Source organism: Homo sapiens, chromosome 9 (assembly GCF_000001405.40).
Source record: "Homo sapiens chromosome 9, GRCh38.p14 Primary Assembly".
Classification (NCBI taxonomy): domain Eukaryota; kingdom Metazoa; phylum Chordata; class Mammalia; order Primates; family Hominidae; genus Homo; species Homo sapiens.
The window spans coordinates 13,073,907-13,362,264 of record NC_000009.12 but is presented as its reverse complement, the minus strand read 5'-3'; the positions used below and the strand labels follow the sequence as shown (position 1 = coordinate 13,362,264).

Genomic DNA, 288,358 nt, shown 5'->3' with positions numbered 1-288,358 from the left:
GAATATATGTTTCTTAATTGGTTTCTAAAACTATGTATAGGGTCTCACAGGCTGTAGGTTACCTAACCAACAGTCAATTTCCGTACAGATGTACAACAGAGTGAAAATATCAGATACCCATTTTCCCAATCTCTTTCCAGCGAGGGGTAGCCATATGATTTCTGGCTAATAAGACAAGGCCAAATGACAAAGGACTGATCCAGGTTAAAAGGTTGGTGAGAAGAATCATGTGGACTTGGTTCAAGGTGGCTTTCACTTTGGCTTACTAGTGAATCAGCAAACAAGTGGTACAAACGATATGTACCAGATAAGTATGAAAGAGAATGAGTACATGCAGCTTTCTGGAGCCTGCCTGAATTTCAATGCTCAGTGCAATCCACATAGGATGAGAACCTAACAGTTTTTGGGAGCCAAGACACTGTAGGCTGAAGCCCTTTATATGATTACACTAGGAGAGAGATCATGTTGGTCCTAGAGGGTCTACCTACTACTTTATACAGCAATTCTCTGCTGCATTATAGCGACATACCAACAGGTTCTATTTTTATCAGTATCATATAAACTATAAACACTCTGGCTATAACCTTCCATAGAAGGGGAAATACTCTTAGGGTTAGGGTAGAGACTGAGTTGCTTCTGAGAATGTTCATTAAATTTTCGTAGTAAAAACAGAGATACATATTAAGCAAACAACTCCCCATTTCTTTCCTAGATTTGGAAGCAGATCATGAGTCCTAAGTTCAAGCAGAAATCTCATGACCTTACAGATAGGAACAGAAGGGCCAACCAGCTGAGGATGGTTGAGAAGGATAAAAACATTCTAGATCCTTGGCAACTTTATTAAATGGTTACAATCATCAATCCTAAGACTCTTACCTTTAAACTTTTTCTTAAGAAAATAACAGTTACATTTGCTTAGATTTATTTTGTTACTTGTCTTTGAAACATCTTAAGTGATGCAATTGGCATGCTAATTCATTAAAGAAATCAGCCCTCAGAGAGGAAGAAATATTTTAGGGGAAATATTCTTGGAGAAGAATGTTCACTAAAGAAAACTCTTTTTTTTTTTTTTTGCTTCATGCTTTGGCTTTCATCATAAACAGCATATCTTCCAAAACTCTTCTCTGATTTTTAATTAAGGCCCTATTTGCACACTTGTCCTTTTAGTGCTCATTTAATTTATAATTATTTCCTAAATGTCTGTTCTCCTTGACAAGCAGTATAATAGCAAGCGCCAGAAAAGCAGGGACTATAACTTCCATAATCTATACTGCATCTGTCCCACCATGCCTGACATTTCTAATTGCATATTTGTACCCCTTTACTAACTTCTCTTCATCCCCCTACCCCCATAAAAATTTTGTTTTTGTGGGATAAGACTGGTTAGTACATTAGTACCCATTCATTTGTTACATTAATTAAGCAGTATCTTGGTCTCTGTAGGAACAAGACAGCTTAGCCTAGGATAGCAATTTTGTCACTGGAAAGGAGCTTTACAAATCTTAAGTTCCAATTTCTTTGATTTATAGTCATTTTAGTAAACTCTGGAATTTCAACCCAGGCATACTAGTTTTCTATTGCTGCTAGAACGATTTACCAAAAACTTAGCTTCTTGGACAACACAAATTTATTATCTTACATTTGTGTAGGTCAGAAGTCTGACAAAGATATCACTGAGCTAAAATCAAGGGGTCAGCTAGGCCTTATTTCCTCCTAGAGGCTCTGGGGAAGAATCTACTTTCTTGCTATTCAGGCTTTTAGAAGTCACATTCATCCTGGAAGCCTTCCTCTATCTTTAAGCCAGGAATGTCACATCTCTCTGACCCTTTTCTGTCATCTTATCAGATTGCAGCTGGAAAAAAATCCTTCACTTTTTAGTACCCATGTAATTAGATTGGGCCCACTCAGATTATCCAGCATAATCTCTCCATCTCAAAAGCCTTAGTCTTAATCACATCTGCAAAGTCTCTTTTGCCATATAAGGCAACATATTCACAGTTTCCAGGGATTAGGACTTGGATATCATTGTGAGACTATTATTCTGTCTACCACACCAGGATTCCTAGCAATATATTAATTCTGTGTACATGAATTGTTTGCAGAGAGATAGAATTAATTGTTGAAAGGGGACTGGATCAGAATTTGAAGACTTGGGTTCAAATCTCAGAAAACTGTTTCAGAAATGGCATTTGCAGGCAGAGGAAATGGTTAACCAAGAGGCATAAAAGCATAGAGTATATTTAGAAAACATTAAATTATCCAATTTTACTGGAATGTGGCATAGAAAAGTCTTTAGGTGAAATAGGCAGAGGGACTTAATGTTAGGCTAAGCATTGGTGCCACCATCAAAATGCAACTGGGAGTCGTTGAAAGCAGTGACAATGGCCACATTTGCATCTTCTTTCTTTTATTTTTTATTTTTTTATTTTTTTTGATACGGAGTCTCCCTCTGTCACCAGGCTGGAGTGCAGTGGGGCAATCTTGGCACACTGCAACCTCCACCTCCCAGGTGGCTCAAGTGATTCTCCTGCCTCAGCCTCCCGAGTAGCTGCGCACAACGCCAACACACCCAGCTAATTTTTGTATTTTTAGTAGAGACAGGCTTTCACCATGTTGGCCAGGGTGGTCTTGATCTCTTGACCTTGTGATCCGCCACCTCAGCCTCCCAAAGTACTGGGGTTACAGGCATGAGCCACTGTGCCCAGCCCACATTTGTACCTTCTAATGGTTCACCTGGCAGCAGCATTCAGGGAGAACTGGAAAGGAAACATTGGAGGTAGACAGACAATCAAAAGGCTATGGCCGGGCATGGTGGCTCACACCTATAATCCCAGCACTTTGGGAGGCCGAGGCAGGCGGATCACTTGAGGTCTGAAGTTCAAGACCAGACTGACCAACATAGTGAAACCCCGTTTCTACTAAAAATACAAAAATTATCTGGGTATGGTGGCACTTACCTGTAACCCCAGCTACTCAGAAGGCAGAGGCAGGAGAATCACTTGCACCCGGAGGTGGAGGTTGCAGTGAGCCGAGATTGCACCATTGCACTCCAGCCTGGGCAACAGAGCGAGACTCCATCTCAAAAATAAATAAATAAACAAAAAATAACGCTATTGCTGCCTTCTGGGAAAGAGGTGCAAACATGGGGCAATGGTGGTGAAAATGGCAGGAATGGGATGGCTGACAAATAGAGCTAAGTGGTTCTTTCAGTTAGGTTTAATGCAGCTAAATTTGTGAAAACTCTGAAGTCCTGAGTAATATTGACAACTCACATCTGAATGTAATTTTTTTACATAATATTTTTAGGAATAATCTAAAATTCTTAAGTATCATGTTTATTCACTTCTGGATAATTTTGGATTGGGGATCTTGTGTTAATGGCTGAAGAAATGAGGTCCAACTAGCTATAGGTAAGAAACTGAGCCTCAGGGAGAGTTTTAGAGCTAGATGTATCGATGTCAAAATTTGTCTAGGAGTATCATGAGATCTTTGGGGGTAATAGCATGGTTTAGGGCAGGGGATAAAATAAATATTATAGAAGGAAGAAGAGATGAAATGTTGGTAGACTAGTTAAGCAAACACAAATTCCAATTTCTAAAATGTAAGAAAGGCTCTTAAGAGCAACCTGCATGGAGAGTCACAAAGCACAGATTAAAGATGTCCCTGTTGAAAGAGGTTACATGAGTTAGTCTTCAAAAAATAGCTTAGCTAAAACCATGGCCTCTGTGACACTCCTTCAGACTAGGACCCTAGAATCTGATTATATCTTAGAGTCTTCAGCTCTCTGAAATGTATTTATTCTTGCATCCTGTTACTTTCCTGACTTGATGTTTCAGAGTTAATTTATCCAGAGAAAAAGCTGGCCTGACTCTTCTTTGTGAGCCTTGGCAAGTGTTTAGTCTGTTGGTGGTATGGCTGTAGGCCCAAGTCTCATCTAGTGAATGTAGTCAGTGACTACATGTTTTTGGTATGCAGGCCTGTTTATGTATACCAGAAAAAGAACTTCAACATAAAGGAAAAAGCCTTTAAGGTATTTGAGCCTTACAACTACTGTTAAGTGTGAGGTGGGCTACCTCCTTACTACCACACAAGGTTCTCTAATTTTGTTAATAAAAGCCAGATTCCCATTCAATAGCTATGTTGTGGCAATGATGAGTAAGAGAGCAGATGTGCAGAAATTCAAAAACGAATAATAGTATTTAGCCTTCGGTACCAGTGTCAGATATTTGCTATTAAAAGATAATGAAAAGTGGCTGAAATCTTTTCTAATTTGTTAATCCTGTGTGGCTTGGGTAAACAGTATTCCTTAGAGATCGGTTAGCACTAACATTCCACCTTTCTGGAATTAAATCAGAAGTTCAGATGCAGACAGTATCTTCAAAAAATTAAACACCTTTAAAAACTAAAAAAAAAAAAGTTTAAATATCCAGATGTTTGGCCATCTGATGCCAAACATCTGCATATTCATTCTACATTGACTCAACTAGCTGTTAATGAAACATTTGAAAAATTATGTATAGGTAAACAAACTCAGAGAATATCAGGCCTGGAAGGGGGCCTAGAGATCATCTAGTTTCAACATTTTAGAGCTAACAGTGGAGTGAAGATAGCAAGGTCCAGTGGTGGAAAAAAGAGAAAAGGAGTAGGGGAATGTTTAGGGCCCCAAGAAGTAATGTAATTTCTATTTAATTTTGTTCATTTTAACTGTGTTGGTTGTAAGATAGATATAGTTATGACATTTTTAATTTCTAATAATCAATCGGCTAAGTCTTTGGGGTGTGACAAGAAAGAAAAAGGCACTAAGTTCTCAGAGTCATCAGTTTGCCTCAAAAAAGAAAAAAATGAAGACTTTTCTTATTTACCACCAAAGCTCTCCCAATTTCCAAAGACAAATGTTCATCACCATAGCATATATATGAAAGCGATTTAGAGTGCCTATCAATGGAAAATGTATTAGCTAAGTTCCCTGGACTTGAAATTAATAGGAGAGCTTTAAGATTAATGGGACTAGAAATATCATTGCTTTCCCTTGGCATGAAGTTTGTGGCATCTTTATTTTGTTAAAATACAGTGTATTGCTATGAATCTACTGTCTTTTCCCTTCTAATGATTTTGTGAATTCCTAAGACCATGAAAACAACAAAACCAAAAATCAAGGAATTATTCTTGTCCTCTGTGCCACACAAATCAAATCATATCTAATCCTGTTTACTTAAATACCCTTAGAGACTAAGTAATGTAAAGCTTATGGAAATCATATATGGTGATGTTCCTTAAAATTCCAAAACAGAATCAATTAGTCCAGGGAAATACAGACTGTCTACAAACACTGTCAGGGTCAGGTGCAGTGGCTCACGCCTGTAATCCCAGCACTCTGGGAGGCCGAGGCGGGTGGATCACCTGAGGTCAGGAGTTCAAGACCAACCTGGCCAACATGGCAAAACTCTGTTTCTAATAAAAGTACAAAAATTAGCTGGATGTGGTGGTGGGTTCCTGTAATCCCAGCTACTTGGGAGGCTGCGGCAGGAGAATCCCTTGAACCCAGGAGGCAGAGGTTGCAGTGAGCCAAGATTGCACCATTGCACTCCACCTTGGTGACAAGAGCAAAATTTCATCTCAAAAAATAACAATAAAATAATAAAAATAACACTGCCAGCTTCAATGCTATTCTTTTACTATTACAGGCTTAATAATTAAGTTTTTATACAATCAGCCATCAGGTATTTATTGAGAATAAATATAGGTATAACCATAAGTCTAAGAATGCAGAGATCTCTTTGAAAGATGTCAGAGAAAACATATTGTTTTCTCCCTTTCTCTGACATTACAGTCGAGATAGAGGAACTAGAGTCAGATAAAAATGATTAGAGAGCAATAAAATAAACTTATAATTAAGTTTTTAATTGTACATTTTGAACTTCAGAAACTTTAGATTTTGAAGTGAATTAAAATACTTTTGGAGAATTTTTAGATTCAAAGTTAATGTGTGTCTCTCAACATATAGTGCTTAATCTACATACAATATGGAGAATGATAAAATAGCCATCTAGGTTTGACTCCTGACACTCTACTTGCATCAATGTAATCTTACAAAATGACAAGTCTCAATTAAAAATGATAAAGTTCACTGTGGCGGTTATCCTTAAGAAAGTAAGAGGAAAAGAATTACCATTTGTTTAGCATTGAAAGTTGCCAGGCATTTCCCATAACTTTTCTCATTTGTTTCTCATAATGGCCTTATGAAAAGATAACTGAGATCCAGAGAAATACAGTAATTTTCTCAAGATTACATATCTCATAAGTGGAAGAACAAAATTTAAAATCAAATCTGTCTAATTCCAGATCTAGTACTCTATTACAGCTAATAGTTAATTTTCATGGAGCAGGTTGTAGACACACGAGTATATAAAAATATAACCATCATATAGTGAAATGAAATTGTGATGAGATGAATGCAAGCTTCATTTTGCCAGTGATTTAGTGGATAATTGTGTCTCAGTCACTTTAATAGACTGGACTCTGCTTCTCATTTATAAAAGCAACTAAACAGAAAATTGACATTTGTCATTTGGAAAATGCATGGCTTCCAAATCAAATGATTGCTTGTATTTCTTGTAATGACTTAACCCAGCCATATGTTAAAGGGATAAACATCAAGCCAAAATTCAAATTTAAAATAATATATTTCTCCTATATCCATTTGATAACTAAGTCTAAATAACAAATTTGTACTTTATGCTACCATCCATTTTGGACAGTACTACATCTGTGAAGTTAGAGAAGTGGGAACATATTACTTCAGAAGAAATCCCCAAATTTGCACATGTAATACTCTTTTACTTACTGTTTTAGAATTTAATGTCAGGTTTTTTTTAAGTCCTTGTTTTAAAAAGTTTTATCTTTTAAAAAGAAGTCTATGTACGCTGGGTTGAAAAGATTTCAGTGAATTTATAAAATAAAAAGAAGAATAAAAACTGATCATATAAAATTATTAAGACTTGAAAAATATATGTCCTTATTTGGAATCCATCATTCAATTGTGCAGTGTGTCAATGGGGCAGTAAATATTGAATGAGGATTCAATTTTAAGAGCACTTACCTACCCCATCATTGTTACTACTCATTCAATTACTAAAGTAAATATTTTACTTCTATGTTCACAATATGTTTCCATTTCCAAATCTATCCAAGTGCTCTATAAATGAAGACTAATATCGTGTCTCAGCTTTAGCACTTTTTGCCAAAATACTCTGAGTCCAAAATCAAATAACAAAACCATAATGCTGAAAGAGACCTCAATGAGTCATTCTTCCTTGGTTGAACTCTGTCTAGTCATTCTCCTCCACCCAAACCAACCTTCATCTCCTCTATTCAGCTGCTTCTCCCCATCCACCAGCAAGACATATTCTGAACCTAGAAAGGTAACTCCTTTCTGGTTCAATAATATTCTTTGTTTTTATAATTCAAAGATGCTGGCCCGGTGAGGTGGCTCACACCAGCACTTTGAGAGGCCAAGGCAGCTGGATTACTTGAGGTCAGGAGTTCAAGACCAGCTTGGCCAACATGGTGAAACCCCATCTCTACCAAAAAATACAAACATCAGCCAGACATGGTGGCACGCGCCTGTAGTCCCAGCTACTCGGGAGGCTGAGGTGGGAGAGTTGCTTGAACTCAGGAGGCAGATGTTGCAGTGAGCTGAGATCATGCCACAGCACTCCAGCCTGGGCAACAAGCAAGAGGCTGTCAAAACAAAACAAAACAAAAATCAGAAAACAAAGATGCTTTGAATTCCCATCACATTCATTATTTATTTTTGTTCATTGGCCTCATCATAATTTAAGATATCTATGTCTATTCTGGAACACCAACAAGGGATTATTATTTCTCACCTTAAAGAGCTTCTTTGCTAGTTGAACAGACTCTCTTGCTTCAAATCAAAAAGTTCCTAAGACCATGTCTTTCAAATTAGCTAGAAAAATATAATTACTGTATGAGTGTCACCACCCCAGAAGACCAACAAACTCAATTCTTAGAATAATGTTATACAGAATAAAAATGTAAGTATTGTGGTGGGATCTCAGTGTTGTTTATTTTTCCTTCTGATACCTTTATTGTAAACTAGAGGTGTTAGGATATGGTTAGTTATGTGAATTTTAAGTATAATATAGGTCTTTCCTGAAATTCTGTTCTATTTATTTTGGTTGTATCCTACTTTATACTCCTCCTCACTTTGTCCTCCAAAGTCCTAGAGCCTAAAAGAATATATAATACAAAGCAATATGGGAGTAAAAGGAAGTGAGAAAGATGAAAACAAACCATGGTTTCTTAGTAATGAGATTATTATAAAAATGTAAACCATAAAAACCATTACTTGCTGTAGGACCATAGTTTGGGTTCTGTGCTTTCTTAAGAGCCAAAGTTTGGGGATGTGGGGGAAGAGAGAAATCTGGTTATTAAACATGTCAGTGTGTATAAAACTAAATAAAAATAATTATAAAGAGCTCAGGAGAAGCAAGCCAGTATTGATGTGAAGACTGAAGGCTGAAGCGCCATGAAACATAATAATTACTCTTAACAACATCCTTACTTTCAACACATCAAATTCCTAAAAAAGTATTTCCAATGTTGGCCGTCAATAAAAGCCAAAGAGATTCCAACAAAACGAATTAAAGTAAAAAGAGTAGTATGAGTTGCCACAATTATATGATTGAAGTATATTAATTTATGAAGCCCAATTTAGTACATGTGTAAGTTTTAGGATATCTGGAAGATTGGACTTGGCAATGACTGTGCAGCAAACTTTACATATGAGTGCTACTCTAAACACTACAAATACAATGATCTGTGTGTCATGCAGTTGGTTGACATGCATTTTTGTCTATCAGTTTTACCTCCATTGTAAGATCTATAATGTAGGTTTAAATTGTAGGCTTCTTAGAGAGCAGTGTCTATATGTTATAATTAGCACACCATATTGTTATATGTTAAGAAGGTACACATATTTGATATTGCTAAGTATTTTCCAATGATGTAGATTTTTAGTGCATAATATTATGTCTTTCAGAGAAACCCTGTTCAAATTATGCTAGCCCAGGAATCTAACAGGTCGAAAATATTCTCATAGATGGGTCTACATAGAGAGGCAAATGCCAAGGGCTCATAAAATTCCTGTTGGCATACATAGAAAAGAAAGCAATATGGTGTTCCTAAAATACTTTAGATGTTACAGGGACATGTTAAAACACAGAGTGTCTAGAAATGTCTATCCTGGTAAAATCAATGGAGTTAAGCCAGGGCAAAGAACACTTACGGCCTGCAGATACGTAATTTATGCTGTTTCTGATTTGAAAACTGGAGTAGATTTTTAATTTATGATTGAAAATATTGAGTTCACCTTTGAACAGCTAGGTAAATTAGATTGCCCTCAAGTCACCCTTGAAAAGCACCACAACCACCACTATCAGTTTCAATTTGTAAAATGGAACAAATGAAAGAGTCGCTAGGGGCACTTTCACACACCTAGCCCTTCAATTATGCATAAATAAGAAACACCAACACCTCCAACAGGCAAATCAATTTTAAAGCGCAAGGGTTTCTATTGAGAATACTCTGTTCAAAAGTTCAACTCAGCAATGCCAGCAAGATTGCACAAATGAATCAACTCTAAAACCACAGTAGAAAGGGAACCAAGATCACTATTTTTTAATGGCCAATATTTCTCTATGTTAGATGCTAGGATGCCACTAAATTGTGTTTCTCTAAAAAAGCTTGGTGAATTTAACTTCCTGACACTAGATACTACATGTTTAAAAGGCCAGAGAAACTCAAAAGAGGATAACTAATGTAATTCCAGTTAAAGTTCTTAATTTCCTTCCCTTCTCTAACAAAACTTACAAGAATGTTACATATAAGGAAAAAATGTCAGTTTCACAAAGATTTAGAAGGTAGCAATTGAGTCTATGAATTCTCATTAAATTAGTCCTATAAATCAGATTCTATGGAATAACTCTGAAAAGCAACCTTATCTTATCCAGGAAAACCCACTGTATATATTTAAAACCTCATAAGAGACTATTACTTATGCTGTATATTGTATTAAGTAAGCCCATTTAAAGCATACACTATAGCTTCCTTAAGCCAATGTTTTTACAAGTTCATGACCATGATAAAATATATTGCTTTTCAGAATAAATATCCTTTATGCCTATCATAACTATATTATACCAGTTAAATTACACCAACATTTATGGGACAAATTTCCCTAGAAACAGACCGTGTTTAATGCCTGCAGTGACACCTACTGGTAATGAAGTACACCTAATTCTTAAAGATATTTGAAAATAATAGTATCCTCGGTTCATATTTTCATTCTCAGCTCCTTAATTCACTAGCCATGGCAAATTCTTTCTTTTCATCAGCTAACTTATTTCAGTAGCTTTTTGGTAACATAAATATACATACGAGTAACATTTTCTTTTAGAGAATAAGGATTTGTCATGAAGTCGTTTTTGTTATATTTGCTGAGTATGATGAAGAAATGTAATTTTTGTTGATAACAGATTTTCACAAATCATTTAACTTACGCTTATGCAAAACCAGATGTCTCTTCTTCTCCAAGATGCCTATGAGAGATGGTATTTCTAACTAATTGGGGAGAAAATAAAGGGGAAAGAAGCCTTTTGCATGAATTGCAGATCTATGGGATGGTCACTCCTACTGTCACCTGAGGGCCTCCTGGATATGTTCTGTATACTCCCTGTTCATAATGTGGTCTTTTCTCAGCATACTTGCTCATGTTGCAAACTCCTTTTGTTAATGCTCAAGACTGCCCTACTCAAATATGACCCAAGTCCCTTCTCTCTGACCTTATTTAAAGCCAGCTAGACGTGGCACATCTCTCCATTTCATGTCTTCCCCAAATACATGAGTCAGTCACGTCCTTCTCTCCCTCATTCCTCTGTACAAAGTCATATAAATTATTAAAAATCCTAAGAAGTATTTCCCGCCCATTCTACAACCAGGGCTTTCCCTGCCTTTGAATTCTCATTATTTTTTCGTTTATATTACACCACTAAAAAAACTCTTTACATACTCTTCTTTTGTTACTACTACTAATTACTATAATAGAGCCCATTTATAGATCACCCATAAAATGCTGGGAATGTGCTAGGCTGGATGTAAGGACTTTGATTCTTATAATGACCCTTCAAGTTAGCTACTACCATCTCTATTTCTCAGATAAAGAATCTGAGCTGGGCGCGGTGAGCTCACGCCTGTAATCCCAGCATTTTGGGAGGCTGAGGTGGGCAAATCACGAGGTCAGGAGGTCGAGACCATCCTAGCTAACACAGTGAAACCTCATCTCTACTAAAAATACAAAAATTAGCCAGCTGTGGTGGCATGTGCCTGTAGTCCCAGCTACTCAGGAGGCTGAGGCAGGAGAATGGCGTGAACCCAGGATGCAGAGCTTGCAGTGAGCCAAGATCATGCCACTGCACTCCAGCCTGGGCAACAGAGTGAGACTCCGTCTCAAAAAAAAAAAAAAAAAAAAAAAGAATCTGAGAAATGGAGAATTCAGATGCTTTGTTCAAGATAATAGACCTTGACAAAGGATTCTAAACCAAATCTGTCTTGGGTCCCAATCATCCTCTCCTTCCATTATCACACAAAATGGAAGTGTGTTATTAATAAGTTCTTTCCAGCCAAGTTCTGGCCCTGAGGCTGTTGGGAACATTTCAGCCTCTGTAGGTTGCTCCCATTCCTGCCCGTGAACAGTGACATCTTTATAGCAAGTCAGTGTTTCCTCTACTCGTCAGCAGAGTTTCAGAAATATTCTTTTGCTTTTGTCTAAATATTAAAGTTCCTGGGGGGTGAGGCATCCAGGGTAATTTTATGGGCAGTATCATAGAGCAGCTTCTGGATACCATGTCTTTGTGGCTGCTTGCTGCTGATGCAGTGGTTCGCCAAGGAAGCCTTTTTAAAAACTGCCAGTCTGGCCGGGCACAGTGGCTCACGCCTGTAATCGTAGCACTTTGGGAGGCCAAGGCAGGCAGATCACTTGAGGTCAGGAGTTTGAGATCAGCCTGATCAACATGGTGAAACCCTGTCTCTACTAAAAATACAAAAATTAGCCAGGCGTGGTGGCATGCGCCTGTAATCCTAACTACTCGGGAGGCTGAGGCAGGTGAATCACTTGAACCCGGGAGGCAGAGGTTGCAGTGAACCGAGATCGTGCCACTGCACTCCAGCCAGGGGGACAAGAGCAAAACTCTATCTCAAAAAAATAATAAATAAATAAATAAAAACTGCCAATTTGTACAATACTATGAAAGTGAATTTATGTTATTATACATTTGTCCAAACCCATAGAATATACGTCACCAAGAGTGAATCCTCATATAAACTATGGACCTCAAGTGATAATGGTATGTCAATGTAGGTTTATTGATCATAACAAATGTACCATGGGTGCAGGATGTTGATAGAGGGGAAAGCTGCATGTGTGGGGGGGACAGGGGCTATACGGGAATGCTCTGTTTTTTCCATTCAATCTGGCTATGAACCTAAAACCACTCTAAAAAAAAAAGTTTATTTATTTTTTAAAAACTGCCAATGCCTAGGCCCCATCCCAAATTCAGAATCTCTGGGGAACAGACCTTTATATTGGTATGTGTCTAAAATTCCCCAGGTGACACTTAGGTGAAGTTAGGATTGAAAATGACTGGGTTAGTGTCTTCTGTGTATATTGAGTGCCTCTGGCCCTCAGGATGCCTGGTGAGAGAAGGGGGCATGGTTTGTAGCTAAGTCAGCCAGCTGAGTTTGCCCTATCTGCAAACACTCTGGAGATATCTCCATGGTGATTTATTGGCTCCAGTTTCCTTTGAACGATAATAATTATAATATATATCTTATATTATAATAATACAATAAATCCATGTTCCTGATAAGAGACCACATGTGCAACTAACACAGCATACAACCACCCATCTAATTTCTGACTCTTTATCCCAGAACCTCCAACATCTGATTTTTTTTCTGTGCCCACTGAGAGATTAGAATTCCCAACAGTTCCACCATGGGTTTGATTTCTGTCCTTTGATTTGTCCCTGAACTCGTATAGCTCTGTTCTCCTCTTGTCATTACCTTTCATCAAGTTTACATCCAGAGGTGCTTTTTGAGATCATGTACTTCCTCCAGTGTTAGTTACCTGCCCAGTGGCAGCCCTGGCATGCTGCTGCTTCTACTGTTAACCTAGTAAATGTTAAATCCAGCTTTACCATTCACGAAAACTTTTACAGATTCCAGTACCAAAGGCATCATACGATCTCTAAGTGCATTGCCATTCATATATACCTGGCTCCTGGGCATAAGGTGAGCATATTCAGTCCCACTTCATTTTACTAGAATGCAGTCTTTGAGGGCAGACAAAATACCTTATTCATCCCTACCACCTACACCTAGCACAATGTGGTTTATCTATTCATAATTTATCTACTCATAAATGAATAGTGTTTATTTACAAATTAATCATGTAATCTTTCACTTACATAACTGCTGTTATTAAAATATGCATTTGGACTATTTTTTCCATTTGTGGCAATGAGAGTTTCTACAAACCTATTCAAGTGCTTCACTGGAACACTCTTAACCAAAGTCAAATTGTGGAAGAGTTACATAAACTAGTAGATTTGAAGTCATTATTTACCTCATTCTCAGCTTTCAAAAGTTGTCTATGGGTCATAATATGCCATTTTATTAAGTCCTTCATTTAATTTTAAAATATAAGTCATCATTTCCCAATCAGAAAAAGAGGTCCTCCTCCTCCTCCACCGCCACTTCTTCTTCCTCTTCCTCCTCCTCCTCCTGTTCTTCTCCTTCTCCTTCTCCTCCTCCTTGTTCTTCTCTTTTATTTATTCATCTTCTTTTTCAGAAAGGGTTTTTCTCTGGCTGGAGTGCAGTGGCCCAATCATAGCTCACTGCAGCCTCAAATTCCTGAGTTCAAGCAATCATCTCACCTCAGCCCCTGAGTAGCTGGGACTACAAATGTGCACCACCACACCCAGATAATTGTTTTTTATTTTTTGTAGAGACAGGGTATCACTATGTTGCCCAGGATATTCTCAAACTCCTGGCCTCACATGAGCCTCCAGCCTTGGCCTCCCACAATGCTGGGATTATAGGTATGAGCCACCATGCCCAGAACTTTTTTAAGGCAGAACATGGGACCTGCTTTTAAGTTCCATCTTAGCCACTACTTAAGTCTCCAACCACCTCCAAGTCACTTAATGACGAAACTACTTAAAGGGCGTATTATATTTTATAATGTATTTTTGCAATATATATGTATTTTTTATAATAAGATGTGTGAATTATGGGGCACATAATAATGATAATCACTATAGTTATTGTTACTATTGACATTCTCTTTACTTATCAATAAAAATGTTCAATGATGATTTATAATTTAAATATGAAATCTGTCCTCAATCTACCTTATATTTGGAAAAGTTTGCAATTTGATAGACTAGCCAATAGTCTTAGAATACAGTTTTTCTTTCCCAGGAATTCATTATCTAGAAGCAAATTGGCCACCATAGCTTAGAAAATATTTTGATTTTGTCAGGAAAGCTTTAATAAAGGAAACTATATATGTTCATCATCTATGCCACTCAAGTAATACCCAAATATTCTACAGATGTTTTATGAGGAATGGACAATCTTAGTTCAACTCAACCACCAGGTCCCTATAGTTTACGCCAACATCCTAGTTCTAAGAAAGCCTTGTAATATGTGCTTCAGCTGTCAAGAAAAAACATCAGATCAGTTCTACTTCATATAGAACAGTCAGACTTTGGATCAGATACTGGCATATTTAATCTGCCCAAGTTTGTTTTGATGTCCTCTAAGTAGAAGATTAATATTTTGGAATAGGAATGATACAGCCAGACAGACCAGATGTTTATTTCTGTCTGCCTTTGGCTGCGATTGTTTAAATACAACCTAAAGAAAGGTCTAATGAATACTTACTGTGGTGATGAAAGTTCCTGCAGTGCTTCCAGGGTTGCATTATTTGATTTGCATTTCAGCCTGATGTCAGGACGCTGGTGGGGGTCTGTTATAATAGATTTTCTAATACATTTTCTACGTGCCTAATTTGGTATACATTTAAATGTATATATGTACACACGTAAATGTTTGTGCTTGTTATTTAAGGTATTCCAAGTAAGGTTTAAAGCATTGAAACCATCTGATTTGCATTTTTCAACAAGAACCAACATTTGTATTTATTTATGGAAACACTTTTGGCATAAGACTTTCTACTAAATTATAATAAAAACTTTCCGTATCACCCTGGGGAATCTGGCAATCAGCCTACCTCCTACCCAGATCAGTCTTCCCCACCTACTCCTGCCTTCTCCCATCCATTATATGCTTAACTTAAATCTGTGGTCTTGCCTGGAGCTGGTGATGAGGAGAAATAGAAAGTTAAATAAGGCAGTATGTAGTAACATGGCTGTGATTCCCTTGATCTCTGAGGTCCCCTAGGAATCCATAGATTGACCATCTAATATTTAGGCAGCTCTATTTTCTTTTTCTGTAAAATGGACACAAATATATTTTGCATTTTTAAAGTGTAATAACACCCAAGAAACTAATTGAATATAAATATTCCTACGGCCTAAGGCTAGGAGAGTCACATTCCTGTCAATTTTTAAAATGTCTTGTCTACAGCCAATCTATCTTTCCAGTCTAAACTGAAAAAATTACTGGCCCTCCCAAAGAAATACAATTTTAAAATTGTATCATTAATTACTACCACAATAAGATAATAATAATATACATATTGAGTGCTTATTATATTCAAGACAATACAATGATTTAGATGTATACATTCTTTACATCCATGATTTCATTTAATTGGCAGTATTCTAATAGTTAAGTATTATTATGATGCCTGTATCATAGGAGGTAAATCTGAAAATCTTAGAGGTTAAAATGACTTGTCTAACATCACAACAGTTAAAAAATGGCAACAGAGGGACTCTAATCCAGGAGTATCTTATTTAACTTTTATTTATTTTATTGTATCTATTAGTTTTATTAATTAAATAAATGAATTTCCCTAAGTCTATATTCTTAGCTACTATCCAGCCTCAAATGGCATTAATAAATAATCAAAACAAATATGTTTATATTTTTCCAATGGGCTGAGAATTTATTGTGCCCCAGTGATCATAAGTGCTTTAATATCTCAGTTAATCTTGACGTCCCTGTAAGTTGGGCACTATTAACTGCATATAGGGTCTTTCTCTGCTCAAATTGACATGTGTTTTGGGTTTTTATTGGAACACATTTTCCTGCTTAACTACCTCCTTCTATTCAAGAAATTGACAAGATTGGGACCTCCAGAGGAGAAGGGAACTGGAGAGCTAAAAGAATGATAGAGAAATTTACCAAAGAACCTTTTGTACATTTTGAATTTTGAAACAGATGTGCAAAATCACAAAATTAAAGTTCTAAAATAATAGAGAAAATACATGAAAAAGATAATTATTTACTATAAAATAAAAATATTATAGGGGCAGTAAAATACAAAGTGAACAATATTATGGGAGAAGTTGGGTAGAAAAAAGTATCTGGTCATTACTGCAATTAAATCATAACTAATTTTTTAAATGTAAAATGTATTGTTTAGAAACTATAAATCTCATCCACAAATCAGATATATGTCAAAGTGGAAATTAAAAACTATATAGGAGGAGTGCTTTACTTCCAACTATGTGGTCAGTTTTGGAATAGGTGTGGTGTGGTGCTGAGAAGAATGTATATTCTGTTCATTTGGGGTGGAGAGTTCTGTAGATGTCTATTAGGTCCGCTTGTTGCAGAGCTGAGTTCAATTCCTGGATTTGCTTGTTAACTTTCTGTCTCATTGATCTGTCTAATGTTGACAGTGGGGTGTTAAAGTCTCCCATTATTATTGTGTGGGAGTCTAAGTCTCTTTCTAGGTCTCCAAGGACTTGCTTTATGAATCTGGGTGCTGCTGTATTGGGTGCATTTATATTTAGGATAGTTAGCTCTTCTTGTTGAATTGATCCCTTTACCATTATGTAATGGCCTTCTTTGTCTCTTTTGATCTTTGTTGGTTTAAAATCTGTTTTATCAGAGACTAGGACTATAACCCCTGCCTTTTTTTGTTTTCCATTTGCTTGGTATATCTTCCTCCATCCCTTTATTTTGAGCCTATGTGTGTCTCTGCATGTGAGATGGGTCTCCTGAATACAGCACACTGATGGGTCTTGACTCTTTATCCAATTTGCCAGTCTGTGTCTTTTAATTGGAACATTTAGCCCATTTACATTTAAGGTTAATATTGTTATGTGTGAATTTGATCCTGTCATTATGATGTTAGCTGGTTATTTTGCTCATTAGTTGATGCAGTTTCTTCCTAGCCTCGATGGTCTTTACAATTTGGCATGTGTTTGCAGTGGCTGGTTCCTTTCCATGTTTAGTGCTTCCTTCAGGAGCTCTTTTAGGGCAGGCCTGGTGGTGACAAAATCTCTCAGCATTTGCTTGTCTGTAAAGGATTTTATTTCTCTTTCACTTATGAAGCTTAGTTTGGCTGGATATGAAATTCTGGGTTGAAAATTCTTTTCTTGAAGAATGTTGAATATTGGCCCCCACTCTCTTCTGGCTTGTAGAGTTTCTGTCGAGAAATCCACTGTTAGTCTGATGGGCTTCGCTTTGTGGGTAACCCGACCATTCTTTCTGGCTGCCCTTAACATTTTTCCCTTCATTTGAACTTCGGTGAATCTGACAATTATCTGTTTTGGAGTTGCTCTTCTCGAGGAGCATCTTTGTGGCGATCTCTGTATTTCCTGAATTTGAATGTTGGCTTACCTTGCTAGATTGGGGAAGTTCTCCTGGATAATATCCTGCAGAGTGTTTTCCAACTTGGTTCCATTCTCCCTGTCACTTTCAGGTACACCAGTCAGATGTAGATTTGGTCTTTTCACATAGTCCCATATTTCTTGGAGGCTTTGTTCGTTTCTTTTTATTCTTTTTTCTCTAAACTTCTCTTCTCCCTTCATTTCATTCATTTGATCTTCCATCACTGATAGCCTTTCTTCCAGTTGATCGAATCAGCTACTGAAGCTTGTGCATTTGTCACGTAGTTCTCGTACCTTGGTTTTCAGCTTCGTCACGTGTTTTAAGGACTTCTCTGCATTGGTTATTCTAGTTATCCATTCGTCTAATTTTTTTTTAAAGGTTTTTAACTTCTTTGCCATGGGTTCGAACTTCCTCCTTTAGCTCAGAGTAGTTTGATCATCTGAAGCCTTCTTCTCTCAACTCGTCAACGTCATTCTTCATCCAGCTTTGTTCTGTTGCTGGTGAGGAGCTGCGTTCCTTTGGAGGAGGAGAGGTGCTCTGATTTTTAGAGTTTCCAGTTTTTCTGCTCTGTTTTTTTCCCCATCTTTGTGGTTTTATCTACCTTTGGTCTTTGATGATGGTGACGTACAGCTGGGGTTTTGGTGTGGATGTCCTTTCTGTTTGTTAGTTTTCCTTCTAACAGTCAGAACCCTCAGCTGCATGTCTGTTGGAGTTTGCCGGAGGTCCACTCCAGACCCTGTTTGACTGGGTGTCAGCAGCGGAGGCTGCAGAACAGCGGATATTGGTGAACAGCAAATGTTGCTGTCTGATCGTTCCTCCGGAAATTTTGTCTCAGAGGAGTACCCGGCCTCATCAAATGTAAAAGAACACAAATTATAACAAACTGTCTCTCAGACCACAGTGCAATCAAACTAGAAGTCAGGATTAAGAAACTCACTCAAAACCGCTCAACTACATGGAAACTGAACAACCTGTTCCTGAATGACTACTGGGTACATAACGAAATGAAGGCAGAAATAAAGATGTTCTTTGAAACCAATGAGAACAAAGACACAACATACCAGAATCTCTGGGACACATTCAAAGCAGTGTGTAGAGGGAAATTTATAGCACTAAATGCCCACAAGAGAAAGCAGGAAAGATCTAATATTGACACCCTAACATCACAATTAAAAGAACTAGAGAAGCAAGAGCAAACACATTCAAAAGCTAGCAGAAGGCAAGAAATAACTAAGATCAGAGCAGAACTCAAGGACATAGAGACACAAAAATCCCTTCAAAAAATCAATGAATCCAGGAGCTGTTTTTTAAAAAAGATCAACAAAATTGATAGACTGGTAGCAAGACTAATAAAGAAGAAAAGACAGAAGAATCAAATAGACACAATAAAAAATGATAAAGGGGATATCACCAACGATCCCACAGAAATACAAACTACCATCAGAAAATACTATAAACACCTCTATGCAATAAACTAGAAAATCTGGAAGAAATGGATAAATTCCTCGACACATACACCCTCCCAAGACTAAACCAGGAAGAAGTTGAATCACTGAATAGACCAATAACAGGCTCTGAAATTGAGGCAATAATTAATAGCTTACCAACCAAAAAAAGTCCAGGACCAGATGGATTCACAGCTGAATTCTACCAGAGGTACAAAGAGGAGCTGGTACCATTCCTTCTGAAACTATTCCAATCAATAGAAAAAGAGGGAATCCACCCTAACTCATTTTATGAGGCCAGCATCATCCTGATACCAAAGCCTGGCAGAGACACAACAAAAAAAGAGAATTTTAGACCAATATCCCTGATGAACATTGATGCAAAAATCCTCAATAAAATACTGGCAAACCAAATCCAGTAGCAAATCAAAAAGCTTGGCTTCACCCCTGGGATGCAAGGCTGGTTCAACATACGCAAATCAATAAATGTAATCCAGCATATAAACAGAACCAATGACAAAAACCATATGATTATCTCAATAGATGCAGAAAAGGCCTTTGACAAAATTCAACAACGCTTCATGCTAAAAACTCCCAATAAATTAGGTATTGATGGGACGTATCTCAAAATAATAAGAGCTATCTATGACAAACCCACAGCCAATATCATACTGAATGGACAAAAACTGGAAGCATTCCCTTTGAAAACTGGCACAAGACAGGGATGCCCTCTCTCACCACTCCTATTCAACATAGTGTTGGAAGCTCTGGCCAGGGCAATCACGCAGGAGAAGGAAATAAAAGGTATTCAATTAGAAAAAGAGGAAGTCAAATTGTCCCTCTTTGCAGATGACATGATTGTATACCTAGAAAACCCCATCATCTCAGCCCAAAATCTCCTTATGCTGATAGGCAACTTCAGCAAAGTCTCAGGATACAAAATCAATGTACAAAAATCACAAGCATTCTTATACACCAATAACAGAGAAACAGAGAGCCAAATCATGAGTGAACTCCCATTCACAATTGCTTCAAAGAGAATAAAATACCTAGGAATCCAACTTACAAGGGACGTGAAGGACCTCTTCAAGGAGAACTACAAACCACTGCTCAATGAAATAAAAGAGGATACAAAGAAATGGAAGAACATTCCATGCTCATGGGTAGGAAGAATCAATATCGTGAAAATGGCCATACTGCCCAAGGTAATTTATAGATTCAATGCCTTCCCCATCAAGCTACCAATGACTTTCTTCACAGAATTGGAAAAAACTACTTTAAAGTTCATATGGATCCAAAAAAGAGCCTGCATTGTTGAGTCAATCCTAAGCCAAAAGAACAAAGCTGGAGGCATCACGCTACCTGACTTCAAACTATACAAGGCTACAGTAACCAAAACAGCATGATACTTGTACCAAAACAGAGATATAGACCAATGGAACAGAACAGAGCCCTCAGAAATAATGCCACATATCTACAACCATCTGATCTTTGACAAACCTGACAAAAACAAGCAATGCGGAAAGGATTCCCTATTTAATAAATGGTGCTGGGAAAACTGGCTAGCCATATGGAGAAAGCTGAAACTGGATCCCTTCCTTACACCTTATACAAAAATTAATTCAAGATGGATTAAAGACTTAAACGTTAGACCTAAAACCATAAAAACCCTAGAAGAAAACCTAGGCAATACCATTCAGGACACAGGCATGGGCAAGGACTTCATGTCCAAAACACCAAAAGTAATGGCAACAAAAGCCAAAATTGACAAATGGGATCTAATTAAACTAAACAGCTTCTGCACAGCAAAATAAATTACCATCAGAGTGAACAGGCAACCTACAGAATGGGAGAAAATTTTTGCAATCTACTCATCTGACAAAGAGCTAATATCCAGGATCTACAATGAACTCAAACAAATTTACAAGAAAAAAACAAACAACCCCATCAAAAAGTGGGCGAAGGACATGAACAGACACTTCTCAAAAGAAGACATTTATGCAGCCAAAAGACACATGAAAAAATGCTCATCATCACTGGCCATCAGAGAAATGCAAATCAAAACCACAATGAGATACCATCTCACACCAGTTAGAATGGCGATCATTAAAAAGTCAGGAAACAACAGGTGCTGGAGAGGATGTGGAGAAATAGGAACATTTTACACTGTTGGTGGGACTGTAAACTAGTTCAACCATTGTGGAAGTCAGTGTGGCAATTCCTCAGGGATCTAGAACTAGAAATACCATTTGACCCAGCCATCCCATTACTGGGTATATACCCAAAGGATTATAAATCATGCTGCTATAAAGACACATGTACACATATGTCTATTGCGGCACTATTCACAATAGCAAAGACTTGGAACCAACCCAAATGTCCAACAGTGATAGACTGGATTAAGAAAATGTGGCACATATACACCATGGAATACTATGCAGCCATAAAAAATGATGAGTTCATGTCCTTTGTAGGGACATGGATGAAGCTAGAAACCAACATTCTCAGCAAACTATTGCAAGGACAAAAAACCAAACACCGCATATTCTCATTTATAGGTGGGAATTGAACAATGAGAACACATGGACACAGGAAGGGGAACATCACACACCAGGTCCTGTTGTGGGGTGGGGGGAGAGGGGAGGGATAGCATTAGGAGATATACCTAATGTTAAATGACGAGTTAATGGGTGCAGCACACCAACATGGCACATGTATACATATGTAACTAACCTGCACGTTGTGCACATGTACCCTAAAACTTAAAGTATAATAAAAAAAGAAGGAAAAAAAGGATACAAACAAACAAACAAAAAAGAGTGTGTTGTTTAACTGTCACGTATTTGTAAATTTTCCAAATTTTCATTTGTTATTAATTTATCATTTTATTTTGTTGTGGCCTGAGAATACACTTTAACCTTAATCATTTTAAAACTTATTGAGACTTGTTTTATGGCCTAACAGATGATGTATCTTGGAAAATGTTCCATATGCTTATAAAATGAATATATATTTTGCTGTTAAAAAATAAAAAACTACATAGGAAAAATAGAAAAGAAAAACCTGAGAAAAATTAGAAAGGAAAATTATGGAAAATATAAGAAAGCTACTATAAGGAACAGAGCAAAGATTAATTAACTAATAATGAGCAGACAAGTAAACATATATTATAGTAATTTATTCACAAAAGCCAATGCAACAAAAAATTAGTAAAGTTAACCAAGAGAAGTATTTGCAAAACCAAAAAATTTTCATAGTGTGCTACTACAGTACAATGAACAATTTTATGTCAATGTACTTGCAAAAATAATGGAAAGCGTTTTTAAAAACAACTTATGTTGACTTAAGAAATTTAGGAAACCTCAATAACCAATAATCAATATAATAATAGTCAAATTCTCTCACTTCTACTAAGTATCAGGGCATGATACTCACTGATACGGTTTGGCTTTGTGTCCCCACTCACATCTCATCTTGAACTGTAATCACCATGTGTCAAAGGAGAGACCTGGTGGGAGGTGAGTGGATCATGGCGGCGGTTTTTCCCATGCTGTCCTTGTGATGGTGAGTGAGTTCTCACAAGATCTCATGGTTTTATACGGGGCTCTTCCCCCTTCACTTGTTCACTCTTTCTATTGCCTGCCATCATGTAAGAAATGCCTTTGCTACTCCTTTGCCTTCTGCCATGATTGTAAGTTTCCTGAGTACTCCCCAGACATGCAGAAATGTGAGTCAATTAAACTACTTTCCTTTATAAGTTACCCAGTCTTGGGTAGTATCTTTATAGCAGTGTGAGAATGGACTAATAAACTCACCATTTTATAAAAACTGTTTCAGAATTTAAAAAAAAAAAAGATTTAAATAAAGAAGGGAAAAAAGCATAAAAGCTACCTAATTCCTTTTATAGGACTAGTATAAAAAACAGACAACCATTATAAAATAAAATTATAAGCTAACTTCGCTTATAAATACAGATGTAAAAACACCAATAGACTAGTAAACAGGATTCAATAGTGTATTCACATAACAATGGCAATATATCATCATCAAGTAGGGTCTATTTCAGCAAGCAAAGATAACATTAGAAAATCAACAGATATGATTTACAATATAGCTATATTAATGGTAAATAGGAATACCTAACTTTATTGTGTTTAGCTTTACGGCACTTGACAGACAATTGCATTTTGTTACAAACTGAGGGTTTGTGGCAACACTGTGTCAATCCAAGTCTATTGGGGCCATTTTTTCAACAGCATATGCTCACTTTATGTCTCTGTATCGCATTTTGATAATTCTCACAATGTTTCAAATTTTTATTAATATTATATCTTTTATGGTGATATGTGGTCAGTGATCTTTGATGTTACTATTGTAATTGTTTTGGGGAGCCATGAACCATGCCCATGTAAGAGGGCAAACTGCATAAATAAATGGTGTGTATGTGTTTGGACTGCTCCACTGATTGGCAGTTCCCCCTTTTCTCTCCCCCTTCCTCTGGCCTCCCTATTCTCTCAGACATAACAATATTGAAATTAGGCCATTCCATAATCCTAGAATGGCCTCTACATATTTATGTGAAAGGAAGATTAGAATGTCTCTGACTTTAAATCAAAAGCTAGAAATGATTAAGCTTAGAGAGGAAGGTATGTCAAAAGCATAGATAGGCTGAAGGCTAGGCCTCATGTACCAAACAGGTAAGTTCTAAATGCAAAGGAAAAGTTCTTGAAATAAATTAGTCTAGGTGCAGTGGCTCATGCATGTAATCCCAGCACTGTGGAAGTTGAGGCAGGCAGATCCCTTGAGCCCAGGAGTTTGAGACCAGCCTGGGTAACATATCAAAACACTGTCTCTAGTAAAAATACAAAAAACTAACTGGGTGTGGTGGTATGAACCTGTAGTCCCATCTAAACAGGAGACTGAGGTAAGAAGATCACCTGAGCCCAGGAGGCAGAGGTTGCAGTGAGCTGAGATTGTACTACTGCACTCCAGCCTGGGCAACAGAGCAAGACCCTTTCTCAAAAAAAAAAAAAAAAAAAAAGAGAGAGAGAGAGGGAAAAAAAGGAAAGAAATTAAAAGTGCTACTCCAGGCTGGGCGCGGTGGCTCACGCCTGTAATCCCAGCACTTTGGGAGGCCAAGGCAGGTGGATCACCTGAGGTCAGGAGTTCAAGACCAGCCTGAACAACATGGTGAAACCCTGTCTCTACTAAAAATACACGATTAGCTGGGTGTGGTGGCACATGCCTGTAATCCCAGCTACTTGGGAGGCTGAGGCAGGAGAATCGCTTGAACCCTGGAGGCAGAGGTCGCAGTGACCCTAAATCACACCGTTGCACTCCAGCCTGGGCAACAAGAGCAAAACTCCATCTCAAAAAAAAAATGTGCTACTCCAGTGAACATATAAGTGATAAGAAAACAAAGTAGTCTTATAGCTGATATGGAAAGAGTTTCAGTGTTCTGGATAGAGGATCACAACAGCCATAACATTCTGTTAAGCCAAAAGCCTAATTCAGAGCAAGACCCTAACTCTCCTCAATTCTATGAAGGCTGAAAGAGGTAAGGAAGCTGCAGGAAAAAAAGGCAGGCAGATCCCTTGGAAGCTAGCAGAGGTTGGTGCATGAGGTTTAAGGAAAGAAGCCATTTGTATTACATAAAAGTGCAAGGTGAAGCAGCAAGTACTAATGTAGAGGCTTCAGCAAGTTATCCAGAAGACCTAGCCAAGATCATTAATGAATGTAGCTGCACTAAACAATAGATTTTTAATATAGATGAAACAGCTTTATGTTGAAATTAGAAGCCATCAAGGACTTTCGTAGCTACAGAGGAGAAGTCAATGCCCGGCTTCAAAGCTTCAAAGAACAGGCTGACTCTCTTATTAGGGACTAATATATCCAGTGACTCTAAATTGAAGCCAACGCTAATTCTTAAGGATCCTAGGATTTTCAGGATCCTGCTCAATCTGCCCTGCCTGTGTTCTCTATAAATGGAGTAAGAAAGCCTTGATGACAGCACCTTTATTTACAGCATAGTTTCCTGAATCATTTAACCCAGTCTTGAGATTTACTCCTTGGAAAATAAAAGATTTCTTTTCAAAATTTGAAAATATTACTGCTCACTGACAATGCACCTGGTCACCCAAGAGCTCTGATAGAGATGTATAAGGAGATAAATGTTGTTTTCATGCCTGCTAATACAACATCCTTCCTGCAGCCCATGGATCAAGGAGTAATTTTGACTTTCTAGTATCACTATAGAAAAAATACATTTCATAAGGCTATAGGTGCCATACATAATGGTTCCTCTGCTGGTTTAGGGCAAAGTAAATGGAATACCTCTGAAAATTATTCACCAATCTAGATACCAATAAGAACAATTGTAATTCATGGGTGGAAGCCAAAATATCAACATAACAGGAGTTTGGAAGAAGTTGATTCCAACTATCGTGATGATTTTGACAGGTGCAAGACTTCAGTAAAGGAAGCAACTACAGACACGGTGGAAGTAGCAAAAGGACTAGAATTAGAAGTGGAGTCTGAAGATATGCCTGAATTGCTGCAATCTCAAGATGAAAGTTGAATTGATGAGGAGTTGCTTCCTATGGATGGGCAAAGAAAATGATTTCTTGAGATGGAATCTACTCCTGGTGAAGATGCTATGAGCATTGTTGAAGTGAAAGCAAAGGATTTGTCATATTATATAAACTTAATTGATAAAATATCAGCAGGATTTGAGAGGATTGATTCCAATTTTGAAGGAAGTTCTATTGTAGGTAAAATTCTATCAAAGGGCATTGCATGCTACAGAGAAGTCTTTTGTGAAAGCAAGAGTCAACTGATGCATGCAAACTTCATTGTTGTCTTCTTTGCAAAAATCCACACAGCCATCCCAACCTTCAGCAACTACCACCCTGATCAGTCAGCAGCAATCAACATAGAGGCAAGACCCACCATCAGCAAAAAGCTGACGACTCACTGAAGGTTCAGACAATTGTTAACATTTTTAGCAATTAAATATTTTTAATTAAGGTATGTTCATTGTTTACTTAGACATAGTTCTATTGTAAAATTAATGGACTATGGTATAGTATAAACATAGCTTGCATATGCACTGGGAAACCAAAAAATTTATATGACTCACTTTATTGAGTCTGGAACAGAGCCCACAATATCTCTGAGGGATGCCTTGAAATGAGAAAATTATCACATAATTATCTCTATTGATTTAAAATATCATGATAAAATTTTACACTTTTTACACATTTTATTCACAATAAAAATTCACAGCAACCTAAGAATAGACTTCCTCAATCTAATAGAGGATATTATTTTTAAGGTATGGTAAACATCATACTTAATAAAGCAGCCACTATAAATCAGGAAAAGTGAAAATGTTCCCATTGCTATTCAATATTATACTGGAATTTCTAACCAATACAAAAAGATAATAAACAGAAAAGTATCCATACCTGTGAAAGGAATAGAAAAATGAACAAAAAAATTTGAAAAAACAAATTTTAAATATAGAAGAAAAAATAGACAGAAAGGTAAAAGGGAAATTGACTATTTCATCAACCAAAAAGCAAGATAAAAAAGTGTATAAAGCATGTTAGCATTTATGCAAAATGATCATAAATATTTGTTTAAATATGCATATCTTCTTACCTATTTCTAGAAAGGTACATAGGACCAAGAGCAGGAGTTTCCTCTGAGATGAACAATCAAATGAATAGGGACCAAAGGTGAGAGCAAAATGCACTTTTAATTTTATAACCTTTTTGCACCACTTTGGTTTTTACCATGTTCATGTAAACAAACTTTTGACTTTAAAAAATTAAATATTTAAATAAATGATTGGCTGGGCACAGTGGCTCATGCTTGTAATTCCAGCATTTTGGGAGGCCGAGGTGAGTGGATCACGAGGTCAGGAGATCGAGACCATCCTGGCTAACGCGATGAAACCCCGTCTCTACTAAAAATACAAAAAAATTAGCCAGGCATGGTGGCAGGCGCCTGTACTCCCAGCTGCTGGGGAGGCTAAGGCAGGAGAATGGCGTGAACCTGGGAGGCAGAGCTTGCAGTGAGCCGAGATTGCGCCACTGCACTCCAGCATGGGTGACAGAGCAAGACTCCGTCTCAAAAAAAAAAAAATGATTACATAGAATATTACTTTTTAAAATGCTACATGGGAATGCCATGTATCCTAAGACAGCATCACCTCTATTATTTGCTTTCCCAAACTAAAACAAGGTCAGGGAAAACCTTGACAAGGAAGTGAAATTGTCTAGGAAGCTGGGGGCAGCTGGAGCTGGGATGACAGGGGAGGGAGGAGAAAAAAGAGACAAAGAAGGCAAAAGGGGACCTGTGGAAGAGAAGATATGAATGGGGGAACACGGAAATAATCCTAGGAGTTCAATCTCAATCCCAGCTCAGAGTCTTGATGCCTAAAAGACAGCAGCGTAGAAGACGACATTGGAACTTGCAACTGAAATGGCAGCAGACATGGAAATAGCATTTGCGTAAAAGTGAATGGGGTGGAGGTGTCCACACGGAAAGTTCTCTCTCATACCTTGAAGCAGGCCTTTGTATTTATGTTTCCAGATGGTTTCCACAAAAATACCAGACATACTTGATAAATCTATACCTGGGAGCTGAAAAACCAGATGGCTTGAAACAGTATTATTTGCAACATCTGATATGGAGAACAAAATCAAAGGTCAAGGAGAATTTTGTGAGCATCTCTCCTACCTTGAGTGTTCTGCTTGAGGTGAAAGTACAGTGATGAGGATGGGGTGGGTGTGGAGCTGACGTTTCAGGATGCCAGTTTGTGGGGCCCAGCCATGTAGGTGTATTTGATACCATTTGACACCTACACTGAGGTAACTTAAGGAAACAGTGGCTTCATTAATAAAATTATATTCCCTAACATAAAGCATGTAAACTGATAATTTTTTTCTTATTATTTTTTAAATTTGCTACCACATGAAGAAATTAAGAATTTCTAGGGTAAAAGACAGAAACCACACCTTAATTTGGAGGCTATAGAGAGAACAAGGATAAATAATTATAATAGGAGAGTTGAGAATTTGTCTATTCTTAGACAATAAGAGTACTATTTTTTTCTTTTTGAGACACGGTCGTGCTCTGTCACCCAGGCTGGCATGCAGAGACATGATAATGTCTCACTGAATCCCCCACCTGCTGGATTTAAGTGATCCTCCCACCTCAGCCACCCAAGTAGCTAGGACTACAGGCATGTGCCACCACGCCTGGGTAATTTTTTATAGAGATGAGGTCTCACTATGTTGCCTAGGACGGTCTCAATCTCCTGAGCTCAAGCAATCCTCCTGCCTTGGCCTCCTGAAGTGCTAGTATTATGAGCGTGAGCCACCGCCCCTGGCCTAACTAATACTTACAGCAACACTGAAATATGTGATGCCTTTTGCACGTGTATGACATATATTCCATAGAAACCTGACTTTTTCACAAATACTACAAACATTTTATTTTGCCATTGTGAGACAAAGCCAATTGCGAAAACATACAAAAAAAAGAAAAGAGAGAAGAATGAAAAACAACTTCATAAGGCCTATTTTTTGATTCATTATAGTTCTACATATTTATGGCATACAAGTGAAATTTTGTTAGATGCATGCAATGTGTAATGATCAAGTCAGGGTAAGGCCTTTTCTTAGAGCAGGAAAAAGTACTTCGTAAAAAATAAAGCTTATGTAGACAACTTTAAATAAAATTTAAAACAACTTTTAAATTTTCTGATAAAATATGTACTGATAAAATCCATGCCAGTTGACTTTCCTTTCTTCACACATAATTCAGTTGTTTTTATTTGTTTTGTATCTCTTATACTATTGGTAAATGTAATTCCTCAGTTTTGTTTTTGTTGTTACTTGGGAATTTTCCTGTTTTACATTTACTTTTCAAAAGAAATTACAGAAACTTTTCAAGAGTTGTCTCAGTTCCTAACTTATTGAACCATCTGCCGAATTAATTTTACTTATCTAGCTCCTTTGTTTATTCTTTTTAGATGTTATACCGAGAGTTGATCAGATTTATTATTTTTCTCAAAGAAGAAACACAGTTTGAGTTTTAACAGATGTTCAGATGTTTTAATTTTTGGAGTTTGCAATTCCCCCTTGGCTTTAATGAGTTCATTCAGTAATGCTGGCTTTTACTAGATATTGCATGTTCTCACACTTGATTTTGCAGCTCTAAATCACAAAAGAATACTAGAAAAGAGAGCCCATAAAGCAAGTTTATTGTGGGAATGGAATTCTCACATGCCAGTGGGTTCAGAGTAAGGGAATATCCTTAGCTAGGGAGTGGGAATTGACAAAGGATGATAAATAAGAAAACACATCAAAAAGTAAACTCTCCACTATGCAATTTAGCAACTTGCCTCTTCTCCAAACAAATTCTAATACTTTTTTGTTATTTGTAAATCTTTGATTACAAATAAAAACATTTTGTCATTACTAGGTACTGTCTGACAAAATTTTGGATGAAAATGTAAAGTTTCTTTCTTTCTTTCTTCTTCTTTGACAGAGCCTCACTCTGTCACTGAAGCTGAAGTGTGGTGGCGGAATCTCAGCTCACTGCAACCTCCGCCTCCTGGGTTCAAGCGATTCTCCTGCCTCAGCCTCCTGAGTAGCTGACTACAGGCACGTGCCACCACACCTGGCTAATTTTTTTTGTATTTTTAGTAGACAATGTGTACTTCACCATGTTGCCCAGGCTGGCCTCAAAACTCCTGGCCTCAAGTGATCCACCCACCTTGGCCTCCCAAAGTACTGGGATTACAGGCATGAGCCACCATGCCCGGCCTGTAAAGTTTCATATTTGCAGATTCTGTCCTTAGATTAAGTCATATGAAATCAAGTAGAATCTCATTTAAATGTTCCAATAAAATCTTTGTAGTCTTACTTCTGTTTCAATGCCAGACTCTTTGGGGACAGACAAAATAGTGTCAGTTTCTTTATGCCAATGGTTCAGCAATTATATGTTTTGATTCCAATGTTTCAAGTGCTTGACACCAAATGTGTAATCATTCATAAAAATATTAAATACGATTATTTTTATCTCTAGGGGATATTGTGCTCAGGATCCTGCTGTGATGGGATTGACTCATGGGAACCAAAATTAAAATTCCATGATTGAAATAAAATGGTATTGTGTGGTATAAGATGTATAAAATATTGGAATTACCAAGTGCTATAAACTTAAGTCCTAAGTTCTAAATCCAATAGAAAATATGATAGAAAAAACAGAGTGGTTTTTTTTTAATACGGAAAAAAGGGAGGAGGAAAACAATTATTTTATACACTCTTCACTCTAGTTTAGTCATAATTCCTAGACATTATGCTGCGGTCTGTCTCCTCCACTCCCACACCACCCTCCTCAAATATGCCTTCTTAACGCTTGCATAAGCCAATTGCTTCTGGACTACAAGCTATAGGAAACAGCACAAAAAGGAATTTGGGGTGATAAAAGGCTGTTAAAATTTCCAGTTATTCAAAGTGATGCATGTTTAAACAAAGGTCAGTTTAAGGGTATTAATTTTCCTAAGTCTGTTGTTTTAGATGGCCTCAACATATCTAGCATTCAGTTGAGATTATTTTTAAAAATCTGAAAATAAAATATTAGCAAAGTAAATTTCATTTGGATTATTCCAGGGATGAATGAAAGAATGGTTTATTGATAGAAAACTTCAAAATTTAAAATAACACATTAGTAAGTCCAATTTAAAATCAAACTATATATATGAAAATTCAGAGGATAAAATTCAACAATCTTTCCTGATAAAACTCGGAAAATCACAACAAGAATGATACTTCCTGAACATACTGTAGAATTCCTATCTTAACATTGATTGCCAAAATTATAATCACAATGGCAGCCAAGAGTCATTCCCAATGATATGAGAAAAATGACAAGGATATGTACTATTCCTGTGTGCTATTTGCTTTTAGTCAAGATCCTGGTGGGAAGCAGATGACACACTCAAGCTGGTTAATGGGGACATTACCCAGGCATGGGCCATGTGTTAGAAAAGCCCCAGAGGATCTTGCAGCACCCTAGGTTAGCAACAGCAGGGAAATGTGGCCGGAAGGGTAGCTATGTGGAGAGGCCTTCTGATAAGAGCTGTAGCCTTTGGCAGGACACAGCCCCTGGCACCAATTAAGCAGGGAGGAAATCTTGGAAACAAATACTTTTCCCTCACTTTCCTCCCACTCTGATTTCCTGCCAATGCCCTCATTGGCTGAACCTAACTGGAAGCCAGAAGGCAAGGAAGCCCCAGTGAGGGGAACCTTAGGGACACAGAGCAGGATGCAGAGCAGGGAGAGGACTCTGGAGGGGAGAAAGGGAAATACCCAGCATGGCCAGTTTGCCCAAGTCAGGTGGTAAGAGGTGAATTCAGATACAGATGGGAAAGCCTGGCTACAGGATCTGAGCTTTTAATTACATTATACTGTTTCTCCCTAATCTTGAAATTACAATTTAGATGATTCAAAGGGAAAAAGGATGTTAGTCTCAGTGGCAGCAAAAATCATAAAATGTCCCAATACATTAAAATACCAAAATCATAAAAGACATAGGAATAACCCTTAAAAATATACAGGGGCTAGGTAAAGAAAACATTTACTAAGTAATATAAAATATTTCAATAAATGGCAAAGGGTAACATGCTCCTTTGTGAAAAGATGAAATATCATCAAGATATCATTTCTTCCCAAATCAATTTTAGGTTTAACCTAAGCTCAATTAAGTTCTTCATACTATTTTTTAAATAATAGAAATTTTTTAAAGCTATTTTAAAAGAAAGCTGGCAAAAGAACAAAAAGCTAAGATTTTTTTTTCCCCTAAAGATTATTGAGGTTGTACATGCCTATTCAATTCAGGCAAAACAATATTTTAATTGTCAAATATATTTTTTACCAGTGAAATTGGAAGGATTTCCCCCAGCCCGTGTTTTGTTTTAAACATCCAGTGCAGAGCAAGATGTAGTGAAAAAGACATTAACATTGTTGCTGGGGGCATTAATTGATGCAAACTTCACGAGATACAATCTGGCATTATGGATAAGAACCTTAAATATAGTCATACCCTTTGGCCTAGTAATTCGAGTTTTAGTAATTTACCTTTAGAAGTTAATTAGACTGCATAATGATCTAGACAAGTATTCATACCATCATAATAGCTTTTTAAAGTAAACAATATTGGCCAGGCACGGTGGCTCACCTCTGTAATCTTAGCACTTTGGAAGGCTGAGGCAGGTGGATCACCTGAGATCAGGAATTTGAGATCAGCCTGGGCGACATGGTGAAACCCTGTCTCTACTAAAATTACAACAATTAGCCAGGCATGGTGGCACACGCCTGTAATCCCAACTATTCAGGAGGCTGAAGCAGGAAAATCACTTGAACCCGGGAGGTGGAGGTTGCAGTGAGCTGAGATTGTGCCACTGCACTCCAACCTGGGTGACAGAGTGAGAATCTATCTCAAAATAAAATTAGATAAATAAATATTTTAAAAAACATATAAATGTTCAATATGCAGAAAAAATTATAGAGAAGTCATGTGCTAAAATGCCACACAAACTCTAAGGACAATATGTTTTAAAATATTATATAGTATAAAAATACTCCGTATGTGTATGTATTTAACAGAAAAAATGCCAAACTATGTAAGATTTATTTCCAAAAATTGTTTCTTTTCTTAAGCATGCACAGGGAAATAGGAGGAGATACACCAAATGTTAACATGCTTTCTCTGATCGTCAGTTTTGAATGATGTTAAATTTTTTTCTTTTTGTTTCTCTGTATTTCTCGGATTTCCTACAATCAAGAATTACTAATTACCAAAGCAGTCTTGAGCAAAAAGAACAAAGCCGGAGGATTCACACTACTTGATTTCAAAATGTACTACAAAGCTTTAATGAAAACAGCATGCCACTGGCCTAATAACAGACACATGGACCAATGTAACAGAGTAGAGAGCTCAGAAATAAATCCACGTATTCATGATCCATTGATTTCCCACAAAAATGCCAAGAGCTAATTTTACGGTTTTTTCTCCATTTTTATAAAAAATGTCATTGAGATTTTGATATGGATTGCATCGAATCCGTAGATCACTTGGAGTAGCATGGACATTTTAACAATATTACTTATTCTAATCCATGAACACAGGATATTTTTCCATTTATTTGTGTCTTCTTCAATTTCCTTCATCAATGTTTTATAGTTTTCAGCATTACAGATCTTGCACTTCCTTGGTTAAATTTACTTCAAGCATGTTTTTGTGGCTATTGTAAATGGGACCATTTTCTTGGCTTTTCAAATAATTCATTGATAGTATATAGAAACCTTACTGATTTTTTGTATGTTGGTTTTGTGTCCTGCAACTTTACTGAATTTGTTTATTAGTTCTAAGTTTAGGTAGTCTTTACATTTTTCTGTGTATAAGATCATATCATCTGCATATAGACACAATTTAACTTCTTCCTTTTCAGTTTGGATGCCTTTTATTTCTTTCTCTTGCCTAACTGCTCTGGCTAGGACTTCCAGTAGTATGTTGAATAGAAATGGTGAGAGCGGGCATCCTTGTCTTGTTCCTAATCTTATAAGAAAGGCTTTCAATTTTCACCATTGAGTGTGATATTAGTTCTAAGCTTGCCACATATGGCCTTTATTCTGTTGAAGAACATTCCTTGTATATCTAATTTGGCAAGAGCTTTTATCATGGGAGGATGTTTAATTTTGTCAAGAGCTTTTTCTGCATCTCTTGAGATAACCATATTTTTTTCCTTCATTCTGTTAATATCTTGTTTCACAATTATTGATTTGTGTGTACTGAACTCTCCTTTCATCCCAGGGATAAATTTCACTTGATTATGGTGAATAATCCTTTTAATGTACTGTTGAGTTCAGTTTGCTAGTATTTTGTTGAGTGTTTTTGCATCTATGTTCATCAGGGATATTGGCCTGGATTTTCTTTTCTTGTCGTGTGCTTGTCTGGCTTCGATATCAGCATGATGCTATCCTCATAAAGTAAGTTAGGAAGTGTTCCCTCTTCCTCGATTTGTTGAAAGAGTTTGAGAAGGATTGGCAATAATATTTCTTTAAATGTTTGGTAGAATTCAGAAGTGAAAGCATCAAACCGTGGTCTTGTCTTTGATTGGAGATTTTAAAATATTGATTTGATCTGCTTACTTATCATTGCTCTGTTTAGATTTTCTGTTTCTTCATGATTCACTCTTGGTAGGTTTTATGTTTCTAGGAATTTATCCACCACTTCTAGGTTACCCAATTTGTAGGCATATAGTTGTTCATAACAGTTTCTTAATCTCCCTTGTATTTCTGTAGTATTAGTTTTATCTGTCTATCTATTTAATCAAGACAGGATCTTGCTCTGCTGCCCAGGCTAGAGTTTAGTAGCACTGTGATGGCTCACTGCAGCCTCAACTTCCCCAGGCTCAAGCAATCCTCCTGCCTCAGTCTCCCAAGTGGCTGGGACTAATGACACACACCACCAAACCTGACTAACTTTTGTATTTTTTTGTAAAGACAGGGTTTCATGTTGCCCAGGCTCATCTTGAACTCCTGGACTCAAGCCATCTGCCCACCTCGGCCTCCCAAAGTGCTGGGATTACAGGCATGAGCCACCACACCCAGCCTGCAGTATTAGTTGTAATGTTTCTTTTTTCATTTCTGATTTTATTTATTGGAGACTTCTCTTTTTTTCCTTAGTGTAGCTAATTTTTTTCAATTTTATATTCACAAAAAAAACCTTATTAATCTTTCCTATTGTTTTTCTAGTCTCTATTTTATTTCTGCTCTGATCTTAATTATTTCCTTCCTCCTATTAAATATGGACTTAGTTTGTTTTTCTTTTTCTGGCCCCTTGAGGTATAACATTAGCGTCTTTATTTGAGGTCTTTCTTCTTTTTTGATGTAGATGTTTATTGCTACAAACTTATCTTTCAGAACTGCTTTGGTTGCACACCATAAGTTTTAATCTGCTGTGTGTCCAGTTTTGTTTGTCCCAACTTATTTTTAAATTTATCTTTTAAGCTCTTCTTTGACCTATTGGCCATTCAAGAGTATGTTGATTTCCATGTATTTGTGAATGTTTCAAAATTCCTTCTGTTATTCATTTTTATTTTGATACCATTGTAGTCAGAAAAGATACTTGATATAATTTCAATCGTCTTAAATTGGTTAATACATGTTTTGTAACCTAATTAATCTATTTTGAAAAAAATACAGTGTTAGATAATCACCGAACTTAATTTCACATGCTTAGAATTAAATCTCTAACAAATAAAATCATAAACTAGAAAAAAACTATAAGTAAATGTGTAAACAGTCTTAAGGGAGTGGAAGTATCTTACCACAAAAGATATGAAAAATCATGAGGATTCTATTTTTGAGTTATAAATGTAAAGCCTGTACTTAAAAAAAATTGTCAGATGCTAAATTGACAAATAAATGTCAAATTCTAAATTAGGGGGGAAAGTCTTTATAAAAAATCTAGTAACGCAGTGATTGTTATGCTTCATATATTAAGAAGTTTTCAAAATAGTAAAACAAACCTCTAATACTATGATAGAAATATGAGTAAATAGTATAAAATGACATGTGAAACCTTGTTAGTAGTCACACTGCAAATTAAGACAAACATAAGACAATTTGTCTTATGTCAAAGAGTCAAAGTTTAAAATTATGTAATATTAAATCTATTGTGTCAGATGCAAATTTTAAGAGAAAATATGAATTGGAAATATATTTCTGAAAATAAATTTGACAAGACATAAACATTTTAAGAATGTTCATTCTTTGAATCTCTCCTTAGAAAGCTAACATAAAGAAATTATTTAATATGCATTGAGGCTGGGCATTGTGGCTCATGCCTGTAATCTCAGCACATTGGGAGGGTGAGGAGGGAGGATTGCCTGAACCCAGGAGTTCAAGACCAGCCTGAGCAACATGGTGAGAACCCATCTCTAAAATCATTTTTATAAAATAAAAAATTTCCTTTAAATGCATTGAAAACATGAATATTCACCCAGCTTTACTTGTCAGACTGAAAATTAGACATAATCCATAATATATACAATAGTGTAACAACTAAATTATATTTCTTCATTATAGATAATTGTATAGACATAAAATTAGGATTCCAAGAAATTTTAATGTAAACAATCATAATGTGATGTTAAGCTAAAATTCAGAGTACAAAATGTGTATTCAGTAGAGGCAATCCAATTTTTGCACATCTGTGTGCATATGTGACTGAAATAGTCCAAGCTAATATTTCTTGAGCACTGACTTTATGTCAGGCATTGTTCTAAGTGTTTTAAAATAACTACCAATTATCTATTTTCTCTCAGTTCCAAATTCATCCTTTTTGCCTGTTCTGTGAAAATTGAACTAGGGTCTTTAGATATTTTTCCTTTACCATCTGATTCAATGCTAAGCTTTGTCAGTGGAGGATGCTGGAGAGACACTGGAAGGAAAGGGTTTTACTTCCTGATTCTGTGGCTTCTCCTGGATACAATACAATACAATACAATAAATACAATACAATACAATACAATACAATACAATACAATACAATACAATACAATACTTCTGCAATACAGTGCCAACAGCAGCTTCCCTTGGCATCTGTCCTTCCCTAACAAGCAGTTTTGTAGCAGAGCCTCCTATGAAACACTTCCTTATGAAAGATTTCCCTGGCACTCTACAGGGCAGATTTCTGGCAAGTTCTGCTAATGTGTCATCACAGCAAGTGCTTTTCCATTGAATGAGACACAGTCAGGCCCTCTTCAAGAAGCTTTGGACAAGTGGAGGAGAAGGAACCCTTACTTGGGTGCTCTAATGAGAATTACATCATTGAATGTCCAAAAGAACCCTACGTAATTATTATGACTATGTTACAAATGAGGAAACTGAGAAATCATATAGGTAAGAGCTGATGAAGCCAAAATTTAATCCAAGCACTTTGGTTCCAAAGTATGTAAAGTCATCCCTCAGTATCCATGGGGGATCGGTTCTAGGATCCTCACTGATACCAAAATCCATGGATGCTCCAGTCTCTTATATAAAATGGCAGAATATTTGCATAAAACCTATGCCTGTCCCCTTGTATACTTAAAGTCATTTCAAGATTACTTATAATACTTGATATAATATAAATACTAGGTAAATAGTTGTTATACTGTGTTGGGGCTTTGTTTGTATTATTTTTTATTGTCATATTATTTCTATTGTGCTTTTTTAAAAATATTTTTGATCTGCAGTTGATTGAATCTACAAATATGGAGCCCACAGATATGGAGAGCCAACTGCCCTTTCAACCACTACACTATACAGACTTCTGAAATATTGATTATATATACACAAATATATACATAAAAAGACATTGGAAAGTAAAGCAAGTAGATGTAAATGGCAGCTATCTCTAAGTAGTGAAATGACAGGTGTCTTATATTACTGTTGTGCAGTTTCTGGATTTCCTGTAGTATGCAAAAATTAATTTTATATTCATGAATATATATGTATAATATACTTTATATTTATAAATATATATTTATATTTAAGAAGGAAATTCAGAGGAATCTTCTATGGAACAAAGAGATTTCCATCTTTACATGAAGCCACACTATCAATTCAGTAAAATACAGACTCACCAAAGCCACATTTTATGTCTACAGCCTTTACTCCATGCCCTTTCCTGATGTAGGTACACTGAAAGCATAATTCCAATTTCCATGAGAGCTATGCTTACAATCCATTCAGCACTGAGGCAAGAGTAACTATAGCTAAATTTTAATTTGAATAATTACAATCCCACACAAATAAAAAGCATTCATAGTGACTATGCCTGGCCTGGCTCCAGTTTGTATCATATCCCAGGCCATACAACTAATATTTTTAACAGGGCAGAGCAAATTTATAATACATTTCATGAAGATAAACTATGAGTATTATTTTCCAATTTCAAGTTATATAAAGTTATCCATCATTTCTCAGGAAAGTCTTTTTTAAAATGTAGTTGTCCTGAATTCTTTATATCACACTTGATAACTTGCTCTGCTCTTCCACTGACTACTACAAGCTGTAATCTTTTTCTTCTTATTCCTGAAATATAATTCCTTCAAGAGGCGCCTGCTAGTCTGGGAGACCAACTTTTCTAACATGCCTATCTTTACCATCAAAGGGTTCAGTGTCAACGGCAAGACTATAATTTTTTTCTTTTATAATAAAAAAGATGGCCAGGGAAGTGTGAGTGACCCTAGGGGTTGTGCCCACGCTCACCGCCCCAGGCTTGGAGACTTTTTTGGAAGGTGATGTCCCCGGAACAGGGAGAACCAGACAAGCCTGGGCTGGCCCTGCAGAAAATCCTGAAGGAGTTGGATGGCTACATTATTTATCACATAAATCTCTCATAATAACATGAGACGGAGGGAGGGTACCCAGAAGAGGAGGGTGTTACCGTGCATCCAGAGAGCCCTGACTCGGAGCCAGGAGCTGGGCGTTGAGAAGATCCAGACTGAGTCCGACGAAGGAGCTGGTGGAGAGCAGGACCGGACAGATGGGCGGTCTCGCCGAGCTCCTTGGGCAGCAGCCAGAGATCAGGTTCCCTGCTAGCTGCAGAGCCCGCCACAATGCGGGGAAGAATGATAATCACGCAGGGAGAAACGCCGGATAACAAAGTGTTCTCCGCGACAGTGCAACGATGAGAATCGAGAGGATGCATCCAATGATCACGACCACGACGAGATCACCACAGGAACGGCCAAGGCAAGAAAGCAAAGACCTTGAAGAAAAAGAACCACTCCAGTGCTACAGCAGAGGCCCCCGCAGACCTTGCCATGGACCGCAAGGAGACAGACAGCGTGCTGGTCAGGTCTACAGAGAAAGGAGCGGCTGTGACAACCACGAGTGCCCCAGGGAGTGGCCTCCACTTCCCTTTGGTTTATGACTGAGTCTGGGACTCAGTCATAAACCAAAGGGCCAGTGGTTCTGTCCCAATGTCCCAGGGAAAACAAGAAAACAATGAAGAAGCACCGGGAAAAAAAGAGAGGGCTTTTATGACAGGTAGTTTGTGGATATCCATTTAATTGTGAGAACAACATAAACCAGGGTATTTACTCCATTGCCGCTTTTGTTGAGGTGTAAGGATTGTAAAACACATATTTTCGAAGAATTTTAGGAAAGGAGCCATTCCTTTGATAGGGATGACAGTGATTCTCTTTGACTTTTTATTTTTTCATTGGTGCACATTTGTGACAAGAAAACGCTGGATGGATCAACAGTTTAGAAACTACAAATATAGGCTTGAATTAAACACTTTAAAAAAAAAAGGAAATCTGTACTATTCCTGTATACTTCTATACACATTTTACATCACCCTTGGAGTAATTATCTCTAAATTAGAAACAAAACATAAGCAGACCATTTTAAAGAAATTTGCTGTCACTTGAAATAACTTCAGGTCAAAATCGATTATCTTAAAATACTGGGCATCTTTAAAGTTGTTTATTAGGTTTGCAGAAACAGAGGTTCTAGCTTTTTCTATTCTAATTCATTATATTGTTTTCAACTATCACACAGATTATGAATAATCTTATGTCATCATAGGGGATGGTGTTGTTACTCTCAACTATGCATTCCTTATTATTCTTTTATTTATAACTGCATCATGTATTTAATTAGCCAATCAACAAATATTTACTGAGTCAGAAATAATAAAAATATTACTGAGTCAAATAAAAATATTTTCAGCTAGATGGTGAGATGGTGAATATAAACAGACTATAAAAACAAATATAATAGGATTTTTACAATAAAAACTTAATCCTCCATATTAAGAAACCACCCAAATCACATAGTCATCTTTGGCTAAAAGGATGGACTTAATTCTTGCCATATCCATAATTCTCTTCTTTTTTCATTGTCCAGGTTCTACTTTTGTGGGTTTCTTGTTGCTCTTGTATTTCAGCACCTGAACTGGGAAGTTTTTCACATGTAAAATGTAACACTATTTTCAGAAAATTTTTACTATTGTTTACCAGAAAATTCTTACTATTGATTACCAGAAAATTCTTACTATTGATTATTACATCTGCAAATTACTTATTTTAAATGTAAAGTATTTTTCAATTATATTGGTACAGAGGTTTTGCCTCTTCTGATATGCTCTGCTGAATCACTAAATCAGATTCTTATTATCAATAAAGGCTTTGTTTTCTAATCATTGAAGTTGCCTCAGTTACGGGTCTCTGTATCTTGCTCATGTCTTCTTTGTTGTTCTATCTTCTAAGGATCTGAGTGGCATACTATTTGTCTACTTTTTTGGGGGTGTTACTCTCTTGCCCAGGCTGGAGTGCAGTGGCACTATCATGGCTCACTGCAGCCTCAAGCTCTCAGGCTACCTCAGCCTTCTGAGTAGCTGGGATGACAGTTGTGCACTACTACACTTGGGTAATTTTTTTTTTTTTTTTTGTAGAGCTCAGATCTTGCCATGTTGCCGAGGCTGGTCCCAAAGTCCTGTGCTCAAGTGATCCAACCCCTTCGGCCTCACAAAGTGTTGGGATCACAGGCGTGAGCCACTGCCTGAACTCTTCTACTTTTTTGTAGGAAGAATAACTTCTAGATTGATGGTAGGTAGTAAGGGATTTTCCAATTCCCAGAAATGTAAGTGTAGTGATAATTTCTGTGGTAGGTTAAAAGAGGCCACAAATTTTTTGCTAATCTTTTCATTAAGAAGCAATGAGTCTAATTCCCCTCCCCTTGAATCTGGCTGGCCTTAATGACTTCCTTGGCCAATACAATATAACAAAAGAGATATTCTGGATCTTCTGTGCCTAAGGTCAGAGCCTTGAATTTTCAGCCCAGATCTCTTGGAACATTTCCTCTAGAAGCCCTGGCCAGTCATATACCTCCAACTACCCTGAGATCATCATCCTAGAGATGCCATGTATAGAGGCTATGGTCAGCAGTCCTAGCTGAACTCAGCCTTCCAGCTATCCTCTGACAAGCAACAGACATGCAAGCAAAGCCACCTTGGACCCTCCAGACTGGTCTACTCATTAGCTCAGTTCCTCAGAGTGACTTATGTTCATGCCACATGAAACAGAATAATCACCTAGACCAATACAAATTTCTGACCTACAAAATCATGAGATATTAAAAAGTGGCCATTGTTTAAGCCATTTAAAATTTGAATGGTTTGTTATGCAGCAATCGATAATTGGGACTTTCTTCCCTGTCCGCAACTACTTGGTGGTTTTATTATTTAAGCATTTCAATCTCAATTTTATGTCAGTAACACTGATATAGTAGATATTAAGAGAATTCTGCTTTCTACAGAATGAATTGGAATGGAGAGATATTTGTTCATCAGGTGACATAGTAATAAAGAATGTCAGTTGGCCATTTTATTAAGTGAATTTACAGATTCAGTTCAACTGGTAAAATATCTCCTGGCAGAAGAAATAGATTCTTCATAGAAGGAAGGCACTACCCTTGCTCAGCTTTATTTATAAAGAATAAAGTACTAAAACGTTTTTCCAGATTTGGGGCACAGAGGCAAAGGAGCAGAGGGAGTCAGGAAGTTCAAAGCACATGAGGAAATTTATGGGTTTATCAGATAACAAAATTCCTGATTTCTTCAAGTCCTTTGTTTTTTGTTTTGGGTTCTTTTTTCCCCCTAAGAAAGCAATGTATTTCTTTCTCCTCCTATCATCACTATTTCATACTTGAATATGTGAGATAAAATCTTGCTTCCTAAGCTGAAGATAAGAAGAAAAGTGAAGAGGTGTGCTGGAACATGAGCTATCATCTCTATCAGAATTTGAAAGATGAGTTCATTAGACTCCTTACTGAAGGAATACAGCTTATTGCTAAGATCATAGTCCTTCTGAGTAGTGATGCCCAAACCAAACTATGCATCAAAATCACATGGGAAGTTTTTCAAAATATTTCTGCAAATTCTGTTGTGGGATCTGAGAATATGTGTATATGTATTGGACAAGATTCTTTTAGTGTAAAAACAAAAATCAAAACAAAATAAACCAAAAAAACCCCAGAAAAATCAACTCAAATTGACTTTAGCAAAAAAGAGAATTTATTAATTCACAGAATTGAAGAGTCTATTCTTTTAGATGTTTCTATTGGGATATTGGTATGGTTTGGCTGTGTCCCCACCCAAATCTCATCTTGAATTGTAGCTCCCATAATCCCATGTTGTGGGAGGGACCCAGTGGGAGGTAACTGAATCAAGGGGGCGGGTTTTACCCATGCTGTTCTCCTGATAGTGAATAAGTCTCATGAGATCTGACGGTTTTATAAAGGGCAGTTCCCCTACACATGCCCTCTTGCCTGCCACCATGTAAGAGGTGCCTTGCTCTTCCTTTGCCTCCTGTCATGATTGTGAGGCTTCCCCAACCATATGGAACTGTGAGCCCATTAAACTTCTTTCCTTTATAAATTACCCAGTCTCGAATATGTCTTTATTAGCAGCATGAGAATGAACTAATACAGATATACTTTCTATTTCTAAATAAAATGAGTAGTTTCAATTCTTAATATTTCAGTTACAGGACTTATCTATTTACCTCCCACTAGAGGAGATGAGGGTTTAGTTTTTCACCAATTCTTATTCCATGCATCCCATTCTAAACTGCTCCCCTTCCACATTTCCTCACCCATACTTTTCAATATAGTTCAATATTCAGGGTTATATTTTTACAGCTATGTAAATGTCATTTAAATATGAACCATAAAATTACTCATTTTAACTCAAACGTAAACGCTCTCTTAGAAATGTTAATTTTCTCCAGTTTGTTCAAATATATTAAGTCTTCAATGAATTTCATTTTTTTCGTCTGTACTGTTTGCCCTCGAAGGCAGTTATTATCTTGTGATATTCCTTTTTCTGTCTTTTCTAATCAATCTCTTGCTTCCTGGCTTGCATGCATTGTGCTTTCTTGATTTACTCCCTTATTTTGGTAAATAAAAGATAATATTTTGAGACTCTGCACACCTGAAAAATATTGTTACATACCCTTAGTTGTGATAGGTAGCTAATTGAGTTTAAAGTTATAAATTGGAAATCTTATTCCCTTGGAATTTGAAAACAATCTCCTTTGTCTTCTAACTCCCAGTATTTCTATTACTAAGTCCAGTGAAATTGTGATTCTTGATCTTTTAAATGAAACTGTGTTTTCTCTTTAGTAGCATATAGGCTCTTATCTTTTATCCCAAATGTTTGAAATTTCATAATTATGTGGCTTGGTTTAGATCATTTTTACCCATTTTGCTATCAGGGTGACTTTGTAATCTGAAAACTCATGACCTTTATTACTGGGAAATTTCCTAACATTATTTACACAGTAATTTATCTTTCTTGATTTTCTTCATCCTCTATCTTTGCATCTCTGATTATTGAAAATTTGGACTTCCCAGACTGATCCTCTTATTTTCTTTTCTCCATTATTTTTCCTCTTGTGCTTTGTTTCCTGAAATATTTCAACTTAATATTTAACTAAACGACAACTGCTACCAGCTGTCATATATGGAAAAAGGTCATATCTTGGATATTTTAGCCTTGGCTGAGCTCTCAGTTGAATACAGCCACCTCACTGACTCTGGCTGATGCCGCAGGAGCAGAAGAATCGCCATGCTGAGCCCAGCTAACCTTTAAAAATATGAAAAACAACACATCAATACATATTGTATTGACTCACTAAGCTCTAGGGTAATAGATTAACTGATGTAGGGGGTATGATATATCCTCACTTCAGGACCTTAGGCTTAGCCATGTGACATGCTTTAACCAATGAAATGTTAACAGAAGTGATACCTGTCACGTTTGAGCAAACGCTTTAAGAATCAGTACATGGTATAACATGTGCTCTTCCTACATGCAAAAAGCCAGCAACGTTCCATATAGAGGCTATTGCCAAGAAGCCTTAGTCTCAAACTGAAACTGACTGAGCCAGAACATTGCATTTTTCACAGCAGCATAACCTTTCCTGCCTGATACAGACACTAAATAGCCAATAGGAAACTTATGCACATGGACAAGTGTGGGATTCACATGTGGGGTGATCTGGCAGGTGCTATCCAGCTCCCCCTTCAGAACTGAAGAACTTATTTCACCAGCTTCTAGGAGTATTGCCACTGACAGTCCTTAGCTGTTTGGCAGCTCTGGAAATTGCTCTCAACTAAAGAAAACTTCCTCACCAAAGTCACACTCTTTTCTTGGGGGCAACCTGCATCCAGTGACTGGTCAGCATGAAGGTATAAAAGCCCACCATGCTTGTCATATTGCAGGACAACTTTGAAAAACCATTATTATTTCAGAACTCCCCATGGGATCAGCTTGAGGTGTGACCGCAGTCCAGTTTACCTTTCCTCAATCCTACTTCCTTTCCTTTCCTTCCTTCCGTGAGTGTGGTTCCCATGAGTGCTCTCTAATTAACTTCCTGCAAGCTAATCTCTGTTTCAGAGTTTATTTCCTGAGGAACCTCACCTGCAATCACTTTTTCTTCTTTTTTTGTTGGTTTTGGTTTTGGTTTGGGGGAACATCTAATAGCAATCTCTTTAGGAATTTTACCTTGGATTGACTGGATTCTTCCATAAATAATTTTCTAATATTATGCTTAAGAAAACAGGTCAGAGAATAGATCAGGTTTAAGATAAAAATAGGTCTTACAATGCTTAAGAGGATAGGTCATGCTCTGGGAACTGAATTAAGGAGAAGACTGTTGGATATTAACAACTAATTATCCAGTCTACATTTTAATGTTGCTGTTTTCAGTACAGTATCCTGGCCCTCAACTGTGCCCAATATTCTCCGGGCCAAAGACGTTTGGTATCACAAAGAATAACCTCCCAGTGTTCTGCCATGTTAGGAAAGAGTTCACAATCTAGCTTTGTGGAATGGGTTACGGAGTCTTGGAGCCTGCTTCTGCTTAAATATACTTGCATTCAGGCTGGGCGCAGTGGCTAATGCCTGTAATCCCAGCCCTTTGGGAGGCTGAGGCATGGTGGCATGAGCCTGTAATCCCAGCTACTTGGGAGGCTGAGGCAGGAGAATCGCTTGAACCCAGGCAGAGGTTGCAGTGAGCCAAGATGGTGCCACTGCACTCCAGCCTGGGTGACAGAGCAAGACTCTGTCAAAAATAATACACACACACACACACACACACACACACACACACACTTGCAGTCAATTCTACTCCTTTTGTACTACTCCTACTCCCATTTCTAGAAGTTCCTGGTGTTACCAATTTCCAAGCCTGCAACACAAATCAAGTGGTTTTGCAGCTTTCCATCTCTAATTTTCAGAATGTTGTTATTGTAGTCTCCTCTCCCAATATTTTTACCCTTATTTATGCCTTTTGAAAATATGACCATATTCATTTACTCTCATTTTAGCAAGGAGTGAAGTAAGGAGTAAAGGGAGATGTGCATGCTTTATTGAACTATCTTTAATTAGAAGCACTAAATAGTTATCCTTCTATATATGCATTATAGTTAGTGACTCAAATTCTCCTTTAAATATTTCTATGGAAATCTTTAAATCTTTATTAGAAATACATCTAAATTTTTTTTTTTTTTTTTTTTTTTTTTAGACAGAGTCTTGCTCTGTTGCCCAGGCTGAAGTGCAATGGCGTGATCTTGGCTCACTGCAAACTCTGCCTCCTGGGTTCAAGCGATTCTCCTGCCTCAGCCTCCTGAGTAGCTGGGATTACAGGCATGCGCCATCACGCCTGGCTAATTTTTGTATTTTTAGTAGAGACAGGGTTTCACCATGTTGGTCAGGCTGGTCTTGAATATGACCTCGTGATCTACCCGCCTCGGCCTCCCAAAGTGCTAGCATTACAGGCGTGAACCATGGCGCCTGGCCTACATCTAAATTCTAAACTAATGTAAGGGAACTGATATGATGCCAAGTCTTATTTAACAACAAAGCATAGCTTTCCATTTACTCAAGTTTTCTTTTTGTACATTAATTGAGTAATAATCTTATAAATATATGTTCTGTTTTAACAAATTTTATTTCTAGTTTTGTTTTTACACTTTCTATTGATTTTACCAATGGGAACTTTTCTTTCATCATATTTACTAAATATGTTTGCTTATAAATAAGGAAGAGAGTTTGGAATATTCATTTTGCAATTGGACATCTTACTGATCAGAATTTGTTCAGTAATTGGAATGTCTTCACTAGAGAAGTGGGAGGACCTTTTATCTTGGGTACAATATAGGCAACATTTGAGAAATGTCATAAAAGTCACAGGAGTCACATTAGGAGTTTTCCAGCACATCACCCTTTCTAACACCTTATTTAAGTTATTAGAACATAGTCACAAGTTTACACTGTGGCCTCTTGATTTTTAATGACTCTGAGGACTGTGGCTTGAGTTTTCTTGGATCTTTCTAGGGCATCTTAATGCAGCTCATGTGGAATCTTAGGAGTGCTTAATATTTCTAAAAGAAAACAAAATGATTTGCCTCCTCCTCCTAGCCCACCCATGAGAGAGTTCTAATTCTGAGATGTAAGCCAATTGGGACAAACAGACAAAAAAGGAATGTAGTAGATTGTTTCCAAAGATAGTCACAGACTTTCCTCCCATATCACATGACTTAATGCCATGTGACTTTGCCACTCCTTCCATAAAGAGGAATCTCATCTCCTTCCTCTCTTTAGTGCCTATGCCTCACTAATTGTTAAACATTTCGAATGGATCCCTACTCAAAGTGCTATTCAGCCTCAATAGGTTGTTGATTCTGGATCCCTGTGCTACATAATCTTCCTTTACTGGAAGGAAATGAAACCATAGTGAATGGTTCATTAAAGCATTTTTTTTCTGGTAGCTATCTACATAAGAAATAGCATTATTGCTACTGAAGGATTTTAGTAGACCAACCTTTACATTATTATAATTTTGAAAAACATCTTGAAAAACACCTTGGTGTTTAAACTTGGAGTTTAAACTCAAGACTAGTATGTGTACTACTTCACAACTCTCATTATTAGTATACATGTTATTAGATCTGAATTCAAAGGAAATATACATATATGACTACTTAAGAATAAAATAGAACCAAATCAGATTTTACTTCAGATAATTAGCATCTAAAAAATCATGTTTTTTCACTCTATGTATTTTATCAGTTTTTCTGTGTTTACTATGGTAAAAGCTAAAGCAGTTGTTATAATTTTTGCACAACAGTAAAAGCATTTTAATGTGTTGTAATTACAGCATCCTTTTAGTAGTTGTTTTAAAAATCTTAAAAAATAATATTGTAATCCCTGGTTCTACAGTAAGGGGCATATTCTTCCCAAGATACTAATACATAAAGTAGAATAGTAATAATAGGTACTCACAAATGGGCACTCAGGGAAGAATATAACCTTTTAAAATTACTTACAAACAGAAAAGTCATGTTCTGGTACTGCCAAAATGCATTTCATCACAACTAAAACTAATTTTCCATTCTTGCAAATACAATTACAAAGATAGCAAATGAATTCCAAGTAATAAACTTAAGATAAAGTTTCCTAATTTCAAGTTCACATAATAACATAGGTGGTGTTTCATAAACTATTTCTCTAACACAGTAGTTTTCAAACTTTCCTATAGAGGTAGGGCCCTTCCTCAAATGAAATCTTAATCAGAAGACCAATTAATACAAAACAGATTAAAAAAAAATAAGCCTTCTCTGGTGAAGGTTGGTGGGAGAAGGGTACAGAGGCCTGACCAACAGACCCTCTGAACCCCAATTATATCAGTCAGTTTTTCAGAGGGGTCCATAGGGTACTTCTGATAAATTACTAATGCTTTGGAAACATTTAAAACTACTAATATCAGGCCAGGCACAGTGGCTTATGCCTGTAATCTCAGCACTTTGGGAGACATAGGTTGGAGGATCACTTGAGCCCAGGAATTAAAAAACAGACTGGGCAACATAGCAAGACCCTGTCTCTACAGAACATTTTTTAAAATAGCCAGGCATGGTGATGCACACCTGTAGTCCTAGCTATTCAAGAGGCTGAGGTGGGAGGATTACCTGAGCCCAGGAGGTCAAGGCTGCAATGAGCTATGATCACACCACTGTACTCCAGCCTGGGCAAAAGAGTAAGACTCTGTCTCTAAAATAAATAAATAAATCTAGTGATATTATATTTAATAGGTAGTCATACTATATAAAAATTATTTGACCAGTCTGGGGAACATAGCAAAAACCTGTCTCTACAAAAAATACAAAAATTGGCCAGGCATGGTGGTTTGCACCTGTAGTCCCAGCTATTTGGGAGGCTGAGGTGAGAGGATCACTTGAGCCCCAGAAGTCAATGCTGTGGTGAGCTGTCATACTACTACCACACTCCCTCCTGAGCAATAGAGCAAGATCCTGTCTTAAAAAAAATTCTTTAATAATTTTGAAAGTAGGGGAGCCATAAGGACTATAACCAAGACATAACAGTAGGCCAGGAATGGTGGCTCATGCCTCTATTCCCAGCACTTTGGGAGGCTGACTTGGGAGGATTTCTTGAGCCCAGGAAGTTGAGACCAGCCTGAGCAACATGGCAAGACCCTAACCCTGCAAAAAATAAAAATAAAATTAGCCAGGCATGGTGGCACACGACTGTGGTTCCAGATACTAAGGAGGCTGAGATGGGAAGATCACTTGAACCCAGGAGGTTGAGGCTACAGTGAGCCATGTTCTTACCACTGCACTCCACCTGAGTGACAGAGCAAGATTCTGTCTAAAAATAAAAAATTTAAAAAATTTTAAAAATAAACACATAACAGTTTAGTCTCTCACCAAAAATAATTACATAGAGGCAGGCAAGAAGTAGGCCAAAATGGTATTAAAACTCCACAAAGTTCAGTAGGCACTTAAGCTTCTTCTGTATTTCTGTTCTGCCATCTTGATGTAGGATTTCATCTTCAAAATCATCACATGGCCCATAATGGCTACTAGAGATAAGTCAATCTTATTTTTATTCCAACAACATAAAAAAGGAGAATAAAAGGGACAAAAGAGAAAGAACAGCCCACCTACCCCTTCTCTTTTAAGAAACCTTCACACAGGTTCCATCCAGTAACTTCTTACCATCCTTGGCCAGAACTTTCATACCTGATCACATATAGCTATAACTTGATTTCCCACAAGCTCAGTCTGGAGTCTGATTTTACCTAACTTACAAGCTACTAAGTTACTCTTACCTGGATGCTGACTGAAGACAAGAGACACTTGGATCTTTACCAATCATGGCACAGTAAGCCAAATGAGCTCTAGCATGTTTGTGTAGGTTGCCTTGGCCCCCATATCCCACAGGAATGATATCATGGGCCCAGATGAAAGCCTACACATGCAATGAGGTGTGTTACAGAAGAAGAGCACTGAGTTTGGGGAAACCCAACATTTTATAGCGAGCAGAAAGCAAGCATGCTTTTGGTTCTGAAAGTAATACTTCATCCCTCAAGGTTGCATGCTGCAAAAACAACCATGAAACATGGCCTGGATCAAGGGCAGTCAGGACTTGCATTCTTGACATACCTAGCAAGATTCTGAAGGTATGTTCAAGGCTCTTGCTGTAATGCCTCTGCCAATGCACATTGCCACCCTAAACAAATTCAGGGTTCTGTCACTAAGGAAGAAGAAAAGAATGAAATTGAATATAAATGTCATAGCCTATGTCACATCAGCTTACTGAATTTTCTGGTATTTCTATGTTATATAATAATTTTTATTTTAATGAAGCTTTAAATAATCCAATGTATTTTAAAGTATTACAATAATATACTTTAATGTAATCTAGCATTCTACCTAGGTTGCATTTAGAACTTGGATATTTATAGTAAGTATGGGAAAGATACTTATTTCCTAAAGAACCTTCGATACATGAGGTCTTTGATTTGGTGCAAGAAGAAGTAATTTTTGTCTTTATTTTTCCTTTATTTTGTGGGAAGGGATTGTTTTAATGATGTCTTTGAGATGAACAGATAAGAGAGGAGTATCATGGAAAAACTGGGATGGCATCTCCTCACATATGCAGTCTCACTAATTAGTGTCTCCATAAAACAGATTAGAAGAACCTCAAGGATCTATGTTCTTCAAAGATTTTCTTATCCAGCAGTCCCCAGTATACTTCACACAATTGCCACATAGAAAGGAATAATATTTGAATGTTCTGGGGAGACAGGGCATGATGGATCATACCTGTAATCCCAGCACTTCAGGAGGTCGAGGCAGGCATATCACTTGAGGTCAGGAGTTCAAGACCAGCCTGGCCAACATGGTGAAACCCCATGTTTAACAAAAATACAAAAATTAGCCAGGTGTGGTATTTTGCATCTATAATCCCAGCTACTCAGGAGGCTGAGGCAGGAGAATCACTTAAACCCAGGAGGCGGAGGTTGCAGTGAGCTGAGATCATGCCACTGTACTCCACTCTTGGCAACAGAGCAAAACTCTGTCTCAAAAAAAAAAAAAAAAATTGAATGCTCTAGGGGAAATAGATGAAATTATTAATGACTATGGAAACTATCTTAGGGGCTCTCACTGCCCCCAGGTCCTTCCCAGAACCCAAAGCAATGAGGGAATAAATTTATCATTATATGTGGTGTATCTTCCATTGGGAAGATCCCTTTTAGACCAAGCACAATAAGTAGTACTGGCAGGAAGACCTAGGAAGAAGGTCATTCTTTCTACTTACATAGTGCAACCACTCAAGGTGCCCTAAGGGTTCAGGTGGCCACAGCAGAGAATATCTACGTCCACCAGAGTAGCATTCTCACATAGAGCACCATCAGCTGGAGGTACCCATGACTATTGACAAGAAGTTCTGAAAGCAGATCGCACACGATTACGTACCTGAACACAAATGGCTCACAACTAGGCTGGGGACAACTCAAAATAGTGGGAAAGGCTGTGGTCTTACATAAATAGGTGAGTTCTAAGGGCCATTGCAATTTGATTGTATTGTTTGTGTATCAGCATGTACTCACATGCTGGTGAAGCATCAGATAGCCTATTCTATCACAGTTCCTATATCAGCAGTGTCACAGCAAAAGGGTTGGATTAATATTTGTACTATATGTTGGGACTCACATGTGGTTAGACGGTTTTAGTATATTTGTGACAGTTCTACTGATGTGCATTAACAGACATATATAGAAGATCTAGGAGAAAGTATTTTTGACTTTAAACCTAGCTCATATTTAGGCATCTTTGTAGGCCTCTCTAAAATGAGGAATAAAGTCTCCTGATAGTCTGCTACAACTTTAAGAAGCTTAACTTGGAAGAACCATGGATGCAAATTCAATTTGCCTTTCACCCAAAATTTCTGTAGAACTGTTTGATGTGAAATAGATTAGGGCATTGAAAAATAAAAAGTGGGCCAGCTGTGGTGGCTCACGCCTTTAATCCTGGCACTTTAGGAGGCTGAGACAGGTGGATCACCTGCGGTCAGGAGTTTGAGACCAGCCTGGCTAACATGGAGAAACCACATCTCTACTAAAAATACAAAAATTAGCTGGGTGTGGTGGTGGGCGCCTGTAATCCCAGCTACTTGGGAGGCTGAGGCAGGAGAATTGCTTGAACCTGGGAGGCTGAGGTTGCAGTGAGCCAAGATCGCACCATTGCACTCCAGCCTGGGCAATAAGAGTGAAACTCCATCGAGAGAGAGAGAGAAAGAGAGAGAGAAGGAAGGAAGGAAGGAAGGAGGGAGGGAGGGAGGGAAGGAGGGAGCAGAAGGAGAAAAGAAAGAGAAAGAGAGAAATAGAGAAGGAAGGAAGGAAGGGAGAGAGGGAGGGAGGGAGAGAGCGATAGGAAAGGAAAGGAAAGAAAGGAAAGGAAAGGCAAGGAAAGGAAGGGAAAGAAAGAAAGAGTATGTGCTTTGTAGATTTTGTAGATGTCACTTCAGGACGAATAATATTAAATTAACCATTAAGTACCAAATATAATTATTCAATTCAATGAAATAACTCAAAGAAATATCTCTAATTTGCAGAATACTGAGTTTTCCAAATAGGATAATATATTAACCCAAGAAATAGTCAATGTTAGAGATCAAAAATTAGAAAGTATCCTCTGAGAAACCATAAAGCTTTCCTTTCCCACTTTATAATTGTACATTCTCTTAAAGAAACCTATCTAGATTATTCTCACTGTTTGAAAATCATTTGCTCAGTACAATAAAGCTGGGAGGAAGAAAAGAAAACCAGCTACTCAACAAAGTAAGAAATCCATTATTCAGTTTAAATCTATGTAAACTAAGACAAGCAGTTTCATTTCTTGAAAACAGTTTCTTTATCCATGAATGTAGGTAATAATGACTACTACTAGAGTTGTTAAAAGATTAAGGATGTTCACTGGGATCTGCTGATTCTTTATGATTTATATAAGATCAAGTCAAATCCTCAATTTCATAGCATGTCAATGTCCAAAGCCCTCCTGAGGATGTCTGCAATTTCTGGGTGGCATTTGATCTTGGTCACCCCTATCTTGAAATCTCTGCTTATTTTGCATGTGCTGGTCACTCTTCCGCATCATAATGGCCCATCTGTAAAAACCATCCCCATTCACAGTGTGCATATGTGCACATACACACAACATTTGTGACTATAGGTGCACTAGAGATTTGTTGCTGGGGAGAGGATGGAGAAAAAGACTACATCACGATAAGGCAAGTAATTCAAAATGACCATTAGCCAACTGATATGGTTTGGCTCTGTGTCCCCACTCAAATCTCATATCAAAATTGTAATTCCCAGGGTTTGGAGAGGGACCTGGTGGGAGGTGATTGGTCATAAGGGTGGATTTCCCACTTTTTAGTCTCATGATATTGAGTTCTCACAAGATCTGATGGCTTAAAAATGTGTGGCACTTCCCCCTTTGCTCTCTCTGCTACCACCATGTGAAGACACACTTGCTTCCCCTTCGCCCTTCCATTGTTGTAAGTTTCCCAAGGCCTTCCTAGCTATGCTTTCTGTACAGCCTGTGGAACTGTGAGTCAATTAAATCTCTTTTCTTCATAAGTTACCCAGTCTCAGGTAGTTCTTTATAGCAGTGTGAGAATGGACTAATACATCTGTTCCACAAAACAGATGTTCCTTGAAATATCCACAACAAGGAAATTTCTCCTACTTTTTGCCCTGTGTTTTTCCTCAATAACACTATCTTATTGCTTATTTTCTGCTGTTTCTCTATTCTGCTTTCTTCTCTTCACCTCCCTCCCTGCAGTAACGGAAAGGATGGACAGAAACACTGAGAGAAGGTACATGAGGTCTGAGATCCTGTGCCTCCACTGAAGTCCTCGGCTGCTGTCAGGCATCTCATTCCACATGTCTCTCTGTTTGCAAGTTCTGGAAACTTCTCCCTTCTCTTGCCCCTTCAGAACTAAGGGTTGCAAAAAAGTCCCACAGTTACTAACCCAAATGTACCATACTATCTTCAAAGTATCCCTACTCATTGCCTACTTTTTTTTTTTTAAGATGGAGTCTAGCTCTATCACCAGGATGGAGTGCAGTGGTGCAATCTTGGCTCACTGCAACCTCCGCCTCCCAGATTCAAGTGATTCTCGTGTCTCAGCCTCCCAAGTAGCTGGGACTACAGGCGACAGCATGAGACACCATGCCCAGCTAATTTTTGAATTTTTAGTAGAGGTGGGGTTTCACCATGATTGCTGGGCACAGTGGCTCATGCCTGTAATCCCAGCACTTTCAGAGACCAAGGCAGGTGGATCACGAGGTCCCTGCCTACTTTTTACGATGTCATTTGTTTCACTGGAACTGTGACTGATACACATGTCAAATATATTTTTGCTTCAGAGCTTTGGCCTCCCAGTCGGGATATCTGCAATATTGATTTCATATCTTCATTCAGGCCTTTGCTAAATGTTATTTCATCCAAAAGGTCTTCTAGACCGCACTATCAAAAAAGAAACCTCACCATGTGGAGAACCTCCTTTTCTTCTTATCCTGCTTTACTTTTTTTCATTGCACTTATGACCACCTGACGTCTTCTTATAATTGTTGCTCTTTATCTATCTTCCAAAACACAAATGACCAACTCACCCCAATTTGCCTGGGACTTTCCTGGTTTTAGCACTGAAAGTCCTGTGTCCAGAGAGTCCCCTCAGTCCTAGTCAAAATGAGACAGTTGCTTTTCCTACCATATGGTAGGATACAAGCTCTATGAGAGCAAGACTGGTTTTTTCACTGTTATATATTGGCTAGCCCTTGGGAGCAGTGCAGTAAATGCATGTTGAACAAATGAATGAGGGAAAGTGGTGGGAAGCAGTCTACAAAATAAGAGCTGAAAGGAACCTTAGAATTCCATATGATTCTCATTGTGTGCAAGGGGACACAAGTGACTGGGTATATAAGGATCTCGGCAGAAAAACAGAGCCTGTGTCAGCTAGTTTAACAGAAGGAGTTTATTATGAGGAACTGGCTACTAAGGTACCAGAAAAACAGGGAAATCAAAGAGGGGAGGGTGAGACCTCCTAAATACAGCTACTGCAGGAAGCTGCTAGTGCTCCTAGGGAGGAAGTGACAAAGGGTAAAGTAGGTTTACCAGAGCTCAAAAGCAGGATCAAGGAGGTCTATTTAGCAGGAGCAAGAGTCATGAAGGAGACAAGATACTGCAAAGGCTGCCCAAAGTTAAAAGAAAGAGGGCAAAACCTGGTTTCACTCTTTTTTTCTGCGCATCCATTGGTGGAACCCCACTGAAGGCCAGTTGGCCAAGGAACCTAAAAAATGGTATTTGTGGCAGGGCACGGTGGCTCACGCCTGTAATCCCTGCACTTTGGGAGGCCAAGGCAGGTGGATCATACAGCAGGGGATCAAGATCATCCTGGCTAACACGGTGAAACCGCATCTCTACTAAGAAACACAAAAATTAGCCGGGCGTGGTGGCGGGCGCCTGTAGTCCCAGCTACTTGGGAGGCTGAGGCAGGAGAATGGCATGAACCCGGGAGGCAGAGCTTGCAGTGAGCCGAGATCATGCCACTGCACTCCAGCCTGGACAACAGAGCAAGACTCCATCTCAAAAAAAAAAAAATGGTATTTGCGGAGATAGGTAAGAAATGCATCCCAGAGAACACAGGCAAATGGAAAAACAAACTGGTATGTTTCTCTCTATATAATTAACTAGTAAAGTTAAAAACTGTGGTTATAATTGGAGCAATACGGATGGGGGTGGAGCCAAGATGGCCGAATAGGAACAGCTCCAGTCTAGAGCTCCCAGCGTGAGTGACGCAGAGGACGGCTGATTTCTGCATTTCCAACTGAGGAACGCAGCTCCTCACCAGCGATGGAACAAAGTTGGACAGAGAATGACTTTGACAGTTGAGAGAAGAAGGCTTCAGACGATCAAACTACTCTGAGCTAAAGGAGGAAGTTCGAACCCATGGCAAATAAGTTAAAAACCTTGAAAAACAATTAGACGAATGGCTAACTAGAATAACCAATGCAGAGAAGTCCTTAAAGGACCTGATGGAGCTGAAAACCAAGGCGTGAGAACTATGTGATGAATGCACAAGCCTCAGTAGCTGATTCGATCAACTGGAAGAAAGGGTATCTGTGAGGGAAGATGAAATGAATGAAATGAAGTGAGAAGAGAAGTTTAGAGAAAAAAGAATAAAAAGAAATGAACAAAGCCTCCAAGAAATATGGGACTATGTAAAAAGACCAAATGTACGTCTGATTGGTGTACCTCAAACTGACGGGGAGAATGGAACCAAGTTGGAAAACACTCTGCAGGATATTATCCAGGAGAACTTCCCCAATCCAGCAAGGCAGGCCAACATTCAAATTCAGGAAATACAGAGAACGCCACAAAGATACTCCTCGAGAAGAGCAACTCCAAGACACATAACTGTCAGATTCACCGAAGTTGAAATGAAGGGAAAAAATGTTAAGGGCAGCCAGAGAGAAAGGTCGGGTTACCCACAAAGGGAAGCCCATCAGACTAACAGCTGATCTCTCAGCAGAAACTCTACAAGCCAGAAGAGAGTGGGGGCCAATATTCAACATTCTTCAAGAAAAGAATTTTCAACCCAGAATTTCATATCCAGCCAAACTAAGATTCATAAGTGAAGGAGAAATAAAATCCTTTACAGACAAGCAAATGCTGAGAGATTTTGTCACCACCTGGCCTGCCCTAAAAGAGCTCCTGAAGGAAGCACTAAACATGGAAAGGAACAATCACTAACAGCCACTGCAAAAACACACCAAATTGTAAAGACCGTCGAGGCTAGGAAGAAACTGTATCAACTGACAAGCAAAATAACCAGCTAACATCATAATGACAGGATCAAATTCACACATAACAATATTAACCTTACATGTAAATGGGCTAAATGCTCCAATTAAAAGACACAGACTGGCAAATTGGATAAAGAGTCAAGACCTATCAGTGTGCTGTATTCAGGAAACCCATCTCACATGCAGAGACAAACATAGGCTCAAAATAAAGGGATGGAGGAAGATCTACCTAGCAAATGGAAAACAAAAAAAGGCAGGGGTTGCAATCCTAGTCTCTGATAAAACAGACTTTAAACCAACAAAGATCAAAAGAGACAAAGAAGGCCATTACATAATGGTAAAAGGATCAATTCAACAAGAAGAGCTAACTATCCTAAATATATATGCACCCGTATATATTTATATGGGTGCACCCAGGTTCATAAAACACCCAGATTCATAAAGCAAGGAGCACCCAGATTCATAAAGCAAGTCCTTAGAGACCTAGAAAGAGACTTAGACTCCCACACAATAATAATGGGAGACTTTAACACCCCACTGTCAACATTAGACAGATCAACAAGACAGAAAGTTAACAAGGATATCCAGGAATTGAACTCAGCTCTGCACCAAGCGAACCTAATAGACATCTACAGAACTCTCCACCCCAAATGAACAGAATAGACATACTTCTCAGCAACACACCGCACTTATTCCAAAATTGACCACATAGTTGGAAATAAGGCACTCCTCAGCAAATGTAAAAGAACAGAAATTATAACAAACTGTCTCTCAGACCACAGTGCAATCAAACTAGAACTCAGGATTAAGAAACTCACTCAAAACCATTCAACTACATGGAAACTGAACAACCTGTTCCTGAATGACTACTGGGTACATAACGAAATGAAGGCAGAAATAAAGATGTTCTTTGAAACCAATAAGAACAAAGACGCAACATACCAGAATCTCTGGGACACATTCAAAGCAGTGTGTAGAGGGAAATTTATAGCACTAAATGCCCACAAGAGAAAGCAGGAAAGATCTAATATTGACACCCTAACATCACAATTAAAAGAACTAGAGAAGCAAGAGCAAACACATTCAAAAGCTAGCAGGAGGCAAGAAATAACTAAGATCAGAGCAGAACTCAAGGACATAGAGACACAAAAATCCCTTCAAAAAATCAATGAATCCAGGAGCTGCTTTTTAAAAAAGATCAACAAAATTGATAGACTGGTAGCAAGACTAATAAAGAAGAAAAGACAGAAGAATCAAATAGACACAATAAAAAATGATAAAGGGGATATCACCAACGATCCCACAGAAATACAAACTACCATCAGAAAATACTATAAACACCTCTATGCAAATAAACTAGAAAATCTGGAAGAAATGGATAAATTCCTCGACACATACACCCTCCCAAGACTAAACCAGGAAGAAGTTGAATCTCTGAACAGACCGATAACAGGCTCTGAAATTGAGGCAATGATTAATAGCTTACCAACCAAAAAAAGTCCAGGACCAGATGGATTCACAGCTGAATTCTACCAGAGGTACAAGGAGGAGCTGGTACCATTCTTTCTGAAACTATTCCAATCAATAGAAAAAGAGGGAATCCACCCTAACTCATGTTATGAGGCCAGCATCATCCTGATACCAAAGCCTGGCAGAGACACAACAAAAAAAGAGAATTTTAGACCAATATCCCTGATGAACATTGATGCAAAAATCCTCAATAAAATACTGGCAAACCAAATCCAGTAGCAAATCAAAAAGCTTGGCTTCACCCCTGGGATGCAAGGCTGGTTCAACATATGCAAATCAATAAATGTAATACAGCATATAAACAGAACCAATGACAAAAACCATATGATTATTTCGATAGATGCAGAAAAGGCCTTTGACAAAATTCAACAACGCTTCATGCTAAAAACTCTCAATAAATTAGGTATTGATGGGAGGTATCTCAAAATAATAAGAGCTATCTATGACAAACCCACAGCCAATATCATACTGAATGGACAAAAACTGGAAGCATTCCCTTTGAAAACTGGCACAAGACAGGGATGCCCTCTCTCACCACTCCTATTCAACATAGTGTTGGAAGCTCTGGCCAGGGCAATCACGCAGGAGAAGGAAATAAAAGGTTTTCAATTAGAAAAAGAGGAAGTCAAATTGTCCCTCTTTGCAGATGACATGATTGTATATCTAGAAAACCCCATCATCTCAGCCCAAAATCTCCTTATGCTGATAGGCAACTTCAGCAAAGTCTCAGGATACAAAATCAATGTACAAAAATCACAAGCATTCTTATACACCAATAACAGAGAAACAGAGAGCCAAATCATGAGTGAACTCCCATTCACAATTGCTTCAAAGAGAATAAAATACCTAGGAATCCAACTTACAAGGGATGTGAAGGACCTCTTCAAGGAGAACTACAAACCACTGCTCAATGAAATAAAAGAGGATACAAAGAAATGGAAGAACATTCCATGCTCATGGGTAGGAAGAATCAATATCGTGAAAATGGCCATACTGCCCAAGGTAATTTATAGATTCAATGCCATCCCCATCAAGCTACCAATGACTTTCTTCACAGAATTGGAAAAAGCTACTTTAAAGTTCCTTTGGAACCAAAAAAGAGCCTGCACTGTCAAGTCAATCCTAAGCCAAAAGAACAAAGCTGCAGGCATCACACTACCTGACTTCAAACTATACTACAAGGCTACAGTAACCAAAACAGCATGGTACTGGTTCCAAAACAGAGATATAGACCAATGGAACAGAACAGAGCCCTCAGAAATAATGCCACATATCTACAACCATCTGATCTTTGACAAACCTGACAAAAACAAGCAATGGGGAAAGGATTCCCTATTTAATAAATGGTGCTGGGAAAACTGGCTAGCCATATGGAGAAAGCTGAAACTGGATCCCTTCCTTACACCTTATACAAAAATTAATTCAAGATGGATTAAAGACTTAAACGTTAGACCTAAAACCATAAAAACCCTAGAAGAAAACCTAGGCAATACCATTCAGGACATAGGCATGGGCAAGGACTTCATGTCTAAAACACCAAAAGTAATGGCAACAAAAGCCAAAATTGACAAATGGGATCTAATTAAACTAAACAGCTTCTGCACAGCAAAATAAACTACCATCAGAGTGAACAGGCAACCTACAGAATGGGAGAAAATTTTTGCAATCTACTCATCTGACAAAGGGCTAATATCTAGAATCTACAATGAACTCAAACAAATTTACAAGAAAAAAACAAACAACCCCATCAAAAAGTAGGCTAAGGATATGAACAGGCACTTCTCAAAAGAAGACATTTATGCAGCCAAAAGACACATGAAAAAATGCTCATCATCACTGGCCATCAGAGAAATGCAAATCTAAACCACAATGAGATACCATCTCACACCAGTTAGAATGGCGATCATTAAAAAGTCAGGAAACAACAGGTGCTGGAGAGGATGTGGAGAAATAGGAACACTTTTACACTGTTGGTGGGACTGTAAACTAGTTCAACCATTGTGGAAGTCAGTGTGGCAATTCCTCAGGGATCTAGAACTAGAAATACCATTTGACCCAGCCATCCCATTACTGGGTATATATCCAAAGGATTATAAATCATGCTGCTATAAAGACACATGTACACATATGTCTATTGTGGCACTATTCACAATAGCAAAGACTTGGAACCAACCCAAATGTCTATCAATGATAGACTGGATTAAGAAAATGTGGCACATATACACCATGGAATACTATGCAGCCATAAAAAATGATGAGTTGATGTCCTTTGTAGGGACATAGATGAAGCTGGAAACGATCATTCTCAGCAAACTATCACAAGGACAAAAAACCAAACACCGTATGCTCTCACTTATAGGTGGGAATTGAACAATGAGAACACATGGACACAGGAAGGGGAACATCACACACCGGGGCCTGTTGTGGGGTGGGGGGAGAGGGGAGGGATAGCATTAGGAGATATACCTAATGTTAAATGACAAGTTAATGGGTGCAGCACACCAACATGGCACATGTATACATATGTAACTAACCTGCACGTTGTGCACATGTACCCTGAAACTTAAAGTATATTAAAAAATAAAAAATAAAAAAATAATTGGAGCAATATGGATCAATAATAATGTCTAAATTATTAGGGCCATTATATTCTCTAAACTCCAGCTGAAAACAAACTAGCCTCTACTCTCATCCCTCTGAAAGAAAAACTAAAAACAAACAAAAAACTTCCCCAAACCAAAGAGTTATTTAGTAAAAAAGATATTTAAACTTCAGCTCTCTACATAAAATCTGTTGCCAATCTTTAAATCAAATAGCAACAACTTTTTGGGTTTGTTTTGTAAACTAAAATAAGAAGTAGTTTGGGTATTGTTAAATGCTAGTTATTATCACTACTGTATAGGAAAGTTAATTTATGTAATACCCACCCCATAACTTTCTAATGTATTTCACCAGTGTGATTATAGCATATAGAATTTTTCAACCAGGGCACTAAGTCTATACATAATATGAGCCATTTAACACATCAACCTCCTTTTCCAACATCGACTATTTCTCCAGTTTCTATAGTGATGAAATGATAGGAAGATGGACACACTATAGCAATAGGAAAGTCTTTTTATTACAATGGAGTTTCAGACTGATTCATAAAACTTCCACTGAGGCCAAAATATGTTTTCCAAGATCAGTACATCTTTCCTACCCTTAGCTTGTCAATACTCTCTAACTCTCTATCATATGACTTTGCCAGCTACAAGACAACTTTATTTGAATGTCTCACAGAAACCTCAAACTCACCATATTTTTTTTTTTTTTTTGAGACGGAGCCTCTCTCTGCCACCCGGGCTGGAGTGCGACGGCGCAATCTCGGCTCACTGCAAACTCTGCATCCCAGGTTCAAGCGATTCTCATGTCTCAGCCTCTTGAGTAGCTGGGATTACAGGTGCACACCACGATGCCTGGCTAATTTAAATGTATTTTTAGTAGAAACAGGGTTTCACCATGTTGGTCAGGCTAGTCTCGAACTCCTGACCTCAAGTGATCCACCCACCTCGGCCTCCGAAAGTGCTGGGATTACAGGTGTGAGCCACCACACCTGGGCCATATTCAAAATTTAATTCATTAATTTCTACCAAATCTCTCTCCTTCAACCTTTGCCTGAATGTCTGTAACATCATCTTAATCCCCCAAACCAGAAACATATACATTATCCTCTTTTCATTTTCCCTTAACTCTCACTTCCACTATTACCCTTGCCCACATTCCCAAACATCAATAACACAAGTTCTACAAATGTCACATTTCCAGTGTGTCTCAGATAAATCCCCCCCTCTTTACCTTCAAACTTCATGTTCCCATCATGTCTCACTTGATTTACTACAACAGCCTCTTAATTGAGATTCAGTAACCTATGCAGAGTTAGCACAGTGCCTTGTATTTAGTGTAAACTCAATAAACGTTAATTACAATTACCTATTTATAATGCCTTTCCTGTGTAAGTCTTTTATCCCTTTAATCCACTCTTTTTTTTTTTTCAAATTAAAATTTTTTTTTTGTAGAGACAGTGTCTCACCCAGGCTGATCTGGAACTCCCGGCCTGCAGCAGTCCTCCCACCTTGGCCTCCCAAATCTTCGGGATTACAGGCAGCAGCCACCACACTCTGCCTTAATACACCCTTTATGCTGAGCCAAAGTGATCTCTGCAAATACCAGTCTTGCCTAGCACAGTGGCTCATGCCTGTAATCCCAGTGCTTTGGGAGGCTCAGGTGGGAGGACCACTAGAGGCCAGGAGTTTCAGACCAGCACAGGCAACATAGCAAGACCTGTTATTACAAAAAAAAATTAGCCTGGCAGGGAAGTGCATACCTGTAGTTGCAGCTCTTCTGGAGACGAAAGTGGGAGGATCACCTGAGGCCAGAAATTCCAGGCTGCAGTGAGCTATGATCACACCACTGCACTCCATCCTGGGCAACAGAGTGAGACCCTTTCTCAATAATAATAATGATAATGATAATGCCAATCTTATCGAGCTATTTAAATGCAAGAAACAACTTACTGATTATGCTTATCCTATAAGATAAAGTCTAAGCTTCTTCATATGGGAAGGCTCCTCCAAACTTTTGAGGTCAGCCTCCCTCTCTAGTGTCCTCTCTCTGCAAGGTTCCACAGGTTATCTGGGTCACAGATACACTAAGTCAGTAGAGGTTTTATGCATGCACACAGCTGTTTCTGAAATCTGTATCTGTATTCCTATGGTTTTTAATGCCAGGAATTCATCCTCCATCTCTGGTAAGATTTTTACTTTCGAGATTCCTTTAATCACAAACATTCTGGTGCCTACATGTGTAACTCCCACAATTCTAAGTACCTATGAAATTGATCCGACATGCTTCACCAACAAGAGCTACTAAGTACTATTTCCTTTTAGAGTTTTATGTTTCTCCATAGAGGTTTGAATATTCTTAGTTAAATCCTATATATTCTACAATTTTTCTTCCTATTGTGAAGAGTATCTGTTTGGTTTGGTCTGGTTTTTTTTGTTTGTTTCTGAGACAGCATCTGCCTCTGTCACCCAGGCTGGAGTGCAGTGGAGTGATCACAGCTAACTGCAGCCGCGACCTTGTGGGCTCAAGCAATCTTCTCACCTCAGCACCCCCCTCAACCCCGCACTGAGTAGATGGAACCACAGGTGTGCATCACCATCCCTGACTAATTTTATTTTGCAGAGACAGAGTCTCTCTATGTTGTCCAGGCTGGTCTCAAACTCCTAGGATCAAATGATCCTTCAGCTTCAGCCTCCCAAAGTGTTGGAAGGACAGGTGTGAGCTACTGTGCCCCGCCCAAGAATATCTTATTTTTTAGTGTATTTTCTAGTTGATTATTACTGATGTAGAAAAATGCTAATGATTTTTCTGTTTATCTTGTTTCTAGCAACTTTGGCAAATTTTTAAATTACTTCCAAGTTCTAGTGGTTTATTTGTTGATACCATTAAGAAAAAATATCTGAAGCTTGGAAGTATATGAAAGAAATGACTGTTTATCATTTCAAAACATTCTGAGGTGTTTCTTGTAGATCCACCCAAGGATTATCTCATTCTCTAAGGGCATGTACCTTTGTTTGACTTATTTGCTATTGATCGAGATGTTTTATTATTTTTATAAAGGAAAATGTTAATTTGTAAAAACAAACAAAAAACTAGGATTCTTGTCCAAAAGCAATGCAAATGAATTACGTCTAGTATGATGCAAATTATTTCTGTCCAGTAGAAAGAATTGCATTTTAAGATTACAGGTTTATTGCTCTGTAGAATATGTGTCAGTTTAAAATGTAATGAAGCAATCTTATTCCACCTTATTTCCCTTCAGTATATTTCAGCATTCCCCTCCTCATCCCTCATACCCTAACTGTGACTCCTTTGAAACCCACTTAATATTCTGCTGGTTCCCTTATTAATAAGTTAAATCAATTTTTACCACATACATATTTTACATTTGTATGACAGTCATGTTTTCAAGTTTTTGAAAATCAAACCTTGGCATCACTTTTTTTTATCCTAAGTAGATGATCATTTCTATTTGAAATAGTAACAATATCATCTCTTTCTTTCCATCTTTCCAATTCATTTCTTTTTATTTCCTTTTTGCATTGTCCATGACCTCCAGGATAATGCTAAACAAAGAGCTGTGATAAGAAACCTAGTCTTGTTCTTAATCCCGAAGGTAATACATCTCAAGATTACATGTTAAAAATAAAATTTTGCTCTATATTTATAATATAAAACATTTATTGCAGTTAAAATCATTTCCTCTATTTCTGTCTTTTAAAGAGTTCTTATTACAAGCAGGTGCTGCTTTTTTGTTAATATGCTTTTGAGCTATGACTGAAATAAATGATTATTCTCCTTTAGTCTGATAATGTAGTGAATTTGACTAATAGATTTTCTAATATTGACCCATTCTTGCATTCCTGAGATTAAACTCTTACTGATCATCAGATATTTTTAATATGCTGCTAGATTAAATATTTAATACATTATTTACAAATTTTATCTCTATAGTCTAAGTGATATTGAAACTGACCCAATTGTTCCATAGACAATTATTTTTGATGAATATAGAAATAAACTCTTCTGGTCTTAAAGACTGAAACATATTTGTTTTATCTGAGTTTCTTCCTCAGGACTTCTTTCAGGCCTCTCAAAAAAAAGTATCAAAGAACAGAAACTCAACAGATCACCACATCCAGACAATGAGATGCAGGACCCCTCATTCATCAGATTGCTTCCTGGCTCCTCTCCAATCCCTGTTTTCTTACACATTGTTACATTTCTTCCCTGCTATATAAACCCCTAGTTTTAGTTGGTCAGGGAGATAGATTTGACACTGAACTCTGGTCTCCCCCACTGCAGCAGCACCCGTTTAAAGCCTTCTTCCTTGGCAATACACATTATCTCAGTTACTGGCTTTCTGTGCACCCAGAAGCAGGACCTAGACCAAACCCCTGGATGGTAACAAAATGGGTTCTATTTTCTTCTATTGTTGCTTTCTGGTTTTGAAATTGTAATACATCTACCCAAAAAATGAAGCTGGATGATTTTTAAAATTATTATTTTCTGAAATCACTTGCTATAAGATAATACCTAGCTCTTTATTTAAAGGTTATAAAACCATCTGGATGTGAGATTTTTGGAAAGGAACAATTTTTAATCACTACCTTTCTTTAATACTGAATGGTAGATTCAAGTTTTCAGTTTCCTTGAATCAATCTGTTTTTATATTATCCCTAGAAATGTATATATTTCATTCACGTTTTCCATTGTTTTAGCATACAGTTGTTCATAATACTCTTATTATTTTTAAATTTCTGTTGTGTCTGAAATTATATTCTATTTTTCATTTTGTATTTTGTTTGAATTGGTTTCTTGTTTTTGATTAATTTCACCAGTGACTGATGGATCTTATTAATCTTTATGAAGATAACTGCTTTTGGCTTTGTTCATTCTGTCATTTCATCTCTCTCCCTCTGTTCCTTTATGTCTCTTTATCTCTTTGTTCTTCATGTTACTGATTTCTTCCCTTATCTGTATTATTTTTATGTTTGCTTACTAGATCTTTTTCAAGTTGTTTTGTTGAATGCTTAGCTCATTTATTCAAAATATTTTTGTTCCCAAATTATTTAAACCTAATAATTTTCCTGTATGACTTTAAGTTCCCCAAATTTGACAAACTTTTTTTTTTTTTTTTTTTTGAGATGGAGTCTTGCTCTGTTGCCCAGGCTGGAGTGCAATGGCGTGATCTCGGCTCACTGCAAGCTCTGCCTCCCGGGTTCATGCCATTCTCCTGCCTCAGCCTCCCAAGTAGCTGGGACTATAGGTGCCTGCCACAACGCCCGGCTAATTTTTTGTATTTTTAGTAGAGATGGGGTTTCACCGTGTTAGCCAGGATGGTCTCGATCTCCTGACCTCGTGATCCGCCCACCTCGGCCTCCCAAATTGCAAGGATTACAGGTGTGAGCCACCACGCCGGGCCGACAAACATTATTTTCATTATGCCATAGATTGATTGCAAAATGCCTCCATTTATTCCCCGCTCTATACCAAAACCCCTTGTAATGTTACTTTGCTGCCCCTCCCATCATTAATGGGTCTTTCCCCACTTCTTTAATCTGAGCTAGTCTCATGACTTGATTTGGTTAACAGAATATAGCAGAAGTGACAATGTGCCAGTTGTGAGCCTAGACCTTAAGAATGCTTGTATTCACACTCTTTAAACTGTACTGCTGCCATGGGAACAAGCCTGATCTAGTCTGCAAGAAAGTGAAAGGCACATGGTCAGTCACCCCTGCTGGCCTAGCTACAGCCATCCTAAATCAGTCAGCCTCAGACCAACCTGTCAGCTGACTACAGATGCATGATTGAACTCAGCCATGATTAACCAAGCCTGATTAGGATTAGCAGAACCACTCAGCTGACACGTAAAGAATAATAAATGCTTATTGCTTTAAACTGCCTGATTTAGGGGTGGTTTAGTAAATAATTCGGTCGATTATTACTGAGTTCTAAATATTTCTTAAATTATTTTATGCTTTCATTTTTAACCTGATATTTAACACTGTGTGATTTTTTTTAAAAAGCTGGAATTTCATTATTAATTTGTAATTTTATTTCCTTGTGTGTATCACCGTCAAAGAATATGTTATGCACAATATTGATTCTTTGGAAGTTATTTAGGCTTCTCTTTTGCCTAATACATACCTATTTTTGTAAATTTTTATGTGTGCTCAAAAATAATATATAATTTTTATTTGGGATACCGTTTTCTGTATATCTGATTATTCAAACTTATGGTGCTCAGTTATTTGATATTTCTGCATTTTATCTTTGACATATGAATTTTTGCAAGGAATGTGTTAAAATTTCTAACTAAAATTACTGAGAAGGGAATTCTAACAACTATAACTTTATATATTTTGAGTCTGTATTATTAGGTGCCTATATATTTATAACAATTATATTTTCTTCATCTGGTATTCTTTTTTGCCAGTATAAAAAAAGCTTTCTTTGTCCTGGTGACTTTTTTTTGCTTTAAATTTTATTTTGTTAACTGTTAAGGTTGATATTCCAGCTTTCTGTGTATGTAATTGTCTCTGTCTTAAAAGCCATATTTGTTTTTCTGTTTTTGTTTTTTTGTTTGTTTTTTGAGACAGGGTCTCACTCTATTACCCAAGCTGGAGTGCAGTCATAGCACACTGTAGCCTCAAACTCATGGGCTCAAGCTATTCTCCTGCCTCAGCCTCCCAAGCAGCTGGAACTACAGGCATGCACCATGACATAGAGCTAATTTAAAAAAAATTTTTTTTAATTGTTTAATTTTTAATTTTTTTTTTTTTTTTTTTGAGACAGAGTTTCACTTTGTCATCCAGGCTGGAGTGCAGTGGTGCAATCTTGGCTCACTGTGACCTCTGCCTCCTGGGTTCAAGCGACTTTCATGCCTCACCCTCCCAAGTAGCTGGGATTAGAGGCATGCACCACCACACCCGGCTAATTTTTGTTATTTTTTAGCAGAGATGGGGTTTCGTCATGTCAGCTAGGCTAGTCTCAAACTCCTGACTTCAAGTGATCTGCTCACCTCGGCCTCCCAAAGTACTGGGTTTACAGGCATGAGCCACTGCATCAGCCTCTATTGATTTATTAAAACTATAATATTTTTATCTTCCCCATAATAAAATAAGAAATGTTTTCGTGTATGTTCACATCATGGAAGTTGTGGATACAATTTTTTTCCTTTTCATTTTAATCCGTAATTGTTGGATTTTTTGTGTTTTTTTGTTTGTTTTTGTTTTGGCAGCAATAAACTCGTTACTTGCAATTTGATTACCTTTATTTTCCACATTTTCTCATTTTGTAGTGTGTTCTGGTTTTGTTGTTCTTCATATCTGGTAACTTCCTTCTGTATTCTGAGTTTAAGGAGAAAAACTTTCAAGATTGTGGGATTGAAATTATTTTGATTATGCTCTCATTTTGAACCATAGTTTGTCAGGTTACAAAATGTTAGCCCCAAAGTTCTCTACTTGAAATGCTTTGGACAGTTTATCACATTGCCTCCAGTGCTGCTACTAAGTCTAATTTCAGTATAATTCAGATTTTTGGTCAATGATATGTTTTCTCAGGAAGCTTCTAGAATTATCTTTTGTTTATATTACTCCTAAATTCATTATAATTTTCTATATGTGGGGTTTTTATTTTCTCTCCCCCATTTGTGCTCTATAGATCCTTTCAGGATGAAGTATTTCATTTATCTTTAAGTTTGGGAAAATATATCTATTATTTCCTCAAATATTCTTCCCTTGTTTTTCTTTCTATTTCTGGTCACTATCTAAACCTATTAAGATATTGGTACTTCTGCTTCTATCCTTCACATACCTTAATGCTTTATCTATCTCACACACTCTCTCTCAACTTCTATTGCTTTATTCCTTCCTGCCAGTTTCTAAGACAGTTTATCAATTTGATCTTTCATCTCACTAATTTGTTCTCCAACTATATCCATCCTAAAATTTATTCCATCCATTCTTTTTATATCAATGTATATTTTATACCTAATATTTACATTTTTTTCTAATTTCTTATCTTTGTCATATATTACAAATATGTTCCTTTATCTTCTTAAATACATTCAGAAATCATTTGTTGTATTTTTAATGTTGTTGTTTTAATAGCTATTTCTTTCTCCTTTGTCTAGTTATTTTGCTCTGTGAGTTTACATTCCCTCGAGGCATCAACAGACTGATATCTCTGCTGATAAAAATAAAGGAGAAGACCATATTCTAATCATTGTCAGTAAATTTTAAAAGAGGGAAGGGCATGAGCCCCAAGGCAGAGTGCCCTAGGCACCACAGAATCTCTGTTTCTCAATTGGCTTTGCTATCCCTCCTCCAGCCAAAACGCTCATCAACCTTCAACACTTAACCCCTTAGGGATAAACAACATTGACAGAAACAGTCTTGCTAGGTTATAATCCACCAGTCCGGAGGCTTTGGAGAGGAAAAAGGATTAGACATGAATGCTTGAGGGAGCCTGGACCATTCTCATCTGCTTTCATCAACTCTTTGTGCTACTGAAATATTACAAGTAGTGCTTGGCAGGCTGAGCTTTGCTGCCAATTTCTGCAGTGAAGTGGCAAGCAGACAGTGATTATCCCTAAGACACATTGTTGAGAGACAGAATTCTCCTGCACCCCTAATATCTAGATTGTTTCTAGATATTATTCCCCCATGAAAGAAAACAGGCCCCTTTGGAGAAATGGCCAATTCCAGGACTAGGACAAAGAAAGTGAAAGGTAAGGCCAGGCATGATGGCTCATGCCTGTAATTCCAGCACTTTGGGAGAAGGCAGGCATATTGCTTGAACCCAAGATTTCAAGACCAACCTGGGCAACATGGCAAAATTCCATCTCTACAAAAATTAGAAAAATTAGCTGGGTGTGGTGGCATACACCTGTAGTCTCAGCTACTTGGGAGGCTGAGGTGGGAGGAATCGTTGAGCCCGGGAGGTGGAGGTTGCAGTAAGCTGATATCACACCACTGGACTCCAGCCTGAACAAAAGGGCAAGACCCTGTCTTTAAAAAAAGAAAAGAAAGAAAGAAAAAGGAAGTAAAAGATTAGCCTGGAATATCTTATTTCAGGAAATAAAAAGTGCTCACGATTAATGGTATCATCTCAAAAAGATGCAGTCAGCATTTTCAAGGGATTATCATTGGACAAATTTGAGACAACTTGACAACCAAAAAAAGAATAATGACAGTAATGGATACCAACATTTAGTTGTAAATAAATAAAATATTATATAATGCATATTAACATATAATTCTATAGAATAAATAATTGATATTATAGCACTATATATATATAAAAAAAAATGTAAGAGAGAATGCCCAAGGAGAAAAAGGAAAAACTCATCTTTACAAAAAAACCACTAGCTAGCACACACAAAGAATAACATTATTACAAAAACCACAATTTTTAGTTTAATGGGGTACCTACAATTTAACAGCTTATTCAGCCAAGAATGACTAATGGATTGAAGTTTGTTGGGAAATAGGTTGTTCACATGGCTCCAGTTTATCACATCATAGATTTATCAATCATTACCAAGAGGAGAATATGCATTTGCAATGGAGATACTTGGGGTCACTCCATTACCCAAGTGGTCAAGCGTGGAATTGTCACTAATGGGATAGCCTGATAGTATTCCCTCCTAATATAATGTAGTTGAAAGTATACATCATTTATAATATTCCTACCAAAGACATTGACTTTAGTCTGATCATAAGAAAAAAATCTGATAAATCTGGAATATGGGATATTCTATAGACAATTGGCCTGGGTTTCTCAAAGGATTCAATTTAATGAAAAGCTGAGAGAAATCAGGGAGTAGGATTGGTGGTGGTGGTCATGTGTATACACTACAAAGACAAAACAACGAAATGCAATGCAAACCCTGTTTGGATGCTGGGATTTTAAAACACAGCTAAGAATGACACTTTAAATATGGTTACAATATTTGATTGTGACTATCTTTTGGATACTGATATCAAATTAATGCTTAAGGCCAAGGCAGGAGAACTGCTTGAGCCCAGGAGTCTGAGAGCTGATTTTTTTTTTTTTTTTTTTTTGAGACAGAGTCTCGCTCTGTTGCCCAGAGGCTGGAGTGCAGTGGTGCGATCTGGGCTCACTGCAAGCTGTGCTTCCTGGGTTCACGCCATTCTCCTGCCTCAGCCTCCCAAGTAGCTGTGACTACAGGCACCTGCCACCATGCCCGGCTAATTTTTTGTATTTTTATTAAAGACGGGGTTTCACCGTGTTAGCCAGGATGGTCTCGATCTCCTGACCCCATGATCCACCTGCCTGTGGATTACACAGCACCCAAAGTGCTGGGATTACAGGCGTGAGCCACTGCACCCGGCTAAGAGCTGATTTTTTTAGGTGTGGCAATGAGGATGTTGTTGTGTAAGAGACTGTTCTTACACAGGTATTTAAGAATATAGTTTCATGACATCTGTAGCTTACTTGTAGATGATTTGGCAGAAGGAAAGTGTGTGTGCCCATATTGAGGGGGATGGAATGGGTGTGGCAAGGTACAAACAGTTGATAAATCAGGATGATAGGTACATGAGTATTTATTATGATGTTTTTTCTTCTCCTTTGCAGATTTACAAACAAACAAAAAACCTTCCACATTGATCTGTAGCTAATTTACTCGAGGCTTCTGCAATTCAATTCCCACCCACCAATAGTATCTCATGTCTTTGCTGCCGTTTCTTGTTTGTTTGTTTTGAGATGAGGTCTCCTTATATTGTTCAGGCTAGCCTCAACCTCTTGGGCTCAAGCAATCCTCTTGCCTCAGCCTCTGGAGTAGCAGGGACCACTGCCCCCCAACCATTGTTATTGACTGCCAAATCCACGCTTTCCTCTTGTTTCTAGAATGGATTTTTGCCAGAGTGTAGCAGCCATGCTAGGTCTCCTAAGTAAGACAGATGTTGAAATACATTTTTTTTTTAATTTCAAATTAAAATTGGCATAACTCACCTTTTATTTTTCTTTCTGGGTTCCTCCAGTATGTCTCAGCACTGCTACACATTAGAATCATTTGGGGGAAATTACTTAAACTAAACAGAAAGAGAGATCTGAGGTGGAATTGGGAATCTGTATGGTTTTTTAAATCATTCATGGCATTCTGATTCACAATGAGGACTTCAAACCACTGCTCTAAGCTCAGACTGGAGGGGTTCAAACTCCTACCTTAATACTTTGTAGCTGTGAGATTTTGGTTCAGTTAATTAAACTTCCTAGGCTGTAGGTACTCAGGCATTTTGCCTGGATTTTTATCTTTATCATTTTCCTAGTTATCATATAGGAAAGGATCTGGAAGCAAATTTTCTGTTATAATAAAAATGTTTTGCTTATGAGAATTCTGCATTACAAGGTCCATTAATATTTTTACAACCTAAATCCAGAAGAAAATGATTAGCATTTACAGGACAATGAGGTAGACATTTGGGGACAGGAGTATGTTACAGGTGCCATTCAAATTACTCTAGGCCCAGTGTGGTGGCTCATGCCTGTAATCCTGGTACTTTGGGAGTCTGAGGCAGGAGGACTGCTTGAGTCCAGGAGTTTGAGACCAGCCTAGGCAACATAGTGAGAACCTGTCTCTACAAAAAAAGAAAAAAAAAAAAAATTAGCCAGGTGTGGTGGTGCATGCAGGTAGCCCCAGCTACTCTGGAGGCTGAGCCTCTGGAGGCTACTCTGTGGGGATCACTTGAACTTGGGAGGTCTAGGTTGTAATGAGCCAGAATTCTATCACTCCACTCCAGCCGGGGTGACAGAGCAAGATCCTGTCTCAAATAATAATAATCACTCTATTTTCTTCTTCATAATCATCACCATTACCATTATCACCATTAGCATTACCATCATCATATCTAGCTACTGATGGGCACTTATTACATACCAGGCATTGTGTTTGCAGTTTACAAGGGTTAGTTCTCTGACTCTTCACAATTCTGTCAGATAGTGTCATTGTCATTGCAGATGGGAAACGAGTTTAGGAAAGTTAAGCAATTTGCCCAAGAAAGTAAGTCCTGGCTCCAGAGTCAAACTAAAGCTTTTTGAGTCCAGGGCTTGCTTTCTTAGATTCTATAATTGTGGCCTGTTTTACATAGAATGAATATTGGTCTGATTTCCTATTTGGCTTATACTTTTTCTCTTGAAATAACCCCAAGTATGAAAATGTTTCCTCTTTTTTATATACTTTTAAGCCATGCTAACAAGTTCATTCACCAAATATTCAAGGCTAAATGACCAATATAGGCAAACTGTGGTCACTGGGTGCTATTTGTAGCAATTGCATTGTTTGTGTCCTACTCTTCCTCTGCCCTAGTTTCTTCCCCACTCCAGTTTCTGTCCTGCTCCTGATATCCAACTACCTTTCCTGTTGATTACCCTCCTTCTACCTTTGGACTTGATCTTTATTTTTGTTTTCCTAGGCTTGAATCAGTCATCCTTTTGTCTCCTTCCACTTGAAAACACTTTTATGGGTTGACTGTACCCTAATCTTGCTGTACTCAGGATTGCACCATTTACCCAATGTTCTGACTGGATTTGCCCTGGCCCATTGTGCATAGAAAGGAGGGAAGTTGGCAGGACCTGTTACTGGTGGAAGGTATCTGAGTTACCAGTGGTGAATTTGTACAGGTCTGCAGCAACAAATTCTTGCATCCTGAGAAGAAAGAATTAAACTGAGGGGCATACGGCAGAAAAAGAGACCAAGGCAAATTTCAGAGCAGGTATGTGGAAGAGTATTTGAAAAGGCTCAAAACAGGAAAGAAAGGAAAGTACGCTTGGAAGAGACCCAGGCGGGCACCTGAAGATTAAGTGCGATGTTTAACCTTGATCCTAGGACTTTATAGGCTGGCTCCTTTCACATGATTCTTCCCATAGGGTGGACTGCCTGCATGTGCAGTGCCCTCCTTACCCTTGGGAAGTGAGCATGCACAGTGTGTTTAGGAAGTTGTACACATGTCTTTCTGAGGCTTTCTTCCCTTTTCTGCTAGAGTATTCCCAGAAAGTCATTATTCTGCCATTTTGTCTCTTAATGTGTACACCTGGGAAGTTGTGTCCACCTGGCGTCTGCAATCAATGAACACTGTAGTGTAACAGGTGTGGACCATGAGGAAATAGCCTCTCCCTGGTGCTGGCTGCCAACGTATCACACTTATAGAGGCAATGAAGTAATTGCTGAACCATCACCCAACACTCCTAGTGGATGGAGGAAGAGGCCTCTCCTGCCCCGCTCATGCCTGTCTAACTACCTGTAATAAATCCACTCAATATAATTACATTTTAATTGAAAAACTCTTGAAAACCAACTACAGAATTAGGAAAAGCAGTTTCAGCAAAGTCCACAAAGGTGTAGATAAGGATGATAATGTTGAAACAATCTTTGGGAATAATTTTTAATAAATTAGGCAATTTCTGTAGGCCTATCAAAGGCCAATCCTTTTCATCAAGGTGGGACAACTCTAAAGGGCCCTGTTAGTTCCAGAGTACCATATAGGATCTACTGAAGCCTTTGCCTCATACTATAACATTTGATGCCTCTCTTTGCCCAATTCTACTTTCACAATCCCCTCACCCAGTTGTTGACTCCAAGGCTATTCTCCAGTAAACTTCATGTTTCCTAGGGAATCTGAGCAATGACAAAATGTATAAATTAAAAATTTTGCTTTGATAAAGTGGCTATAATCAAAATGTCAAGATTTCAAGGTACAACCATTTTGATAAGAATAATTTTTCTTTCTCAGAAGGCTCTAAAAATAAAAGTAATACCAACATGGAGAATAATAAAACATTTTAAAACAAATTTTATATGCAGAAAGAAGATTGGGAGGAAACAAGCAGGAGAGAAGAATTACTTGGAATCCAAGAGAAGAGAAAACATCAGGAAGAAGAAACTATGTGAGAATATTTGTTGGATCCAAACTATATCAAGTCAGGCAAACTAGTGCAAAAGTTATTTGGGTAAAGATGGCCTTAAAGCAGTTGAAAAAGTGTGTTTTTGTGGTTGGGTCAAGGTTAGGGGGTTGCTAAGTTCACACACTACTCGCAGAAATGTTGGACCTAGAAGAAAAGCACTAAATGCAAGATGCAAAAAGATATGCAGAAAAGTAAGTCAGAAGCAAATGAAGTTGGAGGAGAAAGGCAGTAAAGAAACTATAGCCAATTTCACTAGTTTTTTTCCGTTTTCACTGTGGATAAAGGAAATTTCGAGTGCAGCTATTGAAACACAGCATGGCAGAAAGTCTTCAGAGAAAGTTGATCTGGATCCCCCAGAGTTTGGAGAGCACAGAGTTTACCACCTGACTCTATCCTAGAAAGGTCTGAATGTGGGAGGCTGCCAAGAATTGCCTAAGATGGCAGGTCCAAGAAAAATCTGTAGATTTGGGTGAAGCTGAGTTGCTGAGTTTTTCTGTGACACCTACAGGCAACTTGGAAGGTAGTGTGTCTAGACTAGCACCATTTTGAAAGGACTTCCCAGAAAAACTGCCTGCTGGGATGAGTGGACTCTATCAGGAAGAGTTTGTGTGGGGTGTACCAGGAAAGCAGGATTTGAAGGCGAATCTTATGAGGTCATCAGGAACGTTACATCATCCCCATAAAAGGTAGAGATCGAAGAAGCCAGAGTGGAGAAGGTCTCCAAACAATTCACTAAACCGCCCCATAAGAGAAAGTGCCAGCCTTTGGAGATCTGCCATAGAAGACAGTTTTCAACACTCAGCCAAGTAAAAAGATATTTTTGTTCCTTTTCATCTCATCCCCAGCTCCTTAACCTAAACTTAGAAGAGTTAGAAACAGCAGTGAGTAAATTGAGAGAAGTCAGGGTGAATTAAACCAACAATCAACTAAACCTGAGGGCAAAGATGAGATGCTTTAAATTGAATGCAAGATACATTTTTTTTTTCAAAAATTTGTACAGGGATATTTAACACTCAAAAGTAAGGGCTATTCACTAAACCCTCAAAATGCCTATAAAAGCAATAGGGTTCATGTAAGTTCTTTGACACTTCTCTATCAAGAGATAGGGTCTATGTCCTTTTTTGTGTGTGCCTGGTGGGCCTTTGTGACTGCCTCAATAAATGAACTATGGCAGAAGTGACACTGTGTGACATCCAAGGCAAGATTAGACAAGGCATGCAGCTGGCCTGGTGGCTTCTCTTGGCCATTTGCTCTGGGAGCCTTCAGCTGCCATCAAAGAAGTTTGGCTTTCATGAAGAAGGCCACCATATGGAGAAGACCATACAAAGAGATCATATGGAGAGATTTAAAAGCTGTGGGGCTGCAACTAGGGAGAGGCAAGTGAGATGAATGAGGCGTCTTCCTGGGCACAAAATTAAAGGAGGGAATACCAAACAACCCCAGTAATCAAGAGGAATCATATTTTAATGTAATATTTAAAAAAAATGTAAAAAATCCACAATGAATAAAACATCAACATCTTAAAGACAGGATCACTATTGCTGTTGTTCGTTTTGTTTCAGATTTCAATATGGCTTGGCAAGGCACTGTTACTACTCCTGGTTGATTGGAAAGGACACAAGGACACTTTCTGGGGTGATGGGACCATTCTACATCATGGTTTGGTTACTGTCTATGGGGGGCGTATATAATTGTCAAAACTTATTGAATTGTACACTTCAGATCTGCGCATTTTATTGCTTGTAATTATACCACGTGCATATATGTTTAGAACAGGCCTATGATCCAATTCAGCCTAAGGAATGCTGAAGGAATACTGTTGGAGGTTTTTGGCCGAGTTACTCTTTAAAAAGAGAGAGATTGCAATGGATGGTCTCTGGACATAACTCTCTGTGCATCTGAGAGCTGGAACTGAGATGGTTATCTAGTGATCAGCTTGGCCATAAGCTGACACATGAAGAATCAGAAGTTCTTTCTGATTATTGCAGAAGAATCAGAGAGAGCTGGGGCCTGCACCCTCACTGAACTAGACCTAATCACTGCATTCACTCTGTACCTTTCCTATTACATATGCCAACATCTTTTTAATTTTATAAGCCAGTTTGAGTTGGGCTTCCTATTACAGACTCAGAGACATACAGAGAAAGCAATACACAGAAGCTCAGAGTGAGCAGAATTCCTGAGGAACGAAGAAGCAGAGTGTAGGCAGCATGGAGTGCCTATTACCTGCCAGGCACTGTGCTGGCACTGGGGAAAGGACAGGACATTAGACAGACAAAATCTCTGCTCTCATTGAGCTTACATTCTAGCTGGATGGTGGTAGGAGACAGGAGGGAGACTGCAACAATTTTAAATAGTGATAAATGCTGCAGAGATAACAATACAGTGCAATGTGAGGTGAGAAGGGGCTACTAACTTACTGGTGAGCCAAAGACGTCTTCTCTACAGAGGTGTCATCTGACCAGTGACTTGAATGAGGAGAAGATGCTAGCTGTCTGAAGCTCTGAAGCAAAGGCTTTCTAGGTAGCGATACAGCAGCACGTTCCTGGAAGACAAAAAACAGATGGAGTGGAAACTGCCTAAAAACTTTAAAGTGCATAGAAATCACCTGGGGGTCTGGTTAAATTGAAGATTTTGATTCAGTAGGTCGAGGTGATGCCGAAATTCTGCATTTTAAACAAGCATCCGCGTGATGCATTGTTTCTGTATGCATTACACCTGGAATAATGCTCCCCACAGTGTGGTCTGCAGCCTGGTCCACACACACACAAATTAAAACTTAACCTTTAAAAATCTTTATAGCAATTGAACACTGACACAACATCCAAGCATGTCATTTTTCTAGTAATTTATTTTTAGTGCATTGGTCAGTGACACATTGGAAGTTAAAAAACAAATCACCTGACCCTTTGCAGTTAGTTTGAGAAGCAGTGTCCTAGGTCTATGATACTACAGCAGAGGAGGGAGCTATCCTATCCACCAAAACTGCAGAGAAGCTTGGTAACATTGAAATCCTAGGTACAATGGAGAGTGGAAGTAAAATGTCAGGAGCGAAAGCTGGGTATTGGAACAACCGACATTATCACCACCATCACAGGCATGCACAGATACACAGACATAAACACCCACATGCACACTCTAGACACACACGCATGCACACATAGCTTCCATATGTAAGTCCTAGCAGCCAGGCATCTATTTCTCAGGCAAACATCCAGAAATGTCCTCTCAAAAGACATCAGATGGCTATGGAGTAAAGACTTCTTTATTCTGGAATGGAGGAGCCCCTGAGTGTAATGCTTTCTCAGAAGTGAAGTACAAGTCAACAAAGCCTTGCGGTATGCACAGAGCCCCACACTGCTCACTGCCTCATTATTAAATATAAACAGACCATCCACGATTACCAGACTTTCAAGGACCCAATATAAACAAACATTAGAGGAAGAAGAAAAGCTAGATACATAGGGACAGAGGTATACTGGATTATAATTATGGTAGAATCACACAGACTGTAAGAAAATCTCATCTCTAGAGCTGCATCCTCTGAAATGACCTTTTGTTTCTGTGTGTTTGTGTTGTGACCAGAAAGATGTCACATTTTCTGTGAGACCTGGCTGTTCACCAGTGGAAACTCATGTTTTCCTTATATTCCTAGTTATCCTTTAATAAGCTCCGACTGAGGTAATCTCAGTGTGTTCCTTGAAACTTAAAAGTACCTGTCTAGCTCACTGTGAATGGCTTAATATGTGTATTTCATCAGTTTGAATGCTTTTAGTTACAAACAACAGAAAACTCAATTCAAACTAGTTTAAGAACTAAAAAAAATTTATTGGCTCATACAAGTGGAAAGACAAGAGGTGGAGTGGGCTTCAGGTAAGACATAATCCACTGACTCAGTGGTGTTTTCAATAGCTCAATTTTTTCCCCTCTGTTCTTTCTGCCATCATGAAGGGGGAGTATTACCTAAAAGATACTATGCAACTTGAACAAATTCTTTTCACTATTGTTATTGTTTTTCTTGATTTTCTTTTTGGATAACTCACTTATGCCCTCAGAGTATGCATAACAGGGAAGATATTTTGTAAGATAGTTCAAAATGTCATTCTAGCTGGCATAAACTTGAGGCACAGATTCTGGAACAGTTTGGATGTGTTTCTTCCTAAAATTAACCTGGCCCCAATGCTTTCTCCTGGAATTTCCTTATAGAGTTAGAATTTTGTGGGTACAAATGCAAATGAATTCAAGGTCAGAAGGTCATGACCTCCCAATGCCCTTTCTTTCATGCTTAGAGAGATGAGGCCTAATCAGACACACTGGAGATTTCAGAGCCTTTATCTCTCTATAAACAGTTTGTTATATGAAGAGAGACAGATTACTCTGTATGTTCTCAAAAGAGAAATAATTTTTACATTTTTCTCATTCCTGGGATTCTCTCTTAGTCATTCTCTCCCCCTAATGGCTTTCTCCTAGACACATATATATCCATTATCCTAATGTTCTTCTCTTTCTTCTTTATCTTCTTTTTTCAACCTTGACTTCTTTTCAATGGAGAGAAAAAATTAAGGATTATTTAAAATGCTTTTTAACATTGAACAAACTGAAAAAAAATTTATCTGAACTCTTCTTTTAATTGAGACATCTGAGGCAAATTGAAACCATAAAGTCAGTCAGCCAGTAGACAACATAAAAAATCTACAAACTATAATAAACTAAAACTGCACAGTTGTTATATATTAGATATCCCTTAGGTAGAGGGACTGGCAAGCATGCCATCTAGTTTGCATTTAAATGCTGCATTATTAATAAGAGTCACTGCTGGCTAAAGGTGATAAAAATAGCCCATCACCCCACTATTAGGATTACCCCAAATCAGTCCTTGGGAAAGGATTTGGTTCATAGAGTTCTAACCCTGCAGTTCTGTAGTAACATCTCCCAGCATGGGGGTCTCACCTACGTCTTGGCTATCTGCTGTTAAAAAGCAGAATGAAGACTGTGTGCTCAGCAGGCAACTAAAAGAATCCTCTGTTATTTTGGTGGATCAAAAGTTTAATTTCCAGGATCTGTCTTTTCAGCAGCCGTTAAAGGTTTTGAGTAGATAACCCGGGCCTTTCACTAGTTTTAGAGTTGGAGAGGAGCCACAAATGTAAAATAATATCATATACATAGTTTATATTTGTACTGTTCAATTATGATGAACAATAAATAATAAACCAACAATAATAATTTAAACCAATCTCAGAAGTTTCCAGGACTTTTTCCCTTATAAAAGTCCTCTGAATATGACTCAAATTTGAGAAAAACAAATTATTGTGGAGAATGCCTCACTGAGGATATAGGTGGAATGACCCCAGAGCCTGTATTAACATGAAATAGAAAGCATTATTAATCTATTTACGTATGGGGTTTCAAGCCATCCCATAGAGTAGAGCACCTCTACTCTATCTGCTTTACACTTTGTCTTTCTCTGCAAGATTTTATTTCAACTTTAATGTTTTTAACTTTTATTTTAGGTATTTTTTTTTAAACTAGTGCACTATATCCCCGGTGGATTTCTAGAAAATCTTAGGTTTTCTGGATTAGAACAAGTTAAAGAGAATAGAGCAATAGCTATACGGATTAACTTCAAAAGGAGAAGCTTCAGGGTGGAATTATCCCCAAACTCTGGATAATTTTATGCAAGGACTAATCTAAACCAGATGCCTTTTTATCCTCTGATATACTGCTGTTTAAAGAGGGCATGTGGGCTTTGCTTCGCTAAAGGAGACTAGAACAATAGCACCTTTTAAACCAAGGTAAAATTATTTGTTTTAATCTCATTTATCCACAATAAACCAGGGAATTAAATTTCTAAAACTTTCCTCTAATTCAGTTTTATGGGCTCTTTCCCTATGGTTCAATATAAAAAATGCCATTTAAAATTTTAGGACTCAAAGAATTCCTTCAGTAGCTAGTTATGAAATTCTTTTCCTCCTACACTACCCCAGCAGCTAACATTTCATGCACGTACTTCCTTTGTATTTGAGAATGACCAGATTTGAAAACTGACAAGTAGAAGTGCTATTCAAACAGGAGGATCCCTTTGGAATTTCTAAGCAATAAGAAAATCCTTTCCAAATGGGATGCCTTGAGGTGACTCTATGACAAGAACACAAAAGTTATATGGAGAAATTATTCATTCTTGCAGTCGTATATTCATCCTATTTCATATGAGTGCCAACCAAGTGTGAAGTTTTTACTAGGCTCTGAGGATAAAATGGTGACTTAGCCCCTGTTCTCATGGAGTTTATGGTTGAAGAGGGAAGAGACATTGCATAATTACAAAATCAAATGCATATTTACAAAGTAGGAAAAATATTATGAAGCAAAAGCATAGGGTACCATAAGAATGCATCACAATGGGTTTATCGTAGTTTGTGGGAATCATGTAGCATCTATGGCAGTTCCATTCACTGGGACACTGAACAAGATGACCAGGCTTGAGCAGAAGTATCACGGCTGCATTTTTTTTTGCAATCTAGGTTTGAGACAAGCAAACAGGGAAGCCAAATAAACACTTGAATATATGGATAAATCTGAAGGTATAAATGTAAGATTCTGTAGGTACGAGATCATAAGCTAGAAGTGAAAATGTATTTAGAGGTAAGAGTTAAAAGGAAAAGAGGGCCCGTAACTGATTTTTAAGGAATTCCAGCATCTAAAGATTGGGGGAGAGGAGGCAAAGAAGACTGAAGAGTGGCCTGGGGACAGGGGCAGATCTACCTGGAAATTGATGTAGCTTAACGTTCCGGGTCCTTCTCTTGCCTGGGAGCAACCCTAGCAATGTGTTTACATGGGCATTTATTTTTTGAATTTTTCTAAAGAAAGATTTTTTTTTTTTTTTTGGTTAAAGCAGAGCTCCCAATTGTACAAGCTTCAGAGCCCATACATCCGCCCTTGACTAAGCGGAAGAAGCAAAACCAAGAGTGTGATTGCATGGAATTACAAGAGGGGTGGGGTGGGGAGGACTCTAGGAAGAGAGAGGTCAACAGCTGTGAATGTGTTTGAAAGTCCAAGGAATATGAGAAAAAAGTATTTTTATTCAGAATATTAAAAGAAATTCTTTTAAATGTTCTAAATTGGACTTCTGAGTATCCTTTGGTCCTATAATCTAATATCAGAGGGATATTTTGAAAAAGAGTTTCTTATGCAGAAAAAAATTCGTGGGACTTCCAAATTGAGGATAACAGAAAGAAAATCTTAAGTGGCACAAAATAGAAATGAATATCTGTTCTTCCTGGGGCCATGCAACTCTAATAACTTTTCCATGTTTACTGTTTTTGCTTTTTAATTGGATCATCAGACTAAGAATGCACCCTGATGTGCGAAAAGTTACTTAGAAAGTGAGAGGACTGCCCCCACCCTTCTGATTAAAGCGCTTCTCATAAGCATCCTATGCCATTCAGTAAGCTACCCATGCAGAAAGCATCCACAGGGCAGTGCACATAAGGAAAATCTGAGGAGCTAGAAACAGGCTATCAGTTTCCGCAGGTTGACAAAATCGGCAGATAAAAATACAAGACTGCCATTAAATTTGAATTTCCGATAAACAACGAAGAACTTTTTAGCATAAGTACGTCCCAAATATTGCATGGGATATACTTGTACTAAAATTATTCCTTTTTTTTTTTATTTGAAATTCCCATTTAACAGAGCAGCCTATATTTTATCTGACCACCTCACAAGTCCACTACCCACACCCCAGGTCGAGCGGCCCAGGAGCGAGTTTAAAACCCCGCACAGGCCTGCTCGGCCGCGTCCCCTGATTGGCCAAGGCGCGCCCGCCGCCCCGCCGGTCGCAGGCGTCACGGCAGCCCCAGCAGCCTGGGCCCCGCCACCGCCTCCGCGGCAGCCCCGGTCGGCGCAAGTGCGGCGCGCGCTGGGGGAGGGGGCGCGGCGGAGCGCTAGGCTGGCGTCGGGCCACCGCGGGATTAAGTTTCTCAGTCACGCGTGAGTGTCTGTGCGTTTTGATCCGAAGCTCCTCGCCGGGTCGTTACTTCAGAAGAGAAGACAGTGAGCGTGGGCGAGGCGAGGCATCCAGAGGCCCCGGCGACCCCTGCTCCCCAGTCCTCCGCCCCCTCGCGTCGCGGCCCTGGGCGGGCGCCGCGAGCCGGGTAAGCGGCGCTTGAGCCCCGGCCCAGAGGCCGAGGCGCGCCCCCGCGCCCTGCGCGCGCGCCGGCGGGGAAGGTGCGCGGGCGCCCTGGGCTCGGCGCTTGGGGGTGGGGGTGGGGGCGGGGATGGGGGTGGGGGTGGGGGTGGGGGTAGGGGTGGCGGCGGGCCGTGGGGCGGTGGGGCGGTGCGCTTGCCCCACCCCGCGCGGCCCGGCGCTTCGCGGAAGCCGCTGCTGTGGCTTTTTTAAAAGGATGGGGTCTAGAAGTTTCCTTTGCTACTCGCAAGTCTCCACTCCCCCCAGCCCCGCGGTGGATAATCCTAGACCTTTCAGCACCCCCGCCACCCCTTTCTTTTGCTCTCGCTGACTAAGAGGTTTAAAAGTTTTTCCTTTTCCTTGACCCAGAGGGGCACAGTCTTGGTGTCGGGGGGCTGGGGGTGGGGTGTTAGCCTGGGGGCCCGGAGCGCAGACCAGGCCTCCAGGGCGCGGGAGCCTGTTGCTCTCCCCTGCAGGGGCCGCTCCCGGACGCCCCATCCGCCGTTACGTGGTCCCGGGATGTGCGGGTTGCGGTAGAGAGTGGGCAGCAATGCTCCTGGTCCTGCGTTCTCGCCTTAGCCGCGGGGACCCCGAGGCGAGCCGCTAATTGGTACCGGTGCCCCGTCCCTCACCCCTGGCACCGGCGCCCTTTTAACCGCCGCTCCCGTTGGTGGGAGCACGTTGGTCTTGTCTCTCCCTTAGTCTCCTCACCCCCCGCGCTGATGGGCGTCTTTGTCTGCGATTTGGCAGCCCCAGGATGCCGGATGTTACCAGGGAAGCGATGTTTGGGAGACGCTTTGTGTCTTGCGGAGTTGCGCGTTTGTTGGGTGGTGATGGTGTACATTTTTGTTTGCGTTCTTTGCAGAGGCACAAAGGCTGGGCTATTCTTGCCTGCAGTCACATGGAAATCAAGCGGAGACTGCGGGGGAGGAGAAGTGGCCAGGCGCCGGCGGGAGGTAGAGGCCGCTCCGTAGTCACTGGGGGCGAGTGGGGGCCCCTGGAGACCTCTACTGCGCGGTGCGGCTTTTGAGGTGCTCCGCTTGGGAAGACCCCGGCAATGGGCACTGACTGCCTTTTTGCAGTAGGGGCTGCGGTTGGAGGCTAGTGTTTCCTAGGTATCATCAGATAGATAAGAGGACCATGACTTCACCAGCGTAGAAGGAAAACTTCTCCATGTTCCTTGATGTCATAGAGAAGGAATCTGATAAGTGATCAGACTGCCTCGTCCTGCCTTGTAGACAGTTTGATGTAAACATCCCCTTCGTGTTTCCCTAGAAATTCCTGGTTTAGGTTACCCTTTATAGAATAAATAACACCTTATCTGAAAACTAACGAGGAGGAGGTGATGGTTTCGGGCTTGGGAGTTTTACATGTTGAATTTGGGTATGAGTGATTACAATGAACATCTTGTAATGTTGGAACTATCTAAATTTGTATAATGTATGCCTTAGCACCTGATGGAATTTTGGCAAACAATAGTGTTTTAAAAACCTAGCAAAACTTGGCCAGGCGCAATGGCTCACGCTTGTAATCCCAGCACTTTGGGAGACCGAGGTGGGTGGATCACTTAAGGTCAGGAGTTCAAGACCAGGCTGGCCAACATGGTGAAACCCTGTCTCTACTAAAAATACAAACATTAGCGGAGCGTGATGGCTCGCACCTGTAGTCTCAGATACTAGGGAGGCTGGGGCAGGAGAATCGCTTGAACCCGGGAGGCAGCGGTTGCATTGAGCCGAGATCGCGCCACTGCACTCCGGCCTGGGTGACAGAGCGAGACTCTGACTCAATAAATAAGTAAATAAATAAAAAATAAAAATAAAAGCCTAGCAAAACGTTCCTTGACTTGATCTTCTAATACAATACTAAGCTTTGGATGGAGGCACCTGTACCCTTGTGTGCAATGTAGGCAAAACTAGTTTTGGGTACCCCTTGACTCTCCGTTCTTCTTCCCTATCTCATTTGCCAAAACAAACAAACTAATGAAGATTATTCTCAACATATTACTAATAGATTATGGTGTACCTTATTTCTTACATATGTTCCTTTTTTTTTCCTTTGATCCTTTCTGTGTTTATTCTTTTCACTTACCTTCTCTAGTTCTGGTTTTCTTTGTCCCTTTACCACACTCCTTTTTATTGACTAGGCCTGAAGGTTGTGGCTTGGAAAGGGAGGGATCTTTAGTCAATTTTTAGTGTGCTTCAAAGTCCTATCACCTAGACATTGCTCTGCTTGACCCTTAAAGACATCTTTCCTTTTCAGATGCATTTAAATGTACCTAACTGTGAGGAATAGAGGCTGGTCTCAGAGTTTAGTATATTTCTACAAGTTGAAGCTATTCAGAGAGACTCTTGGAAATCCTTGATATGTAACTTTACATGGATTTAGGTCTAGTTGGCCACTTTTAGTTTTTAACTGCTAGGGTGGAGAGATTTTGCTTGACAAATGATCAAGTGAATCCATTGTCTAGAATTGAGATTAAGGGATTTAAAAGCTGGAGAGGAACAATGAATTGCCTGGAAGGTAACTATCCTCACTTAGAGGTAGATTATTTTCTCCAGATTACATCCCAGATCTGACATAGTCTTGTCTCTCTCAGGTTGAGTTGCAGGTTGGCTACATTTTGTATATTTGGAAACGTACAAAGTACTCTGAATTTCATGAAATATTTTGAGGCAAAGTTGGACTGGAATGTCCCCAAATATGGTAGAGCAAATAGCACATCTGCCAGAGAAAGATCCTACACTTTAAAGAGAAGAAGCAGACAACTTCCTGGTGAATTTAGGACTGCTTGATGGTGCGTATGAGTGATGATATATGTCCAAAACAGTTGTATGTACTTTTGAAAATAGATATTTGGCCTAAAGTAGGATTTCATTTGATATTGTTACGTACATTATCAACCCCATATTTATAACAATAAAGGTTTCATTTTTTCTTGTAAATTAGTGTCATGCATAGGAGAGCATTTATATAAGTACAGTTCGGAAATGATATTTAGCATGGTAAAATTGATATACTGTGATTAAATAATTTTAGTGGGATTCCATGTGGGAGAATAAGACTAAGGAGGTAAATAACTACTTCTCGATAAAGGAAACCAGTGGTGAGGAATCCATTGCCTTCCTGTGATACGTTTCCAGAGAAGATCCGAGGTATTCATGTAGTAGGTAGTAATAGATGGATTAGGAAGAATGTTGTATTGGGTTAGGCATTGGGGAGAGTACAGAATAAACATGATTCTGCTCCAGAAGTGTAGGGTCTTAGTTGGAGGAATCTAATGGGAGAAATAACAGAAAGGTTTTACATGTTAAAAATGTTACAGGGATTCTAGGAAAGTAGTGAAGTATAGGGATTAGTTGCTCTTATCATTGAGGTTAGTAAATAAGACACAGAAAGGCTTTGGTCTTGAGATGAGAGGGTGGAAATGAAAGTTTTTTTGATATGAAGTAGAGCTTAAGTCAGTGGTTTTCCCTTGAAAATGGACATGTATAGAAGAGGCTGGGATGTGAGTGGGCAGTGGGTACTGGAGAGCATATTCAATTTGTATATTTCTGGAGTGGAATAGAGGATTTGTGCCCAGGGGAAAAGGTTGGATAGGGAAGAGCAATTAATGGAGAGCAATGAAGTATAGGCTGACTTTTATCTCTTGAAGTTTCCACTTTCCAATAACCCAAGTCACATTTCCTTCTGAGAGTTAACCTCTTCAGTGCAATCTGGGCTTTTTCTAACATGCACCCTAAAACGTTTGTAGCCATTACCTATTACCCAGTTCCAAAGCCACTTCCACATTTTTGGTGTTTGTTACAGCAGCACCCCATTTCCTGGTACCAAAATCTGTATTAGTTTGATAGGGCTGCCTTGACAAAATAACACAGAGTGGGTGGCTGAAACCACAGGAATTTATTTCCTCACAGTTCTGGAGGCTGGAAGTCTAAAATCAAAGTGTTGGTGGGATTGGTTTCTACCAAGCCTCGCTCTTTGGCTTGTAGATGGCTGAGTTCTCCCTGTTTCTTCACATGCCCTCCCTCTGTGTATGTCTATAGCCTAATTTTTTATAAGGGAACCAGTCATATTGTGTTAGAGCCCACCCCTAGTGACCTCATTTAACCTTTATCTCCAAATACAGTTATATTGTGAGGTACAGGGATTAGGATTTCCTGTGAATTTTTAGGAGACACAGTTTAGCTCATAACAAGGTTCTCAAAGAGACTTAGTGTGTAAACTAGTGAGACTCTGAGGCAGTGAGCTCGTATTGGAGGCTAGTGCATAGTCTGAGCATTACTGGGGTAATTTGATGTTTGGCAAGAAAGGGAAGCTGCTATTTGAGGACAAAGGTATTTTATCTTTGGCCTGAGGCCACTTATTTTCTTTCTCTGGATGTTCATTGGGAAATTGTGCCTCTGTGGCCTTTTTGTGGACAGAGCATTAATTTTTTTTTTAAGTGTTTTATAAAAGCATTCGTTTTCTTAAAATATTTCTTTTAATGGTTCTTAAAAATAGTAAAGCGCTAAATTTGGCAAAGCTGAAACACTGTGTTGTAAATGTCTCAGTGGTTTTTGAGTCTGATTAAAACAACAGAATTTATTCTTTAAATTCCATTGATCTAAAAACTGTCTGTCTTATACGTGTTTTGTGGGGTAATGTATGGCATAATCTTTTTTCCTTCAGAAATGTTTCCCCCTTTTGGGAAAATATGATTAATAAAAGGGAATTTATGTTACATAAAATAAAAACTTTTTTTTTTTTTTGTTTTTTAGGTGTTGCAATTTTATTTGTTGAGTTAATGAAACCATTAGAGCCATTCTTCCCAATCTGGCCAGCTAAGTTAAAAATAAATAAATAAATAAAAGGAGACAAACTCTTACTTTTTTTCTTCTGGCCTGTCTGCCTGTGGTGGTTAAATTTGTTTTGTTTAGGGAATTCTTATCTTTATCCACTTTTTAGTTTTATTTGTGTCTGCAAAAGCAACATTCATTGTTATTTTCTTGTAAACCACTCTGCCTCCAGATCCAAGGTGCTATAAATAAGTGCATGAGGGGAAAGTGAAAAATGAAACATTTATTAAAAAAGAAGAAAAAAAACCCAGTAACATCAACTACCAAAAAAAAAAATTAAGAAAAAACTTAATGTTGTTGCTTATGTTTTAAAATTATTTTGATAATAAAATACATAAGGTAATTATTTATTTTAGTAAATAGCACATTTTAAAAGGTATGGAAGATACAAGTGAAAAGAAGACGGAAAGCTTGCCTGTAATTAGATCACCCAGATACCACTCCCACAAGAAAATCCCCAAGACACATATTTTGAAAATGAAGATATTTAAGTTATTTTGATATAACAAATGGATAGAGCAGCTGTTGATCAATAGATTTCACCAATTGCTGCCTTTCTAAATGAGCATCATCTGATCTGAGATTATTAAATGTTATATAATTTGAGTTGATACTAATAGCATTTGTTTGAACTGATGTCTCAGGTCTTTTGAAGAGATATGATACAGTTCACTACCACGTGGCATGTAGGATACCAGTGGAGAACGTATTTTAAAAAATTTTGATTTCTGCTTAAAATTAAGTGTTAATAGTCAATGTTTATACTGATTATATGTTGAAATAATAATTTGAAGAAAGTGGGTTAAATAAAATATATTATTAAAATTAATTTCACCTACTTCTGCTTTTTTCTTTACTGTGGCTACAGACAAAATTACATATGTGGCTCACATGATATTTCCATTGGCCAGAGCTGATCTAGAATGATGCAGATCATCCCCTCTCCAACTCTTGGTGTGTTTGATAATCTGAATTGTAACATATACAGAATGGCAATTATTTGAATAATTTCAGCACCAAATTACTCCTTTGTTAACCAATTCACTATATTGTTAATTTCACAGTAACTTTATATTGTGTACTCAGGTGGCTCCATAGGATACCTTGCTTCAGGGAACTGTCATAGAAAATGGTCATGAGAAGCTATCCTTCTGTGTTCATAAGATATCACTAACGTAACAAAACCATGATGATAGAGTCATAAAGATTAAAGATTATTCTACAATTTAAAAACTCCTTTCCGATATATTTAAGATATGTCCAGTTTCTCTTATACCTTGCTAGGCCCCTGTTTTAGTTCATTTCGGGTGCTATAACAAAATATCAAACACTGGGTCCCTTATAAACATACATTTATTTCTCATAGTTCTGGAGGCTGGGAAGTACCAGATCAAGGCACTGGCAGATTCTGTGAATGGTGAGGGCCTCATAGATGATGCCGTGTTGCTGTGTCTTCATATGGTATGGAAGGGGCAAGGCTGCTCTCTGGTACCTATTTTATAAGGGCACTAATCCCATTCATTAGAACTCTGCCCTTGTGATCTAATTGCCTCCCAAAGACCCCACCCCCTAATACCATTACTTTGGGGGTTAGGATGTCAACATATGAATTTGGGGGGAATATAAACATTCAGACCATAGCAGCCCCCTTAATAGGTCTTGCTTTGTCTAAGGCATTACTGGGTAAATTTCATAAAGCTTATGTATTTCCTCCTCGGCTTCTCACTCCCCACAAGTGTCCCAGGGTATTGCATTTTAATAAGTCAGGCCTGAATCCACTTCTGGACAGCATTCATTTTCTTTTGTTCTTCTTTTTTTTTTTTTTTTTTTTTAGTAGGAACAGAGTTTCACCATGTTAGCCTGGCTGGTCTTGAACGCCTGACCTCAGGTCAGGTGATCTCCCCGCCTCAGCCTCCAAAAGTGTTGGGATTACAGGAGTGAGCCACCACGCTCGGCCTCATTTTCTAATTTGGGATTACAGGGGCCTCATCGATATGATTCAGTGGAGTGTTGTCTGACCCTTCCAACCCTTTCCCATCACATTCACAGTTTTCTGGGCTAGGAAATGCAGTTATCCTATGCTGTTTTACAAAACTATAGCATTGGAATGGCTCTTCATTCTGATTTAATCTATTGAATATATATCGGGTTAGACTAAGTCACAAAGTATTTTTAGCTCTTTGGCTGAGGGAGGAAAATGAGAAGAAATAGCCCTGGGGCCTGGGTTATTGCTCCCTAGCTAGCTTCATTAAGATGTTCAGTGAACATCTGTTGGATGCTAAAGTCAACCTATTCAGCCCCTATCCTTTTCTCAAGGAGGTGGGAGGGAGTGTTTAACTGTTTTATTGTGGTATAAGTTATAATTGTTTAACTGTTTTATTGTGGTATAAGTCATAATTGACAATAAACTACACATATTGAGAGTGTACAATTTGTTGAATTTTGGCTGTTTTGAAGCTATCCCCCACAATCAAGATAGTGAACATATCCATCACCCCCGAAAGTTTCCTCATGCATCTTGGTAGTCCTTTCCTCTACCCACCCCTCCCATCTCCAAGTAAACTACTCATTTGCTTTATGTCACTGTAGATTAGTTTGCGTTCTCTAGAGCTTTAAATACATGGAATCATACAGTATGTTCTCTTTTGTCTGACTTCTTTCACTATGTGATTATTTTGGGATTCATCCATGTTGCCTGTATTCATAGTTCAGTACTGGTCATTGCTGAGTAGTAGTCATTGCATGGATATACCATTAAAGAGTTTTTAAGTCATTTAGAACTCTCCTGCACTTCCGTTGTCTTATGGTGCGTATTCATTCTTGGTTTTGTGAGGGAGGAAAAATTTTACTCTTTGAGGTTCTATAAGTGAGGCCTGTGAATTAAAACTAACAGAACACAGATTAACATTTAATTGATGTTTTTAATTTCATATTCATGGGGGCTACGCAGAAAAGAAGAGACCCAAAGAAGAGGATAGATTTGGGGTTTTTGCATCATTTTCATGATAAAAGTTGTTCTCACTGGTAAGGGAGAGATGATCATCTTTACAAACGGACATTTCTGTCACATTTACAAAGGGAATTTTGTGTTCTACTTTTACACAGAAAGGGCCAGGGGAGAGAGTGCTCCTGTCTTCCGTTTCCTATTTGCCTTCAGTTCAAAATAATACTGATGCCAAAGTAGCATATTTTGGAGTGGCATGTTCTGATCCCCTTTGGATTCAACTGTGTGAGTCCGACTTTTGTATTTGATGGTGTTTCTCAGTCTTCTTAAATTCATGCCCCATTTTGATAAACATAACATAGAAAATTTAAAGGCCCTTATTTAAATGTTGGAGCTACAAAATATGTAAGTCAATAGTTTAAAAAATACTACCGGTAATTGTAAAAAAGATTTAAAAATATTTAATTTTGAAAGATAGGAGATGATTAAGTAAAAAGTCAGGAGATTATTGAGGCTTTCCATAAACTTTTGTATCCTACCGTATGAAGAGTTTAAGCACAGCACAGTAGTTTCAGTATTGAACCCAATGCTTTATTTTGACTGCTTGCTAAATATTCCTCACCCACTTGCATGTTTTCTGTAATTCTTACCATGTTTGATAGATCTGTCACTCCTGTGACAAATGTATATGACAGTCATATAGTGAATTGGATAACAAAGGAGTAATTTGGTGCTGAAATTATTCAAATAATTGCCATTCTGTATATGTTACAATTCAGATCATCAAACACCCCAAGAGTTGGAGAGGGGAAGATCTGCATCATTCTAGATCAGCTCTGGCCAATGGAAATATCATGTGAGCCACATATGTAATTTTAAGTTGTCTGTAGCCACAGTGAAGAAAAAAGCAGAAGTAGGTGAAATTAATTTTAATAATATATTTTGTTTAACCCAGTTTCTTCAAATTATTCTTTCAAAATATAATCAGTGTAAACATTGTTGAGATATTTTACTTTCTTAAAAAAAAAAAAAAGCTCTCCAAAATATGCCATGTCTTTTACCCATGTCTTTTATCATATTGCCTTTAGAACTAGCCAAGGTGTAAGTGCCCAGTAGTGTGTTTCAGTGTGGCTCCTGGCTACTGTGTTGGTCAACACAGCTTTAGCTCATGCAGCTAAGCTATAAGGTCAGATGAAATCAAGAAATAAGATGTCTTCATTCTGTTATGAAAACCTGTTATGTTGGCTGGAACCACTCAGCCTTTTTTGGGTCATTTGTAATGTTTATATATTGTCTGTACCTTCTGATCACTTAATTGAAGTGACGAACAAAATAAATAAAACAACATTTAAAGCAGATGTCCTTTCTGGATTATTACGAAAGTAAAAGTTGGTTTGTGCTCTTAATATTAATGTTTAGTCTTTTGAGTGCCAGAGTAAAAAGCAGTTAATGGAGGCATTTAAATAGTAGATGAGTTAATTAAGAAGCAAATAGTCACGTTCATTGAAAGAATAAGCCCTTTTAAAATGCTTTCATGGAGAAAATATCACTTGTCAAGATAACCCCAATGAATCCTATAGAATTACATATGGTAACTAAATAGTGTAGCTTGTTACATTATCTGTGAATTAGTAATTAGGAGATCGAATTGCTGCATGCTTATTTATCTTATATGGCTAAGGTACGTGTTCAGATAGGTTCATAGTAATTTGGATTTCTTCATGCAATTTTCCCTTATCTGAACTACCTGGAATCTTGCCAGCAAGATGTAAATTGTCATTTCTTGCTGAATTTTCTTAGTGTATTCTCAGCAGTGTGGACTACCAATGACTGACAAGCTTATCAGCGGATTTAGACAGTAACATCTCTTTGCTGGCAGAGGACTACAGGGTTCTCTCTAGGAATTCTTTGGTACAGATTATGAAAAATACTTCTTTTATTGTGAACAGATTTTATTTTTTTCTTGTTTGTATGCATGTTCAATTAACAGAAGCACTAGAGGTACATTTGTTTTGGTTTAGTATGGAGCTGAATAAGAAAGGATCATGGCAAATTTTATTTTTTTAGATAATATGCTCCTCTCTATATGTACACTATTTCATCTTGGAGCTTGCAGGAATGTTATTGATTCCACTAGGATTTTTAATTTATCTCACAGCCATTACTTCTGGTGCTGGGGATATAGCCCTGAGAGAAAAAGGAAACAACAGCAACACAAAACTTCCTACCTTCATGAAATTAAAATTCAATTATTTCCTGTTTTCTAGAGGCATTTCAAACTCAGTATGTCCAAAAGGAATATAACCATATTTCTCTTTCCTCTAAAACCATATATTTATCTTTCTGCTGTTCTTTTGGCTAAATGATGTCCTGATAGTTCTAGTTTCCCAGATTAAAATCACTGGGAGAGTTGACCTCTGTTTGTCTCACTCATTCACCCCTCCTGGCCCTAACAGTTACCAACTGGTCACTGAGTCCTTTTGATTGCCTCTAATGAATGAGTCTGTATCTTTTCTTTTTTTTCTTGCCATTACCTTCATCTAGGCTCTCATCTTTTTCTATGAGGTTTTTTTAACAACCTAACATCTGGTTGTATTATCATTAGTTCTTTTCCCTCTTTGGTGGAATATTTACACTATTGCAAGAATTGTTTTATCAGAAAATAAATTTTCTCTATCCCTGTAATCCCTGTACCCTCCAAACTCCCTCCCCAATGTCCCTGCATGGTCCAGCATGCCTGCAGGGCAAAGCCCCAGTGAGGCCATGGAAACATTACCTTCCTAGCTCCTGTCATTCTGGACCCAAGTACTGCAGCCTCACTGTCATCAAATTATCTGGGTTCTTTATGGTTTTGTTGCCTTAGCAGATGTCCTTCCCTTAGTGAGAAATGCCTTTCCCTTTACTGCTCTCCTCCACACTCTCCTTATCGGCTCATACTTCGAGATGATTCATGTGTCATATCTCTTACAAATTCTTTCTGACTCACGTTGGCAGTATTGAATTCCTCTGTACTCGGAACTTTACCTATCACGTTGCCGTATAATTACTTACCGTTTTCCACTAAATTGGGAGCTCAGAAGTTAGATAGTTATCCTCATTCTTCTTTTGTCATATGCTTCAGTGACAGAGGTGGATAAAGACTTGGGGGCCTGAAGTATATGGAATTTGGGGTGGTTGTCTGAAAAATAATAGAAAATTATAAATACAAAATTAGATATAAAAAATTTATTTGAATAAGAATTGAAGGATCCTATGCAAGTACCTTCATGCTAAATCTTTCTATACACATGCTAAATCTTCCTATACACATGGCTAGGAATATGTAAGTGCTCACTTAATACTTGATGAATTGGTGTGGTTTTTTGGGATGTATTATAAGTACCATCTGTATATCTAGATCTCTCTCTCTCTATGTGTGTATATATATATATATATAATTTTCCTTTTGCTGTTCATTTTTTAAAATTGAAACATGATTAATTAGCCATTCTGATGCTAATACTGTTGCTAATAATAAATGTCTAATGCTTCCATGCTTCTTCCCATTTCCAAACACTTTTGAATACCTTATCTTACAGGATTTTGACAACTGAGTCACAAGGAAAGTGACTCAGACTTAATGACTCTGTGTTTTGCTACTTTGTGCGTGAAGGAAAAGGGAGCTGAAGTTCTTCCTTTGAGATCAGATTTCACTTTGGTGGGAGAAATGACAGTTCTTCCTGTGCGTCTGTAACCTCAGTCAGCACCACTTTGCTCTATATTCTGTTAGCCTGGTGAATGCTAAGGAATTTTCTGAGAGTTTTCCAAATCATCTCAGTGCCATTCCATCTTTCCATCCCTTCTCCCTTTCAGCTTCCTCAATTATTTCTTCTTCCTTTCCTCCCCTGTTACTTGTGTCTTGCCATACATCAAACACATTCTTCTCCATGTCTTTTCTCAGATAAATTGATACTTTTAAGTGTCATTACTTTGAATAAGCTGAATTTTGTAGTTTGCAATTTTCAAATTCATTTCTGCTTCTTGGAAGTACTATGGGGTGTGTCTTGGGATCCTGAGTAGTGTAAAAAGTACACATAATTTTCAGCAATGGAAAAGAAGATATCATAAAGCTCTGTACTTTACAGCATAGGTAAGACAGCTCTATTACTTAAAAGCTTCATGAAGGAGAAAACACTATCTTTCTGAACCTCAATTTTCTTGTCTGAAAATGAGGGTATAAAGTATGGAGCTCTTGGTAGGATTAAAGGAAATGCATATTTGTAAAGGACATAGGTTTTGTTTAAGAAAACAGGGATATTTGGAAGCTATTATAAACAAATGGTTTCATTTCAAACAGTAAAACTGACGCCAATTTCATTGCCTAAAAAATTTACTTATGTAGCCTATTTTATTTTCTGGGAAAGTCATTATTATAACATGCGATAGCAGTCAATTCTTAAATGCAATTTTATTATTAGTTGTTATTGAATAGCATTTTTAAGAACCCCAAATAATAGATTGTTGCTTTAAATTGTGTATTGCAACCAAGCCTACATTTTAGACATTCCAGTGATGAATATATATTTGGAAAGTTTTGCCTCTTGGAGTATTTGGTGGTGGGTATATTCCTGAGGAATAAAGTTGCCTTTTTACATCAGCGAAATGATATGGAAAGTTAGTTTGTTACTTAGCGACTCTAGTCAGGGTAGACATCCCTCTAATTAAGGCTTTTAAGCCTTTGTCCTTCTTAATTCCTTCCTCCTCCTTCTCTTTCTCTGCCCCCAAATCCTTGAGTAGCTGAATGAGATTACTTTTGCATGAAACTATTCAGATAGTTATTGACATTTCATTATATAGACTTTTCAGTACCCCACATAATAATGGCTGAAGAAATATGATTGCTTAATAAAAGGTCTGAGTTAGGGAGCCTTGGAAAAGTTATAGTATTTTCTTTGACTCTCTACTGAATCTATTAAATGTGGTCTTAACAAGTTATGTGTTTGGAAAGAGTAAAAGCTTACAAAATTTTCTTACATCTTCAAATAATTAAGATTGATAATTGAAAAAAAATTGTTGATTTCTTCTGTCTGCTGAATTTAAGGGTTCTGAATTGCTAAATACTCCACCAAAAGTATTGCAAAGAATGGGCCAAGAGAAGGAGAAAGAGAATGTGATTGTTCACAAGCCCTTCTCAGTACATGCATCTGTGGTACTTCTCCGTGCAGAGTTGGAACTAAACCAACAGGAGTCAAACCACTAGTCACCACAAGCACAGTACAGGAGAGAAAAACAACCACATTAAATATTATTCCAAAATGCTGTTTTCTTCCCAGAGGACTTCCGATGAGAAATTTGAGCCTGCTCTTTCCTGAGTGAAGTTTGTAAACTTTGTTCCTGTCCACATTCAGCAAAGGGAAATCATGAAAGCCACTGACTGAATTTAGGAGGCGCTGATGGTTGGGGAAGGATAAAAATATCTAATTATGTATAGTACTTATAGCTCAGTGATACCTAAGGAGTTTATGCAATATACAACACTCTTCATAATTTTTGTAGAAAAGATTCCAGGACGGGAGAAGCCATTTGAAATGGTAATAGAGAAATTGTGGAAGTAGAGTTATTTTAAGAGTTGGGAAAGTCCTAGAAAATGATCTTGGGAGAATATATAAACCTGAAGTTGGATGGGGAGGTATGTTGAAGCAGCATGATTGTAATACTATGGTCTTCTCTCCTACCTCCTAGTTCCACAGTTTTGTCTGTATTGGAAATATCGTCTCCATCCTTTAACACTTTCCCCTGAGGAGCCACTCAGTCACAACTGACAAGCCACCTATTGTTCTGCCCCAGTGTCATCGAGATCTCACAAAGTCAATGAAAATCCTGTCCCTGAGAGGGCAGCTGAGAAATGGCAGACATGTTTTGTACTATCACCTCCGACAGCAGTTGGTAGGTTCTAACAGAGACCAGCTGCCAACTATATTTCTGGGTCCCATGGGTATGCTTTTGAGTACCAAATGCTTTCTTTTCTTCTTTTCTTTTTGAGATGGAGTTTCGCTCTTGTTGCCTGGGCTGGAGTGCAATGGTGCAATCTCGGCTTACCGCAGCCTCTGCCTTCCAGGTTCAAGTGATTCTGCTGCCTCAGCCTCCCCAGTAGTTGGGATTACAGGCATGCGCCACCACACCTGGCTAATTTTGTATTGTTAGTAGAGACTGGATTTCTCCATATTGGTCAGGCTTTTCTTGAACTCCCGACCTCAGGTGATCTGACCGCCTCAGCGTCCCAAAGTGCTGGGATGACAGGTGAGAGCCCAAATGCACGGTCGACCTGCCCAGGACACAGTCGACCTGGGCTCATTGAATTGCCTCATTCCAGGCAGGCAAAAGAGCAGGAGGTAAGAGCCTGAAGTAATTTCCCTGGAGAATTTGTTGCCAGTGTAGGAACTGCACTGAAGAATTCTGTGGCACAAAGTTAAGTCTTCTGCATGTTTTAGATTTCCCCCAAGAAAATAATGTGGCTACAGTGAGTGCTTTATGGGCAGCCTCTGGAGTTTGGCATTGACACATTGTTGTGTTCACCTGCAAGGGCAGCTCTTGGAAGAATCCCCCTGCCTGGTTCTATGCAAGAAATATGCCTGGCATCTTGTGTCTTGGCCCTTAACACTGAAAATGTGGTACAAATAGGGGCAATCTGCCCAACAACCTGCATTCCTTTGGGTCTAACTAAGGAGTGAGAGAACAGAAGAGGCCAAATCTTAATTCTCAGAACTTAAATCTTTCCCCTCAGTCACCATGTTTGGTGTGAGTTAACAGTTTGAGGGGAGGGTCCCCTGTCCAATAGAGATACATTAAGGAACATTATGAATGAAAAGTATGTAAAATGGATGTTCAGAGAGAAGGTGTTAGAATCCATAGTTCCCTAATGTGTATTTTGGACTCTTTTTTTTTTTTTTTTTAAATTATGGGTGAGGGTTAATGGGGAAGGAAATAAATATAATGCAATGGGCTATAAACGATTGGTTTAAACATTTTTAGAAAAGGAAAGTCAGACCTTTCAGAGGGTCGGTTGAGTTAGTCCAGCAGTCCAGGGTTCTGATCCCAGACACACCACTGATTTGTTATGTAATCAAACCTCAGTGAGCTTTAGCTTCTCTCTGACCTATATGTTTTTTGACGCTCCTTTCAACTTTAAAATTAACTTTATAGTCGAGCGTAAGCAGTAAATAAGGGTATTTAACTCAAAGTATCATAAAATATATATAATTCTGGAAGTGGATATGAATCTGCTAATATTCTTTATAAAAGTTGTGTATCTATGTGTTTTAGGAAATCTGCAGGTAAAGTAAGAATGTATATACTGTTTGAAAGATCATTTTGCCTCAGACCAACCATCTTAAAAATAAAAATAACTTTCAAAAGCCAAAGCAAATGTAATGAACATGTTTTTTGGTATAAATACATTTGTTATATAAGAATACTTGTAAGTAATAAAATACTTCAATTTCCATATTATATATATTTTCATTTTCAGTAGGCTTCACTCCCTCCATTAGAAAATTAATAGGAAAAGGTATGATACTATACTATTTTCACCAAACTTTCTTAAAGTATGTGGATTCTTGGTCAATGTAGTGATTTTGATCTGTGTATGTTTATATAATTGTGGATTAACATGCCTCTTTTCCATAATTTAGTATTAGCTTATATATATTGTGTGACTAACTGTTCATTTTATTGTCATTTGAATATTCATAGAAGATATATAAGTTTTATTTAAACTGAAACAGGTTTATATTTATACTGTCTTGGGATCCCCCATAATTCACAAAGGTGGGGTTTTTGAACGTATGTTCAAAGTAAAACAGCAATAGTTGTTCATCACTTCCTGCCCTCCTGCTCTCTGATGAGAAGTTGACTAATCCAGGGCCATAAGTATCTGCTTCTAAGGCCTGTATCTCAAACAGCTTGGTAAAATTAGAAGCAGAGTAGCATCAGAAAATGAGAATAAAGCTTCGTTTTTAATAGTAAAACTGAAAATGATTCTTTATGAGATATATTTTGAAGAAATGTTTTCATAATATTTCCTTTAGTTTTGCTGGAATTAGGTAGTCTAGCTGAATAAATTATTGTTCTGGGAGAATTTACCAATGTTAACATTATTTTTTCCCGAATAAGTTAGTATTATAGTTTTAGGCGAAATCTTTTTTTTTTTTTTTTTGCCAAACAAGGACAAGGAGGATTTGAAAAATATTGCACTAATCATCTCTAGTCCTAGCCTCTAAAACTAGATATTGTTAACATTTTCACATATCGGCTGCCTTATTTTTGTAATAGTTATTATGAAAAATTTCAAATGTACATAAATGCAGTGAATCCTCATATATCCATCATTCTGTTTTAACAACTACTAGTTCATGGTCAGTCTTGTTTCTTCTCTTGTCTCAGACATTTCCCTTGTCCCTTTCCTGGAAGTTTTTGAAGCAAATTGTGGACATTATATCATTTTATGCATAAATATTTCAACCCAGCTGCTTTTTACATGCATAATTTAAAACCATTATAAAAATACAGTTTCCTTACACAAAAAAAAGAGAAAGCTAAATTCCCCCATTGAGTCCCCCCGTATGCGGCTACTCCTTCCATTTGTCCACTCCTAACTGCTGTCATTTTAGAATGTGTCCTTTTAATCCATTGTTGAATACGATGAAAGTATGTATATACATATTTTTATGTGGCCCATATACTATTTTTTATATTTAAAAAATATAAATAAACTACTTATTCTGTAAATCTCCATTTCATTATTGAGATTTGGACTCTGAGTCTGTTCTTTAAAAAATGAGTCTAACCCACTTGTGTTTATTGTGAATATGGATATCTGAATTTATTTTGTTGCCCTTGTTTTGTGTTTTTTGTTTACTATGGCTTCTCCTTTTTCCTTTTTTTCTCATTCCTAACCTCTTTTAGATTGCTAGAGTATTTTTTGTTCATCTTTTTTTCATCTTGGTGTATATATTATATAGACTCTATTTCTGTTTTTTTAGTGGTACATTAAAGTTTTAACGTGTATACTTGGCTGAATTTTTCTAGTAGAGTTTGAAGAAAGAACATTTCTATCCTCCTATGAAGAGAACTCTTTTTAATTTTTATTATTATTTTTTTGAGACAGGGTCTTTCTCTGTCGGCCCAGACTGAAGTGCAGTGGTGCGATTACATGTCACTGCAGCCTCTACCACCTGAGCTCGGGTGATCCTCCCACTTCAGCCTCCTGAATAGCAGGGACTACAGGTGTGTACCACCACTCCTGGCTAATTTTTTTTTTATTTTTTGTTATGTTGCCCAGGGTGGTCTCAAACTACTGGGCTCAAGCGATCCACCAGTCTTGCCCTCCCAAAGTGCTGGGATTACAGGCATCAGCCACTGTGGCTGGCCTGAATGCAGATTTTTGGTCAGAAATATTTTTACTATTTATAAATATTGTTCACAGTTACTAAGATTTCATTTATATAATGAAAATTTGTCAGAGCTCACATTCCTTTTTTTTTTAATTTTTAATTTTCATTTTCTAGGAACAGGGTCTTGTTCTGTTGCCCAGGCTGGAGTTCAGTGGCGTGATGATAGCTCACTATAGCCTCAATCTCCTGGGCTCAGATAATCTTCTCACCTTAGCCTCCCAAGTAGCTGGGACTACATGCATGTGCCTCTACGCCTGGCTAATTTTAACAATTTTTTTTTTTTTTTTTTTGTAGAGACAGGTCTCACTTTGTTGGCCAGGCTGGTTTTGAGCTCCTGGCTAAAAGTGATCCTCTCACCTTGGCTTCTCAAAATGCTGGGCTTACAGGTATGAGCCACCATACTCTGTCAGTTACCTTTGTTTTAACAGTGGATTTATGTTTTATTTGGTGGCAGCTTATGGCTTTTCTCAGGCTCTGAGCAAAACAGAACTTTATAGTGTTATATTCACCCATCAAGTGTAGGAGCTTCCCTGCCCTTTGTTTTTCTGATGTAACTATCTCTCCTGTAGGATTATTAATTATTTAGTGGTCCTACTAAAATTGTCTTTGCTCCCTCAAATGTTTATTAGAAGTACAGTGTACAAATGAAATAAAGGAACAAGGGTATTTCGTAAGCAAGGGTATTTGAGAGGGTTTTTTTTTTGGATGTAATGATATGGTACCATACCAAAGCAGACTGTGTTTGAACAAATAGGTGTGTTTAAATGGAGCAAACAGAGCTTCATACAACATACCTCTGGCAAAATGGAGTTCATTGTAAAAATGGAGATCAGTGATTGTGCATCTGTAGGGACCAGTTACTCTATTTTCCTCTTATTGGCTGTGTTGCATCTCCCAAGGAATGCCTGCCTCTCTTAATGTCGGCTGTATTCTGTCTCTATCAACTGACTTGTTTTTGCTGTCTCATAACTCTGGCTTGTGTGTACCCCATTTTAGCTTCTTCATCCCTTACTCAGCCACCTTCTATCTTCTCAACTCTTGTTCTACCATTAATTGACTTATTCTCTCAATATTTCTTAAGTTCTTAAGAGACACTGTAGTCCATTCATGTTTTTCATGTCAGCACTTAGATTGGCTTCCCTTGAATTAGGGAGCCCAGCCCTGGTTCCCTTGGTTATGGTTGGAAGAAAGGGGCGAAGCATAGTACATGATAGCATAGTCCTTGGAGGAGGGCCTGCGGAATGGTTGAATTCTGTATTTGTCAGCTTGGGCTGCCATAACAAATTGTTTAGAAAGGTGTAAACCATAGAAATTTATTTTCATGGTATTGGAGGTTGAAAGGTCTAAGATCAAGGTCTGGTAGGGTTCTGCTTCTGATGAGGGTTTTGTCTGTGGCTCGCAGGTGGCTACCTTCTTGTGTGCTCATGTGGCCTTTCCTCAGTGCTTGCACATAGACAGTGAGACAGATTTTCCTCTCTTCCTCTTTCTAGAAGACCACCAATTCTATTGGATCAGAACCCCACCCTTATATCCTCATTTAACGTTAACTGTTTCCTAAAAGACCTGTTTCCAAAATCAGTCACACTGGAGTTAGGGCTTCAACATAGGAATTTTGGGCAACACAGTTCATTCCATAGCAACATCGTAAGGTACTATACTCAGCTATTCAAACTCTATTAGGGCAGACATTTCTAGAATAGTCACAACACTGACATGTTCCTTGTAGTATTACCATCCATCAGTAACCAAAGCCCGGAAAGGTGGGATTTATCCTAAACCCATCTTCCTTACCTCCATATTACCATGTCACAGTACTTACATCTCTTAACTAATCTTAATCTAGCTCCCATTTTCCTTTATTTTCCTTTTCTTCTCTAGTTTTGAAAATGCCTCTTACCTGGCTTCTTTATCCATAGCTTCTCTTGATTTTTGTATGTCCTCCATACCATTGCCAGAGTGATCTTTCTAAAGATCACTTTGCCAAAATAAACTTCTAATTAAATCTAAACTCTTTAATGGCTGGGTGCAGTGGCCACACCTATAATCCCAGCTCTTTGGGAGGCCTAGGTGGGTGGATCACTTGAGGTCAGGAGTTCAAGACCAGCCTGACCAACATGGCAAAACTGTGTCTCTACTAAAATTACAAAAAAAAAAAAATTAGCCGGGCGTGGTGGCAGGTGCCTGTAATCTCAGCTACTCAGGAGGCTGAGGCACGAGAATAGCTTGAACCTGGGAGGCGGAGGTTGCAGTGAGCCGAGATTGTGCCACTGTACTCCAGCCTGAGTGACAAAGTGAGACTCCATCTCAAACAAAACAAAAAACAAATCTAAACTTTTTAAGAGTAGTATGGAGGACCCTCAGTAATTCAGCCTTTACTCACATCTCCAGGCTCATCTTCTCCGTCTCTCCTTTTTCCTCAGCCCCAATCCAGGTTACTATATAAGAAACTACATGCAGTGCTCAGAAGGTACCATGCACTCTTGCATTTATGTGGGGAGCTCTTTCATCAGACCTTCTCCCCCACCTATTCTTTAAGACTCTGTGCAGGGGTCTGTGACTCCAGGAAGTTTCCCTGACTTCTCAGTTAAGCTTGGGTGACCCTCCTTTGTGTTCTTGTATTTTAATTGTTCATTTCTTTTCCTTTCATTCACTTGTACGTGAGTTCCCAGGTTGTATCATCATTTCTCCAATGCTGCTACTAGACAACATGCTAGTCATGTAAGTGCCCCATGTGTATTTGCAGAATCAGTGAATGACAGAATTTGAGTCCTTTTCTACTCCCTTGACCTTCCCTGCATTTTCTTTTCTTTTCTTTTTGTTTTCCGAGACAGACTCTTGCTCTGTTGCCCAGGCTGGAGTGTGGTGGCTCGATCTCAGGCTACTGGGGAGACTGAGGCAGGAGAATCGCTTGAACCCAGGAGGCGGAGGCTATATTAGGAAGCCTAATGTATCCAGCGGAGGCTGGATTAGGCAGCTCTCTCATTATATTAAAGTTTCACAGGAAGCGTGAAAGCTAAAATGATTTTGTATGTTGTTATTTCTAAGCTAGCATGTACATAGTAGGATTGTTAGATAAAATAACAGATGTCCAAATTAAGTTTGAATTTCAGATAAAATTGGATTGAGCTGTATTGAGCCTCTGCCTCCTGGGTTCAAGCGATTCTCCTGCCTCGGTCTCCCCAGTAGCTGGGACTACAGCATTTCCATTTCAGGTAATTTATCTGGCAGTTTCATAAAGAAAGAACAAGAATATTAATCAGTATTTGAAGTATGTTGTGAAGTTAATGTTCTTTAATACTTGATTTTCTTTCATTTTGGTGGGCAAAATTGAATTAATCTTATTTTCATTGAATAAATTTAGGAAGATTTATAAATGTCTACTTGAAAATAAAAATTGTATTCATGAATGCTTTTTTGATCAAAGCCTATAAAAATGAGGGAGAAGTTCAGAAGAACAGATGCTAAGAAAAGACTGAGTGATTTCTGTTGGATGACTACATGATTTGGTGGGTACTGTGACATTTCTATACTTTTAGAGCTGTAGTTCAGTAATGTTACCCAAAAGTAGGAATTATGACTGAAAGTATAAATATTGCTGTTATGGACAATTGGATTTATGAAAAACTACTTGCAATTGACTACAACTGTGCCTTCGTCTGCTTACTTCAGGTACTGCTGAGGCAACTATGAATGATAGAAATGGTAAATTTAAATGCAAAAACAGATGCTGAGCAACTCTGACAAGCTGCAAGCCATTGAAACAAGCCCTTTTAATGTCGTATTCCTTTTTCAGTCAGAATTGTTTAAGATAAGTAGAAAATTGTATGCATTTGGGCAGTTTCTCTTCATAGAGTTATTTTTAGCCTAAAACATATTTTCACTTGTTAGTTGCCATATAATCTGCATTGAGCAGAATGGTTTGTGTTATGTTTCAAACGCTGATTCTCTACTTCGTAAAAGCTGTGCCTACATGTTACCATTACAACTTGTTGAAATGTAAAATGATTACTCAGTTAATCAGTTCCTATTTCTAAATAATACCAAATATTCTGTTTTATTTTTATCCCCTTCTGACACTAGTGTTACCAACAAGTTGTTGGAGAATCATATGGTCACAGGTAAAATCTTTGAGATTTATTAAGGATTAGGCAGCTGTCTCATTATATTAAAGTTTTACAGGAAGCGTGAAAGCTAAAATGATTTTATATGTTGTTATTTCTAAGCTAGCATGTACATAGTAGGATTGTTAGATAAAATAACAGATGTCCAAGTTAAGTTTGAATTTCAGATAAAATTGGATTTTAGTATAAATATGTCCCAAGTGTGGCATGGGACATACACTAAAAAATTATTCATTTACCTGAAATTCAAATTTAACTAGCATCCTGTATTTTTAGTTGATAAATCTGGCAACCCTCTATTAAGGTATAAAATTTGATAAACACAAAAGTAATGCAGTGCAAAGTAAGATTATCTCAGTGTCCTTCAGCCCTGCCATATCCCACTATCATTGTCTTTGAAAAAGTTGCAGAATAGTCTATGCTTCTATAAACATACACCAATCGATTTTTACTTACCTAAGCAATTACCCTCCTCTTCTTCTGTACAAAGTGTAGCAACTTAATACCTTGTTCTGTATCTTCTTTTTTATAAATTTGACAATATATTTTCACCGTGTGATTTTTGTGAGACAGTTTGGAAAATATGGGTAGTGTGATAGAGTTTGGGCTTTAAAATAAGGGACAGTAGGGTTCAATTCCAAGTTCTCCCATTTACTAGCTGTTTGACCTTGAGTAAGACCTTGACCTGTCCTTTTCTCTGTTGTGTTATCTGGAATAATGTGTCAGGCACGGGAGGCTATTGTGGGGAGCAAGATGGTCAGAGTCCCCACATGCATGATGGAACGTGTATAAACTGCACTTGCCTAGCACTCTGGTGCCTAACAGATATTGAATTCATTGAGCTGTTATTGGTATGTCTTATGGTTCTGAGAGCTAAGCCTATTGGAACAGATTTTAGGTTCAGTTATAACCAAATAGTGATATGGCCACTAGCAGGATACATGAACAGCAGCTAGAGGGAAACTGGTATTTTTTCTGTACCAGATTTGAATACAGTTGTCCCACGCCTTGGAACATGGGGGATACATTCCAAGACCCCCAGTAGATGCCTGAAACCAAACATAGGACCTTACCCCATATATACAGGTCTATGTTGTTTTATTGAATTTTGTCTTATTGTGCTTTGCAGATATTGCATGTTTTTTAAATAAATTGATGGTTTATGGCAACTCTGTGTCAAGCAAGTCTATTGGTGCCATTTTTTTCCAACAGCACATGCTTACTTTGTGTCTGTGTGTCACGTTTTGTTAATTCTTATAATATTTCATGCCCTTTATTATTATTATGTCTGTTACAGTGATCTGTGATCAGTAATCTTTGATGTTACCATTTTAATTATTTTGGGGTGCTACAGCCCTGCACATTTAAGATGGTGAACCTAATAAATGTTGCACATGTTCCAACTGCTCCATCAACGGGCCGTTCGCATTCTTTTTCCCTCTTCTGAGGCCTCTCTATTCCCTGACACAGAACAGTATTGAAATTAGGCTATTTAATAACCCTGCAATAGCCTCTAAGTGTTTAAGTGAAAGGAAGAGTTGCATGCCTCTCACTTTAAACCAAAAGCTAGAAATAATTAAGTTTAGTGAAGAAGGCATGTTGAAAGTAGAGATAGGCTGAAAGCTAAGTGTGTTGTGCCAAACAGCCAAGTTGTGAATGCAAAGGAAAAGGTCTTGAAGGATTAAAATAGCTTCTCCAGTGACTGCATGTAAAGCAAAACAGCCTTATTGTTGATATGGAGAAAGTTTTAGTGGTCTGGATAGAAGATCAAATCAGCCACAACATTCCCTTACGCCAAAGCCTAATACAGAGCAAAACCCTAACTCTCTTCAATTCTGTGAAGGCTGAGAGAGGTGACGGAGCTGCAGAAAAAATGTTGGAAGCTAGCAGAGGTTGGTTCATGAGGTTTAATGAAAGAAGCCATCTGTATGACATAAAAGTGCAAGGTGAAGCAGCAAGTGCTCATGTAGAGCCTTCAGAAAGCTATCCAGAAGATCTAGCTAAGATCATTAATGAAGGTGGCTGCACTAAACAACAGATTTTTAATGTAGATAAAACAGCATTATATTGAAAGAAGAGGCTATCAGGGACTTAAGTAGTTAGGAGAAGTCAATGTCTGGCTTCAAAGCTTTAAAGAGGCTCTCTCATTAAGAGCTAATGCAGATGGTGATGTCAAATTGAAGCCAGTGCTTATTTACCATTTCAAAAATTTTTAGGGCCCTTAAGGGTTATTCTAAATCTGCTATGCCTGCGTTCTCTGTAAATGGAAAAAGAAAGACTGGATAACAGCACATCGGTTTATAGCATGGTTTACTGAATGTTTTAAGCCCGCTGTTGAGACCTACTGCTCAGAAAAAGGTTCTTATAAAATATATTACTGCTCATTGACAAGGCATCTGGTTATCCAAGAGCTCTGATAGAGTTTCATCAAGAGAGATGAATGTTGTTTTCATGTCGCTAACACAACATCCATTCTGCAGCCCCTGGACCACAGAGTAATTTTGACTTTCAAGTCTTATTATTGAAAAAGTACATTTTGTAAAGTTATAGCTTCTGTACTTAATGATTCCTCTGCTACATTAGGGCAAAGTAAATGGAAAACCTTTTGGAAAGGATTCACTACTTTAAATGCCATTAAGATATTTGTAATTCATGGGAGGAAGGCAAAATATCAACATTACCAGGACTTTGGAAGAAGTTGATTCTGAAACTCTTATGAATAACACTGAGGGTTCAAGACTTCAGTGGAAGAAGTCACTGAAGATGCGTTACAAATAGCAAGAGAACTAGAATTTCAAATGGAGTCTGAAGATGTGACTGAATTGCTGCACTTTCATGATAAAGTTTGAATGAATGAGGAGTTGCTTTTTATGGATGAGTAAAGAAAGTGGTTTCTTGAGATGAAATGTATGCCTGGTGAAGATGTGAACATCGTTGAAATGAAAACAAAGGGTTGAGGCTATTACATAACCTTAGTTGATAAAGTAGGAGCAGGATTTGAGAGGTTCTATTGTGGGTAAAATGCTGTCAAACAGCATCACATGCTTCAGAGAAATCTTTCATGAAAGGAAGAATCAATCAATGTGGCAAAGCTCATTGTTGTCTTATTTTCAGAAATTGTTACAGTGACCACAGCCTTCAGCAACCACCACCCGTCAGTCAGCAGCCATCAACACAAAGGCAAGACCCTCCACCAGCTCAAAGACTGTGACTCACCAAAGGCTCAGATGATCACTAGCATTTTTTGACAGTAAACTTTTTTAATAAAGGTGTATAGATTGTTTTCCTAGACATAATGCTACTGCACATTTAATAGACTACAGTGTAGTGTAAACATGACTTTTGTACGCACTGAGAAATGAAAAAATTCATGTGACCCCTTTTGTTGAGAGATTCACTTTATTGCAGTGGTCTGGAACTGATCCTGCAATATCTCAGATATGCTTGTACCATGTTTTTTTTCCATTTTTTATTTTTATAAATACATACCTATGATAAAGTTTAATTTACAAATTAAGCTCAATAAGAGATTAACAACAACTAATAATAAAATTGAACAATTACAACAATATACTGTGTATTCTTAATTCTCTTTGTGTTGAGGGATTTAGTACCTTGAAATGTAAAAGCAATGTTTTTGAATGTACTTTGAATAACTATTTAAAGAGGCTTCTTAAGGGTTTTTATTAAAATCTTGGATTTTAAAAGTGATTTGTTTAAAGATGTATGGACATTAACATTACATAAATGGCGAATATTCCTGATCTTTCTTTGATAGACCGACCGGTGGTTTCTAATATACATAATTCTGACTTCTTCATACCTTGTCTGAACAGTTGGCTAATTTGACTATCTACAACAGTCTATTCCATTTCAGACTTTATTCATTTTGGGTCTCTATTTCTTCCTTTGGTTTCACTTTATGTAGAGCATGGTCTATTTGAACTTGGAAACAGGGAAGTTAAATCTTGCTTTCTAGAGGCAGCATATTGTAGAAATTAAATTGTGGACTCTGGAGCTAGATGGCTTGTGTTAAGAACCTGGCTCCATCACTTACTAGCGATGTGGCCTTAGACAAGTTACTTAATCTGTCTGTACCTCATTTTCCTTGTTATAAAGTGAGTGGATTGTGTAAGTATTAAAGGACTTAATTGGAAGCATGATTTGAATAGTACCTAGCATGTGATAGGTGCTGTGTGTTTGCTGTTATCATTGCTGCTTCTGCTTCAGCATTAGTGCTGAACTCCTTCTTACCATATCCATAGCTCATCTCTTTTCTGCCTCTCTGATTCATTATTGTCACTGCTTAGCATGAATTGCCCAGAAAAAAAGAAAGAAAATTCCTCAGAACTTGCCATTCTTCTGACATGTTGGATCTTCTTTAAGTCATGCCAGTTGGCCATGACCCACTGTTATCACTCAGGTATCCTTAAGTTTCCATATGGTGTTTAGATGGGCAAAAAGGGAAAGGAAATGGTAGTGTGGTGAAAAGGTGACAAGAGGAATTCGTGGCTGCAATTTGAAGGGAATGGACTCTATCTAAAAAATTTTGTGATTACAGATGAGTTTGTTTATAATTAGAACTGAATCCTCAGTACAGGAGTATCAGGCACAGAAAGGAACAATTTTTAAAAATTCTTATTTTTTTGTCATGGTTGCTAATGGTGAAATCCCCTGAAAAATCTCAAAAAAAGCTATGCATTTATTTTAGGGACATCCAAGCATAGAAAAGAAACTCTGAAACTGTAATTTTAAAGTCATTGAAATACAAAAGAGTAGAGCTCTCTCATCTGGGGGCTTTTTTTTTTTTTAACCTTTGTGTATTTTTTGGGGGAAGAAAAAGTAATTCTGTTTTAACATAACTGACTTGTAGGTGAACTTCTGGACAACAGTGTTTTTCTCAATTAGGAACTGCCTACGCTGTACTTTCTCTGCAGACTTCTCATAAATCAGTGAGCTTCTAAATCCGAGGTCTACCTCCCATGTATGTCAGGAACACTGTCTATCTTTAGAATTTTTTTCATGTGCATACCAAACACATGTATAATTTTATCCTTTCAAAACGTTATAAACATCATTCATTTATAAATAGAGATTCAGATTCAGAAAAGATAAGTGACTTAACAAGGGCGTATAGCTAGTTGAAATTTAAATTCAGGTTATCAGACTCTCTAGTCCATGCTTTTTTTTATTGCTATCATGCTTCCTCCTGGGTGATTAAACATACTTTTGTAGCCCTGGGCTTCCTTATATTGGGGCATCTTTATTCAGGCAATTCTCCTGCCTCAGCCTCTTGGAGCAGCTGGGACGACAGGCACATGCACCACGCCCAGCTAATTTTTGTATTTTTGATAGAGATGGGGTATCACCATGTTGGCCAGGCTGGTCTCGAACTCCTGAGCTCAAGTTATTTGCTGGGATTACAGGCATGAGCCACCATGCCCAGCCCGATTTTTTTTTTTTTTTTTGCGGGGGACAGAGTCTCACTCTGTTGCCAGGCTGGAATGCTGTGGCGCGATCTTGGCTCACTGCAACCTCCGCCTCCCTGGTTCAAGTGATTCTCCTGTCTCAGACTCCTGAGTAGCTGGGATTATAGGCTGGTTCCACCACACCCAGCTAATTTTTGTATTTTTAGTAGAGACAGGGTTTCACCATGTTGGCCAGGATGGTCTGGATCTCCTGACCTCGTGATCCGCCCACCTCGGCCTCCCAAAGTGCTGGGATTACAGGCATGAGCCACCGCGCCCGGCCTATTTATGTGTTTTAATTGCCAGAAGTTAATTGTTTTTGAGGGGGGTTGGCTAATAGTAGGCTGTTTTGTGAAGGAGTATCATATTCTCCTTGTAAATAAGAGTAAATAAATCACCAATTTATTTGTTAATATTTCCCTATATTAGGCCTCATGAAATAATGCAATGCTCGGCATTGGAATGCCTATCTATATGGAATATACTGACTGGACATTAATCCTGAATAAATATATCATAGTTACAAGTTATGCTATGAGCTGGAAATTGGCATACTTTATCTCATTTTTCAAAATATACCCAATGAGTAAGTGTGTTTTAAAAGAAACTGAGGTTGAGATGATAGGTCCCTTGCTCAAGGCCACACTTCTGTTTAAGTTTCAATTCCAGGTCAGAGCCAGTGTCCTCTTTTCTTGACACAAAGGCACTTTTTAAAACAAGTGCCAGTAGTTAAACAATTTAACATTTGAAATGGAGTTGATGTTTCAAATAGTATATTCTACATTGGGATAAGGCAAATCAATACGTACTGTTCTCTCTTATCACACAGAGCTAATTGCAGACATTGATGCTCTGTAGATCTGCTCATCTACATCACATACTTCCCTTTTTGCCAAATGAATTTTGTCTTAAAGAGGTAACAGGAGGCGACTTGTTCTTTCTAAGAGAAATTCCATTTTGCTTCCAGATGAAAAATGAGAACGTGTGGTGGTAGATTTCTTTTCTCTATTGAAGGAATGACTGACTGACTGTCTTCCTCATGATTCAGGGTTTTCTGTGAGGCAAAAGAGAGATGGAACTATGGGGATAGCTGTGCAGATTTGTTCGGCAGCAAAGGCTCAAGATGGGTTAGTGACGTGGATGTTAGCAATGCAGATCTGTATCCAGTATTTCAAAGAATCTAGTTAAGTATTGTTAGAGAAAGATGAGATGTGTGGATTGAAGGAGTTGAGAAGATTTCTTTGAATGGGAAAGAGGAGAACATTATAGTCAGGAGAGTATTTTGAGAACTTTTGAAAAATTTAACACTGTATACTCCCTTTTGTTCAGTTTTTCATCCGTGATTTAAAGTATTATCTTCCAGTGGTTCAGGTACTGCTTGAGTGTCACATTCATTTCTTTTTTTCTTTTCTTTTCCTTTTTTTTTTTTTTTTTTTTTTTGAGATGGAGTCTTGTTCTGTGGCCCAGGCTGGAGTGCGGTGGCATGATCTCGGCTCACCGCAACCACCGCTTCCTGGGTTCAAGTGATTCCCCTCCCTCCGCATCCTGAGTAGCTGGGATTACAGGTGTGCACAACCACACCCAGCTAATTTTTGTATTTGTAGCAGAGACGGGGTTTCACCATGTTGGCCAGGCTGGTCTCGAACTCCTGACCTCAAGTGACGCACTCACCTTGGCTTCCCGAAGTGCTGGGATTAAAGATGTGAGCCACCATGCCCAGCCCACAGTTCATTTCTAATAGGTATGCATGTATTGTCTCCTCAGTTAGGAGTGTGAGCCTTTGAGGGCAGGATCACATTTTCTACTTTTTATGATTTTGCCACAGAATTTCTTATGTGGAGTTAAGTAAGCTCCTTATTCTGTGCTTAAAGATCTGTAAGTGAATACAAGATTATAGTGGTCTGTACTGAGAACTCTTTATGGAAATATGTTTGAAACTTCTGCCACCTTATTTAAAATAGAATTTATGTCTTTTACCTTATGCAAGTATTATGGGTAAATATATACATAGAAGATAATTTTGAATAAGTCCTAAAATGTTTACTTTATTGTCTGTAAAGCGAACTATCTTAAGTTGTATCAACAAGATTTTAATGGTCAAAGGAATTAGAGTTGTATCAAGTGTTCTTCAGAGTATATAGCTTTAGAATATAAAGTTCTGATAAAACATAACCATTCTATTTCTTTTTTGCACAGAGTTCCATTTTAATTGCTGTTAATCATTTCAGAGAAGAACACTGAACTTTGAAAAAAATGTTGGAAGCCATTGGTAAGACTTATTCTTTTCTGCCTACTTTTATAAGAATTGTAACTCCTCCCATTGGGATTTTTGACATATGTTGTGTTTAACATAGCAGGATTCTGTCTATGGTATCTAGATTTAAAAAGTTTTTACCTACTAGCATTGTATTAAGGTAATATGTTTCTGTATTTGGACAATTTCATCTAAAGTGTTGTAAAAATACGTTACTTATAAGCAAAAATTAAAAACATATGAGATATTCTTCCAATTATGGGTTTTAATAAAGCTTAATGTAAGCCCAATTCTGATTTATGAGCCTAATTCTGGTTAATATCTATTTCTGGAAAGCATCTGGAAGTTTAGCAGTATTTTTAATACTGAAAGAAGATATTACTTTTACTTCTGGCAGGTGAAGTTCTACTGAGCTCTTGCTATTAATTGATAAAGAGAAAAATGTTGCTTAGTCTTATGCTTTAAGGCAGTTTAATTTCTACATTAGATAATTTAGGTTGAAATATCTAGATTTCCCAGACTCATGTGTTAATAAACTGTTTTTCCCACTGCTCTTTAGTTTTAAAGAAACTAGTTTGTAGAACCATTTTACAGGTAGATATATCAGGTATGGTACAATACATGCAATTATCTGACATTCTAGTTCCTTACCCTATTCCAGGTAACTCTTTGGGTATGACTAAATGGAAAGTGTTTGGATTTCACTCTGGCACCTTAATCATTATGGCAGATACCTTGATGTCGGTGGGTTTTGAGGGATAGAGTGACAGTCAGTGACAGTAACGGGAGAAGGACTTGTTTTTGTGGTCGTGGGATCACTATGATGACTTTTGTTCCTGGTACTGTGCTGGTAATGAAAATGTACGTATGTACATTTCCTTCACTTCCCATTTTATACTAAACCCACATGCTGTAAAGACTACTAGTCCACATAGGAAAGTTCTTAATAGGAAAGTGGAAAGGAAAGGGCAAATATAGAATTATTTAAACTGTTGTTTTCTAGTCTTTATTCTGTTTTGTGCTGAGTTGCACACTTTCTAAAAATTGATGTGGAAATTAATATTAGATTTGTATCCTGTGATAACATGGGACATATAACAGAATAAGATGCTCATGTGTATCTTTATCATTTATTTTTAAAATTCTGCATATGAGTAAATATTGTTTGTTTAAGTTTGTGTGTGTGTGTGTGTGTGTGTGTGTGTGTGTGAACCCATGATCAACATCAGTTCATATTTTAATTACCCTCTTTCTGTGCAATTTCAGATTTGGTGCTATAGAAAGTATCTCTGGTGATGATTCCAATTTTTTTTTTTTTTTTTTTTTTTTTTTTTTTTTGAGATGGAGTCTCACTCACTCTGTCGCCCAGGCTGGAGTGTAGTGGTATGATCTCGGCTCACTGCAACTTCCACCTCTTGAGTTCAAGGGATTTTCTTGCCTCAGCCTCCTGAGTAGCTGAGATTACAGGCATATGCCACTACACCCATCTGATTTTTTTTATTTTTTTTTAGTAGAGATGAGGTTTTACCATGTTGGCCAGGCTGGTCTCAAACTCCTGAGCTCAAGTAATCCACCCGCCTCAGCCTCCCAAACTGCGGGGATTACAGACATGAGCCACCGCGCCCCACTGATTCCCACTTTTTAACATTACTGGGATATGGCAAATACGTTTAAATAGATATACTTGTTACCATCATGAATCTAAGTAATACATCTGAACAGTCTTCATTAAAAAAAAATTTTGGCTTCACATATAAGAGTGTGTAAGTGTATATGTTTGTGTTTCAGGGAAAGGTTTTTAACTATTATTTGTGGTGGAAACTGTCTGGCGTAAGTATGCTTGTAAGACACTAGGACTAGTAGGACATAGTTACTCAATATATTTACTTTTAGCAACTTTGTGTCTGATTTGTACAGTGTTCAATAATTATTTGAATTGATTTGGTTTGAAGCAGATGTAAATATGCTATTTTGTTTGCTATTTAATTTTGGAGAAAGATTTAAAATATTAAAAAGTATTCAGTTTTGTATTTTTGTACTCCATTAAAAAATGTGTACTTTCTCTACAGGTTTTTTTTTTTTTTTTTGAGATGGAGTCTCACTCTGTCACCCAGGCTGGAGTGCAGTGGCCCAATCTCGGCTCACTGCAACCTCTGCCTCCTGGATTCAAGTGATTCTCCTGCCTCAGCCTCCTGAGTAGCTGGGGTTACAGGAGCGCACCACCATGCCCGGCTAATTTTTTGTATTTTTAGTAGAAACGGGGTTTCATCATTTTGGCCAGGCTGGTCTCGAACTCCTGAGCTCAAGTGATCAGCCCGCCTCAGTCTCCCAAAGTGCTGGGATTACAGGCATGAGCCACTGGGTCCGGCCTACTGTTTTTTTATTCAATTTAAAAGAGACAATTTTATGCACTCAATAGAAATAGTTTTAGAATTTCTACAAGATGGAGTCCTCTTAGGCTGGACATGTGTCCTTTGAATCCTGTTATTGACAAATGCTGCTCTTTGGTATAGACAAAAATCGGGCCCTGCATGCAGCAGAGCGCTTGCAAACCAAGCTGCGAGAACGTGGGGATGTAGCAAATGAAGACAAACTGAGCCTTCTGAAGTCAGTCCTGCAGAGCCCTCTCTTCAGTCAGATTCTGAGCCTTCAGACTTCTGTACAGCAGCTGAAAGACCAGGTAGGACATCATTCACCCAAGCAGGCATTCACGACATGGCATAGATCTTGTGAAAGGCTTGTGTTTTTCTGAAAGGCTGATTTTTCTATGTGTTAATGAATAGTTAATGAAGTCATTTAAACCTCCAAATGAGACATTCAGATTCACTGTGGCTTTTTTCCTCCTAGTTATTTTTGTAATGGTTGTTGCTGTATATTGTAGATGATATGACATTGTGTTGAAAGCTGTGTGGATGCTGAAGAATGAGTTTCTACAGGAAAAACGGATGATAAAAATATGTTTAGGATGGTTGGCTGTAGACTTAGTTTCCATCATCACTGAGGCTCATTGTTCATGTGATCTTGCTCATTCAGATTCGGACATTCAGTATACTTACAAGATTTCAGATAAGCGTGGATTTGCATGTGTAATCATGTGTATGAGGAAGGGAAATCACCTCTATTTTGACAGTAAAAGGAATAATTACATTGTCATCAGTTAGAGGAATTGCAATTCTCACTTCTTTAAAGAGTGTAAGTAGCAATTGCTTCCATGACAGCTCAGATGGTGATAAACATTAGAACTTCTAAATGTAACACAGTGCTTTTTTGTTCTGTAAAAATTATGAGCATTAAAAAGTCCTAGCATTTATATTAAAATTGAAACATTTCACAATGACAGAATGAAAACTGAAGTCAGATGTTCTTTGAACTTACTTAATTTAATCACCATTTCTATGCTTTAAAAATATTTAAAAAATGTTATCTTCAAGGTTTGAAGTCAATCTCATTATGCCTTCAATCCAAGTTAGTTTTCATTCTAATGTCTTTAGCATTAATTTAATGGTTATAGATGACTTGCTAGCAAATATTCTGCCTTATAAGGTTAAAAATGAAACTTGAAGATTAGTTTCATAATTGAGTGAAAGAACAGCTCCAGTTAAAAAAAACCCAAAGTGTGGCTAATGCAAAAGAACAAATAGTAATAAGAGAGAATGAATTTGTTTAATGTCATATAACTTCTTAATCTAAATATTTTGTAGCAAAAAAAGTTAAGTCAAGAAGAATCTTCACAAATACCTTTCTATAGTAAATGTCTATTTAATGGTTTTAAAAGTCGTGATCATGAATTTAAGGTGTTGTTGTTATATGTAGTTGTGTTTGTCTCCTTTACAAGTTATTGAAAAGATTGATTTTATTTATTTTTATTTTTTTGAGACAGAGTCTCATTCTGCCACTCAGGTTGCAGTGCAGTGGCACCATCTCTGCTCACTGCAGCCTCTATCTCCTGGGTTCAAGAGATTCTCCTGCCTCAGCCTCCTGACTAGCTGGGATTATAGGTGCCTGCCACCACGCCCAGCTAATTTTTGTATTTTTAGTAGAGATGGGGTTTCACCATGTTGGCCAGGCTGGTCTCCTGACCTCAAATGATCTATCCGCCTTGGCCTCCCGAAGTGCTGGGATTACAGGAGTGAGCCATCGCGCCTGGCAAGATTGATTTTCAGTACTGGTTTTCAGAATGGATTGGTAAGCTTTTGGAGAAACCAGTATCCCAAATAAAAGCATAATTATGTTGTGGAAATTATCTGCTTTTTCAGAGTGTAAAGAAGTTGAACAGATATCTTCTATTCTTAATATGTTATGTGAAAACATGATTAGAATGAGAAGAAAAGTTGAAACAAAAAGAGTGCTAGCAAGTCTGTTGGGATATACCACTGGCCCAGTGAGATAACTTGAAATTTCCGTTGTAGACAGTCTTAATGTAAAAGGAATAGTTATTTGTGCATACAGTGTCTCATGAAAGGAGGGGACAAATAGGCCGGCCTATTAAGCTTGTTTTACCATTTCCATATGGAAGTAGAATATGGGCTCTGAGACTATTTGGGTCCCACGTGATTCAGATGAAACCTACTTGGAAATTTGTTGAGACCGAGACCAACTACAGCATTATCTTATTATTTTGTTGATAGACAACTGATATATTTTAAGACTACATAAATTGTGAGGTCTGTGAATTCTATGAGACATGTCTTACATGTTTTTGGACTTTGGGCTCCTTGATCACATGTTCATATACAGGGGAAAACTAATACTGAAAGGGACCAAGGAAAACACCTAGTTTATACCCTGTAGATTACAGTGGCTTAGAGAGGTTAAGTGACTTGATTATAAGAGTAGAGTAGAACTAGAACTCAGTTTTCTTTGGAGCCTGTCTCACATCTTCTTCTTCTTTTTTTTTTTTTTTCAAAGGTAGAAAGTTGAACCCTAGATGCCAAGAATTTTCTTTTGTTTAAAATCATTAATAACTTTTTACAGTGTCTGTGATTCGTTTTTTAAATCTCCATTCTTTACTAATTCAATTCCATTTGTTTACCAGATTCTTTCTTACATGACTAGAGTAAAAATTTAAAAACTTATATTAGTTTCTATTCTAAAATTTAAATATAAGTACTCTAGAGTTTTGTCATGTCAGATTTAAATTTTCTATGTAGTTTACCAACTGCTGATTTATTAATAATTATAATTTAATAATTAATGAATTCAGGAATTAAATTTATTCTTTTAAACCAGTGGCTACACAAATCTGACCAATGGCTAGCTTATATTTATTACCTCATACCTTACCTGTTTTCAAATGTATAATTTTATATGCATGACAGCTGCAATTTACTATCTCCATCTTTTTTACTATTATTAGAAAATACGACCCTCTGATTCTCCCTCTCCATCAGTCTCCTGTTTTTTTTAGAAGTAAAGGGACTGAATAATTGAAAAGCTTGAGGTATATGCAGCATATTGGAGAACATGATCATATTGTTGTATTAATGACAGATGCTGACATACCATGTTGAATTAAGCCTACAATTTTTTCCCCTCAGATCCTTCTCATTACTTCTATTCAATAATGTTTAATTTTTTCAATTTGCTTCTTCAGTATTAAGACTGCCCTTAGAAATCAAACTGTTTCCCTTTGGCAAATTAAACACTTGACAGGTGTGTAACTGAGAGGGCAAAAAAGCCATGCCCTGAAGGGATGTGCTATTTAAATATTGTCAAAAATATTAGCAGGTCTGAGAATATAATTGATGTCTCTGTTTAACTCTGCCACATTGTGTATTGTTCTAACGCCAGCTAAAAGGATGCATGCTATTAAACCTGAATAATCTCTAATAGCTCTGGTTCATTTCCTATTGCATGATTCCTGTTTAAGTGAAGAGAAAAAAAAAGAACTGTGACTGTGTGTCAATGATCTGTCAAATGCAAATTCTCAAGTAGTGTCCTCACTGTCACCTAGTCATCACTGCTAATCACTACAGGGCTTAATGCGTATTCATGACAAAAATCCAGCTATTGTGGGGGAAATAAACACGTTAGCAGTTTAATAATAGAAACTTGTCAGCCTTGAGGATATTGGATTTGCATATTTATTCTATGAAGTTTCTCCAGTCCAGTATAGGTGGATGCTACTCTCTTGATTAATTAATTGCGTTGCCTTAAGAATTGACCAGTGGCACTAAATTAATCTTTTTACCCTGAATTATCTGTAGGAAAACTGAGAATTAAAATGATTAATTTCAATAGAAATTTAGGACCAATACTTAAAAATCGACATTGCTAAGATTATTTTTAAAGCTATGGCAACAGAGACCAATTCCAAGATTGGAGAAATAATGTAGATGACTCAGGCTGCAAAAGCTGCTTAGATGGCAAATAAACCTCAGCACAGAATATTCAGGAGGTCTCTCCTCGTCAGTGACCTTCAGACTTTTTGGAGTGTGGCATTCTATTGTTTTGTTGTTGGTGTTTCTTTAATATTTCCAGGTTTTTAGTTCATTTACTTTCCTCCCAAAAAGTGTAGGCTTACACATATATCATCTAGATGCGTAATGTGTATGCACACAAAATTAAGGCAGACTTTTCTTTGGAAATTTTATGACAACTCTTGAAATAACTGTAGAGATGCTGTGTTAACATGGGATCAGGGTTGAAAATTACTCTTAAATGTTGATTAGAGTAATTAGATCTTTTTTTGAAATTTTTTCGTGAAATGAGATCTTCATGATGTAAAATTTTGGTTTTATATTTCTATGTAAGTTTTTGTTAATTACATTTCAAAAAGAATTTGAAGCAACTTCTAATGGCAAGACTTGTTAAATAATGAATGATTCAAATGTAAACCTAAACAAAGACCAAAAAAAAAGTCACATAACTAGATATACCAAGGACCTTGGGTTACTAAAATTGAGTATGTCATTTAATTTGTTTCCTAGAAGCAAAGCAAAAAAAAAAAAAGAGATAGAACTGAAGGACTATGTATTGTTCAATGTGGGATTCAGTGAACCAGTTTTCCCTTGGCAATGGGTGGGTTATCTCATGGAGGCTCATATTCTTATATTCATTTAATAATCAAGCTTTGTTGAACATCTAAAATTAATAAAAATACAAAGAATAATAAGATGGAGGTTCTCACTATCTAGAGGGGAAAATAGAACAGAAAGAAAACAAAGAAGGTGAATAGTAAAGAAGGAATGAGTAACTTTTACTAGAAGAAAACCTCACAGTGGAGGCAACAGCATGGAAAATGGGTCTTGAAAAATGAGTTCTGCAGAGGTGGGGGAAATGATTTCAGGTAGAGAGAGCAATGTTTACAGGGATACAGAGCAGTTCACAACAGGATTATTTTATGCTCTCCATTCCCGAGGGAAACTTGGCAATGTCTGGAGTTAGTTCTTACTGTCGTGACTGGAAGATACGGGAGCTGCTACTGACAGGTAATGGGTAGAGTTCAGTGATGCTGTTAAACATCCTTCAATGTACAGCACAGCCTCCTACAGCAAAAAATGACTGGGCTTATAATGTCTGCATTGCTGAGGTTGAGAAACCCTGGTATGGAGCCCCATGCAGACCTATATTATCAGAGCAGTAGATTATATGAGGGGTATTGGCAGGAGAGGAAACTATGGAGCCAGACTGTGAAGAACCTTTTTAAGTAAGATGTTTTATTTGTTGGTTGGTTAATCACCTTTGTTCTTTTGCATTTTTTTTTTTGGATATTGTATTAACTTTGTCTTCTAATTGTTCTAGTATGTACATTATTTTAGCAATCATTTTGTTTTTTATTTCTTCACATTTTTTAACATGATAAAATCATCCTAACAGGCTGGATGCAGTGGCCAAGGCAGGCGGATCACTTGAGGCCAGGAGGTCGAGACCAGCATGGTCAACGTGGTGAAACCCCATCATCTCTACTAAAAATACAAAAATTAGCCGAGCGTGTTCATGCATGCCTGTAATCCCAGCTACTGGGGAGGCTGAGGCACGAGAATTGCTTGAGCCCAGGAAGTGGAGGTTGTGGTGAGCCCAGATTGCGCCACTGCACTCCAGCCTGGGCAACAGAGCCAGGCTCTGTCTCAAAAAAAAAAAAAAAAAAAAAAAAAAAAGCATCCTAACATAAAATTAAGGTAGTGGTTTTAATGACATTTTGATAAGTAAGATCTTCAGTTATAATTGTGAAATATAGTAATTGTTCTTTAAAATAATGCTGCTTTCATCTTACTAATTCTAAGAATACAGCATCACATCCTAATTTACTAATGGTTTTTCTGCCCAAGGCCACACAAGTAATATACACTCTGTGTGAATTTTTTTTTCTGATGCTCAAAACAGGAGCAAATTCTAGAAAACCTAGAAATGTAGGTAGTCAGGTAGTCAATGTGTACTTCAGAGGTTCAGCTTCAAATATCTGAGGTAAGCAGAGTTTGTTAGGTGGAACACACACTATACCAGGACATGTCTGAGGAGTCTTTATTCTGTAGATACAGATTTGTACGACTGCGAAGAGTTCATGGCCAAAGTGTTGAGGTATGTTGCTTTTAAGTAGCAACAGCAGCAGCTCAAATAATTTCTTACATTTATCATTTTAGAGTGATGGGAAAATGAGAAACTTTGTGAACTGAGCATTTTCTTGCTCTATTTTAACTTTGACAATCAGAAAGATACTGTTTTGTTTGATTCATATCTTAAAGAGCAGAAGTGCCTGTGTTTCCCTCTCTTCTTATATAAATAACAAACTAAAAATGACCCTTTCCCTATAGTTTCTAATTTGAGACCGAAAGGAGGATGATTCACCTATATGCTTGCTATCAGTAAAGGGGAGATGACTACTGTCTTTCCAAGAATGTCTAGGTTAAGTTATGACTTGGTGTTGGTAGGGGAAGGAGGACAGAACGAAAGAAATATGCTTTGATTTCATTAACAAGAATTATTTAAAAATGGAGTGGAACTCTTCCCAGCTGTTGTTACTTGTGAAAATGAAAATGATCTTTCTTACACCTGAAATAGTTTTACTTTTATGATAGAGCTTTGTAGCCACCTGACAGCAAAGTATCTATTTCTCGAGACTCTAGTGTGCATTATCTAGGAGAAGTTAAAAGAGAATGAGTGGTTCTTATGTTTTTACATTTACCGTAAAGTTTATTTACTGTAGGAATTTCAAATACTTTATTTTTGGTACAATAACAGCTTTTAAATGTTTGTTCCTTTAGCTAAAAGTTTGTAAATATAGAGCCATTGAAGGGACTAAAATTTTTGTTTTACCGTGGGCAAGAAGGCACTGTTCAAGCTTTTTATACAGTGCTGGATTAAAATGCAACACCATCTTGCTATTGGCTATGCATGTGTGTCTAAAACAGCAAATGGTGATAATTGTATGGTATTTTTGTGACAATGTTAAATGGTCTTTGGAGGAGAAGGAAAAAAATGTGAAATTTACTGGTTATAACCTAAATGAGTTTTTTTTAACCTCCAAATTTAAGACTAATAGGCCTTATTTTTCACTTGAAGCTACAACAATTACCTTTCAAGAAGCCCTTATGTGCTATAGACTTTGCCTCATTTAACTAGTCCATCAGTTCCAGGAGGTAGGTTTTGTCCTCATTTTATCCAGTGAGGAAATTGGGGGTTAGCTTGTATAACATAATCTGACCCACACAATTATTCATTGATAGACTTAAGAGAATTTGAGGTCTGTCTAACCCTGAAGCCAGTCTTTTTTTTTTTTTTTTTTTTTTTTTTTTACTTTTATTATGTTACACTGTTTCTGAATCCTTAGTTCTCTGTGTTAATGAACAAATAAGATGGAAAAACTGTTAATAGCATCCCTGAAGAGAAATGCACTTCAGCTAAACATCATCTAAACTCAAATTCATTAACTTAAAATATGCCATGTCCTATAAATTCTTCTCCCAGATTTTAATCATAGATTCTTTTTAACGTAAACCAGTACTTCATTCTGGTTATATTAACAATTTTGCTAGATTTTAAAGTTAAAGTGAATGATCTGGTTAAAGATAATAGTGGAATGGAGAGAGAATGTGGCAAAATATTATCAGTCTTCATGTGTCCATTCCTATATAATTATACTTCTCTGTAAGGCTTTATTTTATTTTTATTTTCCTCTAAGCAGATTGTGAACAGTGAGTCAGTTTGTCTCCTAGAAATGTGGGACTGATAGGAAAAACACTGCAAAAATTCTAACATGTTGTTTGTTTAAATTTTCAGTTTCTAAATTACTTATTTGCCTTCCATTTTCAAATAGATTAATTTACTTAATTTTGATACCTTCCCCACTATGATGTAGAAAATTTCAGCATACCTTGATAAGAATATAATTTTTGCTCAAGCTACACTTTTTAAATTTTTTTCTCTTGGAAATTTAGCTAAGAAAACACAGAATTGTTGAGATTTAAATAAAGAAAAGACATTCTGTAAATATGCATAAACACACATGCCTAGACTGTGGTATATGCTACATTCCACTTGCCATTTGTTCTTAACAAGCATAAAAAGGAGCCTTAGAATTAATTGTATTTCAGGTTTGCTTGACATCCATTTACCACTTTTGGCATAAAGTCCATGCCATATTCATCTTTAAATACTTTGTACCTTATATGATACTTAAGCTCTAAAACTGATTGCTTAATAAATGAATGCATGAGTATTCTTAAATATTCAAAACTGTCATTCATTATTTATCTTTCCTTGCCAGACAACTAGTTTTTAACTTAAGTAAATTAACCAAATAACTGAAGTTATTTTGGAGACCCTACTTTTTCTCTTAGCAATGACATTGAAAAGGTACATCATTTATCATATCATAGCAATTATCATAGCATAAAGTCTTACTGTGTGCCCAGAACTGTTCTAGTTCTATTATAGTTAATGGTTTCATCATTACAACAATACTATAAAGTCGGTAATATGATTTTCCTCATTTTATAGATAGGGAAATGGGGTTATAGAGAGGTTAAGTGGTAGAGCCAGGCAGGCTGGACTCCAGAGCCTAGATCTTAATCATAGAACTCCATATTTTTTGTTTTATTTTCTTCTTACACAGCATAGTGAATATAGTTTAAGGATTTCTGGGTGATTTGAGGGCTTCTTATGATTATCTGATCTCAGATTGTGGCAGCGTGGTCTAATAGTAGTTGGAGACAAACCTGATCCAGATTTGTATTCTGGTAATGATATTTATTAGTAGGTGATATTAAGTAAGAATTTATTCTCAAGACATATATCCTGTGAAACATTTTGGTTTCCTGATCAGTTTGTAGTCATAAATTATTATTAAGGTCTGCAAAAATCTTTTGTTCATATGGTTTTATCTATCAATATATGCCATGTTAGAAATCAAAATTCAGAAGTGTTTTAAATATTTATTTATTTAAAAATCACAGTAGTAAACCCATTACATGTTTAAAAATTGAGGAGAGTGGCACTATTTTATATTTTTGCACATATATTTAATGTGCAGCTTAATAGCAGAATACTAGATTTTCATCGGCTTCTGCATTCAATGTTTGGATTTGCTGTTTTAGTTGATGTTTTTGAAGAAAATCTTGCCTCACACAGATATGTAAGCTGGGAAAGGGAGGGTTACAGCTTTTCAGATAATTGTGGTATCCTTCTTTGATAGTGCATCAAAATTTGTGGAGTTTTCTTAAAGTTTAGTTGCACTGTTGAAGTAGCATTGTTGTCTGGGGTAAATACACAAGGTTCGTCATCTTGCACCAAGAAAATTAAGGACACGGACACATGTGGGTGGGTTGAGGAATGAAAAGTTTAATAGGCAGAAGAAAGGAGAGAGGAGAACAGCTCCTTGCCAGAGAGAGGCATCCGAAAGAAGGGGCAAGGCAGCCGACTGCAGCATATTTTATAGGCGGGCTTGAGAAGGGGGTGTCTGATTTACGTAGGGCTCTCCGGTTGGTTTGACCAGGTGTGATGTTGTTTACACGGTTCGAGGGGAAGGCTGGTCACCCCACTGTAATCTTATTATGTAAGTGGACTTTCCACTTGGCTCTTGCCATCTTGTCTGCTCCTTACTGTACACATGGCTGGCAAAAAGAGAAGATGTAGCCACCATTTTGAACATGCCTAGTCCCAGGTAGTATAGTCCAGTGGGCACAACTGCTGGCATTCACCTGTGCAAGCTTACAGCTTGGTTGTTTATGTCTGCAGCTCAGTTTCACAGGCTGCTCTTTGTTAGAGAAGAAAATGATTTTGGGGCTGCTTTTCTGGAAAACCTTACCAAGGACTATACCCTCGCTATCTGCCTAAGTAATTTCTTCTTAACTCCTATATCACTGTGAAATCTGAAACCAAATCAATAAGTATTTCACTCTCTACTACAGGAAAATCTATTTGTCTATCTTGCTCTTTGAATTTTTTTTAACTAAAGCTTAATTTATATTTCATTGGTCATTTGGAAAATTTGAAAAATGGAAAAATCACATTTCTCATTTCATTATATAATATACAAAAGTTATACTTGCTGATATCAGTTGCAGTCTTATCAACAAATTCAAGTTATGGAAAGGTGTCAAGCTCAAGGTGGCAGATACAGATGTTCTAAAATTCTAATTTTCACTTGAAAGCTCAAATTTTATTATGGGCGGCAAATACTGTCTGTTGTCTTCCTTGAAGTGACAGGCTTACTTTGTTTATTTTTGAGAAAATGTCTTTTCTATACTCAAGTCTATATAATCATAGTTTGATTTTCAGTAATTTTTTTTTTTCAAATACGATACAAAAAAAGTAGCTAGGCTAGTTCAGCTTGCAACTCAAATTAGTGTTTTCTGTGAGACAATCATTGAATTTATTATGCAGCATAAACACTTTGTACTTACCATTTTACCTTTTTTTTTTTTTTTTTTTTTTGAGACAGTGTCTTGCTCTGTCACGTAGACTGGGCTGGAGTGCAGTGGCATGCTCATGGCTCACTGCAGCCTCGACCTCTTGGGCTCCCGTGACCCTCCAACCTCAGCCTCTGAGTAGCTGGGACCACAGGTGTGTGCCACTAGCCAGGCAATTTTTTTTTTTGTAGAGACGGGCTTTTGCCATGCTGCTCAGGCGGGTCTCGAACTCCTGGACTCAAGCAATCTGCCCACCTCAGCCTCCCAAAGTGCTGGGATTACAGGCGTGAACCACCGCTCCTGGCCTGCTTACCATTTTGAAGCATGGAATATGAAAAACACATGTTCTTGAGGGTCAAGATTTAATAAAATTAACAAGTTTTACTGTATCAAGAATTTGTAATTTAAAGGATGGAGAAATAGAATATTGCTCTTTATGATAGGCGCTGAAAGCAATTTGTAGTCTTTTTTTCAGCGTATCTTGGACAATTCTATCCACCCAGTAACAATAATAAGAAATAAAGATACTATTAAAAAAGATCAAACGTATTTGAAAAAATAACCCATTATTTTTGAAATTAGGATCTCGGTGGAAACTCAGGGGAGAGGTAAAACATCCTGGTACGTTCTACTTCATTGTAGGAGCGAAGTTTTTAAAAAAGAAGGTAAACAATTTTTTGATAACAATAATGAAAAGACTTTAAAACAAAACTATGTTTTAACTTCAAGTTATTTTCCAATCTTTATTCGAGTGTTCATAAATATTTTATGAAATTTGGGGAAGTGGGAGTTTTAATTTTTTTACCTAAGTATATTCCCAAAGGTTTTAGTGTCATTTAGGCCTTCTTAAAGAAGAAGAAAACGAGTTTATAAAATACACATGGAGGGCTGGGCACAGTGGCTCACGCCTGTAATCCCAGCACTTTGGGAGGCTGAGGTGGGCGGGTCACCTGAGGTCGGGAGTTCGAGACCAGCCTGACCAACATGGAGAAACCCAGTCTCTACTAAAAATACAAAATTAGCCAGGTGGGTGGTACATGCCTGTAATCCCAGCTCAGCTACTTGGTAGGCTGAGGCAGGAGAACCGTTTGAACCTGGGAGGCAGAGGTTGCGGTGAGCTGAGATTGTGCCATCGCACTCCAGCCTGGGCAACAAGAGTGAAACTCTGTCTCAAAAAAAAAAAAAAAAAAAAAAAAAAATATATATATATATATATACACACACACACACATATACATATACACACACACACACACACACACACACACATATATACAGAAACACACACACACAAAACCCAGCATTTAGTGCAGTATGCCTTGTGGATTGATTTTAATAAAAATCTCTTATTACGTAGTTTTAAGAATGAATAAGATCTTTGCAGGTTTGAATAAAAACTAAAATATTAAAATAATCTGTTAACTCCTCATTCATCCACTTAAGTCGACAGCATTGTATAAAAGCTAAAGTCTATAGCTTTGTATTTGATTTTGTCATTTAACAGGTTATAACAATCAGTGTTACACTGGGTAGGTTATTGATCATCCAGGTACACCTTCCCAAATATAAAAAGGGAAAAGTCAGAGTCTTACATACTCTTTATTTCCTTGTTTAGTTTTTAAGTGTTCTTTGCTTTCTGTCTTTAATTTTATAGTTCACAGTTTAACTTTTTTAGCACAAGGGAATTTTAAGACAAATATGCTTTGTACCTATATAGGGGCAGGTGCAGAAAATTTACATTTTGATTACTTAAAATGACTCCATCAGCATTCTTGGGTTAAGGACTTATTTTCTAAATTGAATACCCTTATCTTTTAAATTTATCAGCAAATGATAGTCAAAGGCTACTTAAAAATATCTGCAAAGTATAATGTGTGTTCTCAATCACTATGTTTTGGTATTTGAGAATTCATGGCTGTGAACAGAAAGGTATCTTATCTCAGTATCTGAGTGAACTAAGCCTAGTAGAATAATTTTATAGGATATTTAACACATTAGTGATTATGGAAAGCATTTTGTCACTTTAATTACTATCCCTATCACCTAGTGATGTTTAAGACATTTTAGATGCTCAATAAATACTTGAATGAATGAAAGGAAGGTCTCATAGAAAATGTAAAATTGTGCTTGTTCTATTTGAAAATATTGTTTTCCCTTCTTATAACTTATTGCTCCATTTTGTGTCTCATTTAGTTCAGGAGCTAGGAGCTACCTTATGTCCAAAATAGTTTCGTCACATTAAGCTAATTCCCTTTGAACATGCAGTTCAATTTCTTTAATTAGCTTTAAAAATAAGGGTCATTAAATCAGAGTGCCACCATCAATTACTGTGCAAGGGTTTGCCTGTTCAATAATGCATCAGAGCTGTGCTTTAATCAGTATTTCACTGAAAGATTTATGAAAAAGGAGGCCTCTCTAGGTTCCAAACTTGCAATGGAGTCCTATCATGTATAAAAAATTTTTCTTGTGATTGCTATCATGTTTGGTGCTGTATTTCATTGAATGCTCTCAGCATCCTATCTTTGCATTTCATAGTTGGGATCATTTCCAGAGAGTGTTTTACAGCATTTTTGGTAAATTCACAAGAAAAAAAGCACATGTTTTTGTCCTGCAAGAAGAAAATACAAGGTGCATGATTAAAAAAAAAAATTCTGCATTTCTAAGAGGTGCGTCTGTTACAGCAAATTCCCTGAAGAATGGCTTATTTCTTGTTTCTCATTACAATAAGGTGTAGCAAATAAACAAAAAATATGGGAAACTGAACTAGCAATGTATGTCAGTTTAAACAGTTTACCAAAACTAGGGTTGCAAAAGCAGTAGTCATTTTTTCTTACTAACCTAATTTAAGATAACATATATTTTAGCTTTTAAATGATATAATATCCATCAAACATAAGTATTTTGGTCATTTTATTCTTACTGCTATACTGTGTATTGAGAATAAGTCAAAATAACAGAATCATAAAACAGATTTTGATAATCTACCAAAAAATGCTTTATGAAATAAAGTTTGATCCTAAGCAGTCATTTTTGTAGGTAATTACAGAAATACTTATGCAAAAATTGATGGTAACCACTAAAACAAAGCTATTAATATTAACTTTCTTTTCACTTAACAACTCAGAAGGAATAGATGAAATATAAGAAGTGATATTTTAATGCTTTATAGCACATTTAGTTAAATGAATATATGTATTTGAAAATATTCTATTGGGTTAAAATTGAGTGCATTATCATATTGTTATATGGTCAAAATATTATAAATGTTATTATTGAAAAGAAGTATAAGTAATTTATAATCTTGAAATCTCATAATTACATTAGCCTTGTACCAGCATATATCAAAATAGTGTGAAAGTATGGCATAATTATTATTTCCAAAAAAGAATTTGGTATGCAATAAAATGATTAAAAGTTTTAAAAATTTATAATATTTGGGAAGACAAATCTAAATGTATTACAGAGATTAAAATATGTTTGTTGAGGATTCATCTTTACCTGAGCACTTGTTAAAGGACTCCTTCTGGGAATGGGAATTAGCCAGTTGAATCCACATCAACCCTGTGGAGGGCCACACATCACAGTGGTAGACCAACTTTGTCTTCAGTTATTTAGTTCCTGTGCTCTGCATTCATTTTAAGGTGAATGTCTGGTGAATGAACTTTAAATTCATAGTTGCGGATAGACAAGGTGTAGCTTTATGTATACAGGCTGTCGCTACTACTTGCCTTCTTTAAGAGGCGTGTTTTTACATCATTCACTGGAATGCCCCAGAGTTTTTGCTTTGATTATATGTCTTATTTTGCAAACTTTGAAAACTTGAGAAATAACATACATTAAAGGGAAAAAGTGTGCCCAAGGATTTTTTTAACAAATTAAATATACATGTAACCCTCACCGAAATCAAGATATGGAAAATGATCAGCACTCATAATTTGTTTCACCTTTCAGTCAGTCCTAATCCTCCCCTTTAGGAATCACTATTTTGACTTTATCTCGGAGATAAGTATTACTATTTGAATTTTATGTAAATACAGTCTGAGCATATATGCTTTGTGCCTGACTTCTTTGTCTTGTCTTTGTGTCTGTGAGATTCATTTGTATTGTATGTGTAGTAGTAGTTCTTTTTCATTTTCTGTTTGAATATTCTAGAATATACTTGTCCACTCTTCTGTTGATTGCAGCTTTTGGCTGTTATAAATAAATCTGCTGTAAACTTCCTACTACCTATGTTTTAATATTCATAAGTGTGTATTTCTCTTGGATGTTCACTTAAGAGTGATATTTCTGGGTCCTAAGGTATATATTCAGCTTTCGTGGATTCTGCCAAACTGTTTTCCAAAGCGATTATAAGTCCAACTCTCTCACGATATTTAGTGTATGAAAGTTCTTGTGGCTCCACATCAATGCTCACACTTAGTACTACCCACTTTAAATTTATTTTCTCCAATTTTAATGACTCTGGGGGATATGTTATAGTATCATTTTATTGTTTTAATTTGCATTTTCCTGATGAGTAATGATGCTGAGCACCTTTCCATATGGGATTGGTCATTTGGATATCTTCTTTTGGGAAGTTCCTGGTTTTTTTTTTTTTTTTTCCACCCATTTTTCTATTGATTTTTCAGTCTTTTTCTTACTGATTTACAAGAGTTCTTTATATTTCCTGAATACAACTTCTTTGCTGGATATTTGTATTGTAACCATTTTCTCCTTTGTGTTTTGCATTTTCACTCCTTTAATTGTATCTTTTAATGACCAGAAGTTGTTTTTATTTTAAAAACAAATTTTAAATTTTAAAAATAAATTTTTTTCTTTGTGGGTATTGCTTTTTTTTTCTTTTTTGCCCTATATAAGAAACCTGTGGCTACTTCTAAAATACAGAGATTTTCTCTCAGAAGCTTTATTAAAGTTTTACCTTTTAAATTTTGAATGTGGTGTGAGGTAGAAATAAAGTATTTATGTGCATGTGTATGTTTATAAATAATTTTCCATTTGAATATCCATTTGACCCAGAACCATTTATTGAAGAGATCATCCTTTCTCCCTTGCATTGTCACTATTGTTGTAAATCACGGGGTCATATATGTGTGGGTCTGTTTCTAAACCCTATGTTGTGTTCCAATTAAACAAATTTAATCATATCTTGAACAGATTTTTAGAAAACATTTTAGTTTCTAATTGTTTTGCTGGGAAATACAGTTTATTTTTTGGTATTGATTTTACATCCACCAACTTACTAAGTTCACTTATTACAGCTAATGGTTTATTTGTGGATTCATTTGGATATTCAGTACACACAATTATGTGGTCTGCAAATAATTACAGTTTTTGTTTCTTCAATTCTAGTCTTTATACTTTTAATTTATTTTCCTTGCCTTATTGTATTACCTAAAACCTTGGGTCTAATATTGAATAGAAGTGGTAATAGCATGGATTTTATCCATTATTTTTTTTCTCCCATCTTTTGAACTGATCCTGTTTTTCTCCTGTATTCTGTTCATTTTGTGAATTAGACTAAACGATTTTCAAGTGTTAATTCAACCTTACATTTCTGGAATGCCCAACTTGGTCATAATCATTTTCCTCTTTAAGTATCTTTGAATTGAGTTGTTAACATTCTCATTTAGTATTTTTCTATTTATGTTTATGATCTATAGCTTTTCTGTCTAGTATAATCCTTGTTAGAGTTGGCAATTGAGGTTATGTTGGCCTCAAACAAAAAGTAGAGAACAATTCAGCCTTTTTTTGTCACAAAAAATTGATGTTAATTCAGAAAAAAAAAATGGGAAGAATTTACCAGTGAAACTCTCTAAACCTGTTCTTGTTTTATTTTTGCGGGGAGGGGGGATTTTTAATAGTGCATGCAATTTCATTGATAGATATAAAATTACTATTATTATTATTTTTTTAAATAGAGTTGCTCTTTGTCACCCAGGCTGGAGTACAGTGGCTCACTGCAACCTCCACCTCCCAGGTTCAAGTGATTCTCGTGCTTCAACCTCCCAAGTAGCTGAGATTATGGGTGCGTACAACCATGCTCAGCTAATTTTTTGTATTTTTATTAGAGATGGGTTTTTGCCATGTTGGCCAGGCTGGTCTCGAACTCCTGGCCTCAAGTAGTCCACCCACCTCGGCCTCCCAAAGTGCTGGGATTACAGGTGTGAGCCACTGCACCTGGCCAAACTATTGATATTTTGATAAATGTGTTACCAAGGAATTTGTTCATTTCATGTATTTTTTTCCCCATTTTTTTGCATATGGTTATTGCATGCCTGTAGAGTCTAATTATGTTCCTTTTTTTTATTCCCAATGCTGGAAATTTATGTTTGCTATATTAATCAGTATTGTTAGAGGTTTATCAGTTTTATTACTCTCATCTTTGTCTCAAAGATCAACTTTTTGACTTTTTTGAATTTCTTTATTGTATCATTTTCCTGTTTTGTTGATTTTTGCTGCAATATATGTTATTTTCTTCCTTTTCTGATTTGGTTTTCTGTTTTATTTTAGCTTTTTGATTCGGATGCTTAGCTCATTGACATTTTGTCTTTCCTTTTTTTCCCTCTTACATCTAAGTCTAAGTTTCTAAGCATTTATTTAGCTGCATATCCAACATTTCTGGATGTAGTTTGCAGTATATGCAGTATGTCGTATCTTCATTATCATTCAGTTAAAAATTTGTTTTAAATTCCTCCCTCCCGTTTCCCTCCTCTCCCTCTGTTTTGTTTGTTTGTTTTTACTTATATAGATTAACCTAGCTATCCCCACAATCAAGATCAGATCTATTTTATCACCACAAATATCTCCCTTATTCTATTCTTTTATAGTCATATTTAACCACTTTCTTACATTTGTAACCCCTGGCAACCTTTAATTCATTTTCCATCTCTATAATTTTGTCGTTTCAAGAATGTTATAAAAATAAAATCATAATGTATGTGACCTTTAGAAATTGGCTTGTCTTCATGCAGCATAATGCCCTTGATATCTTGAAGTTGCATATATTAATATTTTTCTTCTTTTATTTTTCAGTAGTATTTCTTATTGGATTTACCTACTGAGGGGTATTTTGTTTCCAATTTTTCACTATTATATATAAGCTGCTGTGAGCGATTGTGTATGGATTTTGTGTGGACCTAGGTTTTTATTTCTGTACAATAAATATCCAGGAGTGCAATTGCTAGATTGTATGGTAAATGCATATCTAGTTGTTTTTAGAAACTGCGAAACTATTTTTCAGTGGGGTGTACCATTTTACATTTCCACCAGCAATGTCTGAGCAATCCAGCTTCTCTACATCCTCACCATTCTGATAGGTACGCAGTGATATTTCTTTTTGATTTTAGTTTGCATTTCTTTAATGGCTAATGATGCTAAATTTCTTTTATGTACTTATTTGCCAGCCATATATCCTCTTTCATGAAATGTCTGTCTGTTTTTTTCTGCCCATTTTCTAGTTGGATTTTTTTTACTATTGAATTTTGAGTTTTCTTTATATATTCTAGATATGAGTCATATGTCAGATATATGTATCCTTGACTTATTTGATTCTACTTTAATTAGTACTTTTACCACTTTCCAAAAAATGCAAGGAACTTAAAACACTTCAACTTTATTTACCCTACTCCTACCTTTTGTGCAACTGTATGTACTTTAATTACATATATATTTAAAGCTCTACAAATTTAAATTATTTACTGGTTTAAGGAATTCCTACTGATTTACATTTTTAAACTCCTTTTTGTACTATAATACTTTCTGCATAGGGATCTTCTGAGATTTAATTTTTTTTCTGCCCAAGATTTTACTCTGGTATTTCTTTTATACAAATCTAAGGTAATTGTGTGTGGGGTGGATGGGGGTGTGTGTGTGTGTGTGTGTGTGTGTGTAAGTGTGGTGTGTGGCATGAAAAATCTAGGTTGTCAGGTATTTTTATCTTTTTTTTTTTTTAAATCATCTTGTTAACATCTGACCTTTATTGTTTTTCTTGAGAAGTCAGCTGTTGGTCTTATTGTGCTTTGAAGATTAGATACCTTTTTGCTCTAGTGGTTTTTAAGATTTTCTTTCTGTCTTGGCTTTTAGCTGTTTTGCTATGATATGCCATTCTAGTCAGCCTCTAAGATGGCCAGTATTTCTTGCCTTCTGATATTCATGCTTCTGTATATTCCCCTGTTTAATGTGGGCTGGATACTGCCTTCTTTGCATCAACAGAGTATGGCAGAAGAGTTGGTTTCTTTTTGATACCTTTAAAGTGGTTTATTTATTTGTTTTTAACAGCTTTTATACACATTTTTAATTGTTCTCAGTGGAAAGGTTACTCTGATACAGTTATTCACACAGAGTGACCTTCATTGTATATAGAACTAAAGATAAATTATGTTTTCTTGGATGCTACTCTAGAAACAGCTCTCCTAGCACACCTGCAAATGAGGAACTTCCTAAGAAGATACTGTCCATTTCTTCTGGAAGGCATATTGAATGATACCCAGGGCACTAAACAGTTGTCTATTCAGAGATGCTCTAGTTTGTGTCCTTCGCTAGCTTGTACCAGCTAAATGTGCATTTCTCAAAAAGTCATTTTTAAAGCTATTTGTACCAGTTGTATTTATTTTATAATTGCACAACTTTATTATATAATATACAAATTTATGACAAGTTTTTCTATGAAAATATTTTGATAAACTATATAGGTGAATTGATAAAACAATTATTGGTGAAATTGTTAGTTATGTTAGGTCAAACTGTAAAATATATTTATGATAAAAGATGTTTATGATTATGAAATTTGTTACAGGCTGAGGATCCCGCACACCAATGGCTAATGGCTATGGTATGTTGGCATAGTAAAAAGTATTTGGGCTTATGCTATGGTAAGCAAGATTGAACAAATTGCATGTATGAAGAAATCCTATATACAAATGAATATACATGTGTTTTAAGTTAAAATAAGGTACATATTTTTTCTTTGTTATTTTTTCTGCTTTACTTGACCTTTTGTAGTATGTGAATCAATACTGGTTCTGACTGCATCTTATAAGAGGACTTTTCCTGTACTTTTAAATACTTAGAAGGTGTTTTAGTTTGCCCTTTCACATAGAATTTGCAAACTTTTAAATTGAATAAGTTGTATAATATTTAGGTTATGTTTTAGGTAATAGCACTAATTAAAATCCATAAATTAATATATGTTTATTTGCTAAATACATAAAAGCCCCCTTTAGACTGAAATGTTCAGCCAGAACTTAAACAGAAAACAGATAATTATTTGGTGACTCTTGCTCATTTACTAACAACTTCCATAAATTATACAGAATGTTTATCTGTATATAAAAATTGCCAGATATTTATGTTTTCTTTTGTTTATTTTATATTCTATAAACCAAGGATGAGAATCAAGATCTTTTCATTAAACATTTGTGGCATGACTGCTATGAACAGACCTATCAAGGCAAATAAGATACACTCGTATTCCTCAAAGAGATTATAGTTCAGAAAGCCATTTTAATAAACAATTACAGCATAATCAAAGGTGCCTTTCTGCTTTTTCTTATGAGTATAAATTTGCCAATTTATAAATAAGACTTTTGTATGGTGGTATAATTAAATAATAGTTTTTAAATATGTGATCTCTATAACCTCTGCTTTTACATTTATGTAGACCTCAAGGTCAGGGATGAAGCAGGAGGAGTCATTGACCTTCCTCAAACCTTTAACAAATTAGGAAATGACAATTGATATTAAATACTTTTATACAGTTCTCATTTTGTAATATTTTACTTGTTCTGCTCTCACTCACTTTACTCTTAGAATGCCTGTATACCTACTCTTTCATAATATCAGAGCTTCTCTTTTACCATGAATCTCTTACAGACAGACTCTCTATTCTCGGGATGCGATTTGTTCATTCTGGCTTACCATAGCATAAGTCCAAATATTTTTTCCTATGCAAACATACCATAGCCATTAGGTCTTGGTGTGTGGGATCCTCAGGCTGTCACAAATTTCATTATGCCATCTGCTTCAACCTGAGCTGCGTGTCTTCTGCTGGCAAACTTTATTGAAGTTGCCATGGCTCAGGATAAAAAAAAAATCAATCTTGGCATAAGAAGCTTACTTTTGAAAAAATAATAATTGATCATGCCTGCTATAGATTTTAAAATAAACATTTAAAAGGATTCCCAAAAGTCTCTTCTCAACACATTGATCTCTTTTTCATCTGTGATTGTAGAAAGCTAATATAATGGTTAAGTTATTGGTAACTTTGGTAACTTAATGAGTTTTCTGTTTTATTTTTAAGGATAGGTAACAAACTCTTATGTATAGATTTTGGTGACATATTGTGAAATATTTTGATAGCTTCTGTCAGTGGATGTTCTTTACCTAATGTTTTATTTTAAATGATATCTCAAATGTTTTGTGGATAATACAAGGACTGTATGTTTTCTGTATAATACAAGGATGATAGGAACACCGTGATGAAAAAAAATCTAGGTCACAAACAACTTAGCTGTGTGACTTTACGTAATTTCATCATCCTTAGCATTGAGATGATACTTGAAAGGTTGTTCAGGAGATTGGATCAGAGTTAGATCCTTAAAAAATAGATAAACATTTTTTTTCTGCCAATGTATGTTGAACAACTCTGTATAAGGCATTCTTCTAGAGAACGAGGGCATAGTAAAAATAAAATAGTCAAAAATTTCCACTGGAGAGTTTTTGCATTCTAGTCGGTCTCCACTGACTGGGATGAAAGCTTCATGACAGCAGGGTGTGGATCAGGTGGTAATGAGTGCCATGAATTAAAACAGGGCACAGTAAGTTCGTGGAGTATAATGGTGCTGTCTTAGATAGGAATGCGAAGGAGGACTTTTCTGTGGTGAGATTAGGCACACCTGAATGAAATAAGGAAGCATGTGGATATTTGGGGAAGAATATACCTGTTTGGTAGAGTGAACAGCTTGGCACTTTGAGGCACAGTGAGGAGGGGAGCACAGCTAGGGCTAAGTGGGTGAGGGACAGACTGCTAGGAGATGAGGTCAGAGAGTGACTCAAAAACATCAATGAAGTAAGCTTTCTGATAAGTAGTTACAGATAAAAAGTCACAATCCAGGCACCCAACATAAATATGAAATTAGGATTGACTGCATTGCTTTATTATTATTTAGATTTAACTTCAAACTCTTTTAAAAGGCACACACAAATAATTATAGAATCATTTCCCAAAGTGGGATGATCTTTTCCGTTGTTGTTACGTGTGTCATTGTACTTGGAGTTAGCCAGACAGCACGATTTGAGGGCACAGTCCTCCAGACTGCCAGTGCTGCCCCACACTTCTGATACCAACTGTGGCGAGTTAGGGTCCAGCTACAAAGTTAAAGGTATAAGGATACACAAAACCACCCTCACTTATGATGTCAGCTGCAAATTTGCGAGGTTCCCCTAGCCACCTTGAGGTTTCATAATTCACTAGAAGGTCTTAGAGAGTCTCTGAAATCTGTTAAACTCATGGTTATGATCTATGGTAGGGAAAGGATGCAGTCAAGAGTCAGCCAAAGGAAGAGATGCGTAGTGCAGATTATGGGAGGATTCCAAACTGGAAGCTTCCATTTTGCTGGGAAAGTATAACTCTCCCAGAATCGATGTGTGACAATATGTATAGAGTACAGCCATGTGTCATTAGGTGATTTCATCCTTGTGCAAACATCGTAGGGTATACTTACCCAAACCTTGGTGATATAGCCTACCACACAGCTAGGCTATTTGGTATTGCTCCTAGTCTACCAACCTGTACAGCATGTTACTATATGGAGTACTGTATGCAGTTGTAGCACAATGGTAATTGTCTGTGTTTCTAAATATAGAAAAGGTACAGTAAAAATGTGGTTAAAAGGTAAAAAATGGTACACCTGTATAGGAGACACGTACCATGAATGGAGCCTGCAGGACTGGAAGTTACTATAGGTGAATCAGTGAGTGAGTGGTGAGTGCATGTGAAGGCCTACGACATTACTGTACACTACTAGATAGTCAATATACTGTATGCTACTAGATAGCCAATATAATGGTTGAGTTATTGGTAACTTTGGTAACAATGAGTTTTCTGTTTTATTTTTAAGGACAGGTAAAAAACTCTTATGCATAGAGTTTATACATAAGTTATAAATACTGTACACCTAGGCTATAGTAAATTTACAAAAACTTCCTTCAATAATAAATTAACCTTAGCTTACTGTAACTTTTTTTTCCTTTATAAAGTCTTAATTTTTTTTTAAACTTTTGACTCTCATAATAGCACTTAGCTTAAAGCACAAACACATGTATAGCTGTGTTTGACTGTGTTGCAAACCCAGGAAGATTACCTGATCTTGGTGTTCAGCATTTTTTATTGGCGTGTTATTTCATAGGTGTGATTGATTGCCCTGCCTATATGATTAAAATTCAGCTCCGAGTTTGGGCTTATATCATGTGGCCTTGGGGCCCACCATGAAGAAGAAAGATACCTCATCACTCAGGAAATTCTGAGAGGGGAAATTCTGAGAGTTTAGAGGTTACTTCATAGGATCTGGGGACAGAAAAATATATGTGTGGATGTATATATTTATGGGTGTGTTTTAATGAGTACCCTGAAGTTGAACCCTGGCGGTAGTTTTTGAATTTTCCCATCTAATAAATGGTGCTGCATTGAACATTTAGTGATGCACACACATCTTTGTGTATTATCCTAATGTTCATCCTTGAAATAAATTTCCCAAAATAGAATTGCTGGATTAAAGGATTTGGACATTTTGAAATTTCATTTGTATGTCCTTGTACCCTTGGGATATTTTCTATGAAATAGTTTATGGAATGTCAAAATTCTTAATAATCCCTGCATTACTCTTAGGTAAATATTGCAACTTCAGCAACTTCAAATATTGAATATGCCCACGTTCCTCATCTCAGCCCAGCTGTGATTCCTACTCTGCAAAATGAATCGTTTTTATTATCCCCAAACAATGGGAATCTGGAAGCACTTACAGGACCTGGTATTCCACACATTAATGGGAAACCTGCTTGTGATGAATTTGATCAGCTTATCAAAAATATGGCCCAGGTAAGAACATTTCTTTCTGTTAGTTATTGTAATACCTGTAGTAATTTAAGAATGTGATCAAGTTATGGATAATTTGAAGAATATAGTGACATTTATAACATCTGAAAACATTGGAACAAAAAGTCAGTTTTGTGGGAGTTTAGATGGTTCAGACGTTTTCTATTACAGTTTTATCATCATTTAAATTTGAGTATTATATGTTGTATTATAGAAATATTCTTCAGGATAAAGTGCTAACAATTACCTTGGAAAAATGTTATTCAATTTCTTTTTTTTTTAACAAAGAAATGATTCTGATAAGATGACTGTTACTGCAGTAATTGGCTTTTAAGTTTTTTTTTGAGACATGCCTTGCTCTGTCACCCACACTGGAGTGCAGTGTTGTGATCATAGCTCACTACAGTCCCAAATTCCTGGGCTCAAGGGATTCTCCTGCCTCAGTCTCCTGAGTATCTGGGACTATAGATGTGTGCCACCACACTTACTAAGTTTTATTTTATTTTTTATAGAGATGGGGTCACATTATGTAGCCCAGTCTGGTCCCTAACTCCTGGCTTCAAGTGATCCTCCCACCTTGGCCTCCCAAAGTGCTGGGATTACAGGCGTGAACCACCATGCATGGCCTGGCTTTTAGTTTTATTTCTTGCTTTGTTTCCTAAACAGGGTCGCCATGTAGAAGTTTTTGAGCTCCTCAAACCTCCATCTGGAGGCCTTGGGTTTAGTGTTGTGGGACTAAGAAGTGAAAACAGAGGAGAGCTGGGAATATTTGTTCAAGAGATACAAGAGGGCAGTGTGGCCCATAGGTGAGATGGTCGCGGCGTCTTCTTTGTTTTTGATCCCACATTCTGAAGGTTTTGGTTACTATGCAGGAATTTAGAAAAATAATAATGAATGGCAACAAAAAATTGAACATAATCTGTTATTAACCAGTTTTTAGAAGTCATTAACATTGTTGTGATAAAATAGCAGGTTCTTTGAAATGAGAGTAGCTTTTAGATATAGTCATAACTTAAGTTTTGGTAAGGAAAGAAAAATTTGAGGATAACATTATTTTCATTGTTAATTAAATGGGCTCTTTTTGATTAGATTTTTAAAATTACCATGCTAGAAATGACCCATAATAATTCGAGCTGCATTTTTTTTATGTACCCAGAGCAATAATTTAATATAGTTGCCCCTCAGTATCCATGGGGAATTGGTTCCAGGACTCCTGCAGGTACTAAAATCTGCAGGTGCTCAAGTCCCTTATATAAAGTGGTATAGTATTTGTATATAGCCTGTGCACATTCTCCCATATATTTTAAATCATCTTTAACTTATAATGCCTAACACAGTGCAAATCCTATGTAAACATTAGTAGTCATATTGTATTTTTAAAATTTGTGTGATTTTTTTATTGTTGTGGCATTATTTTTTTTGAGTATATTTGATCCCCAGTTGGGGATCTAATCTATGGATGTGATCCCCAGTTGGGGATCTAATCTATGGATGTGATCCCCAGTTGGGGATCTAATCTATGGATGTGATCCCCAGTTGGGGATCTAATCTATGGATGTGATCCCCAGTTGGGGATCTAATCTATGGATGTGGAACCCATGGATACACAAGGCCAACTGTATAGATATATCCACTTTCATTTTTAGAAGATGAGAATATCCAAGATGTAATGTAGGCTGAGTAGGTAGCTGAAATAAAGAGTACTTTTATATGGGAGGGGTTCAGTAGGAGTAGCAGTGAAATAACCTTACGAGAGTTGATGACCTGCAGCCAAGGCGTGTATTTTTTTTAAAGTAGAACTGCAGGAAAAAGCTTAGAGTGTGGGAATTAAAAATAGGATTAAAAATGACTTGAACATACATGCCAAAGAAGCTGTCATTTCCTTGAGAACTCTCAGATTGTCTTTTATCCCCTTTTGCATCCTTGATAGAGATGGAAGATTGAAAGAAACTGATCAAATTCTTGCTATCAATGGACAGGCTCTTGATCAGACAATTACACATCAGCAGGCTATCAGCATCCTGCAGAAAGCCAAAGATACTGTCCAGCTAGTTATTGCCAGAGGCTCATTGCCTCAGCTTGTCAGCCCCATAGTTTCCCGTTCTCCATCTGCAGCCAGCACAATTTCAGCTCACTCTAATCCGGTGAGTACCTAAAATTTTCAAAAGGAACAGAACGTATTTTTCAAGTTGTTTTTGGTTATCTCCAAGTTTCTAATTTGTGTAGGGTCTTTGCACTTCTTGAGTTTTTGTCTGACTATTCTTTTATTTTTCCCCAGCCTGGAATATTTGTTCTTTAAGCATGATAAAGCTTCTAAGTTCTAAAACAACAATTACTTTTCTTTGTGTAGTTTTGTCCTTTGACAGCATTCCTTAAAAATGAAAAATGTAGTCCTTTAACAAAATTGACTTTATCTGTAGACAGATACAAGCTTGATTTTGCTTTAAAAATTATACAATTATATTGTTAGAGTTAGCTGTCAGTAACTTTTAAGAAGTCATCTAATTTGGAATCCTGCCTCAAGGCAGGATTATGCAGAAGACATTCTTAACATGTGACCTTTTTTTTTCTTTGAACTTTTTCTTTTTTTTTAAAGAAGTTCTACAAAAGATCTTGCAAATCAATGCCTGTCTTTAACTGTTGAAGTGAAATCATTATGATGATATATTGATAATTTCAAGAATGATTCTGTCAATGGCACTTACATTCTGTTGAAAGGGAAGTATACCAAATGAAAGGGACATTGTTAGGACTCATTATTATGTCTGAATTTAATTATTTAATATTAACAAAATAATCGCAAAAATTTCTACTGTAATGTAAAATGGTAGTGCTTTGTAAATTTCTACAAATTCATATATGAGCTTTGTTTGTAGGTTCACTGGCAACACATGGAAACGATTGAATTGGTGAATGATGGATCTGGTTTGGGATTTGGCATCATAGGAGGAAAAGCAACTGGTGTGATAGTAAAAACCATTCTGCCTGGAGGAGTAGCTGATCAGGTAGGCTACATCAATAGATCTTTTATGCTATTTTATCAAATAATATGGGTACATCTTTTACATTTTTTTGTTGGAAAGAAGAAACTTTGGCCTTAAATGATGCCAAAGAAATTGAGTTAGAATCTTTCGTTTTATTGAGTGTCCCTAAAATGTTGTCTTAGACCTAGGGGAGGAATACCTTTGAAAAGGGACAGTAATCTTAAGTTATAGTTTTAGACAATGAGTTTAACACTTTTGAACCTCAGACTAAAGCCAAGGTTATGGATTTGATAATTGTGGAGGTAGCTACTATTTGTTTTATAGTCATAATTCGTATTTATATACCTAGTCAGCTGTTTTATAGTCACAGGGTATTGTGGGAAAATATACTTTTGTATTCAGGCAGAAAAACAACATTCACCTTGTTCCTTTAGTGATGGGTCATTGGTATCATCTTTGTGTATGAAACACAGCCTGTTTTTTATCACTTGAGTAGTTTATTGAGGCATTACCATTTATGATATGTGACATTGTTGCAATATATGTGAGAAAAGATTTAACACATTTGTTATGATTTATATCTTAATTTGATAAGGCTTACTGGTTTAAGTAAGTTTTGCCTTGATTATAACTTTTTAAAAAATAAAGTGGTTGTTTATACATGTGTGTTTGAACTTAAAGTAGGAAGTCCAGCTCATCAAATATTCCCTGTATTCATAAATGAAATTCCTGTTTAATGGCAACCTTGTCAGTAGGGGTGTTAACGGTAATATAATAGTATGCAAATTTTTCTTCCTTTTAAACATTAGTTAGCATCTAGCAGCATCAAATGAAATGTCTCTCGTTGACTAGCATGTGATATTTACATGCTTTATCTTCAATGTGGAGCTGCACTCTTCAATATTGTAGCTGTCTGCATATCACCTTTAAAATTAAAATTTAAGTTAATTAAAATTAAATGAAATTACAAGTTCAGCTTCTCAGTTGGACTAGCCACATTTCAAGATCTCCGTAGCTATTGTATTGAGTAGTGCAGAAGAGTTCCATCATTGCAGAAAGTTAATGGACTGCATGTGTATGGAGGCTCATAAGACTGCTTTTCACTCCTCACATCTTTCTGAATTTTCACTTCACAAGTATTTCACCTGCACATGAGTTCTTTTGGGACATTTATAATAGAAATAGCCAGGCAGAAAGTTGTGATATTAATATAATGCTTTCTTGTGGTTTATACCACATTTTAGGTAATATATATTTGCATGGTGATTTATATACAACTTTGCTTAAGGGCATTTTCTTCTTTCCCTCCAAAAAATTCACAAAAAGGCATTTAGGTAGAAATCAAAGTGAAAAGTTCATATGAACTCTTGGTAGGTAGAATCAAAATGAAAAGTTCATATGGACTATTGATTTAAAGACTATATGTGAATTTCATTTATTGCATCACACTGAATGATGTTAGGATGTTTCAAAAGACAGTTAATATTATACCCATGTGTTTTATTTTATGTCCTGATTGGTAACTCATATTATTGCTTTTCTAAAATTAATCCCTTCTCATTTAGGATTTATCTGTTGCAGTTAAAATAATAATAGTCTAATTATTCAATATTGTTTTACTCAGCATGGGCGTTTATGCAGTGGAGACCACATTCTAAAGATTGGTGACACAGATCTAGCAGGAATGAGCAGTGAGCAAGTAGCACAAGTCCTTAGGCAATGTGGAAATAGAGTTAAGTTGATGATTGCAAGAGGTGCCATAGAAGAACGTACAGCACCCACTGCTTTGGGCATCACCCTCTCCTCATCCCCAACTTCAACACCAGAGTTGCGGGTAAGTAGTTAAGAGTAGTTAATGTGAAAGTCAGAGAAATAACACTTAGATGACGACAGTGATGTTTACTTAGAAACTAGACTTACTAATGTTCCTATATTAGTGCTAAAGAATGGAATGAAATTCAAATGTAGGGATGCTTTAGCACTAATGATATTTTATTAATCAGGAATAATGTGTAAAACAAATGAAAAATAGGTTGCTTAAACATGCTAGATTATTTTACATTTTTATTTAAGCAGCATATTTATGAGGATAATGTTTTAAAGTATGGGTAAAAGTTTAAAAATTATTTGGTACTGATACCTAAAATGTTTAATTCTGTCTTTTTCTCAGTTAGAAGACTCTCTGTAAGGTGGGTCATAGTTCTAATCATTCTCTTTCATCAACTTTCCCATTAGTATTTTTGTTTTTGTTTTGAATGTGTGGAGGTTGAGGAGTGGGGGCAGGCTTGGTGAGTATGAATAAGGCTTACTAAAACCTTTTAGTGTTATTGTTTTAAAGTATGTCTTAGAACTGTTATCAGATTTGTAATAAGTAGTCATTATTCTGACCCAGTTATATAATTTTTTAAACAAAAGTTATTCTTTTGGTGTTATAACAAAAACTTTATTCATATGCATAGCATTCCATCCTTGTCAACTTGATATGAAAAAAGCTAGAGAATTTCAAAATTATTGGAAAGTAGTGGGTATCTCAGCAGATTTACAGGTCGCAAGACTACAGAGGATAAATATCAACAAAATAATTTATCCAGAAGTCTCTTAAATATTTAAGAATTACACCCAGTTTCTAGATAAGCCTTATAGTAAATACACGTCCTATATTCTTTTCCCATAGATGTAAAAAATCTATGTTTTGTTCTATTAAAGTTTTTTCTAAGCAGTTGCTACAAATTCTTTTTTAATATCCTAACCTCCTCCACAAGCCCTTTAAAACTTTATTAGAACACTTGTAATTTCCATGATTCTGTTGTTTTTAGGATTGAATTTGGTTGCTATTTTTTGCAAAGAGAAAGAAGTAAAGAATGCTTGTTTATGAAAGTGTTTAAATGGCATTCTTTTATGGTAAACAAAACATTTTATTCAGCGATATATAAATGAATGCAATACCGAAAACCACTTGATGTAATTGAAAGCTTAGAAAAATATCTGTTCTGTGCATATCATCATTTCTGAAGCTTGTGCCCCTTTTAAAACCATTCGATAGTCAAATTGCCACTCTCTAAAATAGCACTCGCATAAGTCTTATTAAAAATAGAAAACACATTTGTTTCAATTGAAGCAGATTTCATCCTGTCATTTTCTTGTAATTATCTAAACTTTAAACTTTTGCTAAGTTTGCACAGATAATTATGTGCAATGAAAAAAATAAATCAAACTTTACTGTAAAATTATATCTCATTTAAGTGGACTGTCAGAGTTTGTTTAAAGAAATTAGAAAACATCAGCTAGCCCCAACCTGACTGTCCATTAGAATCTATAGCTTTGATTTCTTTGTGCTCTTCTTAAGGTTCTCTGTAGGATCTGCTGACACCATGCTAATACATAGTACCAATAGCTTATTGATGATATATTGTACCAATCAACTAATGCTTAATTTTAGGGAGACTTGCTCTTCAGTCCAACATAGAATTTGTAACAACTCTACACATTAGAGAAGGTGGCATCTGAGAAACCCACTTTCAGTTATCATTCAGGATGCTGAATTATGAGGAATTATGAGGAATAATGAATTAAGACATGTAGAGTCTTAATCCTGAGTTACACACAAACTGCTCAATAAATGGTAGCTGGTCTAGTTGTTGTTATTCTTTTCCTGATAGTTGACCAAAGTGATATTTTCTTTCTAGATGAAGTGGCAAAGCTAGATTTAACTTGTTGATCTGAATTCATAACATTAGTTCTTTCAGATGTACTGCATCCTGACTTCTCCAGAAATTAAGATGAGCCATCTCTGAAAATAGAATTTGCTAAAAAAAACCTGTTTGATTTAAAATTTATTGTACGCAAACAATAATGTATTCTCTGATAAGGGAAGGTTCAACCTTATTCCTGCCTGATATCCCTTTCTGAGCAAAAATATGATGATGCCTATCCCTGTTTTCAGGATTAAAGGAATCGTCTCTGCTATAATTCTTTGCTAGAGAATTAAAGTAGGCCTGTGGCTTTATTTTATCATGGTTTTTTTGTTTGTTTGTTTGTTTTTTGTTTTTTGTTTTTTTTACGTATTATTTCACTGTATATTTATTGATTTTATTTTAGGTTGATGCTTCTACTCAGAAAGGTGAAGAAAGTGAGACATTTGATGTAGAACTCACTAAAAATGTCCAAGGATTAGGAATTACCATTGCTGGCTACATTGGAGATAAAAAATTGGGTAATTTTAAACATTAAGTATTCTTTTAAACTTGACAATTACCTCTGATATCTATCTCTTATAAAATATTGAGTTGATATTACATGTTTCAGGTTGTTGGATAAACTGGTTGAAAACTTCCTTAGGAATAATTTAGTGTAGGTGACTCTTATATTGTATTTAAGACAGACAAAACAATTATCTTATTCTTTAGCCTGTGTTTCTACTAGATGATACGTATTTATTCTGAATTAGAGCTTTATAGTTGGAGAATCGAAGATGGATATTCTTTGAATGTGCTTTGAAAATTGTGAAAAATAAACTATTTCTAATCTTAGAACCTTCAGGAATCTTTGTAAAGAGCATTACAAAAAGCAGTGCCGTTGAGCATGATGGAAGAATCCAAATTGGAGACCAAATTATAGCAGTAAGTTACACATTTAACAATAGCTTTGTTAATTTTCATGGTTGAGAATTGTATTCTCCTAGTTTACTTAGTTTTGAGAGCTAGAGTTAACTCTGTACTAATTTAAGCTTTTTTGGTGACTTGAGGCTATTATTACAATTACCCTTTCTATTATTTTGTGGAAGTAAAATAAGGGTATTGGATATAAGCTTTACTCATCTCAGTTCCAAACGGGAGACTTCCTTCTTGAATAATTCCTGATATATCTAATTTCTGGTTGTAATGAATTTATTACATTAATATTACACTTATACGTTCCTTGCAGATACTCCAGAGGTAGAGACCAGATGTCCAGTACCTTTAGGGTATTGGAATATGAATTAGGGATGCCTGCATTGTTTTTTTTTTTTTAATCAGCAGAATGATACTGTTATTGTTGGCTTTATGGCCGCGGCTGCTTTCAGCCCTGAGGATATATAAGAATGAAAAAAAAAAAACCTAGCTTCTTGTAATTAGTTCAAGCTATCATTGTTATCGTTGTAACATCAATGTGTTTTAAACATGGCTATTCAAGGCACTGTACAGAAGAGCCCAACTTTAATTTCAGTGTTCAGTTGATACCGGACTCCCCAGACTGCAGCCTGAAACAGAAATTCAAGAGACCCTGCAACAAAACTTCCTTATCAAATAAGTTTAAGGGAAAACTGCCTACAATATAGTCTTGTATGAATTCACAGTGCACATAGAAAAATTGAAGACAGCTGGGTGTCTTCACTGAGCTGGTGGCTCATGCCTGTAATCCCAACACAGGCAGATCCTATCTCTAAAAAAAAAAAAAAAAAAAAAAAACAAATTGCTGAATTGCTGGGCATGATGTTGTCTGCCTGTAGTCCTAGCTACTTGGGAGGCCAAGGTGGGAGGATTCCTTGAGTCTGGGAGTTCAAGGCTATAGTGAGCTATGATTGCACCACTGCACTCCAGCCTGGGCAGCAGAATGAGATCTTGCCTCTAAAAAAAGACAAAAAAAAAAAAAAAAAAAAACCTGCAATAGAGAAACCTGTTTATCTGTTTTACCTTAGTGTTTACTAAACTTTTGTAATTGTGAGGTCTTTATTTTTCCAAACATATATTCATATTCTTTGAAAGACATCTTGAGGGAATGCTGATTTATCTTATTAGGTATTTGTTTATGCTTAAGTTTCTGTTGTTCCCTTAGAATCTTAATAATAGTGAGAAAGTAGGATATTAAGGTAGAGGAGTCCTTATTCATAGCAATATTATTCACACTCGCCACGACATGGAAGCAACCCAAATATCTATGAATGGATAAACAAAATGTGATATATATATATATATCATATATACACACATATTGATATATATGTTGACATATATAGATATATAGACACATATTGCTATATATACACACATATTGATATATATATATCAAAATGTGATATATATATATCCAATAGAATGTTATTCAGTCTTTAAAGAGAAGGAAATCTTATCACATGCTTCAGCACTGAAAAACCTTGAGGACATTATGCTAAGTGAAATAAGTCACAAAAAGACAAATACTGTACGATTTCACTGATATGAAGTATCTAAAATAGACTTATAGAAACACAAAGTAGATTAGTGGCTCCCAGGGACTGGGGAGAGGGGAAATGAGGAGTTGTTCAATGGGTATATTTCTGCAGTTCTGCAAGATGAAAAAATTCCGGAGACCTGTTGCACAATGATGTGAATATACTTAGCACTATTGAATTGTACTATTCAAAATGGGTAAGATGGTAAATATTGTGTTTTTCTACCACGATTTTAAAAAATGGAGGAGTCCTTTATCTCTCCCTTTAAGTCCACATTATAACTCCGTGAGTCTTCTTGGGTTTTGTTCTGTGAAACTCCTACCTACACCTGTTCACCTCTTCAGATCTACACTAAAGATCAAGTTGTGCTTGCCACCTCATCTGGCTATATGCCCGAAGTGAGCTTTCTCTGTGTATCTCCATTTTACCATACAATGTAAATGAATTACTGTACATGTTTTTGTTTTGAGGGAAAGTGAAAGACAGAAGGAATACATACGGAGTCTAAATCCATATCTGATGCTGAATTACAAATTGAAAGCATAGCTAATTTACTTTTTTCTCCTAAGTAATCTATATTAATCAATTAGAAAACTTTTAAAAAAATAAGCTTGATTGAAATGTAATTCACATACCATACAATTCACCCATTTAAAATGTACAGTACAGTAGCTTTTAGTGTATTCACAGAGTTGTGCGTTCACTACCATGGTGAATTCTAGAACATTTTTCAGAACCCTAAAAACATTTTCAGTACCCCTTAGCAGTCACCTTCTCCCCCATTCTCCCAGTCCTGGGCAACCACCAATCTACTTTCTGTCTCTATGGATTTGCCTGTTCTGGATATTTCCTGTAAATGGAATCATACAAGATGTGGTTCTTTGTGACTGACTCCTTTCACTTAGCATAATGCTTTCAAGTTTCATCTGTATTGTAGTATGTTTCAGTCTTCATTTCCCTTTATTGCTGAATAATATTCCTTTATATGGATATACCATATTTTATTTACCCATTCATCAATTGATGGACATTCGGGTTGTTTCTACTTTTTAGCTGTTATGAATAATGCTGCTGTGAACATTCACGTACAAGCTTTTATGTACATATATGTTTTCATTTTTCTTGGGTGTATACTTAGGAGTGGAATTGCTGAATCTTATGATAATTCTGTGTTTTACCAGTTACCAAATGCCCTGATTCAGTTTCTTCACTTACAAAGTTGGGATAAGGAAACTTCTCTTGTGTGATATTCAGGAAAATCAAATGAGTATTTTATTGACAATATCTGATAGCAGATATCTGATAGCAGTTTAATAATTAAGCAGATATTATTTATTGAGGGCTATCATTGAAAGAGTCTCATGATAACTTCCCCCTAAATTTGTCATTATCTTCATTCTTATATAAGTGGAATCTCAAATATAATTCCTCTTAGGCAAGGTCAGTGATGAAGGAAATTGTTGATGCAAAGGTGGAAGAATCTTTTCTCTGAATTGTTTTCTTGCTTTCAATAAAATCACTTGACTTCACTCATCAATATTCTGATTTTTAATTTTTAGCAAACATTCTTTTACTACAAAGATATAAGCATTTTAAATTCCTGGAGAACATCATGCAATGCTTTTGAACATGTATTAATTTTTTACTAAATATCACCATCTTGTGGACTTTTGAGATATTTGCAGTAATGTTCTTCACATCCAGTTGCATTTTCACAACTGCAGTCTTTGTCTGTTATTTGTTCGATTTTTGTTTTGACAGCAGCTATTAGGAGTATAATCTATTTTTATTTTGTAGTTGTTGAAGTGATGAGATTAAGAAATTATTTCTTACTATTTTGAAGAGTTATTTTGTAACTTAAAAATATTTTGTTATAAGGTTCTTGTTTTACACATTGTGTTCTGTGGACCCCTGGGTCAACAGGGTTTCACTGTAGGCATTACAGTGACAAGGAATAGACTGAATGTCTCCATTTTTCCCATTTCATATGTTGGTATTCTTTAAATAATTTGACTATTTGACAAAAGGAGTCTGTTGTTTTTTCAAAAAGTTGAACAAACTTGTCATTAGATAAAAACACTCATTCTTTTTAGTTTGATATTCAATATGCTAAAAGCAGTAGGAAATTATGATTGATAAAAATTATTAAATAAGCATATAAATAAGGAAAAGTGTCAAACGTTGCCTTTGGTTTTCTGTGACTGTGTTCATAGATTGAAGTTCTCTCTTTATACGTATAGGATATGTTGGAGGAGGCCCTGGCAACCTAGGTTGAGTATGCTCAGGGGCCAGATTTTGTAAGTTGTTCCAACTAGTATTTCTCCCCTGTAATTGTTCCTGTTAATTGCAGTGTCTGCAGTGCACACTACGAGGATGTTGGCTCTCTTCTTTTTTTTTTTTTTTTTTTTTTTAAACCTTGACCAGGTGGTCTTGAACTCCTGGGCTTGACAGATCCTCTCGCCTCTGCCTACCAAAGTGCTGTGATTACAGGTATTAGCCACCGCACCTGGCCTGGATCTCTTCTTTTCATGAGATAGCACATAGGCAATTTGCTGCCATTATACTACCTAGTTCTACTGCACTCTTCTCTGTGGTACCATGGGTTCTGAACTGACTTCTTGACTCTCTTGTGATAAAGGGGAACCAGAGCTAACCAGGACCCCTTAGGCTTCGTGACTTTGGCTCATATGTAGCATGGGTGTGATTATATTGAACAAAAACCTCTCCCAGAAAAGCCTTGGAGATTTTTATGTTTATTACTCACTTCTTTACTCTTTTAATAACCAGCTTCTGAGTATCTTCCCAGTACAAAGTGCCATGTGGTATAATTCTTGGAAAATAGATCTTATTTCCATAATACAGATGAAGGTAACTAAGACATTTGAACAGAAGTCTAGGTTTAAAAGTTCATGACTGTTCCATTATAGCAGTTTCTTCTGTGCTAGTATTATTCTCTGTCATTTGAGTAAGGAATACATTTTAAAATCCAAGTCATCAAGTTCAGAAGATAAAGGAAAAAAACACAGTTTTTAAACATATTTTAAGTTGTTATTAAATAAACAAAATCATACACATTAGATTTTTCTAAATAAAACTTCACTTTTAGATAGAATTGAACAATAAGAATGTTTTGCAGATAAAAAACAGCCTAAAGTTCTATGCATTTTATGAATTTTCATGGAGCCCCAACATGGAGATTTTTGCCATTTTTTTCCTTTATTACTGTGAGAGTAAATAACATGTTCATTTATTTTACATTAATTTTTGTCTTTAAGGTTTAAAGAATATAAAATTTGAACATGGTTAAAAAGCCTTCTCATAGAAACCACTCATAATAGCCACTAATAATAGTTTATGGTTTAAAATTTAGAAAAATTCTATGTATTTATACTTAAATAGCATCATATTATATTTGCCTATACCTTTTTATTTTACTTAAAAACTTACCTGGGAAAGGTAGTTATGTAAGCACATGTAGGTCTGTTGTGATATATTGAAGCAGGCTTAATCATGGATCGTTATGTTGTTTACAGTTTGTTGTTACAGACAGATTATTACATACTACCTTATATTTCTTTTAAGGACATGAAACATTTAAATTCTATTTTGTTGCTGTAATACTATTATTTAGATTTGAATTTTACTTATTTTGTTGCTCAGCACTGTATCTTGTATACTACAGATTTCTTAGTTTGAATTTTAAATCCAATTAAACTCATTTGGCTGGAGTGTTTTGAGTAAACTTTACAGAAAGAGAATGTTTTAGCGGACTTTCTAAACTTTTTGTCTCTGAGAACCTCTTGTGTTGACTTCTTATATTTTGACTATTTAGTTGGTGATAACAAATATGTTGGACAAAGAGGATTTATTAGGTATAATCTTAACTTAAAAAATTTTGTCATCAACTGCCCCTTTTAATTTTTAATGGGGAAGGTTCTTCCCTTTCCCCTAGAAGAACTCTTAGGCAAGTCTTCATGTCTTGGGGTATTCTTGTAGAGTAAGTTATCCTGTGGCCAATCAAAATAATCAGACACAGTTGCAAATTAGTAATAAAATTTTTCCCATACTAAATAATAGTCTAATTTCAAATGAACCCCCTGGCATATTAGAAGCCCGCTATGAACTGATGGCTTACCTAGAGATAGAGGGTATATCACTCAGTCTGTCTCTCCCCACCTAATTTTTCTTTTCTGCCCACACCTTATTTTGGCTTTTATGGTGTAAAAGTTGAGAGAAGAGAAGGAAGAAGGAAGGGGCATTTTGTCTGACTGCTGAAAGATGGCTTTGTGCTAAGTGAGCCTGGCAGATGTTCAGAACTGACTATCTCTGAGGGTTTCTTCTTGGGCTCTTGGAAGATTCCAGTGGAGGTATATTTGGCTTAATTTTCCATGAATAACAGATGATGGATTTTTAACGTAGCTGACTCTTCTTCCCACTGGCCCCTGATTTCTCAGCAGTCTGTTTCATAGATTGTCTCTTTTGAGTCCCATCATTCCCTTGGAGTCCTGTAGTAGGTTTCAAAATGACTTGAGCCTGGCTCACTCCTGTGTGGTCTATGCCCAGACAAAGTCAGGGAGGTGAGCAGCTCCCAACATAACAGAAGTTTCCTCTGGCTCCACTGTCAAAGCAGCTAAACAACCTCTTCCTTATCCTCCTGATGGCATTAGACACAATCTGCTGCATTGCCTCTTCTGCAGGTGACTTTGGACTTGAAGTCAAGGGGGAAATACCTGGGTGGGTAGGGTATATAGCATTCTTTCCTCTTAAAAAAAAAAAAAAACTTCCTCTTAAGTTTTTCTTAACATTTAACAACACTTAGTTCTTTTATGCCCTGAATGTGTGTGAATTGTAGTTCTTTACCACCTAGTTTAAATTTCCGCTTGGTGGCCCTTTTTACAACTTGCTTTGATATAGGATATTAATAATCATAGCATCTCAAGCACAATTTCTGTTTTCTCATACATCACACTAAGTATAAGATTCTTGGTTTGTAATTTCTTTTCCACAATTGTACAGATAACCTAGTCTCTCTCTTTGCTGCCTAGAGGCTGGTAGATCTTTTTTCTTTTTATCTTTGAAATATAAGAATTTTACCAGGATACATTCAGGTGTGAGGTTTTTTTTTTTTTGTAATTTCTCATCATTTTCTGTTTTTTCATGTGCCTTTTTGATTTGTAGAGTTGGGTAAGTTTCCCTTCTCCCTAATCCTTTCTTTGATTTTTTTCCCCCTCATTTATCATCTTCTCCTTATAATTTCTTTTATTAGTGTGTTGGATTTCCTAGCTCAGCCTATGAGTCTCCAGCCTTGTTTCTGATCATTTTTTATCGGTTTATTCTTTTCCTCTGAGCTATGGGAAAATTGCATGCATGACCTGGACTTTGTTTTTGCAGTACTTAAAATCTTGTTGACTGCCTTCATTGTAAGTTTTCTTTTTCTTTTTTTTGGGGGGTAGATACTTGTTTCTTCTTTGTAATTCCTGCTTCCATAAATACAAGGAAATGTGAACTATTTTGATAGTAAGTTTCAGGAAATATCTTTTTTCCTGTTCACTGCAATAACAACTTCATAGGAAGATACATGCACCGATCTTCAGTGTGCAACCTGCTTTTGGACCGTGATATTTCACATTCCATGACCCTTGGTCATTCTCAAAAATAACTGGGCTTATACAGATAGAAGTTGAGATGGGTTCTGCTGCAGATTGTATGGTTTTTTTCCAGATGTTTTAAGAATTGACAAAGTGACAGGGAAGGGGAAAGTTTAAATTTACTGTAGCTTCACTTGATTCATTTGTAGATTAACAAAATGAAGAGGAAACCAGTGGTAGAGGATCACACTGGGGGATTTTGCCTGTTTTTGTTTTCTGTGTTTGCTCTGATAGCCAGGAGTTATTTGGAGTTGTGTGTGTGCTTGTATGCACACATGTGTGGTTAAGGTAATTTTTATTACAAATAAAGTAATTCTGTGCTATTACATGCAACCCAGCTTAGTATGGCCTTTAGTACTTGGTGTGTTTCTTGGAGTTACTGGTTAGGATCCACATATACCATCTGATTGCCTCACTTAATGAGAGGGTGTTTTTTGTTTTTTGCTGAAGTTTCTTCTTACAGACCAGACAGGCTATTCCCACACATACAGAGATTCAGTTGGCCTGCCTTTGATCTGGCCATGCGCAGACCATTTCTAGTAGAAATTCCTCCAAGTTGCTGGTCTAAGGACCTTGGTGCTTCTTTGGTTTCCAGTTTTGTTGCAGTGTTTTCTCTGTTCTATTTTGTTAGTTTTTCTAACAGGGAATCAGCAGGGTGGAGATAGGGAGAAAGAACAGAGCCAGATACTTATGTTCAAGTCACCATCCAGCTCAGAAGTATCATAGAAGGTTTAAGGAACTGACAGAGTATGAGATTTTCATCTAGATCAGAGGTTTCTGGATTTTTGATTGAATATTCCCTCTAGTAAAAATAACTACTCATTTTCCCTCTTTCTTCCTCACTATATATTCATATATATTGTTGTTATATATATTATATATATATATCCTATATAAACTTAGACATTATATGCTGTTTACATATGTGTACATATACATAATTACATATATACACACCTACATATACACATATTTACAAAGCAAATGAGTTTTTAAAATGTTTATTTAGAGGTTTTATTATATTCTTTCAGAAACCTTTGCAGTAAGGGTACTCCATCTTGGAGACAACTGATCTAGGTCTTTTTTTTTTTTTAATATTTATTTATGTAAGACAGGGTCTCACTCTGATGCCCAGGCTGGAATGCACTGGCATGATCATGGCTCACTGCAGCCTTTTGAACCTTCTGGGCTTAAGTGATCCTCTCAACTCAGCCTCCTGAGTAGATGGGATTACAATCATGTGCCAATACGCCTGGGTAATTTTTCTGTTTTTTATAGAGACAGGGTTTCAGCATGTTGCCCAGGCTGGCCTCAAACTGTTGGGCTCAAGCAGTCCTTCTGCCTCAGCCTCCCAAAGTGCTGGGATTACTAGGCATTAGCCACTGCGCCCAGCCTTGATCTAGATCTTATAATTTTCGCATATTTACTAAGTTAGTAAACATCTGAATTACAAGATTTAGATTATAAAATCCAGATCTTTTCTAACTTAGTAAACATTTGAGTGCCTAATATGGCCCCACTATGCTTGGAAAAGCATTACACGTACAGTCATTTTATAGTCATTTTGCAATTCTAAGGAATATTAATGACTTTGAATTTCAGCATTAAATTTATTGCTCTGCTTTTTCAAATTGTTTTTACTGTGATTTTATGAATTAAACAACATGTTGTTAAAATTTATATTTATCTACCTCAGAATATAATTTGCTTTACAAATAAGTTTTTGACCTATGAGCCAATGGCTCTGTATTTTAATATCTATAGTATGGACAGCACCATGTTTTGATGACACTACTATAAGGAAAAATGATACAGAGCCTGTCCTTGGAGTATATAGTCATAAACTGCATAATAGCAGAAAATGTAAAATTAAAATTCTGAAAAATGCTATGAGGAAGAATGGGTAAAAGGGGGCTTTGACGGCAGTCAAAGACATCAAGGTAGTTTATTATGAAAACAACTATTGAACTGAAATATAAAGCAATTATATGTATTTTCTAAGTAAGCTATTGAGAAAGAGCATGGTCTAGAGTGGGCTATCCAGAGAGTCCAGGCTGAGGTAACAGGACTTGCGGAGACTCCATGGCTGAAGAGAGAACTGCAAGTCAGAGGAATGGAAGTGAGCCCTCTGTGGCTGAGGGGCAGAGAGTAATGGACAGCATCATGAGAGATGAGGTTGGGGCTGGTGGGAGGTGGGAGCAGTTGGCACAGGCCATTCTAAGCCACGTTGAGAATTTGGAGCATTGTCCTAAGGAGTTTTCTGTAGAAGAGAGGGTTGGGGAGATATGATCATATCTATATTTTGGAAAGATCACCGGGACATTTTTGAATGTTTTGTCATTTGTGAAAAGGGGAAAATCAAATGTATTTTTCTGAAAAGACAAATAGACAGGACACTTTTTTTCTTTCTTTTTTGAAAGGCCATATAAATATGACCTTGTGATACATCAGTGCACTCAGTGAGCACATTTATCACTGTCTTCTATACCTTTTAATCCTGCATAGTTCTGGTTCCAAACTTAACTGTGCATTGAGATCACCTGAGGAATATAAAAGCATATTTAGAAAGGAGTAGAAGTAGGGCACAGTGGCCTGTATCTGTAAACTCACCATTTTGGAAGGCTGAGGTGGGAGGATCCCTTGAGCCCTGGAGTTCAAGACTAGCCTTAGCAACATAGGGAGACCCCATCTCTACAAATTTTTTTAAAAAGTAGGCCGGGTGCAGTGGCTCACGCCTGTAATCTCAGCACTTTGGGAGGCCGAGGCGGGCAGATCACGAGGTCAAGAGATCGAGACCATCCTGGCCAACATGGTCAAACCCCGTCTTTACTAAAAATACAAAAATTAGCTGGGCATGGTGGCACGCACCTGTAGTCCCAGCTATTCGGGAGGCTGAGGCAGAAGAATCACTTGCACCTGGGAGGTGGAGGTTGCAATGAGCCGAGATCGCACCACTGCATTCCAGCCTGGTGACAGAGTGAGAAAGAAAAAAAAAAAAAATAGCCACGTGTGGTGGTGTGTGCATGTGGTCCCAGCTACTTGGGAAGATACGATGAGAGGATCGCTTGAGCCTAGGAGGTTAAGATTGAAGGAAGCCATGATTGCACCACTGCACTCCAGGCTGGGCAATAGAGTGAGACCCTGTCTCAACAAAAAGGGAAAAAAAAGGCATAGAAGCCTGTGTCCTACCCTAGAACTAGTGACTCATTTTCTGGATATGGTACCCCAGAATCTATATTAAAATAAACAGAAGCCTCTCAAATGATTCTAGTGCATCCCTGTTAATACTGGTTTCCAAAGAGATATTAGGGTCTTACTGTCAATTCCCTGATAAGGTGAATACTTATTCTCCATTCTTTTCACACTAACAACTATACATACACATTTTGTGAATTGGTAATACAAATATCCATTTATTTAACATGTAACATGCTTTTTTTTTTTTTTAATCACAGGTAGATGGCACAAACCTTCAGGGTTTTACTAATCAGCAAGCAGTAGAGGTATTGCGACATACAGGACAAACTGTGCTCCTGACACTAATGAGGAGAGGAATGAAGCAGGAAGCCGAGCTCATGTCAAGGGAAGACGTCACAAAAGATGCAGATTTGTCTCCTGTTAATGCCAGCATAATCAAAGGTAATCCTATGTTAATCTGGTTTTTAGTTAGACCTTTATATTGTCTCCAATTTTTTTTAAATTCCAAAGTAACTTACTATTTCAGAATGGTTCTTAATTATTCAGAATGCTTTTTACCCTCAACTATTCATTATAAACCAAGGCGAGTAAAGAAGTGTAATAAAGTCAGGATTGACTGGAACCAGCAATGTGTTTATAAACTATGGAGTAGGCTTCTGAATAGAGCAGATTTCTTTCTATCCTATTCATTGTCACCATTTCTCAGTTGGAAACAGGCAGTCATTTACCTTTCTGTTTCTGCCTTACTTCTGGATGTCATTGCAATGTTCTCACTTTAGGGGGATGCTCTTCTGCCTGGATTATTTATGTGACCTTCATAAAAATTCTAAATGCCCAGCCTTTCCTTGAAGGAATCGACTTTAATTCCACATTTAGAAATGTCATTCATAAGCTGTTTGTACATGAATATGTCTGCAAATTACTGAAACCCCTGTGTAGCTCAGGGGTTTATTGGTAGAAATCAGGCTTTTCGCTGAAAAGTGCTGTTTCATTTCTAAAATTGTTGACCATTCTGATATTTATGCCATTTATACATATTGCACTATTAAGAGACAGAGGGGCAAATCACAGGAGAAATGTATTCTTTTCCACTAACAGAACTTGCCTTTAAGTACATATAGTTATTGAGAAGTTTATCTCTGAAAAACAGATTCTCATGTAGGAGTTCAAATAAATATACTGGGTTTAGAAAAATTCAAGTACTTGATTATACTAAAGATAAAATTACTAAAATATTTTTATCTTTAAGAAAATTATGAAAAAGATGAAGATTTTTTATCTTCGACGAGAAACACCAACATATTACCAACTGAAGAAGAAGGTAAACACCTAGCGCCAGCTTATTGTGTACTTCATTATTTTTCTTTTTTAGAAATGATTTTTACAAATGTGATTAAGCCTCTATGGATATATTGTAAGTTACTAAAAAAAATTTCAAAAAGTGAAGTTTGTAAATCCCTGTTTATAAATGTGACTAAGTGGTCTTATGGATTAAAACATTCCATTTATAGCTAAATTATACTTTTGTTTATCGTTCACTTACACTTTCTTGCTGAGTCAATCTATTCTTACTTCCATATTTTTATTTGACCAGAACTCCTTAGGAATTAACTGTTTGTATGTGTGGTTCTAATTTAATCTCTTTGTTTCTATACAGCCAACATAAACTAACAGTAATAAAATTATAAAGTATTTAAAAATAAACACAGGAGAATCATTAACACATAAGCTCTTGGGAATGAGACTATTCAATTTTGGGAGGCTTTTTATCACTTCTTAATTTTTCAGGGGTTCCAAGATTTAATATTGGGAAGTGGTTTGGAAGGTAATTGCAGATAAATTATCATACCTTCTGGGAATTCTCTCACTATAAACTTAGGACCCATTAAGCTATTTTTAAAAATTTAGAGTAGCATTATTATTATTATTCGTATTAGAGACAGATTTCGCCATGTTGGCCAGGCTGATCTCAAACTCCTGACCTCAAATGATCTGCCCACCTTGGCCTTCCAAAGTGCTGGGATTACAGATGCGAGCCACCACACCTGGCCAGTAGCATTATTTTAATACATAGTTTTGCCAGAATGTTGCTGCCCTCTTTTTATTCTGTTGTGCTGTGTGCTTCCTTTACCTTTCAGATTGCTTTAGGTACTTGGTAACTTAAACTCACTGAACAGAATACAAGACTGATCTCCCTCCCTTCATGTGAATATACTTATACCGAAGCTTTGTTGTTTTTTAACATATCTGTTCCTTCATTATTGGATTTTCTGCTGAAAATTTTGAATGAGCTTTACAATTTTAAAGGGATATTTATGTTTGCAGAGATATTCCAGAAGTTAGATCTATAGAGTTCACTTGTACTAATAACATTCTGCCATTTTTACACTAATAAGTAAAGAAATTATTTAGGCTAAAGTGAATATCAGGAATTGTAGGAAAGGGTAAAATTGTTTAGAGCATGATACTTGTGATATTAAGTGGGCATGGGTGTGGGAGTCGTCTCCAAGGCGCAGAACCATCTATTTTGCTTTGGTGAAGGTAGCTAATGAGAAATCCCTCTCTCTCTCTCTTTCTCTCTCTGTGTGTGTGTGTGTGTGTGTGTGTGTGTGTGTGTGTGTGTGTGTGGCAGGATACATGGGGGTGACTATAGACCTAGAATCAGGAGTCCCAGAATCTTTTTTAAACAAAATAAAGCACAAACTTCTAAGTGACTTTAATGCATCTGCCCTAGTACTAGTCCTCAGACAAGGGGTAAGATATTATTGCCTCTTCCACAGATATTTTACACATCGTGCAAGCCTGGACAAGTCATTTGACTTTCCAGCAAGATCAGAGGTTTAGACTTTATGATTTTTAAATATATGCCTGAAATCCAGTCTTGGGGCAGTTGTGAGAAGGTGAGAATGGAGAGTTGTTCTGCTAAAGGTTGGTTGAATATGAATTGCAGACTGTTTTTATCAGCAGCACGATTCCCCACTTTCTCCATTCATAATCTCACCCGCTTAAATCACTGTCTAGCTGTGTAAACACAGCAGACTTAGAAAAAGGAAGTGTGGAAAGAGATAGGACTCTGAACTGACCCTCCTGTTTCTCTTGCAGAATCAGTTCAAAGCTTCCCTGTAGTCTGTGTTCATCCTTGCATACTTATTTCTCTCTGTACTGAATTTGTTTATTTGCTTTTATTATTTTTAATTGACCTATAATAATTGTACATATGTTTGGGGTACAGTCTGATATTTCCATACATGTATACAATGTATAATGATCAGATCAGAGTAATTAGCATATCCATCACCTCATAGATTTATTTTTTCTTTGTGTTGGGAACATTCAGCACAACATCTTGCTCCTCTGGCTATTTGAAAATATGCAGTAAATTGAAGAGTGACATCAACAAGATGGCAGATTAGAAGTGCCTCCCACATCCTTCTTCCTATATACATACAACTGGAAACTATCAAAGACAAAAATACCACCCTGAGTTCACCAGAACTAGAGAGAGAAGCAGAGAAACTTCCTGGGCCTACAGAATTGAGAGGAGCCATGACTGATAAGATAAATGGTAATTTTAGGCTGAGCTGCACCCTTCCTCAAACTGGCATAATGCCATTCAAAGAGAATTTCTTTAGACCCACAGCTCCCAAGATGAGAGGAGGAAATTGGAGGTAGACATTCATTCTCTCCACTGGTCTGGTAATCTTTCACTGGAAATCCACCTAGGTCCCATTCCTATGAACCACTGGGAGTTCCAGGAGGGCTAAAGCACTTGGGGTGAATTGGGAGCAAAGACAGAGGCACTGATCACAGTGACTGGCATGTATCTTGGCAGGTATTCTGCACTCTGATAAGTGGGTACGCCATGTTGAAGATACTGGCTGGTTCCATGGTGCTTCTGGGGTACAATCTGTGGAAAGATCCTGTCCTTAGTTGGATTTTCTACAAAATCCTGGTGCTCTCATGGAGCCATCTCCTGGCCTAGAAACAACTGAAAGGTTGGGATTAAGTTTTGGTGCCAGCTTAAATCTTCCCCAGGCTGGAGACCCATAGCAGGACAACAATAAAATTCTAGGGCAGTGTTTAATTTTCAGTGCTCACTGTAAGCCTACCCTAGAGGAAATAATAGCAAGTCAAGGAGTTAGTTCCAGGGAAGTGTTTTAGTTCCAGTACTCATGTAAATCCTCCCCAGAATGGGAAAAAAACAACAGCCCAGCATTTAAGTTCTGATACTAAGTAGTAAATCTCTAACACCACCAAAGAGCACTTGCAAAAACTGGAAGAGGTAGCCAACTCCTCAAATGAACCATCATCAATGTAAAAATACAAGGATTGTGAAAACATGGAGAAATAGGATACTACCAAAAGAAACCAACAAACCTCCAGCAATGGACGCAGAAGAATTGAAGATCTATGAAATGTTGTACAGAAAATTCAGAATAATCCTGTTAAAGAGGTTCAGGGAATCACAGGAAAATATGGATAGAAAACAAAATGAAATTTAAAAAATAATCCAGGATCACAATGAGAAATTTGTTTCACTGTATCTTTTATTTTTATCTTTGTATCTTTTATTTTTATCTTTTATAAATAAAAGATACAAACCTTAGAAATAAATAATACAGTAAGCCAAAATCTCATTAGAAAGTTTTGATTGAAGCAAATTTGATCAAACAGAGAAACTTAGTGAGCTTGGAGATAGACCATATGAAATAACCCTATCAGAGGAGCAGAAAGAAAAAAGAATTTAAAAGAGTGAAGGAGACCTATGAGAATTATGGGATACCATCAAGTGAACTAACCTCTGTGTAATAGGGACTCCTGAAGGAGACCAGAGAGAAAAAGGCCTAGAAAGCACATTTAAGGAAATAGTAGCTGAAAATTTCTCAAATCTGGAGAAAGACAACACCATCCAGCTACAGGCTTAGAGGTAACCAACTATATTCAATACAAAGAGGAAATCCCCAAGGCACATCATAATCAGACTAGCAAAATAAAAAAAAAAATACTGAAAGCATCAAGAGAAAAGAAACACCACATTCAAAGAAGCCCCAATATTGCTATATTGCTTTCTAGCGAAGTAATGGAGAAATTTCATGCAAATGGGAACAAAAATGAAGAGCAGGAGTGGCTATACTTATGTCAGATAAAATAGGCTAAGTGAAGAACAGTAAAAAAATAAAAAGACAAGGTCATTATTTAATGAGAAAAGCATCAGTAGGTCAATACAGCAAGCAGTTATAACAATTGTAAATATATATACACCCAACATCAGAGCACCCAAATATATTAAAAAAAATAAACCTGAAGGGAGAGATTTACTATAATATGATAATTGCAGGGGACTTCTGCACCCTACTTTCAGCAGTAGACAGATTGTCCAGACAGAAAATCAACAGTAAAACATCAGTGAGACTTCATTGTAGACCAAATTGACCCAATAGACATTTACAGAACGTTCCGTCCAACAGCTGCAGAATACACATTTTTTTCAACAACATATGGAACATACTCCAGGCTAGACCATATATTAGGTCACAAAACAAGTCTTTATAAATCTTAAAATATCAAAATCATATCAAGTATCTTTTCTGACCATAATGGAATAAAACTAGATATCAATAACAGAGGAAACATTGAAAACTCTACAAATTCATTGAAATTTAATACTATGCTTCTGAACAGTGAATGAGTCAATAAATTAAAAAGGAAATTTAAAAATTTCTTGAAACAAATGAAAATGGGAACACAGCATACCAAACCTATGGCCTACAGCAAAAGCAGTTCTGAGAGGGAAGTTTATAACAACAAATACCTACATCAAAAAAGAAGACAGACTTCAAATAAACAAACTAATTATGAACCTTAGAAGAGCAAGAACAAACCAAACCCGAAGGAGCAGAAAGAAAGAATAATTGTAGCAGAAATAAATGAAATTGAGACGAAAATACAAAAGAGTAAGAAAACAGAAAGTTGGTTTTGTAAAGGTAAATGAAATCCTCAAGTCTTTCGCCATAGTAAGCCAAAAAGACCTAAAATAGATAAAATCAGAGACAAATAGGAGACACTATAATTGATACTATTGAAATACATAGGATTGTTAGAGACTATTATGAACAACTGCCCACTAGTAAATTAGAAAACCCAGAAGAAATGGGTAAATTCCTGGACACTTACAGTCTACCGAGATTATAAGATTAAACCATGAAGAAATAGAAAACTTGAACGGACCAGTAACAAGATTGAGTTGGTAATAAAAAGTCTCTAATTAAAGAAAATCCCAGGACTTAAACTTCACTGCAGAATTCTACCAAACATTTAAATAACTAATCCAGTTCTACTAAACTATTCCAAAAAATTGAAGAGGAGGGAATACTCACAAACCCATTATTTGGGGCCAGCCTTGCCCTGATTCTAAAACCAGAGAAGGACACACAACAAAAAGAAAACTACAAATCCTTCATGAACGTAGTTGCAAAAATCCTCAACAAAATACTAGCAAACCAGATTCAACAACACATTAATAAGATCATTAATCATAATCAAGTTTGATTCATCCCAAGGATGCGAGGATGTTTCAACATATGCCAATCAGTAAATGGGATACATCAAATAGATGCTGAAGAAGCATTCAATAAAATTCAACATCCTTTCATGATAAAATCTTTCAACAAGCTAGCAATAGAAAGAACATGCCTCAGAATAATCAAGGCCATATATGAAAAATCCACAGCTAATATACCGAACAGAGAAAAGTCCAAAGACTTTTCTCTAAGATCTGGAACAAGACAACGATGCTTACTTTTACCACCTTTTTTTCAACATAAGTACTGCAAGTCCTTGCCAGAGCGGTTAAGCAAGAGAAGGAAATAACGGGCATCCAGATTGGAAAGAGATAAGTCAAATTGTCCTTATTTGCAGATAAAATGATCCTATATTTAGAAACCTAAGGAGTTCACCAAAAATGGTTAGAACTGATACATGAATTTAGTAAAGTTGCAGGATACATACTCAACATAAAAAATAAGTAGCATACACCACAGCAAATAATCCAAAAAAGAAATCAAGAAAGTGATCCCATTTACAACAGCTACAAGAAAAATAAAATACCTAGGAATAAATGTAAACAAAGAAGTAAAAGATTTCTGCAGTGAAACCTACAGAACACTGATGAGAGAAATTGAAAAGGACACAAAAATATGGAGAGATATTCTATGATCATGGACTAGAAGAATTAATATTGTTAAAATATCAATACTACCAAAAGATATCTATATATTCATTGCCATACCTATGAATATACCAATGGCATTCTTCACAGAAGTAGAGAATGATCATGGACTAGAAGAATTAATATTGTTACAATATCCGTACTACCAAAAGATATCTATATATTCAATGCCATACCTATGAATATACCAATGACATTCTTCACACAAATAGAGAAAACAACCCTAAAATTCACATGTACCCACAAATGACTCCAAATAGCCAAAGCAGTCTAGAGCAAAAAGAACAAAGCTAGAGGCATCACACCAACAGACTTCAAAATATGTTACAAAGGCCTGTCCTAAAACACACACACACACACACACACACACACACACACACACACACACACAGAGAGAGAGATTAAAGACCTAAATATAAGAACTGAAGGAAACGTTAGGAAAATGCTTCAGGACATTGGATTTGTCTGGGCAAAGATTTTTTATGTAATTTCACAAAAGCACGGGCAACCAAAGCCAAAATGGACAAATGGGATCACATCAAGCTAAAAAGCTTTCCTGCACAGCAAAGGTAACAACAATATAAATAGACAACCCAAAGAATGAGAGAAAATATGTTCAAGCTACCCATCTGATTAATAACCAGAATATATAAAGAGCTCAAAAAACTCAATAGAAAAAAAATCAAATAATCTGATTAAAAATGCAGAAAAGATCTGAATAGACATTCCTCAAAGGAAGACATACAAATGGCCAATAGGTATATGAAAAAATGTTCGTCACTGATCATCAGAGAAATGCAAGTCAAAACTACAATGAGATATCATCTCACCCTTATTAAAATGGCTTTTATCCAAAAGACAAGCAATAATGAATGCTGACAAGGATGTGGAGAAAGGGGAACCCTCATAATGCTGTTGATGGTAATGTAAATTAGTACAGCCACTAGGGAGAGCATTATGGAGGTTCCTCAAAAAACGAACAGTTAAACTACCATATGATCCAGCAGTCCTACTCTTGGGTATATATCCAAAAGAAAGGAAATCAGTATAGCAAAGAGATATCCGTACCCCTATGTTCATTGCTGTTCTGTTCACTATGGCTAAGATATGGAAGCAACCTAAGTGCCGATCAACAGGAGAATGGATGAAGAAAGTGTGGTGTATATACACAATGGAATATCATTCAGCCACAAAAAGAATGAAGTTTTGTCTTTTGTAACAACATGGATGAAACTGGAGGACATTGTGTTAAGTGAAATAAACCAAGCACAGAAAGACACATACCGCATGATCTCACTTATAAGTGGGCGCTTAAAAAGTTGATTTCTGGAAATAGAGAGTAGAATGACCAGAGGCTTGGAAGAGTTTGAGGAGGGGTGGGATGAAGAGGTATTGGTTACTGGGTACAAAAATACAATTAACTAGAAGGAATAAGTTCTAGTGTTCAACAGCACAGTAGGGTGACAATAATAACTTATTGTGTATGTCAAAATAGGAAGAAGATTTGGAATGTTCCCAACACACACAAAAAATATAATAAATGTTTAAGGGAATGGATATCCTAATTATCTGTATTTGATCATTACACATTATATACATGTATCAAAATATCACATATACCCTATAAATATGTACAATTATGTATCAATAAAATATTTTAAAAAGAGAATATAGTTAATCATAGTCACCCGATAGTGTTAGAATTGCTCAGCATGGTGGCTTATTGGTGTAATCCCAGCTACTCGGGAGTGTTACTGAGACCAGAAGTTTGAGACCAGCCTGAGCAACAGAGCAAGACCCCCCATCTAATTTAAAAACAAACAAATAAACAAACAAAAACACTGGAACATATTTCTTCTATCTAGCTGTGCTTTTATATCTGTTAACCTCTGGACTGAATTTAATTTTGAGGAAGTAACACTTATTTGGGGAGGCTAGTCTTCAAACTAAAAATATATATATATATATAGTTTATTGTTTACAGTCTTTTAAGGAGAAAACAGAATCATCTTATTAGCTTAAAGCATAACAGACCTACAAAATATGCCTGGAATGAAAGCTCCTGGATATTCCCACTAAAAGAGGAGGCAACTAATAAGAAATCTGAATTTTTTAACATTTTTTAAATTTGAAATTTGAATGCTAAAAAGGATATTGAAATTTAATTTAGAGAATAGTGCCTAATAGAGATTTTAAAAAGACAAATCTTACGAGTAAGAACTGTTATGAAATATGGAAATCTTTGACTATGACTTCAAATTTCTCAACCAGTTTCTTGTTTTAGGTAAGCATTTTAAATTCAGTATTGTTTACAAAATTTGTTTAGTGTTTTTCTGTCCTTTTAAAAATTTCTCTTTTTGTAAATTATTGAGATACCAATTAATAGGCTTTTATTTTAATGTGTAGCCTTAGTTTATTATTATTTCTTTATATTTTCTCATATATGGAGTTACATATATTATTTGTTGATTTCATTTGTTTGATTTTGTGAAATAATAGCATAGTCCTTTTTTCCCCTGATGAACTAAATGAAAATAAAACAGAGAACATTGAAGACGACATCCCTTTTTACTGTAGCATTACCAGAGGACTATGAAGTGAATTCTGGAACTGCTCAGAGTCCTTACTCGTTTAAATAAAAATTAGATAATACATGGGCACTTTAATGGAGGTAAAGATTTAAAATACATCTGTTAAAAGTGAGTAGTGTCAAACATACAAATTATAGGGTTCTTAATTGAAGTATTTAAATAATTATGGAGATGAGAATAGCCCATATATTGGGCGAAGAGTCTGACGTGATACAGCGGGTTCTGATCAGAGAATCCTTGGTACAGGATGTTAAGATGTGGAGATTTCTGTAGTTTGCTGCTAACTTAATTGCCTTGACTGTTTCAGGGTATCCATTACTGTCAGCTGAGATAGAAGAAATAGAAGATGCACAAAAACAAGAAGCTGCTCTGCTGACAAAATGGCAAAGGATTATGGGAATTAACTATGAAATAGTGGTAGGTTAGCTGACCTTCTGTAATTTTCTAACTTGTAACTGTATTTGAGCAGGCAGTTCGAGGGAATAATAGAGGCAATCATTAGAGTTCCAGAGAAGAATCAAATGTACAGGCCTTTTTTAGACAACCTAAATATGGTGATCCAGGTAATAAAAAAAATTTAGGTTGGAGAAAGGTATATAGTAACGAACTGAAATAAATGGGATGGAAGTTTTGAAACTTGCATTTTATCAGTATTTTAATATTTCCAGTAATAGTATGAATAATATAGACACAAGGAAGGATTTTTCTGATTTTTAAACCTATGATTTATAGAAAGAATCAAAATAGAATGAGTTTATTTAAAAATAAAACAAAATTTATCATGACTTATGAACAGAATTGTAAAAGGACTCTTTTCTACTCTTTCTTTTCCACTCCTATGTATTTACCTTCCTGAAGAGGTTAATTCTGCATACTTTTTTTCATACCACTTATGCTGTGGTGAATGTTTTATGTTTATTAGTAGCCTGTATATCTAGCATAGCCATTGTGATCTACCATCCCAAAAGGGGGTCTAATAAAATTGTTATAAATTATCAATCTTAAGGTACATACCATACCAGCAAATTTCACGGATTTCAAAAGAAAAAATAAAATAGTATGTTAGGTAGAATTTTTCATATTTCTTGTAATATTTATATACCTCTGGACTAGAAGGGAGAAGATACAACAGATGACATATATTAATAACTAGCGTTTATAGCATACTTTGTGCCAAGCAGTAGTGTTCTTAGTATTTCATTTAGTCCTCATGACCATAATCATCTTTTTGTTTGTTTGTTTGTTTTTTTGAGACAAGGTCTCGCTCTGTCACCCAGGCTGGAGTGCAGTGGTGCAGTCATGGCTCACTGCAGCCTTGACCACCAGGGCTCAAACTTTTCTCCTGCCTCAGCCTTCCGAGTAGCTTGGACTACAGGCATGCAGCACCACGCCCAACTGATTTTTGTATTTTTTGTAGAGACTGGGTTTTGCCATGTTGCCCAGGCTGGTCTTGGACTTCTGGACTCCAGCAGTCTGCCTGCCTCAGCCTCCCAAATTGCTGGGATTACAGGCATGCACCACTGCACCTTGCTATAATCTTTTTTTTTTTAAACATTCAAAATGATTAACAGTCAAATATGAATTGAGTAAGTATAGCTGTTACTACCATTTTAAATTGACCTAAGGAAAAATAGATTAAGGTCCATCTTAACAGTGGTTAACATGAAACTTCAGAAATTATTTTCATGGAGGGATAGGGTTAATGTGGCAGGTGTGCATAACTGAGACTGCAGTCCTTCGGGTGGTAATTGAATAATGAAGGAGACCCTTTGACTAGCCATTTTGTTGTAGGCATCAGAGCTCAGACTGAACTTTTTTTTTTAAATTTTACTTTTAAGTTCTAGGATACATGTGCAGAATGTGCAGGTTTGTTACATAGGTATACATGTGCCATGGTGGTTTGCTGCACCTGTCAACCCATCATCTAGGTTTTAAGGCCTGCATGCATTAGGTATTTATCCTAATGCTCTCCCTCCCCTTGCCCCCACCACCCTACAGGCCCTAGTGTGTGATGTTTCCCTCCCTGTGTCCTTGTATTCTCATTGTTCAACTCCCACTTATGAGTGAGAACATATGGTGTTTGGTTTTCTGTTCCTGTGTTAGTTTGCTGAGAGTGATGGCTTCTAGCTTCATCCATGTCCCTGCAAAGGACATGAACTAATTCTTTTTTATGGCTGTGTAGTATTCCATGGTGTATATACATTTTCTTTATCCAAAGACTGAACTTTTAACTGCCCTTTGTGCTCATGCTTTCTTGGTGGCATTCCTAGTAATCTGTCAAGTGCGGAAGTATACAATAAATGAAAAAGGACTAAGATATTTATGGGCCTTGGCAAGATAAAGGTAATAAGACATAGATCTGACTTCAAATTGTTTGCTATGTAGCGATACAGCATAAATGAAATCATAAGGGAAGTAGTGTAACAGGACTGACTAATGGACATTATTGGATGGGACATTCTCAGGGGAAGTGATGCCTAAATTGGGTTTTCAGGGGTGAGAAGGATTTCATCCAGTATTAGATTTCAAAGTCAGGTGATATCGCTTCTGAAACTGACTTCTGCACGTTATCATTAAAATTTGAAAGAGCTCTTTTTAATCAAACTTTTTTTTAGTCCTTTTATCCCTCAGTTGCCTTAACTATAAAATAAAAGGGATAAAGTAGATCGTCTTTGGCATACATTCTGATTTTAATATTTTATTTATTGGATTCTGTGTGAAAATGAACAGCTTTCTAATATTCTTCATTATTTAATGTAACAGTAGAAAATTGGAAGTTCATTCTTTGGTTTTAAGGTTTGATCATTTTTAAAGACCGTTGTCTCTGGTTACAGCATAAACCCAGGAATGTGGTTCTGCGTTCTTTGTTTAGCTTCAAACCCTTTTCTAGCTGTGCAGCTCTGGTCATGGTACCTTTTCTGAACCTCGTTTTTCTACTTGGGAAACAAGAGAGAAATTGTACCTATTTATGAGAAACAGATGAGACCTATGTAATGGGAGCTTGCGGCTCACTGCTTCCTTTCAGTTTGTAAGTTCATGAAATCAAAAGACACCAGTACTCTTTCAAAGGAAAAGCCCCAAAGCTTTGCAGTTTTACAATATGGTTTTTGAAGCTTTGTGAGAAAGATGACCACTTTTGGGTAAACATAAAACATAAAATGTGTGCATGAGTAAAAATAAAAAGAATATAAAAATTGTGGTGATCTTTTTTTTTTTCTTTTCAGGTGGCCCATGTGAGCAAGTTTAGTGAGAACAGTGGATTGGGGATAAGCCTGGAAGCGACAGTGGGACATCATTTTATCCGATCTGTTCTACCAGAGGGTCCTGTTGGACACAGCGGGAAGCTCTTCAGTGGAGACGAGCTATTGGAAGTAAGGAGCTATGCTGTTCCTTCTCCTCCTTAAATAAGACATGGAAAAGCTTGCAGGAGGCTTAATGTGGTGAATAAATTCTCATTTTAAATTTCCCCTCCAAAGGGGACTTGAGAGAAATCTACAGATAAAAACAACCCAAAGCAGAAATTTTGTATCTGTGTATCTGTGTGTACATTTAGCTTTAGAACTAATTCCATGCCATTTTTTATTTAGGTTCAGAAAACTATAAAAACAGTCTTTGAAATTTTTTTTAACATTTATTTAATTTTTAGAATAAGTAACGCATTCAGATGTTTAAAATCACAGAGAATACAAAGATAAAGAATGGAAAAGGGTCTCCTTCCTGTCCCAATTCATCCAGTTCTCATCACCCTTCATTAGGTAACTACTAATATATTTGCTTCTTTGTAATCTGCCAGTATTTTTAATGCATAAACAAGAAAGTTTGAATATATTATTTTCCCTCACTTTTTAAAGTACACTAGCATACAATATATGTCATTGTCCAATTTTTTTTTTACTTTATAATTATACAAAATGTCAAAGTTTTATACTATTCTTCTCCTTGTCCTTTTCATTCTTTGGAAATATTTTTATTGTCTCTTTTTTCCAGACCACTACACTGGCAGATCAAACATAGATGAAAGCTAGTGGTTTTTCTTTGAGTGCTTTAGAAGCTCCAATTCCAACAATACTCTAAACTTGCACATAAATTTAGATAGTATTTCCACAGGTCTCACTATAGTTCTGAGCACAGTAAACTGTGGTAATGACTATAGTAAAATTTATATTTAATAAAAAAATTGTGTTCAAAAGAATGTTCATATTATGAAGTGTTGTTTGTTGGACAATGTATCTTTTTTCACAGGTAAATGGCATAACTTTACTTGGGGAAAATCACCAAGATGTGGTGAATATCTTAAAAGAACTGCCTATAGAAGTGACAATGGTGTGCTGTCGTCGAACTGTGCCACCCACCACCCAATCAGAATTGGATAGCCTGGACTTATGTGATATTGAGCTAACAGAAAAGGTATCAGATTTGCATACATGAGGCTAACCTACATATATAATGGAAAGGCTAAATGGCTTAAAATTTTTTAAGCATTTTTCAATTTGGTATTTGATTTACTCACATCGCCCATGGCTTGGAGGATAGAATTTAAAGTCAGACAAATCTGGGTTTGAATCAGACTTGACACTAGCTGTGGGAAATTGGGCAAATCACTTCATCTTTCTGAACCTCAGTTTTCTCCTTGGTAAAATGTAAGTCATGATGCTTGTCTCAAAAAGTTGCCCTGAAGGTTAAATAAGGTTATGTAATCATGTTAGATGTTAATGCATACTATATACTTGTTTAATTTACTTGCAGCATTTCTATGAAGTAGATGCTCATATTCGTCTCCATTTGCAGAAGAGAAAACTGAAGTATATAGTGTGTACATAGTACATATGTGGTAAAAAATATTTTTAAATAACCTACCCAACTCTGCCTGGCACACAGTTACCACTTAGTGAATGGCTAAAATATGGATGGACACAGCATTTCTGTGTGGATAGGTCTTACTTGTTTACATACTATCCTTTTAAAATACAATAAATTTGGCCCATAATGATACATGTCAGATAATTCTCTGTGACATTCAGGAACTCACATTTTCCTGTTTGTTTATTGTTTTTCATTCATTCGTATCATGATGTCAAGAAATGGAGCTAATCAGCTTTTCTGAGGATACACAATACATAGCTAAAGTTAGGATTAGGACTTTGCATAATATGTGGTCCAGTCAAATCTCATTTAAGGTATATTGAGAGATGATGTTAGGATTTGATTTATAGTATATTGAATGAATCAGTACAATGGAATAATTTGGAAAATTTTGAAGAATAAAATGCATAGTTTAGTATTCATATGGGTGATTAGAATAGGGTAGAACAAGAAACATAATTCCAAATTTTATAGCACTCAAAGTCTAGTACCCTATATGTATCCATACATGTTTTTATGTGTATAATGGGATTATTACAATAAAGCAAATGGGTGTCATTTGTATCTGTGGTCCTAGGCTGTGCAATAATTGATTAGAAGCAAAGATATTCTACAAACTAGAATTTCATCCTCATAAACACATCTTTCTTTAAGTTATGTTCATACAGATGAACAAAGTTGAATTAACCTATATTAACCTAGTATTTTGAATCCCTATTTCTGTCTGATGCTTTATATATGTTACTTCATTTAGTCCTCAGAAAATTCTATGAGATGGGTAACTCTGGGACCCAGTTGATGAATATTGCTCAATGTAATTCAAATTTTAAATATTCAAGCTGCTTCAAGCTGGGGGCAAATCTGATTTCAAATCTTATGTTTTGCCACTGTGTATGTTAATTTGTTAATGAAATAACCATATGCACAAGTCACAGCATTTTAGAACTCTTATTTGTATAGAGTATAGAACTTTTGCATATATCCATTTTCTCTTGTTTTTATTTATCATAAGAATTCCTTTTATTTAATATCAAAATAGCTTTACATTTTTTTCTGACTAGAGATGATTGAAACACTGATGAAAAAAGTGACAGTCACGCACAATCCTGCTGTCGAGATATAACCATTGCATATTTTCATAGACCTTTGAATCATATATTTTTAATGTTTGTTAAAACTTAGGTATTTCTTCCTTCTTAACAACTTTCAGTAATTACTACCTTAATTCCTAAAGGTTTCATGAAAAGCTGTTGCTACTCTTGTTTGAGGATGTTTTGTTTGGACAGATGCTGGGAATATCCCTTTTCTTGTAGTGTTGGTATGTGTGTCAGCTAATGCAATGCCTCTGAAATAAGAGCTGTCTGATATTATCCAGCCTCACGTAGATCTAGGTGAGTTCATCGGGTCATCAGAGACAGAGGATCCAGTGCTGGCGATGACTGATGCGGGTCAGAGTACAGAAGAGGTTCAAGCACCTTTGGCCATGTGGGAGGCTGGCATTCAGCACATAGAGCTGGAGAAAGGGAGCAAAGGACTTGGTTTTAGCATTTTAGATTATCAGGTAAGTATATACTACTTTTAACAATTTTTAAAGGCCTATTGTTGCTATCAAAGAAAAAGCAGATGATGATAGTTTATAACCATCAAAGATGTTTTCTTTTTTCTAGTCAGTCTTTCAAAATAGTGATTTATAGGATTCACTGATTATCATAAAGGATTTCTTTTAACATTGAGTTCATTGAGCTATTTTTATTTCATCTCTTGGAATTGGAAGATACATTTTAGGAATATCATAGTGGGTGTTTTTTCGTTATTTGGGAAGTGCTTATGCTATTTGTATTTCCATGGGCTTATTTGATGACTCATATTTTAGTGGTAAGTCATAAAGAAGTAGGTATTTCTTTTGTCTATAACATGAATGCTAATTTATAATCTGATATTCCAATTAATATTTCTGCTGTTCCAATCATTTGACTAAATTTATGAATATACTTAAATTGGTCAAGTTGGCCTTTGTCCCTGCTTGCATTGCATTCTTTGCTAAGGGAGGAGATGGTAAAGCCTGTCTGATAGAGTGCAGCTGTTGTTCCTTACTTACACTAAATCAGAAAGCCACCTTGGATGACTCCAGGAAGTTGTGTTCATAGGGCCTGACTCTGGAGCCTTGTTAAAACATTAAGGTTGCTGTGTGTCTGAAAACACTTCACTACCACATACTTTATGGCCTTGCTCTCTATTCTTTCATTTCAAAAGGATGGGTCCTACCTTCAGTGCACTTATATCTAGTAGTGAGTTGATGTTCCATACAGTAACACCCTATTTAACAATGCTTTTGTTAATAATTAATATACCCAACATCTGGCCTCCAATAATAGTTATAAAATTTGATAACTTATCAAAGTTAAAATTATAATTTTAAAGTTATCTGTACAATTTAAGAGGTCTACTCAGGAACATTAGGAAGTGAGGGTGCCATTGTTTAAGGTGACTTCTTCCTAAACCCTCTAAAATGGAGATAGCTTTTGTCTAAATAATTAGAAATTTTGTATGGATTTTTTTTGGCATGAAAATTTTTAAAGGCACTTGAGACAATTACTCATTCGTTACGATTTAGAGTGGACGACCTGTAGAAGAATTTTCTTTGTAAAATGAGCTGACTCTTTCCTTTTGCCTTCTGTCAGGATCCAATTGATCCAGCAAGCACTGTGATTATAATTCGTTCTTTGGTGCCTGGCGGCATTGCTGAAAAGGATGGACGACTTCTTCCTGGTGACCGACTCATGTTTGTAAACGATGTTAACTTGGAAAACAGCAGTCTTGAGGAAGCTGTAGAAGCACTGAAGGGAGCACCGTCAGGGACTGTGAGAATAGGAGTTGCTAAGCCTTTACCCGTAAGAATTCAGACTTTATTGCTTCCCTTTATATTTATAAGCAAAATGGTTCATAGGTCTACTTTTCGCTTTAGGTGTTCTCATGATTGAATCGTGACTTTTAGTAGTTTTCATCAACGTGATTACTAGCTCCATTCGTATAAAGATTTAGTTTTGAGTAATATTCAAAAAAAATAAAGGAAAGAAAATAGCCAGGAAGTTTATAAATAAACTTCTAACTTACTGGTCTTTGGTTCACTTTTGACATTGATTGATTGATTGATTGATTGATGGAGCCTTGCTCTGTTGCTCAGGCTGGAGTGCAGTGGCGAAATCTCGGTTCATTGCAGTCTCCACCTCCTAGATTCAAGCGATTCTCCTGCCTCCTAAGACCTCCTGAGTTGCTGGGACTACAGCCACGACCATGCCTGGCTAATTTTTGTATTTTTAGTGGAGACGGAGTTTCACCATGTTGGCCAGGCTGGTCTCGAACTCCTTACCTCAAGTGATCCCCCTACCTCAGCCTCCCAAAGTGCTAGGAATACAGGTGTGAGCCACCACGCCCAGCCTTAACATTTTATATTTGATAATAAGGTCATGATTAATGCAAAATCAAATATTTTCAAATGAATATGGCTTACAATATCTATACCAATGTAATGGGGTGTTAAAAAAATTAATAGCATTAACTAACAATAAAATCTTTAATCACAGTGGGATAAAGTAGAATCTCTGTCAGAGTGGCTTCAAGTTGCTAAATTCAGTTGACTTCAACACATTTGCTGTCTAGTTACTGCAGAGCAGGAAATTAAACTTTCCAAAATGGGTTCATCAGTTTGTGGCTCTCCTGGCAGGGAATAGCTCCCAAATCATAAATTACTGTAATAATAGAAACAACTTTATGAATCCGTGCTACATAAAGCAGTATGTTATATTAAATGTAGTGATTGCAACATGGCACTTATCATTGTATTGCAGTTAAATATTAGAGATGTTCTCAATATTTGTGGGTTTTTTCCAGTACGTGAATATAGTTTGAAGTCTTAAGAAAATGCAAACACATAAATATAATTTCGTAAGTAGCAATATGGGTTTGTTGATTTTTGTGAAAGAATTTGTTAAAACAGTAAGCTTTGTTAATGTATTTTAAGTGCCAAAGTTTTGTGCACCACTTTTTAGTCCACAGAGAATTTCAGTAGCCTATTAAAATATATTTATGAAAAAAGAAAGAGAAGGAGGAGGGCAGGATGATTGAAGAATATGTTAATCCAATCTGAAATCGAACCAGGCTTGTAAAAATTATGACAAAAGAGCACTATGGATGGGAATGTAAGAATAAAGATAGGCTATCAGGGACTCTACCTATTTATTAAGATTGGATTATGCATTTGGTTCTGGTCTTTCTGTTGGACAGAGAGAAATGGCAAACATGACTCAATATACCTTTTAGTTTTACTGTCCTTAAGATGAAACCATACCAGTTATTCAGAAGCAGTCTTTTTTTTTTCTGTATAGTTCCAAAATAAATTTCTTTTATGACGGTATTTGATATTTTAAATTCAGTATGCCTTGCAGCATATGATAAATACCTCTACTTCCCAAAGTGAGGCTTAATAAATACTAAACTCACATATATGGGCAAAGAAGAAAAACAGTTTCTTTTCCCCTATAATTCTTCTTCTGTATGTTTTGCTGATGCCAGGTGATGTAGGCAGGCTGATTATCTAAATATTTTAGCCCATTTCGTCTGAGAGTGGAATAAATATGTTAGCTTTTCTGTCAGCGTGACCAAGTTTGTGATACGATATCTCTAACCTGCAAGTTAAGCAGACTGTGGATATGTAGAGATTTGGTTTTTGTTTCGTTTTGTTTTATAAGCCATGCTAAATTGAATTCCCGTAGAGTTCACTAACATTCCTTTTCAAGTAAATTGGATTCTTTAAAATAATATTCTTGTAAGGGATGACAGAAGTTGATATTTCTTTTTAATATTTTGTTTTTCTGCAACTTCTTTTATTAATACCTAAAAGTTGCTTCATTTCTATATTAGGAAGTCATTGTTTGACCAGAATATTTTGCAGATAAAAATAACCGGAAGATTATTAGAATATTAAAAAAAAAATTCATTTAAAAAAATTCTTATAAGAAGAATGAAAAATTAGTAGAAAGGGATTCTCATCCAACAGGTGATTTTTATATTAGAGTAAATAATCCTCATTGTGTCTTATCAAATGAATGTCAAATATGAATATCAGATTGCATACTTACCATTCTATGTTGAAGTCATATCGTTTGAAAACTTTCCAATTTCTTTCTCTTCTCGCCCCCCTCACTTTTCCTACCTTTACTCTTCTTTTCCATTTTCTTTCTTCTTTGCTGTTCTCTCTCTTTTCCATGAATACCATTTTTTCCCTGCAGCTTTCACCAGAAGAAGGTTATGTTTCTGCTAAGGAGGATTCCTTTCTCTACCCACCACACTCCTGTGAGGAAGCAGGGCTGGCTGACAAACCCCTCTTCAGGGCTGACTTGGCTCTGGTTAGTGGCTATGACTTATCAAGCTTTCTTTCAGAAACCTGATATGTCTTACTTTGCCTTTCAAAATATTCTGAAGAAGTCTATTATATTCTTTGTTCATTATTATATTTGGAAAGATAAACATGTTTTCTCCAACTTAGTTCTCACAATTGAAAATGGGAAGAAAAACCATAATAAATATGAAAAACATTTGTGAGGAAAACTTAATTAACGTTGCATTGTAGCAGTATGTAGAATTAATCTTTGTGCCATATCTAAAGTTTGTGGAGCATTTGTTTGCTCCAATTTCACGCTTAGATATCTCTAGGCATTCTTTAACTGTGCTCAATATTCAGTCATAAATCACTGTTTTGGCTGTATTTAATGAGGTAATAGGTATCTTTTTTCCATTAGATATTAATAGTGTGAGAATCATATAAATTGGTTCAGTTATTAAGAACACCAGTTTTATGGAAAGGTAAACCCCATGTTTTCTATAAATACATATATGTAAGTATACTGATTTACCAGAAAAATTATAAATTAAAATTTTATTTCTGTTTGATGTTTAAAATAGTATCCATTGGAATAAAAGTATTTGCAGGCACTCTGCCCTTAAGAAACTTTTTCTTGTAGAGGGTACAATGCTATATCAATAACTAAAGGATAAAACTAAATACCAGGCATGAATATACATGTGACATTTACTCAACATAAATACAACAAATTGTACATCCTGTTCACATTACCCCTACTATTAGAGCTAGGTTCCTTACTCAACGTTTTTTGTGGGGCAAACATTGTGCACTGTTGCTAAAAAGGAATATACTTGCTTTTTAAATACTTGTTTGAGTTTCATTAGACTGGAGAAAGGTTTAAAACCTGTTAAATTCTTCATTATGTGTTTATAACTGCGCACATCTTGCTTTAAAACAGAGTGAATTATTTCTTTGACTATATATACATTTTGCTGATTGTAATTTCGGGGGAGACAATTCCTTTTGCTAATATTTTTAAATTGCAAGCTCTTGAAATAGCCATTTGAAAAGTTTTGGTATATGTTATAATAAATGCAATAATTTCACACTGTAATACTTAACATACCAGGTAACTTATGGCCCTGCTCTCCATGGGTATTATGTTAGCACTTCAAAACTAGATAGCTTAGTATATACAACGAATTACATACAGTACTGTGGTGTAAATAGTACCCAGCCATAGCAAATACTTTTTGAAATGTCACAGGATACAAATACTATATATGATTATTTCTAAAGTACCCGACGAAATAGCATTCTCTCTAGCCTTTACATGGCTTCCTTGAACCTCCTTAATGGATACCAATCAAAAGGAAGATTAGTTCCACTTTTATGTGAGCTTGGCATCTTATAATAGTAATATGCGTCCTGGGTCTTCTCCTTAGCCAGCTAAGTAATCTTGGACTGGTCACTCAATTTCTTTGAGTCTTAGTGTTTTATCTCTACAGTAAATAAATGAATTGATTGTTAATATCTCTCCTAAGATCCTAAGATATCAGCAATATACATACAAATTATATTGAGGTATTCTTTCATTAATGTTACTTAAATATGTATTGTAATCTATGACACAAGGCTTAGTTAATAGTGTCTATCTAGATTGTTGTATGTTATGTATATTTGTAAGGGTAAACCTCCACATAGTGACTCACTAGTGAATTTGAACATGTATTTAAAATATATTATTAGGCCTATGAAGTATATTTGAAGAGAAAATCACTTCAAAATGGCCCACAGGTATTTTTAATAGTTTTTTGTAAGAATGTGACCTGATATAATGTTATAATTCTTCTAACTTCTCCTGGGTAAGCAGTAAGTTGAAATTACAAAAAAAAAATTAGAACATATGGAATTTTGCCAAGATAGACAGAAAATGCTGGTAGTATCAGAGAAAGGTAGTATATATGTCAGTTCTGCCTATTCTCAGGTATGACTTTGAGTGAATTGCAAAAAGAACTTCAAGCTCATCATAATTTAAATATTAATCTTGATTCTGTGACAGAAGACAGCAATAGGATTATTAGAGAATATGTAGTGAAATTCTCTATCTCACTCTTTATGAGTTTTCTTACAAGTTTATAACTTAAAGCTTCACCATAACCAGATCATAATTAGGCCCCTTGTTTGTTAGTATAATTTTAGCATGAAATCACAGATTTTCTTTTTGGTTTCTGCAACTTGAATGGTTTTAAAATCTAGTTCAAGATAATTTAAACAAAATATATAGTTTTAGTGTGGCTTACAAATATATAATTGCCTAGCTGCCTCATTGAATAACAGTTTATTTTAGTTGACTAGGAAAAATTATGACACAATTTTATTATAAAATTGTAAGAGTTGGGCATGGGAACTGTAAGAAAGTAAATATTTTTCTTAACTATGGAACTGTTTAAACATAGACTTCATCCAGGCCCTTTGTTAATTGTTGCCTTTAGCCCTTTTATTGATGAAATAAAATAACCTTGTATGCCAGCACTTTCTGCTGTAGGTGGGCTATTTATCCTTGTTCTGCTGCATTAGCAGTGTCTGATGAGGGTTAAGAGGGCATATAGAAAATACAATAGATAAAAGAATGATACCAGTTTGCCTTTTAGTCTCAAGTGGAGATTGTTTGTCATATATGTAATAGAACAGAATTCCCAACTGATATTATTGTTTTGTTTCTAGGTGGGCACAAATGATGCTGACTTAGTAGATGAATCCACATTTGAGTCTCCATACTCTCCTGAAAATGACAGCATCTACTCTACTCAAGCCTCTATTTTATCTCTTCATGGCAGTTCTTGTGGTGATGGCCTGAACTATGGTTCTTCCCTTCCATCATCTCCTCCTAAGGTACAAAGGAAAAGCCAATTTTTCTTTTATAGGAAAGTCTTGTGTGTAATTTTCCAGAGCTCAGTCCTTATGGGGAGTTGTGGGAATAACATATTGGAGACATTATGTTTCTCCAGTTGTGGATTCATTATTGGATTAAAGTACAATTTCATTTAGCTAATGTTGGTTGGATAGCTTTCAGATTACTAGAAACTATTTAAATTTAGTGTCTGAGAATGATAGATACAGAGGCTCAAAGCTTTGATTAGGGTTTGCATGTCAGAAAGAAAAATTTAGCATCATATATTTCTCAAGTTGTGTTTTTAGCAGTGTATACTTTGGAAAAATTACAAGAATAACTTTATTTTCTTAATGGTTTTAAAACTGACTTCTATGCAAAGTTGGATAGTAAAATATTTCTTGCATTAATTTAACATTTACTAGCTAAGTTAAACTTAATGCTGTCATATGTTTTTATACAAAATGATGCCAAAGAATACTTTACATAAAAAATCACAGTGAATGGTAAATTATGTTTATGTCACTGGATGTGAACGAAGAATTTAGTCACTATTTGACATATCTGTGCCATTTATATTTTAGAAATAGATTATTGGCATAAATGCCCCAACTCTATTCATTTTCTTGGTGACATACTCTATAATGTTCAATAAGTAATACTTTAAAATGTATCCAATGTTTTGGGTGTGAAATGGTATCTTACTATTTTAATTTGGATTTCCTGATTACTAATGAGAATGAATGTTTTTTTCATAATATTGGCCATTTGTTTTTCACTTTTCATCAAAGATCTCTTCATATCTTTTGGCCATTTTGTATTGGGTTGCTCATTTTTCTTTTGATTCTTTGCAGTTGTTTTTTGGAAATTGATATGCAAAGCAATTCAACATATATTTTTAATGAATATCTATGTACATGTGTGTAGTAAAATCTAAAAATGTGTTGGCAGGATACTTCTCAACTTCAAAAAAGAAGTTATCCTTGGAGAAAAAAGGAAGTATGGGAATTTAGCTATGTGTCTAATACATTATAACATATTATGAGGAAAGAGAGATTGATGAAAATATGGCAGAATGTTTATATCTATTAAATCATGGCAAAGAGTTCATATATGAATATATTTTCTTTATTTTTCTATATTGGAAATATACCATAAACATACATTTAAAATTAAGTTGAAAAGACTGGACAATTTTTTTTAATATACGAAATATGTATTTTCTGCATAAATTGAATTCAATGGGAAGGGGTATTTATGAATAAGTTGGAAAGTAGAATTTCCGTAGGTCTAGCACTGTTTTCCTCCTTTCCTGATTAACAGGTTTTTTGGCCAGAACATTTTCAAAGCATTTTCTTTTATGTTCAAGGTGCACCTGTTATCCTTGCAAATGATGCTGGGCAGTCTCCTTGAAATGGTTTGCAAGGTATAATCTTGAGTGGAGCAGCTGCTCCTCTCTCACCACACCTGAGACTGTCTGTCTGGCTGTGTCCTGTCTGGAATGTGTTCTGGAATGTGTTCAGTCTTTACTGGCCTCAGGGCTGGAAGCTGAGTTCATCTCCTGATGGAATCTCCTAATCCACAGCATAGCACACGTCTTCTTCCCAGTGGACAGATTGCATTGTTTAACTTAGTAATTGTTACTTAAAGGGATTACACAATCTGCATACTGAGAAGCATATATTTTACAGGGCAAATGCTGGCTGTATGCAGCACAACATATTGGCTTACCGAAGTCTGTTTGCCTCCTTTTGTATTTATTTATTTTGTTTTCCCCAAGCAGTTTACTCTTTTGTTGAAGCAAATTTTGGCAAGCTCGTTTATCAACTGAAATACTTAAACTACAAAACAACAAAGAAGACATTAATGAGGGTGTTTTAAAACACATTGTGAAACTCCTGTGTGCTTTTAGTTTTCTTAAAAAGTAGGACTGTTCCTGCATCGTGGTAAAATCTCTGCAACATTTTATATTTTTGGTGACAACTTTCTAATACCTAGACTTTTGCTAAAATTTTTTATGTAAATAAAATAAATATATAATGTGTCCTTCCTGTTTCTTTGCAACAAATTTATATTAAAAAGACACAATGGTGATTTGTTATGGAATTTACAATTGACAATTTTTCTTAAAAGTGAGCGTACTTAAAGGCTTTTTAATTTATAAAGTAATACCGTATAGTATATGATTTTTAAGAAAAACAAAGATGCCTCTATCTTGATTTGAAAGAAGGATTAAAATAGAATGTGAGGATCTCAGCAATTCCTTAGATTTTTGACTTTGCTAACTATGTGATTATCTTGTAGCCTTAAATGGCAACAGGGTATGAACAAATAATTTTACCTGTCTCTTCCCCTTGATGAATGGTCTTTTGGCCTTCGTCAGGTATACTACCAGAAGTGATCAGTGCTAATCACCTACAGCACAGACTCTTCATAGAGGGAGGCCTCGCTCTTCAGGGCAGCCTAAACACCAAAGGGCTGTAGCCATATGTTGGGGCTCTTCCTCACAAAATTATCTAATTTGGGGGTCCATTCTGCTTTACTTTTTTAAGAGTATGTATTTGCTTAATTTGATTAGTTACCATGTAAAGATTTACGGGAAATAACAATTACTCAAGAACCTGAAAAATATACCCGCCTCTATGGCATTTGGCTTAATAGAGGCAGGTCATTGAAATATGGATTTTAAGAGCAACATGGCTCTAGCCGTGTTTTTCCTTTCTTATTATTTTATGTTTGATTTCTTTGGTTAATCATTTTACTCCTTTTCCCTTGTTACCTCCAAAGATATGACAAAATGCAGAAATAATTGGTTTTTAAATTGGCAGACTTTTGTTTAAAATTTTAACATGGTTTTTAGAACATTTTTTTTTCCTATTTTGATTTAAAAATACAATGGATAAAGATTTAATATCTATTCAAGTTTCCCCTTCTACTCCTTATTCACACCTCTACACCCTGCCCTCCCGTGTACACTCATACTCTTACTCTGTCCGGTGATGATATTGTTACCAATGTGGTGTCTATCCTTCGTTCTTGAATATCAGTTCTGCCAGGAATTACTTTTTATTCTAATGCAGGTTGAACTTGATGTTTATCAAGATAGGAACCCTTTTGCACCTTGTACGTCAACTCAACTAACGGATTTAATGATATTTTTTAGTAGTCTGAACATTCTTACAAATTATTACTTAGTGTCATTGTCTAGCATAAAATATTATTGCCTTCACATCCATGTTTAGAATGTTGATACTATTTCTTATTTTTTTTTGCAGATGGGGTTAGAATAAAAAACTAAATCACTCTAATCAAAATGATGAGTGACTGTGAGAGTCTTAGTGACAAAATTGCAGGCTCTCCAAGGTATAAAAGATGTTGCCTTTTTCCTTAGTAGGATCAGTGTCAAAACAATAAAGGAAGTGTACCTTATCTCAGAAAGAGTGGGAGAAGGACAGTTGGAGCAGCTTTGGTTGCAATCTATTTTTTAAATGTATAATAAGGATCCTCTGGTAGACTGCTTATTGAAGAAAAGCAGGTTATGGCTATTAAATGCTCGTGTATTTAGTTAGTTTTTGTAAATATATTATCTGGGTAAATAATATGCCCAACTCTAACCTTAATTTATGCATTGCGCTTAAGAAATAGAACTTTTAAAAAGTATATTTGACATTTTAATTTAACCTTTTTTAATTTTTTACTGAGGACAAGAATATATCAAGTGAAGTCACATATTAATATAGACTTTTGAAAGACTTCACTTTAGATATCAAGTTGCACTGGGAAATTGTGGTTATTTTTGTACATCTTATGAGGGAAGAACTGTTTTTCTTTTAGATCCACAAGACTTTTAAAAATAAAACTGAGTTGGTTGTTGAGCAACCAGAAACGTTTCTGAAGTGGGCGTATGTTGTCTACTGTGTTGATTAGCTCTTTCTTTTCTGTGTGTCTGTGTTAACTCCTTCATGAATAATGCATGGGACTGTTATACCATTTACAGTACACCCCAGCTAACAAGGGCGACTTGACCTCTTTTGCTAATGAAAAGCAATTTTGATTGTTATCTTTGAGGCATGGGGGAGATGATTTACTAATTATTATAATCAATTTAGCAATATGGAAGCTAACCAGTTCTGTAGTAAGTACATTATTATTTTTCCTAAGAATAAAATTATCAAAGTTGGGTGAGGGAGCCAACAGGTTATTGTTTAGATCCTGGGCTTGTGGAGGATGATACCTTCCTGTCATTTGTTTCTGAAGATACTACAGATGTTAATTGCTTATATGATATTTCCACTTGCCTCAATTCTTTGTACTAGGAATATCTGATAATTCTAGAGAGATAATAAGTCACATTCAAGGAAAGGAGTGTAATAAATTGTGTTGGAGCAATTAATTACCCGTTTAGAAAAAAGTGACAGACCCATATCTCACACCATACCCTGAAATAAATCAAGATGGTTAAAATCTAAAAGAAAGCATTTATAAAAGAGGAAAAATACTAGAAAGCATTTCATTTACTTTGTGTGGAAGGACTTATTAAGTAATATATAAAACGCAAAAGCACAAGAGAATGACAAATTTGGTTGCAGAAATAATTTAACTTCTGCACGACAAAATATTACCTGTACAAACTAAAAGACAAGTGACAGACTGGGAGAATATTTGCAGTGTATATCACAAAGACTTTATATTCAGACTGTGCCAATGACAAGAAGAATGTCTATTCGTCACCATAAATACCTGTAAATGCCTATTAAGATAGTTTTCTCTTGGAGGCTCCTGTGAATCCAGATCAATTAACGTCATATGCTTTATGCTCTTGATCTCTTCATAAATAGGAACTTTAAAGTGATTAGAACTGAATTGCATTTTAAGTGAAATTTGAAATTATGAGTTATTTGCCTCTATATGTAATTTGAACTCAGAGAAAAATCGGATAAAGAATATGAAGAGAGTGTTAACAGAAGAAATACAAATGGCTTATCCTTGATAATTGTCAGGAACACACATAGTAATACACTAATATTTCTTACAAATCAGATTGCCAAACTAATCTAGGACTGGCAAGATTCATTAACAGGTATTCCCATATTTTCCTTCTGTAAGAGAAAATTGGAACACAAGTTAGCAGTATGTACCAAATTTTTTTTTTTTTTTTTTTGAGATGCAGTCTCGCTCTGTTACCCAGGCTGGAGTGCAGTGGCACAATCTGGGCTAACTGCAAGCTCTGCCTCCTGGATTCACGCCATTCTCCTGCCTCAGCCTCCTGAGTAGCTGGGACTTCAGGCACCAGCCACCACGCCCGGCTAATTTTTTTTGTATTTTTAGTGGCTCACGCCTGTAATCCCAACACTTTGAGAGGCCGAGGCAGGCGAATCACGAGGTCAGGAGATGAAGACCATCACGATGAGACCCCGTCTCTACTAAAAATATGTACCAGCATTTTAAGTGTGCATATCATTTGACCAACCATTGAAATTCTAGTGGTTCATAGTGAATATATCTTCACACATGTGGACAAAGATGTAGAATATAAATAACAGCAGTAGCTAACAATTATTGGGCATTTTCTATTAAGTCAGGCCTGTTTTTAGTACTTTGTGGATATGAATACTCTCTGTCCTCCCAAAAGTCCTGTATTAGTTTCTATTAATTTCCCCAATTAGGCATAGTGTTTAAGTAACTTGTCCAAGCTCTAACATTTAATTAGTGTTGAGCCAGGATTTGAACTCAGGCATCCTGGTTCACAGTCTACACACCACTGTCTTTCATACTTAGGAATAACTTACAGCCATAAGAAAATTGAAGTTGACTTGTTTTTAAACTGACATGGAAATTTCTCACATCAAGATGAAAAGATACTGCAAAAAAAGTAAAAGTGCTATTTATTGTATGGCTGTGTTTAGTTTTTAAAAATATATATGTATATCTGCTTGTATGTGTGAGTGTGTGCATGTGTACTTATATGTATATATTATGCAAATGCATTAAAAATTTGATGGATAAACACCTAACTGATGCTAGCCATTTTTACTGGGGAAGCGAATGGAAGTAGAAGCCATAGCGAAAACTCTTCATATTGTATTCTATATGCATACACAGTATATGTCTGTATCTTGAATCCTTTATGCAATAGTATGTTCATATGCTACTTTTATACATTGAAACTATCAATGAAAGAATTGAAGGGAAAACTGATATGTTTATTCAACAGCAGTTTATGAAGCAACTGCTTTCCCAAAGCACTCAAGTGATACAATATATCTGTTGTAAGTAGATATACATATTTATATAGAACTCTACAATTTTAGAGTTTCAGAGGATTGTAGAAATTATATAAAGAGAGGTTCTGTGATATACAAATTGTTAATAACAGAGCCTGGATTTAGAGCATACATTTTATGACAACCCGTCTTACTATTCCTTCTGTTATATCGTACAGAATATTTATGCAAATTTTTCCTACGATAATTTGAATTGTAAAACTTTCTATTCTTCTCCATAAATACTTATAAATGCCTATCAAAATAATTTTCTCTTGGAGGCCCTTATGAGTCCAAATCAATTAATGTCATACTTTTTATGTCCTTGAGCTCATAATAAATGGGAACTTCAGACTGATGGGAAACAAACTACACTTTAAGTGAGATTTGGAAGTATGCTACTTGCTCTTCTATGTAATTTGAACTCTGAATAATTTTATTTGTAAATAGAACATAGTATTTCTAAATGATCTTACGTACAGTATCTTGTACAAGTATAACTCAGTAGAACGTGAGATGTATGACTTTCAGGAAATGTATTTAAAAGCATTTATGAAAATAAAGATATGCAGAAAATCTGCTAAGTGAGGAATTGTGTTTGTTAATGCTTTTTGAGTAATAAATAATTGTTATGTTTTACATTTCACTAAATAGTTGTTCATTAAGAAGTGATGTTATATATTGATGTAATTCTGGTCACATTTTTCATGTTTTGTTGTTGTTGTTTTTTAACTACCAGGATGTTATTGAAAATTCTTGTGATCCAGTACTTGATCTGCATATGTCTCTGGAGGAACTATATACCCAGAATCTCCTGCAAAGACAGGATGAGAATACACCTTCGGTGGACATAAGTATGGGGCCTGCTTCTGGCTTTACTATAAATGACTACACACCTGCAAATGCTATTGAACAACAATATGAATGTGAAAACACAATAGTGTGGACTGAATCTCATTTACCAAGTGAAGTTATATCAAGTGCAGAACTTCCTTCTGTGCTACCCGATTCAGCTGGAAAGGTAATATTTTAAAGATATGGTTTGTGTTTTATGATGAGATAGGGAATAGTGAAGTAAGGTTATTCTGGCTAATCTCTTCATTTGGAATGAGTGCTTCTTGACACTAAGATTTTCAGAAGGCAACCTATGAACTTGTTTTGGTTGCAGGTTCTTGCAAAATAAAGCACAATCAATTAGAGAACATGCGTGATGTTGAAATCACGCTCCAAAGTCTAGTTTCCCTTTCCATGTGACTTGTGACTTCTTTTTCTTTCTTAAAGGGCTCTGAGTACCTGCTTGAACAGAGCTCCCTGGCCTGTAATGCTGAGTGTGTCATGCTTCAAAATGTATCTAAAGAATCTTTTGAAAGGACTATTAATATAGCAAAAGGCAATTCTAGCCTAGGTAAGTTTCTCATTTTCCTCATATACCTACTCCTCAACCCCCTTGACAAGGGGAAATATTGAACATGGTAAATTTCAATTTTTTATGCTGTAGATAAGAGAACAGATGGTAGAAATTTTCCTGTAGTTTTTATTTCTATGTCCTCATTATTTTTTTGAAATGGTTTACAGGTTTGTTTACTTCATATGAGCAGAAATCCCTCATTCTCTTAATTCAGAGTATTCACAAGCCTCATTTACATTCAGTAAAAGATATATGAATTGTTTGTGTATGAAACAGCAAATCAGAAAAGGAATTCTTAGAAAATGAAAACTCAGCAATTTGGAATTCTAAATTCTTTGGAAAAGTAAATTATTAGTTACTTTGAATGTACCAGTGATGTATAAGTCAGTTTATATTTAATTTCTTTCACTCACTGAAAGAAAGACTAAAAAGACAACCAGGTGTGCCACCACCAAAATGTAAATGTGAGTTATTCAGTAGGACTTCCCAGGTGGCAGGATTTTTTTGTCCTATTTTAACCACAAAACCCTCTGAATTGGGCAAAAAAGACTTTCTGTAGAAATATCCTAATTACAATAGCTAAAACTGTGTTGAGGCAGAGCACATTTGTTCTCTCATTGAGTTACACAGTCATGTGACTCAGCCCTGTCTTTCTTGATAAATAGAATGGTAGATGAGTTGCTCTGAGTGTCCAAATGCAGCCCAAGACTCTGGTTAATTCAGCATCAGAGATCCTTTTCCTTCTATGAAGTAAGCAACCACTACCCGTTACACTGACGTCTTATGGCAGGGTCTTGTTTCCTTGTTAAGTTTTGAGATTTGGCAGAGGAATCCAGCAGTGCTTACTTGATGAGTGGGATTTCAGCCTTGGTCTCCAAGATTTTGTTCCATTTGATGGTGGCGGGGTACTACCAACAGCAGCTAAACAGAATTGTAGCAGATAGTATTTGTGTTGTTGTAATATTTCTTATGTACGTTATGTTTAATAGGATGATGATACAAAGCTTGAACTGCAGAACTTTGCATAACTCATTAATTATGAGACAGATATCTAAGCCATGCCAGAATTATTTCATTGGCTAATTTAGTATTTCTGATGCCATGTTACTCAAAATACTAGTTTTGTAGGATGTTAATAGGAGTTATAAATGAGTTCCAAGTTTAAAAGTTTGGGATGAGATAAATTTAAGAAGACGGGTTTCTTTTTACATCTCAATATCTTTTATACTCCAGTGTGCATTGTGAATCACTAAGAGATTATCAAATGTAGCATTTTTCACATTTAATTGGCCATAGAACCCATTTTTCTTGAATAATTGATAAGGCAGAGATTTTGCAAAGCCTATCTGAGAACTATTATTCTAGTGTATTTACTCAACTAGCAAACATTTATTTTAATACTATATCCACTATGCATAGACACCATAATATCACTGTTCTTAACACAAGTTTAAGAGAGTAAGCTAATTGACATTTAAAATCCTAAAGGCATTAAAATATTGTACATGCTATAATAGATACTTACAGAGAACATTAAAGGCTTAAAAGAGGGAATAACTAATCCCTACTCTCCAAGTGTGGAGAACTTTAGAATGGTTTCAGAAAAGAGGAGATGTATGATTTAGGTCTAAAAAGAGGAGATTTTTACCACATAGTTGAGGAATTTGAAAAAGATGAAAGCTGCTTAGAAGTAAGGCAGAGAGATGTGAAATATTACTGAAACTGGTTTGTTATGGATGAAGTGTGGTATGATGACTGGCAAAATCAGAGTTGGAACTAAAGGAAGGATAAATGGGAGACAACTGCTGGATGGGTTTGTGTGTAGGACACAGAACTTCTGCTGCAGCCATCTACTGCCTTATCCTTCATGTAGGCAGCGGGAGCTAAGGGTAGAAGAGTGACATGAGCAGATTTGTGTTTTAAGAAGAGCATTCAGCTTAGGTTGGTGAAGCAGTTAGGAGGCTCTTGTAAGAGCCATGGTTTGGGTACATCAGATTTTGCAATCTGGCTATTTGGATTGCTTACCAATTTTTTTTTTTTTTTTGAGAGAGAGTTTCGCTTTGTTGCCCAGGCTGCAGTGCAGTGGCATGATCTCGGCTAACTGCAACTTCCGTCTCCTGAGTTCAAGCAATTCTCATCCCTCTCAGCCTCCTGAGTAGCTGGGATTACAGGCCTCTGCCACCATGCCCAGCTGATTTTTTGTGTTTTAGTAGAGATGGGGTTTCACCATGTTGCCCAGGTTGGTCTTGAACTCCTGAGCTCAGGCAATCCACCCATCTCCGCCTCCCAAAGTGCTAGGATTACAGGCACGAGTCACCCTGCCCGGCCTGCTTACCAATTTTTAATTAATTGTAAGAATGCTGAATTTTGTCAAAGCATTTCTTCATCTATTGGGGAGATTATATGGATTTTCTTATTTATTCTCCTAATATGTCAAGATACATTGATTTTTTATTGTAAAATAGACACAGCATAAAATTGACCATTTTCATCATTTTTAAGAGTACATTTCTGTGGCATTAAGTGCACTCACATTGTTGTGTAGCCATCATCACCATCCATCTCCAGAACGTTTTTTGGGTTCCCCAATTGAAACGCTGTATCCATTAAACAATTATTCCCCATTGCTCTCTCTACCAGTCCCCTGTCAACTACCATTCATTTTTCTGTCTCTATGAATTTGATGAAATGCTTCATGTAGGTGAAATCATACAGTATTTGTCCATATTTGACTGTGTATAATGTCTTTTAGGTTCATCCATGTTGTAGCATGTGTCAGAATTTCCTTTTTAAGGCTGAATAATATTCCATTGTATGTATACACTATACTTTGTTTATTTATTCATCTACTGATGGACACTTGAGTTGCTTCCACCTTAGTTTTTAAGTTTTGATATAAAATATACTAGGTTAATTAAGTTATTGGAAGAAAACAGTGAAAGGTAGAAGTGTCCTTCCTTTCCATCACATCTAGAAACCCATTTAAACCTCCCTCAACAGCCTGACTTTAAAATTAAAGTATAAAAGAGCCCTGTCATTTTTTTAGTGAAAGTAAAACATTTGGCCGGGCGCGGTGGCTCACGCCTGTAATCCCAGCACTTTGGGAGGCTAAGGCGAGTGGATCACCTGAGGTCAGGAGTTCAAGACCAGTCTGCCCAACATGGCGAAACCCCGTCTCTACTGAAAATACAAAAAATTAGCTGAGCGTGGTGGTGGTGGGCACCTGTAATCCCAGCTACTCAGGAGGCTGAGGCAGGAGAATCCCTTGAACTCGGGAGGTGGAGGTTGCAGTGAGCCGAGATCGTGCCACTACACTCCAGCCTAGGTGACAAGAGCAAAACTTCGTCTCAAAAAAAAAAAACAAAAAACAAAGTAAGACATTTAAGTGTGAAATCACAGCACCATTAGTTTACCATTCACACTGTAATATAAAAGTGTAAATCACAATTAGTTTAACTTTTCTGCTTCATTTCCATTATTGATATGCTATGCCCAATATGTTTATAGGGCTTTCTCCCTGGCGTTTTGATTTCCTGGGACCCAGTGAGGTTCCTCTGGCATTTTGGAGTTAAAATTTACTGCATGCCAAGGCAACAACATTACATTACTCTGTTACCTCATTTCAGAGGAGATGCTAAATGTTCAGATTTCTATAGCACTTCGAATAACTAAATGTAAAGGAATCTTGAAAAATCTATGTAAATATTAAAGCATTAAATTAAGCTTTAGTGTAGGAAGGTTTTGGCTGTATAACTTAAAGTAACAAAAAGTGTGATAAATAGTATGTTAGGAAGTCTAAATAGAGGCTGGGTTTGTGCTAGTGGAAAAGTATATTATGAAGAGGTCTATCAATGAGCTCATTTTCTTAGATTCATAGTCTCCCCTTAATCAGCTATATGCAGTTGTTTGCAGTTTTAGCTTTGTGGCTAATTTTTTCTTTGTCTAGTGATGACCAGAAGAAGTTATTAATAAATGACAGCTTTCTGTAAAGGCTGTCATAATCCATTGTTTTGATTTCATGAATCATTTGGGTTTTTGAATTTTGTTAAATTTAGAGTGAAAATATATACAGAAATACAGATACATTAATAAATATACACGTGCATATAGTGACCTTTGAAAAATTCTAATCTTGATGCTTTTTGATAAGTCTGTGGTCCCTTGCTTAATAATGTGGTGTTTGGACTTGAAGGTAAAAAAACAAGGTTCTTCAGGGGAAAAGAAAGGAAGTCTTTATCTTCCCTTCACTGATTAGATACAGAAACATAGACAGACTCAGGAGTTTCTCTGAAATTACTCAACCCTTAAAGGGGTAGAGTCAGAACTCAAGCCTGTCTATCTCTGATTTTCACATAGACCGTACAATACATTCAGTACTTGAGTTACCCAAGGGCACATTATGATTGTTGTACTAACAGGCTTCATTTTGAAGCTGAATTAAGATTTGCATTTAGTCTTTAGGGAGCAATGTAACCTTGATTTGGGGGAGAGATGCATTTTAAACATATTTTATGAGTTTTGTTTTGTTTTTAGTTTTGTGACTAAATTTTGTCGTACACTTTGTGTCAGGTATTTTCAAAGTACTATTACATATGTGTTTCTCACTTAGTTCTTTAAACAACCCTAAGAGTAAATGTCATCCCTTTTTAAAGGTAAGTAAACTGAGGCTCTGTGTGAGGTTAAGTCAGTTGCAAGCTTGTGCTGATTGGAAGTGGTGGAATTCAGGTTTGTAACCAGTTCTCTATTTACAAAGCACATGATTTGGGATTTGGGATTTGGGATATTCTTTAATACTTCTTCCAGGAAAAAAATTGAGAGATCTTACAAGTTACAACCAAAATCTGGTTAGTGGAGATTACCTCCAAGTTATTGCACCTGGAAAATTGTCATTTGGTGAAAGGAAAGTATAAGCTCAGCTAACTGATGTTGACCTCTTGGTTTACATGGTTGATGTGACCTGACAGCCTTAATAGCTGAGAATCGTGAGTTAAATATGCTATTAAAAGTGAATTCAGAGATCATGTTGGCCATAGCTCATGATAGGTTCCATGTCTGTGTCTTGCCTTATTGTAGTCTGCATGGTGCTAATAAGAACAAGATGGTAAGTTAGATTCCCACTGTGATCCACTGAGTTAAATTTTACTTTGTGCTGACACATTTTTATTTTACCAAAGTACAGTTATATTGTGGGTATTGGTGGGAAGGCTGGCTTTAACAGTACAAAATGGAGTACCTTTTGAAAAATTTCAGATTCAGCCTTTTTTCTCACCCGAAACGGTATCTTATTGTTTTATGGTAAGCAGAGGTGTCTTCTTAACAATACACTTCAAAATCGTTAGTATGAGTCTTAACAGAATATTTTAAGTACATTTAAAAATGTTTTATTTCTATCAGAAAACAGTAAGTAGGAGCCTGAATTGCCCACATCCACTATGAAATATTAGGCTAGAAACAAAATCAGAATCATTTTTTAAAATGTTTGAAATATCATATCTAATTTGGTATGAGTAGAATTAATATTTGGAAAGACATCATTTTTTAAATATATAAAAACCTAAAAAGGAATTTGTGACATCTGTCAAAGAAAAGTTTTTATAAATACCCTGGTAGCTTTATATCTCTCCATAGCTTGTTTAATTATATAATTTTGTTTTGGAAGAAACTTTCAGCACTTCGTTTTAAGTGAACTTACATTATTTTTGCAAAGTTTCAAATATAATTTATAAGATTTTATATTTTTCAACGAATAGAATGAGGATAGGATGCAAAGGGAACATTAATTCAGATAGAGTCTGTTGAGAAGGACTTTCTGAGGAAGTGATATTGAAGAGTGAGAGGGAGTTAGCTGTGCAAGAGCTGCAGAAAGAAGGTGTCAGGCAAAGACTTCAAAACGGACAGAGACGAGATGCATTTGTGGCTAGAACTTAGGGAACCAAGAAGGACATAACACAAAGCAAGGATGCACACTGCAAAGGCCAGTGTACCCCTGTCCTACAGACTGTGCTGAGCAAGTATGTTGTGTATTACTATAACAGGAAACTATTGAAGAGTTGCAGCCAAGGGACTGATAGGATATTACTTGTCTTTTTTTTTGTAATGGCCTCTCTGTCTTCTGAGGGAAGTATGCATTGAAGGAGACAATCATGGAAGGCAGGTGACCAGTTAGGAAGGAGGCTTTTGCAAAAAGTCAGGCAAGAGAAGGTGTTGCCTTAGTCTGGAGTTAGTGTCTAAATGGAAAAAGGTAAATGGATTCAAGATAAATTTTGAAGATAGAAATGACAGGATTTGGTGTTGGATTAAATATAGGGGATAAGAGAGAGGTATGCATCAAGAAAGACCCCGGTATTTCTACTTTGAATAATGGAGGGTAGTGTGGTAGTGCAATTTACCAAAAAAGGGAAGAAAAATGGAGAAATAAAGTGAGGTGAAAAATTGCAGGTTCAATTTTATACATGCTAAGATTGCATTTCCTGTGAGACATCCAGGGGATGTGAAAAGAGGGCAATTTAATATCCAAATTAGAAGCTTAAAGAAGTTCAGAGATAAAATGGAAATAGATTAAGTTCATATAAATTCATTTCAACAAACTGTTATACTTTCCCACACCACTGTGGTAGGCTCCAGGTATGAAGACTTCAATACAGGCTTCTTGATGTTAGGAATTCTGTGCTATGCTGTTATCCTAAGCAACCAACATAGTACTTGGCACATATTAGCCATATAGTAAATAGATCCTGAATAAACAAGTGATAAAGAATTAAGGTAATAGCGGATAATTGCTTAATTTACATGATGAATTTTCCTTTTGTAGTCCTTTTATTCTCTTTTATGTGTAAAAGCTGAACTAATATTGTAAAACTGATTTGATACTATCATAGTACTCTCCCTGAGAGACCTTTCTATTCAAGGGGTCAGCACATCACATGGTCTAAATTACATTCATTCCACAATGTAGATCTGTTTTGTTTATAATGTATTGACTATATACAATTTCACAAACATTTACAATTTACTTAAAAATATTTTTTGTTAGAAACACTTTTTCCTGTTTTTGCTATGCTTTTTATTGACTGAAATGTTACTTGTATTTTTTAATCTATAAATCATAGAAATTATTAAATTCAAATTAAAATGAATTGAAAAATCATGTATTTAATTATATTTGCATTTCTCTTTTCCTGTAGGAATGACAGTTAGTGCTAATAAAGATGGCTTGGGGATGATCGTTCGAAGCATTATTCATGGAGGTGCCATTAGTCGAGATGGCCGGATTGCCATTGGGGACTGCATCTTGTCCATTAATGAAGAGTCTACCATCAGTGTAACCAATGCCCAGGCACGAGCTATGTTGAGAAGACATTCTCTCATTGGCCCTGACATAAAGTAAGTATCATTTGAAGCCCAGTTTAACTTGGGAAATTCAGGAATTTCAATTAATCAGAATTCTTTTTCAGTATTCACTTCTGTTTGAGATGCAAACGTTATCACATTTTTTTTAACATAAATCACTCAAGAAATTGACTATTTTTGAGTAGTTCTCGATTGTAAGTTTAGTTTCTTTGAGACTATATCAGTATTAAAAATTTGGAAACGTTGCTTTGTATTTTTAATTATACTTCTCCAGTGATTTCTACAACAACCATAGAAGTGAGGGATGCAATGATTCTCACAGAGCAAGAGGGCCCACTTTTAGGATCTTGGAAAGATGTTTGGATTGGCTTTGATATAAGGAATTGTACCCTACCTAATTGACCTGTGTGAATCCTAGAACTAAGACAGTTCTTTAAGGGCCAGGCATGCAAAAGACAACATAAAACAGTGTCCATCTGACCCAAAACTTACCGTTTCTTGAGCTATCTCATGACCCCAGGGGATAGACCAATATGTTGATATGGTCTGTTTGTAGGTCATGGAGGATATTTTGTCAGGAAGTGCTTAAAATTTCCAATAACCCCATAATGTACTAAAAGCACATCATATATGTGGTTTGTTTTTTAAGTCACTAACCATTCCTTGAGCCAACATAAAAATCAGCTCATTACTTTATTGTGACACTTCATCAATGTGGCATTTTCCTCTAGCATTAATCATTGAATATTTGTTTTTAATGTATGAGGGATAACATCATAAAATAAGAGCTCAGGGAAAGATTGTTTACCTAAAATCGATGTAATGATTACTAGTATGGGGGACTTTTTTGTATTAATGTTATTTTACTGACTACATTCTCTATTACTAGTCCTTTTGCAAAGTATGTATTGCTAGGGCTTAGGTAACAAAAGCTGTACAGACTGTTTTTCATTCTGTGGTCAATAAAAAGAAGAAAAGTATATACCATTTGGAGCAGATTCCGCTGTCTTATATAAAAAGTATTATTTTTAGGCAAAATCTTCACTAATGGGCTTTCATATTTGTGTATGCTTTTTTGACTTTTGTTTACAGTTGAACAGATCATCAGATCATATTACTGTTCCTTAACTGCCTTATAATAATTGGAGTACAAGTAAACATCATTAAAAATGTCAGTCCTTTTATCATAAGAAAAGAGAAACTTCAAGTGTTTTCTTTACCGCTTATGGCCAGTGTTCCATGACTAGATCATGTGGAGACTATGTATTTATCGCAGGGTTTTAGTTTATGTGGATTAGATGTAGTATAAAATGCAGATGGACTAGTAACTGTTCATCTGATTTGTTGTGCCATGATGTACATTTATGCTGTGTGTGCTGATACCAGTCTGCTGCCCACTTTTTGGCATTCTGATCACCAGAATTAGTACTTGGTACTAGCCCTACCACTCAGTTCTAATGTACTGCAGAACTTTAAAAGTCGTTAAAAAATAAGACCATTGTGACACCAGTTTGGCATAAGTCATGCATCTGGTCAACTCTAGAAAACTTTTGAAGTACATTTTCAGGCTCAAAGTCTTTTTTCCCCTTTCCTCATTTTTTTGTTGTGTATTTCCGTTTCCCCTCTCCCACTGATTCAGCAGAATTTACCCTATCATGTGGGCAGAAGCTTTATTATGACTATGAAGGGTATCTAGAGAGCTAGCTTCATAAGTACTTGCTTTAGGATCTCAGGAGGCAAAATGTACTATAGAATCTTAAATTATTTTAAAAAGAAGAAAAATCGTACAACCTTCCCTCCTCTGGAAATCAGTCATCCATTCATTCAGTCAGTGAGTCTCTCTCTCGTGTATGTAAACACACATGCAGACATTCAAAACACGTTGATTTCTTCTCACATGCCTTAAAGATACTCTGATTCAAATGCTTATAGCTTAACTCATTGAGTAATGATAAAAATAAACTAAAATCATCCTTACATAATGCTTTTTCAGAAAAAAAAATATGTTAGATTTTAAAACACAAAGAGCCATTTAGGTTGACCAGGGCTGAGCAGCATGTTCTGTGCATTTTGCATGAAGTGTTTTTGGCCCTTACCACTTGTTTCGTGAAGCAAAAGGTTTAGAATTACCTTGAAAGCTATGTGAATAATCTTCCCAAAAGGAACTTTTAGTCCTTCCATTACTCTGAATAGAACCATAACATTGCCTCAGGCCCATTAAGCTTTGTGCTCATTACCTGGATCTAGGCTCCATCCACATCTCTTTCTCATTATTTTTCTTTATGAACCTAGCTTAATCTGGGTGGTGGTGGAGGGGTGTATTGTAGGAACTTTAAAAAAGGAGACTGTGGTTGAGTTACATAACTGATTGGTTTTAGGGAAAGCATTGCTTATTGAGAGAATGCACTGGATTTCTTTTTTGCCATTTACGATAGATAGCTAGGAACTTTTGTGTGTGTGTGTTCATGCATGCATGGGTAGATAATTTGAGTTTCAAGAGTTCAAGAACAGCCAGTTTAAGATCCAGGTTTCATTATTTTCTATGGAAAACCAGATGCGAAGCCTCACCAGAATGCATTCTGTTTCACTTCTCCCTCCACCTTGCCAGGAGCTCTTATATTTCTGTAATAATAGCCAGGGTTTTGTGCTTAGCAGCAGCTGCTTATAACATCTGCCAGATAATTACTGAGCTGAATCAGAATTCACCTGCCTTAACCTAAAGTGTGGGATGAATTCCTGATCAAGGAATAAAAGACTGATTGCAGTTACATTTTTTCATGCTTGTTAATAATCACTGCTATAGACACTAGTAAAGAGCAGATGCTTTTCTGGGGGAGGTGTAGATGGGAGGGAGGTGGAAAGGGGGAAAAAAAACAACCAGGAGCACCCACTTTTAACTACATATGTATGCATCTCACATTCAGCACAAGACATTGACATTTGTTAACACCATTGTAAAAAGATGCCGCGGCGTATGCTTCACATTCTAGATTTTCTGCAGCACCTGCTGACGATCGAGCCCCCTTTTATGTGTGAGTATCAGTGATTCGAAAGCTCATTATGGCTGTGTGTTACAACTTGTCTGTGAAAACAATTTTGTGCTTTTGTAATGTCCCAATGCAAGAATAGATCCAGATATAGATTTTGTATATACATTTTAGATTGTTTTCTTTGTTTAAGTAAGAACATAAAATCCAACAGAGCTATGAGATTGTTACGTTTTCACATTGTACTGATGATTGTGAACTCATTTGAAAATCATATTTTCCAATTATGAAGCTTTCAAGCTCCTTTGTAAGGGAACGATCCTGTCTGCACGTGCAGGAATAGTCTCTGCATTAATAGCCATATCACATTTCAGCATCTCTAATGGTATTCTTTTTTCTTCTAGTCCATGTGTAACCAAAAGTTAGTCCATGTGTATCCAAAAGTTAGTTTGAATTTTTAATTCAACTCTCAAATAAGCATTTCAGTGTGTTCTCGCAGCTCATAATTTAGCTTTGGCATTTTTGCTGGCGATTTGGAAGTTCTGTATGATCCTGTGACCAGGCTTGTGCTAGCATGGCTCTGCATGTTCTGTTGCATTGTGGGATGCTTGTTCTGGTGGCCTCACTCTCTGTAGTGGCTAAATAGTTAGGAAAACTACCGTCTCTACTCTTTCTCACTGCTATGCAAAGTATCAGAAAAATATTTGTAAATGCCTACACTCCTCACCTTTCGGTAAAATAAAAAACAACTTTGAACAAATATAAAGAAAAACTCATTTTTAACATTGTTTGGGATGGAAACATCTTTACCTTCTTTCTCAAACCAATAAAAAATTAAAGACTTCGTACTGATTGCTATTATTTTTGCTATTCTATCCTGCCTTTCTTCCCTGACCTTTTCCTGGCTTTTTAAACTTACGTTTTATTTATATGAGTTTTACTGAATCTTTAGGAATAATACCAGTTTTCTTGAATAAGCTTTTCACATTTTAGGTTTTATGTTTATCTTTATTTTATTTTTTCATTGTTTAAAATATAATCAGTCTTCTTTCCTGACATAATGTATTATTTGAAGGGCTAAAAGCAAATTTGCTATTCAATATATTTTTGTAGCACCATAGAGAAGATGTCTTTATAGATGAATAAATTAAATAGGGCCAGAATTGGAATGCAACTTTTTCAGCTAGCCTAGTCTTAAATCCATTGATCTGTACTTTGATTCAGTTTTTGACCTTTGAGGTAAAAGTGTCACGAAGAGATTCCCAGAGGCCCCATGTATTCTGCCCAAGTGATCAGTATGACCAGGAGAGCTGATGACCTGTGATAGCACTCACTTCTATTTGGATTGTGCTCCTCAGCTTACAGTAGCTTCACAAAAGTGACATCCTTTTTGTGGTAGAGGGTATGGAGGTTCAGCAGTGGTGATTTACCCCATGACACTCTGCGTGGTAGCAGAACTGTGTCTTCCGACTCCAAACCCAAGTGACCTCGCACTTTGAAGTGAAAGAGTGAATGCTTTCTATAGAATAACCAATATATTTGAAATTATGTATACTCCTCTTTCAGTAAATTATGACATTGGTATAAATTTTTATTTTATTACAACATAAAAGACAATCTTTTTATCTTTGCCCTCCAGTGCTGAGGTTTTGTATACTTATTATTTTAACAGATAAATTATGGACAGAGGGTTTAATAATCTTTGTGATTTCTAATTTTTAGTTGCACAAACATGCTGTATTGAGTTCAGATACAGTATTTCTCTTATGTTACTATTCATTAATTTGAAGATCTTGAAACAGTTTACTTTAAAAAGTATGTCCACCATGTCAGAAGCAGGACAGCAGGACAGCAGTAGACTTGAATTTTCATTTATCAGTTTCTAAACATTACAGCAGGAGTCAGCATCTGGCACAGTGTCTTCCGCATAATAGGCATTCAGTCAGTACTTGTTGAATTAGTAAATGGCCATTCACGTGTAAATAGTAGTCTTTTCTTTGAGACCAAAGTGAATTTTTTAAAATTGCTTCAAATTAGTAAGAGTCTTTCCATAAACTCAAATGGTTTAATCTCATACTTCAGACTTAAGAGTTCATAACTTAATAGAGCTAACATAATTATTGAAAATGCTTGTTAATCTCTAGAATTAATTATGTATTATAGAAAGATGCAAAGTAATTTGTGATATTCAGCATTTTAATAGAGTATACCTAATTTGTTTCTGCTAGAGATCCCAGAAATCTTTGGGCAAAATTAATGTTATTGCTGACAATCATTATTCTAGGGATTTATAGATCTTCCTAATTTAAAAAAAATTGTTGTTAGCCTTTTCATTTGATAATATAAATAATTGTTTTCCTTCTCTGCATGATGATTGGTAAACACATAGTTAATCAGCAGCATTTAAAAACTTAGTTTCTGTTGTTACTCTTCCCTATAGAATACTTTATCCTATTGAAGTTTGGATTCTCTGCTGAATATACTGATTAAATGAGTTGTATGAAAAAGTAGGGAGAAAGGGACAATATGATTTGTTTCCTTTATTTTAGAAGCTTTTCCTAACAATTAGGCAAAATATTATTTCCCTTCACTTCCATGGATTCTGGTTTGTTCCAGAATTACTTATGTGCCTGCAGAACATTTGGAAGAGTTCAAAATAAGCTTGGGACAACAATCTGGAAGAGTAATGGCACTGGATATTTTTTCTTCATACACTGGCAGGTAAGTGAAACATTAAATCTAATACAATGAATGGTACAGCAAGTTGTAGAGAATTTGGAATTCAGAGTCAGGGAGGACTAGAGCAAAGAAAAGGTCTGAATCCTTTTCCTCTTTCAAGATTTTAAAAAATATTCTTCCCTTTCCCTCAATTATATAAGTAATTATTATATAGTATGGAAAATTTGAGAAATATATAAATATTCAAATTAATAAATTAATATTTAATTTTACCACACAATGTAGCACTTTTAACATGTTGAGTTTTGATAATTTGCCCCAAATGAGTATTATTCCATTAATTTCTTAGAACGTAAGAAATTGTATGATTTTTTTACTCTTTTAATATTAGCAAACTTCTTCAGAAATGTTATTTATTCTTTTATTAACATGCATACAAATTCAGAATTTTTTTCTTTTTTTTTTTTTTGAGGCAGAGCCTCACTCTGTTGCTCAGGCTAGAGTACAGTGGTGCCATTACAGTTAACTGCAGCCTCTACCTCCTGGGTTCATGCAATCCTCCCACCTCAGCCTCCCAGGTAGCTGGGATTATAGGTGTGTGCCACCACATCAGGCTAATTCTGTATTTTTTGTAGAGATGGGGTTTTGCCATATTGCTCAGGCTGGTCTCAAACTTCTGAGCTTAAGCAGTCTGCCCACCTCGTCCTGCCAAAGTGCTGGGATTCACAGGCATGCACCACCATGCCTAGACCAGAAACATTTTTTATTTGTAATTTTCTTGCTCTTTTGGAGAATGTTGAGCTGAACCCGTTAGCATATATGCATGTTAGGAAACAGTGTTTGGCTTTTTAAAGGCACTTGATATACAAAGTATTAAGAGCCTTTAAATAATAAAGGGAACGTTTTCTTTTTTCTTAGGAAAGGCAGGAACTGGGTTTTGATGCTGCTGCTGACTGAGTCAAGATCAGGGAGAGAAATAATGTCAAACTGCTTTTCCATGAAGAATGTACCATTTTACACTCTCAGTTGTGGGCCTGTGTTTTTCAGTTGTGCTGGCAACTGACTACCAAATTTCTTGTAAGCATGTGGTAGAGCAGAAATGGCCTTGCAAGCACTCTGAGGTCTTCTCAGAAGAGAGTTCTACAATTCTTTTTTTTTTGAGACGGAGTTTCACTCTTGTTGCCCAGGCAGTGCAGTGCAATGGTGCGATTTTGGCTTACTGAGACCTCTGCCTCCCGGGTTCAAGTGATTCTTCTGCCTCGGCCTCCTGAGTAGCTGGGATTACAGGTGTCCACCACCATGACCAGCTAATTTTTTGTACTTTTAGTAGAGATGAGGTTTCACCATGTTGGCCAGGCTGGTCTTGAACTCCTGACCTCAGGTGATCCACCAGCCTCGGCCTCCCAAAGTGCTGGGATTATAAGCGTGAGCCGCCATGCCTGGTCGAGTTGTACCATTCTTTAGAGGATGTCAGAACATCCCAGAACACCACGGTCTCCAGTGACCTTGCATTCATTGTGATCTTGCTTCACTGATTCCTCTGCACATTACAGATGACTACAGAATACAGAAAGTGTCAGGGAAGGGGAAGGTATGTTATTTGTTTAATAAAGGGAAGGAATGGCATGGTCCTTGGGGCCTCATGAATATTATGGGAAAAGGAGTATAATTGTCCCTCATTATCTGTTGGGGATTGGTTTCAGGACTCCCCATGGATACCAAAATCCACAGATGCTCAATCCCTTATATAAAAGGGTGTAGTATTCGCACATAACCTATGCACATTCTCCCATATAGTTTAAATCATCTCTAGATTCCTTATAATACCTAATACAATGTAAAAGCTATGTAAGTACCTGTTTTATATATATATATATATATATATATATATATATATATATAATTTTAATAATGACAAGAAAAAAAAGTCTGCACATGTATTTTGCAGATGCAACCATCTATTTTTTTCCCAAATATTTTTGGTCTGCTGTTGGTTTAATCCATGGATGTTGGACCCAAGGATACGAGGGATAGGGGAGACGCCTATATTTACTTTACACTTACAAAGCTCAGCCACACTCCAGGATTTCCATTGTAGGGTTAATGGCATGAGTTGGTTATAGTTTCCTGGTGCTTCCTGTCAAACTGGTAAAATCAATTATTTCAATGTCCCTCTGAAATATTGTGTCAAATGACTTACTTAAAGAATACACCAGGTAACATCTGAGTCCTGTTAAGTTCTAGGGCCTTAAAATACTCAAAAGTTATTAGAAAGAAAGCCACTTTGAGCACTGTGCTTCCTCCAAGCACAGACAAGAGGATGGCCTGGATTGTCCTGTGCTGTGACTAGCTGCTTCACTGCAGAGAAAGTATATTTTCTGTGGATATCAGAATGCTTAAAATAGAACACATGGATATGCATTTTTGGTGGAACAATCTGCAAGAGAAAGGTTAAGTAACTTTCCTGCAGCTAATTAATGCCAGAGCCAAGTGTAGAATGTAAGCATACTCCATGTTCTTACCATTGGAAGCAAGGAAGGAATTGCACAAGTCTACGAAGCATGTGCCATATAAAAATATGTGGCAGCATAGCATGAAAGTTAAGAGCTCAGGTTTTATGGTAAGATGGCCTCAATCCAAATCTCACCTATGCTGTCTGCCAGTGTCTTTCTCATCATGTGTCTTTCTCACCATGTGACTTTCTGCCAGTTACTTTACCTGGTACATATTTGCAGATATAAAGAGATCTACTTATTATAGTTGATAACATTTTTGTTGGTATTCAGTGGTTTAACACAGTGGAAAAGCAGTTGATTGACTTCTTTCTTGGCTGAGTGCATGCAGGAAGACATGACACTTGAGTCCCTGAAACCACACACTAAGATGAGTAAACAATAATCAGCACCTATAGAGGAGCATATATGGGGTTTGCGAAAGGATTCAAGATTATAGAATCATCTGAAGAGACTGGGGTCCTTGTATTGGATTATTCAGGATATTTATCTTCTTGTACCTAAAAAGGAAGAAGCAAGATGCATTGTGGCTACGGTGTTTCTGAATAGCTCTCACTGCTTAGGCTTTAGGGCTAAGGACCTCCCCCCATCCCCTGCCTGTCACTGAATATTTTAAGGACTGTTTCTAAGTTCTAATTCTTGTCTGTCTTCTAACTCTGCTTTCTTCGTCATACTCTGTCCTGTTGTATTTCCAGGTCAGGGCTAATTTTTACCTCTCTGCCTTGCATCCTCTGGACAAAGATTTCACTTTTACTATTTCTCTGTCAACTCTTTGACATTGTTTTTAGGATCTCCCTCTTGGAGCTCTTCCCACCAGTCCTACCCTAGTGTCAGACTTAGACTCTAGGAGCCCTACCCTCATTCGAGGCGTTATTCTTTAATTGCACAGGAGGGAAATTCAAACACAAAACCAATGGGTAGGACCTATAGCAAAGAGATTTTATTCTAATAGCTTAAAAACAAAAACTTAACATTCAGGTCCAAGAAAGAATGAGATGTTCTTGGAGAGCCTGGACATTTGCTTGCCAGAAATGTTGCAAAGCGCATTCAAGCTCAGATGGATGACTGGATTAGATGACTTCTGATCTTTAATTCAACATATTATATCAGTTGAGACAGTTCAGTATTCCTGTCAGGGGAGAATGGCTGTAATTTTACATACTTTCTTTTGATTCTTCAGTTTCTGTAAATATCAACTGAAAACATTTATTGAATCAGAGTTTTTATAGCCTTCTCTGCTTTAAGAGGAATATGTGGACATATTTCTTTAGAAATCCAATTTTTACCAACAGCCAAGGCACAGGCCATAATCAGTTTAACCATTCTCTATTGTCCTCTCAGCCTCATTTATTGATACAAAGTATTCCTTTGGACTAACAAAATATTTCTTGATGTTGTTATTATTGTACAGTTTTCTTTACAGTCAATCAGTAGACTGGACACATTTTGTTACATGCCTGGCATTTGGCAAAATCTAAATTGCTACATAAACGGAAGGTGACCTTGAACACAGACGCGTTGTAAACTGCTTCTTCCATTAAGAAGTATTCTGTGCCAGGTTCCTCTGGATGGGGTGAAGCTGGACCAAAGTCTTTCACTTAATTTTTCAAAAATGGAAAGAAAATCATTGGTCCATCCTTAGGAAGCAGAGATACTAAACTCTTGGCAAACTTGATTAGAAATTCATTCAGGACAAGGTTCAGGGCTGTGCATACATGCTTAAAACCTACATGGTGCTTCTAGCTTCCTGCACATTATAGGAATTTAAGACATGCTTGTTCAATGGGTTTTCTTTACAAACTTGGTATTTATCCTATTTTCCCCATTCCTTTCCTTTATGCTCCTATGTCTCATCAAGGAAAAAACAGACTAGACAAGAGTCTTAGTGTTCAGCTCTACGCTATGGTACGTTGATTCTAAAGCAAGGTTTTAATTTTGTTTGGTTACGTTTTTCTTCCCCCCGATGTAAAAATATTTTATACTTATGGCCATGTATGGTGAAAACATAAAACAGTCCTGCATTTTTAGCTAAATCAATAGTAGAGTACATATAATCTTGCATGTTTTTACTAGGATTTTGGGGTACTCATTGTGTAATTCTTTAACCAGAGACATTCCAGAATTACCAGAGCGAGAAGAGGGAGAGGGTGAAGAAAGCGAACTTCAAAACACAGCATATAGCAATTGGAATCAGCCCAGGCGGTAAGGACTATTTCTGTCTTCTGTCCACCCAATGGATATATAGTGTTTAAAGATAAGCAGGTGTGGTTTCAAGTACTGGATTACAACTTGCTTCTTGTTATATCGGGTGAGTTGTTTAATACTTCTAACCCATCATTTTTTAATGTATACAGTGGAGAGAATAATGTGTATCACACAGGGTTAAAACTAACATATATGGAGATATCTGGCACATAGTAGGGACTAAATTAAAGAAAATTATTCATAGGTAGTTGGAATGGATAATACGTTCTGTAGAGTTTTATCTTAGGTATACCAAAAAGTATTCATTTAAATTTTACCTAGCATTTGTAGAAACTAGATAGGCAAACATATATATTCAGAACGTGTGTGTGTGTGTGTGTGTTTGTGTGTAAAAGTACCCTCATAGCCTTGTTACCACAGGCTGAGTTTATCCTAAGTCATAATCTGTCTAGCACCAGTTTCATGTATAATAGATAAGATGACATCCTCAAATATACTTAGATGTATCACGTGCATCACTAAAACATACTGATGTGTTTATGCTGAGTAAAATCAACTTTAGTTTAATAGGAATTTACTGAGTCCTGATTATGGACCTAGACTTAAAGCCAATGATTTTGTGAATAACAAGGAAATAAATAGAAGATGCAAATCCTGCCTCAAGGAACCTCTAATGTACTTGGCTGGGCAAGATGTAGAGACACATGAAACAATTTAAGAACACAAGGTATTTCACCTTAAGAGTAAAACATAGGTAATCAGTGGACATCCACCCCAAACAGACCTAAAGGTCACCATCACAATGTGATGCTTTGTGTTCAGTAAACATTAATATTTGTTACATAGTGAATAAATAAAATGCTCAAGAGAAGAATTTGTAATATTCGTAAATGCCAGTGCAATTTAATGACGTCCCCTGCCCACCAGTGATAACCTGCAGCCATCACATTTAAATATTTTTAAAATATAAAAAACACTATTTTATGTTGCTTTCAAAGAAGCAGCATGTATTTCCAGCCATCTAACATGAATTTCTTATTTGAATTTCATCAAAAGTCACTTAACTCACTTAAAAAATCCCAAGCTCTCTATAGTGCTGCCTACATTGAGAACAGGGTATAAGTGCTAGATCTGTGGCAGAAAATATATTCTGAGGTGTTAAGTGTCTTATTTATTTGTGGATAGAGGTAGAAATAAGTTAAATGAAACTGTTTTGTAGCAGGTAGTCATAGTGATAAACTTGAATTTTTTAGGAGGACAGTAATCACAGGAAAAAAAGATAGGTTGGTCAGTTTTAGTAACAATATTATGAGAGGAAAAGTAGATTTTAGAAGGTGATATAGTTTGGCTCTGTGTCCCCACCCAAATCTCATCTTGTAGCTCCCATAATTCCCACATGTTGTGGAAGGGGCCCTGTGGGAGATTGAATATGGGGGCAGGTCTTTCCCATGCTGTTCTCCTGATAGTAAATGGGCCTCAGGAGACCTGATGGTTTTAAAAACGGGAGTTGCCCTGCACAAGCTCTTTTATTTGCCTGCTGCCATCCACATAAGATGTGACTTGCTCCTCCTTGCCTCTGTCATGATTGTGAGGCTTCCCCAGCCATGTGGAACTGTAAGTACAATAAACCTCCTTCTTTTGTAAATTGCCCAGTCTCAGGTATTTCTTTATCAGCAGCATGAAAAAGGATTAATACAGAAGGCAGTATGCAAAATGGTTGGTGTCAGTAAGAGCCATGTTAGGATTTTGGCTCTGATACTTTCTAAGACAAGTTTCTTAATCTCTGCTAGGTCTCTGCTACTTTATCTGTAAAATGAGGTTAATAATAGAATCTTTTGAATTTGGGGGAAAATTCAGTGTCATCTAAAATCCTTAGCAGAGTGCCTGGCACATAGTGAGTCAGTGGTTGGCTTTGTCTATATTGATAAAATATTTGTCACTGGTACCTAAGCAAAGAGAAAGCCTTTGACACAGAAATCATGAAATTTTCTTATGAGAAAGAAGAACATAACTTCTGGACTGGAAAATTTTTATGCTTTTAACCTTCATGCAATCCTAAGATAGCTCTAAAGGTGCTAACAACCTTACGTGAAGAATACCTCCAAAGATTCCATAAATCCTTCTAAGAAGGTACTCTGTACTCACTAGTGTAGTGGTTCTCCTAGATTCACTAAGCTACTTCTAGGGGAAGTTCATAGAACATGAGAAGAAAGCTTAATGGAGTAACCAGAGCTTTTAATAAATTAGGAGTTAGTGTTGTGAACATGGTTCATAGCATTGAAAACATGATGGGACAGTCATTCATGAAATCAACAAAAATGTACTTTGTATGAAAATAGAGAATTTTTAGCAAAATATAAATTTTAAGATTATAAAATGGGCTGTATTTTATTTTGCATGTGATTTTCATTTTACACAATTGATATACTACTACATGTATTATTTTCCATTTTGCTTAATTTTTCTCTCAATTCTTGACGTTTTGTAAATCTATCAAGCTTGATACTTAAAGATCTAATTCATTCAATTTAGTTGTTGTGTTGCATTTCAATATGTGAATATACCATAGTTTATTCATTGTCAGATTCATATTAGATAGTTAATAGTTATTTGCTATTATAATAATTCTGTTCAGTAAATATATTTATTTCTTTATACTTACACATGAAAATTTATCTAGGGAATATATCCAGAAGTGGAATTGGAATTGCTGGCCTGTAAGTTTATATGCATTTTTTACTTTCAGTTGTCAAATTGCTTTTTAAGGTTGCTATACCAATTATTATTATTATTTTTCTGAGACAGAGTCTCACTCTGTTGCCAGGCTGGAATGCAGTGGCACGATCCTGGCTCACTGCAACCTCTGCCTCCCAGGTTAGAGCGAATTCTCCTGCCTCAGCCTCCTAAGTAGGTGGGACTACAGGTGCGCACCACCATGCCCAGCTAATTTTTGTATTTTTAGTAAAGATGGGGTTTCACCGTGTTGGCCAGGATGGTCTCGATTTCTTGACCTCATGATCCACCTGCCTTGGCTTCCCAAAGTGCTGGGATTACAGGCATGAGCTACCACACCTGGCTGCTATACCAATTTTTATTTCTATTTCCAATATATGAATGTTCCCTTTTCCCCACATTCTTGTTACCACATCATATGATCATTTTTTAAAAAGTTTTTTGTCAATCTAATGGGTGGAAAATGGTACTCTTTCTCAATAAACAAGGTGTGGTAGGTATAACAGGATTGATCAGATAGGGTGAACATTTGCTCATTTGTTGTATGGATTGAGTTTCAGTTTCATATCTTGCTTTCATTACTGCAGTAATCATCACCTTCATCACCACCACAACCACCACCATCATAACTAGTAATAAAAGATTTATCAATTGCTTATTATGTGCCAAAGCTTTTGTTTTGGACCCTACATGTATTAATTAATCCTCACAGAAACTCTGTGTAGAGACTCTTGTTGGCTGTATTTCACAGCTGAGGAAAGTAAGACAGAGACTAAATAAATGCCCTGTGTCACATAATCATTAAGTAGCAAAAGAGCAGGACTGGAACCCAGAGACTCAGTTCACAGCTCAGGCAGTCTGGCCTCAGAGCTGTGTTTTACCTGTGTCTTCCTGAATTTCATTCTTTTTAAACCTATGTATAAAACTCAAATAGGCTGCCTTTTTTTTCCCTACATAACGATCTCTGAAATGAACATATTCTGTAGTTTCTTTTCTAGGCCTCCTTTTTCTTTCACTGTGTTTCTATTGTCTGTTCAGTGAATAAATGAGTCTGGTTTCTCATTACTGTGTCATTTTGGCAGTTCTGTCTTTGATTACCTTCTTCATTGTTTTAAGGATTTACAACCTTTACTTCCAGGGAGGGTATTTTGCTATCTGTGCCAAACCCTATGAGAGCAAAGGTGCTATTATCCAAAGGTTACTTAACCTCTCTGTGTCTCTTCTCTTCTTTGTAAAATGGGGCCAGTAAGAATGTCTACCTTATAGGTATGATGTGAAAATTAAATGAAAGTATATGTAACTTACTCAGAGAATAATACTGAGGACATGGTACAACCCTTAATAAACATTTGCTGTTACTTATGTTTTCTGTATTACTCAAGAAGTCATAAGAATCACTTTCTAATTTGCACCAAACATAAAGAGCCCTTGGAGACATTTTCTTTCCTTCTTTCTTTTTTATTTTATTTTATTTTTTATTCTTAAGAAAAGAGTTAAGGAGTCCTACCTATGTATTCTGGGTTGTTAAATATTTACACTTGTGGCTGAACTTACTATATGTAAAATGTACTATATGTACAATGGCTAAACTTACTAACTCATTTGCCACTTTGCCTTAGGAACTGCTTTAAGAAAACAGGGAAGGGACAGTTGTGGTGGCTCATGCCTATAATCTCAGCACTTAGGGAGGCTGAGATGGGAAGATTACTTGAGCTTAGGAGTTCCTGAGCCCAGGACATTGAGGTTGAAAGTCAAGGCTGCAGTGGACTATGATCATGCCACTGCACTCCAGACTGGGCTGCAGAATGAGACCCTGTCTCAAAACAAAAACAAAAACAAACAAAAATAGGGAAGGATGGTGGATGTTGGTTCTTTTCTGTCACAGAATTTCTGGAGTAAGAGAAAACAATGAATGGGATTTTAACTATTTTATTCACAAAAATTTTATAAGATCAAGGATCATGGTAAGGTCGTTTTAAACTAAACAGGTAGAGTTTCTAGAGTTATAGATTTGCAGTCAAGAAAAAGAGTTACTGGCCAAAGGAAGATGTGCCTCAGTGTCTGCTTTCATTTCAGCTGGTTCCCATCCTTTCCTCTTTGTGGTGCTCTTTCATTCCCAGCCTCTTCTTACCTCAATCATTTTGCAGGATTCCTTACTTCAACCTTTCCTCTTCTCTAGGAACTCCTTAAATGTCAGTGTTGAAGACATGTTTGACAATGCTGTCTTATCCTACTTAATGTCCAACATTGTCTTCCTTTGTGCAGCATGGAGCAGATTGCAGGGTCTCATCATCTCCTTAAAGTTCTGTTTCGTCGATTTTCCTCCAACACCCTGAACTCTGACTCATCTAGGCCAAAGACCTCACTGCAAATCACCTTACTCTTTCTTACATCCTGCTTTTTCACAAGATGTATGTGCTTTAAATATACTCATAGCGCTTACAGCTATTTGCAGTTATTACATATGAATTCATGTCTTTATTTTGTGGGTATAGGAAATGTGTTCAAGACAGAGGAATTAGCAAGCACCGAGGCCCCAAGGCGGGAGCATACCAGATGAACTTAAGGAATAGTAAGGAGATGATGTGGTAGCTAGAGTGGAGAGAGGAAAGTACAGAGCCCATGGCAGGTATATTAGTCCGTTTTCATGCTGCTGATATAGACGTACCCCGAGACTGGGGAATTTACAAAAGAAAGAGGTTTAATGGACTCACAGTTCCACGTGACTTGGGAGGCCTCACAATCATGGTGGAAGGTGAAAGACACATCTCACATGGTGGCAGACAAGAGAAGAGAGCTTGTACTGGGAAACTCCCCTTTATAAAACTATCAGATCTCATGAGACTTATTCACTATCATGAGAAAAGCACAGGAAAGACCTGCCCCCATGATTCAATTACCTCCCACCGGGTCCCACCAACAATACGTGGGAATTGTGGGAGCTACAGTTTAAATTGAGATTTGGGTGAGGACACAGCCAAACCATATCAGCAGGGGAGGTTAGGGAGGTAGTGAGAGAATCATATCCTGTAGGATTTTGGCAGTCACTGCTCTTCATGTCTTGACTGTTAGTGACCAGGTCTGCCTTGGCAAGAATGACTTCTCCTTCTACAGAGGTGGGTTTGTGACATAGTGTGTGCAGGAGTGTTCTTTCCCTTGATTTGGTTGCTAAGCTTAGAAGCTGCTATCTGTTTAGCAGTAGCTGATTTTTTTGATTACTTAATATATGTAATACTAAGATCCTGTAAAATCATCCTTTTACACTGGTATGTGCCACAGCCTGGAGTATGAGTCCAGTTTTACTTATAACAAATCATTTTCAGAAATACATTAATATCAGATTCTATAAGACACATAATTGAGAAGGTATTTTAAACTATCTTTGTTTTACTACTAGTAAAACCTTAATAAATTGAGCAAAGTAATATTTGTAAAAATTAACATATATGACATTTTATTCCATTGTGTTAAAATATTTTTATTATTATTTTAAGCCATCCTAACCATTTGTAAGTGTACAGTTCAGTGGCATAAGTACATTCACATTGCTCTACAGTCACCACCACCGTCTAGCTACAGAACTTTTTTCATCTTGCAAAACTGTAATTCCATACCCATTAAGCAATAACTCCCCTTTCTTGTCTCTTCCCATCCCAGGCAACCACCATTCTACTTTCTGTCTCTATGAATTTGGTACCTCTAGGTACTTTATATGAGTGAAATTAAATGACATTTGTCCTTTATTTTACTTAGATGACTTAACTTCACTTAGCATAATGTCTTCAAGGTTTATTCATATTATGGTATGTTTCAGAATTTCATTTTTAAAGGATGAATAATATTGAATGTATATAGTATTTTATCTACTCATTTCTTGATAGATAATTGGTTTGCTTCTACCTCTTGACTATTGTGAACATGGGTGTATAAATATTTCTTTGAGATCCTGCTTTGAATTATTTTGGGTATAATACCCACAAGTGGAATTGCTGAATCATATGATAATTCTATTTTTAATTTTTTGAGGAACCTATATACTCTTTTCCATAGCAGCTACACGATTTTACATTTCTACCAACAGTACACAAGGGTTTCACACGCTCTGCATTCTTGTTAATTTGTGTGTGTGTGTGTGTGTGTTTTTAGTAGGTAGTAGCCATCCTGTTGGATGTGAGATGGTATCTTACTGTGCTTTTGATTTGTATTTCCATAATATTTAGTGATGTTAAACATCTTTTCATGTGCTTATTGGTCATTTATGTATCTTCAAGACACTTGCCCATGTTTTATACCACTTGTTTTTTTGTTGTTGTTGAGTTTTAGAAGTTCCCTTTGTATTCAGCTTATGAATCTCTTATCAGATATGTTATTAGCAGATACTTTTTTCCTTTCCGTTGGTTGCCTTTTTACTCTATTGAGAGTATCATTTGATGAACAGAAGTTTTTAATTTTGATAAAGTACATTTTATCTATTTTTTCTTTTGTTCTCTGTGCCTTTGGTGTTATATATAAGAAATCATTGCCAAATTCAGCATCATGAAGCTTTACCCTTATGATTTTTCCTAAGAGTTGAAAATTTTATTTATTTTTTAGGGTGGAACTCTGGAGAGAACCAAGCAAATCCTTAGGCATCAGCATTGTTGGTGGACGAGGGATGGGGAGTCGGCTAAGCAATGGAGAAGTGATGAGGGGCATTTTCATCAAACATGTTCTGGAAGATAGTCCAGCTGGCAAAAATGGAACCTTGAAACCTGGAGATAGAATCGTAGAGGTACCCTCTAGTGAGCTTTCTGTGCTAAAATTTGTTTGTTTTGTTTTATTTATTTATTTTTTAATTTTACTATTATTATACTTTAAGTTTTAGGGTACATGTGCTAAAATTTTTCACCTGCTCCACCCTTTGTACCGAGGGAATTGTCATCTTCATACTAGTTACTCAACCCAGCATTCGAGTAAAATGTGTGTGTGGATAAATTATTTCTTTCTTATTTGTTTATTTTCATACGTAATTTTCTCTTATGTATATAATGACAGATTATATGTTTTGATATAGAGACTGATGTTTGGAGATAAAGCCAACCATTTAAAAAAAAATGGCTCCAAGGTAAAATAATTATGTTCTGTTTGAAAGAACAAAGCACAATTCTCAGGGAAAAATTTTGAATTAAGATTACATTAGACATACAATATATGTATATGTACACACAAAAATGTAGATATAATTAAGTTAATGAGATTTTATTTCAATAAGTACTTTATTATCATTTCATTGCAGATAAACTTTGTTGGATGAGTTTTTTTTTTCCAAGTGAGTCTTTTTTAGTAAAATATTTAATGCTGACACCTCAGTTACCTTTCATGTAAATCCTTCTCAGTCGAAGCCAGGATCTCGCTCCTTTTCAGTGCTGTGTTCATTCATCAATGAAGGCTCTGTATGTGTGCCTGTGTGCATGTGTGTGCACATGTATGTGCATTTTGTTATGTGTTAGAAGCATGTCAAGTTGTGTGTAATCTCTTAATTCAAAGCAAAGTTCAATATTTTAAATAGACTCTCCTCTCATAAGTCACTCACTCATTTACTCAACAAATATTCCTGGAACAGCTGTTGCATTCCAGGTGCTATAACAGGCTCTGGGCATCCCACAGTAAACAAGGCACTGTGCCTGCCTGCCAAGTGGGACAGACTTGACAAGTAATCAAGTCACTTCAGAACAGTGTGATAAATTATTTCATTGGGATAAGCATAATTTTATTTAGAAGGATAGAGAAAGGAGTACCTGACCTAGATTTTCTGAGTTTTCAGGATTTACAGAGTAGACTAAAAGAGACAACTTGCAAATAAAGACAATTTTATTACCACTGTAATGACCATTATATTTACTTTATACAAGTGACTCTCATTTTCTAAACCCATATAACTTACACACTGGAAGACTTTGTTTAGAAGAAGATTATAACATATCAACCATGACTTTAAATGCACGTTTTGATGACTGATTGATTCCTTCATTGACTGGCTGTCTTTGAGAGCCTTAGACGGAAGAAGATTGGGACCTGAGCGAAAACAGGGACCATGTCCTTTTTTTTTTGATGACCGTTTATAAGGAAGAGTGATAGGCTTTTTCTCTCTCCTGCATTCTTTCATTAGATGATACCTTAGACCCCTTTTAACGAACTCTTTTATTTAGGACACTACCTAAAATTTCAAATTTTGGATTGTCACTAAGAAGTTTATTTTATGCATACCTCACTATTAAATACCTTTGACCTAAATAGCAAAAGAGATTTTTTTTTTTTTGTAGACAAGAATGGTCATAATTTGCTCTCAAATGTTGTTTAAATATATTTAAAAAGTTAAAGTTCACCTTTGAAATGGAAAAGAAAGAACTTTTTTGTGCGTTTTAAAATACTGTATGCAATTTAGCAATGATTTGTGCCATATTGCAAGGGCTTTTCTAGTATGTAGGAAGCCTCAGTCCTCTGTAATCCTGAGGATTCTAAAGCGTGTCTCTGCTAAGAGTTTCTCAAAATGTATATAGACTAGGTGAGTGCAGATCTGCAAATTTGGAATACTTTGGTCTTGAGCAAAGATAATTAACATCCTTTTAAATTTTTCCACGAATGGAATATATAGTAGACATATGGTAGATGTGAATACTGACTTTTGTTCTACAAAAAAGTTAGAAGCTATTTTAATATGCACTGAAAAAAATATTGTCATCTAAGTATCAACCTGAGGGAGGTTTTTATCTAAATCTATATAATTCTTTTAAAGATAATAATGTTCTATGCAAAGATCTAATAATGTTCTTTTCTAGAGTTGTGTCCACTCTGGGTTTACTCTTTTGTTGTATATATCATAACATGGTAATTGGAAATGATAAAATGATACTAACATCCTATAGTTTTCTGACAGAATTAGCATTTGGCCTTTTAAACTATTTTCCTTCTTATTCATAAAGTGTGTAAGCTGAGTTGATCAATACTCAGGCAAACCATGATCAATAAAATTTACAAAATAACTTTCATTGTCAAACTATATAAGAATTACTAACAAATAAACACAATTTCTTAGCTTCCAGCTCCTGTCATATCTACTGCAAGGATTCTTTTGCAAAACTAACCTTACCATTATCTGATTTTTCTGGATATCAGAATTTTGTTTTGAACTTCAAGCTTCCCTGTACAGAGAAAATTATACAAGGCATCACCCCTTACTTCCCAAACCACCCTATAGTCAATTAGAAGAAAATTAGTACAGTGACTTTCATGATGAAGACAGTGCTGCTAGATAGTTCCCTCATATAATTTTGTTAATGATACTGATTTTTTTAATTTAAAGGAGCAGCTGAGCAATGTAAGGAGTGCAGAAGCAGAGCCTTCATTTCAATTGATTATGTCTTGAACTGATTATTGGAGACAGAGATATGTGTCCAAAGCAAGGGACCACAAGTCTGCTGGACAGACAGAAAGTTCTGCAGCTTCACATGTAGTCTCAATTATTTTTGATATTAAAACAGATTTTCTAGGAGTCTAACCAAGTATCCCTAAAACTCCATATCCACACATTTTTTTGTTGTTCTATAGATTCTTGAAATGTTAAGCTGAGGCCTTCCATTGCAGGTGGATGGAATGGACCTCAGAGATGCAAGCCATGAACAAGCTGTGGAAGCCATTCGGAAAGCAGGCAACCCTGTAGTCTTTATGGTACAGAGCATTATAAACAGACCAAGGGTAAGCGAACACAAAGGGCAAGGTAGGCATATCCAAACAGTGTTCAACTTGGAATCTAATGTATCAAGGGCCAAGTTGTCTGTATGAGTAAAGATAGTGATTTTTCAAATCTCAGGAGACTTGTTAGAAGTTTGTTTTGCTTTCTCAGAAATTGAGTTATCCTGGAAATCCCTTCCACCATGTTTAATAAAGACTTTTGAGGTCTGTTGAATATACACAGAAGTAGATTTATCAGTATCTCTAGGTATCTAGATGGTTAATTATTAGTATTCATTTTAATCACAAAATACACAAGTTATTAAAAGGAATGTGGCATCATAATTCAGGTTAATCATCTGTGATCTCTAGTGGAGCCCCTTAGAAACCAAAGAAATGACATTTTCTTGAAATTTATTCTCTAGACAGAATCTCCTACTTATGCAATCCCATAATCATCTGTGAATGATCGTTCATGTATTTGTGTATCCCACTGAACGTTAAATTTGCTCAGGGCAGATTTGGTTTGTTTACAAGTGATTTCATCATTGCTGTACTCTAGCCACATCACTGTATAGCTCTTCATCACTGTATAGCTGTTGGTGGACAGAAACCTACCAACCCGTTTTGCCATCAGTCACCACAGGTAAAATAGCATTAAAAAACATTTTAGAAAATGTAAGTTACATTTAATGAATGTTGTTAACAAAGATACAGAGCGAGGCTTTGGATTTGTTATGACTTGATGCTGAAGATGAAAATTATGCCAAGAGTTTAAAACTGTTTTTTCAACTCCTTCTTTATGCCTCATGAAAAAAAAAATTCACATGCAGCAGTTATTAAGTATTTTGGATTCACATACCCCTTTGAAAGTTCTTTAGAAACATACACATCCATTCAAAAATTGCATACCATTTCCTAGATGTCCTGAAGCACTTACAGACTCCTTTTTTGGATTTAAGTTAACAACCCCCATCATAGTGATTCTCTTTGAATTTCCTGCTTACTAGTTTTTAGGGTTGGTTGTCTTTAAAACAAAAATATCAACATATGTGAGGGAAGTTGAACGCATCGTCTAAAACTTAAAATATTTAATTTTATCTGCAAAATATATTTAATTTTAACTTGTAAAGTTAAGAATTTAAGATATAAGGGCTCAGTTTAACTTGTGAAATTAAGAATTTAAGATGTTAAGGTTCAAATGATGAAAATAACCAACAGCTCTTTAGATGAGCTCTGTCAAAGTAACTTATCAATATTCTATGCCATGGACTGTAAAGTGACCAGATTTATTTTAATGGCCCTTCCTTCTGTTGTGAAGACAGGTGTAACTGTGGTCTGGGTTTACTGTAAAGAGTGAATCTAGTAGTTTTTAATGTAAGCACTTCAACATCTGCAATTTTTAATCATTCAGTTGTTTATTGTTAGGTAATAATTATCCATTCAGAAAGAAAATTTGCCAAATGGTAGGGCTGCATCATGCTGCATTCTTTACAAAGCTATTCCATTTGTTTAAATAACTATAAATCCTTTTACATTTATTCCCATTTGTGTGTTAAACATAGACACAGCATAATAATGTTAAATGGGTGTTTAAGTTAAAGCTATTTTTTTTGTGTGTGGGTGGATTTTAGTCCTTTTTTTGTTTTATTTATAATTTACAATTTTTACATCATTTGGGACAATACTATAAATTGCTGAATAGTGATTCTCAATATTGCTTTAAAAACTTAAAACTACAAATATTCCTTTCAATGTCAGGCACATTTTCCAATGAGCCGGGAAGATCTTGTCTCATACACCTGGAAAATACTCTTATTTTGCTCTCTGAGGTATAATGATACCTGATTTTATAGCAATTGTTCCAGGATAAATCTTGTTATGAATGACATGTTTAGTCAAGTCATACTTATTTTGCTTTAGAAAATTAAAGTTAATTTTGCATTTAAAATGAGATATGTTTTGTTTCAATGATTTACTTCCTTATGGAAATAATTAGGTCTCCAGTAATCTAAAAGGAACAATCACAAATGCACATACTTAAAAGTCTCTTACTGGTAATTGTGTTATCTGTAGATATAGGATAAAGCTCCTAGGAAATCTTAAACATAAGCTGAAAAACCAGTGAGTTGCTTTGGCCCTTAGGCTCTTCAAGAATCAGAAATTTCCAGAACTAGCCCTGGTAATTTCACCAGTATGACCCTTCACAGAATTCAGTCTGACCACATTTTCTCACTGAAAGGGGGGCCCCATTTAGAATGGGCCAGAGAATGTTTTTGTCTTCCCTGTGCTTCTTCGTTGTTAATATTTCTGCTTTTCTCAGCCCCTGGGACTATAAACAGAAGTTTCATCATTGGTTTTTTAATAAGAAATAGTCTGTTTCTAAATATCTTTTCCTAATAATAGAGTAATCTACCATTTCGTCTGCTGTGCCTATGCTATACTTTTACACTTTGCTATCAGGGCCAAATTCTAATCCTCTGAGATCTGCAAATTAAAAAGAAAGCAAAAGTAATAAAAATTTAAAAACTAGAGCTTTCTTTAAATTTGTTGCTAGTTTTGTTTTCTGATGTTCTACAGAATTATACAGGACACTGAAAGTCCAATGTATGGAGATTAGAAATAATCTCCACCTTCCATAGCATTGAATTATTTTGCCTAGGATATATTTGTCACCTCTGCCTAGTCATTTCTTCCACGTTAATAAATGGTCATGTGCCTTGGTATTTGTGATCTTCTCTTTTGTAAAGCAGGAGTTGACATTTTAAACTGAAAAGCAGGGAGAAAGTTGAGATGAGCAGAAATGTCATTGTGCCCATTTCTTTTTCCTGTCTTCCCTCTGTAGGAAAAACATTGCAAGAAGAGCAGATTGAAAGGGTAATGTGGCATAAGCTTTAGTGCAGGCATACTGAGGATAGAGTCTTTCCAGAGTGTTCTCTCATACAGCGTGGTGTCACATGACAACCTCTCCCTATACTTGATGCCTGCCAGTGGGGCTTTTTTATAGAGAAAAGTAACACAAACATTTAATTGGAGCCAAAATGAATTTTAAATGTCTGCAATTTCCCCTGAAAGATATAGTCAATAAAAGAAAAAGATAGCGGGTGTGAAAAGAAGGAGAAGAATTTATTGTGCTAAGGAAATTACTTTTTTTTTTAAACTATGAAAATGCTAAATTCTATCTGGCAGTCATCCTGACTTTAATATGTATTTTCAACTCTAACAGTCTGGCTCAGGGCTTATTACTGGCAAGCCACAAAACCTCTGAGAAACACTCTAAGGCAGGACTTCAAATATTATCTAAAGCCTCATAAATTCTCCAGTAATATGGGCAATTTTATAGGAAATTTATTTAAAACATGAATCTCCATGTTTCTACCTCCACAAAAACTGGGCAGAAATAGAGAACACCACTCTACAGGAGTTCATTTTTTAATAAATTACTGTTTTTTTAATTTAAAAAATACAATTGCTCTGAAGCACTTTAATATCCAGTCAAAATATGGAAAGTTTCCTTACTAGGATGCAAAATAAAAGAATAATGAAGGTTGCCAGTGAACTAGCAGACCAATTTATAATTTGCATTCTAGACAGATTATTTAAAAAAAATTAGCTTTTAGATGTAGATAAAAAATTTTGTGGTTTTAATTTTGAACATGTTTACTGGTATTCATAAAACATGTATTAATATATAAGATGGGCAAAATATATGTGCCTCTGTTAGTAATACCGAAGACATTGAGCAAAAATAAAAGAAATTTGGGATCAGTTTGACAACTAGTTTCCTTTGTGGTTTGTGGCCTGATTTAGACTCAGGTATAGATTCAGGTCATTAGAGACAAATCTTTAGTTCCAGACTGTTTTAAGATGTTGCTATTAATGACTGGATCTGATAGGATCTAGTTTCACACAGGCAGTTCTTTAAATCGGTATGTACTTTGCTTTTAAAACTGAGTTGTTTTCAATACATTTCCTTTGCGTTCAGCGCCTCTTATGTTTCCTTTTAGAAATCCCCTTTGCCTTCCTTGCTGCACAACCTTTACCCTAAGTACAACTTCAGCAGCACTAACCCATTTGCTGACTCTCTACAAATCAACGCCGACAAGGTTGGATAATGCCCATTGTCTTGCTGTTGGTTGCCTTTTGCAAATGTTTTGTTCTTTGTTACTACTGTGTCTTTGTCCCAGTTCACTATTTGCTACATTTGGGCAGGGAAAAAAAAACAAAAAAACAAAGCTGTTTGGAGTGGGCATGCAGATCCTTTCTTAAGCACATTTTCCTGCCAGAGAATATTTATTTTTATTGCTGAAATTAAATGGCCCTTCTGAAGAGTAAGGGAGAATCATGAGTCCAGTGCCTTTCTTTCATTTTGGTGTCATTTAAAATTTCTGATATTTAAATTTTTGTTAGTTGCCAAATGTATGATACTTTCACACATAATTTCTTTAAAACCATGTGTTGATTTAAATCCTTTTCATACTTCTACAAGGTGATCATAAAAGCTCTTCCATGAGTTAATCACTGCACAAATAATTGTGTATGTGTACATGCAGGAGTCTGTTGAATATTCATGAAGCATGCCCATGTAATTGCCTGAATCAGGAAACGTAACTGTTTCAATGCTCGTAAATCTATACTTGGATCTTCTCATTTTCTGATGAAATTATAAAACCAAAATCGAAACACAAATTTATAAGAATTTATATACCATAATTTGATCATGAAAAGGAAGAAAGCCATCAACAATTTTTTTCAGGAAACACTTTATGAATATTCATCAGACTTCCATGTTATTGTAACAAATACCATGTTATTGATATGGATAACCAAAGATGCTATATCTGAAGGAATATGTTTTCTATTGCTATAGGAATTACTGAATTCAAGTAGAATTATCTTCCATTGTTCCCCAACTAACCCTTTTGCTCCCACACCCTTTAAGGTTTGTGTCAGTGTGGAATTTTCGTATGTGGGTGTGTTACAGTGTGCTTTATGTGTGTGCTGTACTTGATGTATACATACATGGCATGGAGTGATCTCAAGTATACACTGCATTTTTGACAAGGAAGGCTAAACAATCTTTGTTAAAGAGCTATATTTTCATAAATAAATTTTAAAAAGTGTCACTAACGAGGCAGATACATGATCTTGATGAGAATGAGGGTGTCAGGGATATGAAAACATAACACCTGATTGCCCCTCAAGTAAATAGAGGCTTATATTGGTTTTATTAGTCAGGTAGGTTAGGGCACCATTTTGATTTACTCACAGTATGAAAATGTTGTGCCTGAGATCCCAGACAATTTTTCAGATAAGCAGGTTTTGTTTGTTTGTTTGTTTGTTCTTAAAATAACAGCTCAGAAAAATTATGCAGCAAGATGTATAAAATGTCATCTATAGATTTGTTAAAATTATGAGAAGTTTAAATTAGCTTTTGTTTTACCTTTTAAAAAGGGAATGGACTTAATCAATGCTTGATAAAATTTTACAGAGAAGTAAATTTTTTTTAGCCAGAAAAATTCTAAAGTACATACCTTGCTCCTCTTTACTATGATAATGAAACTTGATTGGACCAAATGAGGGTTTTATGTGTGTGTGTTTGTTCATTTTTATTGGTATATTATTAATTTGAGACATTTATGGCACAGCATTTGGGAACATAACAAGGGTTCCATTTACATTAGTAACTTTTATCTGTTTGTCCAATGACATATAGACTGAACATTTCAATATAGCAGATTCTGTAATCTGACACTTACGCCCTTAAATCTCTATCAGTCAGCGATTTGCTTTGCCAGAAAATTGAGTGCTTTCTGAATCAACAAAGAAAGGTCGCATTCAGTCTCAAATAGTTCTAGTGTTACATATATTTTTAGGTATCCTAATTCGTGGCACCAATTAATAATTTCTAAGTATTTGTGCGTGTTTATCATTTAATGTATCCTTACAAGAAGTCAGTTTTTTAAAAAAAATCATAATATTTTTCTAGATATAAACATATATAATAAAACATTGTATCAGAGGAATTCTTATGCAGTAAAAAAGTAAAATAAAGATATATAGGAAAACTATAGGTTCAAGGTATCAGGGACAACTTCATACCGAGGTTAGAACTTTAGCTGGATGTTCCTGACCTTTGAGTTTGGTACTGTCTTATTTATGCAAGTTGGAGGAGACAACATGATATAATGGAAAGTGCACTGGATTAAGAGTTAAGCAAAAAGAAGTCTAGTACCACTGTTTGATTCGAAACAAAAACTTTCATTTCTTGTAGCCTCAGGTTCCAAAGGTTTATTCATCTGCAAAGTGAATAAAATGAACTCAGCAACTTAAAGACCTTTCAAACTCTAACATTGTTTGATCATCTGTAACATTAGGTTAGTGCAAAAGTAATTGGAGTTTTAATGGCAAAAACTGCAATTATTTTTGCAATATAAGAACTTGATGATGCCAAGTACTTTTTTTTTTTTTTTTCGAAATAGGACCTATGACCCTAAGTGACAGCCAGTATGCCATGCTTTGGCTTTCTATTAAGGAGTCTCCTGTGTTTCCTCATTTATCTTGTGATCTGCCTTGGCAAGGGAAAGCTGGTGTTGTCCTTAAAACCATGCCGCTCACATCCGAGTGTGTGCTCTGTGCTAACAAACTGGCTCTCTGGTAGACAAGCCTGCATGTGTGATACTTGCTGTCCTGGATTTGTTAAGAGAATCATATGGAGAGAGGATTCAGGTAGCAATAAATAATTATTTATATTTAGTCTCACTAATAAGCTTTGAAGGGCAACTTCTTTGTTAATTTTTTTTTCTGCAGTTTCTTGGCAGATTTTTCTAGATGCCTCAAATCTTACCCAGACCCAAAAGTTATAACTTTTGAATGACATTTTTTTCTAGAAGGGAAAGTTTGTACAATTTTCTACCAAGTCATTTAAGACTTCAAATTCATTAATTCATTGGCTTAAAATAGCAAATAAAAGTTTAGTGAATTATTCTCTGATACTACTTGGTTTGATATATTTAAACTTTACCTGAATCCCATCTAATATTTCATATCTATCTATCTATCTATATATATACATAGATATATATGGAAATAAGAATATCATGTCAAAAACAAAGACTGGCTTTAAAATATCAAACAAATAATGGAAAGCTCATATATATACATATATATATATATATGTATATATATAAAATATTTAACAATCTGAGCCTTCCATTATTTGTTAGGTATTATATATATATATGAGCTTTCCATTATTTGTTAGATATTTTATATATATATTATATACATATATGAGCTTTCCATTATTTGTTAGATATTTTAAAGCCAGTCTTTGTTTTTGACAGTATACTCTTATTTCTTCTTCTTGAAGTTTTCTTCCTTAGACTGTACAAACCCACTGCATTCTTTTTGTTCCCACAGGCACCCAGTCAGTCAGAGTCAGAGCCAGAGAAGGCTCCATTGTGCAGTGTGCCCCCACCCCCTCCTTCAGCCTTTGCCGAAATGGGTAGTGATCACACACAGTCATCTGCAAGCAAAATCTCACAAGATGTGGACAAAGAGGATGAGTTTGGTTACAGCTGGAGTAAGTTGTGTTTTTGTGATGCATTTAATTGTAAGAGGTATTAAAATAGCTCTGAGTTTCTCAAGGATTTCGCCCTGGATAAGTAAGTATGTTGCAGCTTTGTGATATATACTGCAATTCTGTGTGGAAAGAAATAGTGTTTGTTTTGCTTGAATACAGCATACATTCCTGAGGCATGAAATCATGCTCTTCCTTTCCTTTAAAAGTGCTGTTAAAGCTCACTCTGCCTTTTGTATGAGAATTAATAAGGACAGGGCACTCTCTCAGAAGCTAGTATTGGATCAGCCACTCTGTGTCTCAAACAAGTCACCACCCCTTTCTGGGCATCAGATTCCTCATGTGAATGAGGATATTCTGGTTGTTGATATCACACCTTGAACTTCTGGTGTATTTTCTATACCAGAATGGTGACATAGTATAATTGTGGAGATAAAAACTTTAGGCATTGACTAAGCTGTTTAACTGTCTCTAAGCTTTAGCCTAGTGGTTATCTCTCTTTTTAAAATGGAGTTCTCCCCTCAGGTTGCTAACATTCAATTAGATAGTGCCAAGAGTGCTAAGCACAGTGCCTGGCGCCCAGCAGTCTTTCATAGGCAGCTGTTATTAGGACCAATAGGGAGTCTCTCTTTTCTAAGGAAATACCATTTTGCAGGAAAATATTTAAAATTTAGCCCAAAGTTATCAATGTCATTGTTTTAAAAAGTTTTATTTTAAAAATCGAATTATTTCCTTTAAGAAAGCTGTAGTACATCTTTTTAGGAAGTACAGAACATAAAAGTTGTGCTGCTGTATTGTGGAAGGAGTCAGGAAATAGTTTATGAAATTGATGCAGTTAAGAATCAATGTAGAATGCATGGCATTGGCCCATTAGCCATATAATAACGTTTTCTAAGATGACTGGTAAAGTTTGTAGTTTTCGCAGTCTGTTCTCAGTGACACTAGAGCATATTGCTAACAATCAATGTGGTCAGAATGTAATCTTGAGGAAAACGTGAACTGAAATGTTTCAGTTTTCTATTATGAAGCCACCCCAAAATGTAATGGCATAAAACAATAATTTATTATTAATCTATCAAAGGGCAGTGGGTGACTGGGCCCAGCTGGGCTGGACTTCCAAGACAGCTCATTTACATGGTTGTCAAGTAGTGCTGGCTGTTGGCTGGTCGCTCATCTGTGGCTGTGCACTGGAGCACCTGCGTGAGGCGTCAGCCCTCTTAGATTAAAGAGGGTGCACAATAACCATCACCTCTTGAAGATGTGGGGTAGGAGATGTAAATGGTCTCATCTCATTAGGACGTGTGTCCCAAAACTGGGTTACATATATCAAGTTGTCCTGGCCTAATAGCTCTGTGCAATAAGAAAGCTCATTCTCTTCATTTTGCATATATCTATCAAGCAACTGCCCAACATGATGTGATACACAATGTTGAAATTCCTATGGGAGAAAAGCTCCCACTGATCAGTGAACACAGATATTCTGGATGCCTTAGTTCTGTTCTCCTCTGCAAATGATCAAGTTTCTGGTTTAATCATAGTCTTTTGAGAGTTTGTAAAATGAATTACTTCTCTTTGGTGTAACCACTCCAAGGTGAACTGATTAATCAGACATTGTGCTCTCTGCACCCTAGATGCAAAGAAATTCCTCAAAGTTTGGGTCCTCCAGGAAACCAGTCCTGATGCCCAAGTGCCTAGTCTATTTAGCTTTTAACTGTCAAAGCGTACATTTTGGTATAAAATCTGTCCTTTTGAGGTAAAACTAAATAGCTTTCCACAGTAAAGCATTTGACTGTAAATTAACTGTAAATATGTATTTGTTGTTGTTGTTGTATGTAGAAAATATCAGAGAGCGTTATGGAACCCTAACAGGCGAGCTGCATATGATTGAACTGGAGAAAGGTCATAGTGGTTTGGGCCTAAGTCTTGCTGGGAACAAAGACCGATCCAGGATGAGTGTCTTCATAGTGGGGATTGATCCAAATGGAGCTGCAGGAAAAGATGGTCGATTGCAAATTGCAGATGAGCTTCTAGAGGTAAGTTTTTGTGGAAAATTTTGAATTTATTCTTGTTTTATAAGGGTAATGGAACTGTCAGTTTCCAGAAAATCACCCATACCTTATAGTGACTGAGAAAGCCATTGCTTGCTTAATAAAATAGATGCATTGCAGCAAATCTGGCTCTAAACCAAATTTCTACCAAGTAGAGTCCATGTTCCCATTAACTTCCATTAAAAGGTCATGACTGTGTAGCACCAGAAACAATTTTTGCCCCAAGATAGTAATAAAGCTTACACTTCAAAAGCATTTGTTTTGTGTGCTGCATTTTTATTAGGAGTTTTTGAAAAGCCAAGTGACCAGTCATTCCCCAGAGGCTGACCCACTGGACATTCTGGAACTTGAATCACTAATGGGAGAAGTGATGAGGGTGAGGTGGGGTGGGGTCAAGGTTAAGGCTAAAGAACAAGCAGTAACTCAGCCTGCCGAACAAAATAAATTTGTGGACCATACTTTATAGGGTTTAGAATTTTATTTGCTTGTGTTGTTTGTCCTTGCCCCTCCTGGGCTGGGATCCACATGATTTTATACTGCCTTTATACTCTTCTCATGCTGAGTATGTTTCCCTATAGACACAGGAGGCTCAGTCAGGCAGTGGCTAAATGACCAAATGACTGAGCCAGTCATTTGCGTTAGGCACTGTGCTGTTTAGGCACAGTTTGCTGCCTAAATCCTGAATCTACCTAGCATTTCTTCTCCCAGTGACCTATTTCCAGGGCTTGAGTTTTGAGACTAAGTGGGAAATATGACAGTAAGGAACTTCCCAGGATGGTCTTGCAGGTCGCAAGTTTTTCCACAGAGCCCTCGTTTTGTGCAGAGCATGCTGGGAGCCCAGTGCCTGCCAGGAAATTTGTTGTCTACTCTCCTGCAGTTGGTCCAAGTGGTGCCTCTTTATCAGCAGTTCATGGATGTCAGACTTCATTTGCATTATTTTAATGCTGGCTTTAAACATGAGCTATTCTTTATTCACCATGAAAAGTCAGTTTCATGTTTTGGGGAGGAAAATATATAACATTTAATATAAAATATATTTTAAAGGAAGAAAAAATGTGCTTTTCATTAATGAGGAAGGATGATAAAACTTTATGATACTAAGATTTCAGGCCCAACTAATGATATTTATTTCTCACAGATCAATGGTCAGATTTTATATGGAAGAAGTCATCAGAATGCCTCATCAATCATTAAATGTGCCCCTTCTAAAGTGAAAATAATTTTTATCAGGTGATCATTTTCTTTTGCTAGTTTACCAAATACTTTTTGTTAGCATTTCTTCTCTGAGTTCTTTTGAATGAAAAGAAAACATTTGTAGCCGGGCATGCTGGCTCATGCCTGTAATCCCAGCACTTTGGGAGGCTGAGGCGGGCGGATCATGAGGTCAGGAGATCGGGACCATCCTGGCTTACATGGTGAAATCCCGTCTCTACTAAAAAAAAATTAGCCGGGCGTGGTGGCACGCACCTGTAGTCCCAGCTACTAGGGAGGCTGAAGCAGGAGAATCACTTGAACCTGGGAGGCGGAGGTTGCAGTGAGCTGAGACTGTGCCACTACACTCCAGCTCGGGCAACAGAAAGAGACTCTGTCTCAAAAAAAAAAAAAAAAAAAAAAAAGAAAACGTTTGTAAATTTGTAAGTGTCACAGTTCCAGGTTTTGGGGGTTAAATAATTTTCTCTAATAACCTTCTGACTCTTGAAGTAAGAGAATGAAAATAATACCATGATGTTATAATAGGTTGTTGTTTTTTTGCTTTTAGAAATAAAGATGCAGTGAATCAGATGGCCGTATGTCCTGGAAATGCAGTAGAACCTTTGCCTTCTAACTCAGAAAATCTTCAAAATAAGGAGGTATATGTAACTTATGTTTGTTTCTCTGGGAAGACTTGATTGATGTGAGCCTTATTAATTCAATCAACAATTACATAACACTTAGAGAGGGATATTAGAGGTAGATAAGTTATAGCCTTGGCCTTCAAGGAGTGTACATCCTAGTATAAGAAGACACTCATGGAAATAAGCATACCACTTATGTGAAGAGTACTTGTAGTCTGCCTAGGGAATAGTGAGGGTAGGAAAAGAGTTATCAGTTCTGCCTCTGAAAAGAAATTGAGGATAAAACTTTATATGGAAGGTTACATATGAAGTGTATGTTGGAAGATTTGGGGGGCAAAAATGTTGCAAGCGGAGGGCATGGAGTGAGGAATGGCATGGAGACTTTGGCCAATGCAGGAAGCTAAATTGTAGAGCATCACTGAGCAATGAGGGGCAGGGAATGGAAGCTGGTGGGGAAAGGGTCAATGTTAAAGGGGACAGGGTCAGATCATGGGATACATTGATAGGCCAACATGTGCCAGCTTTGTCTTTGAGGCAGTGTGGAGCTCAAAGAATGAGAAATGTTTAGTTAAAAATTTCTCTGGCAGTACTGTAGAGAAAAATCAGAGGTAGCAGGGGAGAGAGGTTAGAGGAAGTAAGATAATTATTGGAATAATTCAGGAAACAGTTAACAAGGACCTGAACTAAAGCTGGAAGAGGGAATGGTTACATCAGATGTTTAAGACCCAAATTGATAATACTTCATCCCCAACTAAATGTACTCACTGAGGAAAAATGAGTGGTTGAAGATGTGTTTATCCAACAAATATTTTCTGAGTACTCTGCCTTATACCAGATACTGCTCTTTGGACTGGAGAATAAAACAGGTAGGATATACAAGGTTTTCAGATATCTGACTTAGTGACATGAGGGATGGCTGTCTTTTACTGAATAGAAAATACAGAAAGATATTTGCAAAAATATGGTACATTCTATTTGGGGCAGGTTAAGAACGAAGTGCCTGTTGGATAGCCTGGTAAAAATGTACATTGGGACATTTGGTCTCCAGTTTAGAGATGATTTCCTGTATATGCAGATTTGGCATTTCTTAGCCATGGAGGCTGAGGTGCTTGCTACAGAGAGCATTTAGAGAGAAAGAGGGCCAAGGGCAGAATCATGTGGTAGCAACAGTAAGGAGGAAGGCTAACCAAGAGATCAGAGACTATGAAGAACCAGGAGGGCATGTGGCAGAGCAGCGGAGAAGAGTGTCCTTCAAGGGTACACTCCACAGCTCTACATGCTGCCATGTAGCAAGAATCCAGTGAGAAGATGAGTAGAAAGAGTCCCTTGGGTGTGGTAACTAGGAGACTGTTAGTGGTTTTTGAGAAAGCAAATGATGGACAAGAAGTCAAGGAGAGAGAGAGGCAGTGGCTAGAGGGTGACAGAGAATTGGGAGAGTGGTTTTGTTTTGATTTAGGAAAGCTTTGGATACATGTGTATGATGAATAAAAGGAGTTAGTAGAGAATGAAAAGCTTAAAATTAGAGGAACTTTGGTGATTATCAGTGGGGGTACCTGTAGGAAGAGAAACATTCTTTCCTAAATGAATATATAAACATAGAGCTTATGTATACATAAGATAGATGTACAAATCATTGTCTCATTCCGGCTGCTCCTAACGTTCCACTAAGCCACGTGGTTATTTAAGATAATTAGGTTATAAGGTAATATATTTTCTTTTCATATTAGTTGTACTAAATATGTCTCTTAAGGAAATGGAGTATTTTAATAACGTTCATTAAAGTTTTCAATTCACTTGATAAATAACACAGTAAAGAATAATGAATGGTGTTTCTGCTGATGCTCTGTCACTGAGTTTCACCATTTGTTAGCTGGGCTACCATCGGTTTTCATTATACAGTAAACCCAGGCAGTCTTCAAGCCACTTGGTCTATCTGTGCTCTCAACTGATTGCTGTCCAGTTACACCTCGTAAGTATTTTGAAGAGAATGTAATGTTCATAAATTCCATAGAATGTTAAAATAGCAAAAATGTATTATAATAAATAAATGTATTAAAATAGCAATAGTGTATTAAAATAAATAAATGTAAAATAATTTTATATAATGTATAAAATAATTTTGAATAAGTGGCCTTTATATTTAAACAAATCAAATTTCCTAACACTCAGTTGCTCTTTTTGTCATTTCTTTCCCTCTGTCAGACAGAGCCAACTGTTACTACTTCTGATGCAGCTGTGGACCTCAGTTCATTTAAAAATGTGCAACATCTGGAGCTTCCCAAGGTAAATCTGCTTTGAATTGGAATGAAATGATGTGAGTTCCTTTACCTCAGTGTTCTAATTCACTGTGTTCTCAAAAGTGTGGTCTCCAGATTAACAGCATCAGCATCATCTGAGGTTTTGTTAGAACTGCAAATACTTGGGCCCACTCAAACTTATCTGCTTAATGAGAAACTCTAGGGTTGGGCCGAGAAGTTTGTGTTTTATTAGACCCGCCTGATGCACGTTTACGTTTGAAAATGACTGTGCTGATACTTTATCAGGGGTCCAGCTTGCCCTTTTATAATTATTCCAAGTTATGAAATTTAGTTATCTGTCCATTGATTCCTTCACTAAGGTCCTGCTACGGAGGAAATAAAAATAAAGAAACAGAAGTTATAGTCTTGTCCTTTAAAAATAAGAAAGCTCATATATTTAGAAGTGAACTTTCGGCTCCGATGATTGCCTTAAAAAGGCAATCTTACTATACATATAAGAGAAGTCTTTATCATGGACTATTATTGTTGTGGTTAAAAAGAAAAGAAGTTATTAAAGTCTTTTTACCTTTCTATCAAGAAGTCCATACACTTCAGTTTGAGAATCCCTCATTCTATTGCCATTTAAGAGAGATGACATCTTCCTCTTTCCCTTTCTGATTTCTGCTCTTAGTTTCTTTTCCTCCTAAATCCTGAAGTAAGAGTTTATAATATTTAATGATGCAGTCATTTCCCTATAATTTGTTAATTATGAAACATTTAAATGTATGTTGAATACTTTATAATGAATGATTTTTTTAAAAAATCTGTTTATGGTGATCTTTAGAAAAGTCCAAAATTAGATAATTTTTAAATATCCTTTCATGGTATTGATTTTAATGTATCATCTAAGGCTTAGTATATTCTAGGATATAATGACTGCCCAGGAAATGTCTGTGGAATGAACATGTTAGATGGATAAAGGGCAACATACTGTAGTGATTGGGAGCAGACTTAAAGCCAGACCACATGTGTCAGAGACCTAGATTTGCCACTCACTATCTATGAGACTGTGACTTTGAGCATGTTTCTTAACGTGTACATAGTTTCACCTTTTGAAAATGGACTTAATAATTGTCCAACTTACCTCATAGACTTGTAGTGAGAATTAAGTATATATTGTGAAAATTAAATATACATATGTTCAGTTTCCAGCACCTGGCACACATATACAAATAGTGCTTGCTATTATTATTGTTTTAATAATTAGGAATGAATAAGCTGGTATAGAGTTGCCTGATGGCTACCTGTCACTGATTTTCTCTGATGTTTTCTGTTTCCACATCTATTTCCACATTAGGCTACCTGATTAAGGTGCTTGATAGATGTTCATAGCATCTTAATCCCCTACTCAGAACCTCCCAAGGACGTTCATTTCCAAACAGATACATTCAAGTTCTTTGGCTGGGCATTTAGCAATGAGGGTGGACAGAAGCCTGTGCTGTCAGAAGCCCTTCTCACATCCTGAGTGATTGCCTATAAATCACTTAATCCCATTGGTCCTCACTTTCGTCTTCTGTAAATGGTGCTGCCTATATTAAGGGTTATTGTTGGGATTGGATGAGCTAATGAGCAAGGTTCCTTCATTCTGCAATATAAAAGCTGGTTTCTGCCTTTCGCCTCCTTTTTTATTTATTCAGCAGATGTCTATTATGTGTACTTCCCTTTCTAAATTAGATGCTATTGAGGAATGCAAGACCTTGGAGAACCTCAATGTATTGCCCGCTGAAAGCTTCCATTTATATGTAGATTTCAAACAAATCTAAAGCTCAGGTAGCTAGAATGTATTTATTGATGAAAGCCAAAGTAAGTAAGGGGAACATACAAGAATCTTTTAAAAGTAGCTAGACAGAAGAGGCAATTAACCATGATTTTAATGATTTTAAGTGTGGGCTTTGGAGTCACTTAACTTCTCTGGGCAATAGGCAAGCCATTTGTTCCATGGTGAGCAGGTATATGCAAAGCAACCTCCAAAGACTGAGGGAGCTGGGGTCCTGAAGAAAGAGGCTGACAAATCCAGTTTATCAGAAAGAAATACTTAATAGGGACTTAACGTACAGAAGCCATGCTGCTGGTGGCCACAAGACAGTGGATCCCAGCATCCACCCTCTAGAAAGTATTCTTTACATAGCAGGGATAAAGACATGTAGCTGGTCACGTCTCAGAATTTCTTGCTGAAACTTGTTATCAGTGGAGAGGTTAGGTAAACATCTTTATGAAGGATTATTTATGCTACAGGGCTCGCTACAGAACACCTTGGTATGCAGGAGTCAAACATTGGTCACCATGGCGGTTTCGCTTCAAGGTGGTGTCACTCCTGCCATACAACAGGCTGTTTTTCTACACCGTTTAACTTGTCTGGGTCTCACTTTCCTCCTGAGATGAGGAAAATCCCTTTATATTAGAGATACTATTGGAAGGATTAAATGAAAGAATTTATACAAAGTGCTTACCACAGTGTGAGTTATTATTATTATTTTTGTTAATACTTCTAACCATGAATTTGTGAGTTCCCCATAGAATATATCCTTGAACACATCTCTTGAGGAAGCCATTGTTACAAATGATGTTGAGTGACATATTACACTAAGCCTGGCACTCCTAACCCCATTATTACATGGCTCTGGGAGTAAAAATTAAGCAAAGAAGGGAGAAAGAAACAGCTTTTAACACTCATGAATCAGCTGAAATCTTTTGTCATTTTTACTATCCTATATATTTTTAAATTATAGTTATTTGACAAAGTAATTTAATGGTAATGTAACATTTGTTCATTATGTTATTTACTTCTTAGCAACCCTGTGAGCTTGCTATTATTTTCTCCACTTTGAACTGTTCCCATAACTCCAAATAGTAGAGCTGGAATTGAACTCTGGTCTTCTGCCTCCAAGTCCCATTTCCCATCCATTACCTGTTTCAACTTGCTACTGGGCCCCATCTGCCTTTCTGAAATGCCTGTATGTTCCTTCTAGGAATCCTGTACTTCAGTCAAACTGATTTGAATCAAGAGCTCATGGAGAAGGTTTTGAGAATTTATCCCTCTTTGCCTTGGTTTATATCACTTGGTCTTTCTGATTTCTTTTAACTTATATAAATCCTACATACACTAAAGATCCAACTTAAATCTCACCTCTGTTTATTTTGAAATATTACTTCAATATTCTGGCTTATATAGTGCTTACTATTAATGTCTTCATTTTATTTGTCACTTAACCATGTTTGACCCTAGAGCTTGTCTCCTGTGATGAACTTTGATGTGGGTATCTTTTCTGTACATCTAAAACATACACATGCTGAGAGAAGAAATTCTCACTTTTTTTTCCATTACTCAGTGTCATCAACATAGTTCAGACTGTAAGTATCTGCGAAGGAAGAGTGAATGAACGGTTATGTGCCGTACATGCATAAGGGGAAAAATGTTGAGATCAGGAGAGTCAGGAAGAGAATGATTTTTGCATTGTCTAAAAGTGGGAGCTCTAATAACAGCTCATTTCTAGTTCTGTTTTGACTCCTTAGAAACTCCTGAGAAGTGAATTATCTTTTTTTAATCTTTTATATTTTTTAAAAATGGGAAAATAGAATATAAGCAGAAAGCTCTCATACATAGAATCTAAACCCACAGTAGCTGACTGAAATGCAAATTCAATTGATCAGAAAACATTTTTGATTAAAGATTTATTTTTGACACAGTTTGCCCTAGGAAAGGACCCATACATCAAAGCAGGTAGTAGCCTTCTGTGATTGTCAAAGCTGTGTTTCATATCCATACAAGTTTATGTGGTGAAAGCCTTGAAATATGATGAAGAGTTTTTCTTCTTTTGAATTTTAGAGAAGTTTCTACCTTCAAAATAATTCTCCAAATAATATTAATTTGTTTAGCTGAATTCCACTTTTAATTCTTGTTTACTCTTTTCTAGCTGTTTAATTATACAACTCGTTGTTCAAAAATATATTTCCTTGGAGCCAGGTACAGTGGCACATGCCTGTAGTCCCAGCTATTTGGGAGGCTGAGGTGGGAATTCAAGACCAGCCTGGGAAACATAGCAAGACCCCATCTCTAAAAAAGGTTTAAAATAATATTTTAAAACAGAAAAAAACCCACAAAAATATATTTCCTTAATTTGTTTTCTATTCCCTGTATGGTAGTGTTTTAATAACTAGCCCCAAACAAAATATCTCAGATCTCTTCTTGCTAAGGACTATATGCACTCTGGTAAAAGTAAGTTGGAAAGTTGAGCAGTTAGATAAAAAATTGCACATTCATATGCTGTTATCCTTTCTTATGTGTCATCCTGTTTTTCTTTTCATTTATTTATTTTTATTTATTTATTTATTTATTTATTTATTTTTGAGACTGAGTCTCACTCTGTTGCCCAGGCTGGAATGCAGTGGTGTGATCTTGGCTCACTGCATCCTCCACCTCCCGGGTTCAAGCGATTCTCCTGCATCAGCCTCCCGAGTAGCTGGGATTACAGGTGTGCACCACCATGCCCGGCTAACTTTTGTACTTTAATTAGAGATGGGGTTTCGCCATGTTGGCCAGGCTGGTCTTGAACTCCTGACCTCAGGTGATCCACCTGCCTCAGCCTCCCAAAGTGCTGGGATTACAGGTCTGAGCCACCACGCCCAGCCTCATCCTGCTTTTCTGATATCAATAAATTGTTTGTTGATGTGTATATAGTTGTTTTTGTAGTATTCTAGTTGAGTTTGGGCATATTATACATGCAGATTTGTAGCTTATTGTTTCTTTTAGGACTCCTCTTATTGCAAATAACAGAAAAAAATGAACTAATTCCATCAGGTTTCATCAAGGAAGAAGATTTATGGACTCAGGTCAGCAACCTTCAAGGGTAGTTGGTCCTGTGACTGAACAGTGTCATCGAGAGCCCGTTTTTTTCCCTGTCTGTGTGACACTGTGCCATCCAGTGTCAGCTTTATCCCAAGGCTTGTCTTTCTCATGGTTTTAGAATGGCTGCCAACCATAGTTTGGCCATGTGCTACTTCTTTTACATGTATCTTGGGAGAAGGGAGAGGATGGCTGTTCAAGCCTTCTGAGCAAAAGTTCCAAGATTCATCCTAATTGAATCAATTCAGATCATGTGTCTACTTTTGAGCCAGGGACTGTGACCATGGGACTGTAATTGTAGAATTGACTTCAGTTGTTCAAACCCCATTCTTGGAGCTCCTTAACTTTTGCTATGTAACAAATTACCACCAAACTTCACAACTTAAACAGCAGGCATTTATGGTCTCACAGTTTCTATGGGTTAGGAATTTCAGAGCATTTTAGCTGGGGGTTCTGCTGAGAATCTCTTGTGCAATTGCCGACACATTGCCAGCTACAGCTACAGTCATCTCAAGATTTGACTGGGCTGGACATTGCTTCCAAGATGATTTACCCAAATGGCTGTTGGCAACAGGCCTTATTTCTTCTAAATGGGGCTGCTTGAATTTTCTTAGGACAATGGCAGCTGGCATCTTGCAGAGCAAGTTATCCAAGAGAGACAGCAAGGAGGAAGTGCCTTTGCCTTTTTTGACCTAGCTGTGAAATTATACACCATTACTTCTGCTGTATTCTCTTTGTTAGAATCAAGTCACTAAGTCTAGCCCATGCTTTTAGGTTCCTTCCTGAAGGAAGAAGTATCAAAGAATTTCTGCTCATATTTTTAATCTACAGCCTGAAACATAGTGAGGGAAGAAGGGGGAAGAGAGAATATGGAGGTGGAGGAGAGAGAGGAGTGGGTGGGAAGGCTAGATATTCTAATAAAAATCAATTTTTATAGAGGGGTAAGATGGGAAGCAGTATTAGGTAAACAATCAGCAAATACCCACTGTACCAATAAAGTATTTTCATGACTGTTATGTGACAAGTATTATTATTCCATTTTGTAGATAAGAAAATCTAGATTTCGTAGGTAAGAAAATTGAGAATTAGAGATGTTAAGTGGCATATCCAAATTTCTATAGTTAGGTAGAAGGTAAAGTCAGTTCTGCTCACTCTAAAGGTGCAGCTTACTCTGGCAGATAGACATGACTGATTGCCTGGAAAGAGAGAGGTGGTAGAGAGATGGTCAGTGACAGTTTCAAACTCATCAGGCATTAATAATCTACCTCAGAAGAGCCACATGTTGATAATCTTTAAAATGATGTTGAAACCTACCTTGATGTCACAGCCATGACCATAAACATCTCTGATGGCACATTTAACTTGTGTGTATATTTCAGAGAAACCATGTCAAGATTCTCTTTTCTTTTCTTTGCTTTTTGTAACTTTTCTCTGGAGAAAAAATTAGAAGGTGGCTAGCTCTGGCAATGAAAATGTTAAAAACTCTGTTTTAATTTTATTAAAGTAAACATTAAAGAAAGCTAAAAGCCAATATTTCTGAACATTTGGTTTTGATAAAGGGAAATGTGGAAAATGTAGCGAAGTAGGTGTAGCTCCCCAGCCTTGGCAGGTTCTCAGAGCTTGTCTTGGGACTGAGAGGCATTTTCAGTCTGCAGCAGATTGAAATGCTGTTGTCTGGAGAAACAAGTCTGAGTGTTCACCCCCCAAAAGGACAGAGTCTGCATCAGTAATGGCAGACTGCCTGCTAAAGGAAGAAGAGGGGCAGAAAAGAATGAAGGGGCTAGACCCTGTTGTTATTTCCAAGCGACAGGCCAGAGAAGAAGCGGGATTCTTTGGTTGGTTTTGAATGACTTATTCAGTCATTAGACAAAATTTGTAAATGCTGAATGTTTTGGTTGAATTATTGAATGTATTTTTGCTGTCTAGATATTTTGCTAAAGTTACTAAAGATGTCAGACATATGGGAAGAGTGAAAACACTTGAATGTTTGATGGAGGAAAATTTATTCCCATTAGGAAAATTTGAAAGTTTGTTTAAGAAAAGACAAGATTTCTAAGATCTTAGATTTAAAGTCTAAGGTCTTAGATTTCTGGACTTCAGAAGAGTTTTAGTTGTTTTTCTTACCCTTGGTATCCATTTGGATAAAATTAATCTGTTTCAAGTCTTCTGAGCATTTTTGTTTTTACTTTTCTAGGATCAGGGGGGTTTGGGTATTGCTATCAGCGAAGAAGATACACTCAGTGGAGTCATCATAAAGAGCTTAACAGAGCATGGGGTAGCAGCCACGGTGAGGTTTACCTTTCTTGCTGTCATTAAGTAGTTGGGGAGGGAATTACTTTTGGAATATCACTCAAATTCTTCTACGTTTCCATTTAGGATGGACGACTCAAAGTCGGAGATCAGATACTGGCTGTAGATGATGAAATTGTTGTTGGTTACCCTATTGAAAAGGTAATTTTCCAAAATAAAGTAAATGGTAATGTAGGCCCATCCTTGGGCATGATTAAAGTGTTTGTGTCTGCGATCATAGAGAATTAGGGTTATGTAGCTGTATTAGACATGTTCTTAAGGAAAAGAAGAGATTGTTCAGAAGTTCTTCAATTTCTATTTCTTATTTTCCAGTTGGTGTTAAGGTATTTTTCGTTGCCACACAAATTATTCAATATTCACTGGGCAGTTTTGATAAATATTTCCATTTTTTCCTTAGGAAAACTTTAAACTCCTTAACAGTGACTGTTAGTGCCAAAATATTTTTTAATGAATGTTTGCTGTTATAAATATCCATTGTGTATACTACTTTATAAACAGATTGTAAGACTCAACCATTAAATACGTAATTTTTATTAGGGTTAAACATATCTTGTACTTGAGTTCCCTCTCCTCAAAAGAGATCTTAATACTTATTTGGTATCTCATTTGAGGCCTTTTATTTATTAGTGCCAGAAAAAAGCTTTGTTTCCTTGAAATATGGTATGCTTTTTCTTTCTTATAGTGAGAGAGAACCATATAACTTATCATTTCTTCATTGTACAGTAAGAAGCTTAAAGTTACTTTTTAAAAATTCAGTTTTTAGTAAGTATTTAGGCCAGATCCTTTAACCCATAAATCTGTGTTTTAACTTTTCGTTTACCTTGACTTTTTTGTTGTATACTTTTCTTATTCTGCTTCTAACATATGTGTTTCTATTTTATTAAAACTGTTTGTGTAAGTTGCTTCTATAGAATCAGGAAGTAGGTAAAATAACCCATATATCTTCTAAGGTTGTAGGCATTCAGAAAAACGGATGAGATTAGAGATGTAAAAAGTTGAAAGTCTTATATAAGAAAAAAATGTGGTCAGAGCTAGACTTAGAGTAGAAATTAACCATGGCCCTAATCTACATCAAGCATTTGGAAAAGCTAGAGAGAAACTAGAGCCATTTCTTTCTTTACCCAAGTCCTGACAAAGAAATAATTTGCATCTGTCCCTCCCCTTAACCATAGAGAGAATTAGATTCCATTGATAATGGTGACTCATTGGTATGTCTACTAATTCAGCTTTGAATTTTGTTTCTCTTCCACACATACACCCTGCCAGTTTATTAGCCTTCTGAAGACAGCAAAGATGACAGTAAAACTTACCATCCATGCTGAGAATCCAGATTCCCAGGCTGTTCCTTCAGCAGCTGGTGCAGCCAGTGGAGAAAAAAAGAACAGCTCCCAGTCTCTGATGGTCCCACAGTCTGGCTCCCCAGAACCGGAGTCCATCCGAAGTAAGGCCTCTGGACTCATGAGAGTCCTGCACATATGGAACACCTGAACTCAGCAGAGGGTTTCTGCTTGGGAGCCAGCTGCCTACCTGTGGCTCACTGTTTGGAAGGTTGTAGTCAGGGAGCCCTATGGTGAGGGCAGGATATAAAGAGAGGACTTCTGGAAAAAGAGTACTGGACTGTTAGGCAGGCAATCTATGTGCTGTACATTAAGCAGCTGTGGCATCTTAGGAAACCTACCCACTCAAAGCCTCAGCTTCTTCATCTCTAAAACAAGGGAATAGTATTCTTTGCTCTCCAAAAATATATTGCTAAGGGCACCTTGATTCCAGGCCTCTAACTAATGAATTAGAAATATCATTTCGTAGATTCTTTTTTTAAGCTGGGAAAGTAATTTAACTTCTCTAAGCCTCAGCTTTCTTTTCTGTAGAATGGATATGCAATTATCCTATTTCATAGGTGGGATCAGTACTGCCTGCCACTGTAAGAAACTCTTTAGTCATTGCCATGATCTACAGATCTGAGTTCTATGCTTTAGGTGTAATAGTGGGTCCTGTCATAATGGAAATGGATTTAGGTTACGTGAACCATAGGGTGACACTTTAATGTGTCATTACACTTCCAGTCTAGTATATGGAGGTACATTATTCCTTTGAGTTACTTTTTGAGAAAGAATACACTGGTGTGTAATAAAACAGTTTCAAGCTCTGCAGCATCAAAACAAACAAAAAAAAATAAGGCATTGGCTTTTTCTGTAACGGGGGGTGGAGGGGAGAAATTTCTTTTGGCCTCCAAACTGTTCTTTTAACAGTTTTTTAAGGAAACACTAGTTTAAATCATTTGTAATGTAGTTGGATGAAAAAGTCTTAAAGTAATACATCTCCGAAAATAATCCTTTATTTAGAAAGACTGGATAATTCACTGAAGTGTTAAAAGATTTTATGGAAATTTTCTCATTTTTCAATTTTATGTTGATCCCTAAATAGTGTTGTCTATAAAAATATGAAATGCTAGATGAAAACTTAACATAAAAGAAAATATCTTACACCTGTTCTTACCATTTAAGGAGCAAGAAAATAGTCTGTTTCTGATTTCCTAAAAAGAGAACATCTTGTCTAAAGCATACGCTACTATACCAAGTGTCCTAGCTTTCCCAAAACATGCTATTTGCTGTATGCTCTTTGTTGTATCGTAAAACATATGATATGAAGACTCTGATAAAATAATGTGTGAAATTATATTCCCCTTTTCTCATAATCTATTCTTATCTATTCATTTCTGAACATATATGCACCAGGATTTGACATCTGAATGTATAAAACATCAAGTGAGACCCAAGGAGAAAACTGCAAATGGTGCATTTTTGCTCAGAATTGATTACATAAGAAGAGATGCTCTAGGATAAGAAGAAAACAAAAATGTAAAAAGCCCCGAAAAGCAGGCATCAGAACCAAAATTATTGATATGTTTTGTGGTATTCCCTGAATGTACTTCTAGGTCTTTGCCACATATCTCAGTTATGAGTTCTATAAATCTTTTAATTCATAAGAAATGTGTTTGCCTCCATTGAAATGGAGAATATCAAAGTGAAACTTGAGGTTCAATTTAATTCTGTTCTCTCTTCTTCATATCCTCTCCTTTATATCTCTACCAATTTAAAACATGTAGGATAGCATAGAAAATAATTAAATAGGTAATTTTTGGCCCACTACCCTAAATTAACAATGGTGATTTAATCACATTTGTTTTATTTTTAAATATAAGATAATTAAAAGATTGAGGTAAATACAAAGTCTCTTTTCCCACAGTCATGGGCCCATTTCTCTGCCCCATCCCTCAGAGTCAATCTGTGTGATGAGTTTGATGGATATGCCTTAGTAACCAATTTTTATTTGTATTTCATTTTTAACTTATTTTTAGATACAAGCAGATCATCAACACCAGCAATTTTTGCTTCTGATCCTGCAACCTGCCCCATTATCCCTGGCTGCGAAACAACCATCGAGATTTCCAAAGGGCGAACAGGGCTGGGCCTGAGCATCGTTGGGGGTTCAGACACGCTGCTGGTGAGCACCACCCAGAGGTGCTTCTGTACAGGCCGTCCTTCAGCCAGGCCTCAGAGACGATTATGGGGAGATTTCTATCAGTTCTAGTAAAGGAAATGTGAAGGCCGAAAAAACCTGTATTTGTTATTTTAATTTATAGGGCAAATATTCAATTGGATACGGGGGAGGTTTCCTTTGAGTAAGCCAATAAATATTGACTCAGCAATATTCTGCTACACTGGTGATTTTGATCTTGAAATTTCAAAGTGTTTCTATCAGTTCACCAGTCCTTGCTACATTTTAATTTCCTTTTTGCTGATATCCAGGTTGGGTTAAACCCATTTTAAGAGGAGTTTGAGCCAGGTGCAGTGGCTCATGCCTGTAATCCCAGCACTTTAGGAGGCTGAGGCAGGTGGATCACTTGAGGCCAGGAGTTTGAGATCAGCCTGTTCAACATGGCAAAACCCTATCTCTACTAAAAATACAAAAACTAGCTAGGCATGGTAGCGTCTGTAATCCCAGCTACTTGGGAGGTTGAGGCAGGAGAATCTCTTGAACGTGGGAGGCAGAGGTTGCAGTGAGCTGAGATCGCACCACTGCACTCCAGCCTGGGTGACAGAGTGAGACTACGTCTCAAAAAAAAAAAAAAAGAGTTTGAAAAATTGATACTTTGTAGACAAAGTCTTCTAGATGTCAAAAATACCTTAAAAGTGATTTCATTTATGGATAAGAAAGTTATCTCTCATCTATGTATGCATGTTTTATTTTATAGTTTTTTTCTTTAATCTTCTCTATCATTAGGAAAAAAGTATAAGCTCCTTTGAGCCTTTTAGCAAAAATTGTTGTTACACTTTCCCTTGAATTATATGGAGCTTGTACTGTAGAGCCAGAGTTTATAACCCTTATTGCTGTCTATCAAAGTATAATGTGTTTGGACTCCATTTCTGCTCACCATTCCTAGGAGAATGGGATAAGTATGGGTATGTTTTGTTTGGGCCCTTAGGGTGCCATTATTATCCATGAAGTTTATGAAGAAGGAGCAGCATGTAAAGATGGAAGACTCTGGGCTGGAGATCAGATCTTAGAGGTATAGAATGCCTGTTTTTGACCTTCAAAATTAACAGAGAAAAGGCTCCTGGGGGGAGTGTTTCTTTCTTTGCTTCTTTCTCTCTCTTCCCTTCCCCACCTAACTCTCCTTTACTTCTCATGTTCCTTACAGTCAGTGTCCCATTTCTGTACAGGTGAATGGAATTGACTTGAGAAAGGCCACACATGATGAAGCAATCAATGTCCTGAGACAGACGCCACAGAGAGTGCGCCTGACACTCTACAGAGATGAGGCCCCATACAAAGAGGAGGAAGTGTGTGACACCCTCACTATTGAGCTGCAGAAGAAGCCGGGAAAAGGCCTAGGATTAAGTATTGTTGGTAAAAGGTGTGATTGAGGAGGACAAACCCAATGCTCCCTTGGAAATGATGGGACTTAAATCATTTTAAAGAGTAATAGCAGTAGGTGAATCTTTTATCAGTGGCTAGTGTTCAGTAGGTAGCTGTTGTTAGCCCCCTCACTAAGGAACCATAAAAAGACATTGGTTTTGGACTTTTAAAATCAGAATATTGGAAGGTTTTGAAGGCACTTAACAAAAAGTCATTTGGTGTATTTTTGAGCACCTGCTATGTGCTAGGAAATACGTTAAGTTTTCAGAAACAAAGTTAAATAAGACATGGTTCCTGAACTCCAAAAACTCATCGTCTGGTGAACGTCGAATTAAATATATTCTTGCAACAAAGGAATCTATTGATGAGTGACAAAGATGCTTTGTGGGGGACCCATGGTAGCAAAGGAGAAAGGGACCAAGTGACCCTATTTAATTAAAGTGAATTAGGGAAAATTTCCAAGAAAAAAGGTGTCTGAGCTGAGGCTAAAAGTGATAAGTGAGTATTGGTTTATTAAAGGAGAGTGGAAGATATTGTAGGGAGAAGGATCAGAGCGAATAAGAGCGTGCCATCAACAGGGCCTAAAGCAGGGGGCCCGGGTGGTAATGGAATAGTGAATGCGCAAAAATTCACAACCTAATTCATTTGTATATGAGTACATTTTAAAAGTATTTACATGTAAGTAATATTAACAAACTCATTTATAAGTGATATTAACAAATAATCCAGCAAGTTTCATAAATCTTTCTTCCTTTTAGTATTATAAGCCCATCTGGATCTGATCTCAGAATCTACCAGATAGCTAAACTTGTGAAGTCAGCATTCAGTAAAAAGTGCCCCTGCAGTCTGCAGTGTCTCTAAGTTTATTTTGTCATTTCTTGGGCCTCAGATAGCCACCATTTCAAAGCAGCTTATTTTTTCCAGTGAGTCAGAAATCTGTGAAATGGTGATCTTTATTTCAGAATATCCTTCTTTGGAAATAGGCATTCTTCAGAATTGCCAAACCAGCAGCATAGACACCTGGTTCTGCAGCGACTTTTCTGTATGGAAATAAAAGGACATTTACACCATTTTGTTTCTCAGAGACAGCTAAAGGCTAATTATTTTTAAACACAGAAAGAATTTAGCATATTATTTGAGTGTCAGTGGGAATATGTCTAAAAAATAGACTTTTTTTGGAATACAGTATCAGTAGTCTAGTTCTCATGAAATATGACATGGGTAACATGGCTACTATAGGATGTGGGGTCACCAGGTCATCATAAAAACCACCATTAATGAACCCTAAACTCTGTGCCTTGGGAAGACCATACAAAGACCGTCTAATCCAATACCCTGTTTCTAAAGATGGGAAAGCGGAGGATCAAATGGTGAAATGATTTGATGTCATGACCTTGGCAAGAACAAGTGATACAGTTCAGCTTTTACTATATATTTCTATTTATGGTTATCTTCGTATCTTTAGAAGTTTTGGGTTTTTTTTTTATAGTTTTGTGAAAGAAAGGATGGGAATAAGATTTGTGTTTATTTTGCATAAACCTATCTCGTGTGGAAGATGTGTAATGATTTCAAATAAAAGACATCACAGCAATGGTACTTAGATTTTGAGTTAATAAATGGTGTTTAGTTTGAGATACACATCTGTTATGATTTTCAGTAATATTAATGATGGTGATAGCAACATTTATGTAACCACAAGTTAATATTATTCAAAGCTCCATTCTGATTTGGAAAGAACAGCAGATTTTGCATCCAAGGACTGACTCTTAAGTCTTACTTTTGCCACTTAGTAGCCGAGTGACCCATAAAATGAGAATGGTAATACACGCTTCTACTCAGTGTATATAAATGATGAAGAATAAATATGCTTATTGGAGATCATTTTAATCTATGAAGCACTGTAAGACATAAGCTGTTATTTATCAAAAAATATAATTCTAATGTTGCCCCAGTGTTGCTCCAAATAACAAAACTTTTAAAGTCATAAAAACAAGTAAAAATTTTGGGTAAAAACGTAACTTTTTATTAAATAAGCATTGCATTACAGTTGAGCAAAAGATAATGTTGAAATTCAAAATTGTGTGTAGAAACGATACTGGAGTATTTGTGTCAGACATTGTCAAAGGAGGAATTGCAGATGCCGATGGAAGACTGATGCAGGGAGACCAGATATTAATGGTGAATGGGGAAGACGTTCGTAATGCCACCCAAGAAGCGGTTGCCGCTTTGCTAAAGGTAAAAAATGCAAAAAATAATTCTGTGTAATAGCGTAGAAGAAAAAAGATAATTTTAACATTGGGCTATCATAGTCAAATTAGTAATGACTTCTCTTTATTTAAAGTGTCACCTCAAGGCCAGGTGCAATGGCTCACGCCTATAATCCCAGCATTTTGGGAGGCCATGGCAGGTGGATCACTTGAGACTAGGGGTTCGAGACCAGCCTTGGCAACATGGCAAAATCCCATCTCTACAAAAAAATATAAAAATTAGTTGGGCATGGTTGTGCGTGCCTATAGTCCCAGCTACTCAGAAGGCTGAGGTGGGAGGATCGCATGAGTCTGGGGTCACACCACTGAATTCCAGCTTAGGTGACAGAAACCCTGTCTCAAAAAAATAAATAAAAAGTCATCTCAAATCTTTTAAAATGAAAAGATTTTATCATTTATGTTCCATAGAAGGGAAAGTTTGATCAAAATACTATTCTGACTCAAAACTGTTGAACTATTTGAAGTTGACATTTAAAATCAGAAGCAGATCTGTCATCCTTATGCAACGAAGGTAATTTAATGCAGATTCACTCAGCAGTACCTTCACTGGGGATTATCGTAATTATAAGGCCTCCATCCCTAGATATCATTCTAAACTCAAGTACATTTTACATCATAAAATTGGTTTCCTCCAAAGCAAACTCACCATGAAGGATCATTTTCTGATTGGAAAGGCAGAACCAGTTTCATTTTAAAAATGAATTAATTGTAAAGCACAGAAAAGTCATTTGACAATATAATTCCTGGGACTCTAGGCATATTCTCTGTCAGGGAATATTCCAGTTTCTAGAGGGGATTTGCATTCCTGTAAATAGGCAATGCTTATCTCCTTGTTTTGTTTTTTTAACCTAGTGTGTTTTATGACCTGAAGAAATATAATTCAACATTGACTAGAAAACTGTCATCATCAGTACCCATGTCAAGGGTAGCAATTAACATAAGCCTGCATGACAGTGCTCAGCAGCAGTAGAGCTGTTGGAGGTCTAATACGCTAAGGGGAGCCTCTGAGTGGCTGGGCTTCCTGGAGGGATTTTCAAGTAGGTGCTTGTTACTCACCTCTCAGGTTTATATAAGATCTGGCATATGAATGTGTTTATAAATTTGGTTATTAAAGCAAAGTTAACATTCGTCACTTCTCATTAGGTTTCTCAATCTTTAAAACATAATGTAATTAGAATTCTTTAAGGAGGAATACATTCTTTTTGGAGACACATTAAAAACAATTGTTATCTCTGTAAGAATTATATATCCTAAAGAAAGAAAAAATGGAAGCATCCATAAAACAATGTAAATAATTTTTAAACCAGTCATTTAAAAATCTAGTCTCACCAGGTGTGGTGGCTCATGCCTGTAATCCCAACACTTTGGGAGGCTGAGGCGGGTGGATCACCTGACGTCGGGAGTTCGAGACCAGCTTGACCAACCTGGAGAAACCCCGTCTCTACTAAAAATACAAAATTAGCCAGGTGTGGTAGCGCATGCCTGTAATCCCAGCTACTCAGGAGGCTGAGGCAGGAGAATCGCCTGAACCCGGGAGGCAGAGGTTGCAGTAAGCCGAGATCGCATCATTGCAGTCCAACCTGGGCAATAAGAGTGAAACTCCATCTCAAAAAAAAAAAAAAAAAAGCTAATCTGAAAGTATATAATGAACACCATAAATATTTGTATAACTTACATGTTTGTTGTTGGGGCTGCTTATTTTTGTTTTATTAGTAATTGTTCATTTAAAACTCTTATGTAAATAATCCTCTATACACAACTTCATGCACGTAAAGTTCCTCATGCACATAGAGTTCATTGAAGTGTTATTTGTAATAGTGGGAAAATTGGAAGCAATGTGGTTGACAAAAACTATATAAACTTTGGTATAAATAGCAAGGATGCATGGCAAACATGTATTTGTTTGAAAGGATGTTCATGACACCTTTTTTTTTTTTTTGAGACGGAGTCCCGCTCTGTTGCCCAGGCTGGAGTGCAGTGGTGTGATCTCGGCTCACTGCAAGCTCCGCCTCCCGGGTTCACGCCATTCTCCTGCCTCAGCCTCCTGAGTAGCTGGGACTACAGGCGCCTGCCACCACGCCCAGCTAATTTTTTGTATTTTTGGTAGAGGCAGGGTTTCACTGTGTTACCCAGGATGGTCTCAATCTCCTGACTTCGTGATCCACCCATCTCGGCCTCCCAAAGTGTCATGACAACTATTTTAACATGATAAAATATATACAGTAGTCGCTCCTAATCTGCAGTTTCTCTTCCTGTGGTTTCAGTTGCCCAGAGTATAGTAAAATAAGGTATTTTTAGAAGGAGAGAGAGATCACATTCATATAACTTTTATTACAGCACATTGTTATAATTGTTCTATTTTATTATCCTCTTATGTCTAATTTATAAATTAAACCTTATTTTATGTTTATAAATTAAACCTTATATATAGGAAAAAACATAGTATATATAGAGTTCAGCACTATCCATAGTGTCAGGCATCCACTGGCGGGGGGTCTTAGAACATATTCCCCCCTATAATAAAGGGGGACTACTGTAATTAGTGGGGAATATAAGACAGAGGATTGTATTTACCGCATAGATGCAACTATGTAAAATACAATCTTATAAGTTTTTTAAACAATAATTATGAGGTAATTGTTGGACTTATGGGTCCTTTTCTTCCCCCATCTTTTTTCATTTTATTTCCAAAATTTTCTTTTTACTGGGCGTAAATCACTTTTGTATTGGAAAAATTAACACTTTTTTAAATAATCAAAACCCTTGATATTTGAAAGAGAAGTGTTACAGGTAGGTGAAAGGGTCGCAACATTACACAGTGAATAACGTATGGACTTGTTAACCTTACAGTTATGTAAACTGAAAATATAAATAGTTTCAAGAAGAGTTTGGTAAGAAACCCCAAACCAAACAAATAAAAAAACCAACTTATGGATATTACAAGTCAAGTTTTGACCTTTCAGAGTATGATTCATGATCAACATCTTCAGAATAACACATCCCTTTGTACTCTCATCACTGAATAATAATATCAGTGCCCAATATTTATATTAATCTTACTCCATTCTAGACACTGTCATAAGCATTGTTCATGGTTTATTTATCTCAACAACCTATAATGATGTACATTTTTAAAATTCAGAGTAAAAGATTTATTAAGGTTAAACATCCATTACAGTCACACAGCTAATAAATCACATAGTCTGGATTTAATCCAGTGACTCCAAAACAGGATCTCAAACACCTTCTTGTGCTACTTCATATTAGACTGTGCGGCATTTCTTGCATGCCTATGGTTTATTTGTAAAGGGGTGCAAGAAAGATTGTCTTCAGTTCATGTTTTGTGTTGATAGCAGTATTTATCTAAATTTTATATCATAAGTCTATTCAGGCACAGTGTAGTGATAGAGAATTTACCCAATTATCTAAGTACCTCTTCCACTGAGGGCAAAACAAGTTGCTGAGGTGGTGGTAGTGGTGGTTTTATTGTGTTCGCTTTTTTTTTTTTTTTTTTTTTTTGAGGTGGAGTCTCAAGTCTCGCTCTGTCACCCAGGTGGAGTGCAGTGGCATGATCTTGGCTCACTGCAAGCTCCGCCTCCCAGGTTCACGCCATTCTTCTGCCTCAGCCTCCTGAGTAGCTGGGACTACAGGCGCCTGCCACCACGCCCAGCTATTTTTTTGTATTTTTAGTAGAGACAGGGTTTCACCATGTTAGCCAGGATGGTCTTGATCTCCTGACCTCGTGATCCACCCGCCTCGGCCTCCCAAAGTGGTGGGATTACAGTCGCTTTGTTTTTTAAACCCTCAGTTATTCAGCTTGTTTGTCCTATCAAAATTAGTGTGTTTCATGAGATAATTGCTCAATTCTCCATTTCTTTTTGGTACAAGTAGTCTCCATAGAAATCATGAGGTGATAAGGTAAACACTTGGTGTTGCTGCTGCTGATTATTTTTATTAGTTTGAATGTTTTATAAAAAGCCATTTTCCACAAGGGATTGGAGGTATCCTTGCTTATAGAAATTCCAAAAGGAAGATGCCTTTCAAAAAAGTCTTGAAGAGTAAAATGTATTCCTAAAGATGATTATAGCATTTTATTTAAACATTTCCATAAAACACCCCCCATGCCCACCCCCAGTGTTCCCTAGGCACAGTAACCTTGGAAGTTGGAAGAATCAAAGCTGGTCCATTCCATTCAGAGAGGAGGCCATCTCAAAGCAGCCAGGTGGGTAGCTGTGGAGTTCATCAGGGCGATGCAATCGGCATGCCAAGAGGACACATAGATGGCCCTGACTGTGGGTCTGTGTACAAGGTCTGGTCCCCTGGCAGCGTGGGATAGTGACTGAGGTGCAGAGTTTGAGACAGAGAAGAACAAGGAATCAGAATAGCCAGGTAAACAAGGTGTGGCTGTTGAGTAGTTTGTAAGTCATTCTAAGGAAATTGATTTCAAGCATTCTTTTTTGACATGATTCATTTTCCATAATCTCAAAAGGTAACTACCTAATTGTAAAGCCTACCAAGATAACAAATTTTTTATTATTTTATTTATTTTATTTATTTATTTATTTATTTTGAGACAGAGTCTCGCTCTGTCACCCAGGCTGGAGTGCAGTGGCACAATCTCAGCTCACTGCAACCTTCGCCTCCCGGGCGAAGTAGATTCTTCTGTCTCTACTTCCCGAGTAGCTGGGACTACAGGCGTGCACCACCATGCCTGGCTAATTTTTGTATTTTTATTAGAGATGGGGTTTCGCCATGTCAGCCAGGCTGGTCTCAAACGCCTGACCTCGTGATCCACCCGCCTCAGCCTCCCAAAGTGTTGGGATTACAGGCATGAGCCACCGTACCTGGCCCCAAGATAACATATTTTAAAAATATTTTATAGCAACATCAATCAATATTCAACTGAAAAGTCCCATATAAGTGAACTATAGATACTCAGCACCATGTATAAAAATATGATGTTAAATATTTCAAGACTCTTGACAAGACCTCTTGACCTTCTCCTCAGTGTTGTCTACTGATGATGGAAACCCATTTTCATCAGTCTGTCCTTAAAGACCCCATACTAACTTTCTAAATTACTACCATGAGTTTCCTATTAGCTGGCCCTAATTCTACAGTTTTTGTTTAAGTCCTAGTCTTCCTACAACATCAGTTTAAATTTAAAGAAGATTAGTTTGAATGAGATTATGACTATCCACTAAAATTTTAGGTAGATTGGAATCAATTTCATCTACCCTTTTAGCTTCAATTTATTTATGTCACTAGACACATTCTCTGTTTAAAAGAAAAAAAATCAGTAGGAACTGTGTTTAAATTGCTCATCAAATTATCAAATGCCACTGTTGCTTAACAGGTATCTGTCTCTAGATTAAATTCTGAAATAAGTGGTATTTAGGGAGTATGTTACTTGCAAAACCTTCTGAAATAATTGTTGTATATTTGTAGGTGAGTGAAGGCAGCCTGTCATCTTTCACTTTTCCACTCTCTGGATCCAGTACATCTGAGTCACTGGAAAGTAGCTCAAAGAAGAATGCATGTAAGATTGGTTCAGTATTTTAAACATGGTTTGAATTTGGCTGTCAACACTGATTTTTTTGTCTTGTTTACCTCTGAGCTTTCTTTTCCCCCAAATCATCCCATATCCAAATATAGGTACAAAAACACGTGTTAGCAAAAAGTCTGAACAACATGAAGTTCTGCCTATGGCAGCTTTTCCCATTTGATGTTTACCCTACAAGATACACTAAACATTATAATCAGGATTCTGTAATTTTTTTTTCTTACTAAGCAGATTGGTGTTTTTGATTTTATTCCTTTTCTGTGTTTAATGTAACACCAGTAAATCAGAAGATGCCATTAAGTGAAGCCTTCTTTTTCCATGAAGATTGCAAAAATTTGAGAAAATTAATGTGATCCTCCTGTGTTTTAATTACGTGAAATCATGCTGCAGAGGGATTTTTGGCTTGGTGCATTGGTTGAGAGTTGTTCAAATTGAAGAAACTAACAATATGGCAATCTCTGTTTGCAGTATGACTAATATTCTAGAAATTTAGGCACTTAAATTTGTGAATTTTTTTAATGCATCCATGACTTTATTCCTCTCAGCCGTGCACATGTGCCTTTCTATGCAAAACACATTCTGCCCTTGACTCATTCAAAGTGGATTACATAGTTATATAATCAACACTTAAAATGAGAAGGAAGAATGGGATGGTATACACGTTTTTCCAACTGGAAAAATAAATAGTTCTGTGTAAGACAGATCTAATCATGTGTACTAGCAGCTTTGAGCACCCCCTTAAAAAAAGAAACCTAGGTTATCATTTAGTCCCATCCAGCTTTAGATATTTTAACGAACATAAAAAGTGAATGAACATAAAATAACCCTATTTTATCTTTTTTGCCTTTACAGTGGCATCTGAAATACAGGGATTAAGAACAGTCGAAATGAAAAAGGTAACTTGGGGAGAGAAAACAATATAAACCCTGGCGTTTTAAGAGACATCTTCATATGTGTTTTCTTGTTAACTTTCTTACGGTTTTAAAGTATTCATCTCAAAAAGTATGTATTCTTACATATTACATGTGAAATAACATAATGTAGTCCTTAATGAATTTCCTGATCACAGCACCTCATTTGAAAAATCGTTGTTTGCATGCTCTGTTTTGCTGAAAATAGCATAAAATTGACCCCACACAAAATAATACCATGCCTCTCACTTCTTATAAGTAAACCTTTCTCTTCAACAGATACTTATTAGTTCTGAAACAGATTCCCTTGACAGCCATGCACAAGAGACAAAGTAAAAGCAGCTGTGATTTATTGAGCTTTTACTATTGTTCTGAGCACTCTTATAGACACTTCATGTCATCATCATGTCATTTAATATTCACTGCAGCCCTCTGTGAGAGGCACTGTTGTCTCCATTTTGTAAATGAAGATCTAATGATTTATTGAGTGGAGTGGACTTATTCCAAGTTCCAGCATTTGCAAGTATGACTTCGTGGCTTTGAACACAGGACTCTGATTCCAAAAGTGTGGTCTTTTCACTTCATGAGTTTACCTGCTTTTCATCAGTTCCACAACATGATTTTCATTTAGCATGTCTTGATTTATTTTACTTCCTGAACAGATGCTTATTTTCCTAAGCCACGCTAAGCACCTGTGTCAAGTAAAGTAATGCAGTTTTCTTGCACTTCTTCATTTTCCCCCTCACACTTAGAAAATCAGAGTTGACTATAGATATCATGCCAAAGAATAAACAAAAGGTCAATGAAAAATATCACTTTGACCAAAATTTTATATCTGTTCCATGGCAGGGCCCTACTGACTCACTGGGAATCAGCATCGCTGGAGGAGTAGGCAGCCCACTTGGTGATGTGCCTATATTTATTGCAATGATGCACCCAACTGGAGTTGCAGCACAGACCCAAAAACTCAGAGTGAGTCGTACTATCAACCCTAGAAGCCCTAGCAAAATGTGCAGAAGTGTTTTTATAAACCTTTGAACCTGGCTACCTGTTGCAAGGCAGTTTTAAATATCTATATTTACTTTTAAATCATCTAATCCAACCACAGCAAGGCTTGCTTGGAATAAAAGATAAAGAATATTAAAAGAAAGGAGAAAATGCAGATTTGCAGTTAAATAGGAAGATTTATAGTTGTTTCCTAATACATATTTTTATATGTTGAAATTCTGTGGAACAAGCTAAAAGAGAACAGAAAGTATTTTCAGAACACCAGTATGAAGTGAAATTTTTATCTTATATATTTGATTGGTTTAAACGCCGATTTAACTCTGTTAAATTGAAAAGTATTACTTATTTGCATTCACTGATAATTTTGCAGAAGTTTAATATAAATATGACTTACAATGTTATAAAACTATATGCAACTTGCCTCAAAGCTGAGGGATTATCCAAATTGTGGAGCATTGCAATGGAATTTATGCCAACTGCCCAGCTCTAAAAATTACATGAATATTCCATTAACGCAACTCAGTCTCTCTAAAGCAAAATCTCTATGGTTTCATACCTCAAATAGGTCTCAGAACATAACCACATTTTAGTTTAAATAGTCTTTAGGCTGGGAATGGTTCAGCCTCGTTTGATATCCAAATTTATGGCTGACACTTAAAACCTGATTGTATACATAGCACAGGGTCAGTAAACTTCTGGAAGGACAGATACTGAATATTTTAGGCTTTGTGGGACCTGTGAGTCTCTGTTGCAACTACTCAACTCTGCGCTGTGAAAGCAGCCAAATAAGCATGGCTGTCTTCCAACCAGACTTTATTAACCAAAACAGGCAGTGGGCCAAATTTGGCCTCTGGGCCTTAGTTTGCCAACCTCCGACTTAGAGTCACATCTAATGATTATAATAGTAATGTCCAGAGAAATTTCAGTTTCCAAATGATAGTGAATTTTTTTTTCTTTTAATAGGAAGTAATGTCTCACCCAAGAGAAATGAAGAGCAGGGAAGAGTGACTTTCTCCTTCTCCCTCCCTCTCCCCTGGATATGGAACTCAACCATTATGCACTGCTTCTTTTTGTGGTTGCTGCTTTTTGGACTTCTTGGAATTAGTGGTTTCCTTGGTTATATTTCAGTGGCTGGTAGCAGTATATATGTCATGTGGAAGGTGGAGAAGGAAATGAATACTTAGGTCTCAAAGACCCACTCTCCATGGCTGCTTTAGCAGATGGCTGTTTCTTTCTCTCCCTTGCAGGTTGGGGATAGGATTGTCACCATCTGTGGCACATCCACTGAGGGCATGACTCACACCCAAGCAGTTAACCTACTGAAAAATGCATCTGGCTCCATTGAAATGCAGGTAAGATTTTTATCCCAAGCATAATTCAGAATATAGGTAGCCTGAAGACACATGAGCTTTGATGTTAAAGCAGTAAAAATGATTAAATCTTCTGCTATTATTTTATTTAATATTTCTCTTGAACATAAATGATTAAATTAAGAGTTCCAATAAAGTGCATATGAGACATATTTTGTAACATTTTACTCTGATGCATTGATTGTTTTATACTTTAAGGGGAAAAAAATCCAGGCCTTAGCAGTACATGATTATTTGCTGGAATTTTAAGTGGTGCTAGCAAGTGGCTTATATTCTAAAGATCTTTAAAAAGTAATTACATATGAGACCACATTTTAAAAACATCAAAGAACTTTGTAGAATAGAATTAGAAGAATATGTTTACTGTCAGGACAGTTAAGAGCCTCTGGACCTTGTGAAATTTCATTCTCTTTGGTTGTATTTTATGTTAACAGAAATGTTTAAATGAACAATAAAATATACATTTTAATCCAAGTGCTCTTTCTGAAGAAAAATTACTTTCCCTAGCCACAGGAACATGTGTTTTTTCTGTTTATCCTCCTCCTGTGCGCAGGTGGTTGCTGGAGGAGACGTGAGTGTGGTCACAGGTCATCAGCAGGAGCCTGCAAGTTCCAGTCTTTCTTTCACTGGGCTGACGTCAAGCAGTATATTTCAGGATGATTTAGGGTGAGTTCATACATGATGATTAGTGTATCATTTTTCACTTATGAATCAAGTCTTCCTGACAGTTGCGTTCTCTGTCCCATGTTTCTAGGAATTACGTACAGGTAAAATGATAGGATATATGAAGTGTGAATTATACATATCAGGTGCTTCTAAACTTAAATAATTGTGGCATGGATTTAGCTGATCAAAGATAAGTAGAGATAGATAACTAGCTAGATAGATATGCGTGCTACTACCCTTCCCATGGTTTCAGCTCTGATTTTGGGGCGGAGGACATTTTAGTCTTGATGTTACCACTTCATGTAATATGGAGCAAGTCAAATCTATCATTTTAAAATTTCCCGCACTGCCTATTCATCTAATATATTATCATTTGGACTGAAAAAATTCACAGTATTAAGTAACAATACTTGGATACAAAAGCATTGGAAAACAGAGGAGAAGAGAGAGGCGCATTAGAAATTTTAAATAATTTGATGCAGCTTTTCCATTGCTTATAATTGATTTTTCTCTCTGAGCTTGGGCGTACTGATGTTTATGACTTATTCTAATATAGTCCCCTGAACTTTAGCCCTCTCACTTTAAATAAACTGGAAAAAGAATGAGCTTCTCTGTACAATGAGAACATGCCATGAATATGTTAGTTTAAGGGAACTGTAAATGAGTAATAGAATTAGGGTGTTAAGTAGGATTTCATTAGATTATGTAAATTTAAAATACCAAGCACAGCATGCACTGACAATTTAAGCATCTCAAAAATACCCGTAATATACTCCTTGTCAGTAACAAAGAGAATTATGCTAGCTCTAGGTGGATGTCAGATAATTCATAACATATATGTATAGTTTTTTTTTTTTAATTTAAAACCTCTTTTTCCTTTCCTTCACCGTAGACCTCCTCAATGTAAGTCTATTACACTAGAGCGAGGACCAGATGGCTTAGGCTTCAGTATAGTTGGAGGATATGGCAGCCCTCATGGAGACTTACCCATTTATGTTAAAACAGTGTTTGCAAAGGTAAGCTTGCAAATTTTAACCACCCTCTTTTCCCCTAAACATTCATTAATAGTGGTCAGCAGCTGGCTTATTAGTTTATGGCCTGAGGTAATGCCAAATGGTTAACAGTTGATCATTTCTTTTCAAAACTCCCTACAGGAACAGGTCATTAAATATTTTTGTCCAATTTGAGGTTTCATTATATTTAAAGGAAAATAGGCTCAAATTGAAACTCCATGGAAACTCAACAATATACATAAAAATATTAATGAACTTTGGTTAGTAAAGCCTATTTTTTTTTCTTTGAACACAAATTGCACATGATCGTCTTTTGAAAATGGGACATTTTAAATAAGTATGCTGTAGAGCACTGGTATTTCTGTTTGCATTTTTTTGTTGTGAAATATAAAATAGTTATAGAGAAGTACATAAAGTACACATGAAAATTAATAAGCATTTATTTTATAAATTTAATTTCATTGAATAAAACAAAAATAACTACTGAAAAAATGTAGGGAGTATCCAGCAGCCCTATCATCTATAATAAGTCAGCGATTTGCAATCAAGGGATTCAATTAAAAAGACTGTATAGTTATAATTATATAATACCTATTCTAGCTTAAGAAGGTTTAGAATAAGAATAAAGATATTGCAGTACTGGTAAAGCTATTAAAATAATTTAAACCCATGTAATTATTGTTAATATGTTAAGTCGTTTTTCAGGGGCTACAAAATTCGACAAGATTTTCTGCAGGGAAAAATTTAGAATCTCAAAATTTTACAGTGTCAAAAGAAACAAAACTTAGTCAAACGTGTTTAAAAATTTGATACAGGGCCTTTGGATTAGTGGTATAGTTCTTTATGGATATTTTATTTTATTATTTTGGAAAAGATCTTTTTTTTAGCCAATTTAAAGTGTTGTACCTACAACAAGCTAGCTATAGGCTTAATTTATAAGATTTTTAAAAAAGCTATCGGTATGTCCAAAAATACAAACAGCATTTGCTAGTGAATAGAAGAGTCATACAGTCCTTTTCCTCAGCCTAGGAACAATTTATTTAAGGCATGCTAGTTAGAACATATTTTAAGAATTTCATCATTATGGATTCCTCATTAACTTTTCCATATTTTTAATTTTATATTTAATTGCATAATTGTCTTCTATAAGCGTGCTTTAAGATGGGGTTCTTTTTCTAACACCAATGTCTGTATTTAATCTTAATCATTTAGGGTCCATAAGGAATATGAAGAATCTCTCTACCCTTGGGAAGTAAGAACTAAGACAGCTTGAATAGCTTTTTCAAAACCACAAAAAGAAATAGCAGTGGGTTTTAAATTTAGAACTTATGCCTTATCCTGCCATAGGGAATGTTCAGGTGGCTTTGTGCTTTTGCAGACCTTTGGATTTTGTCATCCCCCAAGCCCTTGTCCTGTAAAACTGTTTTTGTTCCTACCTAATCCTTTACCTTCTTTCTGTAGGTCTTATTTACAGGATAGAAAATCCTGGATTCTATTGAATCATTCCTACTAGGCAAATTCCCAAATATTCTTTATTAATTTGTGTTCCCACCAACTGCTGTGCTGAACAGCCAAAAACCCATCCAACTGATCTATCGACTGCTAAATTCTCTCTCAAATTGGTATCTCAATGCTAAAACCATTTAGGAGAAAGACCTTCTTTGTCTATGTTCATCATTGCTTAATGGCTTAGAGCACCCATGGAGCACTGGGAGCAGTGTGTGTGTACAAGCAGAGCAATTTACATTCCTGTTGAGATCTTTTTCTGTTGTGAGTTGCAAGGCAGCATTTTTTGAGAAATAAACAAGTCTACTTTATAATTTGCAGGGAGCAGCCTCTGAAGACGGACGTCTGAAAAGGGGCGATCAGATCATTGCTGTCAATGGGCAGAGTCTAGAAGGAGTCACCCATGAAGAAGCTGTTGCCATCCTTAAACGGACAAAAGGCACTGTCACTTTGATGGTTCTCTCTTGAATTGGCTGCCAGAATTGAACCAACCCAACCCCTAGCTCACCTCCTACTGTAAAGAGAATGCACTGGTCCTGACAATTTTTATGCTGTGTTCAGCCGGGTCTTCAAAACTGTAGGGGGGAAATAACACTTAAGTTTCTTTTTCTCATCTAGAAATGCTTTCCTTACTGACAACCTAACATCATTTTTCTTTTCTTCTTGCATTTTGTGAACTTAAAGAGAAGGAATATTTGTGTAGGTGAATCTCGTTTTTATTTGTGGAGATATCTAATGTTTTGTAGTCACATGGGCAAGAATTATTACATGCTAAGCTGGTTAGTATAAAGAAAGATAATTCTAAAGCTAACCAAAGAAAATGGCTTCAGTAAATTAGGATGAAAAATGAAAATATAAAATAAAGAAGAAAATCTCGGGGAGTTTAAAAAAAATGCCTCAATTTGGCAATCTACCTCCTCTCCCCACCCCAAACTAAAAAAAGAAAAAAAGGTTTTCTAATGAAAATCTTTAAAAATACTGTCAGTATTTTAAAATTTTCAACAGTATTATAAAAACATTGCATCTCCCCACCTCTAATATGCATATATATTTTTCCTGCTAAAATTGGTTTCTACAATTGAGTAAATGGCAAATACATGAAGCAATGTCCCTAAATTTTATAAAGAAATTATATTTAATGCACATTTCAATTTTCATTCTTATTTTTGACCTTTTGTAAAATATTTTCATGTTGCTATAAGTAAATGATGATGCCACCCCATGTTGACTATGGTTTTTCTAGAAAGCAACTATGCTGCTAACCATAGAGGAACATAGAAGGGTTCCAGAATCTTTAGTGCTGGTTTTAACAACCGATGCAACATTAAAAATGTGTTAGTGTGCTGTGCAATTGGTTTTCAATTCATATTAATCTTAATGACAGAGAACAATGTGTTACTAATTATTTTGGTTGTATGCCATTAGTAAATTGATAGAAAAATTAAGGGGATTAACATAACTTCATTTCATTGACTTATATTAACATCTTATAATACAATAGTTTAAGACTAAGGGAAACAGATGGAGCTGTTTATTGAGACAACTGGTGAGGAATTATCATGTGTTCATTCCCATTTTAGAGCGTGAAACTCCTACATTAGAATATATAAAGTCACTTTAAATATCTATATTTGTAACAGAAGTAGTGTACAGATATTTTATTACAGCATTTTTGTGTAAATGCAGAATTAAAGTGAATAAATAAGAATTTTCAGTGGTGCACAAATAAGCAGCAAGCATTTTTTTTGTTCTTTTTACTGTGGAAAAGCTTTGTTATATACTGTTCAAGATTTACAACTTAAAATTGGTTTTTATCATGTCTAACTGCACATATGGTGTCCATAGTTACAGCTAAAGGAACTTTGGACAACATCATTATGGAAAGCTTAATATTTTTTACCTCCACAATTTTTTCTAGCACTAAAGATTCATAGACTCCTCATAGATGAGAGGAAGATGACATTGTAGAAAGAGAAGTATCCTGCCTGTATATGTTTTTCTCAAATGCTGTTAATGCAGTAATATTGTAAGTTGCTCTTTTGTGTGGTCAAGAACTATTCAAGTGTATTCAGATGGACAAAATCATAATCAAAATTATTTGTATTAATAAACATGACAAGTCCAACTTGAACACTGAGCAAGGAATGAGGGGAACTCTGTTCTACTAGTTTTGTACCAAATTAGCTAACAAACGTGCATTTCCCTCTCATTCATCTTATCTGTAAAATGATAGATTATTTTATCACAAAGGTTCTATTTAGTTCTAAAATATAAGAATTCCGTGATTCTTAGTTACACAAAACGAATAGAAGAAACTGCATATTGTAACAACTCAAAGTTGTTAACCAATCATTGTAAATTTAGGCGCTCAATGTAACAAAACTCATTTTAGTATCCCAGTGACACATCTACCTTCTTAGCCATCATTTAGTGGCTCTCCATAACGAAAGATGCCATTATTTCATGGTAGGCTGCTGGAAGATGAACTAACCTCACATCTGAGTTTGAGCTAGCAAAGAATTTTTATAGAGGATGCTCCATACCAGACTGTATGGGAGAAAGCCACCCAACCCCTTCAAGTTTCATAATGTCTAAGTGCCCCCAACAAGAACAGCCCAGTTTAAATAGTGTCTTCCCATGATTCATGTCCATCTGGAACCTCAGAACGTGACCTTTGGAAATGGGGTCTTTGCAGATGTAATGAGTTAAGTTCATGCTGATTTAGGGTGTTCTCTATCCTAGGACTGGTTTCTGTGTAAGTAGGTATTGTGAAGGCACAGACATAGGGAAGAAGGCCCCATGAAGATGGAGGCAAAACAAAACAAAACAAACAAGCCAAGGAATACCTAGGGGGCCCTCAAAAGCTGGAAGAGACAAGGAATGTTTTTTCCCTAGGGCCTTCAGAAAGAAGTTGGCCTTATTGACACCTTGATTTCAGGCTTCTGCCCTCTATACTGTGAGAAAATAAATCTCTGTTGTTTTAAGCCACAGTTTGTGGTACTTTGTTTAAGCACTGGGAAACTGTTAGAGTATCTTAAATGTTGGTTGCACGTGGTGGCTCATGCCTGTAATTCCAGCACTTTGAGAGGCCGAGGTGAGCTGATCTCTTGAGCTCAGGATTTTGAGACCAGCCTGAGCAACATGGTAAAACCCCGTCGCTACAGAAAGTACAAAAAACAAAAAAAAACAACTAGCCAGACAGCTACTCGGGAGGCTGAGGCAGGAGAATCACTTGAGTCTGGGAGGCAGCGGTTGCAGTGAGCCAAGATCGCACCATTGCACTCCAGTGGGCAATGGGAGTAAAACCTTGTCTCAAAAAAAAAAAAAAGTTTGTGTCCTGAGCTACTGTCATTATGTCTGGCTAACAGGAGAAACTCTGTGAGTAGCTATTAATTAACAAAGACAAAGCACATTAAAGAGAAAATGGAAGGAGGGAGGGAGGAAGGAAAGTAAAGTTTGAGAGGAAAAGAATATAGATTCATAAGTCCTGGGGATAAGTAATGAAGCCTTATGCTTGCTATATTTTTTCTTTCTGGAAATATAGTAGTTGTCTGTGGTGAAAGAAGAAAGAAGAAAGTACTTGAACAAAGAGTTTAAATAAAGACTTGACTATTACAATGTTAATGCCAACATACTACCCAAAACAGTGGATTGCCCATAATAGGTTCCATAAATATAATTACGTTTGATTAAATCAAACTGGAAATACCACAGATTTCTGGTATTCTTCATACCACTCCAAAAGGATAATAACAGTAATAAAGTATTTCATATATACACACACACACACACACACACACACACACACACACACACACACACACACATATATTAGCAGCAGGAATAGCAAGGTAATGTAGCCAATCAGTAAAATTCATATATCAGAACAGTGATGGAGTTAGAAGCATAAAAAAATTAAAATTCGTTAAAGATAAGACAAAGGGGCCGGGCACAGTGGCTCACACCTGTAATCTCAGCACTTTGGGAGGCTGAGGCAGGCAGATCATGAGGTCAGGAGATCAAGACCATCCCGGCTAACAGTGAAACCCTGTCTCTACTAAAAATGCAAAAAAATTAGCCGGGCATGGTAGCGGGCGCCTGTAGTCCCAGCTACTTGGGAGGCTGAGGCAGGAGAATGGTGTGAACCCGGGAGGTGGAGCTTGCCGTGAGCCGAGATCACGCCACTGTGCTCCAGCCTGGGTGACAGAGTGAGACTCCGTCGCGAAAAAAAAAAAAAGATAAAGGAGGAGAGGGTTTTTTTTTTCCATTTTATGAATCTTGACAAAGCAGATTCTGATAGATAGGAAGAAGCAAAAGGAGCTCTTCCCTGCTCTGAGGTATATGATACTAAACTGCCTTAGATTTGCTCAGCTAGTTTATTGTCTGAGAATGCCGTACAATGATTTGGTGCCCCTCTTGAGATCCCAGGGTGAATAGAGAAGTTGAAAGGATGTGTTCAGGGAGACAAGTAATAAATAGGCTTTTTTTTTTTTGGTCTAGGTGTGGGAATGTCAAAACTATCATCACTTGCTTTCAGCAGCCCTGGTGTGTTGTTTCATGTCAGTGACAGATATTCTGGAATGCATTTGATTTGTGCAAAGATGTTTCTCAACTTTGACTACTAGGAATTAATGTTTAACTTTGTCCTTTTCTAAAGAGAGTTATTTGTAAGGCAGGATTGGCCTTCAATACCTTAAGAGGCAAAAAATTGGTGTCAAGAAAAGTTCTAACTAAGAGCATGAAAACTGGGGAAAGCAAATGTTCTTAAGGTGATTTTTATATGCTTGGCATTGAATTTTCCTTTTCCTCAAAATACAAGTATTCCATATTCATTTCAGTGTAATTTAGAACAAAAATGGTATTATCTGTGTAAGAATTGTTATTGTCAGTCAAGTACTGAAAGTTCAATAATAGGCCCTTAAAAGGCATTATGTCAAGCAGGAGGCAAATGTATGGTAAGGATCTCAGAATTGCTTCACTGGAGTTGTTATTTGAAATTTCCAAAAGGATAACACCATCAAAACACTGCCTTAGGCTGCTTCTAGGAGGAAACTTCAACTTATTCACTTAACTTTAGACACTTTTTGGAAGGTTGTGTCAAGTGTGAGTATTTTGTGATCCTTTCTCCCCTCACCCTCCTCCTCTTTACATCCATATTTTCAGAAACAAACACAGTTATCCTTGGAAAACATAATTTTTCTTCTTACATATTTTCTTATTGATGTACTGGAAATTATGATTTTTGACCCGAGTCTACCTTAAAATATTTGGCATTCACGGTTCCACTACACTGAACTTCATTCACCTAAATGTACTTTATTACATTCGGCAAAACTTAAAAGATTTATCTTGTTTTGGAAAATTAAATGAGATAACTGCATGTGAAGTACTAATACTGTGCACAGAATAAGCTTTTAAGGAATGATGGCAGCAGTTGTACTTATAAGACATAGAGTCATATAAATTCAGTACTTTCTCTAAATAACCTTCCATTTTTATATTTGTGTAATCATGTCTTTTTCTTTGGAAGTTGGATGCAAATCAACTTATACAAAACTTTCCAAAGTTTCACTTGTTTTACATACAACCTTCATGATGTTTCCCATGTTTTTCTATAACTGTACTATAAATTACTAAACATTTTTCTTTAAAGCAGACTGATTTTAAGTTGAATTTGCTCAAAAGAAATAGTATCTCATTACTTTCAATGGAAAACCAGTATCATTTGCCATAAATACAAAATGACTATGAGCAAAAGTTCATAAAGCAAAGGAACAAAATTCTGCCAAGATACTATTATCTACCAAGAGTCAAAACTGTAGGTCTGCACCCTGCTCTCTGTTAGAAAGGGAGAATCACAAATGTTAGAATAGTGTTAAAAACTCCATGGAAACTTTTCTGGGCTTAAAGGAACTGAATGGCATTTTCATACCTTTCTAATGCTGTGATTTAATATTTCCTGGTGCCTTGTCAGTGCCACCTGAAATCATGATCTTATGATGTGCTTCCTCTTTGGAAAAAACTCTAAAATAGTAACACTAAAATCAAGAACATTTTGTTTATAGGACTCCTTTTTTTAAGATGTGAAAGCCAGCCAGTCAATTCCTGTTCTTAAGTATATTCTTAGCTAGGGAGGTTGCTTAAGATTTTGTTTATAAGACTTTCACTAAAATCAGAATTGGGTCATCGCACCCAGTGCTTTAGTTTTGGAAATCTGAGTTTGAAATAAAGGATAAATGACATAAATTAATGGAGTAAAATTAATGTTGTGATAATATTAAATAAAGCTAATGCCTTTTGCACCTGGAGGGCTATGCAGATGGCAGGCATACCTAATTATGCACCCTGCTTGCCTTTAAGTATACTGATAGAAATCTCTCAACTGAGTATAAAATATGTTCATTCACTGGCTCCAGAAAAGTTTGAGTAAGGCAACACAATCCACAAAAAGCCTAACATGCTTATTTTTTAGTGGAAAGAAATACAATTCTATAAGTTAAAATGAAATAATTGAATACTTATTTTTAAAACAAGTTATTACTACTGTTGGATTTGTTCTTTCTGTGAATATCAAAATATATGCCTGTCATTCCCATTAGAAAAAGATGATTCTCAAACTAGCAAGGAAGTACTTAAATGTAAGTTTATATTTTTACAGACTGCACACAAAGAGAATAATTTACTAGTGGAATTCTAAATAAATTGATTTGCTTTCTTTACGTATAAATCGGATTGGTTAATCATTGCTGAGATATTTATAAACTTGTTCAATTCTTTAAGATGTAACTTCTCTAGAAAATATTTTGCTTTAGTTAAAAATGTAGATATTTTGCTACAGATATTTCAGAAACGTGACTGAGCTTTAAAAACCTTACTATGAGTTCTCTTCACTTAAGGAATGTATTCCCATGAACTTCATTTTGTTGCATTTGGATACCTATGCAATTAAAAGTATAACCAGCAACTACTGCTGTTAGCTTCAGAATGATTTTTAAAATCCTATTTCTAATATTTGTTACACTTTCCTATTACATTTCTTATAAATACACATGTATTTATTACCTACATTTTTAAAAATAAAGGACCAGTAAACTATGATTACTTTTCAGAGTTTTCATCAAAATAGGAGAGTGGTGTCAGGTGTTTGTAATAAAGGATGCTGGTTGATCTTTAAGAACAAGTGGCTTATTTTTAGCCTAAAGAACATACAGTTTCCTCATCTTTTACTGTTTAATCCTAGGGTTAAGAAAGAAAATGTACATTTGTTTTTGTTGTTTTTGTTTGTGAGACAGGGTCTCACATTCTCACTCAGGCTGAAGTGCAGTGGTGTGATCTTGGCTCACTGCAACCTGCACCTCCCATGCAATTCTCACACCTCAGCCTCCCGAGTAGCTAGCTAGGACTACAGGTGCAAGCCACCACACCAGGCTAACTTTTGCTTTTTTTTTTTTTTTTTTTTTTTGGTAGAGACAGGGTTTCACATTTGCCCAGGCTGGTCTCGAACTCCTCCTGGGCTCAAGCAATCCACCCGCCTTTGCCTCCCAAAGTACTGTGAGAAAAGTTTCACATTTAAACTTTACATTTGTAATAGTTGTCAACCACATTTATTTGTAAGTGTCTGCTTATTATTGCTTCTATTCAATGGTGTTGATCAAAAGAGTCAAACTCTGTAAAATATTTGAGATTTATTCTGAGCCAAATATGAGTGACCATGGCTCATGACACAGCCCTCAGGAGATCCTGAGAACATGTGCCCAAGGTGGTCAGGGTACAGTTTGGCTTTATATATTTTAGGGAGACATGAGATATAAATCAATACATGTAAGATGTATGTTGGTTTGGTCTGGAAATGGGGGACAAGTGGAAGCTGGAGCTTCCAAGTCATAGGCAAATTCAAAGATTTTGTGATTGGCCACTGGTTGAAAGAGTTATTAACAGAAAGGCATGTTTGGCTTATGATAAGGGGTTGTGTAGGCCAGGGTTTTCTCATAAAGATGAAGTTTCTAGGTAGCAGGCTTCAGAGAGAATAGATTGTAAATGTTTCTTGTCAGACCTAATCTGTTCTATCAGTAATTCCAAAAGGGAGGAGGGTATAATAAGGCATGTCTGGCTACCCCTTCTTATCATGGCCTGAACTCATTATTCAGGTTAACTTTGGAATGCCCTTGGCTGAGAGGAGGAGTCCATTCAGATGGTTGGGGGGCCTTAGAATTTCTATTTTTGGTGTACAGTAGTTAATTTTTTCTAAAGCTTTTCCTTTCTGTACATTACAGTTATTCATATAGCAAAGTTATCAATGTTTTATCCTTCACTTTGCCTGTCTTGCTCTTGCATTTAATGTAAATCATAGCTGATAAATGTCATATAAGGAAGGAACTCTAGATTTCTCTGAAATGTAGTGTGAAGGGCATGGGCCTTCAGAGCTCAGGGCCCTGAGTTCGTAACCTGGCTGGGCTCCTGATTAGCAGGCAACTGACTTCTCTGAGCCTCTGCCTGCTTTGTTGGTAAAATGGAAATAATAACATTTTTCCTCACAGCACTCTTAGTATCAAATGAGATGAGGTGGTTGCATATGATAGCACCTGATAAATGCTAGAAATATTGTTACCACTGCGAAAGTCAGTGTAACTTCAGAGCTGTGGTGATACATATAGTGGAATTGTGGGGGGCCATCTGAAAGAGTGTTCTAACACTACTATGAATTTGTATCCCGACTTTCAAAATAAACTTGTAAAGTGCCTTCCTACTTTCTTATTCTAGAGATTTCCTCATAATTTCTGCCAGAAAGGGAAGCTAAAAACAAAAAGGATTCTAGGAGAATTGAGAGCTGCAAGGTCTCATTGATTGGTGAAGTGAATGTGCCACTCCTTAACATTTTAAATAAGAGATGTTTTGGATGGGAGATATTTAAACCTAGTGAGAGGTTTTATCAATCAAAACCCCAGCACTTGTATAATAAGCCAAGTATCTAGTTTTCAAGATAATGGGAAATTGCAAAATATCCATCACTCATATAATCCCTCCTCTCCAGTCATCTGTGTTAATTAGGATAAGTAGATTCCACTTTAATGCCCTTTTTATGTACAGTCCCTCTTCAAAAGGAGGGAAAAAGAAGAACTTAGCTTGGTAGACTAAACAGTATTCTAGAAGGAAGTTGGTGAGATCATACTGCTGGCAAAATGCTTGTTTTCATTCATATTCGTTATTATTTCTCAAATGGTTGATAATAAATTGGAGAAATGTAAGGTGGAAATTGTATATACCTCTAATGGTTAAGTTTTCACATTATTTTAAACAGTCAAGTAAAGGAAGTTTGCTTCTAAAGAGGACTTCTGCCAAGGGATGATCCCATTTGACCATAAAATAAGCTTCATGGTCTACAAAGACCTGGCTCTGAAAGCTCATGCTGTTGAAGGTTTGTGTTAGGGTTGGGAAAATAGAGCTTCTATTTGGGATTCTGTAGCATGCTTTTCTATGGGTGTCATGCAAGAGTGATGCCTCTCTGAACTGGACAGCAGACAATTAGTACACGTAAGCCCAATTTTTAGGTTTGCACATTGGATGAGTTAAGTTGCTAAACCAGTCTCAATCTCCTTGCTAGTAAAATGTTTTATGAATATTTATTTTAAAAATCATACATTTCAAATATTGGAAGACAGTGAAGGGCCAAGAATCACTTTGAAACATTAAGGAATTGAGATCCAAAAGAATATATGTGCGGAGCCACCTGTGTGGAAGTTATCATTTGCTATGCTAAGATATATGTGTCCATGTCAAAATTGTGATGGGAAGTTCTGAGGTGTGAAAATCATTGGTAACTTTTTCTTTGTGAACCATGGACCATATTTTTTTGATGTGATGTACTTCCCATGATACTTAGGAGGCTTATCTATGTTTCAACTTTCAAATGAAAAAGAAAAGTTACTAGAAAAAGTTAATAGAACTTTATGTATAGGAATTCTGAATACTAGACAGATTAGAAACTCTGGTTGCTAAAAAAATTTTGAAAGGGAAAAATAGGATTGGAGTCCCCAATTCGATATTTTGTTTCTTTATTCTCTATTTATTCATGAGGATAATATCTTCCAGGGTTTTGAAAGTCAAAATATATAAAGGATGTGAACGTCTTTAAAGTGCTATATAAACATTGATCATTGTTATTGTATACTAGGTTAACTACACATTTAGGTTAAAAGTTACCATATTGACAAGATACTGTCTAAACAAGCATTCTACTTCCTGTTACGTAGCCCTGGAAATGAAACCTTTCTGGTGATATGTTACTTTGTTAATGAATAACATACATCCCACAACTTCCTAAAAATATAAGATGGCATATAATTTTAAATTTTGCAAATATATATATATATATATAAAATCATATATATTTAAGATCCATTAAAGAACAAGCCCTCACCAACCCCTAGCATAAACTTTCTGCCATTGTTATCATCATTGTGTCTTGGACATATCCATTTTGTAACAGATGGTTCCAGTGTATTGTTGTATTTACATTATGAACTCTGTTACTATCCTGGAAACAATATTAACACCAGAGTTTTGCTCAGAAATGGGAAGCAGGGATGAAGGAAGGAAGGAAGAAGGCAGGGAACTAAGAAAAGTTCATTGAAAGGAAAGGGGAAGATCATTAGCCTCAAGTCTATTCTGATGAGATTTCTGCCATTCAATGTGAAAGTTAAATATGGACGTCTTCAGAGTCTAGTGGAAAACAAAAGAGCAGGGGCAAATTTATAATTCTAATTTTGATGAAAGCCAGAATTTGTAATATCTTACATGTTGCATACAATGACTAAGCTTCATAACTGTCTGCTAAACAAATATGAGTTAATAATTATAAGTAAATGAAAGAATCATTTTGGGAAGGACTTGGACAATTAAAAAGAGAAACCAAGAAGAATGCAAATGCAGGCCAATGCTAGTTTGCATCTTCTATCTCTCATTTCTTTCAGATTTTTTTTTTAATTTTTCGGTTTGGGAAAATGGGACTGAGATGGTGGTAAGTTATGGATATTTTTCACAAACTAAGGAAGCCAGGGAAAAAAATGTTCAAGGTCTCCAGTGTATGAAGCAACTGCTGTTGCTTTCTGCAGACATTACCAAAACTGGTATCCCGTGACTGGTATCCATAAGAGTGCATGGTATCTAAGTGGATGCGAGCAATATGATCTTAATCTTTCTGGAATGTGAATTCTTCTCCATCAATCACAACTGATCTCAAGATAGTCTGTATTATAAAAAAGAAAATATTATATGATGTATATCTTATTTAATCAAACCCACTTTCCAAACTCGGTGCAGCATTTATTGGACGAACAAAAACTCTTCATAGAAATTAGTACTTAGGCCTTGTTTATCTACTTGACTTTTACCTTAGGTAATATTAGTGATAATCAACATAGTTTAGTCCAATGGTACCATTTAGTGTCATGCAAGGAAAAAGAATATTTCCTCTGTCCTTTATGAGCCATCTTAAAGTCCCTTGAGAGACATCATAACAGATGGCTAGAGATGGAGATGTGAAGTAATGCCAAATTTTAGATACTCCAGATGAAATGAGTTTTCTGAATTAAATTATTAAGTAAGTTGGTCCAATATCTAAATATTTCTCTAGTGTAGATTTGACTTGAAGTATAATCAAAATAAGTATAAACCAAAAACAACACATAGGACAACAATGAATTGTATTTATGATTTGATAACCAGGGTGCTCTTTGGTTAGAGAATTTTTTTTTACCTGTATCCTGCATGAACACTGTAGAGACTGTTTTCTAGAAACAGATAATTGATTACAAGCCCAATGGCTATAGGGACATCCTTGGTAGTATCTTCCCCTACTTCTCCTTCTCCCCCCCGCCAAACTACTCTCTCCCTGTACCAAAGGTATTTGTATGTTATTCACACTGTCATAGCAGTTCCCTTGCAGTTCCCATATTCTTTTTCTCTATGTGATTATCTTCACTCTTGCTCAGGACTGTAGAATGATTCCTTACATCTCTTGGGGAAATAAATAAAAGCTAAATTCCTGGGAATGAAAGGATGTAGTCTTTGCATTGGATAAAAATAAGTAGCAAGTGGCAGTGATGGCATTTACTCAAGGAGGATCATAACATTAATTACCTCAGTTCAGATGAGTAGACAAAAAGTCCATGGCCTGAGGCTAAGCTGAGAAAGTAAGGCAAAGGTAAGAAGGAAGAGGCAACTTGATGGAAGAACCAGGGGAAGCCTTAAATTCCAACCCGTTGTTTTACTAGAGAGGCTGAAGAACCGCAGGTATTCTCAGAATTTCCCAAATTTTATCTAGACTTGATGTTTTCAACCCTTCCTTGACAAAAGAAGAAGCCAAAGTCTATGGGGAGGTAAGTGGTTGGACAGTTCTGAGAAGTCTATTTTCCCCATGCCCTAGTCTTTCATCTTCCATAGCTAAACATGACTTTCCTGACGATTAAGCCCTTTCTACCCATGGCTTACTCATCACCTTCTCAATCGCTTCCGCTTTCTCATGGGCCCTTTCCAAATCCTTCATACGTATGCCATTTATATTGTAAAGTTGAAATCTAAGGCTAGTTTTCATAAAGGCATGATCAGTGGTTACACCATAATTTATATGTAACACAAATATAAGTAGACCATATTCAAAGAAGCACAGTCTGGCAACCAAAAAATATAACTAAAAGCAGTCTAAACATTCATTTCATTTACAAAATGTTCGTTGTTACGTCCATTAACCTTAAAAATCTTTTCACTTCTGTTTCATCCTAATTTTTCACATTCAAAAAATGGATTTAAAGTTACCTTCCCTCCCCTCCTGGCTCATTCCTCAATACTTTTTCTTTCCCCTTTTTTACTGCTCCATTCCTTTCCTCTGTCTTCAAACAGGAATGACCACTTCTGCATGCCAGGCATGTTAGGCTGACCCAGGACCGCCAGATGACCCAGAAACTTTATATACTTCTCACCTGTCATGGACAGAAGCACACAATAGTCCCCTAAGAAATACAGTTCATTAACTCTGACTGCTTTTCTTGACAAGTCATCCCATTACCTGGATTCAGCATATAAGTAGATAATAGCAAGCAAAAAATATCCTTTTTTGAAGTACAAATGTGTTTATTTTCCATGTATATTCTCTCTCTCTTTCCCTTTATCAAAGGGCCATTTTTCCCCCACCACACTTTTGTCCCCGCAGACCACACTGAAACCTAAGCGAAGTCTCAAAGTAGCTGCTGGCAAAAATGTTAGGAAAAAACATGTGGGTGCCTTACAGAGAGTGTTTTCACTCCTCAAAACTATATCAGAATAGGGCTGGTGAGGAAGAAGGAATGGAAGGAGTGAGAACATGGGGACCTTCAAGTGGGAAGGAGGAGAAGAATCAGTCCTCCATTGTTAGGACCAAGGAGCCTTGGGGAGAGGACTGAGTGCCAAATTGTCCTCGAATGATAATCCCCAGTTGCCATCTGCTTTGCAGTTGAACCATAGTGCCCTGACTCTGCCCCTTTCCCACGCCATTGCCTGTGGATAACCTGCCATCCCACTGGACTAGTGACCTGTAAGTCCCCCAACCGAAGTGGGGGCATTGGAGGACTTGGATGGCCTTGGTGATATGGAGGGAAAATTTCTGATGCAGGAGCTGCAGTGAGGGGAGCAACAGTTCATTACCAGTTGGAAAGTTCTGTAAGAGCCAGGGCAGCAAGAACCACGGTGCTTCTGTTTCCCACATATGGGTATCTAAATCCTTATACAGAAGATGTCTCCAGCTCCCAAGTGGAGACATTTATTTGGCAGGAATTGGGGACGGAGGGTATGGTGGTTGAGGAGAGAACTTAGAATACATTTTACCACTGTTTTTGCGAATGGTTAGGCTCTCTAGATCCAGACTGTTTTGTTAAGGGAAGAATCTTCCTCCTCTAAACTGTGAAGAGAGTTCAGTAGCTCCTCCCTCCCCAAGGTAGTCTTATGTGGTCACTGTCAGAGGGCTAGCCCTGTTTCTCAATGTGTGCCCTGAGCAGGGACAAGAAGGGAAAGAGTTTACTCTCACCATGCAATCTGCAGGTCAGCATGGTTGTCTTGGCTACCAGGCTTACCTTGAATCAAACAAAGAGTCACCTCTTTCATGTTTCATATCTTTTTTACTTAGACCTTTTATTTTTCTTGTCCTTGTCCTTGATTGCCTTGATTGTCATCTTCATGCTTTCTGGGTTCCCTCTTCAGGGCTGGCACATCTGTCTGATGGTGTTCAGGACATGCTACCCCATGTATGGCACCTTGACATATTGAATATTTTAAGCTGAAAGCATTTGAGAAACAGCGAATGTGGGGAAGACTTTCTGACTTTCCTCTGAAGCAGGTCATACAGGACCCTCATGTGAAAGGTTTTCTCCCTTTATCTGGAGGAAATGAGAATCCTTATTTCCAAAGACAGAGCATCGCCAAGAGGAATCTAAATGAACAGGTCGTCCTCAGTTTCCCCCAGTTTACTACTCTTAGCTCATACCCCCTTTCTGTCCTATCACAGTTTCCCGTAACTCTCCCCTTGTTCATCAGACCTACTATAATCAAATCTAGTTGTTGTGTCACATAGAGCTTATATTAAATAAATGTGTAGACATTTCTTTGTTTATTTGCATTTTGTTACAGGGAGCCCAGCTGAGAACATAGAAGGACAGAAAGAAAAGATATTTTTCCTCCCTTCCATATCCAAAACACCAACTCTCACCTAGTGCCCAATTACTGCATACTGCATGCCTTACAGTTTCTTTTTTCTTTTTTCTTTTTTTTTGTTGTTGTTGTTGAGATCGAGTCTCACTCTGCTGGCCAGGTTCGAATTCAGTGGCACAATCTCGGCTCACTGTAACCTCCGCCTCCCAGCTTCAAGTGATTCTCCTGCCTCAGCCTCCCAAGTAGCTGGGATTATAGGTGTGTACCACCATGCCCGGCTAATTTTTGTATTTTTAGTAAAGACAAGGTTTCGCCATGTTGGCCAGGCTGGTCTCAAACTCCTGACTTTAAGTGATCCACCCACGTCTGCCTCCCAAAGTGCTGGGATTACAGGTGTGAGCCACCATGCCTGGCCTACATGCTTTACATTTTCAAGTGTGGTCCGCCTGCCCTGCATTTGTCATTGTTATCGTCTGCCCACGCTTTGAATGAAATGCACCTGGGCTTTATCTGAGTTTCCCCTCCTGCTTGCCAAGCCTTTGTCTGGATTTGGCGGGCAGTTTGCCGTGGCGCCCTGTGCTTTCCACTGACCAAGCTGCCCCTCTTCCCTGATGGGTCCCCTCCTGTTTCACTGGCCACACCTCTCCAGTGCTTTATCAGATGGGTTCTATCACTCCCAAATATTTAACTCCCAACATGGGTTAAAATTTTATAGTTGAATGAGACAATTAAGCACTACTAATGTATTCTGATAAAATGAAGTTACATGGAAAAACTAGTGTGTGTGACGCGCTAGATGCTAATGTTTGAGGAAAGCTAGGCTTAATCAGAGCAGGGTGATGAGCAAAACACTTAAGATTTTGAAGAAAATTGTTGGCCATGTTCAGATGCTTTAGAAATGAAAAGTACAGGTCTTTTATGCATCCTGATTTTACTTCCAAATGTGTGGTTTTTATTTTCTTTGCGCTCCATGTATCACTGACAAAACTGGCTTAGACCAGTTGTTTAATCATGCCACTCCTGGCTCAAATGTGTCTTAGGCACCCCACTGCTTAGAAAAAACAAGTCCACATTTTACTTAGTACTAGAGGCACCTACAACTTAGCTTCTAATGCTCCAGTCTAATTCCTCATTTTTGTTCTAAAGAAGCTCTAGCTCCTTCATTCATTTTGCCATTTTCCAAACAAGATTGGCATATACTGGCCTCATAGTTTCGTTTAAACTTACCGTTTTCTGGGATGACCTTTTCCTCAACATATTCCTGGTTTATTCATTCTTCAAGGCTGAGCTCAGACTCCTTATCCTTCAGAAAGTTTTATGTCAAATGAGCTAATAGGTGTTAAAGTGTATCTTGTCGAAAGTACCTGGAATATAATGAACATATAAAAATAGTAGCTATTATTAATCAGAGTTCATCTTTCTTTTTGCGCTCATAAATTTTTATCTCTGGAACAGTATTTTTCAAATGTTTTATATTACTTATTAAAAAACAAAAATCTATGCTCCAAAAATAAAGTGTTGGAACACTGGTTTAAACACAGTTAAAGAAATTTGTTTTGACAGACTTATCAGAATGTCAAATATAGCAATATATCGTAAATCTTCACTGGGGAACAAAAATATCGAGAGAGATTCAAGCTCCAAGGAATACATTTTTGGGAAACACAGCTATACCACACCAACTCTGAACTGATAGAATTATTTAGCCCCAGAAGGACTGGGGCTCCTTCGGCTTTTTACTTCCATAATGTGTAACAGATGTGTCACAGAGCAGGCTATAATAGTTTTTTTTTCTTTTTAAGTTAGCATGTTGTATAGTATATTTTTCCTACGGAAACTGGACAGGAGTTGAAAGCAAGAAAGGGTCAAGAGGATGTGTTTATTATTTTTGAGGAGTTAACTGAGTTTCGAGTGGTGAAAAGAAAAACCTCTGTGTATTGTCCAACATGCAGGAAGCATGGAGCTGGAGAGGGAAATATTGGGTCAGCTTTTGGCAAATCCACTAAGTTACAACGAAATAATTTAGTTGATATTGGAAGGTTAGAGTGTAAAGTACAAGCCAGTCCTCTCATGGTCAAATATGTTTCTAAGTTGGCTGTTCTTACTCATTAAGTTCTTGTACATGGGTGTATTTTTATATTCCAATTACCTGTTATCTTTCTAGCTTGTTAAATTTGACCAAAACATTGATTATATATACTTCGAGCCAAGAATGCTATCATTCCAAACTCCTTAATAGGCTTAAGAAGTTTTGATTTTCAATACAATTTAAAAATTTATATTACTGAAGAATTTAATACAACCCCCTAATTTTATAGATGAGCCATCTTTAATGTTACCAATAATCTATGGTGAAACTGGGACTAAAACTCAGGTTTTCTGATAATAAGTGACTTTTAATTTAAGACAAGTATTTGAAAATGTTGGTTTTTTTCAAGAATCCAATACTTAAATAATTTATAAAAGTAGCTTATCATGTTAGCTTAATTGAAGGAAATTAAACAAGCATTAATCTTGTACATTTGAAGTTGGTGAAAGGAGATGAATGAATAGTAGCAAATTATTACCATTAATTTATTGAGCTGTACTCTGAAAGTTCCGACATTAAACCATTAGAATATATATAGAGAGAATATATATTAGAATACATATATAGTTCAGACATTAAACCATTAGAATATATATATATTCTAATGTATACAAATTTCTAGCAAGAAGCTACCTGAAATATTTTTCAGCTTCAACTCTTTCCTTAACAGAGTAGGAAAGTGTGGATGAACAATTTGCTTAGCAAGTATTAAAGTTCACTGATTATTACATCATATCTGTGATTTGGAGCTCAGTTAAGTTTTATCTGTTCTCCCCATAGCAATATCAGGCAAATTACCATATCAGTTTATTATTGTGCCAGCTACTAAATCTTGTGACAACTACATAGAAACAAGACTAAACATAAAAGATATTTTGATTACAATTGTGTTTACTGTTGATACAATTCTCTATACAAGCTTGATTAAATGTTTATGTTTGTATAATAGTGATTGTAATATCAAGTTACCAGGCAGAGCCATTTTGTGGATAATTTAATATTTTGTGCACTTAGAAAAGCATGTGTACATTGTATAGTCAATTGGCATATATATGGTTATAAAGCACATTCAGTAAATGGAAGTGCATTGCAAATGGATAAATTTAGATTAGTGATGAACATCATTAAAATGTTTTTATAAGAAGATGCAAGTTCCATTTATAAGGAAATTTTAGTAATAAAAAAGTAAGGATTACCCTACACGTTTTAGAGAAGTAAGTGTAGCAGATGAAATAGCTTACACCCACATTAAAACATGTGGAACACCCCAGGAGCATCAGCCATTTAGATTTCAACAACCAGTGCTCATCTGTGCACGCACAGTGCAACAGTGACACCACCGGGCCAGCTTTCTCAGACTTCTGGGGCTTTTCAAGGTGTTAAAAGGGAACTAGATGCTCACAAGAAATGCAAGAGATTGGGGGAAATGTGCAGACGATTAAAAACTCTGCTTTTAAATTATTGGGGGGGAAAAGAATCTTTCCAGCAATACTTTTAAAGTGCTGGTTCTGTGTTTGATGTGTTTTCCTCATTGACCTGAGTAAACAGAGAAAAAATCCGATGATCATTATGACTGATGAAGTAAACGTGGCTGTTCCTGATACTTCAGGCAATGTTGTCACTTGGTTGAACACCTTCCCATTTGGTTAAAATTCTCCAGGGAAAAATAAACCCACAAGAGAACACATGAAAGCCAGGAAACACCTTAATCTTCTTCTGGAATCCAAACACTAGAGGGCAGTAGAGTCCATGCTACTTCTGCTTTGTTCTCCTTTATCCGTTACCCTCCCCGCGCTCAACCCGCCCCTCCAGCTCCCACCCTGTCCTCCCCCTGATACCGCATCTTTCTCATTTCTTCTGAGTAGCTCTAAGAACTTTTCAGAAAAAGTAAAAGTTCCAGTACTTTTACTTCCAAAGTACTGGAGCATTACATTTTCTCAGAAACTTGTACAAAAGTAGAAAGTAAGATACAACTTTTTCCAGATTTGAGGATGTGGTTATATTCTTTTTGCTTCCATGAAAATTAGCTGTTTTTTAAAGTACATGTTTTGGGCAAAAAGAAGGGTATCGCACAGGCTTTAGTGGTTATTGAAAAAATTAACATCAAGCACTAAATCAATGAATTCTTAAGTCAACTCTTAAGGAATGCCTCCATTTGTAAAAATCCAACTTAAGGTGGGAAAATATAAAAGTGAAAAAGCCAGGCTCTTTGTATTCAGAACAAAACAACAAAAAAAAGAATTCTATATGAAGAACGTAAAATAATAGCTACAGGAAGTACTCAACACTTCTTAGAAGCCTGGCTTTTCATTGATATTACTATTTAGTATCATTGCTGGAATTTCGAAGAGAATAATGACCTTTTTAAATACATTTTTCCCCCGATTTTCTTTTTCTTTCTGTCCTCTAACATAAAGTTTTTATTTCTGGGTAAATGAAATATTTGGTTGAATTTTTTTTTTGATGTAAGTTTAAATGGATTTTGAGAGTGCTTATTTTGTGTTTTATTCAATAAAGTTATGTTGTAATACTTCACTGATAAAAGTAAAATCAGGCCGGGCGCGGTGGCTCACGCCAGCACTTTGGGAGGCCGAGGCAGGCGGATCACGAGGTCAGGAGATCGCGACCATCCTGGCTAACACGGTGAAACCCCGTCTCTACTAAAAAAATACAAAAAAAAATTAGCTGGGCATGGTGGCGGGCCCCTGTAGTCCCAGCTACTCGGGAGGCTGAGGCAGGAGAATGGCGTGAACCCAGGAAGCGGATCTTGCAGTGAGCGGAGATCGAGCCACTGCACTCCAGGCTGGGCGACTGAGCGAGACTCTGTCTCAAAGAAAAAAAAGAAAGAAAGAAAGAAAGTAAAATCAGTTTTCAAGTTTCCGTTTCCAACTCAGTGACTGTCACTGCAGCCTTCAGCATTTTGTGCATAAATTTTCCCCTGAAGAATAAAAAGTAACCTTAGCTGGTATCTTTGGCCTTGAAACACTCAGAATTAATTTTTTCTATAAATATAGAAATGCTACTTTTACTTACTGAAGAATGGAATGCTCTGGAGACATCTTGAAGAACTATGAGGCCTCATAATGAGATTTCCTTAGAAAACTCAATTAGACATTGTTAGGCCTTAACCTATATTTTTGAAAGACTATCTATTCGCAATAACAGTGCTGTGCATAGAGTAGATTCTCAATTTTTGAACAACATGAACATCCATTGAGCATATCCAAATTCCAAAAACTATGCTAGGTACACTTATCCCTGCCTGATAGGGGCTAAAAATCTCTAAATTAATAAATAGTGTTGCTAAGTCTAAGATAAATTAAGTTTAACACTCTTATGGTATTTGGCTATTTTTTTGTAAGATCTCCACTGTCCTGACAAAAGTCCTGCCTGACACATACTTATTTTTTTTTCAATGACAGGCATACCTCAGAGATGTTGCAGGTTTGGTTCTGGACAACAACAATAAAGGGAATATTGCAATAAAGTGAATCACGTGAATGTTTTTGGTTTCCCAGTACATATAAGTTACCTTTACATTATGCTGTAGTCTACTGAGTGTGCAAGAGCATTGTGTCTAAAACATGTATATACCTTAATTTTAAAATATGCAATTGCTAAAAAATGCTAACAATCATTTGAGCATTGAGTGAGTTCTAATCTTTTTCTGGTGGAAGGTCTTGCTTCAATACTGATGGCTGCTGACTGATCAGGGTGGTGGTTTCTGAAGCCTGGGATGGCTGTGTCAATTTCTTAAGACAACAATGAAGTTTGCCTTGTTAATTTGACTATTCCTTTCATGAAAGACTTCTCTGTAGCATGTGATACTGTTGGATAGCATTTTAGCCACAGTAGAACTTCTTTCAGGATTGGAGTCAATCTTCTCTAACTCTGCCACTGCTTTATCAACTAAGTGTACATAATGTTCTAAATAACTTGTTGTCATTTTAACAATGTTCACAGTATCTTCACCAGGAGTGGATTCCATCTCAAGAAACTGCTTTCTTTGCTCATCCATAAGAAGCAATCCTCATCCATTCAAGCTTTATCATGAGATTGCAACAATTCAGTCCCATCTTCAGGCTTCACTTCTAATTCTAGTTTTCTCACTATTCCCACCACATCTGCAGTGACTTCCTCCACTGAAGTCTTGAACTTTTGAAATCAACATCTTCCAAAAGAAATTGGAGTTTGGAAGAAACTCCAAATGGTCATATTTTGACTTTCTTCCATGAAGCACAGATGTTCTTAAGGGCATCAAGAATGGTGAATCCTTTCCAGAAGGTTTTCTATTTACTTTTCCCAGATCCATTAGGGAAATCACCATCTGTGTGTGCCTGTAATCCCAGCTTCTTGGGAGGCTGAGGCAGGAGACTCGCTTGAACCTGGGAGGCAGAGGTTGCAGTGAGCCGAGATCGCACCACTGCACTCCAGCCCTGGTGACAGTGCGAGACTCCATCTCAAAAAAAAATAAAAGGAAGAAGAAGAAGAAAGAAATCACTATCTATGGCAACTATAGCCTTACAAATGTATTTTTTTTTTTCAATAAGACTTGAAAGTCAAAATCACCCTTTGATCCATGGGCTACAGAATGATTATTGTGTCAGCAGGCATGAAAACAAACAACATCTCCTTGTACATCTCCATCAGAGCTCTTGGGTGACCAAGTGCCTTGTCACTGAGCAATAATATTTTGAAAAGAAACTTTTTTTTGGAGCAGGTCTCAACAGTGGGCCTAAAATATTCAGTAAACCATGCTATAAACAGATGTGCTGTCATTCAGACTTTGTTGTTTCATTGATGGAGCACAGGCAGAATAGATTTAGTATAATTCATAAGAGCCGTAGGATTCTTGGAATGGTAAATGAGCATTGAGTTCAACTTAAAAGTCACTGGCTGCATTAGCCCCTATGAACAAAATCAGCCTGTCCTTTGAAGCTTTGAAGCCAGGCATTGACTTTTCTCTAGTGAAAGTCCTTGAAGGCCTCTTCTTCTAAGATAAAGCTGTTCCATCTACATTAAAAATCTGTGGTTTAGTGTAGTCACTTTCATCAATGATCTCAGAGCTTCTGGATAATTTGCTGCAGCTTCTACATCAGCACTTCCTGCTTCACCTTGCCCTTTTATGTTATGGAGATGGATTCTTTCCTTAAACCTCACGAACTAACTTCTGCTAGCTTCTAATTTTTCTTCTTACGCTTCCTCATCTGTCTCAGCCTTCACAGAATTGAAGAGTTAGGGTCTTGCTCCGGATTAGGCTTTGGCTTAATGGAATGGTTTGATCTTCTATCCAAAACACTACAACTTTCTCCATATCAGCAATAAAGCTGGTTAGCTCTCTTACCATTCATGTTCACTGGAGTAACAATTTTAATTTCCTTCAAGAACTTTTTCTTTGCATTCACAACTTGGCTAACTGGTGCAAGAGACTAAGCTTTTGGCCTGTCTTAGTTATCAACATGCCTTCCTCACTCAGCCTAATCATTTCTAGCTTTTGATTTTTTAATTTATATTTGTTTTTATTTTAATTTCTTTTTAAAGACAAGGTCTCACTATGTTTCCCAAGCTGGCATGCAGTGGCTGTTCACGGGCGCAATCATAGCACACTGCAGCCTTGGACTCATGGTCTCCAGTGATCCTCCTGCCTCAGCCTTCTGAGTAGCTGGGACTACAGGATGTGCCACCTCTCCTGTCTAGCTTTTTATTTAAAGTGAGAGACACACAACTCTTCTTTTCACTTGAACACTTAGAGGCCATTGTAGGGTTCCTATTTGGCCTAATTTCAATAGTGTTGTCTCAAGGGATGGAACAGCCTGAGAAGAGGGAGCGAGATGGAGAAACAGCTGATCAGTGGAGCAGTCAGAACACATACAACATTTATGGATTAAGTTTGCTGTCTCATATGGGCACAGTTTGTGGTGCCATAAAACAATTACAATTGTGACATCAAAGATCACTGATTACAGAACACCAAAACAAATATTATAATAATTTTTTAAAGTGTGAAATAATGCAAGAATTGTCAAAATGTAACACAGAGACATGCAGTAAGCACATGCTGTTTGAAAATGGCACTAATACAGGGTTGTCACAAAACTTTAATTTGTAAAAAATTCAGTATCTGTAATGTTCAATAAAGTGAAGAAGAATAAAACAAAATATGCCTGTACACTGAACTAAATTATTGCCCTGGGGAATCTTTAAACAAACTGAGATTAGTGAAAGCAAACTGCAGTGTCTCAGAGACAATGCTGACAATTAGTGGCTTAGGTGCTGGCTTTTCTACAAAAGCTCTAATGCTGTCACCAACATATCCTTTTGTAACTCCCACAAGTAATTTTGATACTCTGTCCTGTTTGCACAAACTCACTTTTTAGATTTGCAAGGGATTTAATTCTAGATGTGGCCTGAGGCTTGACAAGCAGCTTCCTGAAAGGCTTTGTAATAGGAACTTTTCAGACAAAATTGGTTCTGGCTCTGTTCAACTTTCTCCTTGGTGAGTAAGTCTACTATTACTCATGCAGTGGTTCGATATACATTGACTTTTCTTAGGGAACTACAAGGATATGTTCTTAAGGAGACAGTGTGCCACAATCCAAAGCAATCCAGTAATAATGTTTTAAAAAAAGGACTTCTTGGGAGACAGCCATAGTGGATTCTGACACTTCTTTCTTAAAAAATACTTTGATGTTCAAAGTTAACCTCAAATATGTTGCATTTTCTTTTTAGAGCAGAAGAGAAATCTTTAGACCTCAAAGTAGTCATTGGCATTTCAGGTATGAAGACCTGCAGTTGTAAAGTGTCTTTTCCCAAAGTGGAAACCTGTCAGAACTCCTTCTTATCTCACGAATATTGCCCGATTTGGAAAATATATTTTCATTTGGCAACTTTTACCAAGGAAGGTTATTTTTGAGACGGCAGGGGAGAAGTCTGTGAGGGGGATTCTTTTCTTCTTCTCTGTGGATAAGATTATGCTTAAAGGAGATACTTGAATATGTTAAACCAGAAAGAAGACAGCCTTGGTTAACCCAATGTTTAATCCAGTTCAACTATCGTTCCATCTTGCACTACTCTGCCAAGATTTCCTCTGTCATATTTGAAGGCCAGCCTGCCCTGGAGAATAACAGCCAATTAACTCTCTTCTAGTTTGCATAGTGTCATACCAGTCATCCTCTCTTACTTGTAGCATTATTTCTGGGTGGCCTCCAACATGTTAGTTTTTTTGCACAAGCTCTGATTTTCTATTCAATCATTATTTACTAAGGGCATAGAATGACTTGATTCTCCCATACACATTATGGAACAGGGTACTCAAAACGCTCATGTGATGGGAACAACAATCTCCATTTTACAGATAAGGAAAATAAAGATAATATATTTAAATAGTTGGTCCAAATTCACACAATATATAAAGGGACAGAGTGATAATCCAAGCCATGCCTTTTGACTTGATAGTCACTCTTGTTTTTACCAGAATTGTAGTTGTAGTTGCATCCCAAGGGAGTGGGGGGAGGTGGTATAAACTGGACTAAATCAGAATTTTAAAGACAGGTCAAATTAAAGGTTTCCTCAACCCCATAGTTAGAGTTTAGAATGCAACTGTTGTGCCGCATGCAGCCTTTAAACAGAAAGGTTGTGCCATGATTCATGCCTATTAAGTGTCAATGATACTGCAGCTATTTTATAGAGCAGCAAAACAAGTTTCAGCAACCCAGATCTTTATCTGCTTCAGCTGAAAAGACTGAATGCTGAAATAGGATGGTTACATTTTCATCTCAGTTATATAAATGATTGTTTTGAAAGGAAGCTGGCACATCTTTAGAAAGTTTTTTTTCTTCCTTTGATACGCATTAAATCTCTTGTTTTTGAAGTAAAAGACAAATCTGAGCTACATTAAGTATAGAAAATGATGTAGATCTCTCTGAATAGGTATTATGGCTAGGATGTATTGTGAAGTTAGCCATCTATAGCTACGATTTTTTTAAATATCACCTTGAATAAGGCACAATTTATATTCAATAAAATGTACCAGATTTAAGTGTAGATTTTAAAATACTTCGACAAATCTATACATCAATCATTTCCAATATCCCCAAAAGTTGGGGATATTGTGTCCTTCTCAGTCAAGTTCCCCTCTCCCAGTCGCCACTCCTGTTCACAGACAGCCACTGACCTGTTTTCTGTCACTACAGATTAGTTTTTCTTTATTAGAATTGCATATTAATAAAATCACAGTAAGTATTCTTTTTGTATGGCTTCTTCTGCTCAGCGTGTTTTTGAGGTCATCTGTGTTGTTCTATGTATTAATGGTTCATTCCCGAGTAGTATTCCGTTGTTGTTGTATCCACGATTTGTTTATTCATACCTGTAAGATGAACATATATTTCAAATTTTCAGCTATTATAAATAAAGATGCTAAACAGACTCATAAAAAAGTTTTCGTGTAGGCCGGGCGCGGTGGCTCACGCCTGTAATCCCAGCACTTTGGGAGGCCGAGGCGGGCGGATCACGAGGTCAGGAGATCGAGACCATCCTGGCGAACACGGTGAAACCCCGTCTCTACTAAAAATACAAAAAATTAGCCGGGCGTGGTGGTGGGCACCTGTAGTCCCAGCTACTCGGGAGGCTGAGGCGGGAGAATGGTGTGAACCCAGGAGGCGGAGCTTGCAGTGAGCCGAGTTTGCGCCACTGCACTCCAGCCTGGGCAACAGAGCGAGACTCCGTCTCAAAAAAAAAAAAAGTTTTTTTGTTGATATAACACTTTCATTGCTCTTAGGTAAAACCTAGGCATAGAATTACTGGGTCATAAGGAAAGCATATATTTGATTTTACAAAAAAGTGTATCAAAGTATGAGAATTTCAGTTTGTGGATATCCTCACCAACACTTGGTATGGCCAGTCTTTTTAATTTTAGTCATTCTAATAGGTGTACAGTGGTTTTTACATTACAATTTTAATTAGCATTTCCTGAATGAATAATGATGTTGGGCAACTTTCATGTTTTTATTTACAATTTGTATATCTTCTTGGATGAAGCATCTGTCCAAATCTCTTTTGCCCATTTTTTAAAAAATTGGCTTGGTTGTTTTTCTGTTGTTGTTGTTTTTGTGTGTGTATTTATATACATTCTGGATACAGGTCCTTTATTTTTCCTGCTAATCTGTGGTTTTCTCTCCATTTTACTATCAGTGTCTTTCAAAGAGCAGAGGTTTTAATTTTGATAAAGACAATATTAATTTGTTATTTTATGGATCATGCATTTGCTGTGTATCTAAAAAATCTTCACCTACTTCAAAGTTACAAATATGTTCTTCTATCTTTTCTTCTAAATATTTAATAGTTTTAAGTCTTACATTTTGGTCTATGATTCATTTTGAGTTACTTTTTATATAAGGTTGAGGTCTATATCTAAGTTCATTTTTGGCATTTGGATATTCAATCATGCTAGCATTGCTTGTTGAAAAGACTATCCTTACTGCATTGCCTTTGCCTTTGTGGAAAATCAATTGTCCGTATATGTGTACAGGTATTTCTATTCTATTGACTTTTTTCGATGCTAATATCACCCTGTTTTGATTATTCTAGATTTAAATAAACCTTGAAATACAGTAACATTAGTCTTCCAAATTTGGTCTGAATTTTCGAAGTACTTTTGGCTACTCTAGGCCCATTTCATTTATATTTAAGTTTTATAATCCATTTTCAAATTTTTTTCAAAATAAGCCTTTGAGAATTTTGAATGTAATTATGTTGAATGTATAAATCAATTTGGGATAAAGTGACATCTTAACAATATTAAGTCTTTTGACCCATGAGTAAAGTCTTTTTTATTTAGGTGACTTTAATTTCTCCAAGTAATCTTTTGTAGCTTTCAGAGTATAGTCCTTTGCATCTTTTGTGAGATTTATTTCTCCTAGGTTTTTAATATATTGTTATACTACTGTAATTGGTATTATTTTCTAATTTCAATTTCTGGTTGTTGCTGGAATGTAAAAATACAATTGATTTTGTATATTGGTCTTGTATCCTGCAAACTTATTAAATACGTATTAATTCTAGTAGCATTTTTATAGATTCATTAGATTTTCTATATAGACAATAATAAAGGTAGTTTTATTTTTTCTTTCTAATTTGGATAATTTTAATCTTTTTTTCCCACAGTGTATTTCACTAGCTGGAACCTCCGATATAATATTCAATTTATGAGAGCTTATATCTTTGCCTTGTTCCAAAGTGTTTAGTTTTTCACTGTCTAGTATGAAATCAGCTGTAGGCTTTTTGTTTCTATTCCTTATCAAGTGAGGAAGTTCCCTTCTTTTCCTAGTGGGCTGATAGTATTTATCAGGTGCCTTGGATTTTGTGCAGTGCCTTTTCTGTACCTATTGAGCTTATTATTTTTTAAGTTTATTAATATGGTGAAGCACCTTAATTGATTTCAAATGTTTAACCAAACATATCCTGGAGTAAAACTGACTCAGTTATAAAGTATTGTGCTTTTTATATATTGTTCAACTTACTAACATTTTGTTTATGACATTTCCATCTATGTTCATGAGCAATATCTGTCTATAGTTTTCCTTCCTTCCTTCCTTCCTTCCTTCCTTCCTTCCTTCTTTCTTTCTTTCTTTCTTTCTTTCTTTCTTTCTTTCTTTCTTTCTTTCTTTCATCTATCTTTCTTTCTTTCCTCCTTTCTTCTTTTTCTTTCATTTTTTGACAGATGCTTACTTTGTAGCCCAGCCTGGAGTGCAGTGGCACAATCACAGCTCACAGCAGCCTCAACCTTTCAACCTTCTGGGTTCAAGTGATCCTCCCACCTAAGCCTCCCAAGTAGCTGGGACCACAGGCATGTGCCATCATGCCTGGCTAATTTTTTTTTTATTTTTATTTTTTTGCAGAGATGAGGTCTCACTATTTTGCCCAGGCTGGTCTCAAACTCCTGAGCTCAAGCAATCCTCCTGTCTCAGCCTCCCAAACTGCTGGGATTATAGGCATGAGACACTGTGTCTGGCCTATAGTTTTCTTTTATAAATGTTTTTGTAGGGTTTTGATATCAATGTAATATGGTCCTCATAAAATAGAGTGAGGATTATTCTTTTAAATCTGAAAGAGTTTATACAGAATTGGTGTTATTTTTTCTTTATATGTTTGGTAGAATTTATCAGTGAAGCCATCTGGGCCTGGGGTTTTCTTTGTAGAAAGGTTTTGAACTATGAATCCACTTTATATAATAGACATGGTGTTATTCAGGTTGTTCATGTCTTCTTATGTTAGCTTTGGTCACTTAAATCTTTCAAAGAAATTCTGTATTTCATTTAAGTTGTCAAATTTATTGACATGAAGTTCATAATTAAACTTATCCTTTTAGTATCTATAGAATCTGTAGGAATATCCTTCTCCTTATTCCTAAAATTGATAACATCTTCTCTCTTTTTTTCTTAGTATGTCTGCCTAAAGGTTTATCAATTTTATTGATATTTTTGAAAAAAACAGCTTTGAGTTTTATTTTTATTTATTTAATTTTTGGAGTCTCTCTCTGTCACCAGGCTGGAGTGTAGTGGTGCAATCTCAGCTCACTGAAACCTCCACCTCCTGGGTTCAAGCAATTCCCCTGCCTCTGCCTCCCGAGTAGCTGGGATTACAGGTGCTCGCCACCATGCCCGGCTAATTTTTTTTTATTTTAGCAGAGACAGGGTTTCACTGTGTTGGCCAGGATGGTCTCGATCTCCTGACCTTGTGATCCACCTGCCTCAGCCTCCCAAAGTGCTGGGATTACAGGTGTGAGCCACCGTGCTCAGCCAAGTTTTATTGATTTTATAACATTTTTATTTTTTGAAATTAATTTATGTCATAATCCTTATTGTATTTTTCTTCTATTCAACCTGGTTTTAAAGCCCCCTTATTGTCCTACTTTTTAAAGGTAGAAACTGAGGTCATTGATTTGAAATTTTGTTCTTTTCTAATATAGGCATTTTATTTTGCTGTACATTGTTCCCTAAGTACTTCTTTAGCATTATTCCATACATTTCGATATGTTGTACTTTCTTCTTTTTTTTAGTTCAAAATAATTTCCAGTTTACATTTGCTTTCTTATTTGCCAATGTGTTATTTAGGGGTGTATAGTTTCAAAATATTTGAAAAATTTTCATAGATCATTCTATTATTAATTTCCAATTGAATTCTGATGTGGTGAGGGTACATAGAGTCATGCACTGCACGACAATGTTTCATTCAAAGATGGGCCACATGTATGATAGTGATCCCATAAGAAAATGGAGCTGAAAAATTCCTGCCACCCAGTGACATCATAGCTATTGTCATTACATCATAGTGCAATGCATTACTCATTTGTTTGTAGTGATACTGATGTAAACATAGCTACTGCACTACCAGTTGCATAACAGTATAGCAATACAATTATGTAGAGTACATAATACTTGATAGTGATACTAACTAATTTTTAGTGGTTTATGTATTTATTATACTGTATTTTATCATTATTTTGGAGTATACTCATTCCACTTATTTAAAAAAAACTGTTTATAAAATGGCCTCAGGCAGATTCTTCAGGAGGATTCCAGAAGAAGGCATTATCATAAGAAATGACAACTCCATGTGTGTTATTGACCATGAAGACCTTCTGTAGGACAAGATGTGGAGATGGAAGGCAGTGATATTTATGATCTTGACCCTGTGTAGGCCTAGGCAAATGTGTATGTTTGTGTCTTCATTTTTAACAAAAAACCTAAAAAGTAAAAAACAAAAAAAATTAAAAATAGACCAACACTTATAGAATAAAGGCAAAAAGAAAGAAAAAATACTTTTGTAAAGCTATACAATGTGTTTGTGTTTTAAGCTGTATGCTGTTACAAAAGAGTCAAAAAGCTAAACATTCAGAAGTTTATGAAGTAAAAAAGTTTTGGTAAGCTAAGGTTCATTTATTATTGAAGAAAGAAATATTTTTTATAAATTTAGGATACCCTAATTTTACGGTGTTTATAAAGTCTACAGTAGTGTACAGTGATGTTCTAGGCCTTCACATTCACTCGTCACTCACCCACTGACTCACCCAAAGCAACTTCCAGTCCTGCAAGCTCTGTTCGTGGTGAATGCCTGATACGTGTTTACCATTTTTTATCTTTTATAGCAGGGGTCCCCAACCCCCATGGTACCAGTCCGTGGTCTGTTAGGAAGTGGGCCACACAGCAGTAGGTAAGTGGCAGGTGAGCGGCAGGTGAATGAGAATTACCGCCTGAGCTCCACCTCCTGTCAGATCAGTGGTGGCATGAGATTCTCATAGCAGTGCAAACCCTATTATAAACTGTGCATGCAAGAAATCTAGGTTGCACGCTCCTTATGAGAATCCAATGCCTGATGATCTATCACTGTCTCCTATCACCCCCAAATGGGATCATCTAGTTTCTAGTTGCAGGAAAACAATTGCAGGGTTCCCACTGATTCTACATTATGGTGAGTTGAATAATCATTTCATTATATATTATAGCGTAATAATAATAGAAATAAAGTGCACAATAAATGTCATGTGCTTGAATCATCCCCAAACCATCCCCTCTAGCCTGGTCCATGGCAAAATTGTCTTTTGTGAAACTGATCCCTGGTGCCAAAAATGTTGGGGACCACTGTCTTATACCACATTTTTATTGTACCTTTTCTGTGTTTAGTTATATTTACATACACAAATACTTACCATTGAATTACCATTGCTTACAGTAATCAGCACAGTATCATGTTGTACAGGTTTTTAGTGTAGGAGCAATAGATTACACCACCATATAGCTAAGGTATGTAGTAGGCTATACTACCTGGGTTTGTGTTAAGTATACTTTATGATATTTACATAATGAAATCACCTAATGATGCATTTCTCAGAATGTATCCCTGTTGCCAAATGTTATATGACTGTACTTTGTATAATTCAAATCCTTTTAAATTTTGTAAGCTTGCTTTATGGCCCAGAGTATAATCAATCTATCTTGGTAAATGTTCTGAGTGTAGTTGAAATTAATGTACATTACATTCTTGTTGGGTGAAATGGTTTAAAAATGTCAGGTCAAGTTGGTTGGTGTTCAAATAGTGTGTGTCTTTACCGATGTTTTGTTTACATATTCTGTTAATTTTTAGGAGGAACATGTAATCTCTTTCTGAACCTTTGGATTTGTCTATTTTTTCTCCATATTTCGATCAGTTTTTACTTCATGTATTTTGAAGTTGTATTATTAGTACATGAACATTTAAGATTGCTAGGTCCTCCTAAAGATTTAACCCCTTTAAAATTATTAAATGAAACGCTTAATCCCTGGTAATAATCTGTGCTCTGAAATCTACTATGTCTATATTAATACAGCCACTCCATATCGTTTTGATTAGTACTAGCATTGCACCTTTTTTCATAAGTTTAATCCAATTGTGCCTTTTTATTTAAGGTAAATTTCCTGTAGGCAGCATATAATTCGATCTTAGTTTTATATCAAATCTGACAATTCCTTCTTTTTAATTGGGGTATTTGGAACATTTATATTTAATATAGTTATTATATGGTTTGTTTCAAATATATGATCTTGCTTTCTATTGCCTTAATTTTTGTTTTTCTATTTGTCCCATCTGGTCTTTGTTCACTTTTATTTTGCTTATGCCTTCTTTGCATTGGTTAAATATTTCTTATTATTATATTTTATTTCTTAGTCCATTCAGGCTGCTATAACAAAATATCTTAGACTGAGTAATTTATAAACAATGGAAATTTATATTTCAGAGGTCTGGGGCTCGGAAGTCTAAGATCAAAGAGTCAACATGATCTAATCACCTTCTAAAGGCCTCACTTCTTAATACTATTGCACTGGAGATTAGGTGCCCACATAGGAATTTGAGGGTATGGCGTATAAATATTCAGACCATAGCAGCTACTTTATTATGTATTCATTATAATTCTTTATTTTTCATTTCAGCAATGTATAGTATTCATCTTTAACTTATCATACTCTATTTTGAAATGATATTATACCTCTCTATTTTCAGTATAAAAATTGTACAATAGTATACTTCCAATTCTCTCCTCCTGATCTTTCTGCTAACATTGTCAAACACTTTCACATATGCTATAAGCTCCACAATAGTATATTGTAACTATTTTTGTTAAGCTGTCAATTTGGACTTAAATAATGAGAAATAAATCTCACATATTTACCCATATAGTTATAATTTCCATTACTATTTATTATTTCTGTAGATCTATATTTCTTTCTCTTGTCATTTACCTCCTGTTTAAAGAACTTCCTTTCACATTTCTTGTAATGTGGGTTTGCTTATAATTAATTCTTTCAACTTTTGTAAATCTTAAAAAACGCTTATTTTGCCTTCATTCTTGAAAGGTATGTGTATTGGGTATAGAATTCTAAGTTGGCAGATTTTTTTTCTTCCAATACTCTGAAGATGTTATTCCACTATTTTCTCACTTGCCTGGTTTCTGATGAGATATCTGCTAGCATCTTTATTTTTGTTCCTGTATATATAATGTGTCTTTTTTTATCCTCCTGCTTCTAAAATTTTTTCTTTACCACTGGTATTGAGCAAATTTCTTTTTATGTTTCTTTACCTAGGGGTTCCTAGATCTGTACATTTATAGTTTTAATCAAAGTTTAATAATGCTTTGGTTCTTTCTTGTTCAAGTATTTGTTCTCCCCTGCCCTCCCTTTCCTCTCCTTTGGGCTTCACCTAGGTTATTGATAACAGGTGTATACCCCTCACCTTACTAATGTTATTTTAATATTTTAAAATTCTCTCTTTTCTGTGTCAGTTCTGAGTTGTTTCTACTGATTATTAATCTCCTCATTATGGCTTATGTTCTTCTGCCCCACCCCCCACCTATTTTTTAGACAGGGGTCTCACTCTGTAGCCTAGACTAGAGTGCAGTGGCATGATTATAGCTCACTATAACGTTGAACTCCTGGGCTCTCAAGTGATCCTCCTCTCTCAGCTCCCTGAATAGCTAGAATTACAGGCGTGCATCACCACACCTGGCTAAGTTTTATTTTATTTTTTGTAGAGATGGGGTCTTGCTATGTTGCTTGGGCTGGTCTTGGACTCTTGACCTCAAGTGATCCCTCTGTGGCCTCCTAAAGGGCAAATGCTGGGATTATAGGTGTCACCCACCATGCCTGGCCATTTTCCTTCCTTTTTGTGTGCCTACTAATTTTAGCTGGATATCAAACACTGAATTTTACCTTGTGAGGTGCTGGATGATTTTTTTTTTTTTTTTTGGAGGGGAGGGAAGGAGTCTCACTCTGTCACCCAGGCTGGAGTGCAGTGGTGTGATCTTGGCTCACTGCAACCTCTGCCACCCAGGTTCAAGCAGTTCTCTGCCTCAGCCTCCCAGGAAACTGGGATTACAGGCGCCCACCACCACGCCCGGCTGCTTGATGATTTTTAGAAACATTTTTATAATTACTTTTGAGTTCTGTCTGGGACACAATAAGTTACTTCCAAGTAAAATCCCTTCAGGTCTTGCTTTTGAAGATTTGCTAGGTGGTATAGGAACAGTGCTCCGTGTAAAGCTAATTATTCTTTTTGTGCACTTTACCCAATTCCCCAGGAATCATGAGGGCTTTCATATGGCTTGTGGGAATAGAAACTCTTCCCATGATTACCAGACATTAATACCTTCATTCTTTTGTGTAATTTTTTTTTTCACAATCTCAAGTAGTTTTCTCACACATGTACACTCATTAGTACTGAACTAAATACGTG

General features: G+C 36.5%; 1 protein-coding gene across 57 annotated transcripts, besides 5 other annotated features; it reads left to right on the top strand.

The window, feature by feature from the left end:
- MPDZ (multiple PDZ domain crumbs cell polarity complex component) lies at nucleotides 82,573–256,558 on the top strand. Of its 57 annotated transcripts, none has more exons than XM_047424046.1 (51): nucleotides 82,573–82,865; nucleotides 96,398–96,601; nucleotides 96,699–97,047; nucleotides 103,532–103,613; nucleotides 111,893–111,965; nucleotides 114,464–114,630; nucleotides 137,682–137,891; nucleotides 138,555–138,694; nucleotides 139,819–140,032; nucleotides 140,765–140,893; nucleotides 142,497–142,706; nucleotides 144,971–145,085; nucleotides 145,403–145,491; nucleotides 156,166–156,349; nucleotides 157,158–157,229; nucleotides 166,035–166,144; nucleotides 168,952–169,098; nucleotides 169,970–170,134; nucleotides 171,966–172,151; nucleotides 173,272–173,481; nucleotides 175,879–175,995; nucleotides 178,680–178,847; nucleotides 185,848–186,129; nucleotides 186,390–186,513; nucleotides 193,701–193,899; nucleotides 199,470–199,574; nucleotides 204,155–204,247; nucleotides 211,577–211,754; nucleotides 214,607–214,717; nucleotides 218,701–218,799; nucleotides 222,116–222,278; nucleotides 224,112–224,308; nucleotides 225,462–225,553; nucleotides 226,083–226,173; nucleotides 228,029–228,127; nucleotides 228,361–228,441; nucleotides 235,493–235,585; nucleotides 235,675–235,749; nucleotides 236,875–237,049; nucleotides 238,967–239,112; nucleotides 240,095–240,178; nucleotides 240,333–240,526; nucleotides 242,616–242,763; nucleotides 246,931–247,017; nucleotides 248,244–248,334; nucleotides 249,211–249,254; nucleotides 250,119–250,241; nucleotides 251,525–251,629; nucleotides 252,201–252,313; nucleotides 253,206–253,329; nucleotides 255,154–256,558. In XM_047424046.1, exons 5-51 carry the CDS (start codon nucleotides 111,950–111,952, stop codon nucleotides 255,298–255,300), a joined length of 6,312 nt encoding a protein of 2,103 aa, XP_047280002.1. In that variant the 5' UTR covers nucleotides 82,573–82,865; nucleotides 96,398–96,601; nucleotides 96,699–97,047; nucleotides 103,532–103,613; nucleotides 111,893–111,949; the 3' UTR covers nucleotides 255,301–256,558. The 57 variants fall into 57 exon arrangements, with proteins under 57 accessions (XP_047280002.1, XP_047279978.1, XP_047279976.1 ...); XM_047424022.1 differs by lacking the exon at nucleotides 228,029–228,127 and adding an exon at nucleotides 85,494–85,691; XM_047424020.1 differs by lacking the exons at nucleotides 96,699–97,047; nucleotides 228,029–228,127 and adding exons at nucleotides 85,494–85,691; nucleotides 103,218–103,319 and having other exon boundaries at nucleotides 82,573–83,235.
- Nucleotides 82,950–83,665: an enhancer, noted in NCBI's record as "H3K27ac-H3K4me1 hESC enhancer chr9:13278599-13279314 (GRCh37/hg19 assembly coordinates)". NCBI's record gives its function as "activates a minimal SCP1, AML or CMV promoter by ChIP-STARR-seq in naive H9 embryonic stem cells {active_cell/tissue: H9 hESC(naive)}" and the evidence as "EXISTENCE:reporter gene assay evidence [ECO:0000049][PMID:30033119]".
- Nucleotides 83,666–84,381: an enhancer, noted in NCBI's record as "H3K27ac-H3K4me1 hESC enhancer chr9:13277883-13278598 (GRCh37/hg19 assembly coordinates)". NCBI's record gives its function as "activates a minimal SCP1, AML or CMV promoter by ChIP-STARR-seq in naive H9 embryonic stem cells {active_cell/tissue: H9 hESC(naive)}" and the evidence as "EXISTENCE:reporter gene assay evidence [ECO:0000049][PMID:30033119]".
- Nucleotides 84,382–85,097: an enhancer, noted in NCBI's record as "H3K4me1 hESC enhancer chr9:13277167-13277882 (GRCh37/hg19 assembly coordinates)". NCBI's record gives its function as "activates a minimal SCP1, AML or CMV promoter by ChIP-STARR-seq in naive H9 embryonic stem cells {active_cell/tissue: H9 hESC(naive)}" and the evidence as "EXISTENCE:reporter gene assay evidence [ECO:0000049][PMID:30033119]".
- Nucleotides 95,761–96,055: a silencer, noted in NCBI's record as "tiled region #14432; HepG2 Repressive non-DNase unmatched - State 24:Quies". NCBI's record gives its function as "represses a minimal TATA promoter and a strong SV40 promoter by Sharpr-MPRA in HepG2 cells {active_cell/tissue: HepG2}" and the evidence as "EXISTENCE:reporter gene assay evidence [ECO:0000049][PMID:27701403]".
- Nucleotides 110,205–110,817: an enhancer, noted in NCBI's record as "OCT4-NANOG hESC enhancer chr9:13251447-13252059 (GRCh37/hg19 assembly coordinates)". NCBI's record gives its function as "activates a minimal SCP1, AML or CMV promoter by ChIP-STARR-seq in primed H9 embryonic stem cells {active_cell/tissue: H9 hESC(primed)}" and the evidence as "EXISTENCE:reporter gene assay evidence [ECO:0000049][PMID:30033119]".

Excerpts from the sequence above, each read along its gene's own strand:
- MPDZ (XM_047424046.1), top strand. Across the intron at positions 222,279-224,111 it reads TGAGTTTGGTTACAGCTGGA|AAAATATCAGAGAGCGTTAT; the intron begins GTAAGTTGTGTT and ends TGTTGTATGTAG. Across the intron at positions 242,764-246,930 it reads CGGTTGCCGCTTTGCTAAAG|TGTTCCCTAGGCACAGTAAC; the intron begins GTAAAAAATGCA and ends GCCCACCCCCAG.